Source organism: Anthonomus grandis, chromosome 8 (assembly GCF_022605725.1).
Source record: "Anthonomus grandis grandis chromosome 8, icAntGran1.3, whole genome shotgun sequence".
NCBI lineage: Eukaryota > Metazoa > Arthropoda > Insecta > Coleoptera > Curculionidae > Anthonomus > Anthonomus grandis.
In genome coordinates this window covers 29,499,906-29,788,263 of record NC_065553.1, presented here as the reverse complement: position 1 = coordinate 29,788,263, position 288,358 = coordinate 29,499,906, and the positions used below count along the sequence as shown (strand labels likewise).

Sequence of the window (288,358 nt, the reverse complement as noted above, 5' to 3'; positions counted from 1 at the left end):
AATCATTCGAAACGAGGATCAAATTTTTAGTGTAGTCCGCCGAAATCATGTGCGGCGTTTAAATCGGTGTATTAAAATTAATCAGTCAAATCAAATTAATCGGTTGGAGAAAGACATTTTGAACAATTGTTGTGATGGTATCATATACAAAAGGTAAAAATTAATGCATCATATCCTGGTTAGGTAATTAATATTTTTTCTAAATTTAAACGCCGTAGTGGCGTAGTGACACATTTCCGGACATGGGTTCCTATACTCAAATAGATTTTACTGGTGCACTGAACAACCCCTAGAAGTTTGATTCCATAGTTCTGAAACACCCTGTATAATTCAATCCGAATACAAGCACTCGAAAAATATCTAAAGAATGTAATATAAGAAGATAATTAAAAAAAAAACAGTTTTGTTTTAATATTAGAATTGGAATTATCGGTGACTATCTTATTGAGCCACATTTTCTTCTACCTAGACATAATAAAGAAGAATACCAAAGGTTTTTAAAAATTATTTTACCTGGATTTTTAGAAGAACTTTCAGTCATGGAAATATTTTATATGTGGTACGTGTAGGACGAGCCTCCCCCACACTTCAGTAGCCATTTTTGCATGCAAATTATCATAAGCTCTGGATTGGGAGAGCAGGCTTAAAACTGTGGCCTCCTTGCTCGCCCGACATGAATCATTTGAATATTTTTTTCTGGAGACACCTTAAAGCGTTGATATACAAAACTCTTTTTCAAAGCGAGAGGATCTTTGAAAGAGAATCATTAATTCATGTGACATGATAAAACATACATTAGATATTTTCCAGAAAGTCCGTATTTCAATTATTATGCGGCTAGACGTTTGTATTGAGGTTCAAAGAGGCAATTTTCAATACTTAATTTGGCAAAATTCGTTAGTTTTCATGTTTTACTTTAGTACTAATTTATTGCTATTATAATTATTAATAAAAAAATTATGAAAAAAAATATTTTCAAGAGAAAACTTCCCATGTTAGTTGTGTGGTCTAGGGATATGAAATATGGGGCATTTATTTTCTCTTTAAAAAAAGCAAGATGCAAAAGAAAATAAAAAGACAAAAACACTAAAGAGTAAAAAAATTGAGAATGTTTTTAATGAATTGTATAAAAAGAGTAAAAAGAAAATGGTTTTAATGAATTGCGAAACAATCCAGAGGTTTTTCAAAAGTCGGTGAACCAAAATATTTTAAGTTTCAGAAATTTGAATTGAAAAATTTGAAGTCAGTATTTTATCGTAGCAAAAAAGCGGCAAATTCAGATATTCCTGACTTATTTTAAGGCATTAAGATTTTTGAATTCATATTCAATCATTATCAGTTCAACTTAAAACTTTCATATGAAAGTTTTCTGCGGAAAAACGAGCTATATGTTTTTTAATATTATATATTTTTAATAACTCGCAATTTTTTTTTAAATATACAGGGGGGTAAAAAGATAATTATGTCAAGATTCTCCGTAAGATGGAAAGCAGAAGAAACAAAAATGATACCTGCCGACACCTGTTTCTGCTCTTTGATTTCTTCAGGGCAGCTCTAGTACTTCCGCTTTTAGAGGAAAGATATAGCATCTATACTGAGAAAGCATAAGCTATCTGTGTGATATCTTGATTTCGTAGTACAGTAATGTATGGATAATCAGAACAGAAAGTTGGCAGACCCCGTTCGGTTTACCAAAACTTTCGGATTATAGGATTCATAATTCGGACGTTCGGTTTATAGATAACTTTCTTCACCATATAAATGCACTAATAAAACATTTCACTATAAACATATTTCTATCTATCTCACCATAAAACATATTTGTGAACATAATGGATTTAAGAACCTTTATTTATGCGCATACATAAATGCATATTTCAAAATAAACTTAACAGGAAATCAAACAAAAGATTCAGTAAAACTTTATCTAACAAGAAAAATAATTACGATTTTTAAAGAAACCTGTTAACTGCATACATAATATGGAAATGCTTCATTGCCTCTTAATATTTTCTTTGAATATAATTCTCCAGAGTTCTTTAAACAGATTTTTTGATGCTTAGAGCGACAGCCTTCTGTCGAATTCTTCTTAGAAGGATCACTTCATGCAGTGGCAATTCATTTTCTTCCGCCCAACGTAGACACTTATCAAATAAGATCACCGCTTCTTTGCTGGACATTTTCGGTATAAGTTCATCTTCGTCATCAGGTTTCTGATTTTCTCCTGCGACATTAGCAATGATCTTATCATCCTCTAAGATCTTTATGTCTAAATTTTCCTCGTCATCATCTCTTGTCCATTTTCAACTTCTGTTTTATCTATCGGATTATCAGCACGATTCGCGTTGTTCACTAACTCCACTAGATCAGGTCCTTCATCTGACAAAATAGAATCACATATTTCTCCTCTTAAAGCATGCAGGCGTATCAAATCTTCTTCATCCCATTCATCCATGTCCTTGCCGGAAAGAAGTTGACAACACGATTTTCTCACCAGTTTTTCAGGCACTTGCGTCCAAGAGTCGGCTAATGCAAACACAGCATCCTTTAGCGACACATTCTTTAAACATTGCGCAATGTTTTCATCATCTTGTACAAGTACCTCTTGCAGCAGCCTTTTTCGATATGTGACTTTTATATTTTGGATCACATTCTGGTCCATCGGCTGAACCAGGGCAGTGCAGTTGGGTGGAAGAAACATGACTTGAATATTACCATCATGGCTGGCTATTTCTTGGCCTAGTCTGTGAGCTAAAGCATTGTCCAGTATTAAAAGGGCTTTCTCTTCAAAATTATTGATTCGAAGATACTTTTTTACGCCTGGTACGAATTCAATGTGGAACCATTCTTCTAAGATAACTCGATCAACCCAAGCAAGTTTTTGGTAACAGAAAGGTAGGTTGCTGTTTTTGATTGGTCTTAAATTTTTTTGATTTACCGATCATAAGCAACCTCAACTTATGTCGGCCACTTGCATTTGCGCAAGGCATAAATGTAAATAGGTCTTTACTGATTTTACGACCCGGGGCACCCTTTTCGTCTGCGTGTATGTCCAATGTCTTTCCAGGAAGGCAGCACCAGTATAATCCAGATTTGTCCGCGTTATAGATTTGCTCTGAAGAAAGTTGCTCAATTTTTTGTTTGAGTTCTATACGAAAGGGTTCCACAGCATTTTCGTCACTCGACAGCTTTTTTCCAGTAACTTTCAACAAGCGAATCCCAAATCTGTTTGAAGCCTTGAAACCATCCTCTGCTAGCTTCGAAGTTGACTCCTTCGTCATTTTTCATTTCTGTGAAAAATTGCCGAGCCTTGAAGTATGATTGCTTCGAAAATTGTTGTCTGTCGTGCTATCTGTTGCAAAAACCATGTATACACACAAAACTGCATCTTCAACATCAGAAAATTCCGCTTTGCGCATCCTTTTTCTTGTTCCCGGTCCTTTTGCAGTCCGCGACACATAATTGATATTGTTGACTTCCCGTCATTAAAGCGTGTCGCCAAGGACGTGAATGAAAATCCGGAATCCAGCAGACGTAAAATTTCAGCCTTTTGTTTAAGACTTAATGTGACATGCTTACGTTTAGAATCCATGGTTTAAATGAAATATGCGGTACATATACATATATGCGCGTGCAACTCACAACACAACTAAATATCTCTACTCTTTCCATAAAATACGTGAAAACAACTATAAAACCACGCAACGTCTTGCTGCAAGAACAAACTTATAATTATGTACTACTCACATAAATTAAACGTTGCATCATCTTTTCGCACTAGACCCCCACACTCGCGTACGTACCGACATACGGAATCAATTTTACGCAATTGGGGCGTTCCGATTATAGAGTAGTTCGGATTTTACGGGGTTCGGACTATTCATACATTACTGTATTAAAAATTGATACCTCAAAACCGGACCTGAACTTTTTTTAGGTTGATAGTCAAGTTTCAGATAGACCAAAATTTCAAAAAAAATCGAGTTTAGAAGTTATAGGTGAATTAAAAATTGGTATTTCTAATAAACCACTCTGTATTTCAATTTGAAAGGTGATAGACCATAAATTATGCGATTGTTTGTAACCTCCTAAATACCTTCTATTTGCGTTTATAGTTATCGTATTAAAGTTGCTAAAATATGTATGTCTCTTTCCCAGATTTCCAAACCACCCTGTATATTATAAATAGTATATTTTTTCAAAGTATTCATTTAGATTGATTTTAAGCGAATCTGCTTTTGCGGTACATTTATTAATTAGGAAAAGGATTTTTTAATAAGAACGCAACAGCTCGTGTGATAGAAAGTTGACATATGGGAGTTGGAGTAAACATGAAGATGCGGTAGAACAACGCATCCTGATCGTCAAAAATTATTATCAAAACTGTAAAAGTTTAATTGCCACTATTCGTAAAGTGCGTCCAATATTTGGTAGAAATAATGTTTCTAACTCATCTACTGTGCAAAGAATAATCAAAAAATTCGAAAGTACTGATTCGGTTCAGTGATGTGAAACACACGATACGAGCTCGTATAGGTCATTCAAAACAAAACATTACGGTAGCTCGCGAGAGTGTGACAAAAAGGCCAGAAACATCAATTCCTAATCGACACAAGAATTGGACATTTCAACAGGCATTCTTTAGCGAATTCTCACTTTTACATCTGCATGCCTACAAAATTCAACAGACTCAACAACTTCTGCCAGTAGACTATGAACAGGGAAAAGGATTTACCAATTGGATTCTTGAGCAACCTGCTAATTTTGCAAACAAAATTGTTCTCAGTAATGTGGCCCATCACTGCGATGGCTTCGTTAATACGCAAAACTGTCACAATTGAGGGTTAGAAAATCCACGAATAATTCATCAGAAAGCAATGCATCTACAACGTGTCACTGGATGGTGTGTATTATGGTCTGGAGGAATAATTGGACCGCTTTTCTTCGAAAACGAAGAAGGTAATGTAGCAACGGTGAATGGCGAACGTTATCGTGCTATCATCACGCAGTTTCTTGTACCTCATTTGGAAGCTATTGATCTTGATCACACGTGGTTTCAACAGGCTGGTGCCACATGTTCTGGTCGTGTCATTTCCCGTTTTGGTGACCAGCATCGGCCTCCACGCTGTTGCAATTTAGCGCCTTTAGACTTCTGACTGTGGAGTTATCGGAGGTCACACGTTTTTGCCACAAAGGCTGCAACCATCGAAGCATTGAAAGCCAAAATTAGACGCTGTATCAATGAAATACCACCACAAGTATATAAAAACGTTATTGATATTTTCATCAAAAGAGTACGCATATGCCAGCAAAGCCGTGGCGGCCATTTACAAGATATTTTGTTTCATATATAATTTCCAAATGAATATTTTCTATTTCAATAAATATTTTAATAATTTACTACAGAAGACCATGTTTTTTTAAAGTAAAATCTTGCACGTTGAATTTGCACGTTCGTTATTAATTATTGAATTAACATCTGAATACTATAGTTGATTTAAGTTAAAATACAAAACATACCCTTTATCCCCACTAGCTCTAATATGTCGAATTTTTAGCTTCTCATTAATTCCCTGATGACTATCGCCACCATGATTAGGTTTTTCAATTATTGAAGCTGATGTGATTAATGATGGTTGATATTGATTTATCGATGCACCTCTTAATTGACCTATCACTGCAAAGAGGATAGATAAGTAAAGGATTGCCTGAAAAAAAAAACAGATTTAAAAAAGTATTTACATGCCGTTTTATTGCAAAATAACTCCTTACCATTTTTATTTCGGTCATGTTCTAAACACTTTGGTTATAGCTATTACTTCACTAGTATTCCAGCTGATGTGAAATTTACTTTTATACATGTTTATTATATTTATATTTACTTAAAGAGTTAACATTACTTGATAAATAAAATATAATAAAAATACCTTTTTAAAATTTATATTAATTATCACATGCTTTATTATAGGTGTGATAAATATCGGCATTTATTGTACCAACATTGGAAAAATGCGATAAATACGGACAAGTTCAAAATGCATTGTTTTTGGAAAATATGTTTTACTGTACCGGGTATCCTATTAAGAATGGCTTTCAGTTATATTAGTTGTTTGACGTTTGGCAAATTTTGTTATTAAAGAGGCCATAAAAAAATGCTGGAAAGTATTTTTAAGTTTTTAGGGCACACTACTTTGGATAAGAAAATTATTTTTTACAATTCTGTCTAGTAAAGATCTCTTTCTTTACTAGACTAAAATATGAAAAACTTAAATCATGGTTTCATGTTCAGTAAATTAAATTTTTTCGGTTTAAATTAATTTTTCATGTCTACTAAAATAAAGTGGTAGTAGAATGTTAGGTATAATTTTATTTAAACGTTGTTTACTCCGGATTGATTGTTCATTCTTACTATTAATGGTGATCGGAAAATTATAAGAAAGAATCTAATCGGACCATTATAAATCTTGTTATTTGTAAGTTTCGTTATCAAATTGATATTTTGAACCGGCAAATAAAACCAGCCAGTCTGACATGTAATTATCTACACTTAAAGACTTTTTTAATTTTATTATATTTAGAGGAAGTTCCAATCTTCAAAATTTTTTTGTATTGTAACTTATACAGGGTGTCCCATAACTTGCACAGAGCACTTGGACACAGAGCAACAGCTCTTCGCTCAAAAATATTGCGATTTGACCAAATTCTTTAAGTCCGATAATAACCAAGATACAGGATGTAAAAGTTTATATTTTATTTTTATTATTTTCCAATAATTCCTTCAAAAAGTAGCACATCAGCACAAAATTTAGCACTAAAAGGTTTTTAGGGGCGATAAATTCGAATTCAATGTTAATTTTTGTGTACATTCTAAATGGTACTGTCAGCAACACTCTGAAGGGATAAAAACGTGTACAACTTACAAAGAAGTTCAGCGTATATGACTTTTACATGAAAATCTCAAGAAAACGTATTCAACTAATAGTAGGGAAAAGTGTTGTACCTTGGGTCATTTTTTGGTTTTTTATTTTAATACATTCTAGAAATATATATTTACGAAATTTATTCCATATATTAGTTATGCTAGCTCTTATACGTAATTTGGATTTTTAAACATAATTTTAATTTACCAGTTTTTTGAAAAATACGTTTTAGCTAGCCCTTAAAAGATGACCCAAGGTACAAACGAGTAATGTACGTTGGACCAGTATATGTTGTACCTTGGGTCAGTTATAAAAAAAGGAATGGAAACGAATTTTTAAAGATTTTTATTAAATATCTTAAAGACATACAAATCGTTATTCGAATGAATATATTTGCAAACAAATACTTATTTAACATTAAATCCACTAAATTCAACATCAAACTGGAGGTGAGCATCATGACGTGCAGTTCCGTTTATTTTGTACGGCTGCGGAAGCTTACGTATATCACTACGCAAAAAATATCTCGGTTGAGTCATTTATAAATTTATTGGTGCTTAAAATTCTGCGTAAATATTTGAGATTGTTATAAGTCCCACTATTTAGTATCTCGGAAACATACACAAAATATTAACCTACGGATATAGAAAAGGATCAGCAATGGTAACGTCTGTTTATAAGAGATTAGTTCCCGGCCGAGCCACTCCGCAGCGTGGCGATAGCTTTCACGGTTTTTTTTTAAATGGTGAATGATGATTATATGACCGATTGCACACCGTAAACATAGTGGTTTAAATTTTAAACAACGTTTATTTTGACATATTTGCATTCAAATGTGTCAAAATAAACATTATTTACGATTTAAACAACCGTTATGTCTACGGTGCAATTGGCCATAAATGGCGAAGGTTGTGGGATTAAATAAAACAAAAATATATTATATTTGTTGAAATTTAGTAATTAAAATGTAAAAGAGTACAAAACATAAAATGTACAAACATATAAACACATCTACATAAAAAGTAAAATTGAATACACCTATTAATTTGTTCTACCAATTTTTCGTTTTTTTCTTTTTTTTAACTGCTCATGCATTTTATAAGCATGAATTTTAATAGGGTCAAGCTGATTGGCAGAGGACTTTGTTTTTATTAAATAGGTAAATTTATCATCTTTGCCTTTAATGATTTTATGTATTTTTCTGCACCACCAAAATATAGCACTCCTGATAATTATTTTTCTTAAAATTTTAGGTAAATTAGGATGATCTTTACAGTTTAATAAACAGAATGACTTCATATTTTTTTCCAAAATATCATCTAATATTTTTATAAGATTGAATTCTTTGCATAGTCTTGGTATCAAGAAAAAAAGTCTTGAAAGCGCTTCACTTGCCACAAAATTAAAAAATATTCCTGGAACCGTCAATTTACAATTTTTGTATTGTCTTTCTTCTATAAATTCCACATCCGCATTATGCTCTCTGAATTGAAGTTTTTGTCTACATACTTCGCATTTATTTATTTTCAAATTTTTTTTTGCAATAAAACCAACAATATAAGTTCTAACATTTTTTGAAATTCGTGTTTTATGCCAAGGTATATCTTGCCAATCTGGTACACTTACACTGCTTATTGGTATATCGTCAGAACTTATATCGCCAGTTAAAAAATCTTTTAAGTTGTCTAAAGCACCTTCACTAAAATCCTCCTGGCAGTTTGCTCCTGGAGAATCCCTTGACAAAAAATTATTTATTAAGAGCGCCTTAAAAGATGAGCAAAAATGCGAAGTAGTAGGTGAAATTTCTGTTACTCCGTGGCTACGAATGCAGCCAAAAAAATTTTCGAAAGCATCTTGCTGGAAAGGCCTTGTCATTATGAATCTGTTTTTTTTGCCTTCCAATAACAAAGGACATAGGTTTTAACCTTGGACATGTTGGAAAGTTTTTTTTTCCTTTTTCTTCTCTGGTTTTGTCAACAAGTTTACCTTTATTTAGTAATTGATTGTTTTATTTGGTTATCTTTAATTCAAGTATGTTCAAAAAGTTTTGGTTTCTGTTGTTTAATTTTGTTCATTGTTTTGTCAATTTTTGAAATTGTATTTTTGTTTTGTTTTTTATACTCTATTTCAAAGGTGTGTAGAGCAATAAAACCTCTTTAGGTATGCAAAAGTGGTACCTGGTGATCCACCAATATTTTATGCCACTACCTTAGTTGGGTATTAGTTTCAATGTAAAATTCTTTCTTTTCGTTGATTGCAGGTAGTGCCACCCGGTTTTGGGTCAATTTATGAGTTTTGCCCATTGTTACCCACTGATAAACATTGAAAACGGTTCGCCAAAGGCGTGCAACTGGGACTTGTTTTTTACCTTATAATTAATGTACTTAAATGCTATTTTATTTTAGAAAGTTACTTTTGTTTAAATGGAATAATATATTTTTTTCACAAATTTATTGAACATAATATGTAGAGTAAAACAGTTAAAAATGTCACTTTTGGATCTGGCACTTTTTGAACAGTGTATAACAATTTTAAATTATAATAGATTGTAGTCTTCTTCGTCATCTGACGAACTGTCATCACCTCTTGACATTATAATTAAAGGATCGACTGTCTGATCGATGAGGTTGTCAAGATCCCACATTTTGTCCTCATGCCTAATTACATGCTGGACTGCTTTTCGCCAATTCTCTGGTGTCGCTTCCGTAATGGCTTGATCAAACAGTAGCTTAACATCTTTCATTTTAAAAGTCGTGTTTTGTCTTGCTACAAATCCTTTTACCTGCGCCCATATCAGTTCTATAGGATTTAGTTCGCAATGATATGGCGGTAAGCGCAGTACAGTTATATTATATTTTTCGGCTATATCCTCCACGGCGTATTTCATGAAACGAGTTTTGTGTAAGTTTGCTATTGCCAGCAGTTCTTTTTTCATCAAATTTGCTTCAAACGCAATACCTTTTGCAGTCAGCCAATAGATAATTTCTTGCTTTCTCCAACTTGAAGTTGGCGTCTTCTCTATTCGCCGTGAATGATAGCTTGCGTTATCCATAACCACCACCGAATTAGCCGGAAGAAATTTTATCATTTCACCAAAATAGTCCTCGAAAACGTCTGAGTTCATGTCTTCATGGTAATCTCCTGTGCGAGTCGACTCAAAGGTTAGCAGACCTTCTTTTAAAAATCCCTCTTCGCTTCCAATATGTGTGATTATAAGTCTTTTTCCTTTTCCCGAAGGTACTTTAATACCCGTAGACAGGCCTTCTATGAAAGCTTGGCGAGCACTGGTTATATTTTTGTCTTGCCACATTTTTTGGACTATATAACCTTCGTTAATCCACGTCTCATCAAGATAAAAAACTTTCTTTTGCTCCCTGCGGTACTGCTTGATACTTCTCAAGTATTGTCGTCTCCAACAAACAATTTCGTCGCTCTCCAGTAAAAGTGCTTTGCGGTTATGCTTTTCCCAGGCAAAATCCATATTTTTTAAAGTTTTCCATAAAAGTTTTCTACTTATCAACGGAATACTGTCATCTCGGCCAAGCTCCATTCAAATTTTGTCTAGGGTGGGTATTTCCTTTTTAAAATAAAAAGAGTGAACTTTTCTTCGAATTATACATTTAGCATTTTCATCAAGGACTTTTGTAGGTCGTCCTGGCTTTTGCTTGGGAGATTCCACTTGACCTGCTACTTTTCTTTCCCGCAACAATTTGAAAATGGTGGACTTTCCAATTCCACTCATTCGAGAACATTTTTCAACAATTTCTTGCACAGTAAAACTAGGGTAATCGTGTTTTATGCAATCATGTACATTTAAAATAATAACTTTTTCACTCAGCGATAGTGGAGAATTTTTAGTACATCTTTTCGTTGGACTGAATACCTCCATTTTTTAAATATTGAGATAATAATATTGTGATACACTACAGCGTAGCGTGACTACTAACGTTTAAAATATGATTTAAAAGTATTTATAGTCTGTATATATTACCTGACCCCATTTTTGCATGTTACAAAGCGTTAAAAGATAGGTACCTATACAAAAGGATTAAAAGTATTTATTTAGTATTTAATCTCTTTCAAAATAAAGGCATTTAATCCGTGAAAATTAAATTCATAAATATTATAAGTACCTGCGCCTATGAACTACCACGAAATGTAGCCAAACAGAACGGAATTCCCCAGTTTATTGCTCTATACACTTCTGAAATAGAGTATAGCTTATAGGATGCTTGTACACAAGATTATTCTTACGTAATATAGCACATTTTCTTTCTTTCTTTCTTTCTTAAATAAGTCCTTTTACAGTAAAAATTGAATTTTTGATGGTAGGAACTGAAACAAAAGATTTTTCTTGAGGGCAAAAATATCTCATGCTTTCTAAAATTTTTAAACTGCTTCTCCAAAATCAAAATGTGTTGAAGCAACTTTAACGGCACCTTTCAATGGTTTTCCGGGTGGCGAAATTCTTTGGGAGGAGTTCATAATATCAAATAATTTTATCAAAAAATAAAAGAGCCTCAGCCGTGTCGATAGCTTTTTCATCCAGTTTAATTTCCGGTCTTTCTGAAACAAAATAAAATAGAATGTTATTTTGTATACAGTCTTTCCAGAAAAAAAAATCAAAATAAAATCCAAATGCATTTACATATTTTACAATTTTTGCAAATTTGTTTATTTTTTTTTTATAAAAAATTGGTAAATAAATTTATCAAATTATTATAGACACTTACACGACTTCCAACGCGTTGACTAAAAACTTGCGTGCAGTACTTCACTTTCATTTTATTTAGTTTGTTTCTAAAAATAAGAAAAAATAAATGTCGATCAATTCAAGTAAAACGTTATAAATATTAGAATAAAGTCCTTATACGCTCCAAAATGAAAATATTGACAAAAATTTCAAAAAATAAAAAGGGAACAGAAACTATTCAGAATGTCTGGTTTCAACTTTATTCTTAATTTACATAAAAATAACAAACTATTTATAGATTTTTTTTAAGTAAATGTGGCCCCTATACTTAAAGCCGTATGACATGATCACATTTTTAGGGGTTTAACAGGTATGAATATTTAATAAGGATAAGAAATAATTATGGTCAATTTTTATGACAAAGGGCTTTGAATTTAGTTTTGCACTTGGTTTTGATACCTTGGTGCTTATGTTAAAAAAATTACTATAATTTAGTAAAAGCTATATTTATCTTAAAATAAAAATTGCAAAAGATAATTATGCTTAGCTTACCTAATTAGCAAAAAATATATACCTATAATAATAAATTAATAATATAACATAACTACCTAAGTAAAACTTGGATGGATACAATAAACAAGTGAATAGTTACTGGGAATTTCTTGGGACAGCTAGAAAATTTCATGGAGATCTTATGTTCCAATGATGTACCCTTCTTTTTGGATTTCCACATATTTTCTTGAGATTTCCAAATATCTCTAATGAATATTCATATACAAATCTCAACTCAATGGATATCTATTCTTTGAGACAGAAAATCTCCATAGTGACTTTAATGACTATCCCCTCGGAGGGTTATTTTAATTTTTCTACTTACCAAAATATAATACAAGATAACCCACTTAATCACTAATCACAAAAGGTCCAAATGTCTTAAAGAAAAATAATACACAAGAAAGCGGTTAGAGAACAAAAGCAATCCACAATCCACAAAAATACACTCGTCTCGACAAAAACGAACACAAAAGCAGAATTCAGGATCAGGCTGGGCTGATGTGCTGATGGCGACCGGCCGCTTTCGTACCACGCTTTCCCCTTTCCCGTCAAGTCAAGAAAATTCGGTGGTGATGGTGGCGCCCTCACTTCGTGGTTTGGCCGGGAACTAATCTTTTAATTTGACCTTGGCCGTAAGAGAGTATTTTCTATATTCGTAGGTTAATATTTTGTGGAAACATAATAAGTGAACAATTTCTTTCACTAAAACGAAGTCTCCTTGTTGAATATCAAAATCTTCAGATAAGTCGTATATATCTTGGTCATTTATTAATTCTTCCTTTCTAGCTACTAAGTCCTCAAATGTTTCTTCATTACTACTTGAATCCAAAAATCTCATCCATTATTCTCTAAGAGACCAACATACAAAATTGACGAAAAACAAAGAAAAACTCAAAGTCACGGTCTCACAACATGTAATTAAACGGGCTACACGTGTTTCGCTCAAGTTAGAGCATCATCAGGCCTAAAATAAAAATACTACTTAAACAAAACTAAAAACTTACATAAAACAATAGAAAAACCTTTAGAAGTCATCCACACACTTCACAGTACATAAATAAACAATAATTTTAAGGTTATAATTGTACAAAGGAAAAAATAAAAAATAAAAAGTGGAACGCAACAACATAGACTCAACGAGAATCGAACCCGGTACAACAAGGTTATAAGTATAAGTGTAAAACATATCGGCTATACGGACTTAATGCTAAAACAACTTAATACGTTAGCCAATGTAAATTGAAGAAAGTGACTACAAGGAAAATATTAAACGATACTTAGCTAAATTAAATTGTTAAAAATTAAATTAGGTTTAAAAGTAAACACGTCATTCACACACACGAGAACAGGACTCTTTTTAGCTTTTGTAATTTCCATTTTCTCCAGAAGGTCAAGCTTCTTACCTTTAGGGCATTCATCAAGCATTTCAGCTCCCACCCCCGGAGAAAAATTATGAGTAGAGGCCAGCAAATGATTTGCAAACGCTGATTTGGTATCACTGACATTGGTATTTAAAAATTTTTCAAAAAGTGCTACGTGTTCTTTAATGCGTGTAGAGATTATTCTTTCAGACTGGCCAATGTATACTGCATTGCAATGTATACTGCATTGCGCACATGCGTCACATTTTAAAGAGCTAAACCCCTGTAGCTGAGCTTGCCTTACCTGCAAGCTCAGCTACATCATAAATCGTAACGGTTTGTCTAGGATGCATAATCATCCACTCGCCACATGCGGCATTATAATAAGTTTTCATGGGACCAAAAACTCTTTTGTGGAGCGGTTGCATTTTATGACGAGTATGGAGGTGGAACGTAATCGGAATAATACCATTTTCTTTGCAAAAATTAATAGCTGGGACTTTCACATGGCTATCGTGATTGTCTAAGACTAGTATAACTGGATATTTAATTAATGGTTTCACATGATTCTTGAAGTGATTGAAATACTGCAAAAACAATGTTTCGTTTGACCATCCGGACGGATTTGCACCTGCTATGGTTCCAACTGGATAACCCTTCAGCATATAGGCCTTAAAATTTACTATTGGAAATATCATCATTGGCGGGATGTGATTGCCAATTGCATTTATTGAGGCTATAAGTGTAACGTTTTGTCCTCGTTCTGCACTGGTCATTTGACCCAACTGTTTTATTTCCTTGAGCCCGATTATTTTTGGTGGCACATGGACAGTTGTTAGGCCTGTCTGTCTCGTCGCAGTTCCAAATTTTTGCTGGTATGAAATTGCCGCGAGATAGGCCTTCTTTGTAATTCCTAAAAAAGGTAGTTATGTTCGTTTTATGAAAGAACGTTGATCGGGCCAAACTCGTAGGCTCGGTTTTCCGAAGAGACAAATCTGCATTTTTTTTAAGGAACTGCCTTAGGCATTCCTTTCCAGCTAACTTATTTTGGTCCCAAGAAGGCAGATGTAACTTATTATATGCAATTGCATACTGGTATGCTATGGTAAGAACATTCATTTTAGTCAACCCATAATGCAGGCGTGCAGCAGTATAGTAGTATATTCTTTATTCAGCCCAAAAACATAATATTACAATATTACATACAATAATCGTAACATTACAAGATCCCAGATGGGATATGGACCGTGTCCTCAAATATTAGCTATAATAGCTTAGAAAAATTTAAAACTTTGCAAAAAAAATACATTTAAAAAAATAAAATAGATAATGACAATTACAGTTTCAAAACATCATTGACAGCAATACAACCACAAACAGAACAGAATAAAAACTAAAACTGAATCTAAAGTAAGCCTATTCTAGATCTTTACTTAGTGCTTCAGGCATGTCACCATCCCGAAAGAACTCATCAATACCGTAGTATGCCCTGTCCCTCAAAAATGCTTTCAATAAACCAGCCTCCCAGTCCATCCAAGGCTTCTTTCATTTTAGCAATACATGCTTCCCGATTGTTTTCACTGAAGTTCAAGGAAGTGTCATCAGCATACTGCATCACATCGACATCAATGGCGCACACCAGGTCATTTTTATATATTAAAAAAAGGAGTGGTCCCAGGATAGACCCCTGAGGAACACCCAATCATGCAAAAACTTTTTTCATCTGTCACATCTTGTATTGTTAAGTTATATGTCCACAGCTGAAGAGAATAGAAGCTTTGGGAGTTATGTAGATCTGGTGTTGGTAGACATTTCTGGAGATCAATCATTATAACTTTTGTTTCTCGTAAATTTTCCCTCGACTTTTTTTATCTTCAGATTTAAGCTTATATCTATAGTTGGTATCTGCAATATGCTTATCATAGTCAGTTTGCGCGCTTTGCCGTAATTCAAGAGATTCCGCTTCACGGATATTAAGCTGAAGCTCATCGCACAGGTCACAGAAGTCGTTGTCAGGACTCTTAAAGGAGTAGTTATCTTCATACTTAAATATCTCTGAATATAACCATTTGAAATGATTTAACCTCTTGAGATTCTTCTAAATAAAGATTATACATTCTACTTATATTCAAATGATTGCCGAGATATTTCTTTTTTGTTTTTTCCCGGGAATAGTGTGACTCGCAAGCTGGAAATTTTAAAATATGGGCTCGAACAGCGTTTCGAACCTCCTCTGAGATTTTGTTGACAGGTACGTGTTTTCCCCTTTTATCAGTTGTTACAATGCCTCCATTCTTTTTCTTTTTAATTGCAGTATCCACTGTTTGCTGAGAGATGCTCAGTGTATTTAAAAAAAAATTTTTGCAAACCTTTTCTTTTACTCCGCCTGTTTCAAAACTATAGTTATTAGAAAAATTTCTTTTTGCCCGTCTTTGACCAGTTACCTCCCTACGTCTTTTTATAGGTATTTGAGAAACGTTGGATGCTATGTATTGCCTTCTTACATTTATTGTTTTTGATGGGCTCCAGAAATCCTTATGAATAATTTGGCGACGCTCCTGAGAAATTTTATTTCTACATAAGGGAACGGAATACCGTTTCCTTTTTGTTACATTTTTTTTTTCAAATTTTTGGATTTCGTCTTCTTTTTCGGGTTAGTATTTTAGCTTGTACTTCGCATTGATCTAATTCAGCATTAGATGCACCTTCGTCTTCATCTTGCTCAGCTTCATCATCAGATTCATCTCCTAATTTTGATGATGAATAACTAGGATCCGCCACATCGTCATCACTGTCAAAATCTAATAATTATCTGTCTGGAGTTCTATGCGATTGATGCTCCTCATCTTCTGCCGTTACATGTTTTTTTAATCTCCCCTCTGAATTATTCGAATCTGCGCTTAAACTAAATGCTGATTGCGATGGAAGTACACATCCTATTTGGGAACCCCCGTTTTCACGACTGGTGTTTTCTGAAAAACGAAAACATAAATTTATAATAAATAGGATGAAATTATTGGATTGATTGGATAAAATGTTATGAAATATTAGTCAAAATTATTTAAGCTAGATAGTTTATAAAATTTAGGTGCTTTACAAACTTACCAGGTGTTTTCATTTTATTGAATCCTATCTCTAAATTCATTTGAAGCTTCTCTGGATATTCAGGTTTACACCCACTAGGAGGATCATCTTTTTTACCTTCGACAAATTCTGGAAAAATAATATTTCCTTTCTAAAATACCTATCACTTTTTTTTAAATTTAACACAAATATGTTAAGTCCTAATTATTATGCTATTTAATGCTAGGGGTAAACTATGTTAAGTCCATTCTATGACTTAATTAATGTAAAAAAAAAACTATTAATTAGGACAATACGTTATTTAGTTTGTTAAAATAAAAGGTGCCTTCTATAGTAACAAGTATTTTTTACGTACCTGATTTTCTTATTCTGTTTGGACCTTGGTGATTTTCATCCTTTCCAGGTACTTCATCAGGTATCACCTTACCTAATATTTTAGCGGTCCTAGAAGACCACGGGATCGTCGAAGTTGACGGTGTCGATGAGATTACTACCTTCCCCAAAAAATACACCCTTAAAACAATTTTAATCAAACAATAATTTTTAGCACTCCCGAAAAAAATTTTTATTTACGGACTTAATATATTAGACTAAATACGAAATCCCAAACCAAATAAGGTTAATGCGACTTAACATTGTTTGGATTTGTGCGCTATGAGGACTTAACATTTTTTAAAATTGGCTTTTTACAGTAATTTTTAAGATATGTTAAATCTAAAAATTTTAAAAGATGCGGGGCATAATGTTATGTGATTTAACATATTAAGATTGATTTTTGTTAATTTGGACTTAACATAGTCTGGCTCTGGGATACAGATAAGTGTATAGCGTGTATGTGGAATAGTATAGGACTGTGTTATGAATGATATAGATAATATGGTATTATTTTGTTTTTTCTTTTTGAGTTTTGTAATGTACTTTACACAGGGGGTTAAACCTATTATTATTATTATTATTATTAGTATTATTATTATTATTGTTATATATAGCATGTCTCTTAAGAATGTTAAGCATGTCAACCCCGTAGGTATTTTGTATTTCTTTATTTGCTACTGTTTTTGCCAAAAAAACCCGGTGTTATAAATATTCGCATTTTATTATTACAGAATTTATTTTAAAAGTAACTTGTACTATTACTCATTATTTTAAGAACAGTTTACTTTTGGTTCAGCTTAAATGAAAAGCAGCACTTCTTAACTTCAACAATGGTGTACAGTATAGCTGAACCTGTAATCATTATTTTCATTATTACATTCATTTATTTCATATTATGTTCCCATGCCATATGAAAGGGATCCAGGACAAAATGTAAGCCCGAAGTACGTACGCCAACGAGTAGCAAGTAGAATTTGAAGAAACTGATTCTGTCACGAATAAACAGAGAAATCAACCGAAATTAGTCAACCAAATAGCGCAAATTGATATTCTGTGTCAGTTTGCAATGAATTTAACTTTATCAACTCATCAAGTAGCTGTAGCAACTGGATTATCTCGTGAGTCAATAAGAAACTATTGTTTACTGGTATTATGGCCCAATATTTATATCAAGAAATTTGAATATATGTATGTTGAAATGCTATAGAGGTCTATCGAATCATTAATAGTGCGGGAATTAGAAAATCAGAGGAACATACATGGAAATTTATCTTTAGAAGAACGCTTACTACAATTCTAACAGGATGGAGCACCTTCCAATCCAATTTACCATGGTGTATCCTGGATGGTATAAATCCTAACCAGTGGATTGGAAAAAGGGTTCCTAATGAATGGAAATCTAGATATTCAAACCTAACACCTCTTGACTTCTTTTTGTAGGGTCATCTAAAATCTGTGGTTTTAGAAATTAGATTTTAGAAATATATCTCACCATGTTTAATCTGCAACCCGATAAAGCAGAGATAAAATGCTTGTTTGGTCCCCCTTCGTTTTATAGAAACTGTTTTTAGCGTTTTTTTATTCAGTTTTTCGCTTCTAATATACGGCCATTTCAAGTTTTGAATTTGTCACCCTCTTACTATACCAAATAAATAAATAAATAAAATGACAATTTTGTATGTACAGGAAACATACGTGAGGTAACAGGAAGCAAGAAAGCGTAATATAAAATCGTAATTTTGGTATAAAAATTATTGAAATGAAAAAACACCTGATGCTTTTTAACATACATAATCATCTAGCATTTTAGTTGTTTGAATACTAATGACCATTTTTCGCATTATCGATTTTTTAATGAAGAATATTACAACATGTGTTTAATTTGTAAATATTTCGAAGAAGCCAGACGTGTTTTTCAATATTATATTAGTAAACAAAGCAAGGATTTTGTTTAACTTATCTGACCTTTTCACGATATTTTACGATAACATCGGAAGAGATTCTACATGTATTAAAGCTTGTAGATACTTTTTTACTGGGTACTGATGACGCATTTATATAATTGGGTAAAATCTGTGATAATTCAGAATAGTCGAAGAACATAAACCAAATATTTTAAGAAAGAGGCATATACATTATTTTGTCAGTACCAATAGAAGTTTCAAGATGTTTAGTTTAGTTAAGTTACTTGTAAGTATAAAAATTTATTCTTTAATATTTTTATATCATTAATCATTAAGAACATATATAATTTTTTACATATATTATAAATTTATTTCGAAAAATAATTATTATGCTTTTAGAGCCTATAAATAGTAGGATAGCTATATTTTAGGGAGTCAAAAAGGAAAAAAAAACAAAACCAAAAATTTCCCAAATTTCAAAATTTTTATTTCTTAATTTACCTTAGTCTTACGTAGGTTAATACTATAAATTCAATATAAAGTTTTTTCAATATAAATATTTTGTTAAAGTGAAAAAAATCAAGACAATGGGTTGTCTTAGAATATAAAAATAATATGTGATGACAGTTTTGATGGTACATACATAGGCCCATTGCCCCATTGATCGTGAATAACCAACCACCTGCTTTTGCCTGGTGGTTCTAAATGTAATTATAATAAAAAGCTTAAGGTTTTATTTATTTAATGTGTTTTAAATAGGCCATAAGTAGTCATTATCCTATCATAAGAAAAATGAAAACTCGAATAAAACAAACATGTGAACAAGTTTCTTAACAAGAATTACAAAATGGTTGCATAAGAAATAGGAAAATTGAAAAATGAAAAATGCATTAGAAATAATGGTGGTTTAATTCGAAGACTTTTAGTTTTTTTAGTCCAGTGGCGTCCTAAGTATGTACTTAAAAAAATAATAATAAAAACATTTTATTTTAATGACATACCCTTATCAAAATGAGAACTTAAGTTATCTTAGGTAAAGATGATTTAATATAATTTAACAGATTTCAAATAAATAGTGTTCTAAAGATAGTTTACTCTTGAATCGAAATGTATTGCATTTCTAGCCCGTGAGCCAGTGACAGATTTTTTTGACCAATTTCAACCCTGACCAAACTTTGTGGAGTACTAAATTTCGTTGTGCTTTAAGGCAAAATGACCATCAGCTAGCGCACCAGCGGTGGGTGGGCCAATGGGAGGGCCGAAAACACGTAAAAAAAATTTCAACTTTTAGTCATTTCAACCCTGCCGAAATTTTTGTAGATGGTAGTTTATATAATTATTTAAATAAAAAAAATCGTCAGCCGGCTGTATGTTGGTGGAAAGCCCGTCAGCTGACCATGAAAACATGTAAAAATTTTTTTTAATTTCAGTCATTTCAACCCTGCTGAAATTTATAGAGATGATAGTTTATATAATTATTTAAATAAAAAAAATCGTCAGCCGATTGTATGTCGGTGGAAAAGGCGTCAGCTAGCGCTGTGAAAGGTGTAGCGCGTAAATCACATATGCCACTCATCCGCGTTGTTAAGTGGATCAGCTGACGGGCTTTCCACCGACATGCAGCCGGCTGACGATTTTTTTTATTTAAATAATTACATAAACTACCATCTATAAAAATTTCAGCAGGGTTAAAATGACTTACATTATTATTATAATATTATTTGACGTGAATTTTACATGATACGTACAAACCTGTTAGTGATACATATATTTCATGCATTGTAGCAGATATTTTCATTATAAATTGTTATAAATATTAATTATTTGAATTTTTTTTATGAAATTAATGAAATTTATATATAATTTTTAGTTTAAAAAAAAAATTATTAAAAAATACATTTTGTAGTGAAAAAGGCAAGTTTTTGTCAAAATAAAGGCTATTCACTGTTCATCATCAATTTCATCTTCACTGTGACTGGTACAACTATCGTTATCTTGATCATCGCATTCAGACTCACTATCAGAGCTTGCCTGTGATATTAGGTCATCATCATCATCACTAATGTTATCTATAAAAAAAAATAATATGTAAGCATTTACGCACCGTATCAAACGAAATATAATAAAAGTATAGAGTAAATTAAAAAAACATATAGAGTAAATAAAAAAGTAAATTTTCACCTTCTTCAGGCTGCATAGTGATGTCATCGACAGAAACTGGTAACTGTCTTCCAGTAAACCAGATGTACCTAAAAGTATCATTGACTTGTGTCCATCCATATTCCGATGGATCATTTCCATTGGGCACTTTTAGGTGTGCATGTGCCCGTGTTTCGGATATGTAACATGCTCTTGAAAATTGATTGACTTATTCAGCTTGGCACGGCGGTAGACTTGACCCATCATTATTTGTTTTCGGCAACTCAAAGACGTCATTTCTACCAATTTTGTAATTTTTATGAAAAGTTGCTTCTCTTGCCTGGTTAACTTTTTGTTATTTTTTAAATCCGTACACAGCACAGATATACTCTTCAATCACTTTAAAAGGTTCACTCTTCTCATGCGATGGCATCGACATTTGTGTGAATGCTTCAATGAAGCGAGAACTTTCTCTCATTATTGCCAGCGGTCGCTTTTTTCCTTTGCGGAAAAATGATGGATTGAAGTCGCACCCGGTGAAAGCATGGAAGGCAGGCAGCGCTTCGCTCACATCTTTTCCAAGAGTGTCGAATAATTTCGTAACGTCAATAAAGCGATGGTGATTGCCGGTTCCAACTTCCATATGAATGTGATGGTTGTAACGTATTTGAGACATATTACCGAGCATGATGATTAACACATCTGTATCAGAGCAACGAATTGTAATATTCGCATCGAACTTCAACTGCGAAACGTGAAAAATCATTTTGGTGTCCGCCTCCTCGTGCGCGGGGCACGTCAATGACGGCTCCAACGTTTTGACAATTTTTCCATCGTTCACTTGATATTTATAACATGATTCACAGTTGATATAAATCTCTTTATTATTCATATAAGGTGCCATGTGATTTTCAGCCCAGTGTTGAATGAAGAAATTGACGATTGCTTCTTTGAAATTCGGATTTTTCAACTTTGTAGCCAAATCTTTCGTTCGCAACTGATCGGGACCATCAATCCGATAATCAGATATTTCCATACCCCTCATTTTACGCTCCGTATCTTTTATGGACGGGAAATGTATCTGTCGAATGTGACTATAATAACTTTTGCTGGAGTTGCACAAATCCACTGCAGAAGTTGTAGAGAAATGTTTCCAAAAGTATTTGGTACTTCTTTCATCAAGTGAAGAATGAAAAATCCATCGTAGATAATCACATCTGTGTTTGTAGGTGCTTGTGATTGAACTTCTTTCTCCAACAATTTCATCAGAGCCGATTTTTCAGTCTTGCAAATAGAACCATCAAGATGGCACATTGACAAAGGTACTGGCGTTAATGGGTACGCAAGAACCTTTGCAATATCAACTTTTTTTTGCATGGAAATGTAAAGAAGCTTGCCAAAAATATCACGCTGCATTCTCAGCTCCACTTCCTTTCCAGCAATTGACAATTTTTTTTACTGATGATACTGGCAAAAGTATGAAGTTTATTTTGTGAAATAGCCTGATCAAACTTACTTGGATCGTCTACACACAATTGTATAAATTTTTGTCTCTGCTGATTTCCAGTTTCTTCAACACTCAACAAAAAGTCAGCGACATTTTCTGGTGCAGCTTGGCCAGTAGAAATGTTGTATAAATTATTTTTGTTTAAAACTTTATCAAACGGGTTGATATTTCGTTTTATTCCACTAATTAATCGAGCTAGTTGACTGCTGTTTTTTCTAATCACACCCTTTGACAAATCTTGTGTCACGTCTTGTTTTTTAGTTAAATGTGCATCATCTAACGTATGACTAATAATCGCAGATCGAATGGTGTGGCTGCGGCACCATCGCTGTCTAGCTGCTATCGAACTTGTGATATGAGAAATTCCAGTCAGCTTATTAGCAGCATCTGCATTAATAGTTTGCTCAAGAGTGAGGTCAACTGATTGCCTTGAAAACGGTTTCTTTGTCCTTTTAACGCCGAATGATCCCTCCTCTAGCTGCGAACGCAGGCCAGGATGCGTGTCGTCAATTTTCAGCAAATTATCGAGATATTTAACTAAATATCTCGAATAATTTGGCTGATTAAATGTGAAAAATAAGTTAACCATTTTTGATAACATATATTTGAATAACTGGAAGTCGCCTTTGCGAATACTTGCATTTAGCAACAAATAATAGTCAACGAAACGTATGTATAGCATATAGTATTGTGGGGTCTTTCCATGATCGCCTTGCAATGTTTTTTCACTGTATTCTTCGTATTGTTTTACCAAATCTAATATTTCTTCATTTTCTATAAACGGCGAAGATGCTTTTTTCTTTGAAAATTGAATTAAAGCTAATATTAATCTAGATTTGCATTCATCATCAATCGTAACATTATTTTCAAGAATGAAGCTTTCAAAATGCAACATTCTTAATGCTAAGGCAACCACGGGGTGTAACCGTTTACACCTGTTAAAATGCTTTCCAGCAATCACACCGTTGACTGATCCACTGGCAAGCATGAGAGCATCCACCATAATATTTGTAATACCACAATTATCGATAAATTTGCCCAAAAAAGTGTATAAATAAATTATCAAATACTCCTTTTTCGGTACTTTGGATTTGGAGGGCGATTTTCGCGATAGCAAGATCGTATGTTACCTGCATATACTCTTCTCCGCATTCATCAGCCACTTTTTTACTTTGCTGCATGGTCTCTAATACAACAGATTTGTTTGTTGGCGAAGAATTTATTGTAGTTAAATAACGAACGAGTTGTTGTGGAGATGTGTCTTCATGCACTAAACTATTGTAGCCTACCCACATCGGTGTCATTGACAACTGATAATAGTGTGAAAGCATCCACGAAAAATGAATGTGACGTTGGGATGTGAGATTTACTGTTATTGAATGTAATGGCGATTCGAGAGGCAGCAAACACTCAACAATTCGCGGTCGTTTCGGATACGGTTGCAAATCGTGTCTGAATACGTCGAAACTTCGTCTATGTTTAGTTTTTTTCGGTACCGTTACGTCGACGTTAATGTTGCTCGTACTTGCAACAGCTTCCTCTCTCTCAACCGCTTCCTCTCTCTCAACAGCTTCCTCTCTCTCAACAGCTTCCTCACTTTCACAAGTACTTACATCTTGAAAAATTATTCCCACGGTATCGTGAAGTGTATCTTTACCTGATGTTGTATCAACAAACCGATCATAGTTATCAAAAGCGACACCTGTATGTAATCCTGGTAGTCGTTCGATTCCATCAGGACAAATATCTGAAGTCTCGCAAGACGAAAATGTAGCTTCAGTCTCAAGGCCTTCTAGAACACTATAACTACAAGTATGCCCATATCTATTGAGAATGTTGACAATCTTTTTACTATTAGTAAGACTTTTTACAGTCAAGCCAAGGGTCATATGTTTTGAACATTTTAATCGGCCATTTAATACACCATAAATAAGATCTTCTCCATACGATTTAGCTAATCTTTTAGTTCTTGAATTATGTCTGCGACGATAATTATTTCCGGCTAAAATTTTTTCATAAAAGTCCATCAAAAAGTCAGGAACGTCGCACTCGCCCTGTATTATGTCTTTTACTGTTAAGTTTTGTGGAAAATTACGACCTTGAAGATTACGAATTTTCTCATTTAAAATATCAGCAGCAGCCTCTAAAATATTACGTTTTTCAACCTCACTATTTACGACAATGCCCCTGTATGGTTTCACAAGGGTTTTATTTTCAAAAGTTATAATGGTAATTCTTTTTGGAAATTTTTTAAGTAATCTTTCCTTTAAGTGGTAAGGTTTAAAGGTATATGCACAAATGTCTCCAGTAAGCTCTTTTAAATGATCAATAAATAAATCATTTAAAAATGTCAGAAAAAATGTTTGTTCTTGATTGATAATATTTTGAAGAACAAAGTTTTCAACAGCTGCATACGCCTCTGCACGAGCGTCTCTTGTCAAATGCCACTGTGACTGTTCTTTATTACCTCTTACAACTGATTGGCGAGTATTATAATAGGCTACTTTGCACCTCTTGTGATAAAAACTATCGATATCAGATGGAAAATCGTCTACTTTCTTCACCATTTCTTCGTCAATATCATCGCTTGACTGTGCGATATTTTTAACCGTGTCGCGTCCTGACCTCGTAAGTACAAATAACTGTTCCGGGCGGCCTTTTACTTTTTTTCTGCTTTTACCACAAAAAAAACAACTATGACTCACAGTAGTATCATCAGCATTGCTTATCTCAGCAGCACATTGCCTGAAAAATATATTTATAACGTAAATACTTTCATTTATGAATAACTTAATTATTTATAAACTTATACGAAAACATCGATATTGATATACATACTGCTCTGTTGAATTAGCTGCTGATTGTGCTGTAGAAACTGTAAGTCTTTCCATCTCAATGTCATCACTTTGATTTTCAGCATGGTGTCTGAAAAAGGAATAGAATTTTTGTAATGCAAAATTTCATACAACTTGTAACTTTAATTTTTATTTTAAATTATGCAGTATCACTTTCTTTAAATATATATATGTTAAATAACTGACATTGATATACATACTGCTCGGCTGAACCAGCTGCTGATTGTGTTGTACAAGAGTCAGAATGAGTATGTACGGTAGGTTCAGTTGCCGCAACTTCATCAGTATTATCGCTCTGATTTTCAGCATGTTGTCTGAAAAAGGAATACAACTTCAATAATGCGTTCTTAATTTCGTTTTCTATACTCTTTTCAAACTTGTATTTTTATATACATTATAAAAATTTTTATATACATTAATTACTCAAATCACATGTAAATGAAAAAATTAACTATATACATACTGTGATGTTGAAGTTGATGCAACTTCTGGTTTAGATGCAGACACTCTGTACTTTTGCGGCAAGGCGGTAAAACGTCTATAACAATCTGTGTGATATTTCTGGAATTCATTGACTTCTTTTGGAACCACAACATCACAATAAGTTAATTTATTATCCTGGCGAATTTTCAATATTTCACGACATTTGCACAATATTTTTTCTTCAAAGCACTTCAATTTATCACTTTTTCTTTTGCAAATAACGCAAAACGGTTTAACGTTAGACATTTTCGAATTTGCTCCGAAATTACTTTTACGTTGCTTCTATGTGAAGAGACGAAAAAGAACTGAACTGCGTACAAATGGAAAAGTACGACTACTGGCTCAAACGACCTCAAGGCTAAATGTGTACCTAAACTTTTGGATTTCTATAGGTCCGAATCTCACTTGCGTCTAGCCAGCCCGGTAGCATTGATACCGAACGTGGCCGATGTACTCGGTTGCTTTTAGCGGCAAATTCAAACAGGCGATTTAATATTGTAATCACTAATTTTATGTTTATTGAGTGGTTAGATAGTTTTTAAATAATAATATGATATACACCATTGAATATCATTATGTAAATAGAACGTCGAGTCGAAACTTTAACCTTAACCTGAAACCTGAACTGTCAAAATCCGAGAATGTTCGCCATTCGATCGATTCGGATTTCGGTTCGGGACCGATGCTACCGGGCCGGCTAGACGCTAGTCCGAATCTCCCCGTATAAAGCAAACAAAAGGTTGTTGTCCTTCAATGAACAGCTGACAATATTATACTTATATAGAATATTACTTTTCACCTTGTGCGTCGTATATACAAGATCGTGTATATTTTACAAGTCGTTTGATTTTAACAAAAATGATATTAATAATGTTGTTTTAAATTGATTTATACACCGTTAAAAAAGTACGATTGAAAGAACTTTTTTGATTTAATTTTTTTTTCAACAACTGGTTGCATTTTCAACCAAATAACGAGCCAAAGAATGAAAAAGTTTAACTTTGAAGTTAAGTGTGTTAAATTTTCAATTTTTTTTATTGAAAATTCAATTTTTATTTAACAATGTAATAATTTCATTCTTAAATAGAAATACATATTATCGCATTTTTACGTATCATGTAAAATTCACGTCAAATAATATTATAATAATAATGTAAGTCATTTTAACACTGCTGAAATTTTTATAGATGGTAGTTTATGTAATTATTTAAATAAAAAAAGCGTCAGCCGGCTGCATGTCGGTGGAAAGCCCGTCAGCTGATACACTTAACAACGCGGGTGGGTGGCATATGTGATTTACGCGCTACACCTTTCACAGCGCTAGCTGACGCCTTTTCCACCGACATACAATCGGCTGACGAATTTTTTATTTAAATAATTATATAAACTATCATCTCTATAAATTTCAGCAGGGTTGAAATGACTGAAATTAAAAAAAATTTTTACATGTTTTCATGGTCAGCTGACGGGCTTTCCACCAACATACAGCCGGCTGACGATTTTTTTTATTTAAATAATTATATAAACTACCATCTACAAAAATTTCGGCAGGGTTACGTGTTTTCGGCCCTCCCATTGGCCCACCCACCGCTAGTGGACCAGCTGACGGTCATTTTGCTTTAGAGGACAACTAAATCTAACACTCCACAAAGTTTGGCTAGGGTTGCGATGGTTGACAAAAATCTGTCACTGGCTCCCGGGCTATTCGTACCCTGAGCAAAATGTGAGTCTTATAGTCGTACAGCCTCCGACCAAAAATGACGAAGAACACTCAACAAAGAACCAAGATTATGACTTGTATCCATCTTAGGTGGGACACCCTTTATATTTAAAAAACTTACAAAATGTAATAATTTTTGTGCAAAAAGAAATTTTCTTTTTCTTAAAATTATAGATAACTTTTTTTTCAAAAATAGGTTTTATTATATGCTATGAGTATTTAAAACAGAGGTTATTTAAACTATTAGAATCAAAATATTCATAACAGATTTGAAACCTTTTATATTATTATTTTAGGCTTTGTTTCTGTCAGCCCTGGCATTTTTGTCTCAATTATCAGCTTTTCCAAACGACTACGCTCCAAACCATGCCGGTCCCATCCAATTCGGAAGCCAACATTTAGGACCTCCTAGATCTTCGCACTTGGGTATACTTCCTAATTAAACGCATTAATAGATAAAGGTTGTAAATTATGTATTTTTGTTATAGGACCTCCAAGAGGAGGACAACATGTAGAATCGCAAGCAAAAGCTGAGGCCGTTTATTATTAGTAATATTTTCTATTCTTGTAAATAAAATTATTTAGGTGAAATTAATCATGATTTATTATATTACGCCTAATTACATTTAAATCACCTTTGACTAACGAATATTATGGGTTTTTAAGCGAATATTTTGCAAACCATCAAGTATTTAAGTTTAAGTTTTCGAAAGTCGGATTTAGTGTTCTGAAAGATAGCAATAGAGTATTACTTTCTCGTTCCCAGTAAATAATATTTTTTATTTGTTTTAAAAATGATTTGGAGTGTAATTTTGGTAAATTTGGTAAGTTTTTGACTAGCAAATTTTTAATTAGGATGACTAATACATTTTTTGATTATATATTTAACAATTTAAATGTTTATAAAATTCCATGCAATATGCTTAACCCTTTTGGTAAGACACACTATTAAAGGAAGAATTTTTGTCTTAATTAATATTTTTTTTTTAAATCGGGAAAGAAAATTGACAAAGAATAATTATTAACATTTATTATTCAATAAAATATTTTTTGAGGTTGACATACATTTAATTTAGAATATATTACAAATGAATATAAATTGGTTTTGCCTAGTCAATTTTTGAAAATGGTCAATGAAAGAAGTTATATGTTTTTTTTGAATTAGTTATGTGAAGTTAATTGAGATCACCCCTTGAATAAGATGGTATAGGTAGGTAAAATATATCTATTCAAATCCCGTTCAAAGCCATATAATTGTTTTTAGTTTGTTCCTTTTGAAATATAGAAGATCTTTGCCAGTTTTTCGTTATGGAAATTTAACATGTTGTCTTTTCTCAACTTTTGCATTTTTATCTACTAAATTTGGTATTTCTCTGCCTATGATACCACTACTTTTTGACATTACCAGTGCAGACCTTGGTCCATTAAAGGGACAAGATCCTCTTCTAGCAAGTCATCTACTTTCTCATTTTCTGATACACAGCTTTATCCTGGTACCCATTGAAGTTTTATCTTGCTACAGTTTCCCAGCTACTTTAGTTAAACTAGGTAGTTTTATAATAATTTTGATGTAACTCTGGTTCGTAAGTTCTTTTAGAGCAGTTATCTATCAGATACTTTTAAAATTTCTTATCATCCTATTTTTTTCGCACAAATGAGTATTGCAAAGATTTCTATCTGAACGACCAATGTAAGATTTTCTGAAGAATCAAATATCTCTTGACTTGATACTTATTTAACAATCCCAGCTCTTCTCTTTGTCAGTCTTTGATCTTTCTGTATCCCAGATCAAATCTTCACGAGTCCTCACTGTTATTCCATTCTTGTCTGCAGTCAACTTCAAATCTATATAAATGAAAACTATATCTAGGAATCATGTAATCCAACCACATTTGTAATATTTTGTTCCCACATATTATCCAGACTCATTGATATCGTATCTATATCGATGCTAATATACATGGACAAGCTAGTATTTGTATTTTACTCAGCTTCTATCTTAATATATTTGTCAATTTCTTCAGCTACCGCGTTAAAACCACATATTATGTCGATAAAACCACACAAGGCTGATAGGGTTACCCTGGTTTAGATCCAATATACCATCTTGGGTTTCAATCTCCATATATATCCATGCATTCTTATAGCTATCATAAAAATAGTTTCTGCTTTATTATCTTATCTAAATATTGGTGCTAGCTTAACTTAGAGTCCAGAGTTACCTTCAGTATTTAACTTAACTACCACCAGGATTTTATCCACTAATTTTCGCCTCATAGTGAATAGACTACGATGAATTTAATAAACTTTAAACAATATTCAAGGCCTATTGGATTCAGCCTTTCACTGTTTTATTACATTTGCCTTGGGTTATTACAACCAATTCATCTCCATATCGCATAGTGCTCTCCTTGGCTTCCTTTACTTCTAAGACTAGTGCGTTCATAGTTTAGGTTCTCTATGTTTAGAAAGGCGGTTAGCATCACTTTATTGTCATCCAGAGACTTCTTTACAGAAGTCAATTATTGGCTTCCCTGTACATTTTAAAGAAAAAATGTAACATAACTTTTTGAAGAGACCAATCTAACAAACCCTCGTGCAAAGTTTCAAAAAATCTTAATAAGCGAGTCTTGAATTATTCAATTAAATATAATTGCAAAATTACCAAATTTTCGGTTCAGGTAAAACCAGACACCAGCCACCAGCAAATAATTTGTTATAAGGCCTTGTCAAATCTGACGTACAGCCGAATACAAGAAATGTTTTTTTTTTTCGTTTTATCAATCTCACAACCATACATGCAAAGTAAGACACGTTAACATTACTTTTTTATCTAAACTTTTATTAAATATAATGATGAAGTTAAACCAATAATATTTATTATTATCGATTATTAAAAAAAATATTTTATTATACTTAGAATTTAATTAAACCAATAGCAGTATCTGAAATATTTTCAATTTATTTTCCCATCAAGCCTATCTGGTCCATTTCAACCACTAAACCCATTGTTAGTAAATTCGAGTCCAAAGACATTGCAATAAATCATTGTAAATGTTTAACTCAGAAGATCGAAAATAGATCCGAAAAAAGAAAGAACAGAACTCTTAATATTTTACTAAGTGTGGAAAAATAAAATAAAATAAAAAAAATATGATAACTTTTTTAAAATAATAGAGAATTACATAAAAACATCAATTAATCAAATGTTCAAACAGCCCCCCCATTAACAGCTAAACAATATCCTAACAGATCATAAAATTAATTTCTAAGGTTACTAAGTTGATATTGGGAAATTTTATTACATTCTAACGAAATAGCGTTTTGTAACTGGTTTAGATTCTCAAATTTTACACTTTTATAAATGACCCCACAAAAAGAAGTCATTCGGTGAAAGATCAGGTGACCTGGCTGGCCAAAATATCCGGTACCGTGAACCAATAATATTGCCGTTAAAAGCATTTTCCAAGCACTCTCTAACCATACGGGCATTATGGGCTCGGCAACTATCCATTTGGTACCAGATCATTAGATCTTTCTGAACAACTTCTTCCAAGGCGGGTCCAATTTGATTTTGAAATAAGTCTAAATAGGTTTCAGCTGTTAGGTTATAGTCCATAAAAATGGGTCCAATGATATGGTGTCCGATAATTCCCACGAATACATTTGTTTTTTGGGGATATTGTGTCCGAGTATGAACAAAACGATGTTCATTTTCTTGGCTCCAATACCGGCAATTCTGAACATTTGGTTCATTGTTGAGGGTAAATGTACATTCATCGGTAAAAGAAATATTTCTTAAAAAATTCCTATCATTATTTGCTCTTTCCATCATTTCAAAACAAAATGCCATTCTTCGCTTTTCATCTCCTTCCTGCAGCTCTTGATGTTTTTCGAATTTATTCGAATAATATTTGTGTTTTTTTAAAGTGCGCAATACCGTTATATGATGTTTATTTACCTCTTGGCCAAGAACCCTCGTACTAACCATCTTGTTTTCCTCCACACTTAGAATATTGAATGAATTGAATTGACGAAACAGTGGGCTGCCAAGGCAGTTGTGCATATAGGTCTCCTGATGGACCCGTCATGCCCCACCGGGGGTTACCAGAGCCCAACAGCCTTAAAGAAATCGATAAGGCTCTGTGGTCTGAAGGACTTAAAGTCACTCGGTCCACTGAAAGTGTTACCCAAGTATTTGAACCTGGCGCGCGTAAGTGCTGGGCATTCCCCGACTACATGGTCAACGGTTTCATCCTCCTCACAGCACCATCGGCATTCCGGGTTGTCCGCAATACCGAAAGTATGGAGATGGCTTCTTAAGTGCCAGTGACCAGTTAAAAGACCTGTCACTAGCCGAATTTCGCGTCTTTTTAGGCGTAGTAGATTTTTGGTGAGACAGGCAGAGGGCCCACCTATGTGCGCTTTGGCCTGTCTCATACTAGGGGACTCAGTCCATCTTCGGTGGGTCCACTTGTCCAGCAGGCCCTTCATTGATGCGACCGCAACGCATTTGGCGATACCGACTATGGGTTCTGGCCCCATCGGCACAATTGCGGATCCCAGTCTGGCGAGAGAGTCCGCTTCCTCATTACCTGCATGGCTTGCGTGGCCTGGTATCCAGACGAGCTGGACCCTGCATCCAACCTGTACCAGTTTTTTCAGGACTTTTATGCACTCTAGTACAAGCTTGGAGCTTACCTTTCCGGCCGTGATAGCCTTAATGGCAGCTCTGCTGTCCGAGCATATTGATACAACTGTATTGCGGTGTCCGCTTAGGATTTTCTGTCAGCATTTTAATACAGCGAATATTTCGGCCTGGAAGACAGTGGCGTGCTCCCCCAGCGAGTATGCCCTACTGGTATGTGGGATCCCACCAATTAGCCCTGATCCAGCTCTGTTATTGATTCTGGAGCCATCTGTGTACCAGATGGTTCCCCTATTTAGTAATGCAGGTCTGTTGGAATGCTGCCACTTCTCTCTGCCTGCAATGTGCGTCACGAATCCCTCGCAGTCCACAGTCACTGGAGCCATGCAGTCACTGCCCATCAGAAGGAGAGGACATTCCTGTATGGCCCGTGACCAAAAAAAACCAGAGGCGGAAGGCTCAGCAGAGTCTCAAGCGCTCTAGTTGGCGCCGTCCGCATGGAACCCGTTATGCTGAGACTTGCAAGACGTTGGACTCTGTCCAGTTGAGCACGAATTTTCGCTTTCTCTGCGGGCAGCCCCTAGCCGTCAACGTTTCGACAATCTCGTTGTTGAGCTGGGCAGATACATGACGTTTCGAGAGCATGGCCTCTATCCAGCTAACCAAACAGGGTTCTGAGCCGCGGCTCTCGAGTGCTTGGCAGATTAATGCAAAAGGGGTGTTGTCGAACGCCCCTTCAATGTCTAGAATGCACCCAGACAGGCCTTGCCACTACCCAGAGCACCCTCCACCTTCCTAACGAGGTGGTGTAGAGCCAGGTCCCTGGATTTGCCCGCCTGATAGGCGTATTGGTGCACATGCAGTGGTTTGTTGACCAGGATGCTTTCCTTAAGATATCGATCAATCATCCTCTCCATCGCCTTCAGCATAAAGCTGGTAAGGCTGATAGGTCGGTACGATTTGGGATCTGTAAAATCGCTTTTTCCGGGTTTCGGAATGAAGACGACTTTCACTTGACGCCATAACTTTGGGACGTAGCCCTGAGCAAGGGACGACCTGAATAGTCTGACTATGTGTGGGGTTAGTACTTCTAACCCGTTTTGCAAAAGGCATGGATATAATCCATCCGTGCCCGGAGATTTGAAGGGGGGGAATGTCTTGATTGCCCATTTCACCCTCTCGTAGGTAATTATTCTTCTAGCGGTCTCGAACTCTAAGCGAATCGGAGCCCGAGAACAGCTAGGAGGATCCCGAGATGAGTTGGAGTCTGGGAAGTGGGTGCGCAGCATGACCTCCAGTGACTCTCGCTCATTGGTAGTAAAGCCGCCATCTAGTAGAATATTAAGATCTCTCTTTCTTCAGCTCTATTTTCGATATCCTGAGTTGAACATTTACAATTATTTATTACGGTACCTTTGGACTCGAACTTATTGACAATACATTTAATAGTTGAAATGGACGGAATGGGCTTGGTGGGGAAATAAACTGAAAACATTTCAGATACTGCTCTAAAACTGTTTCCCGCATAATGCCACTTAATTATGGCTATTTTTTCGTCAATTGAATAATTCATACTTGTTTTCAAATATCGACTGTCACTACTGATTTATTGACACTTTTCCTCACGTCAGTGACAATATTCATTTTACTGGTGCCCGTTTGGTTTTACCTCAACCGAAAATTCGCTAATTTTGCAATTACATTTAATTGAATAATTCAAGATTCACTTATTAAAATTCTTTGAAACTTTGCACAAGGGTTTGCCAGATTGGTCTCTTCAAAAAGTTATCTTACATTTATTCTATAAAATGTGCAGGGAAGCCAATAATTGACCCCCTTAAAATTTACATGGGTTTTCCTATGTTCCGTTCGGCGATGCACCACTTGGTGTATGTACAATAGTATGTGACTTTCATACTAAAAACAGGAATATTGTAAGCCAAAATGGAAAAAAAAAACTTGTGTTGAAAATAATCTTTTAAATTAGGTTAGCTAAGCTTTCTGCAACATCACGAAAAACTCTTCTTTTTTCTTTGGAAAAACTGGCTTTGCCAGTAAAAACACTTCTGCTTGAAAAACATTTTTCGGTTTTCTGATACCGTGCCTTCCTAAAACGAAGTAATTTCACAAACAATGTTGCAGGCCGATATTTAGGGCAATACTATTCTTAATTTCAATCACTACTGAAAAACTTAATCTTTTGCCAAACCTATATGCAAAACTATACAGGGTGTCCCAGCGAAAACGAAATAGGTATTTTTGGTATGAAAAAAAAATTTTTTTACAAAAATCTCGAACACGTCGATTTTACTTTCGAGGGGGACAACTTTTACTTACCAAGGCACCCTCATACCAGTAACCCACTTCGAGGGGGTGGGATCACCCCTAAAATCTTAAATAGAAAGAGGGGTCGTGTGATACCTTATTTTAAAGGTCTTTTAATTCTGAATATAACTGCCAAATTTAAAGTGGCTAAAATTTTTTATCCGGATATTACAGCTTGTCAAAATTGTAGAAACAGCGAAAATGAAAAAGGTATTTTGAACTCTCTTTTGGATAATATTTTTAAAAGAATAATTAAGTCCTAATTTCAAAGGGGTCACTAATTAATTAAGAGGCCACCCTAATCCCTGGAACCCTTTAAGAGGGGTTGAAAGCACCCCTTAAATCTTAAATAGAAAAAGGGGTCGTGTCATTCCTTATTTTGAAGGCCTTTTTACTCTGAATTTAAATGGTGACTTCTGAGTGACTGATGGATATAAAAATAGCAAGAAATATCTTTACTGCCAGTAAAAGTGGAGAGATAAGAAATACCTACTCTTTTCCTTTTGTGTCTTTTAAATAAAACAAGTTTATTTAAATTACGTCAATTTATTAAATGTTCAAATTGTGCCCCGCCTACTTCCATGCAGGAATACAGGTTTTGCTTAAAACGATGCCTGACGTTTTGTAGAACTTCAGGTGTTATCATCTGACACTCATTTATAATTCTCTGGCGTAAGTCTTCTAGGGTGTCTGGTTGGCTAGCGTAAACTTTTGTTTTTAAATGCCCCCATAAAAAAATCTAATGGGGATAAATCAGGTGACTTAGCTGGCCATTCCATAAAAGGTCCTCTCCTTCCAATCCAACGATCAGGAAATATCTCATCAAGATATTGCCTCACACCAGCAGCATAATGTGGAGGCGCTCCGTCTTGTTAGAAAACGACTTGATCATCATCAGAATGATTTCCGACTTCCATTATTTCTACTATTCTTGGATATACGGCATTTTCCAAGAGATCTCGGTACATTTCTCCATTCAAATTTCTGGGCAGAAAAAACGGACCAACAATGGAGCCGCCCAAGATTCCCGCCCAAACATTTAACTTCTCAGTGAACTGGGTATGAACTTCAGGAAACTGGCCCGGATTTGCATTTGACCAGTAGCGGCAGCTATGACGATTTACGTTGCCATTAAGAAAAAAAGTACATTCATCTGAAAAGCAAATGTTGTTAATAAGACGCGGATTAACAGTTATCATATCACTAAGCGATTCACAAAATTGCACTCGTCTGTCAAAATCGTCCTCATTTAGTTCTTGCACCAGATGAATTTTGTAAGCATGGAATTTATTATGCTTAAGTATCCTATGAACACTACTTTTGCTTACTCCTGTACTCGTCGCCAATTTTCTGACACTTATTCCTGGCTCGGCATGAAGTTGACCTAGGACAGTTATTTGCATTGCTTCATTGACAACAACAGCATTTTGAACCTCACGCTTTTTATTTAAGACACTGCCAGATTCCCTAAATTTAGCAACTATTTCTAGAACGTATTTTCTGTTGACTCGTTTTTCTGGATGAAGGTCATTAAATTCTTGTACCGTTCTATTGGCACAATTGTTATGCCGAAAGAAAAACTCTATCATCTCAACCCTCTCTGCAGTAGAATAAACCATTGCTAACAGTGTTTCAACACGTAAAAGACTGGGTAATAATTTAAAACTATTTAAATAAATGCTGCTTTATGAAAAAAGTACCAATGATATTTAGCAAGCTAAATAAATTCTTCAGATACTAGTGTTTGCATTTTATTTGGTAATTTGTTTTTATTTAAGATATGCTGATAAGGTGTAATAACAATAATATTAACAATACTAATAAATTTTTAATCATGTTTTAATGATCCAACAAAAAAAATTGTAAGAAAGGGTTTCAGGCATAAAGGTTTATTTAAAGCATTTTTTCCACAATTTTATTTGGCTTTTATATCCAGAAGAAATCGATCAGTCACTCAGAAGTCACCATTCAAATTTAAAGTGAAAACGCTTTCAACATAAGGTATAACACGGTCCCTCTTTCTGTTTAAGATTTAAGGGGTGCTTTCAACCCCTCGTAAAGGATTCCAGGTATTAGGTGGCCTCTTAATAAATAAGTGACCCCTTCGAAAATAGGATTTTCTTGTTCTTTTAAAAATATTATCCAAAAAAGAGTCCATAATACCTTTTTCATTTTCGCTGTTTCCGCAATTTTGACAAGCTGTTTTATCCAGAGAAATAATTTTAGCCACTTCAAATTTGGCAGTTATATTCAGAATTAAAAGACCTTTAAAATAAGGTATCACACGACCCTTCTTTCTATTTAAGATTTTAGGGGTGATCCCACCCTCTCGAAGAGGGTTACTGGTTTGGGGGTGCCTTGGTAAGGAAAAGTTGTCCCCCTCAAAAATAAAATCGACGTGTCCGAGATTTTCGAAAAAAAAAATTTTTTCATACCGAAAATAGCTCTGTTTTGTTTTCGCTGGGACACCCTGTATGGGTCTTATGCATGTAAATATAAAGAACCGAAAAGAATGAAATAGTAATTATCTTATCATATTTATTTATATATACTTGACTAGTCTTCTAAAACATATTTAGTTCATTTAATAATGTTCTATAACTGCCTCTTTCAGATTCTTTTATCTACTTGTCATCCTCAGCAACTGTTTGACAACGCGATATTCGATCTTCGTGTTAATTCCAACTCACTAGATACACGCTTGGGAAAGAATGTTGCAGAGGTAACCCAATTTACGTGATTATTATTATTATCAAAATTATCACACACTTATTTCTAGGTCCCAAACCTCATCGCTTCAGGAGTCAACACGGTCAAACAATTGCCCTACGTAGAAGTGCTCCGATTGATAGAATCTTTTGTAAGACTCAAGGGAGAAATTTCAGGAAAAATCTGGGGTTTGATCTATGATAACAAACATATTTGGACGGCCGTAAGAGATACTATCATCAACAAGATCGCCACCATACATAATCTCACTTTGACATTTATCATTGCTGTTAGAAAAATTATAGAATTTGCTCTGACATTGTTTGGCGGTATTAATTTTGGGTTTCAGAACTCTGGAGGGTTTTTCGGCTAATATTTTGATTGGTATGCAAGATATTTGGAAGTAAACAATAAAAACATAATTATGTTAAGTTAATTTATAATACCATATGTGAATGTGTGCGTTGACAATAATCATTAGTGCTGTAAATATTTGTATATATTTTTTATGGTTTGTTTTTTTAAATTTGTTTCGTGATATTATTTATATTAATACAAACTGCTAAAATATATTTTAAACCATCCTATTTACAATTTAATTTGCTGTTCATGCCAGAAATATGTAGGAAATTTTTAAATTGTTAGAGCTCTATTTTAAAACTTGTACTTCTATTAGAAAGGATAACCTCTAGTTATTATTTAATAGGCTACCATTTACTTTATCCAGTTTTTGATATGCAATAAAAGCAAGTTTAATATTTATAGCTAAAACAATATGTTTTAATTTTGTACCTCCCCAGGGGCGTGCCCAGGTAGGGGCATTTAATAGAAGATAAAATAAACGTCATTTTTCCTGGCAAGTGGGAATTAAAAACGTGTTACCTACTCTGCGCAAAATGAAGTGTTAGAAACAAAATATCTTTTCAGTCAGATATTTTGATTTAATATTTTTGTATCTATTAATAAATATTTCACAACATTCAATATAGTATACTGTTAGTGACTCAATATAATTTAAATCTCCCGCGCAACCATCGCATCTCGTAGTTTCCGCTCCCGGCGAGAAAATCAGAGCCATATAGGATTAGAGCCGAATATATTTGGCCACCACATCTACGGACGGATGACAGTACTTTTTCCAGTAAAGAGAATAAGAGAAATCTGAAAGAGCATCAATTTATAGGGTCAATAGCGACATCTTCTATTGAATAGTAATAGCACGAAGAACGTTCTAGCAGGAAAGGAAAGGCAGCGATAGCAAGTATGAGACAAGGACGGAAATAGCGTCGAGAGTCGAATATTATGGCGTGTCATACTTTACAGTGTTACTATTTTGCCAAGAGTTTGCAGACGGTAGCTCACAGATTTATTGGAGGCTTGGGATTGTTCGAAGATTCACTTATAACTGGCTATTAAAGAATCTAAACTTGATTATAACTATTAAATAAGAGGGCGCCACTTAGTTTTTTTTTATATAAATGAAAGAAAACTAAGAAAAAGACTTGGTATATAGGTTTCAATTAACAATTAAATGACCCTGGATAAGGTAGATTTAAAGAGGCAAAAAAATTTCAACAATACAACCAAATTATATTTACATCAAAGATATGTCCACACCTCATGTTCTAATCTGATAAATGTTAATAATTTGCTATGAATTAAAATATGAATAATGTTGATATGATAAATAAAATGAAGAATATTATAAATAAAATTGACAAAAGTAACATTTAAATTATGATTTCGCTACTAGGTAGATTTCAGCACTTGAAAAATAAATCGCAATTATTAAAGTTTTTAGTATATATTTGTATTACGCAAGTTATAGAACAACAACCAGCATTTCCATTTTTAAAAAACAAATTTATTGAGAACAGGGACTAACTTAACTTACAACTAACTTGATTGATAGATAATGACTACATCGATTACTATATTATACTCTATTTCAGAAGTGTGTAGAGCAATAAAACCTCATTAGGTATGCAAAAGTGGTACCTGGTGATCCACCAATATTTTATGCCACTACCTTAGTTGGGTATTAGTTTCAATGTAAAATTCTTTCTTTTCGTTGATTGCAGGTAGTGCCACCCGGTTTTGGGTCAATTTATGAGTTTTGCCCATTGTTACCTACTGATAAACATTGAAAACGGTTCGCCAAAGGCGTGCAACTGGGACTTGTTTTTTACCTTATAATTAATGTACTTAAATGCTATTTTATTTTAGAAAGTTACTTTTGTTTAAATGTAATAATATATTTTTTTCACAAATGTATTGAACATAATATATAGAGTAAAACAGTTGAAAATGTCACTTTTGGATCTGGCACTTTTTGAACAGTGTATAACAATTTTAAATTATAATAGATTGTAGTCTTCTTCGTCATCTGACAAACTGTCATCACCTCTTGACATTATAATTAAAGGATCGACTGTCTGATCGATGAGGTTGTCAAGATCCCACATTTTGTCCTCTTGCTTAATTACATGCTGGATTGCTTTTCGCCAATTCTCTGGTGTCGCTTCCGTAATGGCTTGATCAAACAGTAGCTTAACATCTTTTATTTTAAAAGTCGTGTTTTGTCTTGCTACAAATCCTTTTACCTGCGCCCATATCAGTTCTATAGGATTTAGTTCGCAATGATATGGCGGTAAGCGCAGTACAGTTATATTATATTTTTCGGCTATATCTTCCACGGCGTATTTCATGAAACGAGTTTTGTGTAAGTTTGCTACTGCCAGCAGTTCTTTTTTTATCAAATTTGCTTCAAACGCAATACCTTTTGCAGTCAGCCAATCGATAATTTCTTGCTTTCTCCAACTTGAAGTTGGCGTCTTCTCTATTCGCCGTGAATGATAGCTTGCGTTATCCATAACCACCACCGAATTAGCCGGAAGAAATTTTATCATTTCATCAAAATAGTCCTCGAAAACGTCTGAGTTCATGTCTTCATGGTAATCTCCTGTGCGAGACGACTCAAAGGTTAGCAGACCTTCTTTTAAAAATCCCTCTTCGCTTCCAATATGTGTGATTATAAGTCTTTTTCCTTTTCCCGAAGGTACTTTAATACCCGTAGACAGGCCTTCTATGAAAGCTTGGCGAGCACTGGTTATATTTTTGTCTTGCCACATTTTTTGAACTATATAACCTTCGTTAATCCACGTCTCATCAAGATAAAAAACTTTCTTTTGCTCCCTGCGGTACTGCTTGATACTTCTCAAGTATTGTCGTCTCCAACAAACAATTTCGTCGCTCTCCAGTAAAAGTGCTTTGCGGTTATGCTTTTCCCAGGCAAAATCCATATTTTTTAAAGTTTTCCATAAAAGTTTTCTACTTATCAACGGAATACTGTCATCTCGGCCAAGCTCCATTAAAATTTTGTCTAGGGTGGGTATTTCCTTTTTTAAAATAAAAAGAGTGAACTGTTCTTCGAATTATACATTTAGCATTATCATCAAGGACTTTTGTAGGTCGTCCTGGCTTTTGCTTGGGAGATTCCACTTGACCTGCTACTTTTCTTTCCCGCAACAATTTGAAAATGGTGGACTTTCCAATTCCACTCATTCGAGAACATTTTTCAACAATTTCTTGCACAGTAAAACTAGGGTAATCGTGTTTTATGCAATCATGTACATTTAAAATAATAACTTTTTCACTCAGCGATAGTAGAGAATTTTTAGTACATCTTTTCGTTGGACTGAATACCCTCAATTTTTTAAATATTGGGATAATAATATTGTGATTACACTACAGCGTAGCAGTGACTACTAACGTTTAAAATATGATTTAAAAATATTTATAGTCTGTATATATTACCTGACCCCATTTTTGCATGTTACAAAGCGTTAAAAGATACAAAAGGATTAAAAGTATTTATTTAGTATTTAATCTCTTTCAAAATAAAGGCATTTAATCCGTGAAAATTAAATTAGTATAGCAGGTACATAAATATTATAAGTACCTGCGCCTATGAACTACCACGAAATGTAGCCAAACAGAACGGAATTCCCCAGTTTATTGCTCTATACACTTCTGAAATAGAGTATAATTGTTATCACTCTTATCTATTACATTATATTTATAGGCACGGCCTCCTCTACTTATCAGGCCGTAAACAGCTCTCTTATGCAGTGTTGCCAAGTGTAAGATAGAGGTCTAAGAATTTTTCAAGATATCTAAAGCATTTAAATTTGATTTTCCATGGTGGTTGGCAGAAAAAAATTAAAAATCATTAGTCTGTTTGCGTACAGCATAACTTTATTATTTCTTAGTCATATGTATACATATATAAGACATTTTTTTTAATTTATGAAGAAGCATTACAATAGGGATAATAGAATTTGCCACAAGCTTCTATTTCAAGATTTTATTGGAGATTGGATCCAAAAAGAATAACATTTGATTTAAATGGCATGTGATATTGTAAAATACAGTTTAAACTTAAGGCAGTCCCAAATTAAAATTGAATCTATAGAATTTAACAAAAAAGAATGAGGTATAAAAATAAAAGAGTTTTTCTAAGTTAATCATTTTTTAAAGGTGTTGAGTTTTCTTTTTTTGTTTTTGGACTCAACTTTTAGAGCGTCAGATTGATTGTTTTTCTTTTTTATATAATCATTAAGCAAAATGTTAGAAAATATTGATAATAACATGGTAAGTATATTTTTATAATCTTTACCACAAATACATTGACAGCAAAAATCATTTAGCAGAACATCCTGGGATACACTTGAATAGGTAAGATTACATAGAATGTGTTTTTGATTGCAGGTATTTAAAAATTCATATTCAGTGGCAGTATCATTTATGATTTTTTCAAAAATTGCACACATATGAAATAGAACGGTTTTAACTATATCCGTAGGAACAGTTAGGCCACCGCGTTGTAAATAATTAAAATATTCATTACATGTATTTGTTTCCAAACCTTTAGTAATGAGAGAAATACAGATGTTACAATTTAGCTTTTTAGTAATTTTAAAAGAAGCATATCCAGCTATGTATATTTGAGCAGATGCATCTATTTCATACTCTTCTAAATAGGATCCTAATTCCAATATATGTAGAAACTTGACACAGTCAGTATTTTGTGAAAGTGACCAATCAAGATCACTTTCATTGCAACAGTTTTCAGTATGTTTCTGTATTTCGGAGAGTGAAAATGAGCTACCAGTAGCCTTCCGAAAAATATGTTTAAGACTTATTTTTTTTCTGCATTTATTATTTCATCGAAACTGATACTGTAATTACTTCCACCTAACAGCCTATATTTACCAAACCTTTTTTCTAATTTTTCAGTTGTAAATTTGCCAGGTAAAATATAAGAGATTGCAAACTTTTCAAAGGAGTGCTCCATAATTTCTAACAAAACACAAGTGCTATGCCGAAGGGCTGAATAAGTACCTTTTGTTAATTTACCATTAAAATAAAGTTTTTGCCATGTATCTAACCATAAGATGAACTTTTTAAAAAATTCAATGCGAAAATCATTCATATTATAAAAAGGAGCACACCACTTATTTTTATTAATTGTGTGTTTAATTGTACTTGTATTATTAACAATATCCCACCAATTTCTTATAATCTCTAAAAAGGAAGCCGTATCATGTAAATTATATTCTTTTAATGAAGAAATAGTAGAATAATCACAAATATTGTCTGCTAAGTACACTTTTTGCCTTTCAAGATTGTTAGGATAAACTGTTTTATAGTAAAGTTTAAATGCTTTTTTAATTACTAGATTTTGTTCTTTATTGTAGATGTCTTTAATGTCCTGAAATTTAGCATACTTTATTTGATTGAAATTGTCAAATTCGGGATATACAAAAGTATTCTTATCATTTTTTAAATTCCGCCAATTATTTATAATATTTTTAAATATATGAACAAAATCACAGCTCACAAATATTTTATTTTGGGGAATGTCAGGGTTCGGAAAATGTGTTAAATTATTTGTTAAATTTGAAAACTTTGACCGATTAATTCTATGGTTGTCTGTTATTATACCTAAAACAGTAAAACCACATTTTTGTACTGAAGAAATAACGTTTTTGGTGACTGGTATCATTTCAGAACCTTTTATATTGTGTACTGGTAATAATTTAACAACTCCACAAAAATTTCCAAAAGCAGAACATATCAAAAAGGTCAAAATAGTTGTAAATAGTTGCCAATGAACTGTCATTAGAGGCGACACCAATTAAATTTTTTCCTCTATAATCTAATCTTTTAGTAACATATACCTCATCAACTAAGAGAACAACAATTTTTTCTTGATCTTTTAAAAAGTCAGATAAATATTTCAAATACCCAATGGTACTTTTATCATTTTCAGTCGGATTAGGGTAACTATTTGGGGCCACATCTGAACTGGAACAGAGGTATCGAAGATATCTTTTTGTGGGTAAATTAAAATAATCCCTCATTAAATTATATGCATTTGGGGAAAGTGTATATAACATAAATGCCATAATTATAGTATCAGAGGTGTATCGTTTCCTTTTTAAAATTAGTAATTTAACTTAATTAATTAAAATTGATAGAATGTTGTTTAAATTATTACACTCCTGTGTCCGCTCTTGTGGGTCATAGTCAATGCAAACTAGGGATGGGTAGGTATAAGTACACGGCTTTAAGCAACACTTAGGTAGGTAACTAGGAAGGGGTAATGTTTTAAAACCGCACTAAAAACCAAAGAAAAATAAATGTAAATAAGCCTATTTGAAGGTAAACAAAACAATGGGACTTTACTGTTGAGATTGCACATGCACAGCTGTTTAGAGGTAACCGCGAAAGATCACAAACACTTATTACCGATATTAAAGTATTACACTATTAAAAGACATATAAAACTTTCAAAAACAAGTTTTTCAGCAGAATCCCAGGCTCTCGACCCGATAAATTATCATAACCAAAATAATAACACTGAATAGTGGGGAACGGAGCCGGGAGATAGACAACTATGCGGTGTTGCCGGATCTCTTTATTTCACGGCCTGAAGGTAAAGACGGCCGTGAGCATAGGTTCTAAAAATGATGACAATACAAACTAAGCTATTTTTAAATAAAGTATGCAGGGTCGGTATAAGGTGGCGGGTTGGTACCCGTAACTCCTCCTTTCTAAGAAATGAGCCCAGGGGTGAATTATATGATAATATGGCTCGGATTCTGTAGGGTTTCTTCGTCGTCACTGGTCGTGGTGGTGGTTTGGTTGGGATGTTTTCTTTTGGTCTGGATTAATTTTCTTGTCTTTCTTAGCAACAGGAAGACGGCTAGAGTAGTCATCAGGATATACAGGATGATGGTCCATACGCTAACATTTGTTATATGAACAGGTCCTTGGCTGGTTTCTTCCATTTTCTTGGCTTGGATGTTCATCATGGTTTGAATGTTCTTAAGTTCATCGAAGTTTAAGCTATTGAGTTCAAAGGGCTGTAAATCAATAGCATTAGGGCGAATATTTAAGTCTAAGGTCAGCTTGGTTAATTCAATGTTGTGAAAATGGGTGTTTATATCGTGGAAACTTCTAATCTGGAAGTCCTAAATTTGTATGGTGCAGCTAGGGTTTAACTCAAGGACAAGGGTGCCTTGGATTGGGATATTTTCTTTATTATGGCCCCATTGGTGGACAGCTACGGCTTTTTGGGGTGAAACAATTTTTCTTGTTCCAGCTTCTGGATTTTCAAAGACTTGACCTCGGTTTGAATGACTCGACAATTTGAGGGATGTTTTGAATACAGCACCATTTGTACTTCACATGGCGGATCCTCGGATACGCTCAGAGGACTGTTTTCTTTGCAAAGGTAGATTTCTGTAGCTACCTCTTGACATTTGGCATTGACCAGTACATATGAGTGTTCATTTAGGATAAGGTATTGACTTTGAGGGATAATTATTTGGTAAATGGAATTTAAGGGTACGGGCAAAGGGTAGAGGTGATATAGTACATAATTTTCAAGTTCAACTATAGGTACCTCTATTATAAAGAACATTTTGTTTTCCTTTGTATAACCCTTAATATCGACAATTTTTTCGAATAGTAAAATGTTCTCTAAAGTTGCCGCAAATGGTAACTTAGTTTTACTTAAGTTAGGGCCAATTAATTTTATTTTATTTAGAAGTTCTTTTGGGTCGATTATAGAGCTGTGAAATATATTTAATTTAACGAGAATGTCATCGCTATTTCGATGTTATCCAAAATATCGCATATATTTTGATACGCATATTATCACTTGAGATACAAGTATTTCACTTAAAAAGAAAGAGTATGTATTTGTATTATTCAAATTCATTTGTTTAACCACCAATTCTAGTTTTTTTACACGATTTTCTAAAATACGTTGATTATGTGACAAATTTTTGCTTATGCTTTCGAAATGTTCGACAGATTTTTTAGATACGGTTATTTGCTCTTTTATAAACGTTTTTTGCGAATTTTGGTTATTAGAGATTTCCAAAATAGCTTTGTCATATTTTTCAGCATCTTCTTGTGCGAGATTACCAGTTATGGTTTTTATAATGGAACCTAAACCGTTAATAAGTCCACGTTTGTTTCGGTTGTTAAATAAGGGATTTAGTTGTTCAATTTGTAAGTTTACTTTAGCACTTAACGAATTGACTAGATTATAGGAGTTTAAAAAGGAGTTATTGTTAAAGAATTTATGAATTGATTTTACTTTTAGTTTTATAAAAGTCTGTTTTAGGTATTTGGTTTCTTGGATTATGTCACTTACGTGAAAAATTTGTACAAAAGACCAATAATCTGCTGTGTTTTGGGCATTGCCGAGTTTAAGTGGTAGTAGTCCAGGGTTCTGGTTGAGGATGAAATTGGGGAAGGGCTAGTTCTCTTCCAACGAGGCTGAAGATTCTGTAACAACAGGGGGTTTTCTTAATTCTTTAACGTGAATTGTTGTTATCTTTTTAGATTGTTTATTTTTTACTTTATTATGTTGTAGTAGTTGTAGTATTTCGTAGGGGCCTTTAAACTTATTGACTTTTTTGTTTCTAGTGTTGTTAACTATATAAACAGTTTGACCTATTTTAAATTGTGTTTGTTATGGTTCGGCAGTGTTATGCTTTTCTACGATTTTTCTTTTTGTTTGATCGATGTTTTCTGTCACTTTTTGGTAAATGTGTTGACTTTTTCCTTGTGATTGTTAACGTAATCATTATAGAATGTGGGTTCTATAATATCGCAGGGATCTCTACAATTAGTATGTCCAAGGGTTAGTTCAAAGGGAGTAAACTTTGTTGTTGAGTGTATAGAATTATTATAAGCAATTATTGCGTAATTCATTAAAGAAGATACATTATCTGATTTATGTTTGTGTCTAAGAATTCGCAGGTGTTCAATTAGAGTCGAGTGGAATCTTTCAACAGGTGAATTAGATTCATGATGGAGTGGTGTAGTAAAATGGATTTTGATTTTGTGCGCTTTTAGTAATTCTTGTACAGTTTCATTCTTAAATTCGGAACCATTGTCCATTATAATTTTTTTGAGGGATGCCATAAAATGAAAAATATTTTATTAGGGCATTAGAAATTTTGATAGGAGTTTTTCCAAAAATTGGAATTGCTTGTCCTAATTTTGTAAAGGGGTCAATTAATGTTAGGAAGTCTTGATTGTCGAATTTAAATACGTCAATGTGAATTAACTCAAAAGGTTTGCCGACTGTTTCGGTTAGAACCAGGGGAACATAAGGTTTTGTTCTGGAATATTTAGTGAGTTGATTGTTTCGCAATCATTAATATAGTTTGTAACATCTGTTTTCATGGAGGGCCAATGGTAATTTCTTTTAAGGTGTTCTAGAGTTTCGTTAATTCATCTATAATTACATTTGCCTTCATGTTGGTGTTTTATTAATAATATTTTATGGTCGTATTCTCGTATGTTAGTGACTATTTTTGTACACTTAATTAGTTTCAGTCCAGAGCTATAGAAAATTTTTAAATACACTCTGTTAAAATCTAAATAAAGTGAGTCGTTATAAAAATATAGATAAAAGGTTTTATTTCCGGTGGTGTAGGTTTTTAGTAAATCAAATATTAGTTGGTCGTTTGATTTAGGTATTTTTACTAAAAGAAGTTTTAGATGTTCGAACTTATCGTGTATAACATCAAGTTTGTTTATGGAATGTCTAGAGATGATCATTTGGTGTGGTTTGTTATTTATTATGTCATCTAGTATTTTAATTCCTTCACTAAGATTATCAGGGTCACTGCATGAATGCGGTGTTGCCAAAGTTGGGGTATTTTCTATGACTTCTAAATTCGTGTTATTGTTAGCTGGTCTTATTAAAATATCTTGCAATATTTTAATTTTTGCGGACTTTCGTTGTTCGTTTTCATTAAGGTTTATGGTCGGGTTGGAGTTATAGTTGGTGCTTGTCGATGGTTGCGGGTTAAAGTATTGCGATTCTTCAGGTAGATAAGGGCGGGAATAAATTGTATCATGATTTTCGAGAGGATTTTCAGCCATATTATGCAAAAAATCTAAAATGTCGTTGTTGACTTTGCCTGGATTGTTAATGATGCTTTCGTTTTCTAAAGCGTTTATTTGAATTCTGGAAAGGGCATCGGCATTGGTGTTTTGAGTACCTTTTTTATAGATTATTTCGTAATCAAACTCTTCAAGCTTGAGGCGCCATCTGATAAGTTTACTATTTGGTTCTTTTAAACTAAAAAGCCAAACAAGAGGACGATGATCGCTATAAATTTTAAATTTCTTTCCATAAAGATAAGGGCGGAAGTATTTACATGCCCAAACTATTGCTAAAAGTTCTTTCTCAATAGAAGAATATCTGGATTCACTATCATTAAGTGTGCGGCTGGCATAAGCTACAGGTTTGTCATTTGGGACGTTGCCTTGTGAAAGAACGGCTCCTATTGCAAAATTACTTGCATCGGTGGTAAGGATGAATGTTTTTTCGAAATCGGGGTACTGAAGGATAGGGGCATTAATTAGCAGTTGTTTACAATGCTCGAAAGATCGGATAAATTCAGGAGAATGAACTACTTTTGAATCTTTTTTTAAGCAAGCTGTCATGGGCTTAGTTATTTTTGCAAAGTCGTTGATAAAACGTCTGTAATAGCCTAGAAGACCCAAAAAGGCTTTAATTTCTTTTGGACTTTTGGTTGGGAATTGGAAATTTCTGGATAGCAGATATTTTATCTGGATTTGGTTTGACTCCATTGGATGTAACGACATGTCCGAGATATTGGACTTCTTTCCTGAGAAACTCGCATTTGTCCAGTTGAACTTTAAAATTCGATTCACGAAGTCGTAAAAAAACTTGCTTTAGACGAGAAAGATGTTCTTCAAGGGATGTGCTAAATATTATTATGTCATCGAGATAAACTACGCAGATTTCGTTTTGGAGGCCACGAAGGATGTTATCCATCACTCTCTGGAAGGTGGAAGGTACGTTTTTAAGACCGAATGGGAATGGCATTCGACAAAACTCAAAATGTCCAGACTTAGTAGAAAAAGCGGTTTTAGAAATATCATGTGGATCCATCTCGATTTGGTGGAAACCATTGGCGAGATCTAAAGTGGAAAAATACTGACTTCGACCAAGTTTGTCCAGAATATCGGCAATATTGGGAACGGGGGAATTTATCTCCTACAGTGCGCTCGTTTAATCGCCTGAAATCTATAACGACCCTCCATTTGCGTTTACCAGAAGAATCAAGCTTTTTTGGAACGATCCATATTGGACTGGACCAGGGAGACTGAATTTCGAATAATTCCTTGATCTAGCATTTTAGAAACTTGTTCCTTGACTTCTTTTTTGTGAATCTCGAAGTTTTAGTGAAAACGGGGCTTTCGTCTGTTACGTTTATTTTGTGTTGAATTTGGTTTGTAAAAGTTAATGGGATTTTGTCACAATAAAAGATGTCTCTAAAATTAAAGCATAATTTTCTGAGATTTTCTTTTTCTTCTTTATTACAGTGTTGTAAGCGTAAATTTTTCAAATTTTCTTTTAATAAATTGTCATATTCGATAGTAAGATTTTGTTCACTTTCCATTTTTTGACAAAAATTTACGTCTAAAGAATTTATTGGTTCAACGTTAAATGTTTTATTTATGTTGATTCCGACGGGGGTCTCGTTAGAATTAGTGACCATAGTATAAGCGTAAAAGTTAGAAATGTTTACTAACGCTTTTGGAATTTCTACTCCATTTTCGAAATTTATGTAATCAAAAATTCCTAAACCAGATTCAATAGTCACAGGTAGTTTAATAACTTCTTGCGATCTTGGTGAAATGATTATAGAAAAGTTTTGAAAAAAATTGTCGGAATTATTATTGGTTATTTCTTTTGAATTTTCAAAAATTATTGAATGTCAGAGTTTTGTGTAGAAAGTTTACTATTTTTTAGGTCAATTTTAGCGTTTAGTTGTTTTAAAAGATCAGTACCAATCAATCCATCATATTTTTGAGAGAAGCTGAATAAATAAAATTTGTGTGAGCCACGGGTGTTAAATATTTTAAAAATAGGGATGTTAGCAACTTCATTGTGAAAGGAATTGGCGTGTGCCGTCTGTATATTAAATATCTCATTTGAAATGTGATTCCTGAAACATTTGTATGCTAGTTGCGGACTCATCAAACTTCTCGAGCTTCCAGTGTCAATTAAAAAATATGCTTGTATTTCTGGGATGTAAACGTACGGTAAATCTGATCTGATATTGTTAAGGTATATTATGTTACGGGTTCCTTGTTTGTGGTTTCGTGAAAATTTTGCTGTTCAGATTTATTGTAGGGTTCATCGGAACTATGAGGTAGATGACTTTGATGGTGTGATGAACTATCATGAGGTTCATCGTATTGAATTTCTGGGAATGCACCAGTTAATTGTGCATGTGGCGACAAAATTTCACTGTCATGATCAGAATAATAATTGTAATATAAATTAATATAGGGGTCATTGAAATAATTATCAGGATCGTAGTAATTATTTTCTGAATATTCGGGGTAAGCGGATTCCAAATTATTATAAATAATAGTGTTGCCAGAACTTGTATCCATAGGCTCAGGTTGATTTCTTCAAATAATAGAGCTTGCTCGGGGATTAAAATTATTTGGTCTACTTGGGGGTAGAAAGGGTTGTCTAAAAGTAGAGCTGTTACTACTTTTTAAAAGGTGGGGCTGTGAAATAGAGTCAGTACGAGATCTATTTTAGAAGTTATTGCCTAGATGAACAGGGCCTTGAGGAAAATTTGAACGATTTAAATTTTGGGGAATTGATCCAATACCTTATGGTACATTGGATCTGAAAATATTTTGAGGTAATGGGGTCGGTTGAGGAGCATTTCTATATGGAAAATTAGAGGTTGGCATATTCGTATATGGTCGTTGTTGGGGTTTAGAAGAATGTGGGAAATTTCGAGGTGGTAAGGGTGGTAAAGTAAGCGGTCTTGAATAGTTTTGTTGAAAATTCTTGCCTTGAGAAAAATAAAGAAAGTTCTCTTCTTCTACGACTAAAGAAATTGCTTTTTCTAAATTGTTAGGGTTTCTTAGCCTAACAACAAGTTGGATTTGGTAAGGTAATCCATTTAAAAATGTTTTAAGGGCAAAATCTTCGTAGTGTGCTAACTTTTTTCTACGTTCATTTTCATCTGCAACGGAAGTATTGAGTTTTGAAAATAAGAGTGAACGAGCATCTTGCACTCTCATACCAAATTGAACAGGATTTTCATTTCTACGTATTTTTAATAAAATTAAATCTTGTATCAAACATTCAATACTACGCTGATCTGAAAAAGCTATTAAAAGTGCGTCTTTAATTAATAACCATGAATTTAAATCTGAGTTAGAGCATATGAGATCGGCTGCATGACCTCTCAGTTTCATTAAAATTGTATCAATTAAAGCTAAATTTATCGGATTATTTAAATTAGTGGCATCTTGAAAGTTTTGAAGTACATGCTCACATGCAGTGATAAATCTATTGAGTTGTCTTGGATTGCCATTAAAAGTAGGGATATTGACAGCTTGATATCTTAACATACCAATATCTATTTGACTCATTTTCTTTTTTTCGATAGTAATTGAAGGTAAAGGTCTTAGTTCTTCGTGAGAAACGGTTTGCAAAAAATTTATGAACTCGTTGATTTCTCTTATTTCATGCTCGAACATAAAAGAAATTCAAAAATTTAGTAAAATTTACAATTATTAACTGTAAAAATTGTAAAAATAAAGGTTATAAAAAGGTAAAGCGTATTTTTATAAAAAAAATATAAAAATAAATGGTAAAAACTTCAATTAAAATTGCACTCAAATAAAATAGAATGCACCTTGGTAAATATTAAAATATACCAAAATACTCAAAAATAAATGCAAAAATATATCACCAAAAGGATTTAAAAATAATGGTAAGGAAAAATGTTCACTTACAGTAAGGTTCTTGACAAAATTTCCATTTGTCTCTTAGCCTAATTCCCTAAAGGAATCGATTTTTGTGTTCCCAGGACCTAAACTATAGCTGTTCTCGATCCGGTGCTGTGCTCCAGTGGTTGCTTCAATTGGATCGCTGCAGGTACTTCCGACGATTCTTGTTCTTTGAAGGTTGCTGCAGGTCTTCTTTCAGCTTCCAGGGATTGTAGCGGTCTTCAAACCGTAGAAACGGACCCAAATATGGCGATTTTTGTCCAATATTGGAAAGACCGAACTACCGACTGCGCCAGTTATAGGACAACAACCAGCATTTGCTTTTTTAAAAAAGAAATTTAATGAGAATAGGGACTAACTTAACTTACAACTAACTTGATTGATAGATAATGACTACACCGATTACTATATTAATTGTTATCACTTATGTCTAATACATTATATTTTATAGGTTCTAAAAATGATGACAATACAAACTAAGCTATTTCTAAATAAAGTATGCAGGATCGGCATAAGGTGGCGGGTTGGTACTCGTAATTCGCAGGGGAAAGTTCATGAACCTTTTTACCTAAGGCATATCAGCCTTAACCGTGTTATATCTACTTAACTACCAAAAAGGGTACTGAAAAATACTGAACAAAAAATAACTAATATTATAGATAAGAAATTGACGTATTAAATTATGACATTGATTAAATATTTGTAACGTTAAATTGAAATAAAAGGTATATTAATAAAAATTTAAATAAGTGAGACAAATCTATAGTTAGTAATATTTAAATAAATGGAATAAACTGGCCTGTATATTCCTCCAAGAAATGAACGGCTAGCCTTCAAAACCGAGGCTGTGAATGTATGCCATTTGTAGCTTAGCTATCCGGACTGGGAATCTCTAATAATAGCTCTAACTCTGGCTCCAGCTTCACCGCTTTCAGCAATTTCCCGGGATAATCAAAAGCCTGCAGCCATTAACAATTGAAGAAGAATAAAGAGGAAAACGGAAAAGTAAAACTCTTGCTAAGTTTCATTATCTATCCATCAAAATCTTGGGCATCCTGCACCAGAATTAAGAAATAAACGGTTCCCTAAAGGAACAAGATTAAGGACCCTAAATTATAAAACATATTGGCCACTTCCTGCTTTACAAACTTCGGAAATAAAAAAAAGAAATAAATCAGAGAAGTGACGGACCGTCAACAGATAGCATGGATAATTAAATGATTAAATGAACTTATCTAAGTGATGCTTAATCCTAATTATAATTTAGCCTCGCCTTCATAAATAAGTAGATGTAGTAGCTCCGCTTTGCGTCTATCTCACACAGTCCAAAAGTAAAAAATTTCCATCCGACCACCTAGATCAACCCTCCGCGTCCGCATCAGTTCATTCTTGTTTAAAGTTCTGTTGCAACTAATTTCGGGAAGGGTAGGTAAGCTAAGGGTGGGACCTTATTTATTTGGCGAGGCTTCATAACCTCCTGAGACCCAGCGTCCATTTTAATGGACACGCAAACAAAAATTTTTAATCCACTTATTTCTAGAAATATCTGGTAATATGCGCGCGGTTATCGTTTTAAGTGCTTGCGCGCAACCACCGAATATAAGTTTCGTCAGTTTAACCACGTGCTTGAGAGGTGACGCAAGTGTTTGTTTACAAAAAAAATGGCGACAGGGCGCCGTACTTCCTATGATGGTATGTACTCTACATCTGGTAATTTATTTATGTTTTTTTTAGAGAAATTTAAAATATAATGTTTATTTAACAATTTAACGTAAATAGTTTTTTTATTGGTTCTTTGTTTTTTCTTTAATCTGCCTAAACATTACCTGTCCATTTTAATGGACATTGGGACTTAATCACCACAATTTTTTATTACCGTCTTTTTATTTGTTTTAGCTGTATTCGGCCGAAAAAAGTTTTTTGAGGCCTGGAGAAAACGACGAAAAGTTATAGAAAATTTTGAATCTTATCCAGGACGACTCAGACTGTGAATATCCGACGACGAAGGGGAAACTGAAGATCTGGATATTGAAAACAACCAGCAAGTAGATAAGGCTGAAAATGTTGAGTCTAGCAATGAAGATGAGGAGGACAACCTTCCTCTTAGTGTCCTTAAAAATAATTTAACAACTTCCAATGAAGTTTCAACTTCTTCAAGGAGAGCTGTTTGGAAGAAAAATCCTGTATTCTCACCTCAGGAATTTGGAGATTCCTCTCCTGCTGAATCTGATTGTGAAAGTCGAAGTACATGGCCCGCAAAAGACTACCTCTTAATGTATATTGATGATGAACTTTTTCAAACAATGTGTGACTGTACAAATGCTAGATATGTTGAATTAAAAGGATTATCTCTGAAATTTACGTTAAATGAGATAAAACAATTTCTTGGCGAAGTATGCCTAATGTCCTGTTTAAAGTATCCAAGGATTAGACTGTACTGGGCCAAAACAACTAGAGTTTCAGCGATTGCAGATGTTATGGATTTTGGAAAGTACTTACTTCCAGGATCACATATTTACCACGAGAGATATTTTACAACCATTCCACTTTTTGAATACCTCCATGAACGGAATTTGTATAGCACTGGCACCATAATGAAGTCACGTGTACCAGCAGCTGTTCACTTGACACCTCACAAAACGTTGGCAAAAATGGCTCGTGGAACCTTAGAACAGTTTAAAAGGGAGGATGGCAAGTTAGTTGTGCATTGGTATGATTTAAAATCTGTTCTAATGGCATCTACGGCTTTAGAAAGTCAACCAATCAATGAGTGCAAGCGATGGTCAAAAAAAGATGGGAAATATATCCAAGTCCCAAGACCTGAAATTATGGAAAAATACAATGACTGCATGGGTGGAATTGATCTCATAGATAGAATGATCAGCTACTACAGAATTCAAGCAAGGTCAAGAAAATGGACAGTAAGAACAAATTTCCATTTTTTTGATTTGGCAATGGCAAACTCTTGGGTTATTTATCGGAGAGATAAAGCATTTTTTAAAACACATCCCCGAAAAGTTCAGCAATTTCTTGAATTCAAAATAGAGATTGCCATATACTTGCTAATAAGACAGCCTGATGCTGCAATAGACATGCCACGAAGTATGGCTACTAGAAAAAACCCAGCAGGAAATATCATGGTTGACTCTTTATCTCCAAATTGAACTAATAGAAAAAAACGCGAACATTTTCCGGAAATAGATTCTGAGATAAAAAATTCTGTAAGATTCAAATTAAAAAATTGTAATAAAAAAACTAAATTTTATTGTGATACTTGCGAAACTTTTTTATGCATAACAAGCAATAGAAATTGTTTCAAAGAGTTTCATTCTAAACAATTTTGAAATAACTGCATTTTTCGTTTTTTTTCAGTAAAACTTGTATTTCTTTTAATTTTTCATGCAGAAATATAATATTTTCTAAATTCTTAAGCTATGTTGACATTTTTATATTTTTATTTTTAAAATGTTAGTTTAAAATGAAACATGTATTTCTTATTTTAAGAATTTAAAATATTTTTGTTTATTCTATTTTTTCTAGGGATTAAGACCCAATGTCCACTTAAATGGACACCAGTTTTTTTGTTAACTATAAAAAAAAATAAAAAAAGTTATTAACAAAAGTTGTTTCTTTTTACACTTTTAAACGAAATTTAAAAGGATTTTTTTTCCTAAAAAAAAACACCTCTGGGTCCCAGGAGGATATAATTAGTATTAAACATCACTTAGGTAAGTTCGTTTAATCATTTAATTATATTTTAGCCTCGCCTTTATAAATAAGTAGATGTAGTAGTTTAAAGTAAGTTGCAACAAATTACTCAATATCAAAATATATATTCTATTAACTCAACAACGACAAATAAGGTTAATCCAAATAGAACAAAAAAGGTTATAGAATTAATACAAAAAACAAGCATATTACTAGGATAACATATTACTTAAAACTAAGTGATCTAAGTTTCTAATAATTTTTAATAACAAAAACCTTAAATAATAACAAAAATATATTTAACTGGAGGTAAAAAATTGCTTTGGCAAATTTAGTTTTATCAGTAGTTAATGGCTTATTGTAAAACATTGCAAATGTTTTGGATTTTTTAGTCCATCCAGCCGCTAATCGGATGCTGTCATAACTAAGACCGTTTCTAGCAGCAGCAGATGTAGAAGCATGTCTCGTGATATTTGCACTGAAAGAATTGGAATCTATCCCACTTTTAGCCAAAACAGTTTTTAGCCATCTGCTAATAATTTGTGATAAAGCTATTCGATATGGTTTCTTATAAGTTATAAATAAACCATTTATTAACCCTCTAATAATTTTTGTCTTCTCTAAATATAAAATTAACGTTTTAGCTGGACAGACTACAGTATCATGTGTAAAAAATGGAATGATAAGGGTAGGCTGAGTTTTATTAAATTTAGAAGTTTTAATTCTTTTCGTAATATTAATCTCTAATCTATCAGAATGTCTGATGATATTGCTTAATTCTATGCTTGCCAAAGTTTGAACCCGTTGACCAGTAGCTAGCCAACGCAAGTAACATGGCAGTTTTAAAAGTCAACTGCTCAATTGTTAGGTTACTGGCATAAGTATTTTTAATAAAATTAAGGACTACACCTGGATCCCAAGTAATATTATACATAGCCTGAGAAGGCCTTAAACAACCAAAACCCTTAAAAATTCTTTTAATCCTGAAATCGTCACTAAGATTTGAACCAACAATTTGTGAAAGTGCAGCCCTATACGTATTAAGAGAGCTGAAAGATGCCCCTTTGTTAAATTCTAAAGTATGAAATCTAAGAACCGCAGGAACCGAAGGCGCATAAAAATCAATTTTTTCCTGAAAAAAAAAACAAAATTTCCATCATAATTTTAATCCGCTATTGTACTGCTTATAGGTATTACTGGTAACTGAGGCCAAACAGATTTCCAACGATTCAGCAGGTACCTGTCCTAACGTTAAAGCAGGGAGGATACAATTCCTGCTGCCAGGGTAGTCTTTTTCCAAAGAGGGTGTGATACACTATTAAATGACAATAAATTTTTATGCGGTTGAAAAATTAAAGACTTGTTTTCTAAAGTCGAAAGAAAAATTGGGTACCATGGTTGAGATGGCCAGAAAGGTACCACAAGAATACCTCTTGCTTTATCAGAAATAACTTTATTTAAAACTCTTAAAATTAGAGAAAAAGGTGAAAACGCATAAAAATAAAACTGAGCCCAGTTTAAAGTAAATGCATCAATTGCCAGACTTTCTGGGTCTCTCAACCAAGATACAAATTTTTTGCACTTAGCATTTAATCTACATGAAAATAGGTCAATCTCAGGTTCACCAAAAGATAACTTTATATGCTCAAAAGCCGACTAACTTAACGACCATTCGGTTTCAATACCCAAACTACAAGATTCGTAATATGCTTCCTTATTATCAGATGACTTAATATAAGATGCAAAAATAAACAGATTCCTCTCTTCACACCACTGCCATATTTAACGTGCAAGACCGTTTAACTTTGGAAACTGAACACTCCTCATTTTATTTACATAGGCCAAAGCTGTAGTATTATCAACACGACACAATATATTACACTTTTCTAAATTATAAGCGAAACATTTTAATGCAAAAAATACCGCTAGCAACTCCAAATAGTTGATATGATTTTGTTTTTCAGCTTCTGACCCCAGCCCGTATTGGATGCATCTGAAAAAATTTCTAATGCAAAAGAATCAATTTGAATAAAATTTTTAGGCTGATATAAACTTTTACTCCACCAAAGAAAATCAGAAGTTAATACTAGTGAAATAAAAAAGTTTTATTTTATACAGCGTGTACTACTTGATCTAATCTTGTTTATAAAATTAAAATTTATCAGTATTTTTGTGCCGAATGTTTCATCCTGTTCTCCTTCCTCCTTTTTTAAGGTTTCCTTGACCAACGAATATTTGTTGTATTTTGTTATACTTACAAAAAATATATATTTGGAATTTAAGTAAAAATATTTTTTCTTAATATTCAAGTCCTTAAAAACTATTTCAAGACCTTAAAATTACTTACTATTTAAGGTCATTTTAAATGACCTTAAATAGTCTTTAAACGTCATCCTATGAAAATATTTGACGACTTCCAGAAGCCTTTTTAAATTCCTTTTAAGCCTTTATTTAGGACTTAATTTTGGATGTGACATTTGTACGTTACTTTAAGGTAGTAAGGACGTCAAATGACTCGTCATGTAGACCAGAAAGTACGAAAAATGACATATTCAAGACGTCATTTTGTTACCTATGAAATTATGCATATATGGTATATCCAGAAAATGTTTCATGGATATAGGTTACCTTAGAAATATTTATTATATATCCTGGAATATTAAAAATGCATTTGTATATTCTATAAAGATACATGTAACAGATACATAAAATAAAATAGATGTTTATGAGACATCCATAGAACATAACCCTCGGATATAGTTTCAATATTTAGTAAATTCAGGATATATACTGTATGTACTAATAGCATATTCCATGTATTATCTAGTGTGTGATAAATGTATATTTATTTCATATCCATAAAATAAACAGAGCATTGAATTGACTGAATTGAATTGACGAAACAGTGGGCTGCTAAGGCAGTTGTGCATATAGGTCTCCTGATGGACCCGTCATGCCCCACCGGGGGTTACTAGAGCCCAACGGCCTTAGAGAAACTGATAAGGCTCTCTGGTCTGAAGGACTTAAAGTCGCTCGGTACACTGAAAGTGTTACCCAAGTATTTGAACCTGGCGCGCATGTGTGCTGACGAGCTGGACCCTGCATCCAACCTGTACCAGTTTTTTCAGGACTTTTATGCACTCTAGTACAAGCTTGGAGCTTACCTTTGCGGCCGTGATAGCCTTAATGGCAGCTCTGCTGTCCGAGCATATTGATACGACTGTATTGCGGTGTCCGCAGCTTAGGATTTTCTGTCCGCATTTTAATAAAGCGAATACTTCGGCCTGGAAGACAGTGGCGTGCTCCCCCAGCGAGTATGCCCTACTAGTAAGATCCCACCAATAAGCCCTGATCCAGCTCTGTTATTCATTCTGGAGCCACCTGTGTACCAGATGGTCCCCCTATTTAGCAATGCAGATCTGTTGGAATGCTGCCACTCCTCTCTGCCTGCAATGTGCGTCACGAATCCCTCGCAGTCCACAGTCACTGGAGCCATGCAGTCACTGCCCATCAGAAGGAGAGGACATTCCTGTATGGCCCGTGACCAAATTTTTGCGTGACCGGTCTCGCCAGCACGTAGTTCGCCGAGGACGTATAATCTGTACCCAGTCCTCATTGCCTTGAATTGCACAACGAGGTCCAAAGGCGGAAGGCTCAGCAGAGTCTCAAGCGCTCTAGTTGGCGCCGTCCGCATGGAACTCGTTATGCTGAAACATGCAAGACTTTGAACTCTATCCAGTTGAGCACGAATTTTCGCTTTCTCCGTACATGGCCACCAAACGATAGCCCCGTATGTGAGAAGAGGTCTCACAATACGCGAGTAGATCCAGTGGAGGATCTTAGGAGACAGACCCCAGGTATTGCCGAAAGCCCGCCTGCAGGCCCATAGCGTGCAGGTGGCCTTCTTCATTCTGGTGTCTGCATGATCGTGCCAGGAGAGTTTGGGATCCAACTTGATTCCCAGAAATCGAACTGTCCTGGAGTAATGCAGCTGCACGCCACCTAGAGATATAACAGGGGGCGTGCCAAAGTTACGTCTCCTCGTGAATAGTAGGAGCTCTGCTTTTTTGGGGTTAATCCTGAGACTCCCCAAGAGGCACCATATGTCCACCATACGCAGGGCTCTCATCATAGGGCCCCGCATTGAGACGGCGTCTTTCCCTGGGCAAAGGATTACCAGATCATCAGCGTAGGCCTGTGTGTATAGGCCAGCATTGTTTAAAAGATTTAGCAGGCTGTCGACCATAAGGCACCACAAGGTAGGGGACAATACTCCTCCCTGCGGGCAGCCCCTAGCCGCCAACGTTTCGACAATCTCGTTGTTGAGCTGGGCAGATACATGACGTTTCGAGCGCTCTCGAGTGCTTGGCAGATTAATGCAAAAGGGGTGTTATTGAACGTGCCTTCAATGTCTAAAAACGCACACAGACCAGTTGCTTGCCACTACCCAGAGTATCCTCCACCTTCCTAACGAGGTGGTGTAGGGCCAGGTCCGTGGATTTGCCCACCTGATAGGCGTATTGATGCACATGCAGTGGTTTGTTGACCAGGATGCTTTCCTTAAGGTATCGATCAATCAGCCTCTCCATCGCCTTCAGCATAAAGCTAATAAGGCTGATAGGTCGGTACGATTTGGGATCTGTAAAATCGCTTTTTCCGGGTTTCGGAATGAAGACGACTTTCACTTGATGCCATAACTTTGGGAAGTAGCCCTGAGCAAGGGACGAATCAGAACTACTTGAATCAGTACTAACCCTATTTGCAAAAGGCATGGATATAATCCATATATGCCCGGAGATTTGAAGGGGGGGAATGTCTTGATTGCCCATTTCACCCTCCCGTAGGTAATTGTTCTTCTAGCAGTCTCGAACTCTAAGCGAATCGGAGCCCGAGAACAGCTAGGAGGATCGCGAAATGAGTTGGAGTCTGGGAAGTGAGTGCGCAGCATGACCTCCAGTGACTCCCGCTCATTGGTAGTAAAGCCGCCATCTGGAAGTGACAGCGACCCCAATTTAGTTCCAGGTTCCTTGGACAGTACTTTGCACAGTCGTGCTGCAGATGGTGTATTTTCAACGTCACCGCAGAACCGCCTCCAGAATAGTAAAAATAGACATTGTATGTATATACGTCAGGATATTATGAATATACATAGCATTTACATATAATATATGTTTGCTATGTGGGTTCCGTCCTATACTTATAGGAACTATTTTTAGGAGTACTACCACCCCTTGAATTTTTTTACGGGAGGATACGGGAGGCTAAGAACTTTTTTAAGATTTGAATTTATAAAATACGATTTATGGAAATTGAAGAAAATGACAAATGTCATGTCCTGTAAGTACCAAGTTATTCAAGATAAGTGAGCCTAATATTTATTCTTAAATTCATAATTCATAGAGAACCTGGTAATTAAAATAATTGGCGAAATTTTATGAATGCAGCTCAAAACAACATTTCCGAGCATCTGCCTCTAAAAGTAATAATAGCTGTGATGATTGCTCGTGTTTGTCGTAGAGATGGTACTTAAGTTTAAGCTAGATTGACGCTAGTTTCGCGCTTAAGATGGCACATAAGAAAAAGAAGAAGAAGGATCAATATCTTTTTTCAGTTTTTCAATCAAATCAGTTTTTCCAGAATTATTACTTTTAAATGTTTCCATATCTCGTATTTAAATTTAATTTAGCTAACCATGAGATTTGGCATTCCTTTATAATTATCTCCACGCCTGGTCACTGTTGTCTACCCTTACGACCTTCGAGTAATAACAAATAATAGATTAAGTTTATTAACGTTTGTTGTTTGCATCATACGTGTCACCTTTAAGTAGTAAACGAAAAAAAAACAACTTAAAAAACATCTCCGGGGGAAATTTCCCGAACCCCCTTATCAGATAGACACTAATTGTTGAAGAATTTGTCGCATTAGTGCTAAAATGATATGTTATGATCTACTAATCGTTATTGTGACTCAATTTACAATAAATAAAACAGGGTTATTGAAATATTTACATTTACTATGCACTTTTTTAAATATACGATATCATAAGCGATCTTTCTTTTAACAACACAATGGAAGGAAATTTACAATACGTGGCATTACTAAGACGTAAAATGCATAAAAATATTCCTTAAACGTAATAAATTAAATTAGCACCAAATAAGTCAGCTAAAAATAAATATTCAGAGAAATTTTATGGGAACTAACTAATTAACACCTTGTAATTTTAAGAAATATGAGTTGCTTAATATATACTTGTATATATATATAGTCTTGTGGACGCTTAATTGGTATCAGTTAGTTCACGCATAATCTCTAGTACAGTAGTCCAAATAAATAATTTGGTAATCAGATTGATTGGATATGGATTGTCAAAAACTATTTATTGTAAGTATTTTTTTCATTAAAATATAGAATACTACATAGAGGTATTTGTATACATACATTTATAATTTTTAATAGTAGTAGCGTAATATTTGAAACTCGAGCATATAAATGGTGTTTGATTAAGAAGATCGAGGTCTCTTATTTCAGTAATGAATAATTCAGTGCCTTCAGTCATAATAATAGTCAAAATAATCGTGTAATAAAAATTGTCAAACGACATTTCTGGAATCAATCTTTAAGTAGTTAAATCTTAACTATGCCGGTAAGAGGCATAAATGCTAGGGTGAAGAAAAAAGACGTTTTTAACATCCCGAAAAAAGCTAAAAAAATTACATTGATTATTTAACTACCGTAAAACGGGGTTACTTTGCACCATTGTTTTTAGTTTTATTTTATTAGTTAGGATGTAACGTCACTCGAAAGAAGATCTGAACTTTTTATTATAAATATCAATTGAGCAGGTTGTAATATAACTCTGATTATAACTATTTGTTACGTATATTGCCTAATCAAGAGAACAACCTAGTTTTATTAGTGGAGCAAAGTATACCCCAAAAAAGTCATACTTTGCACCACTCAATATTTTATTAATATTTGGCTACTAAATGCTTGCTGATGCATAGAAACACCTTATTATTTCAAACTTTGCACCAATTAAATGCGAAAAAATGTTTGTGGGCCAAGTTTTTGCCAATGTGTCGCATTCTGGGACAATGTACAATCCTCGTTTAGACATTTTCTTGGGAGGGCTAATGGCCCAATTACGTTGTTCCACAAATACCATATTTCGTCACGTCTTTCTGGCCATTTCCAAAACTTTATCGATCTCGCCATAGCATTGATCATCGCTCCATCGTTTTCTATTGCTGTTATTACTCCAGGATAAACATGATATTCATAGGAAAATAAAACGTACTCACCAACAACTTTTTTAACATCATCTAATCTAGAGTGTTTGACTTTTTCGACAATATTTGTTCCAAGAGAACCTGAGACGAGTTTTTTATTAAATTCTTTTTCTTCTTCCATCTCTTGCATCTCATTTATTTCATCATCTGATGAATCCCTGCCTAGTGGAAAGTGGTCGTCTAAAACAATGTCCTCCTCTGAATCATCTACGATTTCTGGTTCAACAGCTTAAAGAGGTGTGGATGTAGATGCTCCAGTTAGATCTGTTAAACTAATTTCAGAATGGGCAATACTGTATCCTACTGAAACCGTTATTTTCTTCTTCCTACGTGGCTTAAACTGTGTGGCTTCCTGTCTTTTATCTTCTAAATACTTAATGAAAGTGTTTTCGATATCCGACGAACTTTATTTATTTGTGTCGCTAGCAGTTGTCATATTAGATTGCTTAGTGGTTGTTAACCGCTCCAAGAGCGGTGTTACATCGCAAGGGACGATACCGCATTTCCTAAATGTCGCATTTTCCTTAATGTCGTGTGTTCGACATAAATCGAGGACTTCATCATTAATATGAGAAGATAAATTTTCTCCTAAAACGACCTTCTTTCCCTGAATTTTTTTAAGCCTGGGCAATAGGAGAGTGCTGAACCAATTTCCAAATGTCTGTGATTCGAACCAACCAGATACAGTATTTGCATAACGCGTACCAGAGAGACCATTCTCAGTCCAGGTGTCCCACAAATGCTTGGATTTGTACACCACATAAGGAGGTAGAAGCTCACCAACTGCATTTCCACAAATCATAAGAGAAATGCTACTCTTTGAGGAATTACAAATTCGTTCGGGATACTTAACACCACGTTTAGTTAATATCTTTTTTTGACCGGGGTCATCGGTTAAGTTTGTCTCGTCATAATTAAAAATAGCATGCGGCTCCACACCAGTTAATGTTTGTTTTAGATTTTCTATGTATTCAGTCATTTGGTTTGCATTGAGTGCTGCTCTACTTCTTTTTATGTTCGAGGCTATCCTTGCAGTAAGATCCTTATGACGAGTTAAAAATGATTTGACGCAATCGATACCTGGAGTATTATCCCTAAAACGAGTTATTTTTTTTCCTTTGCGATTTAAATAGCTCTTAATTATTTGTCGCAATTCCATTCCAGTAACAGGAAAACCAGAATCACTAAGGCTATGAATGCATTGTACGAAACATCTTTTCTCTTCATAAGAGAATATTGATGGGTATCCAGGTTTTCTAGCGTGTGTTCCTTTTAATATGTAAAAAATAGTTCTCGTTGGAATGTTAAATGATTCAGCGGCAACTCTTGTGCTCATGCCATCTTGTATTGCTGACAAACATGCTTCAAATCTTCTTCTGAGTAGTCTGCATATCTGCGAGATCCCAGTTTCCTTTTATAACGTCTGGGCATTTTCTGAAAACCATTTACCTATTTAACTTTTACTCCGTTATTTTAACAACTACAAATCGCAATCGGTTATAGTATAAGCCTTTAGACGTGTACTTACCAATTTTCGTACTCTAGGACTTTCTGCACAGTATGATTTTGCAAAGCCAGAAAATCATAGAATTTCTAGGTTAATATTCGGACGGTTGCTGATAAACAACTGGCGACCATGAGGATATTCGCGCGGTGTTGGTGACGTATTGCGATGTTGCCTATGTGTTCTAGAGGTAGTAGAAATATCTGAACAAAATTATAAGGAGGATTACAGGAAATATAATTTCACATGTTCCGTGCAAAGTTTCCCTGCTCAGTGCAAAGTAACCCCGTTTTACGGTACTCTTTTTGGTTAACTCTACATCTTTTTGGTTTAACGATGTTTGCATAAATTATCAAATTGTGGTAGGAGCGGAGGAGAAAGGTCTATTCATAAGTGTTTATAATTTCATGGTTCAGCTTAATCGAATTAAATAAACTTGGGCTCGCGAAAAAAAGAAGAATAATCAGAAAGCCAAATTAATTTTTAATTTAAAAAAAATGAAAAAGATTCCATTGGATATTTTTGTTATACAAATTTTACAATTTTGTAATAAGCTATAATATATACAGTTGTATTTGTATTTTTTCTAGATCTCAGTTTTGATGGCTCTCTCCAACACCATTGGTTTATCGCAACCAGTCGACCATTCAAGAAAAGATGAAAAAATTTCCATCTATGTACCATTTGACGTGAAATACATTCCAGTAGAAGTATCTGAAAAATCTGATGTTAAAGAACTTAAATCTAAATCCGACGACTTGAAACCAATAATTATCTTAAGGAAAAAAGATATCTTGGACCATTTTGACAGCAACAAACCTATTAAACCAGTGAGTCATTTAGCCACCAAGGATAAACCAGAAGACTTAATTGTAGTACCTCTATCACCGTTACCATCAAATGATGGCGCAGTGAAATTACTACAGTCCACCAGAAGTCCTCAACTGCCAAAAGATGACCTCGTCGCCGCAGCATCCTCTCACATAATAACCAAAAGGCAGACGCAAAGATTTCCCTCATTCAGACCTGTGGTAAGGTTTAGCAGATTCAGCGCTAGGAGAAATAGATTTAATAGAAACCATGCTATGGTTGGTTACTTGAGTGATAGAGATTTATTTCCCACTGTGGCCTAAGTTGAAAATGTTTATGAAAAAAGTTTCATAATCATGGTCTGAGAATATTGTGATATTTTTTTTTTTAATTTATTAAGTTATTCTCTAATACATTTAATTAAATACATTTACAATATTTATTTAAAATAATTTTTTTTTTTTTTTTAAATGTGATTTAATTTTTTGGAAAATTTTCCTTTGCGAATAATTTAATCTGTAACAAATATAGACTAAGCGACGTGCAACTATGTAGATACAATTTTTTATCCTATTGTTGTTGCTCTCTTTAATTTGTATATACAGTATTTCATTGTCTCTCTCTTCCCTTATGAAAGGCGAGCTAAGGTGGCGTCACAATACTAATCTTTCGCAATGCTAAATGTATTTAATTATCAGAGCACTCAAGAGAAAACATTCTTCCATCTCCGTCTAAATGAATGCAAAAATATGGGATAGCTTGTGTCCAATTCTCTAGTATTTCTAAAATTATAATTAAGTACGGCAACAGTGCAATCCCTGCTCAACATAAACACGTGAATTTCAATATGGCTGAATAGTTGTTGTTGCTGATTGATTTTGTTTTGTTTTACATCGTTAGTTGAGATTTTGAACGAGTGCTTAAATTTTACGTATTTTATTACCCACCGGATTTAGATGAACTTGATAACAATAGTTAGTATTTGTAGTTTTTTGTAGGATACAGATTTTAGTGTTTTAACTTGTGTTAGGAACAGAAATATGTTCATTAAGGTAATTGTTAAGGCTGTAGTTATAATAAATATTCCATGGTGGTTCAAAAGGAAAATTAAGAGATTTGCAAAAAAAACCATTTAAAAAAAACTAACATAAATAGTCAAATGAATTTAATTTTAATAATAAAACTTAATATAATTACAAGAATAACATTTGTTCGGACTATCTGTGTTGACTATTTGCTGCTATTTTTAATTTAGCTGTAATCTTCCTGTTTTATTCTTTTAATTAATTTTTATTGATTAAAAAAATACTCCATCATAAATAATAAAACATGTGTATATGTATTTTATACACATACAAATTTAACAGTATATTCATTATTATAGAATAGAACAGACTTATCTATTTTTTACTAATTAGTAGAAAAGCAGTTTTACCACTTTTTAAATTCATATCAATTTCATTTATTCTGAATACCTGTTTCGCTAACGATATTAGCATCTTCAGTAAAACATTAAACTTTTTTTATTTTAAGTATTACACCCAAGGATATATTTTTTGTAATAATATTATAGTACCATGATAATTAAAATCTTCCTGAATTTTAATTGCATTTATGTATATGCATGTTACTGTTACCGTCTTTAATTATAAATTATGAAAATAATTAATAAAATGCATGTACATATTATACCATATACTGAAAATACAATACAAAACGTTTCAGAATTATATTTAGTTTATTTAGTTCCCCAATTTAAATGTTATTAAATTGCATTGTTTTAATTAAAGTCTGCTATCCTTCTGACCAATTAAAAACATATTAATAACTTTTTGTTTGTTTTAATTAATATCAGCCGTTCTGTCTCAGAACATAATAATTATGATGTTCTGACTTCTGAGACATAACGGCTGATTTTAATTAAAATAAATCATTAAATGCTTAATAGTCGAGGTGTGAATTATGGCGGCAAACGTTATCTGCGCCATCTAGGTTCACCTTTCACGAAGAGAGACAAAGATGGAAAATAATCGGATATTTTATTAGCCCACAGTTGCGCGCATAGAGTAATTAAAAGTATGAGAGGGTTCAATCCTATAGTGACAAGTAGGCACTATCTTTACCCTAAACTCGATTGCAGCGTACGGTTGCGGTCTAACCGAACTAAAATAATTGACATATGTCACAGTCGGTAAAATAGTCTACTGTAATACCGATCCGTCATAGAAATGAAAGGCGTGCTATTCAAAATTTTAGAATGGCGCGAAATTTAAAATTATTGACCCATTAAATCAATTTTTAACAGCGTAAAGGCTGTGAATCTCGATCACAAACTCTAAAAAATTATGAAATAGTGCAAGTGTATTCATTTAATTTTTGAAGAGGCTAAGAGTGATAATGTATGTAATTTAAGTTTAATTTTACATTTTTTAATTGAATTCGTTAGTTTTTTGATATTAAATTCATCAAATTTCCTTTTAAGCTGTTAAGTTAATGCATTAACGCCCTTCAAAGAAATTAATTGTTAATAATGCACTTTTTCATTGATTTTTAGAGAATGTGAAAGAGATTTTACAGCCCAATACGCTATCAAAAAAAGATTTAATGGGTCAATTATGTAAGACAATATTTTAGAGATTTAAGTATAATATATTAAGTCCTACTTTGAGAATTAAATGCTTGATACTAACAATGTTAATTTCACTGTTATTAACAAATTAACAAGGGTAGGGGTAGAATTAAAGTCAATTGTAAAGTAAGTTTATAATTTATTGTCTTAAAAGGGATCCTGATACAATTTGTTTTTGTGCTGCTTTAGCACAACACTGTCCATGGTATGTATTTTGCTTTTTCTACATTTTGAGGATATGATACAAAAATTACAATTTATCAAATTTATAAATTAATTATTTATAGACATAAGAACTATATTTCTCAAAAATATGCCCTAAAAATTTTACGTTTACTACCTACTTTTTTGTACAGAGGGTACCCAAAAATGTTAGCGGAGTCGTAATATATAAAAACTAACCCTGTAATTAAAATATTCTTTATGGAGAGTATTATATTAAAAATTAGTTAACACTGATGTATACCCTAAATTCTAGATGTCATCGGTCCTTTTTCTTAAATATTCAAGGAGAATCCCTGGATCTTACTTCCACCTTATCGAGGTGAGGTACCTCTTTGATTTTATGTGGAAAGAGTCATAAAGTATTATTCTAAGCGATATTTAATCATTTCATTAAATAAATAAATGTTTTAAGCATTTTTTTAAGAATTTATACATTTGATTCGTAAAATGTGACTGCATGTGCCCACGTACTATTTTGTTAAACGCCTGACCTTAGTCACAGCCACTCAAGCGTGAAAAGTTGCACAGGCCCGGCCTTAAAATTTATTTGTATTTAAACTTTATTATTCGGGATTTTTGGGTTTAGTTTTATTAAGTTAAAAATTCAGGATAGTTGATAGCAAGATAATATTTAATTTAAATATAGGATTTAAGTACGTTAAATGAGTTTAACCAAAAATTGTAATTTCATAAATTTAGTTTTTAGCGCCATCAGTCCCTTATAACAAGTCAAGTCTCTTTGCTTTGCAATATGTCAAGTTGGAATAATGTATTGACTACTGTTAACCCACTGCATAGCTTTCATCAAATAGTATTAAACAATTTTAACACTGCTTTTCCTGTTGTCAATATTAAGAAACGAAATAGAAAACCTTGATATACTAAGGGTTTACGAGTATCTGGGAAAAATATGCGCTTCCTTTTTTACATTAGGAAATACGCTATGAACAATGCAACATTTTTAAATTATTATAACAGATACCGCAAGATTTACAGAAACTCAATTAGAATGGCTAAGTGGACCTATTTTCAAAGGAGGATAAATAATTCCTCCAACAGAGCAAAAGAGTCTTGGAAGACTTTAAATGAGCTTAGGGGTAAAAATAATGTCTTGGTTATTCCAAGTACCTTAGATTCCAATGTCCTCAATTCCTTCTACTGTGATATTGCTAGTAACCTTGCAGCCAATCTCTCACAAAAAATAGATCCCAGGAGCTATCTCAGCAATGTGGTAGTAGCCGAATCTTTCTTTTTTGCCCCCACAAGTGTAGAAGAGCTTAAACAGTTAATGGTTAATATTAAGAATAAGAGTTCATCAGGTTGGGATGGGCTTTCTCTTAAAATATTTTCTGTTTTACCTCTTGTTGCTTTGCAAGTCTTGGCCGAGTCAATTAACTTTTCATTTATGTCTGGAGTTTTCCCAGAGTGCTTAAAAAGAGCAATGATTGTTCCTCTTTACAAGGGTGGCGATCGCGACTGTCCTTCTAACTTTAGACCTATAGCGTTATTGCCTACTTTAGCCAAGATAGTGGAACGGCTCGTTAAGGTGAGGATGGTTTCATTTTCAAATAGATTTGGCCTATTGAGTCTTCAGCAGTTTGGCTTTCGTGAGTCTGTGAGCACAAATGATGCTATCTTTAGCTTTCTAGAGCACCTGTACAACCGACTGAATGTTGGTGAAGTTGCAGCAGCGGTATTCTGTGACTTGTCCAAGGCATTTGACTGCATGAGTCACAGAGTGCTGCTGATGAAACTGGAGCTCTATGGTTTCAGGGGAACTGCCCTTGAGTGGTTTCGTTCCTACTTATCAAATCGTGTCCAGGCTGTCAAATTTAATGGTGGTATGTCTAACGAACTTAATATAAATGTGGGTGTTCCGCAAGGATCAGTACTTGGTCTTTTAATTTTTCTCATTTATGTGAACGATCTGCCACAACTGCAGGTAACTGGTGTGCCGATGATACCACCATCCTCTGGCACGACTCTGATGTTTCTCAAATGGAGGCCAATATACGTACAGATTTGTTAAAAATAAAAGACTGGTGTGATGCAAATTTTTTGACATTTAATGTTTCCAAAACAAATATACTTAAATGTAATACAAATGATATATGTTTAAATAATGAAGCCATCAACATGCCACCGTTCAGTAAGTTTTTGGGTCTTTCCATAGACAAGTTCCTTAAATTTGAAGACCATATTGTGAATGTATGTAGAAAAGTCTCATCAGGCTGCTACGCCCTAAGGGTTATTGCCACCAGTCTTAATTTCTCCATTGCCAGATCTGCATACTTCGCGATTATCGAGTCGCACCTTCGATATGGAATTTGCTTTTGGGGTTCATGTTCAAATTCACTTTTTAGTTCAGTGTTTGTACTCCAGAAAGGGGCCATTAGATATCTATGTGGGGCCAAGCCTCGTGATTCATGTCGCCCGCTTTTTGTAAGTCATAATATTTTAACCCTGTGTTGTATTTTTATTTTGGAAACAGTTTGCTTAGTTTTTAGAAAATATAAACAGGAACTCCACTTAGGAAGCCACTATAATACGCGACAAAACTATTTGTTGAGGCTACCCATTCCTCATTTTGAACTTGTCCGTAGCTCTATCATATATGGTGGTAGAAAGCTGTTTAATAAACTTCCACTAGAAATAAGACAACTTAAGACTGAAAAAATCCTACGTACAAGGAAGAAAATTTCTTGCTAGTAAAGCGTACTAAACTATGTAGCACCTAAACTATGATAAATTTTTAATGATTAGCATTTAAGTATTTTTCAAAGTTTTACTATATAATTTTATTTTATTTTAAATTAGTTTCTTGTTTTTATTCCTTTAATGTAGTCTATTGGCTTTGTCTACAACTTCTATGTTTATATTGACAATAAAGCATTTTTGAGTTTAATGAGAGAGTAGGTGACAAATTACTTAGGCCCATTTATTCTGTGGATTAAGGCATTAAATAGTTACTTTTTGACACAAAAGTGTAAATTGTTTTGGTTTGTCTTCAAATTTTATATATTTCCTTTTTTTGGGAATTGAGATTTATTTTTACATGGTGGTGATTATTAATGGGGATTGTGGCTCCCATATTCAATGTTCTTTATTATAGTTTTTTTTAATTAATACATATTATGATATATTATTATAATAATATACTCATGAAAACCCCCCATCTCTATATTTAGTACCAACTTCTTTTGATAAAAAGTAATTATGTAGTCAGAAAATTGAAAGTATATTTTTTTAAATAAACTTTTACATTAAAAATCATTTGGCTGTCTATACTTTATGCCTTTAAAAGACACAAGTTTTACTTATAAAAAAAAAACACACTTTACATCCTGAACATATTTATTAATTTGTTTGCCTCGTATTTAGTTATTATGCATATTAGGAGAGATAAGATAAAAATTAACAAAAATAAATGCTTATACTAAAAACTACAAATCTTATACAAAACACTACATTTTAAGTATACTGGATCCTAAAACTACAGTGAGGATACTAAATACTTTTATAAATTTAACCACTCTTTTGAATCTGGCCCAAAAAGTTAATACAAATTTTGTAAATTCTGTTTTTTTGCCATTGTTCTTTAGCAGTTTCTTCCATTAAGGAAGGAAACAGTTTCTCTATTACCGCCATGGATTCCAACTTCATCTCGCACATCAGCATATGGATTCTAAAGCATTACATTATATATACTTTATTGTGTCGCTGAAGGACAAACAGGGGCAGTAAGCTGAAAAAAACAAAACTTTAAACTTGTTTAATTAATAAAAATAGGATTCTCTTACTATGGCAAAAAAGGGACTTTTTTCCAGAGAATGGAGGAAGAAGCAGTCTTTATTGTGTCGCTGAAGGACAACAGGGGTAGTAAGCTGTAAAAAACAAAATTTTAGACTTGGTTTCTTATTAAAAACAGTGTTTTTCTTACCATAGCAAAAAAGGGGTTTTCCCAGAGAATGGTGGAAGAAGCAGTCTTTATTGTGTCACTGAAGGACAAACAGGGGCAGTAACCTGTAAAAAACAAAATTTTAAACTTGTTTTATTAATAAAAATCTGGTTTTCTTACTAAGGCAAAAAAGGGACTTTTTTCCCAGAGAATGGAAATCATACATCAATCATAAATGTATCATATCATGTTTCGGCTAAATAATATATGGATCTTTCTTCCTCCCAAATTTTTTTAATTTTCCTCAAATATTCTATACACCACCTGACAATTCCATTACAGCAGCTCTTTTGTTAACCATCTTAAGCTTAAATCCAAGTTTTATCAGGTATCTCCGCAAGGTTGAGACTGAGAAATGTTTGTCCCTTGCCGATAAGGTGTCTATATGGTCAGAACCTCATTGTTTTTGTATTTAGAATAAAAACCTTTCCTTAGCAATTTGGCAATATCCATGTCAAGTCCCTTTGATTGTCCTGCATCTTTCCTTTTTATTCTGTCTTTAATCCTTTTTTTTACAGGCATATTGTACTATAGGGAACCCCTGTTAAAAACGCTATTTTTTGCAAAGCACTACAATCTTTTGTGAACTGAGTATCATTCCTTAGATTGTTATAGATATTTAGATAAATTTGTTCCTTTAAAACTGCTTGATTTCCTCTGTAGCTTCTACTTCCCTTGCTTCTTTTTGCTTCCTCAATACTATAAAATAAACTATCAGAACTATGTAAGTCTAAATCACTGCCCAGATCACTCTTATTGTTTTTATCACAAATGTTATTGTCTTTCTTGTACACCCACGGTCTCCATAAGCCGGCACAAACACTTTCCTCTTCATTTGCCAAATTTTCCTGCCTATTTTTCCAGGGTCGAAACATTTTAAGGTTCACAAACACAAATAAAAAAACACTGTTCCTCACAGTAAAAACTGCAAAAAATTTACAGGAATACAGGCCAAATTCTAAATTCTTTACTTTCATAAACGTGTAAAAAGCATAACCGGCGAAACACATCAAATAATAACCTCACATGGCCCCCCTCCCAACTATTAAAGCTGATAGACCCATCCAACAACTATTTTAAAGGCGATAGACCGATCTGTAAAGATCTCTTTAAAAACACGACGAAAATAATACAAAAACGGTCCAAAAATTTATTTGGGTACGGCCCCGTAATTCTTAAATTCAGTGGGATAGAAAGAGATACACAATCACTTGCACAGCCTAAAGTAGGAATTGTCAGAACGCAGGTGTTTTATCTTTGTTTAATAGACTGGCTAAAAAGAGGTGACAAGTCTGTGAGTGCTGGAAGTGTTTAAAATATGTTGTAAGATGCTTGGATTTTAGTCCGCGGTCAATTTTTTGATATTATTTTCTTGTGATATTATTTTCTTTCTAAAAATTGACATTTTCGAAAGAAAAATAAAAAATAGTATAAAACATGGGGTTTTACGTATATTTAAAATGATTTCATAGATAGACAATATAAAATTTTGCCATTTAAACATATATATCATGCAACAATAAATATGACATAGGCGCACGGACTAGTTAGTGCGGCATCTGCGACACATCAAAGATTCTAATAGATCTCTAAACTGGACTTTAATTATGTTCATTCTGAATATTATATTGAGATTGCTGGATTATGATAGCAGGTAATAAAGTCAATGTATCTTCCCAAGGTACTTGTGCCTCAACCAGTACTGGGGCATTTTGAATAATACTTGGGCCAGCAATTGGGAAAGCACACTTTCTTAAATGAGTATGTATAGTACTAGTAAATGAAATATCATCAAAATGGTCTTGACACAAATAACACCTTGTTGAGGGTAGGCTTAAACCAAGTATTTTAAACCATTCGGACCTCCTAATAATGTCACTTTCAGGAAATTTAAAGAAAATTTTATTTTTGTATGAATCCTCAATAGGCCAATAGTATGTATTAGACCAAGTAGGTGCCTTGCATTTTAAAATGAATTTTCCTGGTGATAACATTATTAGGGCAGTTTTAAAATGGTAAACAACAATTTTAGGTGACCTACAACATGGTGAAAACTATTTGATAAAAAAAATTGCACTTACCCCATCCTAGGGATCTAAAACCACACAATAAAACAACAAAAAAGCTTCTATGATGAAATTACACTTTAATCACTTTAAGCTACATTTTGAACTATTTTTTGTTGAGAAAAAAAACACACAAGGACACACCCAATGGACGCCAAAATAAAAAGGAATAAGCAATGGCGACGTCTGCCGCGACGATCGATGATGCGAAGGTGGGTGGTGGCAAGGAACGAAAGAAAATCGATAATCTAATGACAATTATAACAGAAGTTGGCCCTCGATGCGGTCTAACCGAACTAAATTTGTTGGGTTAAGTTTTAGAGCTTGATGATCAGGTTAGGCTACCTTTCGAACACTCTTTTAATATTCATTTCTCTATGGTTGCGTGTCTCTTTGGTTGTCTCTGGTCCAGCATAGCGTTCATTCCGTTTTCGTGCTCGTCGGCGATCACTTATATAAAATAAACAACATTTTTCGAATAGTGAGTGCTTTGTGTGGGTTTTATTATATTAAATATGCCTATAAGCGGTCTCGTGCATCTAAAGATAAATATGGTGAGATCAAAAAATTAAAAAAAACCAATTTGCCCGGATGCAAGAACATTTAAATAGATTATGTAATATTCAAGTGATGACACTAGTGATACATCATCTAATGAGTCTCTGTATGACCAAGGTAAACTGCATATTTTTTTCTTTCTTTCCTAGGCACTAGCAAAGAACTATAAGAAGACCCAAGTTAATTCGGAATAGAATCATTTTTGGCATAAATTTTATAGAAAGCTTTGGGTTATCGTGTGATATTTCCTAAATACATGAAATCGTGTGATTTTCATGTTAGCTGATATTCGAATTTCTAGGGCAACGTGCGTTGTTCCTAGGAATTATGGTTTATTGGAATGATGGATACCTTAAGAACTTGGGATATTGTGTAATGTTACTCAAATTAATAAAAATAAAATTTTTAAGGCAACGTGCGTTGTTCTTAAATAGAAATAAAATCGAGCATTTTTAATGAAATTGTACGATTTCATTTCATTTAGTCATATCTGTTATTAGGTACCATTATTAAGCGGACATAATTTTCCAGAGCTGTCCGAGGCTGAATCTGTAACTGTTTAGAATACAGACCCTGACGTTATCCAAGATACTGCAGTAACAGCAAATGCTGAGGAGGCTGAACCAAGTTTTAACGCGCTGGGTGTAAAGCCGAATTCAGAAGACAATATAGGGAAAGCTTTACATGAAGAAATTGTTGTCCGTTGGGAAAATTATTTAAAAAGGGGGTTATCTAAAGATCAGAAAGATGAGTTAGTAGCTAGAAACAAAATTCTATCGAATTGTAGGGCGCTTCACCCACCTCAAATAAATAATGAGGTGCAGCCCTGCCTAATTAAATCTGTTGTTGAACATGATAGGTTCATGAGGGCTTTACAGGAACAATTGGCTCATGGTTTGTCGGCAGTAGGGGCTGTTATTGAGTCTATGATGACTAATAAAGAAAAGGCTGATCATATGAAATCTTTAGCAGAAGCCTGCCAGTTATTTACTAATGTCCATCACGGACTTTCACTTCATCGGAGATTTAGAATAATATCCCATTTAAACCCGGAATGCAAAAAAGTAGTGGATCAGTTAGAAATAGATGAATTTCTATTTAACACTAAATTTGTTAAAACAATGAAGAACGAACAGGCAATAAAGAAAGCCAGTGTGGATTTTAAGAAACAAACTTCCTGGCAGTCCAGTGTTCCAGGAACTTCTGGATTAGGGAGAGCTGGTAGTTCTGATACCTATAGAAATAATTTAAACTACCGTCGCACTTTTCCCAAGGGGAGGAGGAAGGAACAGAGGAGGGGCGAAGAAATCAAAAGGAGGACATCTGACCCATACCAAAAGTATTGGAGGGATTCCAAGAATTACCGCAAGAAATAATCACAGAAGAAAATGTGAATAAGCATGCTGGTAGACTTTCTAGTTTTCTGCAAGAATGGAAAATGATTATAAAAGATCGACCGTGTTAGACTGGGTTAAAGGAATTAGAATTCTATTTTGTAAAAAACCTATTCAATTTTTTGAACCCTCTGTAGTTATCGTAAATAAGCTTTTACCAGAGTATCGAAATTCTATTCAAGAAGTATCAAAAATGGGTGCTGTCGAAAAATGTAGTTATTCAAAATACCACTTTATATCATCTTATTTTCTTGTTAAAAAACCTAATGGCTCATACAGATTTATTTTAAATCTGTTAAATCTGCTATTACCTTTCGAACATTGATTTAAAAGATGTTTATGTTTTAGTTCCGGTTAACAAAAAATATAGGAAGTATTTACGCTTTAAATTCTTAGATTGTTTATATCAGTTTAGCTGTTTACCATTTGGTCTTAACATTGCTCCATTTATTTTTACTAAACTGCTTAAACCATTAACACGTTGACGGACAACGACGGGCATTCCCGTCTTTGCCTAAAACGCGTCAGTGGGCACTTTGAAAATTGGACGGGTGCTCCCGTCTTTCACTTAGTTATGCTTATATGACATGAGGTGGTTTCCCGTCGTATTTTCATATAAATGTATTAGTAGTGTCCTGCTCAGGGCCGGATGCTCCGGTGTACGAGTTCTCGCCTGCCTCGCGCAATGACGTCACTTAAGACGTGATTTGTATTGCTGAGATAGCCGTTTTTTATGTTTTTCTCTATTTACGCGTTTATTTGATTAGTTACAAAAAAACTATATAGAGAAATTATGTTCCAAATGAGTTGTTCTATCCCCTAAAGACATGAAAGTTTCAAAATGTCTAATACTTATCACTCGGAACTCTTTTTTCTTACCGTGAAATTTCTCTTCGAAGTGTTGAAATGCTATTTTCATGAGAACGGTTTAAGATAGATTAAACTGAGATAGAAATTAATTTGTAGAGCACAAAATTTACTACAACATTAGTCTAGAAGGGGAAAGCGAGAGTAAATAAAAACACGAAAACATTTCATAAAATTGGGCAAATATTTATGCAGTTTGTAAATATGTTTTCATTTAAACAGTTTCAAAATAGTAAGAAATACCAAAGTTTAAGATCAAAACTTTTCCTACATAAATATCACCTATTTACATTTTATAAATTTTATCCTCAAAAATATATCAAGAACCAAGATAAAAATTGGTCCATTATACATTTTAAAATAACTAGAATATAATATCTACCTACATACATTTATAAAATATATATTTTACTTATTTTAGTCTAGTTTATTCTGAAATTCAGTATCTAATTTCTATTTGGCAATCTGCTTTTAAAAATAAAATTGAAAGGCCATCATTTATACATGGATAATTTTTATAACAGTGTAGCTCTTTCTGAAGATTTACTTACAGACTTCAAAACGCACACTACTGGGACTTTACGAAGTAATAAACGTGGAAATCCGAAACACATCGTCGGCAAAAGAATAAAAAAAGGAGAACATATTTGGAGTCGCAAAGGTGATGTGTATGTGTCTAAGTGGAAGGATAAACGGGAGGTTCTTGCACTTACGAGCTAGAAACCCAAACAAATTGAGGTACAAAACCGATATGGCCAATCCCGAAAAAAACCTATAGAAATTGCAGCATACAATGACAATATGTCTGGTATTGATAGAGCTGATCAAATGATCAGCTACTATTCTTGTCCGCGAAAAACAATAAGATGGCCAAAAAAAGTTATTTTTCATATTTTGGATTTGTGCATTTGGAATGCCTATTTTCTTCATAAAAAATATGTCAATTCCAATTTGGATCTATTGAACTACCGACACTCGATATTAAAAAGTCTTCTGAAATTATCAACAGCTGACGCCTTAGACGGAAGAGATTTTGTGACATCGAAAACTTCTAAAAAAAGAAAACGGGTGTCAAAATCAGGCAAAGAAATAGAACAACATTTTTTGGAAGATATTCCCATTCCGGAAAATTTTAAGAAAAAAAGGAAAGTACTATCTACGGTGCAGAAACGGCAGCAAGAATAAAATCAGAAAGGAGACCTAATTGCGTTGAAAAATTTGTACAGACATGCCTCCACTCTGTCCAGGGACATGTTTTGAGATGTAGCATAAATAAATTTTCTTTTTTACATTTCATTTTTACGTTTCAATATTGAATTAAGCGATAATGAAACGTTTTTATAATGATACGTTTCAATATTAAATTAAGCGATTGATTAAGCGAATTAAGTTCTACTATGTTTTCAATAATTATTTTCAAACCCTTGTGTTTTTTATGGTGGACGGCAAAAGCCGTCAATGCCCATATGAAACAAAAGTCATGTGTCATGGGGCATGACGTATATGCCCGTCGGCCCTTTTTTTAAAAAACGAAAATTTAAAAAAAAAAAAATAAATTTTTTCAAAAGTATTTATAATCACTGTTTCAAAAATGATGAAAAGTACAGGTGCTTTTTTTACCTTGAAACCCGTTTTTCGAGTGTCCGTCAACGTGTTTACAAGAAAACTTCGGCTTATGGGAATTATGACAGTTTTTTATTTAGATGATATACTTATAATTGCGAAGAATAAACATGTTTGTAATAGTCATACCAAAATAATTTTGGAAGAATTAAATAGATTAGGTTATATAGTAAATTTTCAAAAAAAGTAGGTTAATCCCTCAGCAGAGCATTATATTTTTAGGTTTTATATATAATACTGTTAATATGTCTATTTCACTCCATAATGAAAAGTGTAAGGCAATTAAAAAATTCATTCTAATTTTTCTCCAAAGGACAAATGAATGTTCATTGAGGGAATTCGCTCAGTTAATAGGTAAACTCGTAGCTTCTTGTCCGGCAACAAAATACGGGTTTGTTCATATTAAACCGTTCGAAAAAATTAGGCATTTTATGTTGAGAGGAGAATGTCATCATAATTATAATAAAAGAATCTGTATTCCAAACTCTTTACATCAGGAATTAGAGTGGTGGAGTAATAATATAGGATTAGGTCAGGATATGAAACCTAAAAGTTTTTCCTTGCAAATTTTTTCCGATGCTTCGACAACGGGTTGAAGAGCCTTTTGTAAGGGATCTAGTAGCCATGGTTTCTGGAATTCTCTTGAGCAATCAATGCATATTATTTTTTTAGAAATTAAAGCAGCGTTAATTAAAGATAAACAAAATATTCGTATTTTATTAAGAATTAATAACCAAACAGCAATTTCTTGTATTAATAGGGGCGGAAGTATTAAATATTCATACCTAAACGATATTACAAGATCTCTTTGACAGTGGTGTGAGGAAAAAAGTCTTCCTGTATTCGCTAGCTATATTACTTGATCTGAAAATTTTTTTGGCGGATAAAGAATCTAGATCATTATCAATAAATACGGAATATGAATGAAATAATATTGCTTTTAATAAAATTATACATAGGTTTGGATTCCCTGAGATAGATTTATTCGCATCGAGAATTAATAAAAAATGCAGTAAATATATTTCGTGGTTTCCAGACCCTGATTCATGGGCTATTGACGCTTTTACAATAAAATGGTCAATTTTTTTCTTTTACGGTTTTCCTCCCTTTTTGATAATTACAAAAGTTTTAGAGAAACTTGTCCAAGAAAAAGCATCGGGAACTTTGGTTGTACCTTAATGGCCTACACAGCCATGGTATCCATTATTCACTAAGCTGTTATTGGAAGAACCTATCTATTTTGAACCAGAAAGATCATTACTTATTTCTCCTTTCAGAGAATACCACCCCTTATACAAGGAGATTTCCCTGGTTGCAGGGAAATTATCCGGAAGATCTATATAGGAAAAGGAGTGCCAGAAAATGCAATCGATGTTATCTTTGCATCCTTGACAGACGGTACAGTTAAACAATAAACAGCATGTTATAAAAGATTTTGGCAATTTTATAGAAATAGCAATATAGATCCTTTTGCGTATAACTTGGAAACTTATTTTAGTTTTTTATCTGATAATTTAGATAGGGGACTTTCTTTTTCTGTTGTGAATTCTTACAGATCACCACTTAATTTACTTTTTAGTCCTGTAAGTCAAAGCGATGAAAAGATAATTAATCGGTAAAAAAAAAAGCGTTTGTAACATTCGACCCCCGCAACCGAAATATAAAATTACCTGGAATCCTGATCCACTTTTAAAGTACTTAGGTACATATGTACTTTCTAGATAAGTTAAATTTAGAATATGTTACTTATAGACTTGTTACTCTTATGGCATTAACATCGGCCAGCAGAGTTCAAACTCTTTTTTTAATTAAGATTTGAAATATAAATATTTTAACGGATAGAATAGAAATTAAAATTCCAGATAGAGTTAAAACATCTGGTTTAGGTAGGATTCAACCATTACTTATTTTTTTACAAGTAAAAAAGAACTTTGTTTAGCTAGTTATGTTTCTTATCGTGCGAAGCACGTTTTAAAAAACAGTTTTTATTTGACAATAAGTATAAGCAGCAAGTATGGTACAACGAAGATTGAGGCATAAGGCCATTACATGATATTGTATAGACTTAAACTAGCAAATACAGCGAAAGATAATATAAAGCAACGTTAACATAATAGTAAGCAAATATATATACAGAGTGGTCAATATTGTGGCCATAACTCCCCCCTCCTAAGATTGATTTCAACATTCTTGGTGGCAGCGTCTTCTTTTTGTTTTGGATCTTCTGGATTTTCTGGAATTGTTCTTTTCTTGAAGAATAACTCGTATACTGCAAAGGCTATGCAGCACAGGATCAGTATGACTCCAAGGATTGTGGCAAAATTCCATGTGGCTGGATGGATTTGGTCATCTTCTTTTGGAAGGGTTTTGATAACTCTTGCCTGGTCTTGAAGTGCTTGTATTAAGATCGGATCGATAGAGTCAAGCTGGATCGTTTCCATGGGTAATTGGAATTCAATATTAGTAAAGGATATTTCTGGTAATTGGAAGGGTACATAATCCAGGATTGTTTCTTCATTCCAAAATTGGGATCCTAGGATTTCGATTCCACATTTGTATGGTATCTGGACCAAACTGGGTCTAGTTGCGAAGAAAATTCTTTTTGAGTCGCAGAGCATCTGGATTTTTACTTTTGAGGAAATTGGGATTACCAATACAAACTCATTAGTAGTGGCTTGTATAATAGGAGTAAAAACATTGACTTTGAGGAGCTTGCAGGGTGAGTTCTCAGCTTTCTGAATCAGAGCTGTTGAGCAATCAGCTTTTGGTGGTCCTAAATGGTAATTCAGGAACAATAATTGAATTATTTATAGGGATGGTGAACAAGTGGTAAATATTAAAATTTTCTTTTATAAATAAAGGAAAATGTATGGCAAATATAATCTTGTATTCTGAGAATTTTACTTGTAATCCAGCAATTTGATAATAATAATTTAAATCTATAAACTTTATAACTTTTTCTTCACCATAAAGAGTAATTAAATTAGAAATTATCTGTTCTAATTGACTAGCTGAAATTACCGCACTTTGAAGCGTATTGAGTTTTGCAAACATTATTGCATCTTCTAGGTTGTCTAAAAATGTTATGAAATTTTGACAATTTATTATTAATTGATTTATGGTATTTTGAAGTTTTAATAAAATTGAGAGATCATTAACAGTTTTATTCATATGTTTTTCAAATAAAGCAACATGTTTGTTCAAAGAGTTTTGATTTTTCCTTAGAATAGTGATAGTGCTACTGTAATTATTAATTAAATCTTTTGTTAAAGATATTTGCAAGTTAAGCTCCTTTTTATAAGAGTTTTGAGAAAGTTTAAGCTCATTTATTGCTTGTTCATATCTTTCTCCATCGTCTGCATCTAAGGTACCAAAAAGCCATTTTGATGCTTTTCCTAATATGTTAATTAAGCCACGTTTAGCTCTATTGTGAGGTTTAATATTATTAAGCTTAATTCTAACTTCGTTAATGAAATATTTAGCATGAGTAAGCAGGTCAATAGTGTTAATATGGTGCATAAGCAGAGAGTTAATTATGTTAGTTTCATTGCATGAAGCTTCAAAAATTCTAAAAGCGTTTTCTATGTTTTCTAATTCTAATTGTAGAGGTTTTAACTCTATGTAATGTATAAAGGTATGTTTGTTTTCTATACTGGCATTTCCTAAGTGAAATAGGAGTAATGGAGTTTCAATAGGATTTATTAAAAGGTTACGGTCATTCGCTATCGCTGCTGTCATCTCTGATGGGATCCGATCTCAATCGGATGATAACGAGGTTCGTCAGGAGGTTCATTTTTCCTGGGGAGAAGAAAGTCTTTTTTAGGAAAGGTTTTAGGCTTTTGAATTAAAGGTTTATGAATGACTTTCTCTTTTTGTGTTATTATTTTGTTACCTATATCTTGTTTTACATATTCAATTCTTTTACGTGGCTTATCCTTGTTTCTTAAGGCTGTTTTGTCCATTATATATATTTTCTTTCCAGGGTTTAATTCGAGTGGTATTTCGCGATTTTTATTTTGCTTTTCATTTAATTTAGTTTTTGTATTGACTGACTGGTTATGAATTTGTTCATGAATTATTTTTAATCTTTCTTTTTGATCATTAACATATTTATTGATAATAATTTCGTCTGTCAAATCAAAGGGATCTAAAGCATTTAAACGTCCGTTTATTATGTCAAAGGGTTTTTGTTTTGTTACGCTATGTACAGAACAATTGTATCCCATAATGGCATAAAGCATGAGTTGTTTTGTTGTCGCATTTGGGTTTTTTAGCTTTAAGACTCGAATGGAATCAATAAGGGTCGAATGTAAACGTTCCACAGGGCTATTACTATTAGAGTTGCCTGGTGTGGTATAATGGATTTTGATATTATGAAGTTTACAAAAATCTATCATAAGGGATGTTTTAAACTCAGTACCATTGTCACAGGTGATTAGTTGGGGTATTCCATGATGACTAATAAATATCGATAGATTATCTAAAACAGTTATTGCATTATTGGTAGGCTCTAGTAAGTATGCCTGTGCATATCGTGAAAATACATCGATTACTGTTAAGAATTTAATATTAGATATCTGAAGAGTATCTATGTGGATTGATTCTAAAGGTTCTTTTGGAGTTGGGGTTAATGAAAACTTTAATTTTAAAGGATGACGATCGTATTTTGCTTGTTGACAAATGTCACAATTATTAATATATTCAGTTAAATCATTTTTCATGTTAGGCCAGTAATACATTTTCTTTAGAGACATTAAGCATTCATTAATACCTTTATGACATGATTTTTCATGGTGGTTTTCTATTAAGCTTCTTTGATGTTGAGTATCGACTATATCATTTAAAAAGGTGTTAGATATTACTAATTTATAAGAATTGTGTCTGAATGTATTCGATAAAATAGTAGCTATTTTATTTTCTAAATTATTGATTTCAGTTTGTTTAATAAACAAACAATGTACAACTTTGGGGTTAATGTATTCTTTAAAGAAGTAAATTATTTCGTTTTCATAGTTTTCAGTTAAGGTTAAATGATATCGATTTTTGTTTCCAAAATGAGTAGTTTTAAAAGCATGATATTTTTTATTAAAGCCGTGAGTTATTAAGATTTGATTTGTATAGGTGTTAAAACGATTTTCTGTAAAAGGTATATTTAGAATTGGGTCTTCTGTTGCAGAGTGTGTGGTTTCTCCACTTGTTAATGGACCAGGGGGTCTTATTTGGATATTTTGTAAAATTTTGATTTTACTTTCTTTTTCTGGAGGATTACTTTGTGTTAAAGATGAATCAAATACTTCAGTTAGTTGCTCTAATTCTTCTAATGTAACATTTTCGTTAGAAAGGTATTGATCTATGTCGTTAGAAATATCTCAGGGCTGCCAATTATTGAATCATTTTCTCATATCATATCATATCATATACAGCGTTCAAAAGAAATCCTTTGAATGCTGTAGTTTGTTATTTAGATAAGATTGTCTTATTTGGTGTTTTATGTTGAAATTCTTTTTATAACGATTATTGCAAAAATGGGGTTTTTCTTTTTTATTTAAATGTAAAAAATCATAATTTTCTTTTATTCTTTCGGGGAAAAGATAACAATTAAAAGGTTTGTTTAAATTAACGGATATGTTTTCATCGGTATTGTTGTAAATGTCTACGCGGGCAAAACCGTTTTCTGCGGTACATATCGTTTCGGGCACGTATAAATTATCAAGAGTACCTTCAGGAATGATAACATCGACAAATTCTTGTGTGGTAACAGGAATTTTTGCACTAAGGATTTCGTGTGCATTTACCGTTATCTTGAAACTTGACTCAGGTTCACGATATTTAAAGGGTAATATAAGGTTTCGAGTTAGATTAATGAGTTGTTTATTAGTCAGGTCGATATTGAAATGAAATCGAGGTAATTCTTTTAATCCTAAAATTCCTAAAATTCATAAAAATCATACAAAATAAATGAAATTGTATCATTTGTTTTGAATTCGTTAAATGCTGGTAAATCTGCTTTGAAGAGAGTTTCTTTTTCTCCTACACCTGTTTTTAATTTTAAGGAAAATTGATAAATTCTGTCTGGGAAATATTTTTCAGCAATTATTGAGGGTCTTAAAATGGAAGGATAACATCCAGTATCAATTAGTAATTTCATAGGGGGATTTTTTATTTCTATATAAGGTAAACTATTATTGGTTGTTTGAGTGTTTATTTCATAGGTTATTTTTGAGGATCTAAAATCGGGGTTTTATGAAAATTTTCATTTTCACAAGATGTTTGATTTTCTTCTAAATCGCAATTTTCAATTGGGTCATTATAACCTAGACAAATAGCATTTTCATGAGGGTAATCTGACTCATAATCTGATGGATCGTATTGAAGATTATCATATTCATGATTTTTGGAAGTCTTCATGATTCGGGTTATCTATTTGGAAGATTTCTTGAGACCTAAAGTTTCTATTAGAAGGATCTCTGGGTATCGTATAACTTGTACAAGTTGACATGGGCTCAGGTTTATTTTTTGGAACTTGGCCTGTTGGTTTAAACACGTTCTTGGATTTTCCGAATACTTGTTCGTTTGTTGGAAGGGTATATAGCCATAACTAGCTTCTACTATTGATCATTATATTAAAAGAACTAATCCATTTTGTAATAACTGTGAAAATTTAATTTTAACCCATTAAAAACCATATCACTCATCAACATCTCAAATAACAATCCGATGGATTAAAAAAACATTAAAACTGGGTGGTATAGACACATCCATTTTTTCAGCGCACAGTGTACGTCATGCTACCACGTCTGCTGCATTTAAAGCGGGCATCAGCATATATTTAATAAAAAATGCAGCTGGTTGGACTCCTATATCAAATACGTTTTTTAATTTTTATAACAGGCCGTTAGAAGAGCCTCAGGGTAATTTTGCTAGTGCAGTTGTTCAATTAGGATCTAAGTAATATTGGCAAGTTAAACTTTAATAATGTTAGTTTATTTAATATACATTTTATTTTATTATATTATTAGTAGCAACCAAAAATTGCCTATTACTTTGAACATCTACAGTGTGTAATTATATTGAGGACAAGCGAAGGAAAATTAAAAGATTAATTGACTTACCTGTAAGGAAGATTGATCGTAATTTTCCGAGTTTGTCCGAATATATAATTACTACCCGTCCCTCCCTATGTCCTTAACCCATAAGCAGGCAATTTTTTGTATAAGCACTCTAACGGAATGAAGGCTATGCTGGACCCTTAAGCCGAGCCCGCACTATAGACGGGTGGAGGGTGAAGATTAGTGGGTAGAGACTAGAGAGTAATATACCTTGGACGCACTACTTCTTACACACACTATATTATTACAATGACGAATTTAATCAAGTTCAGTCGTAAATTGTAGCTCCCGTGAGTGAGTTTAAAATCATACCTCTGCATTTAGAGTTTTTTCTTAATTCGTCTGCTGGGTCCCATATAGGTTTGAGTTTAAAAACAGCCGCAATTAATTTTTCCTCTATTTTACTAACAAACACTACCTCGCGCCTGGTTGAAAATATCCAACATGTCTGATACTCAGATGGCTTGCTTGGCAAGTTGCTACGCTGCTTAAGTTGGTGGGAGATCGCAGTGCGGCTGTTCTGGTTAAAACCGCTTGTCGGAAACATACCTTACGGGTTATTTGCAGGGTTGCTTAGCGCCTGGCTACCCACTACCCTCTAGGTAACTTGCTTGCACTGCGGCATCAGGTTTATAGCGGCTAGATGGAGGAATGTTGGCCCTGGTATTTTAAATATAAACAAGTTCGTGCTGATGAGTAGGTTATTCGGAAACTACAGTGTGTAATTATATATTTGGACAAGTTCGGAAAATTACGATTAATCTTCCTTACAGGTAAGTCAATTAATCTTTTGATTTTGAAAGAGCGATTAAGTTGGGCGGAAAGAAACTTTAATCTCAAATTTAGCGCCGTGCACTCATGAAAAAGTGTTTTCGTGAGGATTGTAACACGATTAAAGTTCTTTTCACTAGTTTTTTATAACTATACTTTCTTACTATTGAATAACATTTTAAGTTAACATTTAGATGAAAATCTTATCTACGATGTTTATATTAGGAATTCCACGAGAACAGCGTATTTCGATGAAGTCTAATTGTACGGATCCTGACACCGCAGTAAACATCTGCGGGGGTTTAGCAACCTGTCATGCGCGTCTCCAGGTGGCGGATAGGAGAACGACCGGAAAACCAGAAATGGTTCCGGTTAACGGTGACTATAAGGGAAGCCAACGGGCCTACACCCGTCCGAGCCAACTGAAGGTCATCGTCGCGGACCAGCTATACACCGTAAACCGTCCATTCGGCGTAACGACCCCCATGATCCTAAAAGGGAGCGTGGGGTACGTGCTGATGAACTGCACGGGGGTCTGGGCTTAACCACCCGGACCGCGTGGTGAGAACACTATAAAATCTCCCAATTCCTAGGGTATGGCGCGCGCCAAGGGATGCAAGACTGGGGGAAAGCCCAGTCACTAGCGGCCAACCCTGGGGAACAAGGCGCACCCCAGTGTATCCAGCCTTACCCCTGCATGCGGGGCTCTGCAGGGGTGGACCACCCTTTCCCTAGCTACTCGTGGGAACATCTATAATGGACCAAAACAACAAGAAAACCAAAGAAGGGGGCCAAGAGCAACCTTTGCCAGCAATGGCGGGACCTAAAGGAACCGCTGTTGAGAAGTCAACGGCGGGGCCGCAAGGAACCGCCGCTGAGAAAGGAAAAGAGGGACCTGCCGGGAGGAAACGACCGTCGGGGGCTCAAAGACGGAAAGCCAAACTGTTGCCGGCCAAGGGAAGGGAGGACGGGGCCCAAAGAGGCACTGACACCCACCCAGACCAAGGCCAATACGAGCAAAACGCAAAAACGACATCGCTCGGAGGAAGAAACTCCGCCGGAGTCAAAAAGACCCAGGAAAAAGCCTAGGGGCCCTAGACGGGAACCAGGGCTGTCCTATCGGGATGCTGCGGCGGGGCTAAGAATGGCCATAACAGCCAAAAAATACCTCGAGGCATTCGTCTCGGAGGAGCAGGCAAACACCCTAAAGGGCTGGCACTCAACAAAACGCTCGCTCTGCAGAGCGGATCACAAATTGCGCCCAAGTTTGCAGGCGTAAGCCACGGTGGGGAAATCCTTCACATCACCTGTGTCGACGAGTCAACTAAAAATTGGCTCGTCGGACTGGTGCAGAAGGAAACTCCCTGGAAAGGGGCTGAACTCCAGATAACGGAGGACGGCAAACTTCCCAGACCGGTGAAGGCAATAACATGGGTGCCGGGACCTACTGAGGAACCGAAAGCACTCCTACACAAGCTGGATGTTCAAAACAACATCAACACCAGCTTGTGGAAAGTGCTCGACATGAGGAAGGATCAGGACGACAAGGGTTGCCTGGTAACGCTCCTCATGGACGAGAAATCCTGGGCCAAAGTAAGGGAAGCGAATTAATCGCTATACCTCAACTTTGGCAGCATAAAAATTAGACTCTTGGCCGGCAGCCAAGAGAAAGAGAAGAGGGACCAGGCAACCCCTATGGAAACAGAGGGATTGCCGGGAACTTCTTCTTCCTAAAATCGCTCTCCGCAATGGGTGCGAGGCTGATACAAATAAACCTCCACCACTGCAAAGCAGCCACTGCGGCCTTACAAAAATGCATAGCCGACAACAATATTCAGATAGCCCTGATTCAGGAGCCTTATACTTATAGGGGCCAGATAAGGGGACTAGGAAACCTCAACGGGAGACTAGTGTCAGACCCAAAAGAGGGACCTAACCTAAGAAGCTGTATCTTTATAAAAAAAGATATAGAGGCCACCCCGCTGTGGGAGTTTTGTGACAGGGACACAGCGGCGGTCAAAGTACAAATCAAAACAGCGGAGAGGAGCTACGATATAATAATAGTATCAGCATACTTTCCGCACGATCAACAAGGGGAACCACCTCCGACAACAGTTCGGAGGTTGATAGACCATCAAAGATTGGAAAACCTTATAATAGGCTGTGACGCCAATGCTCACCACACTATCTGGGGAAGCACTGGAACAAACAAACGAGGCGAATCATTATTAAATTACTGTGCTGCCTTCGGTCTAAATATACTTAATGTGGGGGAGGAACCGACCTTCGTCAACATACTCCGCAGAGAAGTAATTGATCTAACCATTGGCAAGGGACGCATCTGCGACCTCGTTAAAAAATGGCATGTATCTGACGAACCAGGTTTGTCGGATCACAGGTACATAAGATTCGATCTAGAATCTATGGATACAAATCCGGAGACCTACAGGAACGCCAGGAAAACGGACTGGGACCTCTGCAATAAGATACTAGGACGCGAACTGGAAAACTGTCCAACGGAGGCAAAAGACAATGTAGAGCTCGAAGTGCTGACAGAGTCAGTCACTGAGGCTATTAAAGTTGCTTTTGAAAACTCATGTCCACTAAGCAAACCGCGTCAAGCAGGGAACACCTCATGGTGGAACCAAGAATTGGGCGAGCTAAGAAAGACAGTAAGAAAGCTTTTTAACAGAGCCAAAAGAACTGGCGAGTGGAATCTATACAGACAACACTTAACCAGGTACAATGATGCTATAAAAAGAGCAAAGAAAGAAGGTTGGAGGAAGCTATGCCGGGACATAACAGAGACACCAGCATATGCTAGACTCCACAAGGCAATATCCAAAGGGCCACGACAAACCCTAGGCTCTTGTCTAAAACCCGATGGAGAATATACGACAACCGAGGAAGAAACGCTTGGCTTAATGCTGAACACGCACTTTCCGGGATCGAAAATTCTCCACCAACCAGAAAATACCCAGAACCCAACTCCTATCATTCCGAACAGGGGCAAAAGGGAACACTGGGAACTAGCGAAAAAGGTAGTAACCTACGAGAAGGTTAAATGGGCGATAAATTCCTTCAAATCATTTAAATCTCCCGGAATGGATGGCATAATGCCAGTCATGTTACAGCGGGGTAGCGAACTGCTGCTGCCTGCACTATGTAAAATAATGCAGGCATATCTAGCCACGGCGCATATACCAGAGAGTTGGAGGGAAGCAAAAGTAGTATTTCTACCAAAGACGGGACGCGACTCCTATGCGAAACCTAAATCCTTCCGACCAATCTGCCTTACATCATTCCTCCTAAAAACAGAGGAAAAGCCCATAGAAAGGCATATCAGGGACAATGTATTACGGGTCAACCCTCTACATCGACACCAGTATGCCTACCAAACAGGTAAATCTTGCGAATCAGCGATTCACGAGATAACTCAGAGGGTCGAACAATCTCTGAACAACAAAGAGATCGCCCTAGGAGCTTTCTTAGATATTGAGGGAGCATTCGACAATACATAATATGACTCAATCAACCTGCGATAGCAGCACGAGGAATACATCCCATGATTGGCGGCTGGATAACCCAAATGCTAAATCATAGGAAAGTAGCAGCAAATCTCAACAGCACAACGGTTAAGGCCAAAGTGTGCAGGGGAACACCGCAAGGGGGCGTACTGTCACCGCTGCTGTGGAACCTTGTATCGGACAGCTTGCTGACACGACTGGAGAGGCAGCTTATCCTTGCTATAGGATATGCTGACGATATAGTCATCCTTACACGAGGGGGTAGTCAGGCTTATGTATTCGAAAAAATGCAGAGCCCTGACTACTGTCGAGCACTGGTGTGAGGAAGAACAACTAAGGGTAAATCCCACAAAAACTACTCTGGTTTCCTTTACCAAAAGAAGGAAACTAGAGCCCATTAGAAACATAAAATTTTATGGAGAAAATCTGCGACTTGAAGACGAGGTCAAATATCTAGGTATAACCCTGGATAAAAAACTCAGCTTCAAGAAACATGTAATCCAGGCTACAAATAAAGCCACGAAAACTCTTATGTACTGCAAGAGAATGTTCGGTAGATATGGGGACTGTCACCAAAAATGGTACATGGGATGTACACGACAATGGTTAGACCCATCATTACATACGCAGCACCTATATGGTGGCATGCGGCAGAAAAGAGGACTGTAATACAGATACTCAACAAAACACAACGAATAGCATGTCTGGGCATAACAGGAGCGATGTCAATAACGCCGACTGCTGCCCTAGAGAACCTGATAGGACTAAGCCCGCTACACTTAGTGGTACGGGCTGAAGTTATAACGGGGGCGAAAAGACTGCTGTCAAATGGCGCAACAATCCTATCGAAAGATGGGCACAATGCCTTATTTGACAAGATACAGGACCTTGGGCGCCTGGCCCTAAGAACATACAGAACCAAGGTCACATACCTAGACAAACCTTTTATCATTAAAGAAAAAAGGGGACCACTGGACGCAGAAGCGAACAGGCTCAGGCAAAGAGGTTACTCAGTATGACACACGGCAATCAAACGATCCAAGATCGGGGTAGCTGTGGGCATGGTGGAGGACGAACAACAGGGCAGACAACTTATGCTAAACCTGGGCCTCGAAACAACAAATTTACAGGCAAGCATAATAGGAATTCAAACCTGTGTCCAACTGATGAGAGAAGGGCTGCCAAGAGGCAAAACCTTCGCAATTTTCACAGGAGACCAGGCTGCAACACTTGCACTACAACAGTTCGAGACTAAGTCAAGGACTGTGCAAAGCTGCTGGGAGGATCTCAGGAACCTCGCCGAAGCGCAAAACGCCAGAGATAATCCTAGCAGAGAATATGGGCAACAATAAGGCTGCAAGAAGGGCTATCCAACTTGCAACCCAGGGAGCCAGCAACAGCCTGGTAGGCCCTGAACCAACATGTTATGTCAGCGATAAGACCTGGAAGAGGGAAATCGGCAACTGGCTAACAAACCAGAACAAATTCTACTGGGAGCAGCTGCCAAAGATGGAACAATCCAAACAACTTATAGGCAGCCCACCCTTCAAGAAGGGTGAGAACATACTGGGCCTCTCCAGACAACAACTGCGAAGGGTCGCAGGGCTACTTACAGGCCATGCACCCAGCAGGAAACACCTGCATACGCTAGGGAAATCAGTTACCTCGCTATGTAGGAGATGCAATGAGGAAGACGAAACAACTCTTCACATACTGTGCTTCTGTGAAGCATTTAATCAAACTAGGGCAAAATTCCTGGGGGAAAAAAAAACCCGCACCAGAGGGTATAAGAAATCTACCACTGGGCACAATCCTGGACTTCCTTGAAGCTACAGAATTGAACCTGTGGGACTAAACATATGGGACACAATAGGACTGCTTCTTAGCAGACCGCAGTGTAGGGAGCCACAAGGCACCACCCAGCGGTGGAGTTTTAGTGGGTATAGAACGAAACAGACTCGACACTGAGTCCCACACTACTGGGGGCGACGCCGCGTAACCAGTGTTTAAAGAATTTCTCCACCGACCCAAAAAAAAAAAAAAAAAAAATTGCACGGATTGTACCTAATAAATAATTGTTTGCTATGGAGAAATTTGGCTCGCTATTCCTTATCTCCACATTGTATTTGGTTGAGTCTTTTATATACAGTATTCTATTAGATTTATATATTGAGTGATCTTTGTAAATGAATGTACACTAATAAAAATGGTAGTAATATTAACTAATAAGTCATGTACATTTTACATAATGTCTTAAGTAATAATATTGTTACTTGATATATTGAGTAAAATTTTAAGAATCTCCGGATTCACTGTGTATTCATCATCACTCCGGTTGATATTGTGTATTTCATATTTTACATATAAAAACTACATCTTAAATTTAAATTTTCCCGTATAAACTATGTGAATAAATAATTCACATAACAAATAATGTATTAAAAATTACAGGTTATATTATGTACTTAACTTTTTACATGAAATATTATGTCAAAAGTTTTCACATATTCTATTATGTAAAATTATTAATTATTATTAAATTCAGTCATGCCCTTTGGACTTTGTAATGCTCCTTTGAAAGACTTATAGAAATTGTTTTACGTGGCAACACTTGGAAATCATGCTTTGTTAAAAAACATTAAAAGATCATTTAAAGAAGATTCAAAAGATATTTGTTAAGCTCCGAGAGGCCAACCTGAAACGAAGTCCTAAAAAGTGTTGCTTATTTCATAAAGAACTTCGATACCTCGACCAGATAATTGTAGAAAATGGTTTCAAGACTAATGTAGATAAAGTTGAAGCAATCGAACATTGGCCATAACCCACTGACAAACATAAGCTAAGAAGCTTTCTGGGTCTTTATACATATTAGCGGTGTTGGCGGAAAACATTTTGGAGCTAGTAAGACCTTGGCAAAAGTGAGAGAAACGTTTTACTGGCTGAGCAGGCATGGAGATGTTCAACGCTGGTGCCGACAGTGTGAGCAATGTTCATAAAGCAAGGGCTAAAAACACAAAAATGATACAGTATCTTATTAGTGGACCCTTTGAGCGATTTGCCCTAGACGTATCAGAATCTTTTCCTACTAGCAGTTCCGGAAATCCGTAAGTGGCCCGAGATTTTTCTGATCCCAAAGCAAGAAGCCAACCACAGTAGCTAAAGTGCTGTTCCAGAACTGGAGATGTTGATTTGGTATCCCTAAAGATATACATTTAGACCAAGGAAGAAACCTTAAGTCACAAATATTCCAACAAGTATCCAGTTGCTGGAAATAAATAAGACCCTCATAACTCCTCTATACCCTCAGTCTGATGGAATTGTTGAAAGATTTAATCTCACATTTAAAACCTATTTTAGAATTGTGGCAAGCTCTAAACAAACTAACTGGGATACCTGTTGATACAACTATTCTTGTTCGCATATTACGAGTTTACAGGAAAAAGCCCGGCAAAAGTTGTCTTGGGTGATAAGCTTCGTTTAATTTTGAACATTATTATTGGGAGACTTGACAAGGCTGAAAGCCTTGAGAAGTACGTCCAACATCAACAACGCGATTTGCAAATGGCCCATTAAGAGGCACGGGATTTACCTAGAAAACAACAGAATGAAATTACATTATGACAAAAAGGTGAATTCTACCGATTCTAATCCTGGGGACAGAGTCTAGTTATATAATCCACCGAGGACGAAGGTTAAGTTATCAAAGCTCCAGAAGGATTATAAAAATCCGTTATCAACGACGTGGTGTATCGGATCTGGCGACATTTAAGGATGAAGATGATAATTGTAAACACCGTCCATCGTACTATCATGACTTCTGATAGTACGATGGACGTGTGTTCTGAGATCTGGAGGCGTTGATGAAACTTGAGAGGTGCGCAGTGTTACGAAAATGTAAATACTTTAATACTTTAGGGTTCTACTTACGTTTAGTTTATTATTTTTACTTATAGTGTTTAGTCTTTACTTAGTTTATCTTGTTCAAGGAGATTAGACTTCAAGGCGAACGAAAACTAAATGTGTTGTTTACTTCAAAGATTTTACTGTTACATTAAAGTAAAGTGACGCTGGGGAAAAAGCTTTTTTTTAATTTTTGTATAAAATACCAAAAGCAAAATGGAATTAGGTATTATCTTTTGAAAATGGAAAATTCATATTTTTATTCCTAAGTGTCATTAAGAAATTTAGCGAAAGCTCCAGAGAACTACATAGCAGATACAGAACATCATCATTTCTCCACAGCTTTAAGAAATCCTGTCATTAGAAATTAATTAAAAACAAAATAATACATGAAATTATGTTTTAGGATTTCATTAACGTGTCACATTCATTCTTGAAAAGAATTTCAAAATTAAGACCGATTAATTTGTAAAATATTGATGAGAAAATGATTCACATAAAAATATTATGAATCTCTTTAAATAATGATTTTCGTTCCACAGAGAATGTTGAATAGAAAGTGTCTGAAATAAATAATATAAAAGGAATACATTAAAATACTTTAAATAATGACAAATACACAATTATTTTACTTGAACCCTGATTTTAATGTAAACGACCAAAATTTTATAAATAAGACACGAGTGCTCACAACAAATATATATTCCAGACTACCGGACTTTTCCTTTTTAAAATACATTCTAGCAGATCTAAAGTTTGTCCAAACAGTTGGATAACAGATGTGTGTCGAACTATGGTGGGAATCTCACCATAGTTCGAAGACTCATTAGTATTCTTATCACGTCCCAGCCTAGGGTTGCTTTTAGCACCATGTGGTCTTAGTTTGGGCCCGGTACTTTTCCGTAGATTAAAGTCGGCCATTCCTGACTATCTTCGCGCCCTCGTGAAGGCTCTCTTTTCTTACGTAGGTGTTACCTATAACAAAAAAAAATAAAAAAACAATAATTAGTAAACTATTTCTCACTACAGTTGTTAATTCTCGCAGTCACTATCGGACTCGTTAGAACTAACAACTGTAGAAAACAATTTTAATTTATCAGAGGGACTTATCCCTTTATATGCGGTTTTACAGCGTTCTGCACCCGCTAGATCCTTAACCACGTATCGATCTTTATCTAACACTGTCGTTACAGTGAAGGGCCCTTGATAACGTGGTTCGAGTTTCTTGCTCTGTCCATCATTTAAACACTTTGTTCTTTGGACAAGGACTTGTTGTCCTACAGTAAACGTTTTTATGCCGGCATGTCTTTGGTTTTACAACTCCTTTTGTTTTTGCTGACTTTCAGCAATCTTTCTTGACGCTTCCGCTCTCACAGTCGGCAGGTCAACGGGTTCTTCGTCACAAACCTCAGCTGTAAGATAAGCGTCATCAATACCACGTGGCTGATAACCAAGAAATAACTCATAAGGCGATTTCCCGGTGACCGAGCTTACCGCTGTATTGATGCCCCATCTGACAGTAACTAGGTACTTTTCCCAATTTTGTTAATGTGATATGCTAGCCCTTAACGATGAAAGGATTGTCCTGTTATACCTTTCAACTTGCCCGTTGGCTCGAGGGGTAGCTGCACACAACACACGTTTTATACTCATTCCAGAGCAAAAATCTGAAAATTCTCGACTGGTAAAAGCAGTTCCTCTGGCACAGAAGATTCTTAGGGGTACACCGAACGTTTCGATAATCTCCCTTAACCATTTTGTAACTGGTCCAGTTTTCGTGTTAGGCACCGCTTTTAAAAACACAAATTTTGTAAATGCGTCTACACCTACAATCAAATAACTGTTTCCCTTTTTACTTTTTACAAATGGATCCAAGTGGTCAAGATGAAGGGTATCCATTAGTATTGGTTTCTTCTCGATATATTGTAAACTACCTGGCGTTTTACCTGAAGGCTTTTTATTATACATGCAACCCAAACATGACCTTATATAATTCTTTACGTAATTTCTTATGGATGAGAACCAATAACGTTTTGACAAGACATAGACTAAAGTTTTATCAACGGCAAAATGACCTGCATCGTCATAATAATAGATAAGTATTCGTCTTAAATTCGTCGGTAAAAGCAGTTCCTCTGGCACAGAAGATTCTTAGGGGTACACCGAACGTTTCGATAATCTCCCTTAACCATTTTGTAACTGGTCCAGTTTTCGTGTTAGGCACCGCTTTTAAAAACACAAATTTTGTAAATGCGTCTACACCTACAATCAAATAACTGTTTCCCTTTTTACTTTTTACAAATGGATCCAAGTGGTCAAGATGAAGGGTATCCATTAGTATTGGTTTCTTCTCGATATATTGTAAACTACCTGGCGTTTTACCTGAAGGCTTTTTATTATACATGCAACCCAAACATGACCTTATATAATTCTTTACGTAATTTCTTATGGATGAGAACCAATAACGTTTTGACAAGACATAGACTAAAGTTTTATCAACGGCAAAATGACCTGCATCGTCATAATAATAGATAAGTATTCGTCTTCATCTTCTGTGACGTTTACAGATAAAACCTCAATTTCGGCAGCAATGGTATCGTTTTCTAAAATAGGGTTGCGGCTAAAAGCATCTACATGATTCATTTTTGTCCCAGGTCTATAATCAAAGGTAAAATGAAATTCCTGCGTACTACCGTACATACCACCTACCTATACGAGGAATACCCAGAAAGGTCTCGCTTTACTAACGTTGTTCTTAGTGCATTGCAATCGGTGATAACTTTAAAGGTAATACCAACAAGGTAAACTCTGAACTTTTTCAATGAGCAAACAACTGCCAGAGTTTCCAGTTCGTAAGAATGGTAAACTTGTTCTTCTTTTGTCGTTGCTTTGCTAAAGTAATGTACTGGCTTTAATTCTCCATAATTCTGTTTCTGCAGAAATCCCACCTATTATGCCCTATTTACTAGCATCTGTATGTAACTCTGTTACCGCATTTCTATCGTATATGGCTAGAATTAAACAGAATGAACATCGGTAGGCTCTGGAAAATTTGTTACCGCTTTTATTTTCTGTTCTCCAGGCTTAACTCTTTCTTGAGAAATTTCGTGACCTAAATAATTTATTTTCGACACTAAAAATGTACACTTTTCAAATCTCAAAGTCATACCTGCGTCTTGCATCAATTTTAAAACTTTTTCTAATTGTGCAAGCCCACCCAATATATCCTGAGAAGGTAGCAGAATATCATCCAAGTAAGTCATGGCAGTGGCATACCTAAATGACCCAAGAATTGTATTAATTGCCCGTTAAAACACTGCTGGCCCATTAACAAGTCCGAAGGGCATAGTCATATATTCATAATGCCCCCCTGGTGTAACGAAAGCTGTTTTATGAATTGAATTTTCCTCTATGGGTATTTGGTGATAATCTGGCGCTAAGTCCAAACTCGTAAAATAATTACATCCTTTTAAATTATCCAATAAATCATCGATTCGTGGTAACGGATATTTGTCTTTGTTTCTTGTTTTCTTGTCTTTCTATTCAAGGCCCTGTAATACACACACATGCGAGTTTAGCCGTTCTTTTTAAAGATGTGTCGACCCCGCTATTTTTGAATAGCAGTAGCTTTTGCTACTGCTACACAAAAATAGCAGTTAATTAAAGCTGCTATTTAAATAGCAGTTGCTACATTGTTACTTTATAAGTAGCGAGTAGCGTTGAAGATAATGACAAATAACTTTATAAAGAATATTTGCTTTTTTTTTTTAATTTATTAGCTAAATTTTGAATTTTCATTTTTTGCTCGTTGTCTTCATTTTTTGTTTAATAAATTACAACTCAAACCTCAAACTCTCAAATGTTAATTATCGAAATAAGAAATTTCACCGCAAATAATACAACAAAATTGTTAGAACAGTTAGATAGCAGGTGGTAGTGATCCCTAAAAGTCCTGAAACTCTTTAAGCCTTCAAGGAGAGGTATGAAACAAAATACAGTAATTGGTAGGAGGCGCGAACGTCTGGGATTGACAGACAGGGCTTTATTCTCGATTTGTTATTATTTTTCTGTCTCTATATTAAACGATTGGCGGGCGCCTGGGATTTACCGTCGATAAACCAATGGAAATGCGGGTTATTTGCCTTTTTTGGTGGGCGATTGGCCACATCCAGTCCTATGTGTTAGTTATTATGGAAAAAGTAGCATATATAACGTAGTATCATAGTAAGATAAAAGACAATAGAAAGGTGTGAAATATTTCAAAATATTAGTTCAAAGTTAGTGTGCTGTGTTTGCTTGTTCGAAGATTAGAATTTAAAAAGGTAAATTGCATTGAATATGTTTTGAAGTTGTTATTTATTTGTATATTTATTTAGGTTCTTTTATTCAATTAACAACATGAATAAGAAATCAGATATTTGGAACTTCTTCTCAGTCTCAGATGAAGATAAAAGCAAAGCCAAGTGTAATATATGTAAGTCAGTTTATTAACCTTAAAGCACATCTTAGCAGAAAACATCCTTCTGTAAGACTGCATCAATTTGAACGTGTTCAGAACACTAGAGAAGCAAATACTGAACAGCATACCCAAAACGGTGGTACGTCTTGCGGGACGGAATCTTGTTATAACAGATTTTCAGCCATTTTCAGTGGTTGAAGACTCCGGTTTTAAAGCTTTTATTTCAGCTCTAAACCCTAGGTATAAATTGCCTACTAGAAAAACTTTAAGTAATGCTCTTCTTGCAGGACGATTTGAAGAAGTGCAGAATAAAGTTTCGGATGTTTTAAGAGAAGTCACATCTATGACAATTACAACAGACTGCTGGACATCTCGAAATACAGATAGTGTAATGGCAGTTACAGGACATTTCATAGATCCTGAATTTAATGTCAAATCTGTTCTTTTGAATTGCGTTGGGATGAGGGGGGGCACAGCAGTAGGAATTTAGCAGATAATCTTTTAAATGTTGTTTCTTCTTGGAATATACCTGAAAAATCCATCTTGCTGTGCATTTCAGATAATGCTGCAAATATAAAGAAAGCGATTACTGTGGACTTAAAATGGAGGCATTTTGGTTGCTATGCACATACCTTAAATTTAATAGTAGCCGATGCTCTAAAGTTAATTCAGGAAGGGACCTTAAGCAAAATTAGTAAAATTGTGACACATTTTAAGCAAAGTGCAAACGCCAAACATAAATTCGATAATGTTCAACGACAACAAGGCAAAGAACCAAAAAAGCTCAAAAGACGTAGCAACAAGATGGAACTCCACATATCTAATGCTAGAAAGATTTGTGGAATTAGAAGAAGCAATACGAACAACTCTAGCATTAATGGATTCAGTTTCTCTGCCAGTCATTCCCACAGAGGAGTGGACATTTATGAAGGAATTAGTAATTATATTAAAACCATTTTTTGATGTAACTGAGTTAATGTCTGGGGAAAAATACGTCACATTATCTTTAGTTATAATCATGACAAATGAGTTGAAAAATGTTTGTATTGAGATATTGAATAGCGATCAGTTTACTGCCGAAGTTAGCCAAAATTTTATAAAAAATCTTATACAAAACATAACATCGCGGCTTGGAGACTTAGAGTCCACTAAGACCCTAATTGTGTCAATATTTCTGGATCCAAGGTTTAGGAATATTGGTTTTAGTAATCCTGTCGTTTCAGATAAGGCGAAGGAATATGTTACTGGTTTAGTAGCTCAAAATATAAGAGCAAAGTGCGAAACGACTGGAGAAGCAGGTTTAGAGGTTGGTGCCAGTAATACTACGTCAGAAAAGCCACTATTTGACCTTTGGAAGCAGTTTATTAAGTCGGTGTCATCTCATCCTAAAGTCAATCAAAGTCCGCAGGCACATGCAATAGTTGAAGTAAACCGTTACTTGGAGGAAGAAATTATCTCAAGGAACGAGGGTCCTTTGAAGTGGTGGGCTAACAATGGTGCGGTTTTTCCAAATTTAAGCCATGTCGTCCGATGCAAGTTTGTAACAGTTTCAACTTCAGTTGCATGTGAACGCATGTTTTCAAAGACTGGTCTTATTATTTCGGAGCGGAGAAGTCGCATTAAGTTAGAGAAAGTAAAAAAAATATATATTTTTAAATGTTAATCAAAAGTTACTTTGAGTTTTTATTACGTTTATTATTTCAGACTTTTTTAGATTTTATTCTATTTTTCACTTCTTTTAACGATTTTCCCTGACTGTTATACTTACTATACGTGACAGTTTTATATACTCTTGTTGAATAGCTAAGTTTCAAGTTTTTCTTTAATAAATATTTATAAATTAATAATAAACAAGTTATTTCTATTCCATAGAATATATGATTTTTTTGAAACAGCTTTTTATTAAGAATGTAATTTTGTGTTTTGATATTAAATATTTTTTCCAATTAGTAGTTTTATTTAATATTAAATTTAATGGATGACAATAAAAATATTACACGCAAACAAAATATAAAAATATTTCCGTATTTCCAGTCACGCCATAACCCACCTCTATCCGCTACTTTCATAATCATAATACGTTTTCAATGTCCGAATCCCGAATACTCCGTTTCCCGTTTCTGTTACACTCATCGAATCGCAGTCGGCCAGTCCCGCCAGTCGCAGTCGTGTCGTGCTATTGCTATTCCATTTCCTAGCTATCGTGACACTCGCGTCAATAGCCGCTCCGTATTCAATTTTAGTTGCTACAAAAATAGCAGCTATTTTTTAAAGCCGTAGCAGCTAACATTATTAGAAATCAAATAGCAGTTAAAAAATAGCAGGCTGCTATTTAGCAACCCATCTCTGGTTCTTTTTGCGTACAAGTAGGATAGGACTCGCATAGGGAGAAGAAGATTCAAGTATTATTTTATTCTCTAATAAGCCATTTACTATTTCCTTAACTCTATCCCTTTCGCAAAATGGTAAACGATATGGTTTATAGGTGAATAAATGTCATTAGTTAAATTAATAGACATTTTTATGATATTTGTTCTCCCTAATTCAGTTAAATTTGTAGCAAAACAGCCTTTATATTTATTAAGTAATTCTAAAAGTTTCGTTTGATCTTTCAGTTCGATTTTATTATCAGTACATTTTTTTATATCATTTATCGTAAAACTAATTAAAGATTCTTGACCAATAGTCAGACACTCGATTTGATTTTCTTTATCTGTCGTCGGGTCTTCTGAACAAGTCACACCCATTAATTTCTTTAAGGGGTTCCTTATCTATAATAAATACGTACTTGCCCTCCTCGTACTATCATTGTAATATCTGGGTGATCTAGGCTGTCCCACAATAACTGACCCTTGTTGGGCCGTATCAGCAAAGTATGTATAGTTTGTATAGATTATAGATATAGGATATAGATTAGTTACACTGTGGTATCAGGTACAATAAGTGCTTCGATAAAGGCCTTTCCCAAATCTACTTCTAAATTAATAAACGTTTTATGATGGCTAATTGAGCCACCGCATAACCACTTAGTTTTACCTGTACCGGGTAAAGTTTTAATCTTAAATAGGTAACGTCAGATTTTCGTAAAGTAACCGCATTACCGGTATATTCAATGATGTGCAGGTTTACTTACATAATTTCTTACTGAGTGTTTTGCTGTCGGCTGTTCATGAAAAACTGACAAATATTCTTCGTATAGATCTTACGGCATTTGGTAGCGGCCCGCTCTGGCTCCATTTTGTACGTTAGTATCACAGAGTCCATGTATTAAACATGACACAGCTCTTTTTCCCTAAACGTCGCATGTTCTTAGCAGTTCCATTTTTTCAAAATAATATGATGTCATGCTTTCGTTCGAAAACGTTTGAAACGTTGTTTCGTTGTTTCCGGCTCAGGAGTTTCACGTGATTCTGGACGTCTCCTTGAATCATCGCGTTTTCGTGATTCCACTGAACGTTTTCTTGAATCGCGCCTCGATTTCATATAACGGTAACTCTCATACTCACTATCTGATAAGCAAGTAGAGTCAGAGCTACTGTGGGATCTCTTTCCCACTGTTGAGCCTTTTTTATATACAGTAGTGGCAGAAAGTAGAGCAACTTCTTTATTTTAAACACATCTATTTTATTTAGTAAGAAAATACAATCATATTGGAAATATAATACCAATAAGATCTAAGCATTATAAATCTATCAACAACTTAACTTAATATTCTTTGTTTATATTTTTTATGTACAAGAATTAATTCTGGGGCGGAAAAAAGTAGAGCAACTTTTTAAGAATTGATGTTTTTCTTTTAGTAAAAACTGAAATACAATTACAATTTTAGTATTTTGTAAAATATCCATCATTTTTGATAACTTCCTCACAACGGTGGCGCATAGATTGCAGTAACCTAGAAATTATTACTGGGTCCATATTAATCCAAGCTTCATGTAATGCATTGAACAATTCGTCCTTATTTTTGTAAGTTTTCCCCCTTATTTTCCTATCCAAAATTTCCCATAGGTTCTCGATGGGGTTTAAATCTGGTGATTGACTTGGCCAGTCCATTACTTGAATATATTGCTGTCTAAACCAAGCCTTTACATATTTAGAAGAATGCTTTGGATCATTGTCCTGCTGAAAAATGTGCCTAAGGGGCATTTTCTCGTCTGCATATGGAACCATTTCTTTTTCCAGAATATCTTTGTACATAAATCTATCCATTATCCCATCAATTTTATGAAGTGGCCCCATTCCGAAACCGGAAAAGCAGCCCCACACCATAACTGATCCACCACCATGTTTTACTGTTGGACAAGTGTATCTGGGATTTAACCTTTGGTTTGCAGGACGTCGAACATATGCTATTCCATCACTTTGAAACAAACTAAACTTTGATTCGTCGCTGAATATTATCTTTTTCCAGTCATTAATTGTCCAGTGCAAATGAGATCGAGCAAAAAGAAAACGAGATCGTCTGTTTTCTGCAGATAATAAGGGCTTTTTTGCTGGACGTCTTGTAAATAATTTGGCCTCGCATAATCTACTTCTTATTGTCCTTGAAGATACCTGAACGCCTAATTCTTCTGATAAACGCTGCTTTATTTTACTTGAACCCAAAAATGGATCACTCTGAGATATTTTCAAAATTTGTTTATCTTGATATTTATCGGTTTTTCTTGGTCTTCCTGTTTTTTTTCTAGGTAAAACATGTCCATGCTTCACATAACGTGAAATTATTCGCGATACTATAGATTTATTCAAACTAAACCTTCTTGCAATATTGATTCGTTTTTCACCATTTTTGTGACAGTCTATAATTCGTGTTTTTAAATCAACGGATAAAGGCCGTCCTCTAGGCATTGTAAACTAACTTTGCTTTTAATGCAACCGGTAAACAGCTGGAATTAAACTAATATTATTCGATTTGTAAGTTCTAAGAAAAATGTTGCTCTACTTTTTGCCAGGTACACAAATTCTTATCAGTTTTAAAATAAACAGAAATATTTAGAAAATCAATTCTTATCTGATTTAAGACTACCTACTTGACCAAAAGTATTGTGGATAAATATCATTGTTATTCCTTTGTTAGTTGTCAAGAAATTTTATTTTTTTAAAAGTTGCTCTACTTTCTGCCACTACTGTATACACTACAACTTAAGGAACTCACTAAATTACAAAGCAACGAACAAACTAGTACCTAATAACCCTATATACAAAAATGTTCAATGCACGATCAATTAATAAAAAAAAAATGTGGCGCGACCGAAAAGCACACGAATTATTATCCCACACCTGAACTGTAAACGACGAAAATTTTATAAATCAGACACGAGTGCTCACAACAAATATATATTCCATACTACCGGGCTTTTCCTTTTTAAAATACGTTCTAGCAGATCTAAAGTTTATCCAAACAGTTGGATAACAGATGTGTGTCAAACTATGGTGGGAATCTCACCATAGTTCGAAGGCTCATTAGTATTCTTATCACGTCCCAGTCTAGGGTTGCTTTTAGCACCTCATGTGGTCTCATTTTGGGCCCGGTACTTTTCCGTAGATTACATTAATTTTACCCTTATTTAATATATTACATTTACATTTTACATTTTTCTTCACAAAAATTACAATTTTACCTGAATATCTGAAATAATCAATTATTTTTTTTTTATTTTTATTCATTTTTTATGTAAACATGCAGCTATGTAGTGTGTGATTCTGATAATGATGAGTGACCTCATCGAAATGCATTAGTCTTGATTAAATGATTGGTATTTTCATTTATGGAGAAGTTTTTAAGTCTTTACATCTTTTCTAACCAGCTATATTATAACCACTCCACTTCAAGAATGCACTTCTACTAATAAATAAGAACCTTTACTCTCTAAAACTAATTTGGTATTCTTTTGTTGTTGTTTTATTTTTTTCTGTGATTGGTTATTGCGCCGATTGAAAGATTCAGCCAAAAAATTAAACCTCATCTTGAGGTGCTTGTTGATCGTTGAAATGGCCTTTGCATCTAACGATTGACAAGCCTGTGAGATTATTAAATTTTTGTATTACCGTTCCACAAAAATCAGAAGTAATATTTAGATTCTAACAATATCTAAAAAGGTTGACTCTAATCTGAAAAAGACAAAAAAATTATATTTGAAGAGTTTAATTTATCATCAGACTCAGATGAGCCTTTTGAGCCATGTGATTGAAAATTATATCTTCAACTATTTTCTCTTTTCTACTTTGTTTGGGTTAACTCTACAAAAATAATTTTTGACAATAACAAAAGTAATTAAAAACATAATTTAGACATCAAAAAATTTATTACCAATTGCATTGCATTATTTTTGTTGATATTGGGACCTTCTTTAGGCAAAGAATTGCACATAACATTACCTGAGACTTCAAGCTCTGCGCTAGAACTTTCCTGAGAATTTTCCTCATTTTGTAAATATTCCTTGCTCATTAACATTTCAAGATCATCTGGAATAACAAGTTCAAACAATCACAAATCATTAATCATTGCACAGTAAAAGCAATAATTGTCGCAGTTACAAGAAATTATTTTAATAAAAAAAATTATATTTAATGAAAACCAAATCAAATATATATAAAAACAGAAAAAAAGTTACAACGATGACTTACCATTTCCTGGATCAATGAATGACGATTTTCGGCCTTTTTCAACAATGGACAGGCCATTCTTCTCAAAGTTACCTTCGTGTCTGGTAACCTGGATTCGAGTCCCAGACTTGGTATAGTCGTTTATTAATGTCTGACTTATTTTAATTTATTATAATGTATTTCACGGAATTGGAACGGATAACTAAATATGCTAAGCGCGAGGCCAAAAAAAAATTGGTATTTATGGAGTGATTTTTATTAATCTCCAAGACGCTTTGCCTACATTATTTGCATTGCGTGTAAATTTGATTCATTTTGCCCTCTTTATTTCATCCCTATACCTAGTCCATAAAGCGTTGCAACACATGCCTCAGTGTCTGCAGCTAGTCTCCAAACCACTCAAGTCCCCATTCGTCTAAGCTTCTTTTTATTTGTTTAACCACAGGGAAAGCAACATCTCGGTGGGATAAAAATAGCTTTAAGGATTTGATGCACATCACTTCCACAGGTATAAAGAAAACAGACGAATTTTTAATTTGTATTAGATTAGTCACCATTGGACGGCAGATAGAGTTTCCAACATCAAGATCAGACTTGTCTTCATCATAACTTGTCTTAATACCGTGAATCTATTTTCATTTAAGTACGGTAAAGGCCTCTAATTTATTTCTACTTAATGCATAACTAAGTCATGTTCACGCAGTTTCTGCCTGCAGATATTCATACCCTACTAAAACCCACACAGAACGTATGGTAGAAATACGACTTAATGAGATATCACTTACTTATCATTTTTAAGAGAATACCACTTTTTTGACAACAACCAGACTAATTCATTATTTGTCATTGAGGTTTTATCCTTAGCTGAAACTAATACTTGTTTTGATGAAAGGGAAAAGGTATGAAGTATGGAAAGACAAATACGTTCCACTGGTTGGCAAGTTTCGAAGACTGTACCTAAATGTGGCGTAACTTTCATAATTCTAATTATGGCTAGAAGAAGCCAAGGACGAAAAGTACCGGCTTAACTGTAATCGATAAAATAACTTGCAAAGAAAATGCAGAAGACGATATTCCTTGGCCATTTTTTCCATTCCTTTACCGAAGATCAATCATGGAGCGGATGCAAAGAGTGATCTTCGATACGGCTTTCGAAATTTCTATGCTTCTCCGGGAATATTACGACAAATTTTTTCAATAATAATAATAAGAAGAATAATTCAATAAAATGTATTTAATTAACATTTATTTTCAACATTTAAATATAATATGTGCTATCTATATGTACAATACAAAATTAAACTTTAACCTAAAGTAGCTAAATCACTAACCACATATTGATGTCTTTAAGTATAGGCTTTGATTTCATTTTTATATCTTTCTTTTGTTGACTAAATACAAGAGGAATACGAAAAAAATTTTCCTACGTATAAAACAAAAATGGTGATATATTAGGCATGTTCGAAATACACACTGATACAAATTGATTTATATTTAAATTAACATGTTCTTGCTTAAAAGTATATGTTAAACCGATATCTGATACAAACTACTCAAAACGAAAAAGGAGCCACTACTTCATAAGCTTATATTCGACGTATTTTGTAATTAAACAAAAAAAAAATTCTACAATCACAATGTATAGACTTCAGCCTTATTCGTAGAGTTCTAAATAAACTGTTTTTTTGTCTGGATATCTTCAGAAAAAAATTTAGACATTTTAATATTAAGAAATTGTTATTAGCGCATTATAAATTTGCGCCTATTTTTATCGGTTTTAGTTAACATTTTACAGTGAAAACATGAATATTGATGTGCTAGGTGGAAGAATACGCCGTAGAGTGTACCTAAATGAAGTTGAAATCGCTAGTAATAATAATTGAGGTAATGGTATTCCAGAAGAAGAGCCTCAAAGATTATCAATGTTAGTCGGGCCACTATAAACAGAGCATGGATTCGGTATTTAATTTTTGGCATCATCAGAAGGAGGCCCTATACTCAACCTTAAAGGACTACATCACTTCGAGAAGACCATTTGTTAAGTCTGTGGACGATTAGGGAACGAACCAGTACTGCACTTTAGAATCAGTTAGCAGCCTCAACGGGAATCTGAATTTCTGATCAAACAGTACGTAATAGAGTTCATCAATTGCGTGCTAGGAGGCCAGTTAGAGTGCCTCGTTTAACAGCAGAGAATCGAAGAGCTCGAAGAATTTCTGCCGAAGCATGTCCTCATTGGACATATGCTCCACAATGGAGTAATGTTTTTGTTTACGGATGAGTCCGGATTCTGCTCACATCACAACGATGGACCAGTTCGGATGTGGCGACGAACAGGTGAGCGGTATGTGGACTTAGCTGTGCAAGAAACTGTTGAGTTTGTCTATTATGGTATGGGCTAGTATATATTTAAATAGGCGTACCGACTTAGTGGTAATTACAAACGGTTCCTTAATGACATTAGGTTACTTAGAAGAAATTTTAACACCACATATTCCTTTTGCGGATAATATGGGAGCCGAATTTATTTTCAACACGATAATGCCAGGCCACGCGTGGCTAGGATAACAATTTTTTCAAATTACCATAATATTGAAGTTATGAAATGGTCGACTAACAGTCCAGATTTCAATCTTATCGAACATCTTTGGGATACATTGGGACGAAGATTATTAGAGCGACAGCCTATGCAAACCATCCACGAAAATAAAGAACTTCTTGTTCAAAAATAGGAACAGCTATTCCAGGAGTTCATCAGAAACTTGATTGAGAGTATGCCTAGTTGTTGCGCAGAAGTTATCACAGCCAGAGGAATGCATACTCAACACTAACAATAGTTTTAAGATACGGTCTTATTAAACGATGGAAAAAATAAAATCATTATTTATTGACTTATTAAAATTTGATTTTTTTATTCTTAAATAACATATCCGACAGGTTTAAGACATTTACAATTTTAACAGTAGTCTTTCACAATTAACAAAAATTTTACACAAAAAAATATTTAAAGTCTTTAAGTGGCTCCTTTTTCGTTTTGTGTAGTTTATATTACATCTTTTCAAAATTACTTTTTGCAATACAATTGCACTATTTTGCATCTGTTCATAAAAACGAAGAAGATACATTCTAGTCAACACACGTTATAATGGCAGATCTAGCAGTCTTCCTTTTTCCCTTGATATATTATGTAAAAGAGTGAGACGTAGGTACATAGCTTCAATTAACAAACTAGCACCTTGAGAACCAATAAAAAAGTTAACAGTTCTGAAGTGTAAATGTGAATTATAATAGCCATATACAGTGCTTTCATTTCAAAACAATCCACCCTTAATAACTTTCTTAAAAAAAAAAAACATGTCAAATTAGATATACAGGGAGACGTTTAATTATGCATTTACTGAAGTTCTGTCAGTCACCTCCAGCGAACCTCACTTTAATATGTCAAATGGGAACCCCCCTCGTGTGATACATCATAGTAAGGAGCGTAAAATTATCTATTCAACGGTACCAAAAAAAATGAAATCGGTAAATGTGTAAGCAAATAGTTAGCGAAAATGTCTAGAAATAATGAATATATTTTATTTACGCCAAACTTTGGTATGTTAAATGGCTACACCATGGTGTGATACATTATTTTAAAGGGCATTCATTATGCTATCAATGGTTGTAAAAAAAATAAAATTGACCAGGAAGCAATTAAAGTGTAAATCGGTAGGGTAGAAAAACAAATTTAATTAGTTTAACAAATTTATTTTACTAAATGTTCAAAATGCGCGCCGTTATTAGCAAGACAATAAAAAAGCCTATTTACTATTAATACTCTCAGATGAGGTTTTATAAACTTTGCTTTTTAAGTAGCCCCAAAGAAAAAAGTCTAGTGGGGTTAGGTCCGGAGACCGCGCAGGCCATTCGATTGCACCACGTCTGCCAATCCACTTTTCTCGAAAATTTTCATTAAGCCACTCTCGAACTACCAAAGTGTAGTGCGCGGGAGCTCCATCCTGCTGAAAATGTATATTATTTTCATTCAAAAATATAGCACCATGTTGATCTACTTGATTTTCCATAGATTGGATGATGGAAGGGTATATTGCATTTTCTAAAAGGTTTAAATAAATTTCGCCAGTCAAATGTTCTTCCAAAAAAAATGGCCCGATTATTTCATACCCATAAATTCCTGCCCAAACATTAATTTTTTGGGGATATTGGGTATGGCCTTCCCGAAAAACATGCGGATTTTTATTATCCCAGTATCTACAGTTATATCTGTTCACCAGGCCATTTAAAAAAAAGGTCGATTCGTCACTGAAGCAAATGTTCTTCAATAAATGGGGAGCGTCGTCAATTCGCCGGCACATCACTTCACAAAATTGAATTCTCCTATAAAAATCATCTTCTCCGAGTTCATGAAGAATATGAATTTTATAAGGAAAGAACTTATTTTTTTTTTAAACTTTATGTACGGAACCAGTGGAAATATTTGTTAGTTTTGCGGCCTTTGGTATAGACAAAGTTGGATCCATAGCAAATTGTCCTAGTACTTCAACTTGGCATGCTTCATCGACAACTCTATTTTCATATTTTTTCCTATTGAAATCGATCCCGTCTCTTTAAATTTTCGTATCAATTCTAATACGTAATTATGGCTCACGTTTTAATCTTGATACCTTTCATTAAATGCTCTCGCGGTTCTGCGAGCACACCGATCTTGAGTTCTATAAAGGAAAATTATTTCTATTCTTTCGGCTAGCGTATACACCATTTTAATAACTCACTGTTTTAATGTTTTCTTGTTTTTTTTTTCTCTTTGTTTTAGGTAAAATTGAAAAATTGCACGCGTCAAACTGACAGTTTTAACAATAATAAATCGCCTGCTTTTTAAACGCCTTATAAATGTAAGCTATTGCAGTGTTTTTTTGTACCTATTAGGTAGGTTTCGCAAAAAATATAAGTGAAATAAATACACATACAAAGTTATAAGACTGCAAAGATTTTTGCAAAAAATTTGAAGACACTCTTTTTTGTCGCAAATAACGGTACACATTATTTACTTAGAAAAATAAATAAATTGCTTGAACTAAATGTACTGTTTGTTACCACACTTTTTAACTTCTAAATTGCTTGTATTTTTTTTTTTTTGATGATCTATTATAAAAAATGTAAGAATTTTAAAATGATGTAGGTATCACACTAAAAGTATTCATTTAAAATACCAAAGTTTGGCGTAAATAAAATATTCATTATTTCTAGACATTTTCGCTAACTATTTGCTTACACATTTACTGATTTTATTTTTTTTGGTATCGTTTTTTTTGGTTACGCTGCTTACTATGATGTATCACACGATGGGGGTTCCCATTTGACATATTAAAGTGAGGTTAGCTGGAGGTGAGGAGGTGATTGACAGAACTTCAGTAAATGTATAATTAAACGTCCCCCTGTATATCTAATTTGACGAGTTTTTTTTTTTTTTTTTTTTTTTTTTTTAAGAAACTTATTAAGGGTGGATCGTTTTGAAATGAAAGCACTGAGTATGAGTATGAGTACATGCTCTTATAGTTGGAACCTTTGGTGTGACACCCAAATCACAAAATAGTTTTACCACTAACCAAATCGGTCATGCTTTATTGCATTTTCGCTTTATTAGTTACATCTTTAGTATAAAAGGCCACTTGTGAGTAGTTTTAGTTTAGTTTTAATATTCTCCCGAAGATGCTAACATCGATAGCGAAACACGGCTCGAGAATAAAATAAAAAGTTTTAGTTAGGGATAAAACTGTTTTGTGATACGAGTTTATATGTACAATAAATGAGCACAAGCGCCGTTATCTTTCTCTATTTGCGTATTAGTAATACATTTTTGAAATTAGAGATTAAATAAAATTAAAAAATCTGAATGTATTTTATCGACTTGTTGCTCACAGATAATTATAATAATTAAAACTAATAAAATATATCCATTATTGGTAACACCTCAGGAAAATTACAATAAAATTTCATTGCATTTAAATCATCAGATTATCGGTAAAAAGAGCGTAACAAAAGAACAAAATCTTGCGCTGAACTTGTTTAAGTTTTAGTACAAACTAACTAAAACTGAACTTAGTAGGTAGTCTAAGATAGGGTACCTTCTCCAGTTAAAACAGTTACGCATTTAATATTCTGAATCAAAGAGCGTTTATTTTTTGTCTTATACAGTGTGGCCAAATAAGCGAGGTAAGCGGCTGTATCTCAGGACCTGTACATCTGGCAACAATGGAATTTTTTTATTATTATAAAAGTGGCCATGAGAAAATTCTGGAAATTATTTTTAAGTTCCGTATTTCAATGCAAGAGGGCGCAACTAAAAATTAAATAAAAGAAACGTCTTTTTCTCCGAAAACTTAAATATTAACTTATACTTTTGATATTATTTTTAGTAAGCCTAGATAATTTGCTATAATTTTGGTTTATGAATTATTGACGTACGACCGATAGTAGGGGTGGGGAGAAGCTATTGAAAGTGGAATCATTAAAATCGGTGTAAATTCTAAACCACTTATTCGATTTAAGCTATTCAAAATTTATTTGCAAGATAAATGTAGCTGCTTTAAAAGTCTGATCTCATCGCTACCCTGTAGTTCCTAATAAAAACCGCCAGAGGGCACAATTTGTAATAATTCCAGTTTTTTTCATTTGGCTCCAAAAATTCAAATTAAATGGTATATTTTTGATATCCTATTTAAAAAGTAAATAAAATTTGCAAAAGTACTGTGAAAACCGCACGATGATATCTTTGCTCGTTTTAAAGTTTTTTACGCACCGAGCCTAAACTTACGTACCGCCATCTAGTGTCTCGCCTAAAAATCTCTAATTAGTATTACCACAACTAGGATACCACGATGTTGTCATAATTAATAAATTATGAAAGTAATAATTGATTAATAAATTATAAATTTATAATACCTATGTATCACAGAATGACTGGAAGTTTATGTGACTTTCTTAAGGCGAATAATTTTATTAACGAATTTATTTTTATATTTAAATTATGGTCCTGAAAAAAACCGATTTTAAACCCGAACATATTTGGTATTTAATGCCTCGATAGGTGTTCAAACTGCTTTCCATCACATTCCAATCAAGCTTCCAACCTTCTTTGGGTGGATAAAACTGCTGTTTCGATTTCGGCAGCTGATATTTCATTTATTGCACCACGGATTCTGTTTTCCATATCCTGTCTTGTTGTAGGTGGAGTTTGGTACACAATATCTTTTAAACGACCCCATAAGTAAAAGTCTGGGCATGTTAAGTCGGGTGACCTGGCCGGCCAAGGATATAGAAAATTGCAAAATTGAATGAAATTGAACGAAAATTTATTGAAAATTGCAAAAAAACATTACTGGTTAATGTGCCATCAAAAAAATAAGGACCAATAACTTTCATTCCGATAATGCCACACCACAAGTTTACACTCCAGCGGCCTTGGTGCTGGACTTCTCGCATACAACGAGGATTTTCAACCGACCAATAATGCATATTATGCCTATTGACTTTCCCATCGCTACAAAAAGTGGCTTCATCGGTCCACAGAATCTGTGACAAAAAATCCCTGTTTTCGCGAATCATTGCTAGTATCCATTGGCAAAAATCAGTTCGGCGCTCAAAATCATGTTCGTTTAGAGCTTGGTGTAGGATTATATGAAAAGGGTGTAGCCTTAAAATAAAAAGAAATGCCTATATTCGAGAAGAAAATTATAATAAAAAGATGTATTACCTGTGGTCTTTAAGTATATTTTAAACAGTAGTTCGAGCTATTCCCAAATCTAAAGATAACGCACGAGTTCCAATATGCCTATTAAACTCTACGTAGGCCAACACATTAATAATGTTTTCTTCAGTTCTTCCAGTAGAGCGACGCCTTCTTAATTTGGGCCGATCAAAACTCCCAGTATCGCGTAGTCGCTGTACCAACCGTGGAAAAATTCTTCTGCCGGCACTCGCGGTGTAAACTAGGCTAATGAATCAAATAAGTATGCATTTAATAAGGAATTTTGGTAATTGGTTTATTTCGTTTTTTTAAAGCAATACGATGTTTTAAAAATCATGAAATTTAGATTTTTCAATTAATTATTTAATAACTACTTGTTTACTTTTGAAACCCCATAACTTTCATAGGTTTATGTTGTTTAACCAGTTAGCAACCCATCAGAGCAAACTTTTTGCCTTCAATTTTCTCGAAAACCATCGTTCTGGGCGATGTGCAACAAGAGTACCTTTTTTGTAGGAAAAAGTATGTAGTTTTTAAAAAATGAACCCACGTTGCGAAAAAAATAACCCAAAAAAAGTTATTCACGAATTAACCCCCTACCCTTGCAAAAACTACCCTTTCCGATTTTCCAAATTATTTTTCAGTATCACCAATTGATTTTGGGTCAAAATTTATGGCAGAGGATTTTTTTTCGAAATTTTATCTCGTTTTTTAAGCCTACAATTTCAAAAAACCGTTTTTTAAATTTACCCTTTCAGTGCCCCTAACTCCCTTAATATGCATTTTCCGCCCTATAGTTATAAGAACTTTTTTTAAAATTTTTAGGAGTACTATCACCCCCCGAATTTTTTTACACCATTTCAATGACACCCTGTATAAGTTTGGACTCGGTGCGTAAAAGAATTTAATTCGCTATAACTTTTAAACAAGCAAAGATATCATCGTGCGGTTTTCACAGTATTTTTGCAAATTTTATCTACTTTTTAAATATGATGTCAAAAATCTACCATTCGATTTGAATTTTTGGATCAAAATGAAAAAAACTGGAATTATTACAAATTGCGCCCTCTGGCGGTTTTATTAGGAACTATAGGGTAGTGATGAGATCAGACTTTTAAAGCAGCTATATTTATCTTGCAAATAAATTTTGAATTGCTTAAATCGAATAAGTGGTTTAGAATTTACACCGATTTTAATGATTCAAAAGTATCAAAAGTATAAGTTAATATTTAAGTTTTCGGAGAAAAAGACGTTTCTTTTATTTAATTTTTAGTTGCGCCCCCTTGCGGTGAAATACGGAACTTAAAAATAATTTCCAGAATTTTCTCATGGCCACTTTTATAATATTAAAAAAAATTCCATTGTTGCCAGATGTACAGGTCCTGAGATACAGCCGCTTACCTCGCTTATTTGGCCACCCTGTACATTAAAACTTTTTAGTAAATAAAATATAGGAACTGCTTTGGATACAGCTCAAAGATATCGGCACAGATGTAAATAGCTCCGCACATAGTGCGTAGCTATTTACATCTGTGGTATCGGCAATAAATCACTTAAATTATCAGGCTTACGAATATCTGTCAAAAAATATTTATCGATGTACTATTTTCATTCAAAAAATTAAAATATCTATATTAAAAAATGTTGCCAAATTTTAAAAGTTTTGGTAATATAAAATCACAGTTATTTATTATACCCAAATTATAGCTAATTTCGGAAACAAATATTCATATTACATGGTTTAAGTTGTGTTTTTTGGAGGGCTTAAGGGCCTTCTAGGTGTGAAATCTGGAATAAGACTTGCGTGCTAATAAAAGTTTTACATGAAAAGGCTCTTAATATCATGTAATAATTAAATAATATTCAAAAAATTAGTTAAAAAGTCAACGTTAAAAAGTAGAAAAATTTACATTCTCATTTTCAAACAGGCTGTGAAATATCCTATTTATTTAATATATCTTGTGGATCGTTCTCATAGAATTTGATCATACTATTTTCATGATGTACTATTTTCAGATTACTTCTTTAAATCGAACCAGTATACTTAGGCCATCTACTTATGTATGAAAAGTCCGAGTTTCCCTCGGACTAAAAGTTTGGGAAAAAAGCGACTGTCCTATATGCGAAACATCAGAAACTAGACCAGCCTGAACTTGAAGCAAGTCTTTAGAAGGGCACAAGATAGACACATGTTTATCCATGTGATTGCCAAGCTTCATTGCAGACGGCAAAACCAAGAAGACCACCTATGTAGGATGGCCAGATAATAATTCAAAGTGCTGTATTTTGGAAACTATTCGTTGTAGAGACGAATAATTCCAAAAATTACTCGAGTAAAGCTGAGCTCTAAAAAGCATATATTTTTTGTAACATTTACTGGGTAGATATCAGCGAAAAATCACTTAAAAAGTTTAAGATGGCGCTTACGCCCCCTGGCGACCATCTTGGAAATCTGACAATATTTTCCACGGTATTCTTTTTTTTTTTTTTTTAGATATAAAATTTTTTACTGCAAGCCTCTACGACGAATAGTTTTTAAAATACAGCACTTCGCATTCTTATCTGGCCACCCTGTACAAACATGGCTCCTATACAGTACTATATCTCAGAAATGAACTGTTATTACAGCCGGATAAGAGGAAAAAAGTTTTGCTTAATTAAATTTGATTGAATTGTTGAACATTATAATTATTATATCATAATCAAAAACGAGATGAACTTCGAATAAACATTTTAATCGATTAAGGTATTTTGCTATTAACTATCAAAAAAGCAATTGTTTTGAAAAGTCCGTGATGAAGTAGGTTAAGAAGGTAAATAAAAACCATTTACACTTTTCAAAAGTACTTTTGAAACTGTGTAGCAGTTTTTTGATTTTTTTATAATTTTTCATTGTACGGTCATAATTAATTATTATGTATTTTTTAGTTATGTATAACTATTCTTAAACTTTATTCAGATTTAGAACTTTAGTTATTTACTAGAATTAAATACCTAGTTGTTCAGCAAAAATTAAAAGATCGATTCACAGCTCAAAGGTCTTGAAGGTTATTCTGCATATTTAAAAAAATTGTGCTTGTTGTATGTTTAATATGGTTTCGATATTCATAATAATACTATTAATTAGTTTTGGCTATTAGGCTATTAAACGTGCTTCAAATTGTATGTCTCATAGGCTGAGGATCAGTCCCAAGACTAAATCAAGTTTGAAAAAAGTATCAATTTTTCACGAAAATAAATCAACAAATAAAAATCCATTGTGACTAAAATTTAAAAAAAAAATGGCTATGGCTAAAAATTATAAATGATATTGAAGTAATTCTTTTACATTTAATGCAAATTTTACCTTCTAATTATTATACAGTTTCCAAAATGGAAACTTAAGTGGCAGATAGAAAACCTAAAAAAAATATCAGTTTGTAATGTAAACTATATTTGAACAATGCTTCCTTATAAAGAGGCAGGGTTTAATTTAAAATATTCAAATTATATTATATGTTTTAAACTACTTTAGATATTTAACTGAAATTTGGTTCCTCTTTACGCAAAAATTATTATTTTACTTTCATCAGTGGCGTTCGTACGATAACATCTTCGCACAATTTTTTTCAATAAAATTCGGTGAAATAAAATTGTGCGTCACTGATTTTATTTTGAATAAAAATAATTTCTGATGTCGTCGCTTACTTTACCACAAAAAAATACTATAATTTTTTTCAATACTATTTTTTAATAATAAAAAAAAATTAAATTCATTAGGCAAATGATTTTCATTTTACCTTAAATTCGACTTTACTTTTTTTCAAATTTTGGGAAACACTATGAAATAAAAAAGGTTTTTGCTATTAGATCATTTAATTTTAACATATTTATTATTAGCATAACGATTAAATTTGTCTGTACTTAGGTATTAATCTAAACAATGTTGTTTTCCAACAACGAATACGTAGATATTCATTTTTGCTATGGATTTTGTGATGAAAATGCGGAAGCAGCACTGCCGTCGTAAAAGAGACTGCCGTATCTGCAAAATTTCTGTTTTGAGAAAACGGTTAAAACGCGTATTCCTCTATAATGGCATGAATTATGTTCTAATAATTTCTAAAATATATTTTATTTGTTAATTTTGTCATAAAAAAATGAATAGAAATAATTTTAACATTCCTGAATTTTAACAGTAAGCTTAAAATGCACTTACGGCTTTTAAAGTTAATAAAGCAATATTTTTTAAGCCGCTCATTGTAACCAAAAAAGCTTAACTGCAAAACAAATTAGTTACGGTATTTAAAGGTAGTATATTCTATAAAAACTAGAAATTATTTTAGCTTTAAATCTTTATTTGTAGTAAATATATATATTTTTTTGCACCAATGAAATAAAATAATTTGTCTTTTTTAAAGAAATGTATTTATGTTATGCTATAACGCCTATAACATAGAAAAAACACAGAGTCATTGTATAAACTTAACTCTTACAAATTTGCCAAACAAAAATAATAATCGTTTCTGAATACAAAAAAACAAACACTCTCATACAAAAAACACAAGAACAAACACATTCATTCTAAGTTTTAATATGGATATTAACAATCAGCTTTATTCAAAAGTTTCAATGAGGTCATTGGACGAATCAGAAAATGGAATATTCTCCCAAAATTTCAGTCTATCTTTGGGCATAACAGAAGATATATTTTTTAATATATTATCACGTTTTAACGTAGGTATCCCCCGATTTTTCAGTTCATTTTTCAGGTCCTGGCATTTGCTGCCTATTTTTAGCCAAAAAAACTTTTAAAAAATTTAGCTCTTTAAATTCCTCGTTCATAAAATGATCTTTGTATTTCAAGTGAAGACAGCCGCGTTTTGCAGCTACTTCTACAAGATCTGTTATATACACTCTGGACCTCAATCTATTCAAAACTGCCTTTGAGGAATGATCCTTGAAATTAAAAAAATCAGAAAAATCCATTGATTTTGTAATAACTTTTTCAGAGTTCGCTTTTGATACTGCAGTTTCAAAATCTCGAAAGTCGTATGTTTTTTTTTGCTTTTTTAAGGAATTTTCAACCTGGTGGTGAAAATGGTCCGCAGACATGAAAGTGTGTCCAGGTTCAAAATATTTTAAGGTTATTCTTTCAGCTCTAACATGGTCTAAATTTATTAGGTACACTAGAAACGAAAACAACGCCCAGTTCTTGTTTTGTCTACTGCACTTGTCAAGCCAAAGCACAATATCATTCTGATCCCGATGGTACAGAAAAAAACTGAAAATACGCGCTGATTATTTCCTCTTTTTTTCGGCCTGCAGTGGCTTCATGCCATATTACTGCAAAAAGGTTTTTGTCTAGAATTTTTTTCCGATTAGCACAAAACTTTCATTAAAAGCAATAATTCGTTGAGTGAAAAGAACTCTTTTGAACATGTCCAGCCACATGCCAGCCAACATGATCACTTTCTGTAAGTCTGTGGAAAAATATAATGTTGTAGACTCGATGAAATTTTAAACATCATTTCTATACATCTGACGGGCAATATTGGATTTTTTAATATATTTGTCCCATTGATGACAATTTTCGCAATCCAAACACAAATTTTCTTTTGAATGTGCTTCATTATGCAACTTAAAGCATTCACATATTTCACATTCCTCGTGGCCGAGATGTGCAAATGAAATATTTTTTTCTTTAACCACAACATTTCTATAATGTTCATATAAACATTCAATAGTGGGATTATTTTCAACAAAGTCAGAGTGCATTTGTTTAACTGTTATATCAGAGGGTAAGTATAATTTATTTGGGGCGTGTTTTCGCCGTGTGACACGCTTGGATGATATTTTTGAATATGATCATATATGGCTTGTCGATCAACTTTTTTGTGTTTTGGATGTAAGCCTCGTTTGTCTTTTTCTACTGACATTGCCATGGAATTACACACTAGCTTTATAATTGTGTCATTATGACTGTTATACCCTAATGTTGACAAATAAAATGTCTTACATACTTGCAAAGAATCTCCTTTATCATCTTTCAGATAAAAGTTTATTGTTTTATTTCTTCTTGAGTCTTCTTTTAAGGTATTTGCCGTCCTTTTTTTTACATCTATTTTTTTAGTAGTGTGAAGAATAAATAACCTTCTTGCTATCGATTCTTGATTCCAAAATTCTTCGTTAATAACCTCTCGTCTAGCCGTAGTTATTTTTGTGGGACATTTTCTTTTGCAAGTATCTTTGCAGGGTGGTCTAACTTTATGCTTCTCTTTATTTTTTTGCTTTTTTTTTGCACATACTACATCTTTTGTTTCCCTTGCTTGCTTTATTTTCCGTTTTCGTGGTTTTCCTTTTTTTGTAACTTCCATATTTTCTAAGTTGTTTTCATCTGCAATGTTTGCGTCTATTTGCAGTTCTTTAGCTGTTTCAGTAACTTCCATATTTTCTACGTTGTTTCCATCACCGATGTTTGCGTCTGATTGCAGTTCTTCTCCATTTGTAGCTAGATCTTCAGTTGTTTCAGTAAATACGTCATTCGGTTCAGTTATTGCGTGAGTGTCTTGGTTTTTATAGTTGGCTTCGGAATTTTTATCAGAAATAGAGTCAAGGTCAAACAACATATTTGCTGATTCAACTTCCGAGTTTGAAAATCTCAATAATAATTGGTATAACTTCCTCATCTTGAAAATTTGGTGACTTAATTGGTGAGGGCCCGGGTGAGAGTAGGGCCGTAGCTTCCGGGTCACAGGTACTTAAAAACAGCGCTGATGAAGACATCACATTTGCTCTTCAACAATGGGCAAGTTTGGCGGTACCGGTAATAATGTTTGAAATATCTGTGGCTCTGCTTTACTATCTGAATGAGCAGGCTCAATAGCGGATGATGATTTGAATTTAATTAATTTTTCCTGGCTCAATGTTAGGTCTATGCTTGACAATTGTCGTATTTGAAAATTTAACATTAGAATTACCAGAAAGTTCCACTTGGTTTTCATTTGCGAGGCGTAGGATCTTTTTAGTTTTCTGCATCTTTAAACGTCGCTGTCGTTGGTAACTGAAAAAAAAAACAACAGCATTAACTAATAGCTACTTACTTTTCTAGCATCATAATATATTGTAGGGTGGTTCGTAATAAATGCGATTTAGAGTATTATATACGTGCAATAATAGATATAGTGAATAATTTACAAATCAAAAAATTGCAGCAAAAAAAGGGATTAGTGATGAATTCATTTCTAAGCAATTCTAATTAAAATTGATTAAAATTATCCTAAATAAAAACTAATGCCCTTTTTGCTGCAATTTTTTCATTTGTAAATTATCCACTATATCTATGGCGCGTATAATAACTGGCGATTGTTTAAGTGAAAAAAAATTAGATTTGGCTAAATTTATATAATCCAAAAGTGACGATAGAAATATGTACTTACCGAGATACAGGGCGTCGAAACTTTTTAAAATTCTTAAATATAAATAGTTAATATTTTTATTAAATATTTTTTTTTAATATCTGATATCTAAAAAGTTTAATATCTTATAAATGCACCCAAACCAAAAATTTTAATAAGTTGCATCGATGCCGAAATTTGAAAATATCTCGGAAACGATCATATGTAGCTGGTTTAAAATTGGGTTGGGTTGGTACCTTTAAAAAAAGATGTAGGAACGATAACAACTCATTAAAAATATCAAAAAAGTTAGAGCCAATTAAAAAGAAGAATATAGCGTACGTAGCGCCCTCTAAGTCTTACATGAAAATTTAGTCCAAATTATGATTTCTTACCTCAAAAAACCCCCAATAATTGTCAAATTTTGGGTAAAAATTGAATTTTATGTTAATTTTATGTTAAAAATTCGAAAATAGAATTTCATATTCAACTCCCTGTATCTCGGTAAGTATCGACTTTTGGATTATAAACTTAGCCAAGCCAAATCGATTTTTTTTAACTAGAAGAATCTCCCGAAACTCTATATGTCGCATTTATTACAAACGATCCTATATACATAAATAGTTACTTACCAGCTAACTTTTGGTATTTATTATTGTTTTTAAAACAATCTGGCACAAAAACCTTGAATTTTTTTTCAAATAACACAAAAAAACACAGATATATATTATGTAGGTAACATATATCGAAAGCTAATTGCTGCACGTGGTTTTTCTATTATTATTATGATAGAACACAACGTCTGCACAACTTGTTGGTCAAATTAATACTAAATAATTATCCAAAATATCCTATCACTGGTAAATATAAATATGGAACTGTAGCATAAAAAGCCGTAACTGTTTTGCGCCAATGCAGTTGCGGTTTTTTAAACCAGTAATCCGCGTTACGTCTTTCTAAGCTACAAACGTCTAATATATATTTGCGTTAACTGTAAAGTAAAAAGGTAAAAGTTTTAGATACGGGAATGTAAGCAACATTTGCTAGTTAGGGTTGTTTAAGTTATGAAATCGGAAAATTACGTCATTTTGTAGTAATCGTATGTACATTTAAGCAAACTTGCGATGCAGATAGCAAGATATATCTTAAAATCAGCGTTTTTAAGATATATCAATCGATTCCTCATGCCTCAAATCCCCATATTATAGTTTTAACCAAATTAAAAAAAAAATGCAGATACGCCTCTCTTTCTTACGACGGCAGAGCAGTTTGTGAATATCGTAGATGCTACTCTAATACAAGAGTTTTAAATGCTCGCGTTTTTATCAAAATGCATCAGAATTTTCGGAACTTTGGCCTGCGTGATAGTAATGAATAAAATAGTATCCGTCGAAGTAATAAATCGTAATACTTCGCACATTCGATAATAATCCAAGGCTTAGCTCTTGCAAAGCAGTTTAGCATCTTCAGATATATTAATGTAAAATACCAAGAACACTATATGATGACCACAGACATACAATAATAAACCTACATCCTGTTCAGGATTTACATCCCGTTGATGCGGAAAAAAAAAATATTTTACCAATAGCTTTTAAATTTAATAAAGTGCAAATCCAAACTTTTAAGTAAGATTCTTTGGACAAATGATTCCTCTTTTACGAGGTGATAACAACTACTATAATATCCATATTTGATCATATGAAAATCCCAGAGAAATTCTTTCAAGATCATTTCAAAATGAATGTTCGGTAAACGTGTGGTTGGTCGTTATTAATGATTATGTTTGTAGTCTACATTTCCTGCCTCTAAGATTGAACGCGGAACTGTTGTGTGAGAAGAGTTTTTTAATAATGCTCTGCAAAATTACCTTGATGATTAACCTAATAATTTATGGCATGAGAGTTGTGTTCAGTTGGATGAAGCTCCTCCGCATTTGGGACTAGGCGTGAGAGAACGATTAAATACAAACCCGGATCTCAATACGATAGTCTATTACGTATTTGGGGGGCGGGGTACTATTAAAGCATAGTCTACGCAAATCCTGTTTACGCAAGGGAAGGGATTTAATTCTAGGACGGCATACACGATACTGTTTACCGGAAGGCAGATCTTTCAGTTTTCAATCCGGAAGGCTAAACCTGTACTCCCGGCTAAAGCATACACATTACTTTTTATCCAACGGCTTTGTTCAGTTTTTTAAAAACGTTCTTAGCGGGAACTAGACATAATTTCGGACAACGATCTTATGTTAATAGGGCTGGCAATTGCTTTGTTACCTAAAGAACATACAAAGAAAAAACGCAAGCATTCTAAATGGGCAAAGCAGTGGTTAATAAATCGACACGTTACTTCCCACGCTTATCTCATAAATGAATTACGACTAGAACCTCATGATTACAGAAACTATCTTCATATGGTTGAAAATTCCTATACGGAATTGATAGAACTTGTAACCCCATTAATTCAAAAGGAAGATTCTTTGATGAGGTTAGCAATAAATCCTCATGAGCGATTAAGTACTACTTTGAGGTACTTAACGACAGGGAGAAACTATGAAGACTTAAAATTCACAGCCCGTATCTCTGCTCAATGTCTGGGGAGAATGATTCCCGAAACGTGCCAGGCAATAATTGAGGTTCTTAAACATAGATACTGTAAGGTAAGCTACGTTGTAATAATTTTTATTTTACATAATAAGTACATAATTTACTTTACAAAAAAAACTTATGGTACAAAACTATTATAATAACCACGTGTTGTAAAAGGTTGGCAAGTTGATGGTTGATTGTCATAATCTGCTGTCATTGTATTAAACTGTTGTGGATATGGCTGTAGGTACTGAACTGAAGTACTACTTGTTTGCGAGTCAGTTACAATTCTTGGGTGTGCTATTAGTTGCCCGCACTTTGCATTGAATAAGGTGTCATTTATTATTTTTTGGCAATATGTTGCCATCATTGGCGGCAATGCGTTTAGCTCTTGACCGACGTAGGTTGCATAATTCGAATATTTTTGTTGGTTTTGCAATTTTTCCGCAACTAATTTTAGCACTGTCTGTTCTTAGTCTGGTTCATTTGGTTTTTGTTTTTTGCTAGATCTTATGGATGTACGTTTTCGAGTAGATGAAAGTGATGATGTGCTTGGTACTTAATATATTTTCTGCAGATTCGTCATATTGGCCTCCTTCATTCTGTGACACGTTTTTGTCTCTTGCCAATTCATTTGCTGCTGGTGATTGTGCATTTTCTTGTGCTTCTTCCTAAAAAAATATATTACTTAAGTATTAACGTTTAATAAGACCGCCTCCAGCCAGCGGAGCATACTACTACTAACTATAAATAGTTTCACAGTGTTGTATTAATGGCAATTGCAAATAGTAATTATGAATTAATATTGTTTGATGTCGGTACAAACGGACGAGTATCTGACGGAGAAGTGATAAATAACACATCTTTTTACAAGGCATTAGAAAAAGAACTGAGCACTGACCGTTCACACTTAAACAAACGTTTAAGTAGAGCTAGACGAATTATTGAGAATGTGTTTGAAATCCTTGCAAATCGATTTCGTATATATCATACCGAAATAGAAATATCTGTCGAAAATATAGAAACTGTGGTAATGGCTACATGCGTATTGCATAATTATTTACGAAATAAGAATCCATGCCAGTATACGGACATATCTACGGATGAAGAAGCTATCTTGGCAGATCAACAGATACTATCATCGTTATAAAAAAGACATGGAAGTAGACGTTGTCCTCAAGATACAAAACAAGTGCGTAAATTATTTCTTGAATATTTTAAAAAGAATTAGTTGTGAAAAATTGAATTTATTTTGTCATTTTAAAATAAACTGCTCGCCATAATAGGAGGGACACCGGCATTTTTTAATGATCTTCAGTAGAGTGCAATACATAATAGAAAAGGTATTGGAAAGCACTTTTTAAAAATGCAAGAATAAAATATGGCGTCCGTAGAAGAAAAAACAAAGTTGATGATGGTCGCCAAAAAACGACACGTCGTAATAAAAATCTAAAAACACCACCATGTAGCACGGAAAAAGTGACAATGCAAAAGTGCAAATTATTTTTAAATCGGATAAAAAATAAGCTCAGTGAAAGTTAAAATTGATTTTTCAAAATGTCGGTTTTTTTTTCGATTATTTTCAGAACTGCTAGGAATTTTTAATTTTTTTAATAGCATATTATTAAGCGCAAAAATGCGCAACTTTGCCCTAATTTAACCATCTTCATATCTCATATCTCAATGCTGAGAGTCGAATTTGAAACACCCTGTATATGTAGGTGGTTAAAATCATCAAAAAAATGCAGTTGTCCCTTGTATTATAGCGATGTATTATAGCGAGCAGTTTAACAAAAAAATATCATGTAAAAAGTTTGTTTTCTGAACTTGAATCGAATGCTCAAGACCAATAAAAAATCAAATTTTTAAAATAAAAAATTACCTCACTATCGCTGTTATTCATTTCCATATCGTCCATATTGGATTTGCTTTTTCTAGGTGTTTAATGGTCATAAAGAAGGTCTAAAAGATAAAAGTACCATAATGATGTTTCATAAACCTTTCCACTGGAACCACTTCTTTGGCTGTCTTTAATTTTTTTTTTTAATCTTTACGGTACGAACTGAAGCATATTATTTTTTTTCTTTACCACGACATCTTTTGTTGCTGCTGGATCTACTGCTTTTAATTTTTCTACCATTTTATTGTAAGCAGCTAACTTCAAAGGCTTGTTCAAATATTGCTTGCTTTTTATGTCGTATTAACACGGCAATGATCTATAAAGTTTAATGAATTCGGTAATAAATTCGTGAGACCACGTTCTTATATCGGCTATTTTTATGAGCACAAGAAATTTAATAAGAAACTTAAATCACAGAGTAATAAGTAAACTAAATATCGAAAAAGTTCTGCTAACTCTCGGCCTGTACTCACAACTAATTCATACACGTTCCGGCTTGTCAACGAAAAGCAAAACCGGAAGGTAAATTTTCAACACTGGACAGATTTTCAGCAGGCCGAGAGTTCAGGCTTCGCCTTCCAGCTAATATGGCTACTAAGGCTCGATGCACACGAGCGATGTTCATGGCGAAGTTCGCTGCGAAGTTTTCTCGCGTGCATGTAGCAGACCAAAGGATCAAATGGTGCGATTCACACGTAGGCGAAATCGCAGCGAATAGGCCGAGTAGACGCCGCTAACCGCCGGCGCTCGCCGGGGACTGCTACTTCGCGACGATTTCGCAGCAAAAATTCCTCGCTGAGCCTCGCTCTGCGGGTAAGCAGTACTTGTTGGAACATTGAGCAATTCACACGGCTCACCCCAGTTGCTTGCGCTCGCGTCATTATCAGTGGTGTGTATATAGTTGTTCTCCGGTAGTATTGGGAGGTAGGTTGGATATTAAAAATAATGGTACGATAAGTACGCCACTGCAAGACGTCTTGAACCATCCATGCTAAAGTCGTAAACGTAATGAAAGTCCGTTGAACGCGATTTCTCTTAAATAAACTTGCTCGTGTGCACTGTAGAACGGCGTTCGACGAACGCATCGAGCCTAACAAACAGAACGACTTGCCTTCCGGATTGTAAACTGAAAGGCCTGCCTTCAGGTAAACAGTATCGTGTGTGCCGTCCTCATGTAATGTCAGCTGTCCTAAGAGCATTAGTTAGAATAAGTTTCTTTAATTTTAATATTGTTGTGAAAGTCACTAATTTTAGTTTTTATAATTATAATTTTTTTTTAAACAATATGTATTTCAATTTTTTTGAGGCAAGCGGCAAGTCATACAAACAAAAACTTTAAGGCAATTTTTTATTGTAAACTTAATAAGGATCCCAGAAATAATTATTAATATTAGAAAAACCAGTGGCGCACCATTTTTCCATTAAATTAAATTTTCAACGAACATGTGTGCATGCGCACGCTACTGGTTGAAGTCAAATCACAGATTACCTAAACCAGATGCGAATGTAAGCCTGGCGGCATGGTCTGCGTTCCCCACTATTTTCGTCTGCTCAAAGTCGGATCGAATAGTATGGGAGCATAATTATTTTAGTTTCACGCTTGCTTCGGTACCCCTTGACGCTGAGAAGTGGCATAGTGCGAGCGCAAATATATTTTTTTAACTATGACGAGTTATAAGTGCATAAGTAGATGCTGTTCTTCTGTGAACACAGAAGTAACCTTTTTTGGTCTTCCAAGTGATCTTTTAAGGTAAACGTATTTAATTTATTTAGTTTTAAATAGTATTAGAGTTAATAATTTTTTACATGTGACAGGCACTAAAGATACGCCCATCAATTACATTACAAGCATAAAATCACCAAGCATAGGAACACAAACTTCATCTGCATTGACTGCCAATAGCCCAAGAAAACTGAAGTTGCAATACCAAGTCAGAGGCTTAAAAAGGAATGTATTAAAACAAAAAAAGCAATTTGAGCAGGCTAAAGCGATTAAACCGAAACTCGATAGTTTTATTAAATTATGTGACAGCTTTTTAAATAAAACTTTATCTAAAATAATAAAAGTTCAAGCTAAATTACAGCATAAAGTAGGTAAAGCTAAGCGATATCCAGATAGTTATAAACAGTTTGCTTTAGTTTTGTATTTCTTGGGGCCAAAAGCATATATATTTTTCAAAATTTTAAAAATATTAAATTTACCTACTAAACATACTCTGGAAAAAATGATACGAGTATTGTTTCAAAACCAGGACTAAACGAACAGACATTCAATCCTCTTGCTATTAAAGTTAAAACTATGTCTGAACTTGATAGGTATTGTACCATATGTATTGATGAAACATCTTTAATGTCCTATCTTTATTTTAATTTAGGAAAAGATGAAATTGTAGGCTTGGAGGATATTGGAAAAAATGACAATAATAATATCATAGCACAAAATGTTGCTGCTATTATAGTTCGCGGACTTTTTCATAACTGGAAGCAACTACTGGCTTATTTTTTGTAAACTCCCAACTTAAAACTTCAGATATTTTAAAAATATTAACTAAATGCGTTAAAAAGTTATCAGATGCTGGTTTATTTATCCAAGGCTTAGTAACTGATATGGGCTCTAATTTTATACAGCTTTCTAAAATGCTAAAGGTCAACGAAAAAAATCCTGAATTTCAATTGGGCGATTTGAAATTAGTTTACATTTTTGACCCTCCACATTTATTAAAGGCTACTAAAAATAATTTAGCTGAAAATAATTTTCATTTTGGCAATAAAGTAACGTCTTGGAAGTTTGTCGAACAATTTTATGAAAAAGATAGCCAGCAAGTGTATAGGTGTGCTCTGAAACTTACTAAATCCCACATATATCCTAATAACTTTGAAAAGATGAAGGTAAAGCTGTCCACTCAAGTTTTAAGTCATAGTGTTGCGAGTGGAATGAATACATATATGACTTTAAGAGCACTTCCTGTAGATGCTTTACCTACAATTGAAATTATAGATAAATTTAATACTTTGTTTGATTTGTTTAATTCTACAAATACGTCCCACCCGAATAAATTTAAATGCATATCCGGGTCTTGATTATCAAGTTGAGTTTTTAAATCACATGTGGCTATTTTTAAAAAATCTTGAAATATGCAATAATAAAGGAAAAAATTTGACAAAAAAGTATAAATTTCGTTCATGTTGGATGATATCTATCTATGGATTGAAAGTTTTATGGCAGCGCCTTTCAAATTGCGGATTTAGCTACCTAAAAACCAGAAAAATAAATCAAGACTGTCTTGAAAATTATTTCGGAAATATAAGGCAACAAGGAGGGAATTACGTAAATCCAACCCCAATTCAATTTCAAAGAGCCCATAAAAAAATATTTTGTCAGAATTTTTTACAGTCTGAATATACGAACTGTGAGGATTTAGGCGTGCTTGCCTTTAGCTGAGCTAAAAAACGTTTCAGATGAAAATTTAAGAAAAGTGATGCCTACGCAGTCATCTCAAATATGTAAGGCAATAAATGTTTCTAATTGTGATTATAGAGAACACAGTTTAACCACACAAAATGCTTTTAAATATGTCTGTGGTTACTTAATTAAAAAAGCTTTAAATATTCATAAATGTCCCATTTGTGTCAGTTTTTCAGAAGAATCCAGAAACCTTGATGCTTTAAATTTATTAACTAAACTAAAGGCATATAGCAACACCGAAACTAATATTTTTGGTAGTTTGAAAACACCTAGCGAGAAATTTGTATGTTTTATTTATGAATTAGAAAAAAAAATTATTTCAATGTTTGATCAAATATCTAATAAACCTGGCATTTCTCATAAATATTTAAACGTTATGAGTTTAATAAAATTTAATCATCCCTGTAATAATTTCCCTCGATTATATATTGTAAAGTTATTTATAAGACTTAGGATATTTTATGCTTTAAAGTATGCTACCAAAGATTTGAAATCTTTAAAAAATTCTTTAAAAAAACCTAATAAAAAAATTCGAATTCTTAACCATTTATAATAAAATAAATATTTATTAATAGATAGTTTTTATTTGAAACTGAACAACTGGTGCAAAAAAAATGCGTGTTAAAAAATAAAGAAAGTCTATGACCAATGGTGGAAATGATCCGCTACCGGTAAAGGCCTCGCTTTGACTGGAGCCGCGCCTTTGTACGCCGCTTGGGTTACGAACTTGAAAGATGCAAGCTTTCGCATCTGGTTTAGGTAATCTGTGGTCAAATAATGTTTTTATAAACAGATGTCTTATCTTTGCTACCTATCCAAATCTATCAAATTTTAATTAAATATCTAATTTGTTTTGATTTTAGTTTTGAAAATATAATCAAATTTAAATATTTTACTTAGAACTTTGATACCCTGTATCTTTGTAACGAAGCATTTTTCGAATATTACTTACATGACAAACTGATTATTTTGAAGCTTCCTATCTGTCATTTCAGTTTCTGCTTTCGAAACTGGACCAGCCTGTATAAGTTTATTACTTTATTTAAATTTCTAGAGACAAGTTAGAAAAAAGAGAAGTTTCCAATAATTTTGAGAAATCAAGAAATTAATGTAACGTATTGATTATATATTTTTAACTTAAAAAACATCTTTTCTTAAATAAGACCCTAAATGAGGCCTCTTAAAAAGTTTATCGAATTCTTTTGAGTAAATCAAAATTATTAATACTTTTATCTTAAAAAATAAACGTTTCATAGGAAAAAGTGTAAAACCAACAAGATGTAAAAAAAGATATAAAAAAACGAAATATAAAAAAAACGACTTTTTATTGACCATAGCAATTACTCCTTAGAATCTGAGTAATGAACTTACAAATATTTCCACGCGCTAATTTTATTACGCGACTTTTTTTCCAGAATTCCTGGATTATTCATTGCTCAGATATGGTACACCTCGCCATTCTTAATCAAAGACCTATCTATAGAGCAAGGCAAACACATGTATTTACAATAAGTTCAATAATATATTATCTTTTGACCTTACGCACAAAAGCGCTAAGTGCCAGAACTGAAAAGCGAGAGCATACCTAGATTTATAAAATATATGGAAGAAATTAGTGAATAGTTGATATCAAATATACGGCCAGTTCACATTAACAATTCAATACTCTTAGGCTCTATACATTGGTTGGACCTTTAAATTTTATTCCAATATTATTTTAACACTTTGTCGTCCATGTTTAGATCACTAATGTGATGTAATTATCTTTAGGTATCCTAACATACTTAAGTATCTTTATCTTATTCAGATTCTTTACGTCCTATGTTCGTGATATTCATCGAATAATTGTATTATTACTTCTTTAATCTTAACCTCTAATTTTCATTCGACTTCACAATTTTCAATTCTGGCATTAAAGATGACCGTTGTATCGAGAACACTCTGCAGATAACGTTTGATTACATTTTTACTTAAAACTACATAGTTTTCTTTTTATTTACTCTTCTCCTTCTTTTTACTCTAATCCAATCTGACATCTGGCTATATTACAGTCACATATTGAAATGACATTCTTTGAACTGTATAACCAACTCCACGTTGTTTCTTATAAAATAACAAATAATAGGTACAATAAAATTTATTTAAAAAAAAACTGTCTTTTAGTACGCTTTTTTACTACTTAATCATAAGCTACTATCCTCTTCTTCTACTATCCCTTCCTCACATACATCTATTCTCACCTCACCTTCGCTAGTTCTCACCCCCACTACGTCCGTCATTTCCAAACACTCACCATTCCTCTGATTTTTAAGCATCAAACTGACCTCACTATATGAGGGAGGTAAATCACAAAAAATATCTTCGTAAAGAGGTGGACCAAACCCTAAAGAAGTAGGGGACAGTCCCTTAGAAGTATTGTCGCTATCTAATATACTCGGGGTGCTTCCCGTCAATTGGCGAGGATTGTTAAGATGCTGGCGACGGATTAAGTTGGCACTGAGTTCCATTAGGTCGATTCCGGATGCGTCCGTTTGTAGTTGACTGAACACGTTCCGATCGACCACCAGCATGCGCCCATAAGGTAGAAGGATTATTGTAGGGGTGGAGCTGTCTGATGGGATGGCGGTGCTAGCTAAAAATGAAATTGAATTTATTTTCAACATTTTATTATATTAACGTATGTTAGTGAAAACACTTTTAATTAATAAAGGCATTAATAGAGCACTCTGCAAGCCATATTCATATGAACAAAGGTCGGATGTAGAATGTAAGTTAATAATTATCCAACTAGCATTAAAGAGAACGATCACAGAGGTTTTTTCTTAATTTTTAAGCGAGACAACATCAATTTTACCTTTTTACCTCTACATTTTCTGTTTTAGGTTGATGCGTTATGACACTGGTTAGGTCGGTTTGGGAGTAGTATCGTCTAGTATACACTGAAATATGATTTTTTAATTTGTTTTTATAATTGAAGTTCGAGATGCAAAGTTATTTCTTATGAATTTTTTGTGTATGAAAGTTTTTTGCAAAGGCTAATAAAAATGTAGTAAAGAATTCAACTGAAACATAATAAGATGAACGTAAGATATTTCTTTTATTTATTAGTAGTTCGTATCTGTTTTTACCTTGTATCTATCTATAGCAAGATTAGTTTAAATTTAATGATTTTGTCCTACACTACATGAAAAATTAATTTTTTGCTTCAGGCTAGTTAAATTACTGTGTCTTTAAAATATAATGGCTATTTACAGCCTTACTCAAAGTGTGCTCCGGTAGAGCTCCGCCAGCAGTCATAATAAATGAATGCATGAATTAAAGTGGACTCTATAAGAATAAAGTTACCTAAGATAAAAATAAACAATCAAAACACTGGTACATATACGAAAATTTAATATATGTATAAATAAATAATAAATGCCCGACCTATTACATCGAAATGTTACAGCGTTACTCGTACGCCACCATTCGCCCCCGTACTATAAGCAATCGAATGACCTCGATTCGTCGCGCTGTATCTCGTGCTCGTGCGTCGATGCGTACTTCGGAGAAAATGGTCTGGCTCTCCGAAGTTTCTAAGGAATTCGAGGCGATTCGATGGTTGCTGATATAGTGTAGATGATTTCAATTCGAACACCTTACAAATTGGGATACGGTCAATATACTAAATTCACGCATTTAGTATATTGACCAATAGCAAAATATATAATGAGCGGTCCTCGTATATTTAAAGACATCTGATCGCTGGAAATTCCTAAACCCCGGCCTGTTCAACGAGAAATTTTGTCAGAGAGAGGTAGGCTAAATCCCCAGCAATGACGTGTAAAAGACGAAGACAAAAGATTACTACCGGCGCTTGGGGTTTAAATTGTGGACGGACCGGGCCTATACGATAAATTTTACATGGGCCTGGTGCCAGTGGCGTTTTATGTTTTATTTCTGGTTTAGAATTAAATGTCTTAAGAGTGTGTTGGTCGCGTGACATAATTTTATAAATTAATTTGTTGTTACCGTTGTGGTCTTTGTTTTTGTTGTTGCTTTTGTCATTGTTAATACTGTTGTTATTGTTGTTATCACTGTTTCTAAATACTTTTTATCTAACAATTTAAAATGCCATTGTGAAGACCTTTTGACGCAAGACCGGCGCCGACTTGGCGCAATTGGAATTTTTAAATAAAGACTTACATGTTCAAACCCAGAGAGTTGTTTTAAATATTTTCAATTGCCTAAAAAACGAAATGCGCGCGACCTCACAAAACGACATTTTAAAAAGAGTTTGTGAGCTGACTAAACTTGCCCGTACTACCATGTGCCCGTAGTACACAGTGATAAAAGCCGGAGACGTTATCGATCATTCTGTAAAGAGAAAAAGGACCAATAAGCTTAAAAAACTTGATGATACCGACAAAGACGTAATACGTCGAACTGTATATCAATTTTACAAAACAAAGTTCCAACCTTAGACATGATTCAGAATAAATTACTTACAGATTATCCTATTTATATATATAAATCTCTTTTCACCTCACGTCATGTTTTAGAAGATTGTGGGTTTAAGTACAAAAAATTGGACAAAAGAATGGTTCCAATGGAATCTCGCCGTATCGTAGCATGGAGGCATGAATAATTACGAAAAAATAAGGAATACCGCCAATTACAAAGGGAGATAGTGTACCTTGACGAAACTTGGTACGACACACACGATGTTGTGAAATATGGTTGGGTGGACACTAGTAGTAAGTGCACACTAAATGGACCTTGTTCACGCGGTAAACGGGTCATCATACGTCACGCAGGTGGTAATAAGGGTTTTATTCCGAACGCTTTACTATTATCGGCCAAAAATATAAAGGACTCTTTGGCTGACTACCATGAAGACATGTCCGCCAGTCTATTTGAAAAATGATTTGCTGAACAATTACTGCCAAATCTCTCCCCCAATTCAGTCATCGTGATGGACAATTCATCTTATAATTCAAGATATACCACAAAGTGCCCAACAACAGCACAAAGAAGGACGACATTGTTAAATTTATGGAACTTAAAAATATGGAAATTTCTCAAAAGGCCACTAAAAAGGTGTTACTAGAAGCTATAAAAAAAAAATTGAGGAGGAATATGTTATCGACAAACTCTGCGAATCACAAGGTCATACAATTTTGCGCCTTCCTCCCTATTACTGCATATTTATTCTAATTGAGATGATTTGGGCTGCAGTCAAGGACAAGTTGAGAAAAGGAAATCAATTTCCAACTGACAGTACTTTTGTACTAGGAAGGATAAGGACAATAATTGATGAAATCCACAACAATGATATATGGATGAAATATGTCCAGAATATTATTAAAAAGGAATGTGAATATGACATTTTACCCACAATTGACCCAATTATTATAAACCCAAATTCGGATTCAAGCTCGGAAAATTCGGATAGTGACTTTTGACTTTTATTCTTGCATGTTTATTATGTGTTATTACTTTATTTGATATTATTAAAATGAAAATTATTATGTCATTTGCCATAAAGCTGACTTTGCTCTCTGTTCTTAGGTCTTATCAAGTAGACGAAAATGTATTTTATTTTAGTTTTTATTCGCAAATATCATATATTTTGTAAACAAAAATTAATGACATTTACAACTATCAATTTTACAAAAAAATTAGGCAAAAATTAAAAATTCAATTGATAGTCACAACGACGGCTGGGATGCATTTGACTTTTACCATACAATGCAAAATAAAACACAACGCAATGTTTGTACGTTTTTTCATTCATTTTGAGCTTTATTTTATTGTGACTTAAAACATGTAACATTTTTCGATTTTTTGCACAATATGGCAATGTTTAAAGGCACCAAAACCGTTTGACAGTCCATTAGAATGCCTAATTTACTCATATAACAGTTAAAAATCACTACAATTGGTGAGTATAACGTACAAATACACCTTTAAAATATTTTTTACAATCCTTCTGCGGCACGCCTATGCTTTACAAAGAAAATACCGCTTATGACCCGAGTTTTAGTTTTTCTGCTGTTCGGATTAAGTTCATATGGACTATATAATATAAAGGAGGATTGTTTGGCGCGGAGAATTTATTAATCACATCGCGCTCAGTATTTTATGTTCGCTTGTCTTGTTGTTGTTCATAGTGGTTGTAAAATATTGTATTTCGTGCGTCAAGAGATACTATTTGTCATGAAATTGACCAAATCAAATTAGTGTTAAAGAAGAATGGAGCGCTGGCTTAAAGGTGTTGCAAAAAATGTGGTTCGCTTGGATGATGCGTCAAACTCAAATCAAGGTGATATGACAGCGTCAAGTTCTAGTTTTATGGTTTCAAGTTTAAGTGGTAAAAAATCTAATGACACACCGAAGGTGAAACACCGAAAGTATGACGAATATATACATTATATATTATACATTAATCTCGGATTTGTTGATTCAAACGGCTCACCTCTTTGTATGTTGTGCTGCAAACTCCTTCCTAATAGTTCGATGGTACCTGCTAAAGGTAGAATGTTTTACTTTCCGACACTGCGACATGCGATAACGACGTGCGACACTGCGGTGTGCCGTACATTTAATCTGGCACTAGTCAAATTAGTGTTGTTTAACCTATCGACTTGCGGCACCGATACGGCGGCATCGCAGATGTTGTCGCGGTACGTCGTCGAGAAAAATAAAATAGTTTCTGAACGACAGCGACAGCGCAGCTAGTACTTTTGTATAGCATCCCCGGCATAGGTCTATTTGGTATTTTTGGCGGTTAAATTATTTGTTTTTTTTTCTGCCATGTCACAAACCATAGATGATGACTTCGACCAAAGTTTAGTAGATTGTGTACGTGTATTTCCAGTCCTTTATTTCAGGTCTTATTGGTTTAGGACAGCGATATGAGGTTATTGTCGTTATATCCTCTTGAATTGCACTCAAGATATTGTAGTACAAATCATGTGATAATCTGAAAAAGGCCTTGAATCGCGTCTCACTATCGCTTAAGTAGCCTTCAATAAAAATGTTGTAAGTTCCTTCTTTGTCACGATTCTTGTATATGTCAGAATGTTTCTGGAAAGGTTCAGGAGCGTGAAGTAATAGAGCTAAATTTTCTTCTTCTTCATCGTAAAGCAAAAGAATCGCAGCAATTTTACGACGAATAGCGTTCATCTTGATAAACTACACAGCATCAAGCATCAAGCGATTTGCGCTGAACTGAAATGTCGCATAGTAAGAAAACAGTTAGTCGCAAACCTGCAATCTGCGTCGCGACAGTTCAACGCACGTCGTTATCGCATGTTGCAGTGTCGGAAAGTAAAACATCCTACCTTAAGATGCGCCGACATTTAGAAACTGTACATCCCGACTTCAAAAACAAAAGTAAAGAATTTTTTCTACATAAAAAAGAACAATTATTAAGAAGTCAAAAAACTATGACGTATGCGACTCAGACTGTGAATGAAAAGGCCACGGAGGCATCGTATTTGGTTAGTTACCGCATTGCCCAAGCAAGAGAAGCGCACACTATCGCTGAAAAGCTAATAAAACCATGTGTGGTAGACATAACAAAATGTATGCTCGACGAAAAATCTCTAAAGCATCTTTCTACAGTGCGTCAGTCAAATTGTCAGTCGAATTGGGGACATCGCAGCAAACATAAAACAAGAACTGGTGTAGCCAATTTTTCTTCCCAAGTAGATTATTAACTACACATAAGCACGGCAGCTATTCGTCAGGTGAGCAGGGTAGTGGGTGGGTGATCCCCTGGTCCTTACACTTACTGGTTTCCGCCTGGAGGACGCCACTTGATTTATTAAAAGTTTAATTTACAAAGCATTGGTGTTATTTATAATCAGGAAAATCAGGAAAACTTCATTATTTTATAAACAAATTTCTTTTCAGTCAGGTGTCGTTCCCAAGTAAAACAAGTCGGGTTTTCCAAAGCCATACCATGTATTTACCACAATAAAGTTATAATAAATAGTAAATTCTATTGCATTACTATAGAGTAACAATGAAATTAAACAATAAAACACTCCAAAACTTTTCCCATCGAAGTTACAGTTCTATGTGCGCTAAGTAATTAATAAATAGTTAGTGTATACGCAACTTTTGAACATATTAAATTATTTTTCGTCTTTTAACTACGTAATTTCAAATTTACATTAACCATACAAAGTCAAGCTTGGCGCCGACGTCGAATGGTCTATCAAGAGTTTGTGTACAAAGAAGCAAACCGGCAACTTCAGCTTTTGCCGTTGCCATGATCGAGGCTCCAGACTTCGTCTAAAAAGTGCTTCTATAATTTCCCCAAAAATATGGAAAAAGTTTCTACAATATAATCTAATTTTCATTACACACCACTAATACCAAGTCTAATGTATTTGTGCCGAATATAAGTGCGGGCCCGCCAGAAGAAACTCATTTATTCCATCCAAGTGCTCCAAGAGATCAAGGTAGGTGCCATTTTTAATCTTTGTGCTGTATGGTTTGGTTGAAAACTTTATTTTGGAAATTAATGTTAAATTTAGGAAAATGAACCCTTGCCTATATAAGTAATACAGTCCACTCAATCGCCGTAATATAACAACAACCGTACAGTTAGAAATAATTATTCTTTTAGAACCTGGGAAAATTCATGAACTTTCGGCGCAGGGGAACAAGTATCAAGTATTTATATACCACTAATTATTATGATAAAATAAACCGCAAACACAGGACTATATTTACATAAGTGAGAATATAATATTATTATTCTTTTTAACCTGGATACATTTACACTTGAAATAAACTATAAAACTTTTATAAAAGTGAAAAGTTTTTAACTGTTTAGGAAACTGGTAAATTGTTATACTATTAAACCAATAGACAATATTTTGGAGTTTTCCTTATTTAATTTTCTTTTAAGAATGTGAAAATAGCAATAAATATAACTATAATAAAATTAGAACGGACTTGCCAGTATTATTCCTCGTTCGGTCATATACCTCTCGACACAATTGGGAATCGACGGCGAGGTGTTGAGGATGCTATCAGTTGAGGGTTGAGGTGTTGATATACAGCAGCTTTCTTCACCAGGTTACTTATAGCCTAGCTTGGTCAATCAGCTAAGAAGGACATGAAGAAACTGAGGAAAATCCATAGAACTTAGGAGACACTTAGGGGACATTTAGAGAACTGTAGAGAACATTTGGAGAACCCTAATTAAGAAACAAAGTGGTAAGGATTAAAAAGGAAACAACGGCAAATGAATAACTTACCCCTAAAAATTGATTTTCTAACTAAATTTAATTCTGTGGCAAAATATCAGCATGGACAAGGCAGAACATAATAGGGCAGCAATAAATAAATGGATAATCTTTAAATAAAAAAGAAATTGAACTTTAAATCAGATTCTATAAAAATGAACCATTTGCTACTTACATGATGTCAAAATTCCAGAGGAACACACAAAGAATTCACGTTACCGTAAAATAATTCCAGCAAATAAAACAGATTTAAGTAAGCTACAAGTAAGTTTAATCATTCACAATTCCCGAAAGGAAAACTTTATTACTTGGTTTGACCGTTTTTTAAAATTTTACTTTCCCCTTTTTAAGAGGTAGATCAAAAGGGACAACTATCAGATCCTCCAGTCGAGGCGTAAAAAAGACCGGTCTTTCGAGAAATTACGGCAAAGAAGACTTTGGTCACCAATGTTGTCAATACAGATATTGAATTGCACAAAAATTCGGAAGAAGGATCAAATCAAATAGTAATCCGAAAAGCACAGGGAATTAATTTGATAAAAAATACAAAATCCAACACCAATTCCATAATAGGAGCTCTTAGTGGAATCAGTACCAATTCATGATTTAATAATTAGTAGGTAATATTAATATTTTGTCAACAATTCAAAACAATAACCGGGTACTAATTTGTTATTTTCAGCAGTACCCCGGTACCTAGCATAGATCAAGGTTGACCTTCCTGAAGCAAAATTTGCGAGAGTGTCTAACGTCTATAAAGTGACTATTACCAAATATTAAACCTGTTTTATTCATACTTATTTTTATAAATTAGACCAATAAAGCTAAACACACTTGTAGTATGATTACTGTAAACAAAATATATTTAAATAAAGAGAGTAACCAGATTAAATCATTTAATGTATACTACTTAAATCAATTAAATGTGATTGAATTTATGCAACCCACTAGACATAAACTTAAAACTCAACATTTCAAGGTGGCATGGTGCGAATGCCCTGTTGCCGATATTTAAAAATAAAGTCTAAACCTCATACAATAATATTAAATTGATAATTTACATAAATTTATACAAACCAAAACTTGTAATATTTCTAAGAATATCCTATAAGAACAAAAAAATGCTACACTGGTTTCACGACTTCAAAATAACAAATTCGTCTTGCAAATGGATAAGTCGACTGATGTTGCTGGACTGTACATCTTGGGAGTAATTGTGCGATATTCATATAAACATTCACTCGAAGAAGACTTGCTTATGTGCTCATCGCTGCCTACTAACACAACTGGAGAAGAAATTTTAACACGATTAACATATTTTTTGAAGAAAACCAACTAGATTGGAATAATTGCATCGATATTTGTACCGATGGAGCCAAGGCAATGACAGCTAGAATAGCCGGGGCAATATCACGAATAAAAAGGAAAGCGCCAAATTGTAGTTCCAGCCACTGCATCCTGCATAAACAATCACTCGCGGTTAAGAAAATGCCACGAAATCTAAAGTTGGTTCTTGACCAGTCAGTAAAAATAATTAATTTTGTCAAGCGCGACACTACAATCCCGATTGTTCTCAATATTATGTGAAGATGATTGTAGGGAACATAAAACACTATTGCTTCATACTGAAGTGAGATGGTTGTCTCGGGGTAAAACTTTGACAAGGCTTTTTGAACTAAGAACTTAATTAAAAGCTTAAGTTTCTTAGCCACCATAGTTTTAGTGATAGTCATAGTGAAATATTTCAAAATGAAATATTTGTTGAATTGGTGCAATATCTCAATGATCTCTAAGGGACTTTTGAATCTTACTTTCCTGAAGAACAGAATACAAAACTGAAAATAAACTCATGGATTCAAAACCCTTTTTCATCTAAATTGCGGAAGCCTGAAAATATGTCAAATCAGATCTATGAATCATTTCTAGAAATGACACCGGATACAAGCATGGAATCATTGTTTAAAATAATTTCACTAAATGATTTTTGGTGCAGGATTCGTGATCAATATCCAACAACTTGCCACAGAAGCTTTGAATGTTCTTCCGCCGTTCCCAACAACGTATTTGTGTGAAACGGAATTTTCAGCATATACAGCTATAAAAACAAAATACCGCAATAGAATGGCTGCCGAACTAGACATGAGAATTTAACTTTCTTCTATCAAGCCTGACATTACCCAGTTGATGAGGAATAAAAAACAATTACATGCCTCGCATTAAATGAACTTAGTGTTAACATTTGCTTACTAACTCACTACTTACTGTATCTATTTTGTTTCTATTTTTTATTAATAAATAATTCACATATAACTGCTTTAGCTTTTAGTTTAGAGTTTAGGGTTCTGTTAAAAATGTAGGGTTCTGTCACGAAAAAAGTTTAAGTAACACTGTGCTAATTTTAAGGAATTTTTATGATTTTAACCTTAAAAGACTTTTAAAGCGGCAAGCCCAAATACATTTTCTAGAAATTAATTTGTCTGGAAAAATATTTTTTTGCAAGATTATTTGATTTTTACATATAAAATATATATGCTAGAAAAGACCTATTTTCTCGTAATCAGCTTAAATTTACAGATCGGAGATGACAACCTTCTTAGAAGAGGTGATGACTAACCAAATGTTAACTATTTCTTTTCGGCATTATTAAAAACAGTATATATATATGCCTTTTACCCTTTTCTATAGGTACGTTTTTCTCCTTTTAGACTTAATAGCATGACCATCTTTTTATACTTAGTTACAGACAATTTTGAAAGCCAAATGATAAATATGAGCCTACCGCATGGCTGTTACATGATTTACCCACAAGTAATAGCAAGAAATGGGTAAATGTTGGCTCAATCTCTATGTTCAGTAGAAAACGGTCTGTGATCAGTGCTCATCTCGCCTGCTATTGTAAATTTTTCAATACTTTACCAGCGTCTTGTGCCACTACTTGGCCGTTATATTCTAATGGGATATTAGTCTTTAGGATTTAGTTAATTCCTTTGTTAGTTAGAAAAATGTGAAAAAGTTTCTTTACCTTTGCCTTTTTGGTACCAAATAATTTTTTTTAAAACTGCGTTTTTCGTAGAAAATGGGCATTACGTATTGATTCGCCTGTTCTTTAGCCTAAAGAAGCGCCTAAGTATACAATTACATATGAATGATGAAAATGAGAGTTCTTTCTTAGTTTCTTGGCCTATTCAGACATTTAATAACAAATACCGTCTTTCAAAAATTCTACTCAATTTTCAACGTCACTTTACTAAATTTCTCTAAAAAAATACCTCTTTTTTATTTATTTTTAGTTAGCTATTGACGACCTTATAAATACCATTAAAAGTAACATTTAAATATCCACATAATAAATACAACAAAGAATATAAAAATAACCTAACGTAAAAATAGATCAATTATCTAAATATTGTTAGGTACAGGTTTTTTTGAGCATAATACTTAACTAATTTAATGTATTAGAATAATAGTTATAAAAAAAAGTCTGGGTGAAAGAAATGAAAGTTTTCATAAAGAGGGACAAGAACAATAAAGCCATTGATATTATTAATGAGCACACTCTGTGTTCCGTGCTAGCATAACTATAAACCATATCTTCTTGATTGTACTTTTGTAATTTCTTGCGGCAACTTTTTTTTAATTTTTTTTAATGACTTCGTCTCAGCAATTTTTTTTACTACCAAAACACCAGAGGCCTTAGGACCAAGACAGTAGACTTTTATGAGTCTGCCTGCACCTGTCTATATAACTGTATCTCAATAACCGAGTCTTGGTTAAATCCCAACGTTCTGGACTCGGAGCTGTTTCCTAACAACTATAACGTTTTTAGACCTTATAGGAACGCTAACATTAGTGGCAAAAGTGATGGTAGCGGTGTCTTATTGGCGATTCGTGACGTATACCACACGAAACTTTTTATCTAAACTAGAAAATATTATAAGCACTAATGTTAATAGTTATTTTTTAATAATGGGTGACTTTATTCTACCTAATTTAATATGGTCACAAAAACCGAATGTTAAGGATTTATTGCCCATCAAGGCCACTGATACTTGCAGCAAAGCATTTTCTGATGCTTTTTACTTCAATAATCTAAAGCAATTTAATCACGTCTTTAATGCTCGTGATAAAATTCTGGATCTTATTATGTCTAATTCTACAAAAGTTATTGTTAATAGTATGGATAAATATGGATGAATGAATGAATAAGTATGGATCCATTTCTGCCTGAAGATAGCCATCACATGTCTTCGGAAATAAATGTTAATTTAATATCGGAGAAAAACATTGTTAGTAATTCATATACAAAGTTAAAATTTAATAATGCCAATTACGACACTATTAATGAAATTATTATTTCTACTTTAGTGATGACAAGCCCTTATACTTATTTAAACCAAAATGTTATCTATAATAGTAATAAGGCCCTTTATCGTATTTTTCATACAAATAATATTAATCTATATGGGATTTTAGAGTCTAATCATGCCAGCAACTTTGGTTCAGACTTGGCATCATTATTGCATGCACATATTTTCAAATATTTTAAAATTAATATTTCATCGAATAAATTGTCTTTGAATCGTCAAATTAATGAGTCTGACCTGATTACTGATTGTGAATTAAATTCTTCTTTTTTATAGACATGTCCACGAAGGTTGAATCTCATTCATGTTCATATTCTACTAGTAAGATTGAAATTAGCTCTTCGAAAAGCTTAAGTACCTTTATTCTTAATATACAATCCCTAAGAAACAAGATGGATGAGCTTCATCTTTTGCTGGACACATGTAATTTTCCTGATATTGTACTTCTGACTGAGCACTGGTTGAGGCCTAGTGAATATTTTTTAATATCTGATTATGTTCCTATATCAAATTTTTGTCGTCAACAATCTATACATGGAGAAACCATGATCTTGGCTAGGCAAACAATTGAAACGATTTTTTGTAATATTGATAAGTATAATAATCTTCTGTTAGAGAATGTTTTTGAATTCTCTTTTTTTTTTGTAAGCGTTTTAATTTATATATTTTTTGTGTTTATAGGCCACCTACAGGAGATATTGCTATGTCTCTGGACAAACTTAATTCTCTTTTATCCCAGTTGTCCCTACACTCTAAGGTTATATTGGCTGGTGACTTTAATATCAACTACACTGATGAAACCTTGCCACGTACTTCTCTTTTAAGTATTTTAAATTCTTACGACTTGAAAATGCACGTTCTTTCTCCCACACGAATAACTTCATCTGCAACTACAATTGACTATTTCTGTACAAATTTTGATGAGGTTTTATGCACAGTACTCCCATCTGGTATTTCCGATCATGAAGCTATTCTTGCTAAAATGCTATATAATACTGTATTATCTTCATCTCATTATATGGGAAGAATTTTCAGCAGGAGAAATTTCAATGCTTTTTCTGCTGCTACAGCTTCGGTAAATTGGAATGCACTTGAAACGGCTTCTGACCCACTTACTTTATTTTTAAGTTCTGTGTGATAAGATCAATCAGTGCTTTCCTAAAATGAGGCTTAGAACTAAGAAACGAAAACTATGGGTTACAAGAGGCCTTAGAATTTCAGCTAAAAACCTCCGTTTTTTGACTAAATTGTGCAAATATACCACAAATGAAAATATCCTTGTATATCATCAGAAATACCGTAGTCCGTACAGAAAGACAATTAAAGCAGCAAAATCTAATTATTATAGGGATCGCTTAAATATGTCATCAAATAGGCAAAGAGAGTGTTGGTCGATTATTAATGATTTTAGACATTGCCATAGAAAAGTATCTGAACCGGAGTTAAGACCTGACATTTTAAACGACTATTATTGTGATATACTTAATATCTTGCTCAAGGGCATTCGTAGTAACATTGATCCCTTACAATATCTTCAACAAGTGTCGGTTGAGCATTCATTTTTCTTTCATCCTGTCGACTCGTAAAAAATGAAATCAAACGCCTGAAAAACCATAAATCATCTGGAGCTGATGGGATATCTTCGAGGTTGTTACTCTTTTTGCCTGATTCAGCCTTAAATGCTTTAGTTTCTGCCATAAACAATTCTTTACATATTGGCATTTTTCCTTCATGTTTAAAAGAGGCAGTGGTTATCCCTCTTCATAAGGGTGGAGATTTGGATCAGCCTTGTAATTTCCGTCCAATTTCTATTTTGTCTACCCTCTCTAAGATAGTTGAAAAACTTGCAAAAAGCAGAATTTTGTCCTTTTTACATCATAATGGCATTTTGTCTGCAAATCAGTTTGGATTTCAAGCCGGTAAAGGGACTCATGATGCTATTTTTAGCTTTTTGGAGAGCGTCTATGTGTCCTTGAATTCTGGAGAGTTATCGGCGGCAGAGTTTTGTGATCTATCCAAAGCATTTGACTGTGTGGATCATGGAATACTGTTATCTAAGCTCGATAAATATGGTTTTAGGGGTGTAGCGTTGCGACAGCTTGAGTCCTATCTATCAAATCGTACTCAGAAGGTTACAGTGTCTGGGCGTTTGTCTGCTTCTAGATCCCTAAAATGCGGCGTTCCCCAGGGTTCAGTGTTGGGACCGCTGTTATTTTTACTGTATGTGGATGTCTTGAGTTCATTGAAACTGCAGGGCAAGGTGGTTCAGTTTGCTGATGATACCACCATACTATGGAGCCATAAAAATTTTGATTATATTAAGACTTGTATCCTTGAAGACCTTAAGATTTTATCAGGGTGGTGTCCTTCCAACAGGCTCATGCTTAATATAAGAAAGACGTCTATTATGGGGTTTAAGTGTGATGTTCAGGGTCTGATGTTTGACGAAAATTCCCTCTTGCAGAATAAAGAGTGCTGCAAGTTCCTAGGAATTACCATTGATTGTCGCCTTCGGTTTGAAGATCATATTTTACATTTACCTGGGAAATTATCTTCTGGATGTTTTGTAGTAAGAATGGCAAAACAAGAGCTGGGAGGGATGGTTGCACGTTCAGTGTACTTTTCACTTATTGAATCTCAAATTCGGTATGGCTTGCCTTTTTGGGGTTTAACCAATAAAGGGATACTTAACATTGTCTTTGTTATTTAAAAAAAAGCAGTTAGATACCTGTGTTCTGCTAAGTTAAGAGATTCTTGCAAACCCCTCTTCATTTCTGAAAAACTCTTTTTTCACTCTTTATCTTAGAAACAGCTGCTCTTATTCACAAAATTCCCAAACTACCCTCTGACACTGGCCATTTGACTCGTCGTGTAAATGATGTTACCCTACCTATTCGTACGTCTTCCCTTACCAAAAACTCATTAATTTACATAAGTAAAAAAATTTACAATCATGTTCCTCTATATGTTGGACATATATCGGATGTTAAGAAATTTAAAAGAGAATTAAAGACGCTTTTATTGGCTAAGGCATATTATAACCTGGATGACTTTTTTAATGATAGGTTTTAACCTTGGACATGTTGGAAGGTTTTTTTTTCCTTTTTTCTTCTCTAGTTTTGTCAACAAGTTTACCTTCATTTAGTAATTGATTGTTTTATTTAGTTATCTTTAATTCAAGTATGTTCAAAAAGTTTTGTCTTCTTGTGTTTAATTTTGTTCATTGTTTTGTCAATTTTTGAAATTGTATTTTTGTTTTGTTTTCTTAGCTTGTAGGATGCTTGTACACAAGATTATTCTTACGTAATATGGCACATTTTCTTTCTTTTTACTCATTGGAACTAATTATTTTCATCTAAAGATGTAAATATTAACATTGCATGTTTTTATACAGTTTTAGATAACATTGTTATTAACCACATCCCTAGAATTAAGATTAATACGAGACAATATCCTCTATGGTTTTCTAAACACACAAAAATAAATTAAAGGCACATAAAATGTGGAAACTGTACCGAAGACAATCTGATTACGACAACTTTTCAAATTAACGCAAAACAGTAAAGATTAATATACGCAATGATTACAAAAATTATATTTATAAAACAGAAATAAACATTGTCAAAGACGTTAAATATTTGTGGTCATTTTTTCACAACAAAAAAAAACATCAAAAGCTTAACACCAATAAAAATGAAATTTAATGATCAGGAAGCTTCGAATTGTGTTGACATTAGTGAACTTTTTTCTAAGTATTTTAGTGGAGTATTTGAACCTTCTGATACACCAACTTTAATTGAGCCTACTCAATGTCAAGAATGTTTTGTAGTTAAGAAAGTTATTGATTTAAAATTAGGACATTAAATCTGCACTTATATGTATGGATCCTAAAATGGGATCTGGCCCAGTCAGATTTCCTTCATTTTTTTTGAAGTCCTGTTCTAGCTTGTGGGAGCCTTTGCATGTTTTGTATAGTCAATGTTTATTCAGCGGCATTTTTCCCAATATTTGGAAAACAACTCAAATTTTGCCAAAAGTATTTAAGTCTAGAGAAAAAACTTCTGTAAGGAATTACAGGCCTATTTCCCTACTTAGTCACTTTGGTAAACTATTTGAATCTTTGCTGTTAAAACAATTATTCTTTAAGGTCAAAGAAGCTATTGATGTTAACCAACAAGACTTTTTCCAAAAAAGATCGGTAATAACCAACTTAATACCATTTATTCAGAGTATAAACGAAAGTATGGATAGGGGTCTGGAAACTTGTGCCCTGTACACCGACTTTTTTAAGGCTTTTGATAAGGTACATCATCCTATACGTTTCGTGAAGTTGGAGAATTTCGGTGTGCACGGGGCCCTACTCAAACTCATTAAAAGTTATATAACGAATCGCTCTCAGTACGTTGTCATAAATGGAGTAAAGTCTTCTTGTACAACCGTAACTTCAGGAGTACCGCAAGGTTCTCATTTGGGACCGATTTTATTCTCAATCTTTTTAAACGACATTGGTGTATTAAATTTTTGAGCTCAAAACGAATTATTTCGGTATTATTTGTACTTGATATTGATTTTTTTAGATTTAGGATACATTACAGACTAAATACAAATGTAAAAAAAACGTGAAAAATATGCTGAAAAAATTTAAAGATGTCAAAAGGCATAATTTTTTGAAAATCCTGAAAATAACACAAAATCAATTATATAAAAAAACCCGAGAGTTTTAGAACACAAGTTTATTAAGAAAATATCTTCTATCTGAGCCTATCTATATGCCCACCAAGTTTGGCTAACCCTCCGCCAGGCACCCTGTATAATGCATTCGTTTAACCTACTATAGAATATGCGACAGTAACTTGGAATCTGATGTATCACAAATATATTGACCAAATTGAAAGGAAGTTTAAACACTAATTTACTTGCTCGTTCTGGTGATATTAGAGACTTAAGTCATACCGTTTTTATTTAGGCCCCATAAATTGGTACAAAAGACTTAAGTAAAAAAAAATTCTGGTAATAGAGTCTTAAGTTTACATAAGACCTTGGTACCAAAACACTGTAAAAGGAAAGTAGTGTCATAATGACTTAAGTCAATTGAAGTCCTTTATATCAAAACGTTATTTTTTAAATAAAAATTGCATTGCTGACTTAAGACTTTCGTATCAATTTATCATTATTATGTATGTGGAATTTACACGTGGTTAGAAGTTTATGTGTAGTCGTTGTTTGTTTATCGTAGAAAATCGTTGAGTTAACATGAGTGCAAGAAGTAAACTTATTTTGCAATTGGCAAGAAAATGTGAAGAAACAGGTAAATATCATTGTTATAATTTTTAAAATTGTCTTATGTTTATTATTAGTAAAGTATTTTAATACGACATAACATAACCTCATTATAAATTTACAAAAATATAAATTATTAATTTCAGTTATTTCACACTCCCATACACCGGATAATGATCACGAAGAAATGCATAATACTGATCACCCAAGTTACAAAATTTTAATGCCTTCTCCAACGGTTAATTCGGATTTTTCAAATATTTTGGACTTTGATGAGAATTTTTTTAGTGAAAATTATATACAGTTGGATACAGCAAGTAATAAAGATGAATGCTTTTAAAACGGTATAGTAAATGAACCATTTTTGCTTGTAATTTTATCGTGTATGTTACTGACTGAAATTTTACATTTCTAGTTATCGGCGATACAATAAAAAATCTTCTAATTTAATTTTGTCAGACTGCATATTAATAATGTTGTTCTTCCTGATGTCAAACAGGCAAGAAATTTGAGCCTTATTTTTGATAGTTTAATCTCTTAATTTTGTGTCACATGAATATTTTGTGTCACTGAAATTTAATTTACATGATGATCTTTACTTTGCTCTATTTATGCATGGCATAAAGAGCACACATTCTCCCAACTACCAAATTCAGTATGCACTGTCTTGAAGAAACCTCAATAATCTTAATACTTAAACACAAGTTTGTAAATATAGTAAATTTCCGCCTTAATAGACAAAGACATTTTTTTACTTACTATGATAACTTAAAGTTTTATGGTATGAAGACCTTAGAGAGTCGTAGAAACAATTTTGATTTAATTTTGATTTATACATTTATTAATAATTTAATAGACTGCCCTTTCTGTCTGAAAAATTTACATATCAACGTTAATCCTTATATTTTGCGTAATAGATCGACCTTTAGCATTTCAAGATATTCTTCAAACTATTTGTCTAACTCTCTATTCTTTGATGTTAGGTCCAAAGGTCTTAAGTCACTTTTTGACGAAATCCCGAAAAATGTTGGTTTTAAGTCAAAATTTTTTGCTTTGTTCTTATCTTATGCAGATAAGAACTATTTACCTGGACAATCTGAAAGTGAAAGCAGTGACGACAACATAGATTTATTGTCCATTCAGAGAAAAATAAGTCGTTCAAAGGCTAATATTTCCTCTACTAATATTCAAAGTAAGTACCTAGTAATATTCAAAGTAGTATGTTAAGTTTTTAGATCGTTATATTTTTTAAATTTTAGAATCACAAGAAAAATTGAACATAACTGATCAAGCTGGACTTAGTGCTTCCTCAACAATAATTGGAGCAGAAAAGGCAAAAGTTCATATAGATAAACCATTAAAAAAGTGGTCCCGAGTTGTAAGAAAAGAGAGAACTGAAAAAATTCATTCTGGACAAAGTTACGTGAATATAAGCGGTAGAATGGTAAATGCAAGACATATGAAGCCTTTAAAAAATTGTAGAAAAAAATGCTCACAAACACTAAATGAAGACGTTCGAAAAAAAATTTTTGATGAATATTGGTCCTTAGGATCCCATAGCAAAAGGGTAACATTTATTGCAAATGTAATTAATTCCAAAGATACCCAAGTAAGTCGTAAAAGAAAACGCGACTCTTCAAAAAACAGAGAAGTAACTTACGAATATTTTTTTGAAATAAATGGAAAAAGAATATCTGTATGCAAAGATTGTTTTTGTAAGACTTTGGATAAAAAGAAAAAATTTATAAAAGTGGTTTTAAAAAACAAAATACAAAGCACTTCTGGCATTACTGTTGAAGATCAAAGAGGTATAACACCTTCCGTAAATAAAAAATCTGAACAGGAATTAAATGAAGTACTTACACATATTAAATCGTTCCCTTCTCACGAGCATCATTATACAAGACGTACAAATGATAAAAGGTACCTACCATCGCACCTAAATCTGCGAATTCTCTCGAATCTCTTAGTATGCAAATACAGGTTGCTTCTAAATCAGGAAATAAAGAAGATGAAATTCGTTTACAAAAGAAACTGGAATTGCATCACAACCAAGCTAATGCTGCATTCGAAGCAAAAACTAAAGATAAGACGGAAGCTAAAATAAATCCCCATAAAAAATGCTTTAGTTTTGATCTCCAGCAGTGCCTTCCAACACCCTTTATAACTTCTTCAGTATCATTCTATAAACGTCAGCTCTGGACGTATAATTTAACAGTGCATGATAGCAATGGAGAATCGACGTATTACATGTGGCATGAAGCATTGGCTGCTCGGGGAGGTAATGAAATTGCTTCCTGCTTGTACACTCACATTACAAATTTGCCCAATGATGTAAATAATATAACTTTTTACTCCGACACATGTGGTGGACAAAATCGAAATAGTCATGTCGCTGCTATGTTTCTAAAGGCTCAAAGTGAAAATCCCATTTTAACGATAAACCACAAATTCTTAATATCTGGGCATACACATATGGAATGTGATGTTGATCATTCCATGATAGAAAAGCGAAAAAAAAAAATGGAAGTTCCAGTATATCATCCACACGATTGGTACCAGTTGGTGAGAACAACTGGAAGAAAAAGACAATTTAAAGTCCATGAAATGGAGCAAAATGAATTCTTGGATTTTTCCGGGTTATTAAAATCAGTAATGGTCAACAGAAAGAAAAATATATTAGGCAAACAGTTTTATTGGCATAATGTGAAATGGCTACAATATAATAATGGCGGTATGGTACGTTACAAAAGTTCTATATCTGATACTAAAGATTTTAAAATTATAAGCTTTCTGAGACGGGGCAAAAGTCAAAACCTAAAAGATTTGGTAGTTAAGGAACTGTATACTAAAGGGTTACTTCCAATATCAAAGGAGAAAAAGAAAGACTTGTGTTCGCTTCTTTCTTTGGTGCCACCAGTGTTTCACCAATTTTATCACAATTTACCTACCGATACTAAAGTTATTAATAATGACTCAGATCTAGTGGATGAAGCAGTAGAACAAGAAGAAAATTAAATACTTACTTAGGCTAAATAAATCAATTCTAAGGGAAAAAAGTTAGTTTGTGTTTTTTAAAACATGTATTTTGATATTATTTGCCTTATTTTAGTTACTCTATTCTGACATAAGTCCTTTATTAAAAATCAGTAAGCTAAAAAAAAAACTTTTTGTTCATAAAGACATGTCATTCAAATTTTGGAAAATACACTTTTGTAGATAATGAATAGTATTTGATCTAAAAAAGGATTAAATACTCTGACTAATATCAAAAACTTCAGGCTTTAAATTAATAATCGGATTTACAGCAATTTTTAAAATGTTCAAATTCGTTTTCTGAAAAACTATATTTTTTGACTTAAGCCCCTATTACCTAACGTCAAAGCATTGTTCAGATGCGCCCGTAGTTTTAATAATTTTCAAGAAACTTATTTGAATAATGATATATTTTTCTCCAGTATGGCTTCACTTAAGCAATACTTAAGAAATTCTACCTAATTTCGCAAAAAAACGATAAATATTGTCCTATTTTTCCTATTATCATTGTTCATATGTATATATGCTTTTTATTGTTTTTAAGAGATACTATTACATAAGTTAGTTAGGTTTATATTGCTTGGTATATTTGTTAGGTTTGGAGAAAATTTAATGTTTGGCAAAGCGCTTATTATTTAAATTCATAAGATATTTTGTGCTTTCCTGTTATTGGATTGCTTAGTCTATCTGTAGGAGAGCCTTGTACTTAAATAAATAAATAAATAAATAAATAAATAAATAAATAAAAACAGAAAGCAAACAAGGTTTGGGCTTATAAGGAATATTAATATCTATAGAAAAATCACTCCTAAATTTATAGGTTTGAATAATTATAAAATTTTAATCAGTTTATAAAATAACCATATTTATTGCAAATATATCAGTACAGAATATAAACATTAATGGATGACATATTTTATTTTATAACATAAACTAATTATTAAGAGTAAAATCCTTATTAAGCTATAATCTTGACTAGATTGATATTGTTGGTAGCTTCATATCATCACTTTGGAATAAATTAAATTTGGATTCGTTACTCCATACGATTTTTTTTCACTCATAATTCGACCAGTGCACATGAGCTTTCGCAAAGTATAACCTGGCGTGTCTGTTTTTCTTTGACAATAACGGCTTTTTAGCTGCTTATGGTCCTTGAATTTACCTCAATTCCTATAAGATCCGAAATACGAGCCCAGATGTTGTTAGAGCCAATAAAAGGTTGGTTTTGGCAATCGTTAAAATTTCTTTAGCATGTAATTAAGTTGTTTTTCTTGGTCTCCCAGACTTTTTCTTCTCGGATACATGTCCTGTCTCGCGAAATCTCTTTAGAACACGTGAAATAATATTTAATAATCCTCAAAAATAGATAGCATCCCAAAATCACCAAATGATATAAATTCCAATATGTTTTTATTAAATTATATTTGTCTACAGTGTGTGCTTAATTAGAAGGAATATGTGTAATATTATATAAAATATAAGGAAATTATTTGGATTTTTAAAAGGCTGCTCTATTTTTGCCACTACTGTATATAACTCGGTATTGTGTATATTACAATTAAGACTTCCTAATCAATGCATGCAAGTATTAACCACGAGAGTAACTATTTTACTTCTATACAGTATGCCTAAAAAAAAATAAAAAACCAAAAAAAAAGAAAAAACTAACCCATAAACCCCTAACTAAGTATCAAAGAATATTTAAATTTTTTTGTAATAACTACTAAATGGTTGAACACATCTTATATTTTCTGGCAATTTATTAAATACCTTAAAAGCTTTTGCAAAAGGATTACCTAAGCCTATGTTAGTTCTTGATAATTATGTATCATATTCGTAAAAGTAATGTTTATTTAAAATTCTTGCTTTTTGTACATAATTTTATATACTAGTTTACATTGTTCTATTTTCAGTATTTTATTTACCTTATTAAAATGTAATTCTTGATAAAGTGTATATGTATGAGTAAACCTATCGCAATTAAAAACAGCTTTAATAAATTTATTTTGAAGAGTTTCAACAGTAGTAAAATTAGTTTGAGCACACACTCCCCTAACACGGAGTAAATACCTAAGGTAAGACATCAAGAAAGCATTATATATATTATTTTTATTTTTGCAGTTAAATAATCACGACATAAACTACCTGCATAAACTAACACAGTATCGTCGGCAAAAGTGAAATAACGCGCAGTGAAATTAGCAAGCTTCAAGTTTACGGAACCTTGTGGGACGCTATAAGAATGAACTAACACTGAACTACCAGTATCATTTAATTTTACATATTGTTTTCTATTTTCGAAATATGTTATAAGTAAATTAAAAAGTGAATCCCATTTGAATCCCATTTTTTCGAGCTTATTTAAAGGTATGTCGGTACTCACAACATCAAATGCTTTTTGCAAGTCGACAAATACGGCCACAACTAATTCTTTTACGGCCACAACTATTCAATGCTCGCGATATGTAATCTACAAAATCAACTGTTGTGCTAAGAGTATTACTGTTCTCAACAAACCCATATTGGTAATCATCAAGTGGTAAATATTTATTAATAAAAGACGTCATCCTTTTTTAATTATTATCTCAATAATTTTAGAAAAAACACTTATTACCGAAACTGGTCTGTAGTTGTTCATCGAAGACTTATTACCTGACTTAAATATTGGAGAAATTTTAGTTATTTTTAGTTTTTCTGGAAAGGTTTCAGTAGTTAAAATATTATTTGTTAACCTTACCAGAGCCCCAGTAATATTTTCTTTCAGATTAACAATGTTGTATACCGATATGCCATCATATCCCGCCGCAGAATTTTTCTTTAGTGTTTCTTCAGTTGCTAATTCTACAACAGCAGTATTATTACAGTCAATCTCAGGAAATGAAATGTTTTTTTCTAAATACTGTAACAAAAACTATTACAACCCGGTACAACAAAAAAATGCAGAACGTCGAACTACGGGATTCCTTATCGCTATTTGGAATTCTCGGGAAGATGCAGCGCCTGAAGTTTTAAGAGTTAGTGGAGTCGGATCGTTAGACCCATATGTTCGCCTGTGCATTCGCGTTTAAATTAGTTCCTAATTTATTTATTATGATTCCTTTGCGGATCAAGTTGTTTGATTTAATTAAAAGTGTGTCCCGATAGTTCATAGAAGCAGCGGTTGGATTCACCTAAGACACCGGTGTAGTAGTAGTGCTTAGTGTGATTCTAAAATAATTAAAACTAGTGAAGTGTTTTTATTATACACAGATTTTATAATATTTGTTTGATTGTTTATTTGTTTGAAAAAAAAGTTTAGTAAGTACTAATTAACGTATAAATTGGACTCTTAGATATTTAAAGTATAAGGGTGTTTAATTTAGCGAATTAACGTATAAATTAGCCTTAAAAGTACGGTGTACGGTGTTGGTTTAAAGAAAATAGTTCTGATAAGTTTATTTTAATTGCGTATTGTTTTGATAAGTTATTGTTAGTTTAGTTAACGTATAAACTAAACTCTCCTTGTTTATGCATTTAGTAAAAGAAAAGCTAAATAGCGTATTTCTGGTTAGGTATAAGTTGCTATATAAAGTAAAATTTAGTAATTTGTATTGAGTTAAAGGATAAACTCGTTAGGAAAGTAAGTTTAAAATATTTAATAAAATAAAATGCCACGTCACAAAGCGTCTGAAACTGATTCGTCCGATGACTCATCAACGTCGGAGTATACGTCGAATAACAAACGTGTAAAATCCAAGGCTATGGTAGAAACTAGTACTAAATCACGGGCTAGAGATGATCAGAGATCTTCGCATACACGAAATCGTTCATTCACGCCAAGACACGAACCAACAACAAGACATTCAAGTGCTAGTCATACACCACCACCCTCTACTTCTCGATGTGTAATTTCCGAAGAAAGCACGCAGGATAAAATAAGTCGCCTTGAATCCCTAGTTGAAAAGCTTATAGAGCATAACGTTGGTCAAAAGTCAGTGTCATCGAAGGCCTACATTAGACCAGACTGAATTCCAGAATTTACCCCTGGAAATCCTATTTTAAGTTGTTCTAAATGGCTTGAAAAAATAGAGCACCTTGCAAAAATTAATGGTTGGGACGATAATGCAAAATCTTTTTATATGCAAGGACGTCTGAAAGGTTTGGCTAAGAAGTGGTATGATCAACTACCCACTTACGATTTTTCTTGGAACGAATGAAAAAGTATGCTTCTAAAGACTTTTAAAGAACATCTGGATTATGCTACGTCATTAAAGGAGATGCTAAGGCATAAGGAGGATAACGAATCATGGGAGGAGTATTATTTCAAGATGTATTTAATAAATGCTTGCGGAATTGCCGATACAAACGCCGTATCATGTTTAATCGATGATATTATTGACCAAGCAATAAAAGTAGGAGCCCAGGCCGGCAGATACAACTCACCCGATAAATTGTATTCAGAATACTTATCCGATTTGAAATCTAAAACTTACCAAGAACTAAGAAGTCATAAACGATTCCAGATCGATATTTATAAGCGTTTAGGACCTCCTGAGAAGAAACCAAAGTTTGAAAAACACGAACATCCTTTTAAACAAAGATGCTATAATTGTAAAGGTGTTGCACATCTTGCTTCCAAATGTTCAAAACCAAAACTGAAATGTTCAAAATGTAAGCGGTTAGGGCACTTAGAAAAAGACTGCCGACGAAACCAAGTTAAACACCGTTTTATTTTATCAAATGCTGTCGAAAAAGCTTATGGTAGGTTAATGGCAAGCCCACAAGGTGTTATGTTGACACCGGTTGTGGTTCCATGTTAATTAAAGAAGATACAGCACGTGAATTAAAACTAATCATGAATCCTAGCTCAATGATTGTGAGAGGATATGAAGGATGTGTTATCAGCGTTCTTGGAAAACTGGAAATAAAATTAAAAGTGGATAGTATCGATACAAACGTAGAAGCTTTGGGTATCCCTAGCCATGTCCAAAAGGTTCCTGTCATGGTAGGCCAATCCTTTTTAAATTTACCAGAAATCGCTGTTCTTATCGTTGGAGAGAAGTTACGCATCTTAAGCTCTGAGGATATTCTTAACGAGACTTTAAAGTTAGAAGAAAAAAAAATTCCACTCTATCCCAAGGACGATATCATGGTTCCATCTCAGACTTCGGTGCTTGTAGCAGTTACCTCACAAAGTAAATTTGATGGTGAAGTCTTTGTTTTATTTGACCCGTTCCTGGTGAAGAGCACTATTTGGGCGAATCCATCACAACTGCAGAAAATGGAACAGTTCTGATTACGAATGTTTCACGTCAAGACATGTGTGTAAGCAGAAAAAATATTTTAGCAAGAAGTGTACGTTGTTTTGAAGATAAAACCCAACGCATAGGGGTTACTAGTTTTAAGGTTGAGAGAAAGTTATTTAGCAAAAACGATTTGCTATATAACGAAAATCTTTATTCTCAACAGCAAGATCGATTACTTATTTTAGTTAACGAGTTTCGAGAATGTTTTTCAATTAACACAAGCGAGTTGGGTAAAACTGATGTAATCAAGATGGCAATTCATTTAACAGATGATAATCCAGTAGTATACCGTCCGTATCGATTGTCACATGCAGAGCGCAATGTAGTTAAAGGCATAATTGACGATCTTCTTGAAAACGATATTATTCGAGAAAGTGAGTCACCGTATTCTAGTCCCATTTTACTTCTAAAGAAGAAAAATGGAGAACAACGTATGTGTGTCGATTATAGAGCATTGAATTTAAAAACTGTTAAAGATAGGTTTCCTTTACCTCATGTAAGTGATTTTCTGGAGAAACTTAGAGGTAGTCAGTTTTATACAAGTTTAAACCTAGCTAGCAGTTATTACCAGATTACAATGGAAGAGTCATCAATTCCAAAAACAGCTTTTATCACACCCGATGGACACTACGAATATTTACGTGTTTCTTTTGGTTTGTGTAATGCTCCAGCCATTTTTCAGAGAACAATTAATAAGGTTCTAGGAAATCTTCGATAGGGCAACGTGGTAGCTTATATGGATGACGTTTTTTTACCCCAAAAGGATTTTGATTCGGGACTTATTTTAAAATTGGTATTAGAGTCATAAAGAGTTACTGGACTTACTCTACGATTAAGTAACTACCAATTTTTCATGGAAAAGGTAGAATACCTAGGGCACGAAATAAGCAAGTTGGGTGTTCAACCTGGTAAGAGAAAATCTGAAGCCATTAAAAATTATCCAGTCCCTACTGATGTCTGTAAAGTGCGACAGTTTCTTGGTTTAGCTAGTTACTTTCGGAAGTATATACAGGACTTTGCTACGATTGCTCGTCCTTTGAAATTCCTAACGAAAAAGGATGCTAGATTTTCTTGAGATATTGAACAAAGTACAGCTTTCAATATTCTCAAGGAAAAATTATCGTCACGACCTATTCTAGCCCTGTACGACCCATGTCTATGAACTGAAGTGCATACAGACGCATCGAAAATGGGGATTGGCGGCATCCTTCTTCAAGAACAAGTCGACAAGACCTTGAGACCTGTGATATATTTCTCTCGTCAAACAACCAAGGAGGAGCAGAGATATCACTCCTATGAACTCGAAACCATCGCTGTAGTAGACACTCTTAAGAACTTTCGAGTATATTTAATTGAAATTGATTTTAAAGTTGTGGCAGATTGTAATGCAGTCAAAACTACACTGTGTAAAAGAGACCTGATTCTTCGAATTGGAAGATGGTTGTTATCAATTTAAGAGTTTTATTTAGTATTGAATAACGGACAGGTCGAGCGTTACAATAAAACAATTCTATACAGTTTTTCTACGTTAACGGAAGACGAAGAAAGATGGGATGATAATTTACAAAAAGTACGTTGGGCTTTAAATTCTACGACGAATTTAAGCACGGGAAAGTCCCCATACGAAATTATTTATGGGTATGCACCAAGAAGAGTTTTTAATGCGGTTCTAGATAACGAAATATCTCTAGACACCCAAGGGCCAATTAATTTGGTCGAAACTCGTTGTAAGGTAAAGGAATCCTTACGAAAGAAACAAGCTACTCAGAAAATAAGATTTGACAAGCATAGAAAAGCTGGTCAGCAATTTAATATAGGTGACCAAGTGTTGGTTAGGACCAAGGTAGCATGCAATTACGGCAAAAGTAAGAAGCTTCTTCCAAATTTTAATGGTCCATATATCGTCACGAAAGTTTTAGATCATGATCGTTTCATTGTGGAAGATCCCAAAGGCTCTTTACGTGCAAAGAGAAAGTATAAGGAGATTGTTTCACCGGATAAGTTAAAGGCCTATAATATTGAAGTTAGCTCCGAATCCAACGTAGAGGATGAGCTTGAAAACTCATAAGTTAGAGATCTCTATATTTACGAAGATATGTCATCAGATAAATCGAAAGTAGTTCATGCTACGATGCCATGAATATTTTCGAGAAACGTATTCTTTTATTTTATGATAATCATTTTTGACTGTTATATTTAGATTAAGATACTAACAATTAATACCTACCGTTTGTTTTATTGAGTTGTTTCATATATTATTCTCTAGGTTAGGATATAGATGGGCGACCCGCAAGGCAAACTACTATTTTTTTTTATTGTTATTGTGTTGTTACTAACATTGAAGAAGACAGGCAATAGAAGGTAATTAACGTTCTTTTTTTTTTTTTTTAAATAGGTTATCCATAAGGACATGAATGATTGGTAGCGTGGCCGACTGTAACAAAAACTATTACAACCCGGTACAACAAGAAAATGCAGAACGCCCAACTACGGGATTCCTTATCGCTATTTGGAATTCTCGTGTACGATGCAGTGGCTGAAGTGTCAAGAGTTAGTGGAGTCGGATCGTTAGACTTATACGTTCGCGTTTAAATTAGTTCCTAATTTATTTATTATAATTTTTTTTGCGAATCAAGTTGTTTAATTTAATTAAAAGTGTGTTCCGATAGTTCCTAATACCTAACGTCATTTCCAACTCTTTTACAATACCCACACCAACATGAGCAAAATGCGCATTTCATTTATTTACTACTTTAACGATGTTAGCTATTTTCCCCTCATCTGTTTTTAGCGAATCAATATAAGCTTTGTTAGGACCCTTACCAAAAAATTATTAATAAATTTCCATTTTTTTTATAATATCTTTCCTTGTTCTGTCACATTCTTTTTGAAAATGTTAATTTTTTAAAACTTTAATTTTATTGTTTATAGCGTTTTTAATTTTTTTTTATTTTGTGTATAACTCCACATTACCCAAGTCTAGAAGTTTTTTTTTAAAAAATTTATTACGTCTCATCATCTGGAAAATCTCTTGATTTATCCGTTCATTATTTTCACGTGCCAATTCTTTGCTTTTGCTTTTTTACACTTGAAATTAAATTCATTAAATCCCCAAATGACGAGACATTCACATGCGCAATTTCCTGCTCAAACAAAGTTTGCATTTTTTTATAATTAACTCCCTTTTTTTTCACATTTGGTCTTAGGTCTTAAATTTACAGTCGAAATGAATTGATAAAATTCTGTGATTCGAAAGAGAACGATATTCGACATTAACTAAACAATTCAATTTACTATGCTTATCAGTAATTACGTAATCTATAACTGTCCTAGTATTAGCTGCAACTTGTAACGAAGTTACTACATTTTGTGTAATTCTCTTATTTATCTATAGAATTACTCGGTTCTTTTTCCAACTTAAATTAATAATTTTCAAGATTCATATTGACAACTAAGCTTTGCCCAGTAAAGTTAGGAAAGTTTCTATTTTGTAAATAAACGCGCGACCGCGTTAATTATTAATTTATCATCGCGTTTAATACCTCAGCACCGTTCGTGTCCGTACCACCACTACTGTTACCACGTTTATTAAGTACTGCGCATGCCCGTGCTCTATACAAAGCGATGCACGAGTCCACGAGTTCGCAGTCGGCAGTCCGCTGAGTCGGTTGAGTAGCAGTCCGCTGAGAACAGTCCGACTGAGGTAAGCCCCACAGTACCGTACATCGCTTCGCCGCTGTTGCCAGCATTTAAGTATAGTAGGTAAGAAGGTAGGCAAATCTCTTTTTCCTATTCCTAGTGTCCACAGGATACACGGGGTTGCGTGCTGGACCGTTACGGGGTAACACTGTGTATTCCTTAAAAAGTGCTAGGGGGCTACGTGTCGGACCGTTACGAGGTATCACCCTACATTATCTCCTTATTCCTAATATCCACAGAATACACGGGGTTGCGTGCCGGACCGTTACGAGATAGCACCCTGCATTGGATATTATCCCATTATTCGCAACCTGACAACATTGCCATTTTCTACCTACATAATTAAGACCGCGTCTACCGACATTTTACACAGAGTTGGCCAAGGTTACGAGCGACCGCATTTATTTTCCATATTAGACCGCTTAATCATCCTGTGGGTGACTTACCGCTTACCATTCCGATTAATACCGACTGTTTCATGCTTTATTTTCTCTGGGCTGTATCTGATCTGTTTATTCACTGCCATAAATTACTGTACCGCAATTACATTTTGATTACCGACATGGGTTCTCTCCATTGCACTCCTCCTCTTCCTGCACCGTACCGTATTGAATTTGACCGTGTGTAAGGCTTATTGAGAAGTGTTAGCAAGGAGACGACATGTTGGGTTTGGGAATGAATAAATATGATTTTGTTACAATGTTGCCTATTGTTTTACTCACACAGAAGACCTGGATTACTTTCTCCACTGTCTAAAGGCTACCCGATAGGCCGTGGTCCCACATCCACATTAAACTTGAGGGTGGCGCCCGAGATAATGGTTGGATAACCAACTACAAACTTTATAAATAACCCAGAACATCGAGAGGGGATAGAAAAAATTAGTAAGCGCCAGAAATTACCATTACAAATTTTGATGATGACCGAAACTAAAAGAATTCTTGTGTTGGTGTGTTTGTAAGTGGTAGAGAGTAACAGAATGCAATCACATTAACACATAAAATCGACCTGTTCCGGTTTTAATTCCTGGGGACAGATTCTGTTTTTTTTCATCCACAAGGGACAAACGGCAAGTTAATTTAGTTATTTTTATAATAAACGATCGCACGACTTTTTAACACGACCATTTATCCTATGCTACCGACTGCGCAAATTAGGTGGTAATTAAGACAATTACTATTTTTAAAAAACAATTTTACTAAATAGTTCACAACCAACTGTACAGATTAAAGTAAAAACTATTGCGCTTTTACATCTAGTTATAATAACGAATAAACAATGGAAATATACTAATTGGCTATTATAATTAATCACCTTGTTTCTATATGAAGAAATTCTCTAGCGTCTGCAATTTTTTGTAGGCGTATTTATCAATATTTTTTTTGTATTTGTCGTATATTTTTTGTCCGACAAAAATGTTAACCATTCTTGTTTCAATGCAAGTTTCAAGATTCAGTGCAAGTTTAGTTCGCATTTCATTTTTTATTACGTACAGCCTTTTTCTTTATTCATGTTACCACAGTAGGGATGGCTATCTATTACTGGAACTAATCTTTACAATTACAACCGTGGAACAACCGATCCAGTAAAATATATGACTCCAACAGCGCCAACTCGATAAGAATTATAAATAATACGGTCTACCAAAACCAAACTGACACGATAACAGCACTTCTTTTAACACTAGAATACTCTCATACGTAAACATCAAGTATCTGTTTCTAAACTCCACTGTAGGTAGCGATACAACCCTGTTAAATCCACCTTCGCCGCCAGCAGTGCTCTCTTTAACCCTTTCGACCCCAATGGGACAAATAAATCCCAACATAGATTCCATAACCCATCTGCTGGGCGCTATCTGTCCCGTTTTTAATGGAAATTGTCATTATCATGTATTTTAAGGTTTTAACAATTTTTCGACAGGCAGCGACACGCTTTTTAGAGGTCATTCTGATTGTAAACGCCGAAAAGCGAGCACGTTATTGGTTTTTGACAGTGTTTTTTTACAAATTTGATAGTTTTTATGTGGTTTTTGAAACAATCTGTTTAGGTAAGTTCAGCATTTATAATAGCAAAGTATTTTGATGGTTTTTTTGTTTTGGTTTTTGCACTTTGGGTGTAATATTTGGCTATAGGATATATGTGTCCCAGTGGGTTTTCTGATAGGGTGATTTATATTCCAATGGTATTTTACAGTATATCAAGAAAGAAGTTGACTAGGGCAGAGCTTCAAGATCTTGCTGACAATTTAGAAGAGTTGTCATCTAGAGAAGAGGTGCAATCTCATATGAAAACTCTTCCTCAGAAGAAGACCCATTCCATAATAGTGAAGAGTCCGACGAGTTGTATCAGCCCTCGGATACTTCGGACGAAGATAGTGAAGACATTGAAAGTGATGCAAACGAGAACCTAACTCAACTCAACGACGGCGTTATTTCTGCTTAGATCAAGAGGCTGAAACTCCTGTTACAACTGGTAATATAATTTGGTCATTACCTATAAATACCTATGTCCCAAGACGTAGCATTCCAAATGAAAGTTAATGTATCATACATCCTTCAATTGCTGCAAATGCCTCCCCGCTGGACATATTCACTAAAATTTGTCCTCGAAGTTATTTATTTTTATTGCTGAATCTACAAACCAGCGAATCAAAATTTACAAAGAAAATAAAAGAAGCAGGCGACTTTCACTGATGCAGGGGAGATTATGATTTCTATTGGCTGCACATTAGTTATGTGTTTCAATAAGGTGCCAAAACTTCGCCATTACTGGTTATCGCATCCATCTTTGGGAAACAAGGCCATCAAATCGGCCATATCTGAAAACAGGTATTTGTTTTTACTATCCAAGCTTTATTTCAATAATCCAGTCAAGCCAGAAGGGGCCAGTAAGATTTACTATGTACAAGAGCTTCTATCTTGCTTCAAATATATACGTTTCAGAAATATCGATCCGACAGTACAAGTCAAAGTATTGACGAGAGCATGGTGGGCTTCAAAGAAAGATCTTCACTGAAACAATATATGCCACAAAAACCTGTGAAAAGAGGCATAAAATAGTCTAGATGTGATGCCAAAACAGAATATACATACGATGCAAATGTATATTACGGCAAGGACGACGTTGAAAGGAGCGGAACTTTGGGCGAAACTGTTGTAAACAAATTATGTGAAACTATAAAAAATCCAAACGTAGTTCTGACCTTTGATCGATTTTTTATATCAGTCCGTTTGATGGATTCCCTCCAATACCCAGCTGTGGGAACAGCCATTATTACACGAAAAGACATGCCAAAAAAATTTATCGAAAAACGAAAAATGTTTAGGGGTGAATGCGAGTTTTTATCAAATCAAACGAACTCAATCAAAATGGCAAGATACAAAGCAGGTTATTCTTTTAAGTAACTGCCATACCCCTGATATGACCTGTGTGAAGAGAAAAGACAAGACTGGGCAGAGTGTTGACGTACCATGTCCCACTGCTATTGCATACTACAATGAAATCATGGGTGGTGCGGATTTGGCTGATCAGATGAGTAGTGTGTATGACTTTGGCAGAAAATCATTTAAATGGTGGAAAAAAGTATTTTATCGACTTTTGATGATTGCTGTTGTTAACAGCTGGGTAATATATAATGACTTACGTCGTATCAAAAAAAAAGATACCCTTACTGGAATTTTTATTTACCTTATCAGAGGACCTAATCGAAGAAGGACAACAGCAAACTTCAGTCAAACTTCGAAGAAACAGTTGTGGAAGGCCATCAAAGAGATCAAAAGTAATGGAAAATGTGGGTGATCACCTTCCAAAAGAAACATCGAAACGGCGAAGATGTGCTCGATGCACTCTTCAGAAAAAAGAACGTAGAACCACTACTATTTGTGCAATGTGCGATTTAGGATTGTGCAAGCATTGTTTTGCACTTTATCATTCGTCCTAAAATGCTTACCTTTGCGGGTTGTCTTTTTGTGAATAAAAAAAATAAAAATTTTGAAATACAAAAATGTGTTTTTTTGGCCCCTAGGGATATTTATAACCCACCTAAAAATTCCGCCGGGATATATTTGTCTCACAATTTTTTGCTCTCCCTGTATTTATTTTTTTATTTTAACTAGTCTATATTGTCAAATGATCTCTTAAAATACCATAACTCGTAAAAACATCCTTAAAATCATTAAAAATAAAATTGGGCCCCTAAGGGTTAAAATATAATAAAGGCTTTCCGCACAGATTAGTGAATCTTACATGTGTAAATGTTCGTGTCGGTTCATTTTTAAAATCACTACACATCAATTTTACGTGTCGATAGTGTCACGAGATAAATTTTAGTACATAACTCTGACGTAGAGATAGGATTGTTCGACTAATTGACGATCAACTTAAACAACTCTTATACGAAAGTAGTGATAGTGAAATGGACGATAGTTTATGTAACCCATACGATATGTAATATATATATGTAACCCATGCCCGAAAAAGGCGACCCAGAAGTAGCCTTAGAAACATGTTTCAAGAAAAGCTTGCGAGCTGAAAACATTCAGTTAACCTCCACTACAAAAAATAGGAGACAAGAACATCACATACAAATACAAATACAAATCGTTTATTTGTCAAAATAAGAAAAAATACAATAATACATAATACATTTTATGAAAAAAAAAGTATGACAAAAAGAACAGTTCATCGAATATAAAAAAAACCGCTTCACATGCTCCTTATATTAAGGAAAGCATATGTGAACTATCCAATACGTAACAAACAAAACAGCTAAATATTTATAAGTAATTCCATATAACAAATTCCATTAAAAACTAGACTAAAAAAAAGAATCAATGCATGGCAGATGCAAGCACTATCATTAGTATTTAGTCTATGAACGGATTTAAAACGACTACAAGAAAGATAATGTCAAGTTATGAAAATAAAACAAAAAATTAGCAATTAGGGAGGCAGAAGCGAGGGGCGACAGTAAGGGCAGCCTGGCCGCGGGAAAAGCGAAGAAAAAAAAAAGATTATTATAATATAATATGATATGACGCTGAAGTCAGTATATCGTATTATTAATGACATCTATGATTTACTGAGCTTAAGAACCTTGTTCATAGAGTAACTTTAATCTGACATGCTTTGAGAAACCCCGGCAGTTGGTTCCACAAGTGCGCAGCAACAAAAGAGAATGAGCGTTGAAATGATGCCGTATGATGCTGAGGGATTGAAAATTTGTGATTAAACCTAGTGTTGCGAATATGACTGGCAGGACTTATATGGCAGGAATATTTCTTAAATAGGGAGGCTTATTATTATTTATAATGCGGTAAATAAAATTATACATATGAAGTTTTCTCCGGTTTTCCATATTTAAAATATTTACTCTATTCATATGTGGTGTAATGTGTTCTCTAAAATTTATATTAAAAGAAAGTCTTAGACAGGTATTTTGTACCTTTTGTATAATTCTTTTTACGTGTGACAGCAAATAATTATTGTTTACAGTGTCACCATAATCAAAAAGAGACGGAACTAAAGTGTCACACAACAAATAGTTTTGCCTAGAGGGAATATATTTTGTCAGCTTATATAGATTTTTAAGACGCGAATAGGTAGCTTCTAATTTTATTTTAATATGAGGCTAAAAAGTAAGGGCATTATCTATAATAATACCGAGATTTTTTGCTTGGTTAACAACTGGAATTTTGTTACCTGAAATGCTAATATCTAAATTATGTTCAACATCTCTTCTGATGTTTTTACTTCCTAGCACTATAACTTGCGTTTTCGCGGAATTTAATTTAAAATTGTAGTCTCTTGCAAAGGTTTTAATGCTTTTTAGATCGAATATGAGCGAGTTTTGTGTCGTTTCAATATTTTCCTTATTTATTGGCACATAGATTTGCGAATCGTCAGCATATTGTTGTAAAGTAGCATGTTTGACGACCTTATACATATCCGCAACATAAATTGACAATAATAAAGGTAAAATGACTGAGCCTTGTGGCACCCCGCAAGAGATTGCCAGAAACTCTGAGTACCTCGTGATGCCCGTCCCTCCGGGAATGGCCACTTGAAAGTCTCGGCTGTTAAAATAATTTTTTAAAAATTGTACCATCTCAAAGACCTTACTAAAGTCGAGTAGAGCCATGCAGGTGCCAGATTTCTGTTCCTCACTGGAGCGAGCATCATTTAATATTTTTGTAAGACAAGTACTTGTGCTGTACCCCAAGCGAAATCCTGACTGGCATTCTGGAAGAATTTTATGGACTTCTACAAAATGACCAAGCTCAATGGAAATGTGTTTTTCGATTATTTTCGACATAGTAGGTAAAATACTGATTGGTCTGAGATCCTTTAGTTCTAGGGGATTTGAAACTTTGAAACTTGAATTTGGTTTGATTATGGCTCTTTTCCAAATTGTGGGATATCTGTCATTAACATGTGTGATGAATGAATTTAAAATATTTGACAGCGGATTTTTTTTTAAGGTATAGAGAGTCTAAGAGAGAAATGCTAAAGATCTCATTAGTAAATCTACTATTTTTGTAAAAATTTATTAGCTCTAATGATGTAGAGTCAGCCATATTGGAGTGGCTTAAAAAGATACCATGAATAAGGGAAGCATTATTTAAATTTTCTGGCAGTTCAAATAGATGGTTTTTATCACGTGTTAGTTTTAGCTTGCCAGCAGTTGCCCAAAATTCTTTTCTTCTTTGATGCGCTACTTGCTTAAAGAATGCTATTTTTTCTTTAATAATTGCATGCTTAGTGTAGTTTCTTAGTTGCTTGTAATACTGTAAGTGCGCTTCTGATTTTAATTTTTGATATTTTTTGAGAGCTTTATCTCTTAGTCTAATTATAGTTTTTATATTGTGAGTAATCCACGGATTAAATGGCTTTTCAACAAGGAGTTTCTATTAAAGTGGTGCATATCTATTCAAGTGATTTAAGATCTTGCTATTAAATATATTTACTTTATCGTCAACTTGGACACTGTTGTACAAGTCTTCCCATTGGATCAAAAATTCATCCGCAATAAAATCAGTCATAATTATATTATTATAGTCTCTAAATAAAACCCCTTTTTAGGGGCCAACTATTTTAGGCTTTTGGAACAGGCAATATATGAGATTGTGATCTGTTAAAGATTCAGATACTACTTCGGACTTGGAGTGAACAGATAAGTTCTGGGTGGCAGTAATCATATCGAGAAGGGTAGAAATATTCGTATTTAAGTTAGTCCTGGTAGGCCCCAAGATTCGCTGGCAGAGGTTGAAAATGTCCATTAATAATTTAAGTCGGTTGACATGCGAAGACTGTGATAAAAAATTAATGTGATCTCACCAACAAGTATTATATTATGTTTCTGAAGATCCAGTCGCTTCTACATTATAGTCTTAGGAAGTAGTAGGTTACATAAAGTTGGAAAATTGAATATTTTTACTATCATTATATTGCTTTTAGCAGTGCAAAAACACCCTAGGGAAATAGCAGAATGTCCAGTAAAAAGTTGAGAGAAACATCTTATGAAATTGTTGAACCAAAAGTAACTACATTTTATTCTCAGGAAATTGTTCTACGTTATGCAAATCTGCACAAAACACTTTAGTTACCTTTGTGAACTTTCTTTCATGTCAAAGAAACCATGAAGTTCCATTCTTGGTTCGATTATTAAGATCTCTCGACAAAACATAAATGAGGTGCAAGAATAGTTGTTTTATTTGAAAAAGGCTACTCTACTAAAGGTGTGGCTACTAACAATAAAGTTGGCGTTTGGCAAAGTGATGAATCTTATACTTGGAATCGTTATCTCTATAATAATTCTCTTTATGATAGACCGAGAAGCGGTAGAAGACGTGTAATTAATAATAAACAGCAGAACCGTTATATTTACTTAACCATCCGAAGAAACCCAACTATGGAAATACCAGCACTTCAAAGAGATATGCGTGATGCTTTGGGAGTTTAAGTATCGGCCTCTACTTTGTGGAGTCTCCACGTTGCTAAGAGTATTCCTACTACAACCTGAGTACAAAGTTCGTCAACTAAAGCGGACATAAGAGACATAGAGAACTTTGAAACTCGGTGTTTTTTAATGACGAAACAAGAATTTGTCTGTTGGAGGATAGTCATCGGATACGGATATGGAGGGAGCCAACAAGAACTGCCCAGCTTGCTTATGCTTACCTCATACCACTCTTTGCAGTAGGAAGCATTATGTTCTGGAATGGATTCATGTCTAATGGTCACAAAATTAATTTATAATCAAGGTACAAGGACTGGTGACTGATTTAATTTAAATTAAAAAATTAGCCTATATTTAAAAGAAAAAAAGTTCTTAAGAATAATAAAGTTTTTTTACAAGTGTTTTTGTTATTTTCTCGATTAAAACAAATCATTTAATCTATTTTTGCCGAAAAAAACTTTCGAAAATTTAAAGGGTGATACAAACATTTGGAACCTATAAAGAAACATCAGCCAATAAATTCAAAAAACAACGCGTATTTTGTACCGTTAGTAAATAGATAACTGTCTAAGTTATCTCAGGAATCTTGGCAACTCAATGCACTATAAATCATCCAAGTCATGACCTACTATACTCGTATATCTACTTTTGTATTTTAAACGAGCGTAAAAATAATGTTGTTGAGGTGTTTGCATTTATTCACCATTACTTACCATTGTCCGCTGAAGGATCATCATATCTACACGATCTAAAAATATATTTTTGGCATAGTCCTCGTATTCCTGGTGCAGAGAAACAGCAAAACAATATTATGATTGTCAATACTACGATCATTACTATAAGCGTTGCTATTCCTTGGTTCGGATTCTGGTCGGATGTGCTTTTATTGGGTTGAGACGAATGAACTTCTAAAAGAGATAAAAAATTATTAAGATAGCGTTAATCAATGAATATACAGTGTGTCCAAGATAAGGATGTCTATCATGGAGATCTCGGCAGCTATAGGAGATTCGAGGTTGATTAAATTAGAGAAAAGCTGCGCATTTTAGAGCCTAACAATACGCGGTTTAGAAAGTTTTAAAATTTCAAGTAGATCCGGAGACGTTCGAGAAAAACCGAAATTTGCCGATTTCGTTTTTATTTTTTTCTGGCGTTATTTAAAGAGATATGGAAAAACAAAAGACACTTTCTCACGGCCAATTTTTAAGCTCTAAAAAATAACATTGCGAGATTTTTCCTACGACGTTTCGTTTCGAAGAAACCATCATCAACTTAATTTTTTTATATGGCGCGTAAAAAAAGTACACCTTGTATAAAATAGCATATTTTTTTATGATTACAACGATGATTGACATAATATGTTTCTACAATATTTAAATTGTAAAAAATAATTTTTTATTAAATTTTGATAGTTTTGATGTAGTAGGCTGTGAAATAATGACGTTAAGAAAATGTCAAAATTAAATAAAAATTAAATGTCAAAGTAGTTTTTATTATAACCATTATTATTTATTCTTTTTATCTAAAGTGGAGTAAATAGTTTTAATTATTTGATAAATTTAGTTGACATTGTGTTTTTGAACTCTGTTTTTGCGTCTTGTTGCTAGTTTTTTTTGTTACAAAATGGAAGACGCTTTTTTACCTGATGAAAAGTTTGATATGTTGAAATGTTATATCCTATGCGACAGCAACACCGTTGAAGCTGGTCGTATGTATTTAAATAACTATCCAGTCAGGAAACAACCTAGTACAGGGTGCGGCATAACTGTCTCCCTATTTTTAACCTTCCCTCGTAATGCCGTGCGGCGTCGCAGAATAGTGGGGGTACCGCCACTAAGAGCCGTATGGGAAACAGTTTTGTTTAAACATGTTTTAGTCTGAAGCATCATGTGGACCAACCCACAGCGCGCATTCGCCGTGGAAGTGTACCTCCGCGAAAATCGGTCAGTTATTGCTGCGCAACGAGCTTTCCGGATAAGGTTCTAAATTCCGCGAAATGAAGGAGTCCCGGACCCAAAATCAATTGTGTTGTGGGTCAAGAACTTCAGAGAAACTGGTTCTGTTATCAAAAATGGAGGTGGACGGCCACGGACAGCTCGGACACCCGAAAACATCGAGACCGTGAGACGCTCATTTTTACGGTCACCTAGACGTACTGCACGGAGACACGAAGCTGCCCTTCGTTTATCTGACCGCACTGTGCGAAGAATTCTTCAAAAGGATCTTCGTTTTCATCCATACAAGATGATTCTGGCACAGGAATTATCATTGGAACAATCGACGTGCTGCATGTGAAATTATGCTTCAAAATTTACCTCAGGGCGCAGTTTTTTTTTGTGACGAGGCACATTTTTACTTGTCTGGCTGGGTAAACAAGCAAAACTTTCGGTATTGGGCCGCTGATAATCCGAAAGAGATACACGAGAAGCCTCTACATAGTGAGAAAGTGACGAAGTTTGGTGCGCCGTGTCTGAAATGGGGATAATCGGCCCTTACTTCTTTGAAGAAGAAAATCACGCTGTTACTGTTAATTCGGAACGCTATATAGCGATGATTCACAATTTTTTCGCCCCAGCCTTTGCAGGACTCAATGTGCAAGATGCCTGGTTTTAGCAAGATGGGGCAGCAGCTCACACATCTCGAGCTTCAATGCAAGTATTGAGAGAAATGTTCCCCGGACGTTTGCTTTCCCTGAGAGGCGATATTTCCTCTTTAGGTCGGCCTGCACGCTCGCCCGACCTAACGCCCGGCGACTTTGGGGTTACCTAAAAGCTGAAGTCTTCAAACATCGTCCAACGACTATTAGACAACTAAAGGATGCAATCCGCCTGGAAATTCGCAGAATACCCCAAGAAATGCTTGCAAGAGTTATGCGAAACTTCAGATGTCGCTTGCACCAGTGCTTTGATAATGGTGGACGGCATTGTCAGATATTCTCTTCAAAACCACATAGGACAAAAATATTTTAGTTGTACTTTTAAAATAAAAAAATTAAATCTTTGTATTTCAAATAACATTTCTTTTATTAAGCCTTAAAAACAGGGAGACAATTATGCCGCACCCTGTACAAATATTTTCAGACGATTGGTTTTCAATCTTAAGCAGTATGGTGCATTTAAGAAGCCAGTATTGTCAAGAAATAAGCCCTGAAATGAAGAAAAAGAAAATAATGTCATATTAGCTGTTACTGAAAATCCGGAAATATGTATTAGAAAAATTGAAAATACCACTGGAATGCCAAAATCTACTGCGCATTTCATTTTGAAAAAACATAAATACCACCTGTTTAAATTCACAATCTGTCAAGGCCTCAGACGAGGAAAGGCGCAGAACATTTTGTGAACGGTACACCAGGAAGTGTCAGGAGGATGAAACATTTTCCCATAGGATTATCTGGTCCGACGAGAGCATGGTTACAAATAATGGAATTTTTAACCGGAAGAACACCCATTATTGGTCAAGAGATAATCCCCTAGTACACCGAATGGCTCGCCATCAGCACCGTTTCGGTTTTAATATGTGGGTTGGCATTTTTGGAACAGATTTAACAGGCCCTCTTTTTTACAACAATTCCCTTACCTCGGAGCGGTATCGCAACTTATTGAAACGCGATTTGGAAGAATCCGTGGACAACTTATCGCTTGCCAAGGTTAGAAACTGTTGGTTTCAGCAGGATGATGGTGCGCCCGCACATAATGCCCTAATCGTGCGAGAGTATCTATCGAACAGATTTCCGGAAGAATGGATAGGAACACATTCAACAGTTCCGTGGCCTCCTCGTTTCTCAAACATAACTCCGCTCGACATTTTTCTCTGGGGCTATTGCAAAAATTATGTTTACAGTCATGTTTTTGAATCTGAGGATCAGCTGAGAAGAATAGTTCTTGAAGCATTTGAGAGCATTACACCTAATATGTTAAGAAGTGTTTTAAACTCGACTGGTAAAACGTGTAAAAGATGAGATGTCTGTGTTTGGAGAATAATGGTAATTTGTTTGAACATTTATTACTATGATTTAAATTAGTATTTTTGGGTTTCTAGTAGGTAGTTTTTTAATTTAATAATGTGTTTAATTCTTTAAAATAATCACGTGACCTAGCTACGTAACGGTATATGAATAAAGTTTTTAAGTTGTCAATAACGTGATTTTTACTTAGTATTTCAAAATATGAGTACTACTCCATACTCAGCGTCATCATTTTACCGCCTACTACATCAAAATTATCGACATTTAATAAAAATCCAATTTTTAACATTTAAATATTGTAGGAACATATTGTGTCATGCATCGTTATAAACGTAATAAAATATGCTATTTTATACAGGGTGTACTTTTTTTACGCGTCATATAAAAAAATGAAGTTGATGATCGTTTCTTCGAAACGAAGCGTCGTACGAAAAATCTCGCAACGTTATTTTTTAGAGCTTAAAAATTGGCCATGAGAAGGTGTCTTTTGTTTTTCCATATCTCTTTAAATAACGCCAGAAAAAAATAAAAACGAAATCGGCAAATTTTGGTTTTTTCTCGAATATCTCTGGAACTACTGAAAATTTTAAAATTTTTAAACGGCGTATTGTTAGGCTCTAAAATGCGCAACTTTTTTCTAATTTAATCAACCTCGTATCTCCTATAGCTGCCAAGATCCCCATGGTAGACATCCTTATTTTGGACACACTGTATAAGCCTATATTATTAAGCAAAATGTATTATTTACTTGAATCAAGGTGAATAAAATAGTACTGGAACTAAAAGCTTAAATATATTGGAAGAGGACATCTTAACATCTAGGTCATTTCCAGGGAACTAAAAATAACATAATTTTAAATATCATATAAAATGGTATACCGTAAAACGGGGTTACTTTGCACCATTTTTTTTAGTTTTATTTTATTAGTTAGGATGTAACGTCACTGGAAAGAAGATCTGAACTTTTTATTATAAATATCAATTGAGCAGGTTGTAATATAACTCTGATTATAGCTATTTGTTACGTATATTGCCTAATCAAGAGAACAACCTAGTTTTATTAGTGGTGCAAAGTATACCCCAAAAAAGTCATACTTTGCACCACTCAATATTTTATTAATATTTGGCTACTAAATGCTTGCCGGTGTATAGAAAACCCTTATTATTTCAAACTTTGCACCAATTAAATGCGAAAAAATTTCGCAGTTAATTGGTTCGTGGGCCAAGTTTTGTGAATTTAAATCTACCTACCTACATATATTTATGAAACAAGCATAAAAGTAAAGAAAATTGCTACAATTTAAATGAACAAACTTTATTCTAACATTATAATAGTAAAAATACAACGTTTGAAACTAATCCCACCACAATTTGTCGCATTCTGGGACAATGTACAATCCTCGTTTAGACATTTTCTTGGGAGGGCTAATGGCGCCAATTACGTTGTCCCACGAAAACCATATTTCGTCACGTCTTTCTGGCCATTTCCAAAACTTTATCGATCTGGCCATAGCATTGATCATCGCTCCATCGTTTTCTATTGCTGTTATCACTCCAGGATAAACATGATCTTCACAGGAAAATAAAACGTACTCACCAACAACTTTTTTAACATCATCTAATCTGGAGTTTTTGACTTTTTCGACAATATTTGTTCCAAGAGAACCTGAGACGAGTTTTTCATTAAATTCTTTTTTTTTCTTTCATCTCTTGCATCTCATTTATTTCATCATCTGATGAATCCCTGCCTAGTGGAAAGTGGTCGTCCAAAACAATGTCCTCCTCTGAATCATCTACGATTTCTGGTTCAACAGCTTGAAGAGGTGTGGATGTAGATGCTCCAGTTAGATCTGTTAAACTAATTTCAGAATGGGCAATACTGTATCCTGCTGAAACCGTTATTTTCTTCTTTCTACGTGGCTTAAACTGTGTGGCTTCCTGTCTTTTATTTTCTAAATACTTAATGAAAGTGTTTTCGATATCCGACGAACTTGATTTATTGTGTCGCTAGCAGTTGTCATATTAGATTGCTTAGTTGTTGTTAACTACTCCAGAAGCGGTGTTACATCGCAATGGACGATACCGCATATCCTAAAGCTCGACTTTAATATCTCAGCGCTATTCTTTTCAATTTTTTTCATTAATGATCGTAAAAGCATTGGATAATGCTGTTTCTTAAGTACATTTGATCTACTCCCTACATGAGTTTCCTTATATTGAGATAAAATGTCTCTCCATGCTCTTTTCATGGGGGCAAATAATGCGACATCTAGCGGTTGTGTAACGTGGGTGCTGTTCGGAGGCAAACATACAAAATCAATGTCGTGTCTTCGACATCAATCGAGGACTTCATCATTAATATGAGAAGATAAATTGTCTCCTAAAACGACCTTCTTTCCCTGAATTTTTCTAAGCCTGGGCAATAGGAGAGTGCTTGACCAATTTGCAAATGTCTGTGATTCGAACCAACCAGATGCAGTATTTGCATAACGCGTACCAGGGGGACCATTCTCAATCCAGGTGTCCCACAAATGCTTGGATTTGTACACCACATAAGGAGGTAGAAGCTCACCAGCTGCATTTTCACAAATCATAAGAGAAATGCTACTCTTTGAGGAATTACAAATTCGTTTGGAATACTTAACACCACGTTAGTTAATTTTTTTTTTTTGACCGGGGTCATCGGTTAAGTTTGTCTCGTCATAATTAAAAATAGCATGCGGCTCTACACCAGTTAATGTTTGTTTTAGATTTTCTATGTATTCAGTCATTTGTTTTCATTGAGTGCTGCTCTACTTCTTTTTATGTTCGAGGCTATCCTTGCAGTAAGGTCCTTATGACGAGTTAAAAATGATTTGACCCAATTGATACCTGGAGTATTATCCCTAAAACGAGTTATTTTTTTTCCTTTGCGATTTAAATAGCTCTTGATTATTTGTCGCAATTCCATTCCATTAAGAGGAAAACCAGAATCACTAAGGCTATGAATGCATTGTACGAAACATCTTTCCTCTTCATAAGAGAATATTAATGGGTATCCAGGTTTTCTAGCGTGTGTTCCTTTTAATTTGTGAAAAATAGTTCTCCTTGGAATGTTAAAGTATTCAGCGGCAACTCTTGTGCTCATGCCATTTTGTATTGCTGACAAACATGCCTTCAAGTCTTGTTCTGAGTAGTCTGCATATCTGCGAGATCCCAGTTTCCTTTTATAACGTCTGGGCATTTTCTGAAAACCATTTACCTATTTAACTTTTACTCTTGCGAATGAAAATAGTTTGGACATGACAAGTAGAGGATACTTTGCACCACTTGAGCGGTGCAAAGTATACCCAATTCAGACGTGTACTTACCAATTTTTGTACTCTGGGACTTTCTGCACAGTATGATTTTGCAAAGCCAGAAAATCATAGAATTTCTAGGTTAACATTCGGACGGTTGCTGATAAACAACTGGCAACCAGGAGGATATTCGCGTGCGTGTTGGTGACGTATTGCGATGTTGCCTATGTGTTCTAGAGGTAGTAGAAATATCTGAACAAAATTATGAGGAGGATTACAGAAAATATGATTTTACATGTTGGGTGCAAAGTTTCCCTGCTCAGTGCAAAATAATCCCGTTTTACGGTAGTGCCTTTGTTTTCGCTTAAATGACCATAAAAACGATGAAATTCTCTCGATGAAAAGATTGCGTTACACCAGCAGCATACTATGCCGATACCGATATGCAAAGAGACCCTTCCGACAAACGGTGCATCGGTACGGTATTTAAATCGAGAAGAAAACTCTCGTCGCAGCAAAGGAATTGCCTACAATATTTAAATTTTGAGATTATTTTAAGACTGGGCCTGTTATGTTTAAGTGCATTATAATCAGTCACTTATTTAGTCTCGTAACTCCTACTTACTTTACAAAGTAAGTCTAAAAACCCAAATAGCTAGATTATATCCAAATTTAATAAATTTATATCAATAAATTAACTATTATTTGATTGATTATTATTGCTCAAGGAATGCTCTTTTTAACGTTGCCAAATTTATTAAGATCGGTCAAACCGTTAAGAAGTTAAAGCAGGTTATTGCAAAAACAATACAACAACAAAGTCATACGACGAACGGTTCCCGAGATATGGCCGACTAAGCCGACATGACAGTTATATTCATCCGGTAATAGGGAAAATAAAATAATGGATACGGCCTACTTATTTAATAAGGATAAGTTAGAAAAGAGTTGCCAAATTATTTCATTATTGAACCTTTTAAAAAGCTTAGTGCTGTACATGATTCTATAATTTCTGTTATAAAATAAATCAAATGATCAAATGTCAAAAACCATTTTAAAAAAAAGATGATTTTAATTGAACCAAAATAAAGAAAAAGAGAGGTAGAGCAGAGCATTCCTAAAATTAATTGAATATAAAAAATATATTTTATTGATGTATTTTCTTATTATTATTATTATATTATATTACATTTAATTATTATTTGTAATATTAAATTATATTAGAATAACACCTTTTAATATATTAAAAAAAGTTACCGTTTGTTTATAAAAGTCAAACAATTTGAAATAGCTTTTGATTGAGTTTTTAGAAGAATAAAAGAGATTCAAAAGAAGTACTCTTATACTACTTATATTTAATTTTACGGTAGTAGATTTCACTACCGAAACATTTATTCAAATTAGGTTTTCTCATTCTATAAATAGGCTTTTTAATTTTAATAAAAAATAAAGTTAGGTAGGACATTGAAAAGAAAAATGAGTTCAGAGGCGATTAAAGAGGGTTTGTAAAGTTTAATCGAGTTGTATGTGAAAAATCTTTCGAAGATGGTAATGTTATATTGCGGAATAGTAAATTTATTTTTTTACATTATATTAACGTTCATGTACATTATTCCTAGGACCGAATAGATTTTTTTTGAATTTTTAATTGTTTGATTTCTTTATTTAACTAGGCTGCCTTCACTTTTCGAATGCGACATATTTCTTAAATAAGGTGGTTAAAAGTGTGATAATTTTATTGTTAATATTTCTTTCGAAGAATAGATGTTGCCAAGGAAGTTGGCGTAAATCATCTTGAAACTTAGTATCAGAATTTTCAAGCAGCGAACTTTTATTATTTTAATTAATGGAAAGCTTTCAAAGAGAGTACAATATCTATGTTGCTTATAAGAATTGGATCTAATAGGCTGTTACTTATGTTACATATTCTAAAAGATTTGTCCAATAATTGGGTTAAGCTAGAAGATTCAAAAGTGTCAAAAATAGAATTTTTTAAATTTAAAAAAATTACATTAATATAATAATAATAAATGACTTTTATTAATCAAATAATAATATTCTTACAATTTTTAAACAACTTGTTGAGTTCCCACTTGGCGCAGTGTAGCTAAAAGCTACTCTACTGAACCAAGTTAGGACCATGCTTAAATAATTAAACTAAGCATATTATGGCGCAACCATAAAAAAATCCTATTGTTAGAAACCGATATATAATTTCTTAATTAATTAAAATTATTTTCAATAAATTTTAATATTTTATGCTCGGTTTACTTATTTCAGATAAGAATTCCTTTTGTTTAAAAAAAAAGAAAAAATGAACCTGCGCATACCCACCTTAAAAATGCGGACCGCAAGCGGTTGTACGAAGATCACCCCACTGGGGAATGATACCTCGACACACTCGTATTAAACGCCGTCTGTGTTTATCAAATTTACCCTACTTCGATAAGTGAATTAATATTATTTAGTTTTAAGTAATTTAGTGATTTAACTTTGAAAATACATTGTATACTGTACTGAGTTTGTTTCTTTTTTTTTTTCATGTTTTATCTAACATCAGAAGTGGATTTGTACTTTCTGCCTACTCTTTTCCCATTGACTGAAGAGAATATACCGTAAGTACTAAAATGCAGTATTTTGTTTTTTTTATTTTCTTGTTTTACTGGCGTTTTTATGATGCGTTTTGTTATAAACTCAAACAAGAAGAATTAGGCTTCAAATTATAAATATCACCTAATGTTTTTAATATTAAAATATTTAGGATAACAAGCGATTTATGGAAAATTAAGTCTTTAATATATGTATTCAACGGATATTTCTCAAAAAATAGACATAATGTGATATTTTTTTTTTTATGGTAAACACATCACAAGAGGAAAGTCCTATGTCACTCTTGGAGTGGTGCTTGTGCGAAGATATTTGTGGGCATTTATCTTGAATCGCTGTAGGTTGTATGCGTCGGGAAATATGTGAGGTGGAAGCCCGTTCCACAAAGAAGATGTTCTCCAGATGAATGAGTCCCGATACAGCGACGTCCTTGGGGTAGGCAGGTAGACTCGATGTTGATGAGCCGCAACTGCTAGACGCGTCCTTCTTGCCGGAACAGCCCTGGGTGGAATCAGGCCTGCCAGCTCAGAGGAGCACTTACCGTGATAATAACGGTAAAATAAACAGAGATCAGCCACCTTTCTTCTGTGCTCCAGACTATCCAGACTCTTTGTCAGTTCTGGTTTGTCGATAAGACGAATAGCTCTCTTCTGTATAGAATCCAGCAGGTTTAAACTATGCTTGGGTGCAGAGCTCCAGACATGCGAGCAATACTCGAGGGAAGGGCGTATTTGAGCCTTATAAAGAGTCAGCAGCTGTTCTGGTGTATACAGTTTTTTTCATTTTGAAAAGCAATCCGAGTTTTTTGGAAGCCGCCCTGGCGACCTCGGCAACGTGGTCATGCCAGGACACACTGTTGGTGACCTCGACTCCTAGAAGATGTAAAGATGATTTCATTGGCAATGTTTTCCCTGCCATAACTAGCTCCGGGCCACCAAGGCTAGTCTTCATCGTAAATACTGCAGCCTGCGTTTTTTTAGCGTTAAAATTTACCAAATTGTTATCGCCCCACTCCAAGATTGCTCTAATATCGTTGTTGGTTGAAGCTACTTGTTGCTGCCTAAGATTCTGAGAACTTGCGGCTGTCGTTGGTTTGGCGGACTTAAATGTGGAAATAAGTGTGCTATCGTCCGCAATGCTGTAGATTGGATTGACAGTGGATGCTAAAGAAAACTGGATATATGTAGAACAAAGGGGTGATGCTGAGATTTGACAATTAACTGAAGACTCGAAGGAGGGCCGACTGAATCCAACAAGATATTCACTTAAGGATGGTGTGCTTCATTATGCTATTACGACTCCTGATGGAACATGTATGAAACTATTTGTTTCAAGGCAAAGTAGACTTGCCGTCTTATGTATTTTCCATGATGAAAAATGCCACATCGGAATGAACAAACTATTAGAAAAAATTTTTGGTTCCCAAAACTACGTTCATTTGTTAGAAAGTACATTAAACACTGCTTAATTTGTGCTATAAAGAAAACCAGATCTGAGACCCTCCAAGGATTAATAAAAAAATGTAGACAAACCTACTGCACCAATGCAAGTTTTGCATACAGACTGTCTTGGACCATTCAAAAAAAACCTCCGAAGGACACAAACATATTCTTGTTTTCATAGATGCCTTTTCGAAATATTGCTTAGTACAACCCTTAAGAACGGTAAAAGCTGATGAGACCAGACTTGTGGGATGCCGCAACAGATTATTATGGATGCGGGCACCAACTTTAAACATCTAAGCCTTCTTTAGTATTTAGTCTTGGAATAGCTTATCATTACACAACACCAGATGTGCATCGTTCCAATGGACAAGTGGAACGCTATATGCGCAAAATTATGAATTTTATACGCGTGGAAACAAGTGTTAAATCAGATTGGTCTGAAGGACTTTGGAAGATACAACTTATTTTAAACGCAACTCTACAAAAATCTACTTAAACATTACCCTTAAGAGCTTTGATTGCGATAGATGACTTAACCCCTTTGATTCAGAGTTTGCTTAAAAAACTTAAATAAAGACCTGCAACCCATCAGAAGTATGGAGTTAGACCGTAACAGAATAAACGACCACCTTAATCAATCTAAAAATGCTTTGATCAGTGCTAACCAAAAGGGTCGTTATAATATTGAGTTTGCTAAGGGAGAATTTGTATTGATTCACAGAGACGATAAAATGCATCAAGGAAAACTAAAGTATGAATTTCAAGGCTCACTTGAAGTCATGGATTCTACTGCTGAGGGCCGCTATGAGCTAGAACGCATTGGAAAGACCACCATTACTAAAGCTGCTAAGATGCAGTTACGAAAATGGCCGACTGATTAGCTCCCTCTCCATGAATATGACTGATTGGCTAGATATTCTACACAACGATGAAGAAAAAGATAATGAACAGATCAACAATGATACAAGGTTGGTAAAATACTCTGTAAAATGTAACATTTATGGCATGTGTTAGAAATATAAATGTTGAAAATGTAAAATGTAAATGTTGATTTGAATAATACTTTGTAGTATTATTAGTGTGAATTAAATTAATATTAAAGTGTTGAAAGCATGGACTCTTTGCCCTGTTGTCCATTTATAAGTGTTAAAAGCATGAACGCTTCACACTGTTCTTAATGTTTAAGTGTTGAAAGCATGGACGCTGCACTGTTGTCAATGTGTAAGTGTTGAAAGCATGGACGCTTTGCACTATTGGTAATGTTTAAGTGTTGAAAGCATGGACGCTTTGCCCTGCTGTCAATGTATAAGTGTATATGTATGTGTATAACGACAAAAGGTTAAAAAGGGGGTACTATTATATTTACATTTTCTTTTCTTCTTTTCTATTTACAAGATCGATGAGGAAGCTATCACATTTACCGAAGGCAATGTTTTGTAAGCCAGTTTCACAAAGGTGGGTTTCCAGAGCAAAGCCTGTGTCAGAATTGGCCGTGATAGAAACCAATATATAATTTTATTAAATTCTAATATTCGATCGCTCGGTTTACTTATTTCAGATAAGAATTCCTTTTGTGTAAAAAAAAAAGAAAAAAAAACCTGCGCATACCCACCTTAAAAATGCGGACCGCACGCGGTTGTACGCAGATCACCCCACTGGGGCAATGACACCTCGACACACTCGTATTAAGCGCCGTCTGTGTTTATGAAATTACTTCGATAAGTGAATTAATATTATTTAGTTTTAAGTAGTATCTAGTGATTTAACATTGAAAATATACTGTAGTGAGTTTGTTTCTTTTTTTCATTCAACATTATAATATACTATCTACCCGACGCAGTTAAAAGAAACAAATTACAAAATTATATAGAAAATTACAATAATACGAAATTCCTTAGCAAAAATTGTTTGTATTTAGCCCCAAACTGCCTATCAGAAAGAGAGGCAAGATCAGCAAACAGAGCATTATAGTATTTGTCAGCATTATATGAAAAACCTCTTTGAAACATGGCCATTCCCCAGAATCCTATTATATACTTCATCTTTAAATATAAGGCGGTTCCTAAGTGAAGCTGGCATTGAGGAATTCCTAATAATCTTTATTCAAAAATTGCAAAAATGCAAATTCCTCCGATCATCCATTTTCACCCATTTTCGTTCTTTATATCACGGTGTAATGTGTTATATCTTTTAACATTACACATTGACAGAACACAAGAATTCTGAACTCTTTGTATACGAGATTTACTTTCTTAATTCAAACAAAAACCATAAATATAACCACAATAATTAAGATTGCTAAGTAAACGAGGTTCACATAATTCCTTTCTAAGCTTGCTGTTTAAAAATAATTTAGTATTATATAACCTTTTTACTGAAAAATATACGTTTTGAAATAAGTTTTAAGATGTTTCTGTAAATTAGTATCTGAAATTAGACCCCAATTTTTTATTTTATCCACCATAGCAACCTTATACAGATCGTGTTATCGTGAGCTACTTATTACTCAAAATAATGGCAACACCGCTTGGTTGCGGCTTGCAGGCGTCGGAATTTTTCGTTTTTATTTTTTGAACCGGGAGTCAGCAGACCTCACTTTGCTGTGTTACTGCACCTTGCGTTAATAATTTTTGAGCGTTATTTTCGTGGTTTTTTTCACTATGGCTGTTTACACCCCTTCCGAATGAGTTCAACTAATTAAATGGTTTTATGGAGGCAATTCGGCAGTACAATGTAGAGATTTGTTTTCAGTGACATTTGAGAATAGACCGATTCCTTGTGCAAAAACGGTTCTAAATGTGGTTACAGATTTTGAGACATCTTTTTATCTTCAAGATTGTAAAAAATGCCACACAAAACGTCAAGAACCACCTGTTGAAGTGGTCCAGGATATAGAACGGCGGGAAGAAATGGTTTGCAGTACCCTAGAACTTGATTCGACAGAGTCCACTAGAAGTGTTGGAGAGGAACTGGGAATGAGTAACTAAACTGTTGCTCGTATCTGGAAAAAATATGGGTACAAATGTTTCAAGTATTCAAAAACTCAGTAAATATTTCCTGAAGACCAGTGGCGAAGAATGGAATTTTGTGAAACCATGATGGAAAAGGCAAATGAAAACGAACATTTTTTAAAAAATATTTTGTTTTCTGATAAATCTTCTTTTCCATTACATAATAAACACAATCCTTCCATTGTTCGTTATTGGTATCAGGAAAACGAGCACAGAAGTTTTCAGTTTCGTACCCAGTATCCTCAGAAATTGAATGTTTGGGCGGGTATTTTAGGCAAAAAATGTTATAGGGCCATTTTTTATTGATGGCACTTTAAACGCCCAAAAGTACCTTGAGTTGCTGCAAAACCAAGTTCTTCCTGCCATTCAAATCCTACCTGATGTAGATCTTGGATCGGTTTATTTTTAGCAAGATGGCTGTCCTGCTCATAACGCGGCTAGGGTAAAAGAATTTTTAACAAATACTTTTCCTAACCGCCTTGTTAGTGGGACTGGCGATATTAAATGGCCTCCTACATCTCCAGATTTGTCTCCAAATGACTTTTATCTGTGGGGTTACCTTAAGCAGACTATTTACAAGCATGAATTTAGTAGGCCAACAAATTTAGAGGAGTTGCGAAATAAAATTGTCGAAGATGCCAATTCCATTTTACCTAAAACTCTTTTGGAGGTGCGAAATAGCTTTTACGATAGGTTAAGTTTTTGTTTAGCGAAAGAAGGCGGTTTATTTGAGCCTTTTATTTAAAAAATGTTATATTGTTAAGTTTATTTATTAGAGTTTTATTTCTGATTTTTTATGATATTTTTATCAGAGTTGATATTTTATTTTTTATTAGAATAACATTTTAATTTTCATTATGCGAAACACAGCATATTAAACATTTTAAGATTACAATTCTATGCGGGTTTTACACATTGTCATGTCTGTACAACCCGCATAAGAACAAATATTTTAAAAATGCCTGAATTGTCGCGTAATATTTACTAATCCCGTCCTCGGGCCGGCCGGGGCGGTGCTCTGTCGCAGGCACTCGTACACGCGCGACGTTGCAAAATTTGGCCTCTATGCGGTTTCCTATAAGTAACGAATAAAAACACGATCTGTATACATCAACACAAATGTTCAAATGATATTTTAGAACTTTTACTTGGTTTTTATTACCAAAAAACATAAGAAAAGACTTTGCAGGATTTAAAATTAAATTATGGCCTTTAGATAATAAGTTAAGAGGCACAAGACTCTCATTTATAAGAGCTCGAGTTTCTACAAACATACCAGCATCTAAACAAAAGTATATTTGAGTGCAAAAAAGTAGTTCATTTTTCTCAAAGCGACCTCTTAATAATAACTTTAACTTTACTTACTTAACTGCGGGGACTGTAATGCCGTTTACATTGGTCAGTCTGGAAGGAAAATAATAACGAGAGTGCAGGATAAGAGAATATAACGAACACAAAGATACCGAAATCACCGTGACTAAGTCGGCTTTTGCAAGCCATTTATTGTCTTCAAAACACTTTCCTTCCATCCCCAAAAATGTAAAAATCCTTCATGAGTGCCCCAAAGGAAAGAAGCTTGACTTATTACAGAAGTTAGAGATCACAAGGGCAAAAAGGAGTCCTGTACTGTCTTGTGTGAATGATGTTTTTACCTTTGAACCGCATTTAATTCTTGCCTTTATTACAACCTGAATAGCACCTAGCATTAGCGCTTGCCTACAAACCCGATGGTCGCTGGTTCAATTCTCGACTAAGTCATATTTTACTTTTTATTTTTTGCTTTATATCCGTTCTCCCGTTCAACTTAACCTCATTCTGCTTGTTTTGTTTAATTTTATTTTATTTATTTTTAAAACCTTATACAATGTGAACGTTAGTAATATTTTTTATATATTTACTTTTTTATTTTAACTTAAATGTTTGTGGTGTTAAACGAATACCTTTACGAGTAAGTCGTATCTTAACACTGTAATTTGTGTGTATGTATTGTTGTTTTTTATACTAGGGTTGCTTTGTACTTTTAGATCTGATGATGCCTTAGGGCAAAAGACGGGTAAAAAAAAAAGAAAATATTATCTGAGATTATTGACGTTGTGCCCTCCAATCTCTGAATTTTATATTTGAGTATCATTAGTAAAAGCTTGAATTTAACCATCCTTCGGTGATCTTAAAATATCAGACGTAGGGGAGACTCAGGCAAAACCGATATAGCGGGCAAAAACGATCACTTTTAAGTGATTATTTATACTATTTATAGGTATAGGATTGAAATTTAAAAACAGGTGACCCTTTGACGTTAAACACCGCTAAAGATATTTACCGATTAGGTAAGTAATATGTCTTTTACTAGTAAAGTTATGAATGCAGAATTTATAATACGTGTTAAGCTTCCATAAAAATTCATATCACATTTTGGCAAAACATTTTCTATATTCGAAAGATTGTTGATTTCTTATACACATAACCTCAAAAAGTGTTGGCTCTAAAACAGTGTTGGTACCTATTATATTAAATAGGTGATTAACTAAAAAGGATTTCTATCAACTGGCTTATCAGTATGCAGAAAAGAAAAATATTTCTCACCCGTTTAAAAATAATCAAGCAGGTGAGCAGTGGTATTCCAATTTCATACAGAGAAACCGAGAGCCTAGTTTAAGAGTCCCAGAACCTACCAGCGTCGTACGAGCTTATGGATTCAACAAATACCAAGTCGAAATTTTCTTTGATAATGTAAATAAAGTCCTGAAAAAAGATCATATAATACTGAACAATATATATAACTTTGACGAGACAGGGATCCAGACGTCAGCTAAAAAACCAAAAGTAATTTCTATACGAGGCAAAAAGCAAGCTGGGGCGATTTCATCATCTGATCGTGGTACTTCGTTATTCTGTTGTTCGGCGACTGGAAAATTCATTTCTCCAACTAATCTTTACTCAAAAAAAAAAAAATACCCACGATATCTCGATCGGACACCACTTGAAATGTTAATGCTAGTCACAGACAACGATTGAATTAATTCTGAAACCTTTTTGGAATGATTGAAGTTTTTTGTAGCGAGTGTAGGAACAACATCTGATTACAAATATCTTCTCATTCTAGACAATTACGTATCCCACCGGTTCTTAAAAGTTTTAGAGTTTGCATCAGAAAATCATGTTGTCATTTTATCTATGCCACCACACTAAACACATAAGCTGCAGCCTCTTGATTTGTCGTGAAACCTATTTTGAAAGAGCACTTGACAAGTGACAAAAAGCACAAAGGGTAATCTTTTTTGATATAGGCTCATTATTTACAGAAGCTTACCTAAAACGCGCCACTCCCAGCAATGCTATTAGTATATTTAAAAAGGTTTATATTGCAAATTGTCACATTATGAAATATAGGCTAAATTCCAAGCAAGTTTCGTATAACACGCTATCTCAAAACTCAACTGTTTCAGAAATATTTACATTTAACCAACAAGAAAGCAGGTAAGTATGTCTATTTACAAATTAAGATAAAATGGAGGATAAAATGGTATAAACTGTGAAAACTCTTATTAATATATCAAGTGTTCAAACTAATCCTCATTTACTTCTTGGCAGAAAGCAAGACGGTTTACAAACTCATGTAAAACACTATCAATTATTTCGGGTTATTTCTATTTTTCAAATCTTCTACGTTGTTTGGCTTCTCAATATAAACTTTACTTTTCAGGTACCCCCATAGAAAGTAGTCGCAGAGATTTAAGTCTGGTGACCTGGCCGGCCATTCTATTGGCCCTCTTTAATTTGTAAATAGACGTACTTATTTGTTTTCTTGTTATTTAAATGTAAATATTTCGGAAACAGTTGAGTTTTGGGATAAGGTGTGTTATACAAAACTTGCTTGGAATTTTGCCTGTTTTTCATAAATGCAATAAAAAATATAGCATTCCATTTAAAAAAATTACCGATGACGTAATTTTTTTTTGTTCCACCCTGTATACAAAAATTTATGTGAAATAATGCGCAACTTAAAATAAAAATCAACGGGTTCGAGTGTTTTCTCAAAAAATCATGTCTCTAATTTTTATCGAATTTATGCGGAACTTTAGGCGGTCATTGTATACTATTTTCTTATAAAATAAGGAATTTTATTAAGATATCAGTTTTGTCAAAAATAAGGATGTGATAGGACAAAACTAACATCAGTTTCGGATTTAGGAGGTTACTATTATTTAAGAAGAGATGTTGATGCAAAAACAATAATTTTGCTGTAGACCTGTATAATTTTTAACTGAAATGTGTTTTTTTGGTTGATAATTGTTTGCATATTTTAGTGAAAAAATTAAATTTTATGAAGGAGTTCAACTTTTAAAAGTTATGTTTAATTTATTTAAACTTTTCCCGGATTAATTGAAAACTCAAATCAAGTAAATTTAAGAATTTTATTAAAAGAAAATAGTAACAAAAAAAACTATGTAGTGACTTTCAGACTTTTGTTAATATTGACTTTTTTGAAAGTAGTAGACCATTTTTTTCTGAAAGAGCCTTACTTAATACTACAAGTTTGGTCAAAAGTCTTGAACTTATATTAAGATTAAGAATTGATTCCGCCCCTAAAGGCATCATCAGACCTAATCAAACAGATTCAGTTCCAATGATATCGTCTTAAAAAGATCAACTTTAAGAGGTGCATACTACGGATAGATTGCGGATATTCGATTTGCGGAGTAATCCGTTTCTAAGAATGTAAATTTTAGAATCTGTTAACCAGGCCTGATAATGCCTTTAGAGGCGAAACACGTGTAACCAATAATTAACATTTTGCCTACTGTTACTCAATAACATAAGTTCTTCATTGCATATAACATATCTCTGTATTTTTTCGATAATTATTGCACTCCTCTTATGGGATTTTTATACTAAAACCTAATCTAATCCCGGTTAAAACCATTATGTCAAAACAATACAATCGCCTTGCTAACAATTTAAAATATTGGGCCTATATTACCAAAGTGACATATTTGATAAACAAAGATTAAATATAATTTATCTTTTTTTCTGACACGTTTCTACATTACTACTACTAAACTATGCTTTAAGGCAATTAATTTTATTACAAAAATTAATGAGTTGGCAGGTAGAACAGTTGCATCGCTTGATTTTTTTAACAATCCCGTCTTGCTCGACAGATAGCCTTCAGCAAAGTTATAACCATTAACATTTTCAAAAGTATATTTTTCTTTCGATAAATTTGTTAATTACGACATAATTATTGTTTGAATGATCCATAAAATGGTTATGAATCCCGCAGTAAATCACCGACGATGTTTTCATTTTCAACACTCGAGCAGTAAAAGTTTTGTTTTCTTTGTTAAATGAAAATAATCTTGACAGGAATAGAATTTTAAATAGGTTCAAAAAAAATCTGAATATTACGGAATAATAAAAGTGACTAATGGAGTATTTTTCGACATTGATTGTACTTTTTTCTCCCAGTTGATATATTATATATTATTTGAATTGCAATCTTTTCCAACTATATACTCCAACATTATTTTTATTATTTGCTCTACATCTAATAAGATAGTATGATTTAATAAGGTTTTAGAAATTTTTTGTAGATTAATAACTAGATGTTTACTAAAAGTATTGGATTATTTAAAAAAACAATTCAGTGGAGAAAACTAACATAAAATAAACATGTTAAAACTAAAGAAATAGTGAGATTGCAAAATCTACTCATAAGAAGTGCATATGGTTACGAAAATATAAAACCGCTAATTATGTTCATAGCTTTTATATTGCTCTTTTCTCATTTTATAGTTTAGGATCTTAAGGTTACGAGATTTTATATTAAGTTAATAATGAGATATATGAAACTTTGGATTACAGAACTTCATTGCGTTAGCTTAAGTGCTAAGTATAATAGCCCGATTTTGGCCACATTAATTCCCAATGTTGCGTACACGCAACGATAAAAATTTTCTTTCATACTATTAAATAAGTCTAAATTTTTTTAATAATAATATACTGTTTAACAAATTTTTCAGTACTTATAGTAAACCTTTATAAGTTTCTTTTTCTTCATTGCAAATTTGGAGATTTTTTAGAAAAACGTCGATTCTGCAATTGTTATCTAGTTTTAAAGTTTCGTAAAAAACAAAAAACTTGCGTCTTAGCGATTAAAACTGTATACACCGGAACAGCTGCTGTCTCTTTATAAGGCTCAAATACGCCCTTTCCTCGAGTATTGCTCGCATGTCTGGAGCTCTGCACCCAAGCATAGTTTAAAGCTGCTAGATTCTATACAGAAGAGAGCTATTCGTCTTATCGACAAACCAGAACTGACAAAGAGTCTGGATAGTCTGGAGCACAGAAGAAAGGTGGCTGATCTCTGTTTATTCTACCGTTATTATCACGGTAAGTGCTCCTCTGAGCTGGCAGGCCTGATTCCACCCAGGGCTGTTCCGGCAAGAAGGACGCGTCTAGCAGTTGCGGCTCATCAACATCGAGTCCACCTGCCTACCCCAAGGACGTCGCTGTATCGGGACTCATTCATCTGGAGAACATCCTCTTTGTAGAACGGGCTTCCACCTCACATATTTCCCGACGCATACAACCTGCAGCGATTCAAGATAAATGCCCACAAATATCTTCGTGCAAGCACCACTCCAAGAGTGACATAGGACTTTCCTCTTGTGCTTGTGTTTACCATAAAAAAAAAACGTAGAATCTAATTCTTATTTTTCAATAGAACCTCATAGCACTTTTTTTTAGAAATTTTTAGTTTTTCTATTACATAACCTATAAAGTAATGTTGTGTACACAACGTTGGGCCTACCCGACAGAAATCGTACACAAGTTGATAACAGCGCACGGATATAGTCAAGAGGCATATCTCGTGCGTACCAACAGATGTTATTTTGTTTTAGTTTGCAATCGACCTTTGTTTGCATACTACGTAGTGTATTAATAAGAAGTTTGATCAAAAGTGAGTCTTAGGTGTTATTTCTTTGCCATTTGGTAATGTTCTGTCAGGCTTAATACTGTACATTTATTCTAATTACGACAACCCTGAATATCCCTACTCCAAGGGCGACTCGCTATTGGTCAGCGGCAGGTGGCCTGATCGGGCTGGGGATAGGAGATAGTTTTTGACCGTCCTCGGTGCTTTATGTATTCTCTCTGGAGGTTAATAAAATATCATAAACTAACAACAATCGAGTTTTATTAAAAGAACCCAATAGAACATGGTGGCAGCGGTGGGATAGTGTTGGTGGTTTGTGGTGTTTACGTAAGTTATGTGAAAGTTACGTAAAAAGTGGCGAGCGTTTTGTTGCTAATCGTGGATCTTTCCTGGCCATATCTCTATCCACGACGCTAAAATGGCTACTACAGCAGAGGATACAGCGACAACCATACCGTCGTAACCGTATCGTCGTGGGCATGCTGGACCGCAAAACCAGGGAAAGACTGCAATTACAGTCAAATTTGAGTCTTCCGGACTGCATCATAGCAGTAAAGCAGGCAGAGTTACAAGAGAAACAGAGTAAGGAGCTGCGAGGAGGTGTGGTGGCCTCAGTCACAAGGAGCCAGGTGGCTCACAAGCAGAATTATCTGCGAGAGCACCATGATGACGTCAGTGATCCTGTTGCGGTACAAGGGTGCAATTCTCGAGGAGCAAATGCTAAATCTTTCCGTTTTTCTGACAAAAACGGGAGAGAAGAGGAAAATAGGAAGAATGGTGCCAGGAACTGTCAATTTTGTGGGTTAGCAGAGCATTCCAGGGTAAAGTGTCCTGCCAAGCAATCAACATGCCGTTCTTGTGGCAAAAAAGGGCACTGGGCTACTGTTTGTCGAGGGAAAAAGGTTAGATCTATCCAATATGTTGTAGAAAGTAGTGATTGTAATACAAACTCTACTAATTTATGTTGTGAAAATTGTTCTAACAATATTAGCCCTTTAGGCCAGTTTCTAGGTTCAATTAAAATAAATTTAATATCGCAGAATCAGAAAGAATGGTTATTTCTTTAAAATTGTTAGAGTTAAATAAAGAATTTAAATTCATGATTGACACTGGTGCTGACATAAACTTGTATACCTGTTTCTTTATTAGATGAAAATGTAATTTAAAGATTACATAGGACTTCTAGAGTCGTGACAGGCCATTCAGGCAAAAGATTAAATATTCTGGGCATTATGCATGGTACATTATGTAATTCCAAAAATAAATGTTTTACTGACATCTATGTCATTGAAGAGCTATGTAAACCCATTTTGGGTCGATCGGCAATTATTGATTTAAATATATTGCAATTTGGTGATGGATTTAGTTCTGTGAATTTTCTAAAATCAGAACAAATTGAGCAAAAGATTCCTACAATTTTTGATCAATTGGGCACTTTCAAAACCGAATTTAATATTAAGATGATAAAAATATTCCATCATTCATACAATCAGTTCCAAGAGTTGTACCCATTCCATTACTTAAACCTTTAAAAGATGAACTTGAACGTTTACAAAAATTGGATATTATAGAAAATGTCGAGTATCATACTCCATAGGTCAGTCCTATTGTTATTGTTCGAAAAGATAATAATAAAATCTGTCTTTCTGTTGATTACACTAAATTAAATAAAGCCGTGATGCGCATGCATTTTCCTATAAGGAAAGTTGAAAGAATTCTTGCTCAAGTTCAGGGATCTAAGTACTTTCTACTAGTCGTTTAGATACGACTTCTGGATTTTATCAAATTAAATTGGGTAAAGAATGTCAGGATTTAACGTGTTTCATAACACCATTTGGACGTTTTAAATTTAAAAGGTTGCCATTCGGTATAACCTGTGCTCCTGAATATTTTTCTATGTTAATAAATAAAATTCTCAAGGGACTTGATAACGTAGTATCCCATATCGACGATATTCTTATACACGCACCGACTATTGAGGAGCATAATAAAATTTTAAATGACGTTCTAACGCGAATTTATAATGAAGGTATAACCTTAAATAAAGAAAAATGTCTTTTTGGTGTACAGTCCTTAGAATTTTTAGGTCATTCCATATCAGGTAAAGGAATTTCTATTGAGTTTTATTAAAAGAACCCAACAGAACAGGTAAGTTTTTTTACTATTTTATATATGTAAAGTGATATATGTAATACGAATATTTGTAAACGATTCAGTCAAGTAACGACAAAAATATCGTAGAATATTTCCAATGAAAGACTCATTAAAAAGATATCATGATCAAATTTCATTGTTACAGATTATATCTTGGGCCAAAAAATGGAGAAATCGAAAACCCTTGACAACCACCGAGCTTATAGCTACATTAGAAGAGGATGATGAATTACAACACGCGGTGAACATCGACGCTGTCTACATTCCACCGCCGGTAGATGAACTTACAGACGAGAAGGAGGTTGACGGGGATATTTTGGAAAATAATAGGGATCGACCGGAGGTGGCCGAAACGTATGAAATTCAGGTTAGTTTACCTAAAGAATCAGAATCACAGGATGAATTACCGTTAAGTTCTCTAATAAGTAAGAAATCTAAAAATATTGCGTCAAAGTGGAAAAAAAAAAAACCGTCATATAATATATTACTGCAAAATAAAGAGAAAAGAGCAAGGGATGAGTTAGAGGAAACTGTTGGTGGAAAATTTCCATTCGAACTTTTTTCATTGTATTTCGATGATAAAGTCTGAAAAATTATTCTTTGTTTTACAAAAAAATATGTCAACGATCATAATCGACACAGTTTTGGTATAACTAAAGAATATCTAAAACGCTTCTTTGGCATCCTTATCTTTTATGAATGTCACACTGTATCAGCTACTAACCTTTATTGCCCAAAATATGAAAATAAGTGCGTTCCTATTGTCAGAAATGCTATTAGTAGAAATAAGTTTGATGCCCTAAAACAGAATATGCATTTTTCAGATAATGACAGGCTTCATTAAAATAACAGATTTTCAAAGCTCAAACCTCTTTTTAATGCTATAAATGAGAAAAATATGCAGTTTGGAATTTTTTGACATAACTTGTTCATAGATCAAGAGATAGTGCCATACGTTGGTCGACACAGCTGTAAAATGTTTATGAAGGGTAAACCTATAAGATTTAGTTTCAAACTCTGGTGTTTATGCAACTCAAATGGATATCTGTATGAATTCATTCCATATTCAGGAAAATCAAAAATAGAACAACCAGAACTAGGCTTGGCAGAATCAGGTGTACTAAATCCTCTGTTAGTTGTCCAAGATCCATCCAAACACCAAGTGTTTTTTTTAACTTTTCCTCCTCACATAAACTTTTTTGTTTGCTAAAGCAAAAAGGTTTATTTGCTACTGAAACCAAAGTATATAGATTTTAACAAGTAGAATCACTTCTTTGATCGCCTCAAAATATCGCCTTTTTTTATAAGCGGTCGTAAATCACTTGTAAACTACGCCGGCACCCCTCGCATGACAGGATACAAGTCCGTCCACAAAGTTCACATTAGAAATGCGTTTACGGGGGGCAATAAGGAAAGTATTAAGTTTAATAATATTATTAGGTAAAATCAAGGTGTTTTTATTTTAAAATATTTTGATGAGTTAATAAAACGCTTAAATTTGAGTCAAAACCTTAGGAATGTTGTTAAGAAAACTAGAATCCCCTAAAAATCGTTGAATCTTAATAAAGGTGTACCTAATATAAAGGGTGTAAACCTAAATGTATACCTTAATTGCCGACTAGTTAAGCTGAATTTACACAGACAAATAGAATAAAATAAGGCCTTATTTGACATTTATGCATTTAAACAGCAAAATAAAATAAAATAAGAAATAAGGAATTACCAATCACATGCCAGGTATATTTCAAGAAATTGATCAATTACATACCCAGGTAAATTTTATCTCTTTGTCTTTCAATGGGTTTTCTGACCAAAACGCCGTGCGTGCTTTTGTTTTCAAATAAAAATAAAATATTAGTTGCATTTTGGTCAACTTCTTATTTTATTTTGCTGTATAAATGCCTTATGGGGGTTTGTGTAAATTGAAATCTTGTTTTAGTCTTATTTTATTTCTTATTTTATTCAATCCAGCATTATTATTCTCAATAATAAAAACGTAGGGTTTTACCGATTATCTTTATTTTTTTGATTGACCAGGTTACTTAAGAGAAATCATTTGGTTCAGACACTTAATTTAGACACCCTTTATTTAATCCTTTACTTGTTTGGGGATTTTCACAAAATCCACTTTACCTACTATGTAGGTATGTAGAAACCTGGACGTTTATTAGAATGACCTTTATTTCTGGACGTTTATTTCTACCTGGATGTTTACTACCATTTATTATTAAATGGAATATTAATTTGTTGAATCACAGTTGGCTGATCAAAACACATGTAATTAGTGGAAAACTGCAAAAAGGAAAAAAAAAAGTATTGTGCGTGAGAAGCCATTACCAAACAACTACTATTAACATAAATTATATTAAAGTAAAAGTCCGTAAAACTAGCACTAAATGACAGAATATTAAATTCACAAAAATAAAAAATATTGTCACACTCGGTAAACGTCGAAAATAAACTGAACCGAGTCAACCCTATAACCACATTTCGTCGACGAACCGGTATAAATCCCCCGCATGCGGGGGATCGATAAACTCCGATAGGCGAGAGGGGCGGGGTCGGCAGGTGCGGATGGTTAGTCGAAAAGGGTCGAGTGACTTGACTGTGTTAGACTGTGCTGAAACCATCCGAGAAAATCATACTAAAAACAACAAACTGGAAATTATTAAATCAATAAAAAAAGAGAGGTTTCTATGACTATTTCTATTATTTACGCTTACCACCAACACGTGTGCCATTGAACTTTTGGTATCAGCGAAAAGGCATGACGGGAAGGAGAAAAAGATTCCCATTCCACAACTCAAAGTTATAGCTGATTATAATCAACACATGGGAGGGGTTGACTTGCATGACAATAATATATCGAATTATAGATGTAGAGTAAAAGGAAAAAAGTGGTGATAGCCTTGTGGATAGCGTTATTGTAAATGCTTGGAAAATACACAACATGGTCAACAAACAAAAAATAAGCCGACTAGACTTCAAATCACAAATTGCGGTTGCCCTCATAAAATATGAAACAGCCATTACCGCAGAAATAGAGCAAACGCCAGAGACAAGTGCGCAAAACTTTTCTAACAACTCAAACGCTTGGCCGACCTTCAAAAAATACGCTAGCTTTTGCTGCGCAGTATGATAATATTGGACATGTCATAGTTCAACAAGAAGAAAAGATGCCGCCAGTGTCAAAGTCAGACCATATACATATGTTTATATGTATGCGCAAAAAATGTAAGGTACATCTTAATAGAGATTGTTTTAATTTATTTCATATTAGAGCATAAAAATTTATTTATGTTGACTAATCCGAACGTTGCGTCAACGCAACATTTTTTTTTATCAAAACGAAAAAAAAATATTTTCTTGGAATTTTTTTTTCTTAATTTGTTTACTTAAAGTCATAATAAACAACTAAACCGTTTATTAAACTTTTATTTCTGCCCTTGAGAATTAATGAATTAAACCCTTCTCACCCGCGTAGCCTATTGTACCTTTTCCCAGACCTCTCTCCCCCCCCCCCCCCTATAAAGGGACGCAGTTTTTTGTTTTTTTATGGCAAATGTTGTGGAAAAAAAAATTTTATTGAAAAATATTGAGATAATTATCTTTTTATCCGAGCTCGGAATGAAACACGAGACAACCCATTAATGTAAATCATCTATAACTGGTAGATTCATCAATTCATTATTTCAGCGTTTTATCACTTTTCCAGCAAGACCTTTTTTAGCATTTATGGTTTGGACGTGTAGTGCTTTGACGTGTAAATTCTTTCAGCTTTTTTCATCATCGCAGGTTCGTCCTAGTATAAATGAAACAATGACATATTAATAATGTTAAATATAATTATATGTAGGCCCCGAACCGTGCTTTAGTCTTAGTAAAAAACAAATCTTCCAGGCACGTAATAATTAAGCCTGTGAAAAAAACAAGGAAGAATTGGAGAATCCAGATCTGGACTGGGACACAACGTGCAAGCCTTTATTAAAAGGATTATTATATTCTAGTAGGTAGTATGAGTATTCTGCATGGCAATATTCTGCATGGAAATGTCGTGTAAAATAAAGTTTGAAAGCAAAAGGAAGACCGAGATCCTTAACTTTGTCTGGTGTTAAGAGAGACTTGCTATTTAACCTAGGCATTTGCAGTAAATGCTCCCCGATAAAAAGAAACAATGCTACATTTAGAGACATCCTGTTTAAGCGAAGTATTTATGAGCCATTTAAAAAATCAAATTGTGGTTAGTAAGTTTTTTAAATTTATAATTACATACAAAAGGTATGCCGATGACATTTTTCTAGTCTGGAGAGGAAACGACGATGATTTGGCGGGATTTTTGAATTTCGTAAATTCTCTTCATAGTAACATAATTTTTACCTTGGAAAAAGAAGTTAATGAGACTTTACCATTTTTGGATTTACTTTTGACTAGGTACAACAATGAAATAGCTTTTGAAGTGTACAGAAAACCATCCGCTGCGGATAATATTATCCAATTTAATTTCCTTTCTCCTGGCCAACACAAGTTTGCTGCTCTTAACTCATTCTTCTATAGATTATTTAATTTACCTTTCTCCAATGTAGACTTTAAATAAGAGTCGACAATAACTTCCCTCTATCAAGTTTTAAAAAACTTTATTTTAAGTTTTTGAATAAGTACAATCTTTCGTACCACATTGTACATCAGGAGGAAAGGGAACTTAATAATAAAAATTTTAGATGTTTAACTTACTTTGGAGGTATTTCCCCAGGGGGTGGCGAAATTCTTTAAGCCTTTTAACATCTCAATCGCTTTTAGGACTTCTAATTCCGTAAAGCGAAATCTGGTTAAACCATTGGATAAGCCAGATCCGCTTTCGAAATCGGGAGTTTATAGTTTGCGATGCTGTTGCCGATTGCCCTACGATTTATGTGGGACAGTCCGGGAGGAAAATTTCAACAAGGGTACAAGAACATCTAGGTCTGGTAAACAAGTTTAAAGCCACCGATATTGTCGAGACCAAGTTAGCGGTTGCCAATCATTCATTGTCAACAGGTCATAATTTTTCCTACCCCAATAATGTGGCAGTGGTTTATGACTGCCAGAAGGGCAAAAAGCTGGATCTTCTATAGAAGTTAGAGATTACAAGAGCGAAGAAAAGTCCAGTTTTAACTTGCGTTAACGACGTGTTCAATTTTGAGCCGGAACTCATTTTTAATAACATTTTGTAGTCCCCTCCTTTCTTTTTAAGCTATCGCATGAACGGTGTTGGCTAGCGGTCAATGCAGCATACGGTAACAGTCTTGCTGCAAGGTTGTAGGTTCAAATCTCGATGGCTCCTTTTTACTTTTTTATTATTTTCTTGTATTCAAGTTCTATGTTATTGTTTTTTATATATTTGTGACGTCAGTTTTTTAACCTTATATTTTATTGTATGTTTTTTGACTTAAGTCTAACATATTAATTTGTAAATATTCATTTTTCTCATTGTTGTAATATCCGTACTTTTTTTTTCTCGTTTGTATTATACGTGTGTGTCTAACGTTGATTGTACTATTAGGAACACTTTTTTTTCTGTCGTGTTAATTATTATAATTGTGTTTTAGCACCCTGAAGATGCAAATATATTTTGCGAAATGTTGGCAAATTTAAATAGGATTGTACTTTTATTTTATTGATCCCTAAATCCAATAATATTACAAACGATATTTTATCCTTAAGTATCTGTTCTTACAATACCTTGGAAGACAAGAAAGAATTGCTAAGCTGTAGCTCTTAATGCAACTAATTGACTGATTAAAAATAATAATTTATTAAATTTCTTGTATTATATATCTGAAGAAATAAAATATATTTTTAAAAACATATATTTTTTTAAGGAAACTCTTTAATACAAGTACGTGTATAATAGAATTGGAGCATTTGCAGTTTTCACGATTATCGGTTAAGGCTCCTGAACTATTAGTTCCTCGAGATATCATTGACGAAAAAGGTAAGTGATTAATGAAAACTTACATTGAATAAATAATCGTTAATTTTGCCCTGATTACAGGAAACATTAAACCAATGGGCACTCGTAAAAAGACATACGGACATATAGGAACATTAGGCTAATGCTGATCCTTGTTCTTACTATGATAAATATTTAGTATTAATATATAGAGCTTATACGCTAAATCAACATAACGACAATATTGTAGCAATATATTGCCGATATTAATAATCAAGACATTTCATTCCAAGGTTGACTAATATATGGTATGAACTGAATGAAATGAAAATATTGTTGTACTTAATAAAATAATTGACCATGCATTTTTAAAATACTAAAGTGTTAATATAGAATAGTAAGTAGTAAAACAAAAACCTATTAAGCTATAGTTATTTTTTATTGACAAAGGTCTAAAAAAAGTAAGCTATAATTTTAAGTCTAGGAGTAATAAATTTTAAATTTATCACATCTCTTAAAATTAATAGACATTAAATTAAATTGGCACAATATCATTTTAAAACTTTAAAATAGCAATAATTGAACTTTATACGGTACTCAAAATGTCAGAAAATCGATCCCAATGGTAATTTTCTGGCTTGGCAACTATCCAGACTTTCACGTATATAATAAAACAGCAAAGCTTGTGGACTATATTCAGGTATATTTTTTCACTTGCAAAAATCGATCTACATTCTTTTTTTGCAATTTTATTATGTAATATATTATTACAGCTTTTTCGTTGATACATACCGGTATTTTAATAATTAGGAATATAATTTTTTTCATTATTTAACTGATAGATGAATATTTGCATTTAGGACAAGCTTTTCCATAAATTATATTTTTAAAACGCTATAGTTTCTATTAAGATTTAAGGTTTAACATTAAAAGCAATTTGTTGTTAGTATTTAAAGTCGTTTGTTCCAATTCCTATAGAGTTTTTCGAAACCCGGTCAAGGCATTCTAGGCGTTCTATATTTCCCATTTAGTATTAAATGGCTATTTTTAGACTTTTCGGATATTTTTGCTTCAAAATATCTTTACTAAAATACCTCACACTCTCTTATTCTAGTTATATAGTGACTTTTTAATATTTATTGAGCAGTCATTAAATTTAAAACAAGTCAACACTATTTTAGTTTTATTATCTAATATTTTGCATTCTTTTACTTGTTTTATATGAGGGCACATAAATATTTGCTATTTGAGGGAAAAACTTATAAAAATAGTCTATTCTGGCAATACTTCTTTACATAAGTCTTATCATTTAGACAGATTATGTAAATGTTATTAATAGAATCATCCAATTCACTTTAATTCAATCTTCTAGAGAAATATTTATATAATTTGAAAAACCTTATCCCGAAAGGTAGCAATCCTAAAAGTGTTAACATTATTTTACTTAATAATATTTTAATAGGACATTATGAACAGCTATACCCAATGATCTACTGTGCTACTAATGCTACAATAACCAACAGTATGAATTAAAATCAAAGATAAAAAACAAACCAATTACAGAACTGAAAAGCTAGCACCACCATGAGAGCGTACAAGTCTTCAAACAACAAAAAACAGAACAATACAGCATTTTAACACTCAGAATTTTTTTTCAAAGGCTCAAGGTATACTGTATACAAGAAGAAAGGCTTATAGACAGGTATATACCAGGGGAGATTCTAATAGAATCGTCACTACATAGGAATCGGCATGCCTACATAAAAGGGAAGTCCATGGAAACGGCACTTCACTCTGTAGCGAGCAAAGCTGAAAAAGCCAGTACAAGGAAATAGCACTTGCTCTTTTCTTTGACGTGGAAGGAGCATTTGATAAGGCAAAAACAAACACTATCTGCCAAGCCCTCCTGACCAGGAGCACTCCGGCTCATCTGGTCAGGAGGGTCAAAACGGCACTGGAAGACCGGAAGCTCAGTGCTACACTAGGAGACTGCACACAAAAAAATCCTATTCTATATTTAAAACTAGAGCCACTCTTGAAAAAATTATCTTCAAATAACTGTAATTATGTTTAAATCTAATGTAACAACATTGAGATAAAAATACCTTAATCTTATTTTCAAATGTATGCTTGTCTTAAAATTTAAAGTAAATCTTACTTTAAATCAAAATAAATTTGTAATGGTTCTTTAAAAACGTCTCTTCGCAACGACCTATTTAGTATATTGCATAAATTTGAATCTAATATTAAAAAATCAAAATCTTACTTAAACTCTCCAGACAAAGTCCTAAAATCCATTAAAAATAAAAAACTAGTGATCATGGAAAAAGTATTTTATATATCCAAAGTAAAAATTTTTTAACTGAAAACATCTTTAAACCACTAAAGTCCAGTCCTTATAAAAACTTTGGCAGAAAGACCTCCATTCTTATAAAACAATTTAACCGCTTTTTAGAATAACATAATGCTCCGTGTACCCTCTTATCCAGCAACCCTACAACCCCCACGTCTTTACGGCTTACCCAAGTTACATAAAATCGGCATTCCAATAAGAGCAGTTAGTTTCACCAACACTCCAATTTCCTTTCTATCCGATTCTATCCTTAAACTGTTAAAAAAAGTAACAGCCTTCTGCCCTAAATTTGATATTAAAAATTCTAGTGATCTTGTAAATAAACTAACAGACTCACAATTGCCTAATAATTATCTAATCATATCAAATCAAATATGTTTTATTTTCAAAAAATTAAAAAAAAATTGTAGACAACGCTATACATAAAAAGCAAAACCCACAAATATAGAAACTAAAATACAAGTACTAAATAAATATATACAAAACTGGGTACAAAAGATATAAATGTACCAGTGGCGAAGCATGAACTTTTTTTTCGGGTAGACAAACAATAAAAATCGTTAATTAGAAAAAATATGTATTCAGTATTATTCACTTTAATGAAATAGAGAATGAAAGCGTATGAAATATTAACACAAAGAGAAAAATTATGTAGTGATATAAAAAAGAAAAAAATAATTACTACTAGCATAAAAAGATAGATAGATAAAAATAAATACTACTTACAAAAAAACACAACTAAAATACGATTGCCAATATCGAACAGTCGTTCAAAAGCAGATTCATCAAATCAAAACAAAACTGAAGATGTATTGCGGCCAACCAGATCAAGCGTGTCCATAAACAATAACCCTCAACAGTATATTAAAATAGCTGGTCGACTTCGAAAGTCCATATTCATAAAAAAAAGTTTTACCTTTTGCTTTCAAAAAATAAAGCAATTCCTTCAAAGTATACGCATAAAAAAAAGTGAAGGAAAAGGTCTCGCTTCTGCAAAGTAAGAGGTGTTAACTTTTTCTTATTTATAAAAACAAGCATTTGCTTAAAAACTAAAGGATTTGCTTCTAAAAAAAGGAATCTAGGTTACAGCAACTTTTCTCATTTTATCATTAGTTGTCCCGGCATCTTAGAGCCTGCATCTTAAAATTTGTGCATTTCATTTAATAAAATCTATTTGTAAGGGCTTGTTTAAGTGATCTTTGGTTGATTAGTCGCAGTATTGTGTTAGTTATGGCTAATGTAGTGCATTTACGTACAAGAAAATACTATAAACCAAGACGTACACCTCGTGAACCGATTTCGAATCTCGTGGAGCAGCCCAGTCACCTGTGCAGAAAATGAAAATATTTCTGCGGTATTGTGCGAACCCTGGATTTCAGAGCGGAATAACTGAAGAATTGGGATGTTCGCAACCCACAGTGTCCAGAATATTTCATGATGTGCTAGAGCGAATTGTACAACAAGCCGGCAAATTTATCAGGCTCCCAAATACAGAAAATCAAATTATGCAGGCCAAATAGAAATGGTTGACCAGGTTCCGTTTTCCCACAGCTATTGGAGTTATCGACTGCACTCATATTCGTCTTGATGGAAAACCAGCCCAATTTGGAGACGAATATGTAAATCGAAAAGGTTTTGCCAGTATTAATGTACAGGTTACGTGCGACCAGAATTCTGTTATAACTAGTATAGATGCAAGTTGGCCTGGATCAGTCCATGATGCTCGTATATGGAAAAAGTCGGCAGTGTGTGAAATCATGAAAAAGACAAGAAAAACTATTCTTCTAGGAGACAGTGGGTATGGTATAACGTCATGTCTTACGACTCCTTACACCGACCCCCACAAGGAATATCAGAGAGTCTTTAACAGGCTGCTTACATCAGAGCGAGTTGTGATTAAGCATACATTTGGGCAAGTAAAGCGGCGATTTCCTATCCTGAAGTATGAATGCAGATTAAATAATTAATGAAAAAAATGAAATGATAAAAATTGACCAGTATTCCAAAAGTTATAATTACGTGTGCTGTGTTGCACAATATAGCTAAGCAATTAAGAGATGAAGATTTTCAAGAAAATGGCGAAGAAGAAGAACAGGACTTGCCATTTAGAGAGTACGAAAATGTAGATGCTATTCGCGCACAAGGACAAAGGCGGCGAGAGAAATTAGCTCGTCTTATTACCAATAACAATATAGCTGTATAATTAGGATTAAAACTTTCATGTAATGCTATGTATATGTCGTTTACTTCAAACGTACAAAGATGTATTTACTTAAACTAAAAATAAACTTACACGTTTGAACTGGAAAAAACGTTTAATTATTTTTTTTGTTATAAATGATACATATTACATATACGTCTATTTTTACAAGTTTTGGTAAATATTATCTCCAACAACATACTCTTGCGAGCTTTTTCGTTTGATGCCTCGTTTAAATTTTTTAGCTTGGCAGAGTAATATTGTTGTTGGAGACGAGCAACTTTCAGTTGTTCAACTAAAACTAATCATTGAAGCTGGGTTGTCGTTAACTGCCTCGTCTCGTCAGACTCTTGTTTGCCCGAAGCAAAGGTAGGCTTTAGAGGAATTTTTTGCAGCAATCTCTTCAACCGATATGTAGGATCGCTTTTTGTTAGCTACTACTTGAGGCATAATCATCTGATGAGCATCGTTTTCCACCATAATGTCATCCTTTGAAGTAGGTAAAGAAGGTTGACTTGCCACGCCAATTGCAAGAGTCCCTAATAAAAATATACATGCATGATAAGTACCTACAAGGTAATAATAAAGACCTGAATCTATTTCTCACCTGGTACCCGACTTAGTACAGGATTTATGTCCGCATCCATAGCATTTGACATAACTTTCTCCCAGGACAAAAGACGAATGGGCTTGTTCCCTGTTTTATTTTTGTCAGTTTTATTTTTCAGTCGCGTTTTCATATTGCTCACTTTTTTCATAAAAGCTCTAATATCCATCTCCTTGTCAAATAAGGTAACGTATTCCTTAACGATATCAGTTAATGCAGCAGTTTTCTTTTTTTCATCGCTGGAACTTGAGATTTCTCGAGAATCTCCGGAAATGCTTGGACTTTTTCAGCGATAAACATCATCTCGTTAGGGGCATCTTCGGTAACTTCCTGTTCACTATCGGTGTCAGACATTTTAAATATTTTATTTACTTTAAAATAGCTGCACAAATAAGTTAGATGGATCTTCTTTACATCAACTCCATCAGTTACAGACCACATACGCGTTGACTGCACGCTGCAAGTCATGTCTTGTCGAAATCGCTGATCTCTGTACCTTTTACTTCATTTTCCCAAAGCATTTTCTTGCAAGGAAGAGGTAGAGATTATGAATACGAATTAGAGCAAAAACTTTTACTTCTACCTTTTGCTTGTACCTTTTACTTCAAAGTAAATGCTTCAGTTTTATAAATACGGGCTAAAAGCTCGAATGTCTTTCGCGCGAGTAAATTTTGCATACGTAATAGGCTGAATGCTGATGCGGCCGGACCTCTGTAGCCTGCTTGATGCGTTTTGGTTCGATTATATGCTCCAAATATCGGAAGACAAATATCAATGTGTCTTCCTGGGGCTCGTATACATTAATTGGGTGTCAGCCCTGTATTTTTATTTTAATCGGTGCGGCAGGCGGGGCGCGCCTTCGGATTAATCATGTTTAGATACTATATAATAATAGTAAGGATAGCGACTACGTTTTGTGTTAATTTTTTTTTAATTTTAATTCACGTGATAAATTAATGACAAATAACTGGATAATTTTGGGTAGACAGTGTCTACCTTGTCTACTTGTACGCTGCGCTATTGAAATGTACCTGGTCAAATTTCTTATACTTAATGTAAAAAGTAAGAAAATAGGAAAGTAAATAAAAATAGTAACAAGAAAGTAAAATAAAAAAAGTAAAAAAAGTAACAAAAACTGTCAAAAACATTAATACAATGTTTAACACGTTGACTACCATACGTATCACCAGTGACTCGTACGAATCAGTTGCCCTTGTACCACACCAAAAAGTTACAGAGTTCTATTAAAGACTAAGCCCAATAAGCTAATGGCACAGTCTTTGCCTAAAAGATGTCGCTGGATTCGCAGAGATTTATGCGTTCCGTATCGATTTTTGGGTGTTTTCTCGGTGGATCACCGGTGACTCGCATGGTACATAAGTGAACCTTTATTTATTTTATGGAAATCAATTTTGTTTGTTTTGGCTTGTTATTATATTTTTTTGGGTTGTAAGTGTAAAAAGTGATAAAACATGGATGCAAAGGAGGAAGAAAAACTTTTGCAATGGTACGAAGAGTTAGAATCTGAACGTAAAGAGTTTAAATAATAGAAGCATAATTTAAGGTTATGTTTATGTAATTTTTAGAACAAAGTTGTGGAAATAAGGACAATATTGACGTTGAGGATTTAACTGATGATGATATTGAACGTGAGCAAGGTGAACAAGAACTTAAAAGTATAGGTACCTAGTAAATTTACAAAAAAAAATAACAATATTTTTTATCATTCCAGATCAGATTCCTAGTACATCTCGAAATATTAGAGTTTTACAATCTAATGAGAAGAATCACAGCCTTCTTAACTTTACAAGCCATGAAGTAAGAAATAATGGCAACGTCGCGTATGGTGCTTTTCTTTTTGAGGTTATGTTAGATGTTGTTTAGTTTCCAAATTAAAATAAAGCTGATGCTTCATAATTATTTATAAAGGTTTAAAATTGTTACTTTTAATTAAAATATCAATCAAGGTAAGTGGTCGGGCTAGTAATTGTCAAATGTTTGTATTAGTACATAATTATTGTTTATTGTTCGATAAAATAATGTCCAAATTTTGTTTTAGATGCCTAGAACTTGCTGCATCTCCGGATGTAAATCTAATTATAGAAGCACACTAAAAAACGAAAAAGTAGCAACGACATTCTCATTTCCCAAAGATAGGGCTATCCGAAAATTATGGATACAAGCAATACATAGGGAAAACTTTATATTAACCAAAAACACAGTAGTCTGTGAAAAGCATTTTGACCAAAATGAAATTCAGAGGTTTGAAAGCTATAAAGATAAAGAGGGCATAGTTCAAGAATTTAAGTTAAAAAGACCAAGATTAAAGGAGAATGCTGTTCCACATTTATTTAAGACGCTGCCTAAATACTTCAGTAAGCCTGCTGCCATCCCACGAAAAAAATCCTGATGAAAGAAGAGCCAATTTAATTAATAATCAAAACATGGAAGTGGAAGAGTTCCTGCAGAGTGATCTTATTTTAAATTTTGATGATTTTGTAAGATGTATTGACTCAAAACTTGTGCTTAATAAGTGGAGCCTTAAGATATTGCCAAATAAGGTTTATTTCTATTTATTAAACATTGACACTCAGTGCTATATTCCTGAAGAAAATATTCAAATTACCTGTAGTATAAGTATTGATCAAGGTTTAGTGGTAAGTGTTTTTGTTAAAAACTCTGAAATATCCTATCATGATTTAAATTGGATTTTACCAGGAAGTGGTAAACTGTCTAGGTGGTCTCAAATTGAAAATTTGTTAGCTCGTTACGGTTATACCTTGAACATGTTAACAAACAATAAGTATTTTATAGAAAAGGCTCACAAAAATATCCAGTGTCTATTAAAACAACTGGATGAAAATTGTATTTATAAAACTACATTAGAATTAATTTCAAACCAGCTTTTATTGATTGATACCAAAAGAAAAAGATATAATATGTCTACTATGCTGTTTTCTCTTCTAGTTTTTTGTCAGTCTTCCTCGACATATGAAAAACTTCATGAATTTCTCATTTTGCCTTCAGCACGACATCTTCAGCAAGTAACAGCTGATCTAAATGTAACTCCAAAAATGACATTAAAAAAAACCTTTATCTTGCACATATTTTTTCCAATCTAAATGAACGAGAAAAAATTGTTTGCATTCTTATTGATGAAATATATCTCAAAAGTGGTTTCACATACAAATCAAAGAGAATAATTGGTTATGCTGAAAATAATGCTAGTCAGGTTGCTAAAACAATTCAGACATTTATGATTTCCTCTCCTTTTGCTAACATGAAAGAAATTGTGCGATTAATTCCTGTGAGTAATATGACAGGTGAACAACTACTTGAAAGTACACTTGAAGTTGTTAGGCATGTCAAAAATATAGGTTTTAAAGTACTATGCCTCATAACTGATAACAACAGAGTAAATCAAAAAATGTTTGCTCTTCTTGGAGCCAAAAAAATCTTTATTGACAACCCCCAAATTGAAAATGAAAAAATATTTTTGTCATATGATTTTGTTCATATTTTTAAGAACATTTATTATAATTGGTTGAATCTTAAAAATTTCGAAGAAACATTTGTCTATCCAGATTTTGAGAACCATGAAATAAAAAAAAATGCTTCCTTTCAGAAAATTAGAATGTTTTATAATTCAGAGTTGAGCCAGGTAACTAAAAAAGCCTATCGGTTAAGTGACAAAACATTGTATCCAAATAACATAGAAAGGCAAAATGTTTTATTGGCAGAAAATATATTTCATGATTCTACCATTGCTGCCTTGAAAACAGATGTATCATGTATTGAGACTGCAGGTTTCCTTCAAATAATAAAAAATTGGTAGAACATTGTAAATGTAAAGAACAGCAATAAAGGGGTCATAAAACGAAATGATTTTTGCACTCCCATTTTTTCTCAAAATGATTTTAAAGTTATTTAGTTTTTTAGAAAAATTTATTCTTTGGCTTGAAGCATGGCATAATGATAAAAGTAACGTAAGTCTTACTAATGACACATATAATGCCCTAAAGCAAAGTACACAAAATCTTATTAATGTTGTCAAATATTCTTTTAGTAAATTTGAATTAAAGTATATATTGCCTGGAAAATTTCAAACTGACAATCTGAAAAAAAAATTTGGTAGGTACCGAAATTTATCTGGTTGTAATTATAATGTATCCTATTGTCAAATTTTAGAATCAGAAAAGAAAGTAAGACTTCAAAATTTGTTTAAAACCTGCGATGAAAATAATTGTAATTTAAATAATCTAAAATGTGATCTAAAAGAAATCAGTGATGATGACAATAATTTTCAAATATTAGATGAAATTAATGACTTTATGCGGATTTTAAAAACCAATTACTTAAAAATCTATTCAACTTTTGATGATTCAGTGAGAGAATACATTTGTGGATATGTAGCCCGATCAGTGTTAAAAAATATCAAGTGTGTTGATTGTCAAAATTTGGTTGTATTAGAAAAAGGTAAACAAACTGAAGACATTTATTTTACTTCTTTACAAAGAGGTGGTCTCTGTGTTGCGACTGATGAAACTAAATTTATTTACTTTCACATTTGTGCTTTGTTTGAATACATTAAGAATAACAGAAATCTAGAGGTTCAGTTTTTGAAAGCAAAAAACCATCAAAAAATACTATCAAACTTAGCTTTAGCCTCATTAGAATATGACAATTTTAAAGTAGACCTTATGCAAATATGTAAATGTGGGACAGCTAGTAGAAAGATATATCTATTTTCATCTTTAATAATCAGTAATATTTTGTTGAATAACTATACTAAGCTAAAAAATAATGAATATCATAAAGCGAAATTTGATACAAGTAAAAAAAGAAAAATTACTACTTTACGTTAACAAAAGTAATTTTAGGAATACCTACCTATTAACATTGTATTTATATTGATTGGATAAGGGTAAATAAACCTTTTTTTATACGTTTTTTCCTCCACAGACACCCATAGTTCTGACAAAATGAAAATTTATATAAATTTGTTAAAGTTTGTATGAGCTAATTTGTTATGTTTAATAAATCCTGGTTGTATGTTATCTCATTCTATAATACGGAAAATAAATAAAAAGTATTATTATTTATAATTTTGGTTTATTTTAATCCTAAAAACATAAATATAACTATTATAATTATTAAAAGAAATTAAATTAGTCATCCACAGAATTAGCACCACTTAATTGACACATTACAGTGTTGCCTTTTTAACTTCACGGCTTGTAAAGTTAAGAAGGCTGTGGAAGAATCAGTCTAAAAATATCAGTAAATACGTGTTCTCAGATAGTGAAGAGGATGAGCCCTTTCCGCCCTCTGAGTCGGAATACAAAAAAAATGGAAGGATCTTTCTTTCCAAGAAATGGAATTTTTTTTTGCGGTATTACTATAAATGGGACTGACAAAATTTTCAAAAATTTCAGACTATTGGTCGCAAAAATTTATTTATAGACATTGTTTTTTGCCTCATATTATGTCAAGAAACAGGTTTCAAGATATTTTACGGTTTATTTATTTTTCCGATGATGAAACAGCAAATAAAGAAGATTGCCTCCACAAAATTAAACCTCTTATAGATCAATTAACACACAAATATAAGCAATTAAAAGTACCCGGGGAAGTAGTTTCAATTGATGAATCAGAATGGCAGTATATTCCGGGAAATGCATCAAAATATGGACAAGGGGACGTAGTCCTGCTCATTTGCCGCTTTTCCGACGTCTAATCCGCTCTCGTGATTGGTCACTTTTAGCATCTTAGAAAAGTACTTAAAAAAAACCTCACATCAGAATGAGTTGAAAATTGGCCAAAGTGTTTCTTATTCGATTCCGCTCAGATTCACTATTTTGTTTGGCGAACCGTTATAATTTACATTTTGTGATTTGCTATTATTGGCTTCCCTCGTCAGCTGTTCAGGCTGGCTTGCATCTTGGTCGGGCGTTTTCACGTCGTTGCCAGTTTTACCGATGGCATTTTATTTACAGTTTATTAAATTTTAATAGCCGTATAATTTTAATAACCAGATCGAATATCACAAAACAAAATAGTGAATCTGTACGAAATCGAATAAGAAACACTTTGACCAATTTTCAACTCATTCTGATGTGAGGTTTTTTTTTAAGTACTTTTCTAAGATGCTAAAAGTGACCAATCACGAGAGCGGATTAGACGTCGGAAAAGCGGCAAATGAGCAGGATCACGTCATGCTTTTAAAATATTTAAGTTGTGCGATGAGAGTGGATATACATTTGAAGCAGAGATTTTTAAAGGAAAAAGTGATACAGCGACAACAGGACGCAGTAGCAATAGAGTTGTATTAAATTTAATGAGAGATTACCTTGAAACCGACCGAACACTACTAACTGATAATTACTATAATAAGAGTTGACAGACATTTTACTGGACAGAAAAACCCACAATATTGGAACACTACGGAAATACGTCAAAGGAGTCTAAAGACACTTTAGATGAGAAAAAAATGAAAAAAGGATAAAAAGGAAAGAAATTAATGGAAAAGTTGTTGGTAATTGGAAGGATAAAAGATCAGTTATTTATAACTACAAGACATACAGTCAATATAATAAACACAAATAAAAAAAATCGCAAGGGCGAAAATATTAACAAGCCAGAGGCCATTGTGTTTTATAACAAATTTAAAATGGTCATTGATTTATCTGATCAGATAGCCTCTTACTTCTCAGTACTTCATCGGTCTATAAGATGGTACCAGAAAGTGGCATTTGAATTTTTATTTAGAACATCGGTTGTTAATGCCCTTATTTTGTATCATATTTCAAATAAAAAGAAAATTGAAATTTCAGAATTTAGAGAGGCTTTAGTGACGGGATTAATCGGCGATATGATTGATAATGAAAAAAAGGCCAAAAAAACTAAACACTTTTTAAAAGAAGTAACAAACAAAACGAAGGATAATAGGAAAAAAGAAAAAGGATGCTACGAGAAGGAATATAATCTTTCCAAACAGTCAAAATTAGCGTGTAAGAAAACGAAACTAGTGTCTACATTTTTGTAGTGAGTGTCCAAATACCCCTGGCCTTTGCTTAAGTTGCTATCAGGAAAAACATTAAGAGATTACCTAGTTTTTGAGTGTTTTTACAACATATTTGGTCGTTTATAATGTGTCTCATGTAATAAAATATAAAAGAATGTTTATTTTACTTTTTATTTGCATAACTTTGCTAATGTGGATCACCGGAGATAACCACTTAAAAATTGGTTAACTCGGTTCATTTATAGCCCGTTATCCAGGCAAAATGTCTTGCTTTTAAATCCCAATCGTTTTAGAGCGCCCTGAAGCATCAACCTGCAGAATATCGCCGGTGATACGTACGGTACACAAGTGAACTTATAGAGTTGATCACCGGTGATATGTATGGTACATAAGAGAACACTTTCAAAATACCCTTTTGGTAGCCAACCTGTTAAAAAGTCGTAAAAAATGTTATAGAAATTTAGCATTACAAAATATTGCTATTCTACATCGTAAAAAATTAATAATTAGCCAGTGCGTGCATGATACTCAAAAATTAATACAAAAAAAAATCATCTACTGCATATAAAGCTCTCTCCAGTAAATATGATTTAAAAGCATTGCGAAATCGAGGAAAAGATGTCAATGATTTAATTTCCAAACGCAGATGATTGTGCATTTTTTTTAGCTCCGTAAAGAATAGAGCTTTTTATTAATTCTGTCCCTGGGATTGGCACATAAAGATCATGCTCTGCGTTTCGAAGTGGATAATTGCGAGATGGTCTATCAGGAATTTCTGATATATGCTTGCGAACCAAGCAAATAGATTCAAAATTGAATAAGATTCTTGGCAGTGAGCTCGACTATCAAGTCCTAGTTAATAGCCTTTCCCTAAAGTGCCTAAACCTGAAAGTGTAAATATCATTAGAAATATCTTGAAGGACAAAGTAAATAACAATAATCTTATTTCCCTAATAGCATGACTTAACCACTGCCTTTCTCAAGTTTTTTTCCTTTTCAATAATACGTTTTACCAACAGCCACAGATGGCCTGGCTATGTTGCTTATCTCCATTTTTGGCGGAGGTCTTTATGGATAACTTGGAATCAAATTTTATAATGACTTATACCAATAAAGAAATTCTCAATTGGTACAGATATGTTGACGATTGTCTCTGTTTCTTGCATTGTGACACAGTAGGAGCTCAGTTACTCTTTAACAAACTAAACCAAATACATATTAAGATTTCTTTCACACTAGAATTAGACTTAACCATACATAAACAACCGAATAGTTTAGAATTTTCAATATACCAGAAACTCACTCAAACAGACCACATAATTGCAAATGTTTCCAACCACCCTCACCAACACAAAATGGCCGCTTTTAAATGTTACATTCACCGTCTTTTAAGTATTCCTCTATCTCCTTCTAATTTTCAAAACGAAATAAATATTCTTAGACAAATTGCTTATAATAATAACTATGACCCCAAACTAATTAATATTTTAATCAGAAAAATCAAATTAGCTAAAATTAAAAAAACAGATCTTTCCTGATGTTAAAAAAGATAGTAGATTCATATCTCTATTGTTCATTAATTCTTATCTAAATGAGAAAATCAACAATAGCTTTATTAAACCCCAATCAGAATTACAAATTTTTTATAAATCTAAAGACAACTTGGGTTCGATCTTGATCAATACCAAGGATAAACTTGACACATTATCAAAGAGTGGTATTTACAGATTACAGTGTGATTCTTGTGATTGTTCATATGTGGGGCGAACTTGTAGACCCTTAAACACACATAGCCGAGCAGTTAAGTAGACCCTCTTCTGAATTTGGTGAACATATAAAGTATAATAACCATAATTTCAGTCCAAAGTCCAATTCTAAAATTCTCCAGCAGGTTACTTCTAAAAACTACAACTGACTAGATTTTCTTGAGGACATTTATATCACCAACGAGTTCATAAAAAAATCCCTCTTGTTTAAATATAGAAGTAAACCTTAACAGACCTTACGTTCCATTACATAGGAGACAATTAATAAAATTTAAAAAAAATAATAAGGATTGACAAATTTTTTAATTTTCTAATTCATTCGATCACTGGTAGTCGTACGAGACCGTTGTGTCTTCGCTCGTCGGCTCTGATGGTTGATAAGTTTTATTTTGACTTTGATTTGTTTTGATTTGTCTTTCTGTTTTTGACCTTACCAGACGCGACGCGAAGTTTTGCTGTACGTGTGCTTTCAGTATAAATAGTTTTGATTTGCTTCTTGTATAAACATTAGTTTTGATTTCCGATTAAATTAGTACCTGTTAACCTAAACTTGACCTTAAAATCACAATTTATTGAACTTTAACTCTACAACATCAAGTTTTCGCAGTGCGTGTGATTTGATAATAAATAGTCCGGTCTCCTGCTTTACAAATAGTTTTCATTCACTGAACAATATTTTTTATTTAAATATTTGGACACTTTTTGAAATCAATCTTAAGTATTATGGCTGTAATTATGGCTGAATTTAAGTGTGATTCCTGTCAAAAGACCAAAAGGTTCGCTGTAGCGGGGAATGTCACCGAAATTTTTGCATGTCCTGTACTGGTTTGGATAAGGCCACAACAAAGGTACTGTATAATCAAAAGTACCATAACATTAGATTCTTCTGCAATGTTTGTGACTCTCCTACTTTAAAATACCTTCACGACAAGGTTTCACAGTTACAAAAAGCGCAGATTCCTTTAGACATTGTTGATGTCTCAAAAAGAATACGGATCTCTACCCTGTTATTACAGAACTATATGACATCTTGAGTCAAAATGATCCCAAATGGAAGGTTTTGTTCGAGAAAATGGATGACATTCACAACTTGCTTGCTAATAGTAGATCTGAAAATGGTCAAGAGTCAATATTTCACTCAATCAGGTATATGAAACAAGAGCTCTTTAACCTGTCTTCACTTCTTTTGGGAAATCACGACGAGTCCGTCAAGATCCAGATTCATGATTCCCCCAAACAAGAACTTGCCAAGGAAATGGAAGATTTACGGAAGAGTATTAAACAAATGGCCCTTAAAATAGAAAAGTTGACAGTTAAGGAAAAAGAAATCCCTAAATACATTCCACCAATAGTAAAAAGATCCATTTCCATTTCTATACAGACCGATCAAGAATTAGAAGTTTCGCCCCCTATAAAAAGAATAACGGTTTTACCTCAGAAAACCATAACTAGGGAAGAATGGCATTTTTTTTTATGGTAAACACAAGCACAAGAGGAAAGTCCTATGTCACTCTTGGAGTGTTGCTTGCGCGAAGATATTTGTGGGCATTTATCTTAAATCGCTGTAGGTTGTATGCGTCAGGAAATATGTGAGGTGGAAGCCCGTTCCACAAAGAAGTTTTCTCCAGATGAATGAGTCCCGATAAAGCGACATCCTTGGGGTAGGCAGGTGGACTCGATGTTGATGAGCCGCAACTGCTAGACTCGTCCTTCTTGCCGGAGTAGCCCTGGGTGGAATCAGGCCTGCCAGCTCAGAGGAGGACTTACCGTGATAATAATGGTAGAATAAACAGAGATCAGCCACCTTTCTCCTGTGCTCCAGACTCTTTGTCAGTTCTGGTTTGTCGATAAGACGAATAGCTCTCTTCTGTATAGAATCCAGCAGGTTTAAACTACTTAAACTATTACTTAATCGTCTCCAATATTTCTCCTGACTCAGTAAACCGGCTCGCTCACTACGTTAAAGATAAGCTCCAGACTAATGCTTTTATTCGATGTTTTCCCATCATGCAAAATGAAGACAGTGTGAACTTCAGCTTTAAAGTAGGTGTCCAAAACAAGGATCTTTTTAGTCAGCTAAAAGAGACGAACGTATGGCCGGCTGGTGCTGTAATGGATGGACGGAGGATGGGTCCATTACCACCGTTAAATTCTCCACCGGCAGCTAATAAAACCTTAACTCCCAAACCTGTCTCAAATCAGCTCAATATGCTTTAAATTGGTTCAGATAAAGATGCGATAGTTGCATCTAAGTCATTTGGGCAAGAAAATGTCAGCTTCAAACTTATGGAGAAGACCAACGATGATGATGGACTGCATAATAAGGACCCGAAGACTCCTCCAGTAGTGCGACTATCCCAAAAATCTGATGCGGAAAATGGACGGTACCTGTTGGCTAGACTGAGAGACCCCACCATCTTAAAAACTCTTAGGCTCTACTTGGCATACCTCTATGATCAGCCTTCCAACGTCTGTCTCGAAGGCCACACCAAGACCAGTGTCAAGCTAATGCTAGCTTCAGAGGCCTACCTACTAACATAGACTCCCTCCGACGCTTGTATATCCATTTCGATGATAGCAAGCTTAGCGTATTTCTTCTTAACATTCAGTCCTTAAGACACAAAACTAATGAATTATTTCTTTTATTAGAAGACCTAAATTTTCCAGAAATAGTTGCTATAACCGAACACTGACTAAACATTGATAAACCTGTTTTTGTTAAAATTACACTACAATAGCAAGATTTAATAGAACTAATTTATCTCATGGAAGCACTATGATTATGTCTATAAACAACGATTTTTCACCGGTAACTAAGTTTGATAACTTTTTATCAGAAAAAGTATTTGAATTTACCATAATACATACGACCTCTATATTATTTGTGTATATAGAACACCTGACGCTGACTTACAGACTTTCCTTCAAAAACTACTAAGCTTGCTAGAATCCTTGCCCTTAAAAGGTAAATTAATTTTGTGTGGCGACCTTAATATTGATTTTTTCAGTGTGTGTGCTGCTCAAGAATCTCTTCACTCTATTTTCGTCTCAATGGGTATAGTAATGCATATTAACTTTCCTACCAGAATAACTAGAAATATTTCTAGTACCATCGACTATGTCGTGTCATCTTTTGCTCCTGAATTCGTAGATTGTAAGGTTTTTAATTCCGGATTTTCTGATCATGAAGCTGCATTAACTAAATTTTCCATAAATTCTAAAGGCAAAAACACGTTACGTAAATTAGGCCGTGTTTTTGGCAAAAATAATTTCTTATAATTCAAGAACTTATGCCAAACGGCTGATTGGGATTTTCTTTCTGACGATATAGATCGTGAATTTTCTAGTTTTATAAAGTCTTTATCAAGTATAGCAGATAAGTCGTTTCCTCTTAGACCTATCAAAATTAAACATCATAAGCCATGGACCACTAAAGGCTTACGTGTTTCTGCAAAAAACATGCGCTCATTAACACACCTGAAAAAATTTACAGACAGCGTTTTTTTTCATAACTATGTCAAGCTTTATAGAAAAATGTACCATAAGACTATAAAAGCTGCAAAAGATATTTATTATAATGAAAGGATGATCGAATTAAGTAATGTTGCCAAAGAAACATGGTCTATTGTAAATAAATTAAGAAATAAGACTTCTTCATCTAGCACTATCCCTACTTCACCTGAGGACCTTAATCACTACTTTGTTAATGTAGCTAAAAATCTAATGGCTACCATAACACCTTCTCACGATCCTCGTTCATATCTCCAAAATGAAAATTTACACAGCTTCTTTTTTACCCCCATTGTATCAACAGAGCTTCAAACTACAATAAATAAAATAAAAAACAAATCATCATCTGATACAGATCGGGTCACTCTCAAAATGTTTTCCATTCTGCCAAATTGCACCTTAATCCATCTAACAAACTTAATTAATAAGTCATTCCAAAATGGAGTCTTTCCTACCTGCCTTAAGACTGCAATAATTATTCCTTTGCATAAGGGAGAAGATAAACAGCAAGCTTCAAACTATAGCCCAATCGCACTCCTTCCCACTTTATCAAAGATCATTGAACGATTGGTTAAAAGAAGGCTCTTATCGTTTCTGTTTAAATATAAAATTCTTATTCCTCACCAATTTGGATTCTTGAGTAACAAGTGCACAAATGATGCTATGTTTTCTCTCTTTAATACTGTTTACACCAGTATAAATAATAATCATTCAACAGCAACAATTTTTTGTGATTTCTCCAAGGCTTTTGATTGTGTAAACCATAACATCTTAATTAACAAATTGAATCACTATGGGTTCAGAGGAACGCCCCTTGAGTGGTTTAAATCGTATCTCAGTTACAGAAATCAGCTCGTAAAGGTTGATACGACGAAGTCTTCTTGCAAACCAATAGAATGTGGGGTACCTCAAGGTTCAGTCCTGGGCTCTATTTTGTTTCTGATCTTTATAAATGACATGGCCAATCTTAACATCAGTGGCAAAATCTGTCTTTTTGCTGACGATGCTAGCTTTACATGGAGCAATCCGGATGCTAGGGCACTACATGCTACTATTTCTAATGACTTAATTACCATTAAATCGTGGTGCGATTCTAATCTTCTATGCCTAAATGTCTCAAAACCTAAAGTCTTATCATATAAAACTACTATTCAACCCTTTGTACTTAACAGGGTACACACCAGTTTGGACGTCGTTGAATCTGTGAAGTTCTTGGGACTTAATGTTGACTACTCCCTAAAATGGGACTTGCATATTTATATTTATGCCTTATATAAAAAATTAAGTTCAGCATGTTTTGCCTTAAGATCAGTTTCCAGGGAATTAAGTTTCCAAACATCAAGAACAGTTTAATATTCCCTTTTTGAGTAACATCTACGTTACGCCCTTCCATGGCACATGCGGTGTGACTCAATTTGAGCGCATCTTTACACTCCAAAAGAGAGCAGTTCGGTATCTGCTTGGACTTAATAGCAGAGCTCACTGTCAAGAAATCTTTAAAAAAATAAGATACTTACTCTTCCCTCTTTATTCATATTTGAATCTATTTGCTTAGTACGCAAACATCAAAAATGCCAAGTAGGCCGTCTCACAATTATTCACTTCGCAACGCAGTGCATGATCTTTATCTGCAAACCCCTCGGTCCGAGTTAGTAAAAAGCTCTATTCTATACAGAGCCAAAAATATGCATAATCATTTGCCTTTAGAAATTAAATCAATTACTTCTTTTCCTCGATTTCATAATGCTTTGAAGGCGTACTTTCTGGAAAAAGCCTTGTACGCAGTGGAGGATTTTTTTCTAGGATAACTTTTTGGGTATCACACACACACTGGCTCGTTTTATATCTTAAAATAGAGAATATATTAGTTTTTTTTTTTTTTAATAAATGAATTGCACTTTCATTCTGTATTTAATTAATTTACTGTTATTGACTATTGTGTTTATTTTTGTTGACATTTTATACATCATGATGTATATTGACCAGGTACATTGTTTTTGTACAGTTTTGCATGTATTTATTTTGTTTGTATATTTATTTTTATTTTTTTATTTTGTGTGTTTTGTTTTTATATGTTTTTTTTATTAGCTTTGTCTACAAAATTTTGTAATCATTTGACAATAAAGCATATGATTGATTGATTTAAAAGTTTACTTTTACATAGTTGAAGGATAACAATTTCCTTAACCGAACAAAAATTCACTGTTGTAGTCTAATTTGTGCCACCAATTTATAACTAACTTGCACTACCGCACATCATTTTACGATAATGACATCTAGACCGATCTGTCGCTACTACCACGCATAATATAAATATTAATTTTAAAGTAAACTGTACGTTAACCTAGTTTGACATAGTATTTCCCGCCATCTAAGAAACCACAATAAAATGTAAACAAAAGACAAAGGAGACTAACGTGCTCCCTTTTTTAAATACTGTTCGTCCTGTTTAGTGTTCTATATAGTCTCAAGTGTGTCTAAATGTAATTTTATATGTATAATTTTAGTATTATCAAATGTGTTCCCACTATTGAAAACTCCTGGGCTTAACTGACAAGTGAGAACATTCCATTCGTTCACCTTTAACTATAATGTTTTTTACGCATATAACACTCAACTTATTTCAGTTAGCACTGACGATGGCTCATACGCCGAAAGCGCTCTGCTAAGCTTTTAAGAATAATTTGATCTGAATACATCTAGTTTGATTAATTTATATTGTTTTTAAGTTCTTAGTGCTTTATGAGGAAAACTTGATAGCGAAAATGTGCATCCTGTACTATGTATTGACTGAACTATAAGAGTTTGAAAATCTATTTCTTTCCCTACAAGATTAACCTAATTTTGTAAATGTTTACGAAGATACTCGCTTTTTCAGTCTTTCGACCTGTAGGATGGTTTATATACCAATAATTAAAAAATCAAATCATCTTTTTAAGATTTAGATTGAAAAAGGAAATATACCTGGTATTCTGTACAAAGGTGAAATTTATCACTTCTAAAACATTGAGTGGCGCTACATAGAAATTTATGCAATTTTAATGCATGTCCGTCCATTAAAATGTTGGCAACCAATTTTATATGCATATTATTTAGACATTTAATCCTTTAATCTCTTTACACGAGTCAGTGATTTTTAACAACAATTTACTTTATGTTTATTCACTGCATTATTTTTTTATGTATATTGGAATTCGTACATTATGTGCTTTGATCTATAACACGTGATACATTAAATTTTTTACTTAGTTTTTCTTTGGTTTGCCAATTAGATAAACTACATTGTGTTAAAAGCCAGCTATACATTTTTAAAAGCCCGGGACTTCCATTTAATTAAAGGACATCGAGCCTTATAAATATTTATGAACGGATAAACATCTGGGATTTATGTTGGCACACCATCCAGCTTTTAAAAATAATACCCTGATTTAGCTTGTTCTGGGATATTATAGACAAAATGTACTTGAAAAAAATTAGGAAAAAGATTAAAAAAATCAATTAGTAAATATTTGTTGAGATCACTATTCAAAGTGTTAGCCTAATAATGTCTGCTGCTTAATTTAAACGAATACATTTTACGATTACAGTTTCGGAGGTATGTCATCTCAGGAATCATCGTTGAAACCTGTTGGTGAGGTAGAATCTTAAAAAATTATTATGATAAGAGTGTCAAACTAAAATCCAATAGACATAAGCTTATTAATTGTTTTTGTTATTTATATTGATGTACACAATATTCATTAGATGTACAAGGCAAGTGGTTATATTCAACTGTTTCTTGTCTAAAACCGAATTGACATTCAGAATAATTTTATAAGGATTTGGAAATGATTAAGTAAAGCTCTATCTTTTGTCTCTGAAGGCCTATGTTTATTACTATGTTTATTTGTTTATTAATATTTAATAGTAAGAATTTTTATTAGTTGTATGCACCGAGTGTATAGTGACGATTTAGGTATCTTATGTATTGTTTTACATACTATGTGTAATATATTATCATTGTGCCGTTAATTTTAATGTGTTTACAGACATTTTTGACAATATCATGTAAGTTTTACTTTTATTTTATATCTTTTAAATGATTTTAACAGCCTCTTTATTTTATAAAAGGCAAAAACACAAAACACAAAATCTACAGCCTCACAGATTTTTTTTTTGTTTTGCCCGACTAGAGCATCATCAGACTTATAATAATTAGGATGATAACTTAACCCGAAGAAAGGAAACTCAACAAAAATTCACCATAACATACACAAAACACCTAACATATAAATAAACAAAGCTTACAATAAAGTGACACTATCTATGTTCAAAGAACTTAATTAGACAATCAAATCACTTTATACATTCCAGAAATCTAACAATCATTTGAGACTCTAAAATTATTTAAGGTTATTAAAAACCTGGGTGGCCATCAAATTCAAACATTTCATTAACACAGAACAGATCTGGACTTTTAAAAGCTTTACTAATTTCCATTGTCAAGTCTAGTTTTTTACTTTTTTTGCACTGATGAAGTACTTTTATATTTTGGCTGTCGGGAAAATTATGTTTGAAGTCAAAGAGGTGATCAGCAAAAGCCGATCTGGTCACTGTGGTATTGGTATTTATAAATTTATTATATTGGGCCTTGGGTTCACTAATCCTAGTAAAAATCTTTTTACCAGAATGGCCGACGTAAACTGCAGGGCAATCTTCACACCTAATCTCATAAACTCCCGGAAAAGATTTATTTATTTATTGCAATACTCTACAAACACCACAAAGTTGGTAATTACATGTAAGGTCTTAAGTTACAGATTAATTAAGCCTTAAATTTAAAATAGAAGATAATATAACTTAAAAAATAAAAATTATAATACGAATAGAGTATAAAAGTTAAAAATAATTAAGAGGGATAAAAAGGAAACAAGACCAATCATATAAGGGGTCTCAACCTGGTATAGTATTCCCAACTCAAATATAATAGTTAAATGGAAAATTAGAGTGAAGCTTTCAAATCTTTTAAAGAAGTACTCAAAATGTCTATCTTAGCTTGAGTAAAAACTTCATTTGCAATAGTCATCATTTGGTTGAATGAGGATAAGTTGTTATTTGGATCAACCTTAAAGAATTTTTGATAATTTGGAAGCCTAACATTAATTTTTGGTACATTTAGTCGAATATAATTGATTAAGTTACAGTCTTTATAGTTAAAGTTATTTAATATATTGTATAAAAATACCACAGCTTGTATCTTTCTTCTATTGTAGCATTTTATTTTTCTATTCCTTATGTTCACTAACGCTCCATTGACATTTCATTAATTTCAATAATTACATTAATAATTTCAGTAAACTTCTTTTATTCATATTTCTTTAAATTCACACTCTCAATGACATATTACTACTGTAACGCATCACTCTCCTCGCTAATTATCCATGATTTCTGTTGACGGTCCGTCACTTCTCTGATTGGTAATAATTAATATTTTCTGTGATTGGCTGATATTGACAGGTCAGGCGACAGGTGGGGTCGTTATCGATTTAGTCGGTACTGCGTCCATTTTTCGAGAACTTGTTCCCGTGTTGCAGGTAGGAGCGCACGTAAAAGGCCAGTTTTTTTATTTCCGAAGTTTGTGAAGCAGGAAGTAGCCAATATGGTTTCTAATTGATGGTCCTTAATCTTGTTCCCTTAGGGAACCGTTTATTTCATAATTCTGGTGCAGGATGCTCAAGATTTGGATGGATAGATATTGAAACTTAGCAAGGTGAGTGTGTCACATTTTTAACGCCATTCATTTTTTATCGACAGTGAATACAATGGCAACCGTTGTTTTAGGGTTTTACTTTTCCGTTTTCCCTTTATTTTTCTTCAATTGTTGATGGCTGCAGGCTTTTGATTTCCCCAGGAAATTTCTGAAAACGGTGGAGCTGGAGCCAGAGTTAGAGCTAGTATTAGAGATTCCCAGTCCGGATAGCTGAGCTACAAATGGTATACATTCACAGCCTCGGTTTTGAAGGCTAGCCGTTCATTTCTTGGAGGAATATACAGGCCAGTTTAAATTTAAATGGGCCATTTAAATTTTTATTAATATACCTTTTATTTCAATTTAACGTTATAAATATTTAATCAATGTCATAATTTAATACGTCAATTTCCTATCTATAATATTAGTTATTTTTGGTTCAGTATTTTTTAGTACCCTTTTTTGTAATTAAGTAGATATAACACGGTTAAGGCTGAAATGCCTTATGTAAAAAGGTACGTGAACTTTCCCCTGCGTAATACAAATATATACCGAAAATTTTAATAATTGCAATTTATTTTTCAAGTGCTGAAATCTACCTAGTAGTGAAATCATAATTTAAGTGTTATTTTTGTCACATTTATTTTAATCATATCAATATTATTCATATTTTAATTCATAGCAAATTATTAACATTTATCAGATTAGAACATGAGGTGTGTACATATCTTTGATGTAAATATAATTTGGTTTTATTGTTGAGATTTTTTTGCCTCTTTAAATTTACCTTATCCAGGGTCATTTAATTGTTAATTGAAACCTATATACTAAGTTTTTTTCTTAGTTTTCTTTCATTTATAAAAAAAAACTAAGTGGCGCCCTCTTATTTAATAGTTATAATCAAGTTTAGATTCTTTAATAGCCAGTCATAAGTGAACCTTCAAACAATCCCAAGCCTCCAATAATTCTGAGCTACCGTCTGCAGACTCTTGGCAAAATAGTAACACTGTAAAGTTAACGCCGCACTATCTAAAAAAACTTTAAATGAAAAACTGTCCAGCATACTTTTATAAGACACTTTGAATGGATAAGAGTTATTATTCAAAACATAAAGATAGCGCAGAAACCTTTTTTGGACTCTCTTTTTGATCTATGTGCACAGATTCTAAGGGCATCCATATTTGAGAGGCATATTCAAGATGAGATCTAACTATTGCATTATATAATCTTACTACTGTAGCGATCTTCAAGTGCTTAGTATTGCAGATAACAAAACCAATGCTTTAAATGCTTTTTTTTATAGTGATGGAGAAACGACTATTGAACTTTAAGTTAGACTTAAATTGAACACTCAGGTCTTTATATCACAATTTTTATAAAAGGTAAAAACGCAAAATCAACAAAGCTTACAATGTAACGTTTGTAAGCCATTGTAAGCTTTGTTTACTTATATGTTAGGTGTTTTGTGTATGTTATGGTCTGATGATGCTCTAGTCGAGCGAAACATGTAACCTTTGTAATGTATTTATGATGCTGTTGATTTTGGGTTTTTACCTTTTATAAAAGTGTATGACCAGCATCTTTGGGATAATGGATTCATTTTTCGACTTTATATCACAACTTCCAATATGATACTGGTTCAAGATTTGATTTATCTTTCTAGTGAAAGAGGTAACAGAACACTTTTTTCCATTTAAAGCCATTCCACTATTACCAAACCATGCTACACAATTATTTAAATCTTGCTGCAATATATCACAGTCTTCCTGGGCCTTGACAACCCTGATTCAGTGAGGCACTCAGGCAAGGAGTCAATAAAGCTAAGAAACAGCTGAGGACCCAAGCTGTGCCACAGGGAAGTAGGTTGCTATAAATGTTGTCGAGCTTGTAGACCCAACCCTAACCTGCTGAACTCTATTCGTCAGATAGGACCTCAACAAGCAACATGGATTCTCCGTAACTCCAAAGCCCACCAACCTTTCAAGTAGCAGTTCATGATCAACTATAACAAATTTTTTCTTGAATTGAATTGAATTGAATTGACGAAACAGTGGGCTGCCAAGGCAGTTGTGCATATAGGTCTCCTGACGGACCCGTCATACCCCACCGGGGGTTACCAGAGCCCAACGGCCTTAGAGAAACCGATAAAGCTCTCTGGTCTAAAGGACTTAAAGTCGCTCGGTACACTGAAAGTGTTACCCAAGTATTTGAACCTGGCGCGCGTGAGTGCTGGGCACTCCCCGACTACATGGTCAACGGTTTCATCCTCCTCACAGCACCATCGGCATTCCGGGTTGTCCGCAATACCGATAGTATGGAGATGGCTTCTTAAGTGCCAGTGACCGGTTAAAAGACCTGTCACTAGGCGAATTTCGCGTCTTTTTAGACGTAGTAGATTTTTGGTGAGACAGGCAGAGGGCCCACCTATGTGCTCTTTGGCCTGTCTCATACCAGGGGACTCAGTCCATCTTCGGTGGGTCCACTTGTGCAGCAGACCCTTCATTGACGCGACCGCAACGCATTTGGCGATACCAACTATGGGTTCCGGCCCCATCGGCACATTCGCGGATCCCAGTCTGGCAAGATAGTCCGCTTCCTCATTACCTGCATGGCTTGCGAGGCCAGGTATCCAGATGAGCTGGACCCTGCATCCAACCTGTACCAGTTTTTTCAGGACTTTTATGCACTCTAGTACAAGCTTGGAGCTTACTTTTGCGGCCGTGATAGCCTTAATGGCAGCTCTGCTCTCCGAGCATATTGATACGACTGTATTGCGGTGTCCGCGGCTTAGGATTTTCTGTCCGCATTTTAATACAGCGAATACTTCGGCCTGGAAGACAGTGGCGTGCTCCCCCAGCGAGTATGCCCTACTGGTTTGTGGGATCCCACCAATAAGCCTTGATCCAGCTCTGTTATTCATTCTGGAGCCATCTGTGTATCAGATGGTCCCCCTATTTAGCAATGCAGGTCTGTTGGAATGCTGCCATTCCTCTCTGCCTGCAATGTGCATCACGAATCCCTCGCAGTCCACAGTCACTGGAGCCATGCAGTCACTGCCCATCAGAAGGAGAGGACATTCCTGTATGGCCCGTGACCAAATTTTTACGTGACCGGTCTCGCCAGCACGTAGTTCGCCGAGGACGTATAGCCTGTATGCAGTCCTCATTGCCTCGAATTGCACAACGAGGTCCAGAGGCGGAAGGCTCAGCAGAGTCTCAAGCGCTCTAGTTGGCGCCGTCCGCATGGAACCCGTTATGCTGAGACATGCAAGACGTTGGACTCTGTCCAGTTGAGCACGAATTTTCGCTTTCTCCGTACATGGCCACCAAACGATAGCCCCGTATGTGAGAAGAGGTCTCACAATGCGCGAGTAGATCCAGTGGAGGATCTTAGGAGACAGACCCCAGGTATTGCCGAAAGCCCGCCTGCAGGCCCATAGCGCGCAGGTGGCCTTCTTCATTCTGGTGTCTGCATGATCGTGCTAGGAGAGTTTGGGATCCAACTTGATTCCTAGAAATCGAACTGTCGTGGAGTAATACAGCTGCACGCCACCTAGAGATATAGCAGGGGGCGTGCCAAAGTTACGTCTCCTCGTGAATAGTAGGAGCCCTGCTTTTTTGGGGTTAATCCTGAGACCCCCGAGAGGCACCATATGTCCACCATACGCAGGGCTCTCATCATAGGGCCCTGCATTGAGACGGCGTCTTTCCCTGGGCAAAGGATTACCAGATCATTAGCGTAGGCCTGTGTGTATAGGCCAGCATTGTTTAAAAGATTTATCAGGCTGTGGACCACAAGGCACCACAAGGTAGGGAACAATACTCCTTCCTGCGGGCAGCCCCTAGCCGCCAACGTTTCGACAATCTCGTTGTTGAGCTGGGCAGATACATGACGTTTCGAGAGCATGGCCTCTATCCAGCTAACCAAACAGGGTTCTGAGCCGCGGCTCTCGAGTGCTTGGCAGATTAATGCAAAAGGGGTGTTGTCGACGCCCCTTCAATGTCTAAAAGTAAAACAACTTCCATTCTACCAGGTCACTACTCAAAGAGGTACCTCACCTCGATAAGGTGGGAGTAAGATCCAGGAATTCTCCTTGAATATTTAAGAAAAAGGACCGATGACATCTAGAATTTAGGGTATATATCAGTGTTAACTAATTTTTAATATCATACTCTCCAAGTATATTTTAATTACAGGGTTAGTTTTTATATATTACCACTCCCCTAACATTTTTGGGTACCCTCTGTACTAAAAAGTAGGTAGTAAACGTAAAATTTTTAGGGCATATTTTTGAGAAATATAGTTCTTATGTCTATAAATAATTAATTTATAAATTTGATAAATTGTAATTTATGTATCATATCCTCAAAATGTAGAAAAAGCAAAATACATACCATGGACAGTGTTGTGCTAAAGCAGCACAAAAACAAATTGTATCAGGATCCCTTTTACGACAATAAATTATAAACTTACTTTACAATTGACTTTAATTCTACCCCTACCCTTGTTAATTTGTTGATAACAGTAAAATTAACATTGTTAGGATCAAGCATTTAATTCTCAAAATAGGACTTAATATATTATACTTAAATCTCTAAAATATTGTCCTACATAATTGACCCATTAAATCTTTTTTTGATAGTGTATTGGGCTGTAAAATCTCTTTCACATTCTCTAAAAATCAATAAAAAAGTGCATTATTAATAATTTATTTTTTTGAAGGGCGTTAATGCATTAACTTAACAGCTTAAAGGCAAATTTGATGAATTTAATGTCAAAAAACTAACGAATTCAATTAAAAAATGTAAAAAATAAACTTAAATTACATACATTATCACTCTTAGCCTCTTCAACAACTAAATTAATACACTTGCACTATTTCATAATTTTTTAGAGTTTGTGATCGAGATTCACAGCCTTTACGCTGTTAAAAATTGTTTTAATGGGTCAATAATTTTAAATTTCGCGCCATTCTAAAATTTTGAATAGCACGCCTTTCATTTCTATGACGGATCGGTATTACAGTAGACTATTTTACCGACTGTGACAAATGTCAATTATTTTAGTTCGGTTAGACCGCAACCGTACGCTGCAATCGAGTTTAGGGTAAAGATGGTGCCTACTTGTCACTATAGGATTGAACCCTCTCATACTTTTAATTACTCTATGACGCATATTGACAAGTTTGCGCACGTATACACCGGCGAAACAGTTGACGCACTGTTGGTCAACATTTCCTTTGATGTACCGCCTCGGGAGCGAACATCATGCAACAGTTTGTCAACAGATGGGCAACTGTTGAGCAACACGTATAAATTGAGCCAACTCACAAGTTGATCAACTGTTGCTCAACAATGTTTGCTTAGTCTGTTTCCGCCTTAAGAAATTAACTGTTGAGTAAATCATTGAATACCCATAAGCCACCATTTATTTAAAATTACTTTAATCTTATTTTATAAATATTATTTATTGATAAAATTCTTATTAAATTTTAGGTATTGTATTAAGTTAAATAGGGGATTTGTGTGAATAAAATGGGTTGTTATTGGGAACTGTTGCCTCTTACTGCCATAGCATAGTCCAAGTCATCTTTAGTGAAATTAAAGCAATTAGGTAAGAAGTTTTCTTAGTTTTAGCAAAACTGAGTGGCGCATATTTGGTTGTCTTTTAATTTTTTATTTACTACGAACGACCAGCCTTCAATAATCCTGGGCAACCTTCACCCCGGGAAGGGCCGGGGTAGAATAGCCCTCCGGTATGCTCTGCCTGTCGTAAAAGGCGACTAAAAGAGCAACTTCTTTGGTAGTAGATGTTGTCCACTTGCATCGCGCGGTTCAATACCACCACATAGGACTTAGGCGGCGTGAAGTGGTTCCATGGAACTCACGTTTCGCCGCGATGTCGATGTGACCGGTTTCCAAAGGGGAAATGGAGTAGAAAAATAAATGCATGATGGCGCCCTCACGACCAAAACTTTCCGGAGGTAAACTCGCCTCCCATTCGGATCTCCGGGCGGAGGCTGGTCGGGGGGGTCCATCAGGCGGACTTAAAAGCCTAAAAATCAATTTCTGCAACATCAGAGGCCTAAACACCAATATTAATGCAGTACACCAACACCTGCAATCAAATAAGCCTCACATTCTGGCATTGGCAGAAACAAAGGTGAAACCTTCAACAACAAATGTTCACCTCATTTATCCTGGATACGATCTACACACTCGATTTCGACTAAACTTTGGATTGGCAGTATTTGTCAAGAGCTATTTGAGTTGCCAGCGGGAGGAAACGCTTAAACCTGCAGACTTCGACGTCATGTGGTTCAAAATAATAGCCAGTGGAGCCACGAAATTTATCTGCTGTATCTACAGACCACCAAGCGACACCCAATATAGGCGGCTCTTTTTGAACCTGGTTAATTGCATTAACCAACTGCAAATTGACTACCCAAGCGCAGAAATCATCGTCATGGGTGATTCTAACGTTCACAATATCAACTGGCTGCGCTTCTGCAACAAGAACGACGATGAAGGACGAGAAGCCGAGCTATTTGCCACCATATGCGGGCTTACGCAGCTTGTGGAGGAACCTACCAGAATCCCCGATCGAGACGGCCAGTTCGCGAGTCTCCTAGATCTGGTCTGGGCTTCAGACCCTGACTCGTACACTGTATCAGTACAGGCCACCCTAGGAACATCGGACCACAAATTGATAACAGTCTCTGGCCAGTTGGATGTTAAAACGCAGGATCCTCCGATGCCGCGGAAGGTATGGCACTTTAAATCAGCAGAGTGGATCCATCTTCGGGAATTTTATCGCTCATTCCCTTTGAAAGAAGTCTGCTTTAGAACCAATAACATCTTAGAATGTGCAAACCAAATTACAAAGACGATCTTGGCAGGAATGGAAGCTTATATCCCTTTTTCTACTAAATGCGGATCAAACAACAAGCAATGGTTCAACGTGAATTGCAAAAAGGCAGTAAACACTAAAAACGCAGCATATCGCAAATGGCGTCAACATCCTTCCACCGAAAATTGGAGGAACTTTTTAACCTCCAGAAATAGCTGCAAGCGAATTATTGATGAATGCAAAGAGAGTCACAACAACAGGATCAAAAACAAATTGCTAAACTGCCCAAATGGAACAAGATCTTTCTGGTCGGTATCGAAAGCCGTTAGTCAAGGATTCGCTAAGTCGGCCTTGCCACCCCTAACAGCAGATGATGGTTCTATCGCGGTTACAGCAAGGGAAAAAGCCAACTTACTGGGTAAACTCTTCGCGTCCAATTCTACTCTGCACTCGCAAGGCAAAACACCGCCATATTTGCCAAGGGTGAATTCATCAATGGGAGAAATTTCGTTTCCCCAACGAATTATAAATAAAATTCTTAAAAGCGTAGACACCAACAAAGCTTCTGGACCCGATGGAATTCCAGCCCTTGTACTAAAACGTTGTGCAGACGAATTGACTCCTCCCTTATGTAGACTGTTCACGGCATCGTGTAAGCAGGGCTCATTTCCAACAAGCTGGAAAACTGCTCAAGTGCAAGCTGTACCCAAAAAGGGTAAGAAGACGATGCCCTCCAATTACCGCCCGATTGCACTAGTTCCAGTAATATCGAAGATTATGGAGAAAGGAGTCAACCAACAACTGTTAAGATATCTGGAATCATCTGGACTAATCAGCGATCATCAATACGGCTTCCGAAAGCTTAGATCCACCGGCGATCTTTTGGCTTACGTCACACACTTGTGGACGGAAGCCATGGAGAAGCACGGCGACTGCCGCTCAGTCGCCATTGACATTTCCAAGGCATTTGACAGAGTGTGGCATGAGGGACTACTAACCAAGCTCTCCTCAATCGGTATACAAAACTCATTATTGAATTGGATCAAAAGTTTTCTTGAACAATGAACAATCCAAGTAGCCGTCGATGGACACCTCTCCGACAAATTTAACATTAACGCTGGAGTCCCTCAAAGATGCATTCTATCCCCCACCCTTTTCTTGATATATATCAACGATTTGCTAGGAACCACTGTCAATCCAATCTACAGCTTTGCGGACGATAGCACACTTATTTCCACATTTAAGTCCGCCAAACCAATGACAGCCGCAACTTCTCAGAATCTTAGGCAGCAATAAGTAGCTTCAACCAACAACGATATTAGAGCAATTTTGGAGTGGGGCGGTAACAATCTGGTCAATTTTAATGCTAAAAAAACGCAGGCTGCAGTATTTACGATGAAGACTAACCTTGGTGCGTAGTTTAAAGCTGCTAGATTCTATACAGAAGAGAGCTATTCGTCTTATCGACAAACCAGAACTGACAAAGAGTCTGGATAGTCTGAAGCACAGGAGAAAGGTGGCTGATCTCTGTTTATTCTACCGTTATTATCACGGTAGGTGCTCCTCTGAGCTGGCAGGCCTGATTCCACCCAGGGCTGTTCCGGCAAGAAGGACGCGTCTAGCAGTTGCGGCTCATCAACATCGAGTCCCCCTGCCTACCCCAAGGACGTCGCTGTATCGGGACTTTTTTCATTCATCTTGAGAACATCTTTGTGAAACGGGCTTCCACCTCACATATTTCCCGACGCATACAACCTGCAGCGATTCAAGGTAAATGCCCACAAATATCTTCGCGCAAGCACCACTCCAAGAGTGACATAGGACTTTCCTCTTGTGCTTGTGTTTACCATAAAAAAAAACCCTCTGCAATTATTGAACACAATTTATAATTGTGCGCCACCATACTATCACTTCTCTGGTAAACGCAGTATGTTGTTCGGAAACTTCCAAAAAGCACTTTTTACCTTTTCGACGACTGATTGGTTTTATTCTATATAATTGTCCCTTATCTAAAAAAAAAAATTTTCCGGTAAATTATTTTTAGAATTTAGTACTAAATAACATTTAGACAGTAGTATTAAGTCTAAAATGGAGCAGCTTAGCAAATTATGGATATTGAAGAGGAAGATTGAAGACGTTATCTAACAAAGCTTATGTTTTACTACTTTTCAAATTCTCGTTACGTTAACAATAAAATAAGTCTTCTTTTATTATTCCAAACTATAAAATCACTACGATAATGTTAACCAGAATACAATATGTAAACTGTAAAAAATAATAAAACTGAATCATTATTTACATTGGCAATTGACGAGATCGTTTTGGTTTTATGGCCCCTTCAGTACGAGTCGAGAAGCCTTGTGTGTTGATTTTTAATAGATTTTTTATTAATGTGATAAAACTGACGTAATAGCCGCAAATAGCAATTAAAAAAAGTGTATAGAGCTGGGAGAAAATTAAATGCAAACAACCTGATTTTAAGAATAATATTGTATACCTATCTAACAAACGACATTCCTAAGTAAATCTAAATTAGCAGATTGTTTTAAAATTAGGCCACCTAAAATCCAACAGCGAAAGGTTTAAAAATACTTAATTGTAATCCGCTATACATCACATTGCCAGAAAGTAAATATTTTGGTTTTCTACGCGAGCAAAAAACCTGACAAAGTTTTATATCCCCTTATAACTACATGCGAGTACATTATAAATCCCAGATGCGTTATTTAATCATATTATTTTACTGCTTCTGTCAGCTTTAATAAAAGTATAGAGTTAACTAGTATTGAGAATAGCTCATTTGTCAGTTGTAATTACTGCCATACGAAATAAAAATGTTTTAAAAATAAGTTTGACGAACCGTTAAGAAAACTGTTATCGCGCTTCTTCGGTATTTTTTCTAGAAGCAATTTAAGATCGGTATAACAATGTTCTAAATACGTTCGCAGTTAATAATGATTGCGATGGCGGATCGTCATTGAAAGCGTTATAATAAACAGACATTTTTCAAAAGCGCGGCGAGTTAGTTAATCAATTAGTTATTTATGAGCTTCTGTGGTGTATTTCAGATTGAGCGGTAAACGCTATAGTCGTATGTAATACACTATTTCCAAAATGTCGGTGATTAGTGTAGTTTGCTAAAGCCGCCTATCCACTGGCATTAACATTTGTAGCAACATTTGTAAACGCTTGCGAATATTAATAAACGCTTGCAAAACGAAGTATCCACCGATCAGCACATGTTGTTTGAAATTGTTCACAAAGCAGTTTTGAGAGCGTTTGTCGCGTATCCAGGTCTTTTTTTTATTTTGAGAAAAACCGAGAATAGGAAAATTGTAAAAATGGCCCCGTTAAGTAGAAAGAAACCTGCCTCCTGTGCTGCATTAATATTTTGTGCACTAATAGAAAAAGAAAAGAAGAAAAAAAGAAGGAAACATAGATTATGGGTGTCCCGTGTTTTAAAAACTAGAGTTTCTAGGCAGCTGATTTCTGATATCAAAACTGAGAGGAGTAGCTTATTCAAAAATTTTCCTCGAGTTTCGCCAAGAGATTTTGATTTTCTGCTCTCAAGAATTTCTCCAGAAATATCTAAAATTGACACGAACTATCGAGAGTGCGTCTCTGCCGAAATTAGACTGGCCATCACACTTCGCTTTCTAGCGACAGGAGATTCCTATGCCAGTCTAATGTACCTCTTCAGAGTTTCGAAGCAGCTCATTTCTAGAATAATTCCTGAAGTATGTGCCGCCATCATGAAAGCATTAGCGAGCTATATAAGGGTAAGTAAATAACCATATAATTAATTTGACCTTTATTGAGAAAACTAGTTACTTAACAAAACATGAGTAGGTATGGTCTGTACGCTGAGTACAACCGCACTTGACGTATGTCAAAAATCAATGGCTGGGTTCAAAGGCTCTTTTTGGATAAAGTTCTGGTTCTGTTCCTCCACCAATTGGTTCACTGTTTTCATTAAACTTCATATGTTTTCTTATATTCTTCTTATTGTTAAATTCTTCTTATGCTTTCATTACTTCTTCGGCAACTACTTCATTATCAGCAATAACCTGAAAAAAAATGCAAAAATAAAAAATATTTAATAACAGAAATAATTAAAATATGCATATTCTAAATTAACGTTGAGGTGAAACACATATTTTAAATTGACGCAAACGAACGCATACAAATAAAAAACAATTCTTTCTCTGCAGATGCCAGAAACCGAATCGGAATGGTTGCAGACATGTGAAGAATTTCAAACGTTATGGAATTTTCCACAATAAATTGGCTCGATTGATGGGAAGCATGTAGTTTTACAGTGCCCTAAAAAAACCGGAAGTGACTTTTTTAATTATAAGTCGTTTTTCAGCATCGTTCTCTTTGCCCTAGTTGATGCTAATTATAATTTTCTATTTGTTGATGTTGGTGTTCAAGAAAAAATCTCAGACGGAGGAATTTTTAAAAACACAGAGTTGTATAAACGTCTTCAAAATAATGCTTTAAATTTGCCATTACCAAAATCATTGCCTGGTCGCGAGAAAGCTATTCCCTACGTAATTTTAGGAGACGAAGCGTTTGCCCTGGCTGATAATTTAATAAAACCTTATTTAGGAATTTATGAAAAAGGTTCAATACAAAGAATTTTCAATTACAGGTTGAGTCGAGCATGCCGAGTAGTGGAAAATGCTTTTGGTATCCTAGCATCTGTCTTTAGAGTTTTAAGAAAACCAATGCTTTTAGAGCCACATAAAGCAGAATTAGTTGTGATGACTTGTATATATTTGCACCACTTCTTACGCAAAAGTAACTCTTCAGCAAATATTTATTGTCCACAAGGCGCCCTGGATAGTGAAGTAGAAGGGAAAGTTAGTCCTGGTGCTTGGAGAGATGATACTGAAATGTCCCTGACTAATATTAAAAAAGTTCCTCGAAAGTCTGCAAAAATTCCTCAGGAAATTTTTGAAAAAGAATTTGCAGCATATTTTTCCAGCAATGGAGCTATTCCATGGCAAAATGAACATGCTTAGCTAAACGTACAGTGTTAGTATTCTTGTAAAGAATGAGTTTTCGCTTGTAAAATTAAATTAAAATAAAAAATATTCGTCACCTCTGAATCTTCTATTTGGGAATGAGTCATCTTTTTTGTACTGCTGACAGATTTCCTGCATTTATTCCTATCCATAAGAAATCCAAATGCCTCATAGGCAAACCAGTGGCTTGTGTGTACCTCCTCCCGCCCTGCAAATTTTCAGTTTTATTGTTGGCCATCCTTATTAATAGTAAGCCTGGATCCACACGGGTACGTGATCACGGATCCGTTGCGATCACGTGACTGATATCAACCAATAGCAATTAACCATAACAAACCCTTATTGGTCGAGAGCAGTCACGTGGTTGCAACGGATCCGTGATCACGTACCCATGTGGATCCAATCTAACGGATAAAAATACAAAAAACTGCACTCTAAAGCGATAATGCTGGAAGCTCCTCCAACTTTGATGTCAAAAAATATTAAACAAGAAAAATAGGTTCACTAAATATACAGACCTTTTCCTGTTCCCAAACTTTGAGTTTCTTTGTTTCTTTCTCTTCTAAATGAAGTTGTCAACGAGCCTATTTTAGCCTTTACAATATCGATGATTGCATTAATATTTTTGGCTATATCGGCCCAGGCGTCATGTTTCTTAATTTTATTATAATAAAAATCATGTCTGGCATTCCATAGTTCCGGTTTTTGTCTACATAAATTTATTAAGTAAATACACTGCTCGTGGTCCCATTCCGTAGTAATATTCATCGTAAATAAACAAATTAAATAATGATTATTGTTCGAGTTATTGATCAATCACTTTAACCACAACTTTTATTAACACTAAATACAAGTATACAAACACTAATCGGTTATATCTATTTATCTACAAACGGAGAATATCGCGTCTCCACTGAAATCAAACAGAAATCCACAAACAAGTCAAATCCTTTGAAGTTACCGACTTTTCGCGGAACTGTGACAAACGCCTGCAAACGTTTGCAAATGTGAGTGACCGACGTATCCACCGAATAAACATCTTGTTTGTAAACGATTGCAAATGTTTCTAAACGTTCCGTTTGTCAGGTGGATACGCGGCTTAACATAGCAAAGCAATTGTTATAATTATTGAATTTATATGTTTATGCCTAAGCAAAACACCCTTCACAAGTGGACCAACTAATTCTAAGAACCAATAAATAAGAGTATGTATGTTTGTAGATATCATATTACAGTGATATCCCGTTGAGCCTTTTGAATAGGCATGGTAGGTAGTTTTTTAGGCAGTTAAGAAAAGACCGTGAAAGTAACTTAAAGCTAAGATTCTGTTTTGTACCAATTTAAATAAATATAATTTTAATTAACCTACCGGGTGTTTTTCTTACAAAGCAGCGGTGGGATATTTAAAACCCTTGTGCGCCGGGCCATTTTGATAGTAAAATGGAGAAATCTAAGTCTAGTGAGTTAAGTGCGAAAGTTAGAAGCAAGAAAAGTAAAAAGAAAACCAATTACCCGGTTTCGCCGTGTCGTGCCCGAAAAGTGTCGAAACGAAAACGTAATGTTTCTTCGAGCAGTGATCGAGCAGTTCCTCCGATTCGAATCGATCGATCTTATCTAAGTCGAGAGACTCACGATATGTATCGAAACGAAAATTCGATGCAATTAAAGACGAACTGATTAATAAAGTGATAATATAATAATAAATAATCTGTGACAAGTACTTTGTCACTCTGTTCAATTCTATTTCAAATACTTTTTAGTAAGAAAAAAAATCAATAGTTGTAGTAACCATAATGAAATTATAGTAGGAAAGACAAGTAATATAAATCCATGATGCTTATCTCATATTTTAAAAGTGAGGAAATTTTTCTCACAAGTATTCTTTGTTATGTGACGTATGTTAATTTTGATGTTTACTTATCATTCATGTTAAGTATATTTGTATCAAAATAAATTATTACTATCACCGAGAATTAGTAAATATGATTTACGTTTTCGGTGAATGCCTTGGGAACTGATTTTTGGCTTCAAGAGTTTATGCGGAAAATTTTCCTAATAAGCGACATCCTGATGATAGAGTGTTGAAGAAATTAGAAGAATGATTCGATCATACTGGAAGCGTAGAATACAAGCAGCAAACTAGAACAAAAACAGTTTTAAATGAAGAAAACCAATTGGTAATCACTATGTCGCTTGTAGAAACATCGGAAATAATCGGAAATAAATAAGTAAGAACTTAGAAATACCGAATCATCCGTGGGAAAATGTCTGAAGAAAAAAAATATTATCCCTATCATGCTCAGATACATCAAGAACTTACCGAAAATGATTTTGAAAAAAGAATAACTTTTTGTCAATGGGCACAAAATCAAGTAGCAGAAGACGAGAATTTTTTTAAATTTGTGCTTCCTACTGATGGATGAATGTACGTTTTACAGAAACAGTTTTGTGAACCGACATAACTTTCACTTTTACGATAAAGAAAATCCGCATCGAGTTTTTGTCAATCATTTTCAACACCGATAAAGCATCAATGTTTGGGGTGGAATAGTATATGATTTTGTTATTGGTTCATACTTTTTTGAAAATCGTGTAACAGCAGAAGTTTTTCTTAATTTCTTAAGAGAGGATTTTCCACGCTTGACCCAAGATCTTCCCGACTTTGTAAAGCATCAGATGTGGCTACAGTTGGATGGTGCACCAGCTCACTTCAGTGCAAATGTCAGGAAACATATTACACACCAATTTGGTAATAGATGGATTGGAAGGCTAAGTTAGTTATTAAAATTAACTTTTGTATACATAGTTATTAAACTTTATACTTGAAAGGTCCCACTGGATGGCTTCCTAGGTCACCGAATTTAACGCCTCTGGATTTCTTTTTGTGGGGAAATGTTAAGTCCGAAGTTTATCGTATTGTACCCACAACTAGAATGGTGAAGATATGGTGGAGCACGTACAAGAGTCTTTTAGACGTATTACGCCTTCTACGCTTCGTGGAGTTGGAAGAACTTTCGCACGTAGGGTTGATTTGTGTTTGGAGCAAAACGGTAGACACTTTGAGCAATTTTTGTGATTTAACTCTTTTTATAATGTATTTAATTCATGTTGTTATTGTTTTTGGTGAATTCTTGATGTAACTGAACTTGATGGGAGTGATTTATTTTTCTTGTAGGATTTTCCTACGGACGATTTCTGGATTTGTAAGTCCTTACTTATTTCCCTTACTCTAATTTTCGGCAACCGACTTAGTGACTGTCAATTTAATTTCTTCATTTAAAACTGTTTTTGTTTTAGTTTGTTTTTTGTTCTTTACGGTTCCAGTATGCTCTAATCATTTCATCAATCACACGTTACCTAGATACAGGGTGTTCCGTTTAAAAAAATAGCGCAAAATTGAATTAAAAATATCATTATTTGAGTAACGATTTTGATCACCCCGTATAAAAAAAATAAATTTTGGAATTTCGAAAGATAAAATGAACTAAGCCAAGGACTCATACATAGATTTTTCAACAAGATAGAAAACGTCCTTGGTAAATATTAAGATGTAAATGATACATTGATTTTCGTGAAAATTTCCTTAAATTGTTAATAAACAGGCAACGTTAATAAATCGCTGCCCTAGTATTACAAGGGTGTATGTAACAAATTTGGAAATTTTTAGATTTTGGGATAACACAGTTCTATGTGTAATAAGGTATACATAGAATCTTTTAAAACTAAAATTAAGCAAACAGTCATCTCAGAATCATGAAAAAACCAAAGATGTATGTCCTAAAAATTTCAAAATTTAGTAACATAGTACTATGTTGAACATACACCTATGATATACTCATTTTTAAAATTTTTTTTTGGTGTTTGAGTATAACAAGGTACTATGTTGCAACATACACCCTTGTAAGTCTAAATTTTTGGTGTTATTCGTGTGATTTTGTATTTTTAAGGTTAGGTTTTTCAGTATTATTTATATTTTGCGGAGTAACGTCGTGTATGTTTTTATATTTTTTTAACATCAAAAATGAATAGCAGTAATGAGGGATGATATTTGTGATGATTATGATTCTGACAAAGATACAGAATATAAACCACCTCAAAAGAAGTCTAAAAAACACATAAGGTGTAAGACAAGTTTTTTATAGTTCCAAGAATACGTATTCGAATATTTTTAGCATTACAATACGGGGCAAGAAAATTGATATTCCTTGTCAACCGGAGACTTCGGACTCTGAGCCTGAGTTTAATGAGGATTTAAACAATAAAAGCATTGGCAAGAAAAAAAAAATATCCAGGTAACTTTTGCTCTTACTTATTATTTTTAAGGCCGTGGTATCATCATTATTAAGTTTGTAAATAACCTTACAGTGCAGTAGATCGGCAGTTATTCCCAACCCAACTAAACCCTGAGGCACATTTTACGGACTATTCCCAGGACCGCTCCCTAGAACATTCCATAGACCACCCTGACGAAGTTTCCATAGAACCTCCCATACAAAGTTCCTTAGAAACCCCGAGGGAGTATCTAGTGGATGATCCCCTACATCGGCCCAATAATCACGTAGTCGAAAGCCCTATACAACACCTTGTTGAAAATAAAGATATAGAGCCCGATATAGTGGTGCAAAAAGCTAAAAAAAAGCTCTCACATAAAAGAACTAGGAACTTGAAATCCTGGGCACAAAATATTCGAAAAGAAAAATATGATAGGGGACTGGAATACGTGTCATCAAGAAAAAAGCTTCGCCCTGCTAGAAAAATTGTAACAAAAAAAGATTGTTTGAATAAATGTTACTTTAAGTGTGCTACAAAAATAGGTGAAGACGATAGAAAAGAATTTTTTTCAAACTATTATAAGCTAGATGCCAACGAAAAGAGAATGTTTATATTAAATACGACGACCAAGTGTACAGTTGAAAGAAGAAGAAAGGGAAAAAATTCGGAAAATTCAATAAAAAATAATACTTATGGCTATTATTTTATTTTAAATAATAATAGAATATAGGTCTGCAAAGATTTTTACTGTGGAACACTAGGTATAAGCCGAAAACCCATATATACCGTCCATAATCATGAGTTCCCATGAGTTCCCACACACTCAATAAAAGTACACAGGGACAACATAAAAAGAAGTGTATTCCTGAAGAGTCGATAAATTTGGTAAAAAAACATATTAAAATGTTTCCAGTAATAGAGAGTCATTATTGCCGGGCAGAAACCAAAAGAAAATACTTAGAAGAAGTCCATTAAAAAAATGTATAACCTATACGAAGAATATGTAGCAGGAAAAGGTCTAATTCCCGTGAAATTTCACAAATATCGTGAAATTTTCTGTACCGAGTTTATGTGATCTTCATAGCTGATTTTCAGCTGTTTTCTTTATTCAAGCTAAAAACGCCCCCCACCACTTTATTTGACAACTGACAGAAATTTTTGTAGAAACTTTTTTGTGAGGAAATCTTCCTAGAATATTAATATAATATTTTGAGGTGTACGTTATTGGAGGTTTTTTGGCAAAAATGCAATTTTAAAATTTAAAGAAGCTGTGGCGCCCTCTAGCGATTGACCAATAAACTTCAAAATAATTTCCAGCATTTTTTTTTGGCCACTTTTATTACAAAATTTTTTTTTTCAAGGCGCTACGACTATTAGGGCCTGAGATATCGCCGACGTCCATTCTTAGTTGGCCACCCGGTATATAAAAAACCTATATTACTACTTTATACAGGGTGTCCCGTTTCATGTGGGAAATCTCTTGGATTCAGATAGAACATCGAAAAATAATACCGAACGTTCCTATAAAAAAAATTCCTGCAGGCCTTCTTTACGAAGATACAGCATCCTAAAGGACGCTGCTGGAAATTGGTTTTTCATAAATTACTTTTAAACTACGCGGTAGAATTTAATAAAAATTTTAGGTGATAAACACTATTAGGGACTTCTTAAAATGACATCCTTGAAATACATTTACCTTATTTACTTTACCAGGGGCGGACTAGGTTGTACACTTTAATGCGTATATTTTTAACACCCTGTTTGTTAAAGTCTAAAAAAAATAAATTTGGATACCTTGAAGCCTAGGCTAAAAAAAAGGTACTTTTGTTCATTATCGATAAAATGAACCGTTTTGGAGAAAAAAAAAATAAACGAGCCAATGTCTTTTTTTTATTTTTTTTTTTAATGAGATAAGTACGCTAGTTATTTAAAGAACAGAGAAATTTTGATGTAAGTGATTTAATTTAAAATAATACATGTTCCTAAAAATACAGTGGTGTCCTAAAAAATACTTTTACAAAATAATAAAAAAAAACCTATGATGAGTGTATGTTTTTAAATTAGAAAAAACAACTTACAAAAAAATACCAAAAACCAAATACATATGTAAACAAAAGTTAAATTCTTCAATACGAGCAATAAACAATTAATTATTAAAAACTTCATAAGTAGGTTCGACGTGGGCTCCGTGAACTCTTAACACATTCGCGGGCACGACGAATCGAGGACTGCTGCACTTGCCACAATAACCCAAGATTGTTTTTTATATTATCACAATGAAATGTAATTCTTTGGAGCAGTTCTTCCCGAGTATCGACTGGGGTGGAATACACCAAGGTTTTGAGGTAACCCCATAGATAAAAATCTAATGGCGTTAGATTTTTTGGGAGACCGAGGAGGCCAAGCAACAGGTCCTCCTCTACCTATCCAACGGTTTTCAAAAGTATTATTTAAGTGGTGTCTTACAGCAAGGCTAAAATGGGGTGGGTCTTCATCATGCATAAAATACATATCTCGGTGGGTTGCAAGGGGCAAATCTTCTAATAAATCTGGAAGATTGTTCTGGAGGAACTCCAAATAAAGTTTTCCGTTTAAACGTGGTGGCAGTTTAAATGGCCCAATCAAAAAATTGCCAATAATTCCTGCCCAGATATTTATTGATTGGAATTGATGTTGATGATGAGAAATAACAGTATCACGGGGATTTCCATCAGCCCATCCATGCGAGTTATGTAAGTTTTCAATTTCAGTTTTGGTAAACCCTGCTTCATCCGTAAAAAGAATCGTGCTGATAAAGTTAGGGTTATTTCGCTGCTGATCTAACAGCCAGTTTGCGAAGTGTATTCTAGGAGCAAAATCTCTGGGCAGTAGTTCATGCACTTTTTGTAAGTGATATGGGTACAACAGTTGTTCTTGAAGTACCATCCCAAGTAATAATTTAGGTTCTAAAAAGGTTATAAATAACTCCTAGAACCTGTTTAAGAAAAATTATTGATTATGCCATTAAGCACAAACAACGTTATTTATTAGCCCGCATAACCTCCTGTAGTAAAAAAAGGCCCAGCCCTAAAGAGGTTGTCGTTGCCAATAGGTCCTGGCCAATTTTAAACCAGATCGCATATCACAGAACCTATATAGCTAATAGAAATAACCTTTATCGAACCCGAAGATGCCTAAAAGTAATCTGTGTAGAACCTGAAAGCTTTTACGCCTACCTGTTTACAACCCTTTAGCAAAGTCCTTTTAGACTTTTAGGTGGTTATATAGTTTGACCTATTCGCCGGCTTTTGGCATTTCAGATACATATTGAAGTATTAACATTTTGCCATATAGTTTTAAATATGGTATTTCAGAGATACCAAAGTATAAAAATCTGACCTTTTAGTTTTAAATATGATACAGCCAGGGTAAACATAAGACAACGCCAAAATAAAAAGCAATGGCGACATTTTTAATAAGTATGACTTTATTTAAAAAAAAAAATTATACTGGAATAGATGACCGATTTTCATTGCGCACACCAGTTTCTTGAAAAAGTTGGGTGTAATTTAACTGTAAAACACGCGCGCCTTTGATATCTTACAAATTAAACATTATTCAGTGCCAATAAAAAAATAAAAAATTATTATATTTTTATTTCTGAGATGCTTTAGTGATAATATGTACTTTAATGCTCCAGTGTCTTTATATATTATCTAAATTGTTTACATATTACATTATTTTTGCCTGTATTTGAATAGCTTATAAAAATGGAAGAATTACATTTTTTCTTCAAAATGGACGCCTAGCAGGGTATGCTTTTAAGCTGCTATAATAACTTAAGTAAGTATCAAAAGCTATGTCGTAGGACAAAAAACTTTAAAAAATGCCAGTGGGTTTTAAAAAAAGCTAGAACAAGGCTAACTAGCATCTTCCAGGACTTATAGGCCACTGTTAATAACCAATTAGCTGGCAAAGTCTGAGCGAATTTCAATAAATGGCTTTTAGGCATTTAGTAGGATCTATTGGCATTATTCATTGCTACGCGGGATTTCTTGAGTCTTCTTTATTGCAATTCAGTTTGCGTTTGGTTTTGGTGGTTCCAGTTACTGTAAAAATAAAAGTGTGTTTTTTTATCGTTCAAATTGCATACAGGGCTGTATTTAGGTACATAAAAAGGTAAGTTCATTTTAGTTCATATAATAAAGATAGGCAAAGCAATTTTGATGAAGATAAATACAGATTGTTGCAAGTTTGGAGGTTATGAGTACCAAATAATTTTTCTCTTGACACACCCATGCAATATTTCAATTCAAAGTATTAAAATTATTATATTATTACCACAAAAAAATTAAAGAAATGTAATGATTGTAAGATTGTATGTATTTCCAATAAATTAATACGATGTGAATCCCCAAAAATCAGCACTGTCAGATATTATTTGCTGCCACCAATCGACGACAACCAACCTAATGCGAGGCGATCCGGTGTTGCCATGTCTTGTTGCTAAACCTCTGCATTTTTATTTCAAATTTTTAAAAGATCTTTAATGGCAACGTGTCTAATGTTATATTTCAGTGACCAATCTTTTAAATCTTGACTAAAATCAAATTTCTTAAAGTCATCAATTTCATCATCTTCATTCCAATCCATCGATGAACTTTTGTTCTGAAGCCAGTTTTTCTGTTAAGCCACTGGTACTAGCATCGTAAATATCTGATTCTAGAGGATCAGGTTCAATGCCAAGACCGCCATCAGTTAAATTACGAGAATTATCTTCTTCTGGTGTATCTGATGCAAACTAAATTTTTTTTACGTTATAATCTACCAAAATTGTCAATATTTTACTTGTCATATTTACCTGACCAGTTGTAATTCGTTGGAAATTTCGCTTCACTTTTCTTTTAAAATTACCACTTCTTACAATTTTGTGCCAAGACTATTCTAAGAATAAATGACGTAGGATTTAATAGTCGCGACCGTCCGCAAACTGTGTTTTATTATGACTAGTTGGTTAAACCTTATCCCATAAAGTTATCTTATTATCCATATGACTTTTAGCAAGTCCTTTAGGTGTTAAAAAATACTATATTTTCCGAAATAGTTAGACAATTGATTCAAGACCATATGGTTCTGAATAGGTAATTTTAATGCTAAAATCGTTCTATATTGGAATTTTGATTGCCAAATTAATGCTGAAATATAACCTCTCCAAAACCTAATTATCTCAAAACCATCAAGCCCTCGTTTATGGCCATAACAACGTTATTGTTGACACTTGACTAGAAATAATTAGATTTTTAATTTACCTAAGACTCCTAGTTCCTATTAGCACAAAATTTAACCTAAATAGTTCCATCAAGCAAGCCAATGACTATTCAGAACCTTGGTGTGGCTAAAAGGCAACTTTAAAAACCAACTGCTTGAGAAAATGTTACTTGGGATATGTACAATTATTTTGGACGAATGAAGCTGAGCGGCTAATTTTCAAGTACTCGTTGTAGGAGTGTCAGCTACAGCGCCTAATATATTTTCTTCCAATTGCACTGTACGTGCTGTTCTCCTCCGACCACCATTATTCTTTTTTTTCAAAACAACCTAAAATTGCATTAAGGAAATTTAATAGTATTACCTCATTAAGTGGAAAACAGAAACCTACTAGTTTCCCTTAGACGTTGATCAACACGTTGAAATGTTTTCTGATCCGGAATAATGCGATTGGGAAATCTTTCTTCCTACAATCTTTTTGCTTCCAATGCCTTGCAAGACGCTAGACCATTCATAAGATGCATATCTGCTTACTCAATAAAAGTAAACTCCATATTTTGACGTAATTTAAATTAAAAGTTACCAAAAAATACAAAAATTAAAAAGTTATTATCAAATAAAGGATGAATAATATGAATATGTTGACAAAGATTAGGTTTAAATGATAGGTATTTGGTAAATTTGGAGTATAGCAACGTTTGTAACAATAATGCGTTCAAAAATGCAAAAATTCCGATAAATAAGTTAGGTATAATACAATTGGTTTACATTATTTTTTTAGTTTTTTTTTATGTTTAGTTTTTATCTTAAGAATAACAAAAAAGAAATAAACGTATAATAAATAAGAAATATTTTGTAAAAGTATTTTTTAGGACACCACTGTATTTTTAGGAACATGTATTTTTTTTAAATTAAGTGACTTACATCGAAATTTTCTGGTCTTTGAATAACTGGCGTACTTATCTCATTTAAACAAAATAAAAATAAAAAAAAAACATTGGCTCGCTTATTATTTTTTTTCTCCAAAGCGGTTCATTTTATCGATAATAAACAGGAGTACCTTTTTTTTAGCCTAGGGTTTAAGGTATCCAAATTTATTTTTTTTAGACTTTAACATATAGGGTGTTAAAAATATACGCCTTACAGTGTACAACCTAGTCCGCCCTGGTAAAGTAAACAAGGTAAATGTATTTTAAGGATGTAATTTTAAGAGGTCCCTAATAGTGTTCATCACCTAAAATTTTTATTAAATTCTACCAGGTAGTTTAAAAGTAATTTATAAAAAACCAATTTCCAGCAGCGTCCTTTAGGAAGCTGTATCTTCGTAAAGAAGGCCTGTAGGAATTTTTTTTATAGGAACGTTCGGTATTATTTTTCAATGTTCTACCTGGATCCGAGAGATTTCCCACATGAACCGGGACACCCTGTATAAGTAATGTATACTGCCAGCCTTTTGACAGAATACAATAATAATATCGGCATTCCTCATTATGCTGTATGACTGCATGCTGCACTGTTAAATTTTACCCTCTCGCACTCCTTTTGAAAAAGGTCAAATTATTATTATTATTTTATGGAGGCAATTTGGAAGTACAATGTAGGGATTTCGTGCGAAAAAAAATATTTTAAATGTGCTTTTAAATTTCAAGACATCCTTTTGTTTTCAAGATCGTCATAAATACCACACTAAAGTGCAAAAACCTTTTATCGAAAGCTTGAGATCATAAATCTGTTACCAGTATTTGCAAAAACATCGGTACAAATGTTCCAAATATTCCAAAACTCAGGAGATATTTCCCAAATACCTTGGGCAAATAATGGAATATTATGAAAATATGATGTAAAAAGCAAATAAAAATACATTTTTACAAAATATTCTATTTTAATACAAAACTTTTTTTCAGTTTCAGAATTCTTTTATTGTACGATATTGGTCTCAAAAATTGAATATTTGGGCTGGTATTTTAGGCGACCATAATATAGGGCCATTTTTTATTGATGGATCTTTAAACGGCCAAAAATAAGACGGCTGGTCATAATGCGGTTATGTTAAAAGAATTTTTAATACTTTTCCTAACCGTCTTATTAGAGGCACTGGCGATATTAATTGATCATCTAGATCTCCAGATTTATGCACAAATGACTTTTGTTTTTGGGGCTATCTTAAGGGACCATTTACAAGGACGAATTTAGTAGGTCAAAAAATTTAGAGCGAGCGAAAATCGTTAAATGTGCCAAGAAATTTCACCATAAACTCTTTTGGAAGTAAGAAATGGCTTTTATGACAGGTTAACTTATTGCTTACCCAAAGAATGTCTGCTTGAGCCTTTTGTTTAAATAATTAATTTTTGTGAAGGTTATTCTTAAGAGTTTTAATTTTAATTTTGTATAGTATTTATATTTTTCTCCTTTTATCAGAGTTCATATTTTACATTTTGCAATTTTTTTTTTTTTTAATCATGCAATACATACCATAATATATATTTTGAAATTAGGATTCTATGTGGATTGTACACTGATATATGTAAAGCCTAATTCAGAAAAAAATTTAGAAATGCCTGAAGTTTCTCGTAATATTTTGCGAAATTTTATTGCAAGTAATACAGTTGCTCCCATCAAAGTCAGGCGCTTATCAACGTTGTACTGAGCGCAATGACGTAACATGCGATCATTACAAAGTTTATTTAAAAAAAAATAAATTAATAATTATTCATATGTAATGAAATAAACAGGTAACACTGAAGAAACAATATTGTGGCTTGTTAGCATTATGAAAGTCCATTTGGGTTGAAAGTCTCTATTTGGCGTTTCTTAAGTCACTCTTTGTTTCTTTAATTTTTATATCAGTGTAATACATAATATATATTATTATAATCAATGTCACGAAGCAAACCAGAATTTCTGTAGAACAATGAGATACTCTGTAGACTCTGTAAACTCCGAGTCCACTTATACATATGTATTATGCAAATTTAAATGCTAAAATTGCTCGTTATTTTCATCCCATGCGTAAAATTATGTATTCTCTTGCATGCACTTGATTTAATAGACCCTTGCAGACAATTTAGAACGTAGTGGTGTACGAATTCTTCTAGGTTATATAAATTTCGATTATTACTAAGATGATTTAGTGTAAGTGTCGAGTGTATTGATTTTTGCAATATTTATTATAGTGTTCGTTTTACGTCAAGAGCAGTTAGACTAGATACGTAGACCATTACGTGCACATAAGCTGTGATCCGTCTCTCAGCATCTGTCAGCATCTGCCACGCTCATAAGGTAAATAATAAAAGTTTGGGCTGGCTTTGTTTTGTTTTGGATTAAAAAAAGTATTAGCTGTCAAATCTTAATTGTCTAAACTTGTACCGAGGTTGCCAGAGCAATGGCAATAAAATCATCTACCGATTAAGGCTCCGCTACCTATCTTCCAGCCACACAGCTGAGGGGCAGCGGTGAGAGACGCGGTAATAATAAATGTCTATTTTAGAACGGTTGATAAAATTTCAGTCATCCTCTTACGCCGGGATCCGATGTAATTTCAGGGTTGGCCTACATAAATTTGGTGCAGGTTATGCAAGTATAATTATTATATACCTGCATTACTACCTAATATTGCTATTATATATGCATTTTGGGTTTTTTTTTGTTTAGTGCGTGATAGTTTCGGGATGTAGCCGTGTGGTTTCGTTGCGATCATTTTTTGCATTTTATTTTGGTGGTTACATCCTGAAAAACTGAAAAGTGTTCCTGTGTTTTCACTAGTATTTTTTTTTAAAATACTTGTAAAATATGGATGCTAAAAGAAAAGGATTTAAAGGCCGACTTAGGTTAAATTCAGTTAGAAAACGTCCAGGTCTGAAAAAAGGACAGATTGTAAGTATATATGTAATTACAATGTTTTTTGTTTGTATAATTATAATTTTTAATGTCCGTTTAAATTACCATTGCTCTTTGGTAAGAAATAAAAAAAAGTACGATCCGCACCAAAGCACTATGTTGGCAGAATTATGACGTGCGCATTGCTCATTTAGAGAAGAACCAATAAAAAAAGCAGGAAATATATTTCCGGAATTTTATTTAATTAAAATAGAGCGTGTGTTGTGTAATAGAGCTCTGGTTTCTTTTTAGACGATTATGAGGGACAAGCTACCTAGATATTTTCAAATGATAGTTGGGTTGGGCCCTGGTTGGGTTTATCTGGTACTAATAAATAAAAAAAACAAATTTATTTGATCAAATATTGTTTTGTTTATTTAGATCAACTCAACTAGAGAAAAATGTTTATACAGCTGTATTCCAAGCCAAAGAGAAGTCTGGACTTGATAGCAGTTACGGTGATCAATGTCAAAAGAAGATTTTCTAGCTAGTTTTAAAAAAATGCAGAAGAAATCAAATTTATTGAAAAGCTCACAAAGGAACAGAGCCAATCTGATTTGTGGCACTTAGAGCGAAGAAAGCGTCTTACGGCATCAAATTACTATGCGATTTGCTCTAAATTTAGTGCCAGAAGCAACGGCGATACAAAAAAGCTCGTGGAACAACTTCTGTACCCAAAAACAATTCATTCTGCTAGCATTGAGTGGGGCAAACAAAATGAAAAACGGGCAATCAATGTTTTAGAAACATTAATTGATGTGAAGATATGTGGCTTATTTGTAAGCGAAAATATTTCATTCTTGGCAGCGACTCCCGATGGCCTTATTGGGAAGAAGGGGATTGTTGAAATCAAATGCCCCTTTAGTGCTAAAAATCTCATTAAAAATATCATTTTGAAAGAAAAACGGAGAAATTAATAAAAACCACAAATGGTTTTACCAAATACAAGGCCAATTGTTGGTAACTGGGAGATCCTACTGCTGCTTTGCAGTTTGGACACCTTTGGGCATTAAGAAGGAAATTATTTTAAAAAACGATGTATTCTGCGAAAATGTGAAAAAGAAATTAACTATGTGAAAAAGAAATTAACTATTCTATTCGATATGTTATTTACCTGAGCTTGTAGATCCTCGCAAAAATAGAAATATGCATGTTAGCAATATTTCCCTAAAAGAATATACGATTGTATAAGTTTTTTTTTATATGTAGCCAACTTTGTATATTTTGTAATAAATGTCTTCTTTTGTTTGATTTATGTGTTATTGGTCTTTATTTTCATTATCATCACATTTTACAATTATACCAAATCGAAAAAATTTACCATAAAAACTCTTATTCAAAGTATCTATTTGAATTGGATATTAAAATAAGAAGAAGGTATAGCAATGGAGTCAAGCAAGTAGGTAGGTAGGTATGAAAAAAAAATTGTGAACAGTCAAAGAGAACATTGTATGCCAACTTATAGTTTTTATTTTTTTACCTAGATTAAAAGTCAAATATTTAAAAGAAGCATGATGTGGGTATTAATTTTGTAAGAATATAGATATCAAAAACACGCAAGAATGTTGTTCTTCAAATGTTATTTTCTACCAAAATAAACAGAAAAGTATTGTTAGTGGTATCATTTAAAGCAATTTTCGAACCATTGTCACAAAAAAAGAAACAAAAAAATAAACAAGGGCGAACCACCTAATTGCGATACACAGTAGATCCACACAAACTATTAAATAGTGATTTTAACTAAAAAGCAAGTTCCCTTTCTCAATAAAATATAATAAATTATCACATATTCAGGGTGACAATTTAAAAACTTAAAATGGCCATATATTAGGAACGAAAAAATAAATAAAACCATATATTAGGAACGAAAAACTGGAATAAAAAAACGCCCAAATGAGTTTCTATAAAACGAAAGAGGAACAAAACAAGCATATTATCCCACCCTTATCTGCAACCCCTTGGACAGGGTGACATACACCCCTAAAATCTAAAATAGAAAGGGGAGTCGAGTGACATCAATTTCCTGAAATATGGCTTTCTATGGTATCATTGAAAAGCATTTTTCAAAAGCTTCAAGATGATCTATTATTCGACCCCCCTTTCTATTTAAGATTTTAGGGGTGTATCTCACCCTGTCCGAGGGGTGCAGATAAGGGTGGGATAATATGCTTCTTTTTGTTCCCCCTTCGTATTATAGAAACCGTTTTGAGCGTTTTTTTATTCCAGTTTTTCGTTCCCAATATAAATGGTCATTTCAAGTTTTTAAATTGTCACCCCGTATATTATTCCATTCCTAAATATTCCTAATCACTACAATAAGTTCCTTTTTTTCAAATCACTTCCTTTTTAAGAATGGCCAAATAGAGAAAAAAACCCTTAAATTCGTATAATTTTTACCATCCAAGAAATTTGGAATTTAAGAGAGATTGATAGAAAACTGGAATAATAATAATCCTGTATTTTTTAGGCTATTTTAATAATAGTGTTGATTTAATTTAATAGGCTTTAGTAACCTGAATTTTTATTCTTACCGTAATTAATTAATTTAATACATTTATTAAATTAATTTACTGCCATTTTCATAAAGTCATAATGATTAATCAAAACACGAGCACAACTTTTTCCTTAAAAAATAGTGGGTACCTAGTTGATTCAAATATACCTTTACTAACATATAGATCTGATTCCAATATGACTCTTATATTTAAATTTAAATAAAATATTTAGAATACGAACCTGAAAACCACCCATCTTATCAAGTATCAAGTACTCATACAGTGCTTTTCTTTGAAGTCCCCCCCCCCATTTATTTTTTGAACGGGTCAAAAAAATTTTTTGAAACTTGGCATAAGTAAATTGGTCTATAGATACTATTTTTCACTGTAAACTAGGTAGTTGTAAATTCCAAGATGGCTGCTGGGCGACATCTTGAGAAAAAATTTTAAATAGAAGTAAGTCTTTAGAAACCAAAAAGTTAATCTTTAAATCCAAAATTCAAAAATTATAAATTATTTGTATATTATTATTAAAAACGTTAATAAAATCGCAATAGTGTATTTTTTTGGCTGTTACTTTTAGACAGGTCAAAACGGAGTCCACCGAGTCCATGTAATAAATATTAAAAGTACTCAATAAAACCTTTTAAATGAGGTAACACAAGATTTCTATTTAATGCATTTATTCAAGATGGCGCTTATGTGTTATTTTGACATTTAGAACTGTCGTTTTTATGTCAAAATAAAATAGTGACGCATTTATTTTCGTACACTGATTTTTACCTATTCAAAAATCATAAAAATGTAAAACGTTAAAATAAAAAAAAATACTTTTTTATTAGGCCGCCATTTTGAAACGAGTTAAGATATGGGTCTAATATTTCAGGGTTATAAAGTACTCATTGAGATTTTTAAAATGAGGTACCACACGACCCCCCTTTCTATTTAAAATTTTTTCTCAAGATGTCGCCCAGCCGCCATCTTGGAATTTACAACTACCTAGTTTACAGTGAAAAATAGTATCTATAGACCAATTTACTTATGCCAAGTTTCAAAAATTTTTTTTGACCCGTTCAAAAAATAAATGGGGGGGGGGACTTCAAAGAAAAGCACTGTATAATCAGCAGAGGCCGCCACGTCGCTGCTAGTAAAAAGTACTAGAAAGGCTCTCGAAATCCGCGAATATTTCAGCAGTGGTTTAACTTTTTTTTTTAAATTTGACTAGCCTTTAGACAAAGGTTTGGTCGATGTCTATAATTATGTTTAAACTTAATTTAAAATTTATAATTACTCTTAAATGGCGTTTGAATATCAACAATATTTGATTAACAAATTTATATATTTCTAGGCATATCCTCAGACTTTCATATAATTACAGACATGTGTTGATCCTTTATCCATAAAATAAAAAAAAAATTGAGTCAAAAAGTCTAACGGTTTTCAAATTATACCCGGATTTCTAAACCCTTAAAATGATATTTTCGCATGGCCGTGATGCGGAGCCTCAATAATCTTATTTCAATTGGCATTAATAGTCTCTATAGATTAATCATTGATCAATCTCATAGACTAATTGATTAATCCTTTCACTTGGAAGTTATTGATGGGCAATGTGGTCGAAGAGGAAAAGAAAGTTCTATTATTTTTAATATTAAGAGGAAGTGACATATAACGTAATAAAAAGGTTAGTAGCTCCCAATTTTCCTATCATTAGAACATTAATTACACCAACCGTGTGAGTCACTATAAAAGAGCAGATTTAACATTAATTTCTCACTTTTATCGTTTATATTTGCACGTTCCATTTTCACTAAAAAAGTTTATTGCAATACCTACTAAGGCAATTACCATGTCGTCAATGTCTATATGCGATTCAAAGTTTTTACAATTTTTTACTCAGTTCTTATGCAATATTTACAATATAGTTTAATGCTTTTTTTGAACATTGAACTACTGAACTAAATTTTGTGCAAAATATTTTAGAGAACAAAACAATTTTATTAAGATGATGTGTTCGCAAAATTTGATCAATGAAAGTTCAAAATGAATGATCAATGAAAGTTCAGAATGAAAGTGAAAAAATCAAATCGTGTGATTGGCCTATTTAAACGGTATTTTCGATTGAGGAAGTTTATGTTTCAGTAATTGTTAACAAAGTTTTTTTTCGGTGTTGATCTAAAATAAATATAGAATTAATAGATTTATTTTTACCATAAAAAAATCATTTAAGTCTTCGAAAATAATACCTTCTTAACAGAATAAGAACTTACTGTTAGACTTACATACCGGGTCGTCCAGGACAATAAAAACACTTAATAACTTCGTTATTTTTCAAGCAAAATAAATCAAGTTAGGTATAAAGATATGTTACGTAAAAGTAATTTTTTTGACGTATTTACTTTTTTTCACTTTCGGTTTAACGGAAAATTACCTTAATTTTTTTATTTTAAATGGAGTACCCGGCATATTTTCACTAATTTCAAGAAAAAAAAATCTATAATCAACGATACTCTAGTTGCTATTTTTAGGCACATATCCTCGAAAGGATAATTATGTTCAAAAAAAATGTTAAATTTACTTATAAACTTATAGTTTACACCTATTTGTAAAACAATGTCCAATAACTTTTAAAGAGGTGTTTCATTATCTTTATGTATTATTGTACAATGTATTGTATTATTGTAAAAATTCTGTATTATTTTACAAGATCCTATTTTTTTTAGGAAAGATATTTCTTTTTGTTCAAAATTGCCTTTATAGGTTCTTCGGGTTGGGTCCTATAAAAATATTGGCATTATTCTTATCCCACAATTGGGGCGAAAGTAATACCATAAAAAGGGAACGTGCTGGACCAATAACTATATAATAATAATAATAATAATAATAATAAATCATTTTATTGTTCCATAACATTTACATAGTTTATAATATTTACATACATATAATACTGGAACAAAAGGCTTTTTATTCAGCATCCCTCCCAAGGAAGGGGCTGTTAAAGCCCATGCATTGCTATACACTTTTCATTATAGCACTCAAATAACCTTCACAATAATTCCTCAATTCTTGCCAGTAACCCAATTATATATAAAGTAGGAAAAAAGACTTACATTAAACCAAACTAACAATGTGGACGAATAATAATATTATTATCTACATCTACCCTAGATCTGCTAAACTCAATGATAAAAATCTAAATTTGCTAAAGGAGTTGCTGCCTGATTTTATTTTTTAAATACACAACAGAAAAATTAAATGTATTAATTTTGAATTTATTAAGGGTGGAGGCTATGTTATATGAAAATCCCTTTTTGAAAGACTCTTCATTGTGTCTTGGGATTGTAAAAATATGTTTTCTTCGTATATTAAGATTATGGATATCCGTACGGTATACTACTTTCTTATTAAGATAAATAGGACATTTATATTTAACAATGTTATAAAAAAAGCAAGCCGAGTGCAATATTCTTCTATTGTACATAGAAAGCCAATTAAGTTCCCTGAGCTTATGTGATACACGCTGCCTTCGTTTAATGCCGCATATAAATCGTATACAAGAGTTTTGTACTTTCTGCACTCTTTCAGCCTGAGTTGTGTCCAAATAGGGCCCATAAACGCTATCAGCAAAATTAAAATGTGACAACACAAGTGCTTCACACAATTCTATTTTTGTTTTCCTTTCTAAAGAATGTCGGTGGGGAACAAGGGATTTCAGGGCTGAGTAAGATTTTTTAATACATGAAGTTATATGTTCATCAAATTTAAGTTTATTATCAATTATCAAACCTAGGTTCTTTGAAGAGTTTCTAAAAGAGATATTACACTGCCCAATAGTGAGTCTTAATTTATTATAAATTATTTCTCGAAGTCTTTCACTGCAGAAAAGTAAAGCCACTGACTTGTGTGGATTTAATTTTAATAAATGATCTTCCGATAGTACATTAAGAGTTTTAAGATCTATGTTTAGTCTAAAATTTGCCTCTACAGCATCCTCCGGCTTAAACGAGTATAGTAATTGTGTGTCATCGGCGTAAAAATGATATTTAGAAAACTTTAAGGATGCTATAAAATTAGACGTATAAATGGTGAAAAGAAGAGGGCCCAAGACACTTCCCTGAGGAACACCAGCAAAAATAGACATAAGTTTGGAAAATGTACTATCAAGCGTTACTCTTTGCGTCCTTTTACTTAAAAACGACTTAACCAAAGCTTGGGCATTAACACCAAAACCACAATAAGATAATATGGCTAGTAAAATATCATAATTTAGCATATCAAAAGCACGAGAATAATCCAGGAGCACCAATACGCTTGCCTTACTCTCGTCTTGTGCACCAGTGAGTTGATCCGTAACATCCGCAAGTGCTGTCGTACAGCTGTGACCACGGCGAAATCCTGATTGTTTTTCTGGCAAAAGGTTGTTGGACCACACGAAGCCTGAAATTTGGGACGCCATAACCTTTTCCAGAATTTTAGACATAGATGGTAAAATAGAAATGGATCTAAGTTGACTATAGGTCTCAGGATTACTCACTTTAGGAAGCGGAACCACTATAGCAAATTTCCAATCACTTGGAAAAACTGAATCTCGTAAACAACAATTTATTAAGTGGGTCAGGTAAGGTATAACAAAGGGGCAGCATAATATTAAAAAAGTGCTATTAATATTGTCACTTCCAGATGCAGTTGACTTCATGTTAAGTATAATATTAGAAATAGTTTCCTCAGTAACCTGAGTAAAATTAAATTCCTTATTTGTTTTTTTGTTTTTTTTATAAAAATCCAAGAGTTCAGGTTTTGGAGAAATAGTAGAGTTAGCTGCATTGACAAATTGCGTGTTGATTTCATTAAGATTTCTTAGCTGATCTGGTATTGTATTTATTTTTTTATTTATGATGCTAACTTTTTTTAATTCCGCCCATTTTTCTTTTGCATTACAGTTTGAAATTTTATTTAGATTTTAATATTTAGATATTTAAATATGTTTTTTTTTCAGCTCGAAATGCTGATGTAAATGTATTCCGAAGCTGTTTATGGTATTCCCAATGTTCTGGCAAACGTGAATGACGAAAGCGATTAAGTGCATCAGTCCTTAACTTTTTTAATAATTTCAAATTATCCGTGAACCACGGGCAGTATGGTTTTTTATTGTTTGTTTTTCTAGTTTTAAGAGGAGCATGTGCATTAAGTAGGGTTGTTAATTTTGACGTAATAAAATTAACTTTTTTATCAACTGTATCTAAGTTATAAATATCATTCCAAGCGATCATTTCTAAATCCATTTGAAATTCAGCCAAATTAATTTTTTTTAAATTTCTATAAACCACTGTCGAGCTCGGTGGAGCCTCATTTTGAAAAGGAATGTTACATCTTGTGAGAAGATGATCCGAAATAATAAGATCTTCTACCTCAGTATTAATTTTAAAATCACTATCAAAACAGATTAAATCTATAATACTTTGGGTTTTTTTAGTCAATCTAGTTGGCTCAGAAACATATTGACTTAGATTAAAAGTGTGTAAAATATTATTTAAGGTACTGGTGTTTGCAGAACAGTCATCCAAGAAATCAATATTAAAATCACCCAAGCACAATATTTTATCGGTAGTCCTAAAAAACTGTAAAAGAGTATCCTCAAAGCAAGCAAAGAACTTATTACAATTGGTATTGGGTGGCCTGTATATTACCCCTATCAAAAGACTCGAGCCATTAACAAGAACCTTAATCCAGATATGCTCCAGAAAATTTAATGTTTGATTTATACATAATTTATATTTTAGGAAACTTTTTATATAAACAGCCACTCCTCCCCCTCGTGAAGGTCTGTCTTGTCTGATTAGCAGATAACCATCAATATTTATGGAATTATTAGCAATATTATTAGACAACCAGGTCTCAGTAATGGCAAAAATATCATAACTGTAATTAGATATGTGGTTTTTTATATCATCGAATGAGTTCAGCAACGATCTAACATTTAAGTGTCCAACCTTTAACATATTATAAAAATTTTATTATTACTACTTAAGTCTATAACCAAATAACAAGCAAAAAGAAAAACTAGAATATGAAAAAATCTGTAAAACAAAGCATTATACTATAGCCGCTCTAATCTAGTAAAAAATTACTACCGCTCTATCCAGTAAAAAATTAAATGCGGCGAGTGATGGTCTAATGCGACTATATCGACGTTACATTAGTATTAATATAGGGCTATTACTTTCTGATTAAAAATTGTTGATCGGGTCTATGTCGTTTAGGAGTTTTATCTGCCCTATACTGCTTTTCCCACAATTTAGTACTAGGATAACCTTCTGTAATTCTTTTTTTGATCATGAGTCTTGAAAGTTTGATAGAAAAGTTTTCTCTTACCACATTTTAAATATGTCTAACTGCATAATTTTGTGTACATGATTTTTAGTTTAATTTTTTTCATTATTTTTTTACCACACAGTTTGAGGGCATTTTCCACATTACTAGTGAATTGAGTATATACTTTTAGATAATTCTTTTTTAGCCAATTTAATAAATTTGCCTTATTTTAATTAATTTTATTAATATTGCCATTTATACATTTAATATTTAATATAACCTTTTGCAACACCCTGTATAAATACTCCGCTGCAAACTTTGCTCTTCATACAACAGAATTCCTAATTAATTTAAGTTTTAGGTGTATAAATTGTGAAATTTTGACCAATTTACTAAATGTTTAAACGAGTGTGTATAATTGTTAATTTTAATTGTATAACTTATAAAGTTTTTGCTATACTTGCTTTTTATTTATACCTTTTGTAAATATTTAATTTTTGGTTTCTGCTGCTATAATTTTTACCTATTGCTTCTTTCGTTGCTAATTTGTGAATTAAGTTAATGCTAAATTGAGTAGGAGGTAATTCCTCGATTAATTAAATAAATGTTTTAAAAAGCGTGTATAACTGTCTATATTTATTGTATAACTTGTGAATTTTATGCTATAATCTCTTTTTATAATAATATAGTAATACATTTTTTTCATTTTTTTTGTTTAATTTCTGAATCCCAAATTTCTGTATCTATTAGGAAAGTTATGGGTCTTTCAGAAATTATATTAGGCTAATAGAAAAAGTGCAGATAAACGAAGGACTTTATGGAGACAACATTCAATTGACGGTGAGATGGAGGTTTCCTATCTCAGAAGTATTAATCTATGTTAGTAGAACTCTGGCATTCGCGAAGTGCGTATGTCACAAAATTTTAAAGGGTTAATATTTTAATAATATTTTAACGAGACTAGCTCTTCTAAGAAGCATTTCTGTACTCATGACATAGAAACTTTAGGTTAATTTTTGTATAAAGAGCACGCAACGCAAAGGGTGATGCCTGGTCTTAAACCTATTTAAATATCTAAGAAAAATAAATAATTTTGTACTTACTAGCAAGATCCCTAATATTTCTTTCCATCTCCATTCCTAAAAGTTTCTCATCAATGCCGAACAAAGTAGTTTGGTTAATTTTGTACATGGTTTAAAAAAAAAATCACAACAAATCACCACTGCTCGCGATTCTCCGCTTCTTCATAACAAAACTGACGAAAAAAAACACAGTATCAATCTAATTAAAAATGTAAAATATTATTTATGCCAATAATATCACAATCGCCAATTAGATAACATAAGGTTGACGAAAGGCGTGCACGCGTGAGGAGACTTAAAATTTTTTTTTTTTAATTACGCGGTCTGCATTTTGATAACATTGTCAAAAATTTCACAAGAGAGTTTTTTTTTGTTAGCGTCGTCTTCGACGTCGATTTCGTTACTACCGACGTCGCGACGGCGGCGGCAGCCGTCCATTGTAGTAATTAGCACGCGACGCTCTGTTCTAATGTGACGTCATCCTGCTGCGTGGAGGATGCCGCATGGTGGTTGTTACTCGGTTGCCACGTAAGCCTTAAGAACTTTTAAGGGTTGGTAAAATTGTGAGAAAATATTATATTGCTTACTTGGACGTAAATTTGATATTGGAAGTGTGTCTAGTCTTTATTTAATATTTATACAGGGTTACTGGTAATTCGATACATTCCTTTGGAGATGTGATAGCGGAGGGGGTAAGAAGTAAATTGAACCCTAATATGTATTATGCAAAAGTTGATAGTTTTCGACATATTTAATTTTTTCTGTTTTTCTTCAAAATGTAGACCTTAGTGGTTTAAAAGGCAGTTTCCAGAAAATCCGCTGTATATTTTTTTAACTTTTTAGGCAAAATACATGCTCAACACAATAGTGTTACGTTTGTAATGGCAAAAGTCCCGTAAATAGTTGTAACCATAGGTAAATTCTCGATGCAAAGTGTAATTTTTTTTCTTAAATAAAATACTACACTTTCTAGTTGATATTTTTTGAAAAAAAATTATGCTACATTCTTCAAAATTTTCTTAAAACTTCCTTATTACCTAAGCTAGCTCACAGGATACAAATGCTTAAAAGTTAGGTGACATGGTTTTTTTTTTAATTATAAATTGTAAAGTAACGCATTTATCAGTATTTACCTTCACAAATCTTGTTCAAAATGAGAGCCTCTATTGCGAATACAGGCTCGGCAGCGTCTCTCATTTCAGTCTTTGTTGTTCTAGTTGTTATTGTATTCCTGATCTGCTGGGCAGCGTTGGTTATTCTTTGGATAAGATCTTCCCGGGTAATTATTGGGGTTGCATAAACCAGTGCTTTCATTTGACCCCATATGCTATAATCAAGCGGGGTTAAGTCAGGGCAAGCTATTGGACCTGACCTACCAATCCAACGATTCGGGAAACGTTCATCCAGGAACTGTCGAACTGACCGCCGAAAATAAGCTGGATAGCCGTCATGTTGAAATATCATTCGTCCTCTAACGGCGAGAGGAATATCGTCAAAAAGATCTTGTAGGTCATGTCGTAAAAAATTTTCATAAATATCCCCGTTTAAATGGTCTGGGAAAAAATGTGGTCCTATTACATCCCGGCCAATAAGTCCCATCCACACATTTACAGAAAACTTTCTTTGAAAACTGGTTTCTCTTGTTAAACGGGGATTTTCTTCGGCCCAAAAATGAAGGTTATGAAAATTTGTAATGCCCTCATGACTAAACTTTGACTCGTCCGTCCACAAAATGTCGGTTAAAAAAGTTCTATTGTCTGCATCAGAATTTACATATAATAAATCTGCAGAATTCTACCCTTCTTATCGGGTCCCCTTCTTCCATTCCTTAAACAGGCGTATAATGGTAAGGATGGCTTCCCATTTGCCGAATCGTGGACCAAACTTTCCATTGCGATGATCCTGTTTGCTGCGCTACGGCATTAGTGGATATGGTTGGATCGTCTTCAAAATGTCTTAATATTTCCTCCTCATCTTCTGCTCGATAGATACGCGAGGAGCGCCAGCGTCACCTCTTCTTGGTTTTACGGATCCAGTTTCAGCGATAGCCTGGTAGGTCGAAGCAAAAACACGGACATTTGGAATGCGGCGGTTTGGAAAGCGACGTTGGTATTCTCGGCGAGACTCCGCGGCATTACCATTGCAAAACCCATAAACAAACATAATATCTGCATATTCAGTGTTAGTAAACGTGGCCATAGCGCAGAAACCAATAGAATACCTTCTTTGAAAACACGAGAAAAATAAACTCGAAACTCGTAGTTTAACTACTTTCCACAACAATTATTGCTGTCAGACTATCTACACATCAAATTTTTAACAATAAAATTAAAAAAACAAATTGTTGCTATAGTACTTAAATACCATAAAAGTAAATCCAACTTGGCATTTTTCAAGTGGGTTCTTACTATTAATAATAAAAATTCAAAATTCTGTTAAAATTTTTGGTAGTATTTATAGCCTATGAGTTAGCTTAGATAATAAGAAAGTTTTACGTAAATTTTGAAGAATGTAGCATAATTTTTTTTTCAAAAAATATCCACTAGAAAGTGTAGTATTTTATTTAAGAAAAAAAAATTACACTTTGCATCGAGAATTTACCTATGGTTACAACTATTTGCGGGACTTTTGCCATTACAAACGTAACACTATTGTGTTGAGCATGTATTTTGCCTAAAAAGTTAAAAAAATATACAGCGGATTTTCTGGAAACTGCCTTTTAAACCACTAAGGTCTACATTTTGAAGAAAAACAGAAAAAATTAAGTATGTCGTAAACTATCAACTTTTGCATAATACATATTAGGGTTCAATTTACTTCTTACCCCCTCCGTTTTCATTTTTTACAGTATTAAGTTTCCGTTTCTTTAACGGCAATTGATGTGAATGGAGGGACATTCTGGAAGTAAAATAGTTTATAATTTATTTACATTAAAAACATTGAGTCAAAATCGTCGAAAAATAAACAATTTGACAGGTAACTTTAATTTTAAAGTGCCTTTATTTTATATTTCCATAAATAAAAAGTGTGCATTCGACAGGTACAGTCTTGCCCAAAATAAGTTTACTCATCAAATTTTTATGTGGTGGAACTTAGCTAGAGATTCAGAAACGAAAATCATGTTTTTACAGTCGCCCAGACAAGTTTTGGTTTTAAAGTTCGCCATTTTGGATCCGCCATTTTGTTTTTTGTAATTGTGATAGCACTAAATTGCATTGTCATCGGAAATATGAATGTGTTTCAAATTTCACGTAAATCGGACATCTGGAATCTTTAAAGTGAGGTATCGCACTTGCATATCCGATTACTCCTTCTAGTACTTTCCATAAGAACCCATGAGTATAAATAAATCCCATTGATTTATCTTTCTCTCTTGCACTCAAAATTGGATTGGAATTTTATCTCAGGAACGAGAGATTAGAAAGTTAAAATAAAATGTATTGGACGTAGGACATTTTACACTCTTAGGTGAGTTAGTTTAATATTTACTTGAAAGGTTTTTTTTTCACTATTATTTATTCATTTATTCAATCAATATACGGGAAACCTCATTTTACAAAAGCTTTGGTTACAATATTAAATAAAGTAAAAGATGTATAATTAACATAATAAAAGTACTATCACGAACATAATTAGACAGTCTTCAAAACATATACACCAGAAATAAACACAATAAGAACACAATAAATTAAAATATTTGACCCAGTTGACCAATAAATCCAGAGAGTGAGCTTGCAAATGGATCAAGTTCAGGGTGAGAGTTTAAATAGGCAAGACTACGACAGATTGGAGAATGTAAAGAATAGTTGGAGTGACAGATTGGTAAAGCAAACAGTTCATGTCTCCTTAGGGTGCGTGCAGGGACCTTTAAATTAAAGCTGTTGATGAGAGCAGGGCAATCAATAAGCCCATGAATAACCTTATACATAAAGCTGAGGTCACTTTGAATCCTTCTAGATTTCAACGATTGAAGTCCCAATATTGCCTCCATGTCAAGTAGGTTATCCTGCATATTCAACTTGTAGGAACAGTACCAAGTAAACCTCTTTTGGACTCTTTCAAGTTGCATTTTGTGACAATTATAAAAAGGAGACCAAATGATCGAGGCATACTCTAAATGACTTCTAACTAATGAACAATAAAGTATCTTCAAAGTAGATATAGACATGTCACGACAAGTTCGTAAAACAAAACCTAATATCTGAGAGGCCTTCCCCTCCACAAGATCACAGTGTTCCCCAAATTTGAGCTGAGTATCAAAGACTACTCCTAAATCCTTTATTGAGTCAACAGAACTAAGTACTATGTCATCAATAGTGTATATATTATTCATTTTATTTTAAGGTCTAGAGAATCCAATTGAGTAGCACTTATTTATATTTAAAGAGAGATCATTCATATTAGCCCACTTTACAAAAGAAGTAAGATTGTGTTGTAAGATATCAGAGTCCCGCTGTGACTTAATAACACGGAAAAGTTTCAAATCATCTGCATATGCTAAATAATCACAGTCAGTTAAACACGTTACAAGGTCAGTCAGAAATAAATCAAAAAGCAATGGGGAACAGCGTCCCCCTTGAGGAACTCCAGAAGTCACCAAGATACTTCCAGATTCAGAATCTCCAATCCTAACACGCTGCTCACGACCCAGCAGCATGCTTCTAAACCACGTTAGAGATCTTTCACTAAAGCCAAGGGAACTAAGTTTTGCTAGTAATAACTCATGATTGACCCTGTCGAAGGCCTTCGAGAAGTCAGTATAAATTGAATCCACTTGATAACCATTCTCGAAGGCCTCCAGCAAGGCAACCTCATATAAAACAAGATTAGTAGAGGTAGATCTACCACTAATGAACCCATGCTGCCTCTCATCAAACACCCCCTTGCACGCCCACCTAAGCTGATCACATATAATATCATTCAAAATCTTGGGAATAGCAGACTGCCTTGAGATGCTTCTATAGTTCTCAATGCAATCCCTTTCACCAGACTTATACACAGGGATTATATAGCTTAATTTCCATATATTTGGAAGCTCACCCTCTGATATAGATCTATTAAACAACAAAAACAAAGGAAGTGATATACTATATTTAAGTCTGCTTAACATGTACTCAGGTATCTTATCAGGTCCACAGGAAAGTTTATTAGGTAATTTAGAGAGTTTATCAAATACCTCAGACAAGCCAATATCACAAATAGAAAAATCAAGCCTATTCTCTAAACTAAAATTGGGAGTTCTTACATTACTGTTGCAATAAACATTAGAAAAAAAATTAGCGAATAAATCAGCTATATCTTTACTATTATCTGCACTTTTGTTATTATAAAACATACAGGTAGGTAGAGTCCATAAAATAAGAGAATATGCCGGTGACGTCAGACTTCGCGCATCTAAGCTGGCTATCGTTAAGCGTAGAAGCGTAGAATTCTAGCAGATGTGAAAGAGAGAGATGCATGTATTCACGGTCAAGTAAAAATAATCAGGGAAATATGGGGCCTCCCCATTATTGATTTTTTGGTTTAAAGTGGGTTTGTGCGCATTTTACGTCACCGGCATATTCTCTCATTTTATGAACTCTAGATTGTGAGATTTTCTTTGCTGGTTAACAAATGACCAGAACTTTTTAGGGTTATCAGTAATATTGCTTTCAGTGTTGATTAAATAGTTGTTATAATCTCGTCTGGCCAAAATCTTACATTCAGACCGCATTGCAGCAAATAATTGAAAATCCCTCTGGTAGCCGCTTACTCTATATTGTTAGTGTGCTTGCTTTTTCAATATTATTTTTGTCCTCAATTCAGAGGTAAAGTAAGAGCATAGAGAAATGAATATTAAAAGAGTGTTTGAAAGGTAGCCTAAATTGATCATCAAGTTTTAAACCTTAACCTAAGATATTTAGTTCGGTTAGACGGCATCGAGGGCCAACTTCTGTCATAATTGTCATTATTATTATCGATTTTCTTTCCTTCCTTGCCATCACCCACCTTCGCATCATCGATCGTCGCCATTGCTTATTCCTTTTTATTTGGGCGTCCATTGGGTGTGTTCTTTTGTTTTTTTCTCAACAAAAAATAGTTAAAAATGTAGCTTAAAGTCATTAAAGTGTAATTTCATCATATAGGCAGAAGCTTTTTTGTTGTTTTATTGTGTGGTTTCAGATCCCTAGGATGGGGTAAGTGCAATTTTTTTTATCAAATAGTTTTCACCATGTTGTAGGTCACCTAAAATTGTTGTTTACCATTTTAAAACTGCCCTAATAATGTCATCACCAGGAAAATTAATTTTTAAATGCAAGGCACCCACTTGTTCTAATACATACTATTGTCCTGTTGAAGATTCATACAAAAATAAAATTTTCTTTAAATTTCCTGAAAGTGACATTATTAGGAGGTCCCAATAGTTTAAAATACTTGGTTTAAGCCCAACCTCAACAAGGTGTTATTTATGTCAAGACCATTTTGAGGATATTTTATTTACTAGTGCTATACATACTCATTTAAGAAAATGTGCTCTCCCAATTGCTGGCCCAAGTATTATTCAAAATGCCCCAGTACTGGTTGAGGCACAAGTACCTTGGGAAGATACATTGACTTTATTACCTGCTATCATAATCCAGCAATCTCAATATAATGTTCAGAATGAACATAATTATGCTAGACCACTTTTTACTAGGTCTGACGAAAGGTATCATCAGTGCTTTGCTGCTAGGAAGTACCAAAAGCACAATAAGTGAAACAACTTCCATTCTACCAGGTCACTACTCAAGGAGGTACCTCACCTCGATAAGGTAGGAGTAAGATCCAGGGATGCTCTTTGAATATTTAAGAAAAAGGACCGATGACATCTAGAATTAAGGGTATACATCAGTGTCAACTAATTTTTAATATCATACTCTCCATAAAGAATATTTTAATTACAGGATTAGTTTTTATATATTACCACTCCCCTAACATTTTTGGGTACCCTCTGTACAAAAAAGTAGGTAGTAAACGTAAAATTTTTAGGGCATATTTTTGAGAAATATAGTTCTTATGTCTGTAAATAATTAATTTATAAATTTGATAAATTGTAATTTTTGTATCATATCCTCAAAATGTAAAATGTAAAAAGCAAAATATATACCATGGAGTGTTGTGCTAAAGCAGCACAAAAACAAATTGTATCAGGATCCCTTTTAAGACAATAAATTATAAACTTACTTTACAACTGACTTAAATTCTACCCCTACCCTTGTTAATTTGTTGATAACAGTGAAATTAACATTATTAGTATCGAGCATTTAATTCTCAAAATAGGACTAAATATATTATACCTAATCTCTAAAATATTGTCTTACATAATTGACCCATTAAATCTTTTTTTGATAGCGTATTGGGCTGTAAAATCTCTTTCACATTCTCTAAAAATCAGTGAAAAGGTGCAATTAACGATTTATTTTTTTGAAGGTCCTAAATGCATTAACTTAACAGCTTAAAAGTAGATTTGATGAATTTAATGTCAAAACACTAACGTATTCAATTAAAAAATGTATAAAATAAACTTAAATTACAAACATTATCACTCTTAGCCTCTTCAAAAATTAAATTAATACACTTGCACTATTTCATAATTTTTTAGAGTTTGTGATCGAGATTCACAGCCTTTATGCTGTTAAAAATTGATTTAATGGGTCAATAATTTTAAATTTCGCGCCATTCAAAAATTTTGAATAGCCGAACTAAAATAATTGACATTTGTCACAGTCGGTAAAATAGTCTACTGTAATACCGATCCGTCATAGAAATGACAGGCAGATTTCTATGACGGATCGGTATTACAGTAGACTATTTTACCGACTGTGACAAATGTCAATTATTTTAGTTCGGTTAGACCGCAACCGCACGCTGCAATCGAGTTTAGGGTAAAGATGATGCCTACTTGTCACTATGGGATTGAACCCTCTCATACTTTTAATTACTCTATGAGTAAGAGGGAAAATTGGAGCTTCTGTACACTTTAGTTGGAACAAACATAGCTAGACCCAGATTAATGATTTCATAAAAAGTGTTGAATAGTTAAATAAAAATGTTTATAGAGTTGAATACTTTTATCCTGAAAAAGACTACCCCACTGTATACTCGAAAGAAAGCTGTTAAATCCAATATAATTGACATATTTGAAATCAAGGTAAGTATGCTCTACTTTCAATTGAGGGGGATGCATAACAGCTATCTCACCAACATAAGGAATATGGTGCATACTCTACTATTCTAAAGAACGTAAATATATATCTCTTGCTTAGTATTTTATATGATTGTTTCAATTAAACCAAAATAACTGAGCACATTTTATTCAAAACAAAAATATATTTTCTATAAAATATTACAGTTTTTGCAGAGTTTGCACAGAAATATAACTTTAAGGAGTAAAATAACAAAAACAAATATTTATGCCCAATTGAGCCTAAATTATCTAAACTAAAAAAATAAATGTTTAACACCATTACATTGCTAGATCAGTTCTTACACATGCGGAAATAAAAAATTTCAAGAAATTTATATATACCGATATAAATACCGAAAGAAAAAAAAAAAGTAACAAAAAGTGTAACAAAATAAACATGTTTTCCTTTAAATGAAATTAAAGTACCTACATAATCATACATACATATATTTACATATACATAGTTATATAGAAATATCATTTTATAAATAAAAAAGTCACTTAGAATTATTGGCTTTGCATGGTAAACTTTTCCAACTTTCTTTTCTTCTCATTTTAAGAATCTTCCTCGACAACATTGTTTTTGTCTTTACTATAGTTATTAAGGAGGATATTGGAAAAGGTATTAATACACTTTTCGCTAGGGGAATATAAATCGTTACTGCACTTACAATAATTGTACTCGTCTACTTCAAGTTCTGCTCGCCCTAAAAAAACTCCAGTTTTTTTAGGGCGAGTGTTTTGAAAATTATTTTATGGGAAAACGTAGTGAAAGTTAAAAACGTTTTTTCATATCTCTCGGACATAATCGTTTGAAATTAAGTATATGTACTTATAATTACTTTATTAAAATAATCTTTTGCGTACTTAAGCCCACCCCTGTCAAGAAACTTAATATAATTAAAAATGGGACTATCATTTTCGATATCCAACTCAATACATTTTTCTAATGTCATAAAATCGTAGCATTTTAAACATTTTTGGTTTTATTTTGTGTGTTATAAAACCAGTTATACAGGGTGTTTCACTTTTTTGTAACAGGACTTTAACAGTATTTAGAAAAATTAATTTTAAGGTAGGTTTCTCATATAAATATTGATTTTCAAACTTTTTGTTTCTGAGATACAGGGCCAAAGAAAAAGAGAAAAAAGAAAGTTTCCTAAAAAAAAAAGTTTTTATTTTTTAATATCCGAACTATCAAAGATATTGAAATCGAAATTGGTATAAACAATTCTAGGATAAAGGGTCATAATCGTAAATAATGTCATGTTTCTACGTTGGCCAGTGGCGTAGATATGACTAATTAATAATGTTAATGTAAGTAAAAAGTAGCACGCCACTGGATTAATTCGATTAACCGATCATTTCTAAATAGTGCATTTAATTGTAAACAAAAATGCCCTCTTGATATTTTTTCATATCTGACTCCGTTTTCTCCTCAAATTGGGTTGTAAAAATCACTTAAGATTTGAAGATAAATTTATTTCAACCGTCTAATAAATCGCAACATAGAACAATACCACAAATACTTATAACTTATTTATAACAAACAACAGATTACAAGAACACAACAAACAATTAACAAATTTAAAGAAGGTGTTCGAAATGTGAACCATTTTCTGCAATACATAATTCACATCGACGAATAACCGAACGTGAAATGTTATTTATAATTTATATTAATTTATTTTATTAATTTGAATAGTGTGCCATGAAATAAAAACAGTGTCATAAAATGTAAATGTCATATTAGTATTATCGTGTCAAATTGCAATTGCGTTCTCAAAAAGTGTTATTTGTTTATTTCTTCTTATCGTTTTTGTGTCAAAATGCCATTTATGTTTTCAAATCAAGAGTTAGCGGATATCCACTTTATTTATGGGGTTGCAAATGGAAACTCCGCAGAAGCAACCCGGGAAGCGTATTTCCAGAATATACTTAACCACAGCGCTGGACACCATAGCATGCCGCCCCATTGGCCAGACGAAAATATACTCACGCAGAACACCTCCGCCTAAAACATACTCGGATACAACGCGCCATTGTTGCAAGGCGCCAATAGTGAAAACATACTCTAGACGTTGATTGAATATTTGGAAAGATACGCAACCTTATGGGCTAAAGCGTGACCGCAAATATGCGTGAAAAATAGATGGCGATTCTCTCCAGTATGCGCGAAAATAATTTCGTCCGTCGCTTCTCATTAGTAATCGGCCGATCATCCCAGAGTTGTGTGGGAGAGTTTTTGCACAGGTTCGTGTTTGCCGTTTTACAATTTGGTAGTTGTTAAAAATTTTTCTTGCATATCATAATCACAAATAGATAGATATATGTAAATGTGTTTAGTTTATGAGACAATGGCTCCTTTAGGCAAAATTAATCAGTGTGCGTATCGTGGGTGCAATAATGTAAGAAAATGTAAAAACAATGTTCTCAGTTTTTTCAAATTTCCGATTTTAAAACCAGTGTTGCTTAACCAGTGGATAGAAAATATAGGCAATGCGGAAACATATGTTATGGATGAAAATTTATTAAAAAACAAAGTGGTTTGCGAGAAACATTTTGACAAAATATATATTGCAGTAAGTAATAAGCGAAAGAGACTTTTAAAATCAGCTGTACCAATTTCATGGAAAGGTATTATTTTTGGTATTTTACTGTTTCCTTCCAAATTAGTGTTATAAATTTACTCTAAATTATAGAACCGGCCTCTAGAAACACAATTTCTTTGCCTGATACCTCATGTAACGCTCAAAGCCTTGAGAGTTTAGATGCAAAAGTTTCATCAATAAATTGGGAAAATGGTAAGTAAAGAATATTATAATATTACTTAAACTTGACACTTTACTTTTGATAGGCAGATTTTTTTAACTGTTGTATTAAAAGTACATGAGTGGGTATATTTTTAATGCTCATTCTCGAGCTCGCATTACTGAAAATATTCCTATTTGCCCTATTGCATATTTTCAAACCCTTTTACAAGTTGGTGACAAACCTTACCTATTACGACAATAAGTATTATAATATTATTATAACTATAATTATTATTATAAATTACTTACATATAGACAGGATAATTCTTTTAATGCACAAATGTAAATGGACGATAGATCTCATCATTTTAGGATAAAAAGTTTTTTTGTTTTTTAGCAAAATTTGGAAATGCCTATTTATTTTAAGAAAGCTTCGCTTTTCAAAAAAAGTTCTACAGCAAACAAATATTTTAAATTTAACAGGCCATTTAATTTGCTAACTAGAAGATGTTAAAGACGTATCACAAACATTTTTGGGCGGGATAAAGAAGCTTTTTATAGGATATTACTTTTTATTTATAGGGTCTATATTTATATCTATAGGTATATCTATAGGTATATATTTATTTATGTAAGATTTATGTTCATTAATTCTTATTGGTAATGGTCTACAGGTTTCACCTATGTAAAATTTACCACAAGTACAAAGAATTTTATATATTAGATTTTTATTAAGTTCATTTTAATTGAAAGGTTAAGTTTTTCTTAATAAATATCGTAATGTGTTTTGTGATTTAAAAATAATTCTTATGTTAAATTTTTAGCAATGCTTTTTATCTTATAAGAAAAACTTGGAATAAATAGTAAAATAAGATTTGTCGTAAAAATTGGTTGATTCAATTTTATACGTGCATTATCAAACTCTAATTAAACTAACAAACTAAAATAATTATTTTGTATTAAGATATCTTTAATAAAATATTTTTCAGTTGTTAAATATTGATTATTACAAGTAATATATTTTTAATGGTGTTTTATAAATTGATTTTTGCTATAAGTGACGTAATACCCAATAAAATAAGTAACTTATAACAGATCTAAGTAATAAAATACAGTGAAAACTACTTTTGGGTGATTACTTTTCAATTTTCTGTTAGATACTTTAGCCTTTGACGGTGTTTCGAAAATCGTAATATTATTATATATATTTATAATAATCCTAATATTTAATAAACAAAAAACTGAATGCACTGGTCAATTTTGAGCACTTGTACTTAAATGTCTCTAAATTTACCAGATAGTATAATACAAGTCTTTAGAAAGTTTTTCTTTGTAGATACAATTGATACAAATGTATTGCCTGGCACGCATATTCAAGTTGATATTTGGCAGCACAATCCAGTATTATTTTTAAATTATGTGTTAGTAATATGTCGATTAATGTGCCTATTTTATATCATAGAAGTACCATGTCAACAAGTAGGTACCGTTTATTTCAACGTATTTATGAAAAAAGTATGTTTTGAATTTATTGAAATTCGAAATTGTATTTAAAAGAGAGAGATATATAATATTTAATAGGGATGATTCCAACTACTCACTAGAAATTACCTCGTTGAAAAAGTAATTAAAAGGGTTATTCAAAACTGCAAGTGGCCAATATGGCGTCGACAAGAAGAAACAAAGTTGATTATGACTCTCTAAAGAAGGAACGTCGGATTTAAAAGTTAAAGATGTTAACTTGTAAATGAGAGAAAGTGTTTACAACAATGTATAAATGATTTTATTTTATATTTTCAAATAACGCCAGAAAAAAATAACAAACCATTTTGCCAAATTTCACCTTTTTCCTGAATATTAGGAAGTATTTGGCATTTTTCCAATTTTTAGATTGCATTTATTCAATCATTGCGTTTATATTGCGCAACTTTCGCCTAATTAAACCATTTACTGCTCATCCCTATTTTGGACATCCTGTATAATCGCGATGAGACCCTTCATACTGTTAAACAAAATATTTGTTTTTTTTTCTTATTAACTTTTTCTAGTTTTAAGAATTAGTAATTAAGTGTTTGCCTGTATTGCAAATTAAAATGTGGTCTATTTTCTATATTTTATAGTGTTGTTACACCCTTATTCAAAACCTTTTAAATTTTGCGATTTTATTTTTATATTAATTTCAGTCAAAGGTATCTATTTTTCAATATTTTTGTCAAAAAAAAGTGTGATTCACAGATCTCACTACCCTACACAGTTTTTGAGATATTGGCTGGTTTCACAAACCCGTATTGTCAAAAATCACATTACGGGCTACTTTTTGCAAAAAATTATTGACTCTAAAAAACTATAGTACCGTATATAGATCTTAAATTTTTAATGATTTAATTTACTCTTTATATTTACGTGAAACCTACCTATATCATCACCTTTATTTAATATTTTTGTTAATTTTCTAATTAATAAATAAAAGCTTATTGAATTTTTGTTTTGTTTTTATTTATTTATTTTTGTCTCAAAAAAGGATTTTGGTAAGTAATTTATTATTTGTTAATAAAATTTAAGTTGTAAGAGATAGCACCTTCCAATACATTACTTGACCACCACATTTATCTAGTTATTTATGTGAGATCACAGCGCATTTAAATATCGGCAATAACAAAATAAATAAAAGCGCTGTTATCATCATCGCCCTTGTCTTAAAAAAATATCCAACACGGCCGCGTAACCGGAGATTCCAGCGTCGTTGAAAACCTGACTCAAAGACGCCAAAAGCCAAGTCCACGCAGCTAAAATAAATCGTTCCTAGATTTGACGCTTCGCGGCAGCACCACACGGTGCACGAAACTGAACGGCAATCCGATAATCGACCGGGTACACTTTTTAACACAGGACTGCGTATCTTCCCAAATATTCAATCAACGCTCTAGAACACCTCGGTCAAAAACATATAAGGTGACAACGCGCCGCACGAGGCGCTATATTGGGTTGCTCTAATGTTATGTAAAAATTGGTAGTTAGCGACTTTTCGCGTTTGTGTAGTGCGATAGTGGTCATGGAAAGCCTAAAAGTAAGCCTAAAAGAAAGCCTAAATTACTCCAAACTCTAGTCGGTGACGCAGGCGATGTGAATATAACAGAATATAATGGAAACGAAAATTATGAAGCTGTGTTGCGTTTAAAACTCGCTAACGAGGAAGATAAGGACGTCAGTCGCCATTGTACTGAATGGATGCAAAAATTTTGTACTGCTACAAAAACTCAGTGGATAGTAAGGATATCGTGGCCTAACTTGAAGAAGTTAATTTACCGGAAGTTTTATGTTTGCCACTATAGTAATTTCAATAAGGTACTGGAATCTGTTTTTAGTTTTATGTTTTTTATTTAGTTGTATAAGTATTTTTGTAGTTAGTTATCCAATAAATAAATATTAAGATTGTCCTTGTATCTAAACAAACACTTAAATAAGTTTCTTCTTTTTATCATAATTATTAATAGTTATTACATCTATTAAATATGTTTTTATTTCAAAATAATATTCTAATCTTGAGCAGCCCAATTCTAATTCCTGACTATATTATAAATGCGAAAGTAACTCTAACGTTCTGTCTTTCTCTCTATTAAGTTTTTACGCCTTAGCCGTCGATTTTAATGACATAGACTACTTTTTCATTAACGCAATTTTGTAAATATATAATAAAAAAATTATTGCTAGTTTTTCGTGTTGTTGATCTTTGGTTTGTTTTTTAAAGTATTTAAACAGTACGGTAAAATTAAATCGATTTTTATATATGTATATTTTAACATATGGGTCAGGAATTTTTTAAACGGCCTTGAAAAAGACTAAAAACATACGAAACGTCGGCGAATATTTAATAAAACTGGCCTTTTATTTTATCCGATACCCGCTGACTACTCTATTCATTTTTTAAATTTAATTACAAAATTCCATAACCGTCCAGCTTCCATCCAAAAAAAAATGGTCACGTTAAGTATACCTACCTACGAACTCTCACGCAGGAGTGGTGGCGCGTGCAATTTTCAAGGGTGTCTTATTTTCTATTGTGTGTTTTATGTTTTCAGGCATCAAATGAAAAGAGAAGACGTAAGCTTTGCCGTCAGAAGGGAAAGGATTGTAAAGCATCAGTTGACATAAAAATTAAAAAGATTAATAAGGATACTAAAAAAAGGCTTTTCAGCTCTTGTATTTGTAAGTAAATCTCTTCATCGTTCATGTCTACTAGTAGTTGACTACCTATATACTGATTATTTGCAGATATCTTTTAAACATAAACATCATATTCACGTCGCAGAAGCTTATAGTTTTCTTAAGATTTCCACATAAACAAAATCAATGTTTTTTCAATATTTTGATGATGGGCTGGGTCCAACAGTGGTGAAGAATATGCATGAAATGAAGCTCCTAAGCATTTACAGGAATAATTCGGATGTAACAAGTCAGAAAACTGTTGAAATATTAGCCGATTGTCAACAAAATCCGAAAGACAAAGAAATTAATTATTTGTATGATGTCTGGAGGTGAGTAGCATTCGTGACCTCAGCTAAAGGGATAATTTTTTAAATATATAATTTTATTTCTATTTCTAGACGTAAACATTTTGGTGATAGAAAACTAGAAAACATAGTTTCTAAATTGGCGCAGAAACAAAAGAAATATGCCCAAAATGGTTTCGAAGTGTATATTGAAGAAGATCCCTTCGTGGTCTTGATAATATCTCCTATAATGCAAAGAGCGGATAGTCGACGATTTGCGGGAGAGATATGTTTCATTGATTCCACTGGATCATGTGACCAGACATCGACCGTTGTTGATTTTATTATAGGTGGTAGTAAAGTTGGAGGCATTCCATTAGCATGCTTATTGCATACTTCTCAAACAGAATTGAATTATACATCGTGTTTTTAGCTTCTGAAAAAATTCACTCCAAATGGTTTTGGTGGTAATGGCTCGCTTAATATTATTATGACCGGTGATTCACATGCCGAGCGAAATGCTTTAAAATTGGTGTATCCTCATTCAAAATTACTACTTTGTAGTTTTCATATTTGTCAGGCAGTCTGGCGATGGCTATGTGATACAAAAAATGGTATTGACAAGAGTGATAGAAAAAAACTAATGAATGAGTTTAGGTCCGTTTTGTATGCTTCTTCTTCTGAAGAATGTGTAGAGATATATAATGAACTGCATAATTCCTGCAGATATCAAAATTTCTCCAAATACTTGACAACATTATGGAAACGCAAGGATGAATGTTGTTCACATTATAGAAAAGCTTTAATTACCAGAGGACATAATACAAATAATTTAGTTGAATCTTCCATAAGAGTTCTAAAAGATATAGTTTTGGAGCGGTGCAAGACATTCAATGCCGTAGCTTTGTTAGAAATTATTATTAACGTTCTTGAAAAGTACCATTTCAGGCGACTAATTGCTTATGCCAATTACCGGCATAATACAAATGAAATATTGTTCAGTAAATTATTGGGAAGAGCCGAAAATTTACTGGTGCAAAAAAAAAGACAATCAAACATACTTAGTTGCTTCATCAGATCCGAAAATGTTCTATACAGTACATCTGGATTAGTTTCCTTGTGAGCAGTTACAAAGGACATGGACGAAAAATAAAAGTTCAACCGAGCGCTTTAAGTCGAAGGAGTCAAGGGGTAAAACGAGGTTCGCAAAGGATGCAAAGTGGGCGTCCTGCAAAGAAAAGGTCACATTCCCTAGCAAGTAATATTAATGAAGATAAGCTAAGTGCAAAAATTCACTAGCAAACAATATATTTCGTTTATAATTTGGAAATGCGATATTTAAAATTTAGAGTTAATATTAATAATGTGCGCATTCCAAATCACTAATTATCTAGCGTTTTATTTATTTTGTTAAAATGGATTGCAGGCGACAGCGTTAAAATTTCCGTAGATCAATTATTATACAAATACTTTGTGGCGCGCTCGTTGTCGCCGTGTGTGTTTTCGACGGAGGTGTTCTACTCAAGTACCTTTTCGACTAGACTAGCGTTATAGGCGTGTATGCTTTCGACGGGGATGTTCTGCGTGAGTATATTTATAATAATGTAAATTTTCGAATAGAGAGAAATAGGCAACAAATTTTGCGTGAGTTCAACAGAGATCCTACAACAAGTATTAGAAGAGTTTCCGCTGGTTTAGGAATTTCAGCTTCCCGTGTTTACCGAGTGTTAAGACGGGATCATAGACGTCCTTATCATTTGCAGCCTGTTCAGGGATTACAACCAGGAGATGAAGAACAAAGAACTGCATTTTGTCGTTGGATTCTTAATGCAGCTAATAATACTCCAAGTTTTTTAAATAACGTGTTGTGGAGCGATGAGTCGTGCTTCACTCGGCGTAGAGTGGTCAGTTTCCATAATCAGCACATTTGGGAGCATGAAAATCGACATGGAATTCGACCAAGAAACTTCCAGCATGAATTTAGTGTTAATGTCTGGATTGGTATTTATGACAATCGACTTTTTGGACCATATTTTTTGCCACCACGGGTAAATGCTGCAGCCTTCTTGGAATTTTTAGAACGGGAGCATGCGAATATGTGGGAAGATATTCCTTTAAATTTAAGGAGACGGAGTTGGTTCCAGCTTGACGGTTGTCCTGCGCATTATGGGAGAATTGTGCGAAATTGGTTGGATACCCATTATCCAGAAAGGTGGATGGGTCGTGGAGGGCCAGTAGCGTGGCCTCCACGATCCCCAGACTTAAACCCCTTAGACTTTTCAGTATGGGGATTTTTAAAAGAGAGAGTGTATGCGACACCTGTTCCAACAAGGGATGACTAGAATTAGGATTGCTTGTAATGAAATAGTACCATTTTTAAATAACATTTCACGTTCGGTTATTCGTCGATGTGAATTATGTATTGCAGAAAATGGTTCACATTTCGAACACCTTCTTTAAATTTGTTAATTGTTTGTTGTGTTCTTGTAATCTGTTGTTTGTTATAAATAAGTTATAAGTATTTGTGGTATTGTTCTATGTTGCGATTTATTAGACGGTTAAAATAAATTTATCTTCAAATCTTAAGTGATTTTTACAACCCAATTTGAGATACGAAAAAATATCAAGAGGGCATTTTTGTTTACAATTAAATGCACTATTTAGAAATGATCGTTTAATCGACTTAATCCAGTGGCGTGCTACTTTTTTAGTCACATTAACATTATTAATTAGTCATATCTCCGCCACTGGCCAACGTAGAAACATGACATTATTTACGATTATGACCCTTCATCCTAGAATTGTTTATACCAATTTTGATTTCAATATCTTTGATAGTTCGGATATTAAAAAACAAAAACTTTTTTTTTTGGGAAACTTTGACGCCCTGTATCTCAGAAACAAAAAGTTTGACGATCAATATTTATATGAGAAACCTACCTTAAAATTAATTTTTCTAAATACTGTTAAAGTCCTGCTACAAAAAAGTGAAACACCCTGTATATATCAAAACCATTAGATCAGTTTGAGATATGCTTATTTCATTATAATATAGCGAATCATCAAAATTACTAATAATAGTATTAGTAGTAGTACTATTAACCACGGATTTTTCTGCTGACGTCTCGGTTGTATTTAAAAAATCTTTTAAATGAAATTTTCCCTTTGTGCTTGAAGTTAAATTTATTGAACTTAAAAGTTTTAATTTTACTTCAGACTCTAATATTTGGGTTAAAGAAGATTTAGTACATGGAATTGAGCTCCGCTGATTTGTCTATATTGTCCAAAGCGAGGTTCTAAATCATCAGTCTGTATTTTACCAAACAAAATATATTCAAAATTTAACTCATTTATGCAATAGTTTGAAAGAGCAATTAAAGTTTTTGTTGTGTGTGTTAAGGAAAACTGTGTTTCTTCGGATAGTTTACCATGTCGCTTATTTCTAGTTTTTTTTTTCTGTAACACCTTGTACTTCTAAATTATTCCACTTTTCTAGCCATATTAAAAAATTTTTGAGGAATGTTATTTGCACATTAGTGTCAGTATAAACTGGGGATTGAAAGAGATCTCTTAAATTATGATCTTTGAACTTAAACTTGACGTTTACAATTTTCCACCACACCAAAACTGTTTCTAAAAATAGGATGGTACCTTTAGCTGACGAGGCACTAGTAGTTTTTAGCCCTGCGATATTTTTTTCATCAAAAACTTTTACACAAAGATTGACATTTTGCCTTTCAATACTAGTTGGATAAAGCACTTTTTTGCATAGACTGGGAGCTAATTTTACAGTTTTACCTTCTTCTTCCCGATACAATTTCTCTAAATTAATTCAAATCACTAAATTTTGCCGTTAATTTATCTATAGAATTTGAAGTTGGCGAAAATTGTAAGTCTATATTATTTAATCTATCATGGAGAGGAAAAATAAATGTTTGGTTGTCATCAATTTGATTAATCCAATTATTTCTTATAGATTTGAAAATATGAACTGTATCAAAGAGCAAACAAATTTTGTATTTACTATTAAAAGGGTTGTCAATCATCACATTAATTTTTCCTCCACATAATAACTCAATCATTTTTCGGTTAACGCGATTATTATCCGATGATATAATAACAACATTGTAACCTATATTTGTTAATATTTGTAATATTTGTAAAACAAGTTCCTTTAAATGACCTACTTTTAAATTTTTTACAGGATATAAGCTTATTACATCTTTATTTTTTGAGGTCATAGACGATAGCATAAAAGTTTGAATGGTTGTAGCAACTTCCATTTGATTGTGGTTAGTTTCAGTAAATCCTTTAATATTACCACCTTTATAAGAAACAGAAGGTTTTATATAAATTTCGTCTAACATAACGTTAACAAATTTTTCTCTTTCGCTCATATATTTTAACTTTTCTGCGAGATATTTTTTGTGACTTTCATCAATTCCTGTATTATTAGTACCTAGCTTTATTTTAAGGTTATTTAAATATTTGTAATGTGGTAAAGTTGAATAATTGCTGCTACGTATTTTTTTATACGCTCCAGGAAATGAAAAATATATTGAGGATGACCAAATCGTGCCAAAGTGTCAGGAGTATACCGCTTTTGTTTTGAAAATATTAAAATAAGTTGATCCTTTAAAAATGATAATTTGTTATCAATAGCCTCCGAATTATCAACACTGGAAAAGCTTATCTGAGATTTTTCTAATAGCAAGCATGCTTGGTTTACTAGTGTCTCAGCAGTGTCAACAGATTCAATATTGTTTGAAACGTCATTAATAGCATCTAATAAGGCGTTATATTTGCTCCAACTATTGCAAAGTTTATTACCTATAATATTTTTTATAACTAAAGTATCGTTTATCACATAACCCTTATTACTAACTATCACAGACAGGTCATTCTTAATTGTTAGTGACGAGACAATTTGTGGCTCTTGAGAAATATTAATTTTAAGAATACAAATTTTACTAATACTCTCAACCACAGTAAAGTTTTTAATGTTTATTAATTTAAAACTAAATTTGTTTTTAAACATATCAAAGTTGGCAATTACGTCTTCCGCAATTTTTTTTTCTGGTTTGTCAGTTTCACGTTTAAGACATTCTTTCTTTCGTTCTTCCGGATCTTTTCTATTTTGCGGTAATCGAGAGCTTAAATATTGCGGCTGATTTAGAAATATAGTTGGAAAAGCGTCATTTGACAACTTTATTCGAGCTTTAAGAACCGTTAAAATTGTACCGTCTGGCCTAGTCATAGAGTCCGTCCGAATTAAAAATTTATCCTCGAAGTGTTTAATGCATACCACAGAAGAATCTTTTACCTCAAACTGGTCCCGATGTATTGCACGTACCCACTGTTTTCTTTTTTGTACATCTTTGGGAAACTGAAAAACGTTTATTCGTTCGGAGTTGCCGTAGTTGCTACTACATAATGGTACACAGCAGCTAGATGGCATTTTTAATTGCTAAAATTAAAATTACCGTTAAATATTACTGTTGAATCGTATTGCTGCATATTTACCAAACTAAACTTCCCCTAAAATTTCAAATTTGCAGGATAAAAAATAAAACAAAACCCACAAAAACCTGGTCATTTACACCCGCAATCCCTATATAATAATTAATAATGCAATGAATCGGCGCGAAATTGGCGCGGCAAAGGTAACGGCTGAAAGGGTGACGTAGACCGCGTGGTGGGGATTTACATTCCGGCCCGATAGACTGTCGACGGTCCCAAGCAGCAGCACTTTGAAGACACTCTCCATAAATAAGCAACATAAATGCAAATTTAAAATTAACAACAATAAACCAAAAGTGTCTAAGACTAACTGATCGGTACAATGCGTGATCGATAATACAAAAATTCGAGCAAAAACTAAACATAAACAGACGATGAAAAACAAACCCATATTCACTTTTTTTATTCTGTATGTCCCTTGTTTTTGAGTGTATCGAAAAAAGTTATTTGAAAAAAATGTATATTTTACCGAGTTCTATACACAGTTAAAAAAAAGTATCAACTTAAAAATCACCCTGTATATACAGGGTGTTTGCGAAAGGTTGAGAAATCTCAAAACTGAAGTTTCTGCAGACCAAATATGTGAATTGACCAAAACACTTTGTCCAAAAGTTGATAGTTTGCGATATACAGGGTGTCGAGCTCGAACTCGAGGGACTAATTCTTGCTGCACTCTCCAAAGCATTTGGATGTTATTTTTCATTACCTGGTTATGGTAGCAAATTCTTTGTCGAAGATCACCTTTAGTTTCCAATTGCGTATCGTAGACACGTCATTTGAAATCACCCCAGAAGAAGAAATCTATAGGATTTAAATCTGATTATCTAGCTATGGCCGCGATGCAGGTCCTGGTCCGCCTATCTACTGGTCTAGATAAACTCTATTTAAATGCTCTCTAACTAATAAACTAAAATGAGGTGAAGCACCATCATGCATATACTACATATTCATGCGTGTTTGTAATGCAAAAATCTTCGAGCAGAATAGGAAATTATTCTTCAAGAAATTATAAATATCTCGATCATTTAGTCTAAGTGGTAGCTCAACGAGTTTTATTAAATATTGTCCAATTATTCCTGCCCATAAATTAATTTGAAATTGTACTTGGTGGCGTGTTTGTCTTATTGCATGAGGTTTGTCACCTGCGTAAATGTGAAGATTATGCGAGTTAATCTCTTCGAAATCCTGCTCCGTCCGAAAATAATATTAATGAAATAAATCAATTGTCTTGGTTAAATTCCCTTAGAGCCATGTACAAAATTCTACCTTTGCGGGTTAATTATTCGAGCTTAAATCATGTACTTTTTTAGGTGATATCGATAGATTAATTACTTTTGAAAAATGGTATTTACATTCGAGTTACATTCCTTACTCGAACTGTAGAATTTTCAACGACAGCATCTAAAACATTTTCTTCAACTTCATCTGTACGTACAGTTCTAAGAGCTCTATTATGTCAGCCCATATTTGGAGTAAAACTACCTAAAATCTAAATTATTTTTAGACTTAAAATAACGCTATAATCAATCCTTACCAGTTTCTCGTAAACGCTGATCGATACGTTGGAAATTCTTTGAATTAGGCAGGTGTCTATTATAGAATCTGTCAGCGTACAACCTTCGTGCTTTTAAAGCATTGCATCTTGTCATATTCAACAAACGTATCGCCAACTCCATATCAACATATCTCCATGATGTTAATATTAATTGTCAACGCATAAATAGAAAATTAAAAAGGTTGTGGACTCTATTAGAAAAATTGTAAGTAATTGCTAAGTCAAGTAAAAAAATTGCAAAAAAAAAACAAATGCACCACACTACTCAAATGAGACACACTACTCAAGCCAGTTGTGGCCTTCTTAACGGGGATCCCCTTATTGGGGGTATACACGAACCGGCTTCAACGGATGCGGTAGACACGGATGCGTTTCTACCGCATGGGATATACGCGATACACACTGCGTCGCAAATGGATATGCTAAAAAAAATTCCAAAATTTAATTGCTTCGAGATTTTCATCGAGAATCAATGTCTTCATTGCTAAGAATTATTTGTGATATTGAAACAGAAGATTTTTCGGGAGAGTCAGTATAACATAAACATTGATTTTGATTTTATCATTGGCCTCCATATTTTGAAAGTCGCGTAGAAAAAAAATTTAATACAAATATTCGGTAGTATAATGATAAGTTTTTCAAATATTACAAAATGTCTAAAAAATCATTTGGCGAATTGTTAATTGAGTTAAAACAAGATATTTAATGTAATAATTTAGGTGAAAATGACTAAAAACGCGCGTTACAACCGGAACGTGTATCGCGATATATTTAAGTACTTTATTTTGGCGGTAGAAATGCAACGGTTCGTGTATACCCGCACTTAGTTGCAATCGAGGCTCACTACCATCACACAATGATTTTAAACAGATAATTCGTTTGTAAAAATTGATTTAGTACCGACACCGAACACTTCATCGTCGTTTCTCTCGTACAAGTACACACAGAAAAATCCCGATGGATTTTTTCACATTTTGTTGTCTAAAAAAAAATGTTTAATTTTAATACACAATTGTTAGATAATATCTCACAGTCCTGTATAAAAATTCTCAGGCATTTTCTATATGTTTTAATGTGTATATTTCATACAATTATTGCGTATTAAATTAATACACCATAAGTGGATATTAATTATTAAGATAATGTGTATAAATATTCCACATTTTTTTTTTAAATCCAATGCAATTTGGTAAAAAATCTAATAACCAAGTATATTTTTACTACAATTTTTAATTAATTTTTTATTCTGGCTTGTTGATTTTATTTACAATTGTGTAGAATGAAAAAGATTCTTGCTAATAGCCCTTCACAATTGAAGGGTGGAAAAGCTAGAGAGCCTATGTGCCAAAAATTTTAGTATTAACATTTTTGCAAAAAACAGACCTATTTACTGGGATGGATGTCCTATAAGCGACCTAAGTCCATATAACCATTGAAAGCGCCAGTAAACACGCATGACATAAACGTAGGACCTATCTCCAGAAAGGCAGGTCGAGCTTGTGGGCCTAAGTGCCAACAGCGGCGCCTGTCGCATTGTTCCTTATTATTTATTTGTCAGTTTACCTTCTGCTTCGAACGTGTTTGCGTTAAATTTTTATTGCCATGGAAGAAAACGTGCAAATGGAGGTTAAAATAAATAAGAAAAATGACAGGAATAAAAGAAGAGTCAGTGGAAAGGAATATCAAACTAAAAGTGGCAGATTGCGGCCTGCAAAATCATTGCCAGCGGAAATGGTAAGTTTATGGTTATGTCGAATTGCTTCCAATAATAATTTAACGCGGAAATATCAATAACGTTTCACGACCAGCATGTTGCTTGGTTAAAAACCACGCCTCTTAACTTTATAGGTAGGTATGTACAACATGGTGTAGATGCTTTTGGTATAAAATGATTGAGCATTTTTGTTTATAAGAGAGTAATTCGCACAAAAACTTTTTAGTTAACTTTAAATGGCTTAATTTTATTGACCAAATTACCAATTCTTTGTATTAGGTACCTACCTAGTTTTGACATCAGTATTGTTTTTGTTGATTTAAATGATCTTAAAATAATTGATTAATACATTTCATTGGATACTTAAGGTTGTTTTTTTGTAGGTAACTTGTAAATGCAAGTACAGTTGCCGCGTGCTTTCCTTTGAACAAAGGTTAAAGCTTCACCAAGATTTCTATTCACTTGATGAAAAAAACCAAGGAACCTACCTAATGGGAATCATACAAATAGCCGAAATTCAAAGAAGGCGTCATGGCCACTATGACACGCCAGCTGCGAGTCGAAGGCAATGTTCAGTTTATTACCAGATTCCAGATAAAGCAGGAAAATTACTTCACGTATGTAAAAAAACATTTTGTAACACATTCGCTTTGTCCGACAAGAGAGTACACAATCTTGTTTTAAGAAAGCAAAATGGGGAATACATCTTTAAAGAAAAAAGGGGAGTAAAAAACCTAAAGTTTACTGAAAGGGATGAGTTATCTGTTATAAATCATATAAACTTAATTCCGGCAGAGGAGAGTCATTATGGAAGAAGTCAGTCTTCTAAAAAGTACCTTAGTCCGGATCTTAACATCAACCGGCTTTTTCATGCATTCAAAGATAAATATCCAAATTCTGTGGTTACATACAAATATTATAGTCGAATATTTAAGATAAAGTTCCCCAATCTGTCGTTTCATCGACCAAGGACCGACACATGCAAGACGTGCGATTTTTTGGCATGTTCTATTAATTTGAATAACTCCGAAAGTTCTGAGGCCAAAACGAAATTAGCTTTGCATCATAGCAAATACAAAGCTGCTCTTGCAGATATGCATAATGATGTTTCTAATTCAACCTTGCCATCTAGTCAGCTTACTGTCATTTCTATAGACTTGCAACAGGTTATGTTCGTTCCAACATTAACCCATAGTGACATGTTTTATAAAAGACAGCTTTCGTGTTATAACTTGGCAGTACACATTAGCAATATTAATAAGGCCTACATGTGTATGTGGCATGAGGCCACAGCTTCCAGAGGTGGTGACGAAATTGCCTCGTGTCTTCTTACAGTACTCAACGAACCTAATACTTTCTGCTACAAGGAACGGTTAATCATCTGGTCAGATAACTGTACTGGCCAGAATAAAAATCGCATGATGCTGTTTTTGCTAATTTGGCTCATGGCCAATTTAAAGAAATTACTCACAAATTTCTTATCAGTGGACACAGCTTTCTCAGCTGTGATCGAGATTTCGCTGTAATAGAGAAAAGAAAACGAAATTCAAAAGCTTTTATCCCCTCAGAATTACACGATATTGTAAAAACGGCGAGATACCATAACCCATTTGAAGTCATAGATATGGATTCAGTCGGGCACTTTTTTGAAATTCAGCAAACAACTGATACACTTGTAAATACCAAAAATATGAACTTTTCTAAAGCCACAGGAATTAGAATTTCTGACAGTCTTTTACGGGAAGGATATATTGAAATGAAAACGTCAAATGGCACATGCGAAAACTGGTATAAAATTTAAATATTTAAAAAAGGAAAGACATTTCAACACATAAAAGAAGCAACATTCCTGGAAAAACCTAAAGGAGTAGTAATAAACCAAGATAAAAGGAAAAATTTATTGGAGATGGTACCGTATCTTGGTAAAGAAGAATATAAGGAATTCTACAGATGTCTTCCAAACTAGTTTAATTTGTTCATTTATTTTAAGTTTTGGTTCTTTTCTTTGTATTAATACAGAATGTTATTTTTTAACTAAAATTTTCGAGAAATAAAGTTTTTTAGTTTTGTTCACAATCCGTTGTTTAAAATACCCAATAATAATAGCACGGTACTTAGGCCCTCCAATTTCAAACCTTCTCAGCACGTCAAAGCTAGGCGACCTAAGTACCACAAATTAAAACACGCTCTCCTGTAAAATTATGTTTTTGGCACTTAGGCTCTCTAGCTTTTCCACCCTTCAATTATAGAATTTTAAAACATGTATTGTGTAGTTATAATACACAATTGTGTATAAAGGAGGACGCGCCCGACGCGACGCCCTTGCCTTTGCCGCATTCAATATTAAACAGTTGTAAAGGTATGCATCAAAATTTGCAGTCGATTTAAAGTTGTTAATTGAAAATAATTTAATAGGATATTTAAAAATAAGCCCAATCAGCATAAGTTCTAATTTTATTTATTTAAATAATATCGTGATAATAACACGCGTAAGGAAAAAGGAAACGTAACTTTTTTAATTGGCAGTGTAATCTTTTAGATAAATTTGATTTGGCAGCATTGCTATAATTCCCAGTGCCACAGGTGTTCAACTGTTCATTTTTCAGTCCTTCAATCAACCGGCCGGCATGGCATTAATATGTCTTAAGGTTTTTTCGTTTCGTTAAGTGTTAAAATTGCATAAGAAAAAAATGGATATAATTATTCGTTGAAGATAAACTTAAGGAGTGGGGTTTATTGGACCAACTCCAGGAGCAGTTTGTAGGTAGGTAATTAGGTAAGCACCATATTTTTTTTGCATTTACTTACTGTATACTTTGGAATTTACTGGATATTTTGATGTTTAGCCAGGTAGCTGGTACCTATTTAGTTTTTCAGTGATAACTGATAACTTTACTTATAGAACAGATAAGTACCTGTTATGTACCTATGTATCTGTAGTTGTGTACCTGTAAATAAAACCCTTAGCTTAAAACTATATGTTGTTAATATGTAGATATGTACCCACATAAGAATTTTCGTTCCTAATCACGTGCCTATTAGGCATTTCTATTTTCTTTTAAGTTTTTTCGTTTTGTTGTGTCATTTATTTTTATTAAGTGATTTTAAAACAATTTGCTGAAGGGCGATTTAAAACGAAATAACAATCATTTTGATTTCCATGGGATATGAAAATCCGGTATATGTGCAACATGCGAAAACCTTAGTTATTGTAAACGAACCACCCTATAGTCAACACATTTTTAAATTCTACATAAAATGTTAAAAATGTTCATGTATCATAATGTCATACTTGTTAACTATTTTTTTAATATAAAGTGTTGAAAATGGCACTTTTTATGACTTTAAAAGGGATCTAAAGATAATTCTGTAATCGATTTCATTCTGTTATGAAGAAAAAACAGATTTCAATTTTCCATTTCGTGTTTTTAATTTAAACTTTTTAAATGATTTCTAAGTTTTTTTTTCTATTTTTAACAGAATTAGCTCTAAAGCCGCCTTAAGTTATGAAAAGTGCAATTTTCAACACCATGTGTTAAAAAAAAATTGATAGCTATATAGATAGTAAATGATTGTTGTTTTGTTAACAATTACCCGCCTGATATGAAGATGTTAAGTAACTACATACATATATATGTACAGGGTCATTTTTTATATTTGCGAGCCCATATACAGGGGTTAATATTAGTGATAGAGAAAAACTTTTTATACAAAAGTTGCATACTTTTTTCCGTATTATCTTTTAGCAAGTTGATTTTTTTTAATGAAACACTATATATTTTTTGCCAAATCGGAAGACCTTTTTTCCCTGATTTTAAAAATTTATAGGTTGATAATATTTGGAGATAATATGAGCCGTTTTAAAGTTATTTAAGTTTAAAATTTTTATAAATTAAAATCGTGATCACCGATCATGGAGTGCCGAGACGTTCTGCATACTTCAGCATGACATATTAATTGTTATTAGATCGATTTAATTCAAATTAAAGTTCTTACCTTGGAAAATCACGACTAATTTAAATAATTTAACTTAATTTTAATTGACTTCACTTTAACTAATTTAATTTAATTTAATTAAGGTTTCTTTTAAAGTTCTCTAAAAACAAAAAACTACTTAAAGTTTTTTTTTCTTAATCACCAATTTTCTTATGAGTTGGGTTGGTCTAAATTAAAGCGACACATATGTCACGTTGACGTATGCAGAACGTCTCGGCACTCCATGATCAACTTGGCGAACACGATTTTAATTTATAAAAATTTTAAACTTGCCTAATTTAAAAACAGCCCTTCCAAATATAAACAACCTATATATTTTTGAAATCAGGGAAAAAAGGTCTTTAGATCTAGCAGAAAATATATAGGGCGCTTTATTTAATAAAATCAACTTGCTATTGTTTTATTAACTTTGCAATGCGCTTTTGTTTTTTTTTACAAATCTATAAGATAATACGGAAAAAAGTATGCAACTTTTGTATAAAAAGTTTTTCTCTATCACTTACATTACCCCTGTTTATGGGCACGCAAATATAAAAAATGACCCTGTACAGTGTACATAAATGTATGTGCTTATTAGCCTTTAGGTTAAAATCCTGTTTTTACAACTAAGAATTCCCATTTTAAGTTCCTATTTGCGTTCCTAATGTGTATTTGTAATACTACTACTAAAGTTTTTTTGTTTTGTTGTGCAGGTTATGTGTACTTTTTTAAAAGGTATTTAAATAAAAAAATGTTTTTTTAAAACAATTCAATTTTTTTACCTATACAATATGGAAAAAAAGTCATAATTTGCTTAAAATTAAATAAGTAAATTAAGTAACACGATGGCAAAAAGTGGAGCCTAACGTTTGATAAAAAGAAAATAAGTCAAATTAGGAAAATACATATTCAATCTGTATTTTTCTAATATGACTTCTTTTCTTACCAAACGTTGGGCCTCACTTATTTCCCATTTTTTACAAGACTTATTTTATTTTAATCAAATTATGACCTATCCTGTTTTTTTCAGGCGCCCTAGAATTTATTATTACACAGATTTATGACGAAATTCTCTAAAATGTATTTTAAATTTTTAAACAATTTGTTTATTTTTTTTATACAAATACATTGATTATTTTTAAATTTTTATTGTTTTGTATTTATAATAATAAATACAAAACATTGTAATAAAAAACTCCAGTTTTTATGTTAATTTGATATACAACCCTAAAATAAGTAACCTACACTATATTTAAATTTATAAAACAATATATAGTATTATTATACACAATTTGTAATAAAATTTTATAGTTGAAATGAAAGAAAATAAAATATATTGTAAAAACAACCTACACTAACATGTATTTAAAATGCACAAATTGTGTTTTTTTCCTGTACATACCATATTAAAAAAACACTAAGAGTTTGCTTATTTACTGAACAATTATATTAAATAAATATAAAATATTGTCGAATTTAAGTACACAAATAGTGTACTATATATACAATAAAATAAATCAAATTGATACACAGTTTGTTGATTATAGAACCACAGTTGTTTAAACACAATAGCATAGAGAAATTCTACACAAATTGATTCTGTACCATTTCCAGAATCAAATTGTATGTAAAATCTATACAATTGTTGAATTTTTATTCACCATATCATTTTCAATAGCCTTGAGAGACTTTAGTTTTTCTGATAGATCTGTTTCAAACAGATATTCAGCAGGCATGCATTTTTCAGCAACTATCTGCAGGTTTTTTAAATGAGGTGTAATAAGATTTTTCCTTGTAACAGATTCCCGATGGAAGAGGTTAGTTAGTATACGACCAGAGTTAAAAAGATCTGTAAGTAAATTGCTTTTTATGCCTCCAGGAATATTTTCAATATTTCCAAGGACATTCGTGATTGCTTTGCCTAAAGCAACAAGCCCTTTTCCTAATTGACTCTGTATCTCAGAGTGTGAATAGTCTATCGAAAGATTAGACTTTTGTAAGGCGGCCTTAACCTCCGGATTGAGTAATGGGGGGGTTAAAAAAGGCAAATTTGAGGGTGTGTCATATTTATTTAGGATCGCTAATAATTCATCCTTTTTAAGGCCATTTTGCAGAATAGCCTTCCACCTCTTTGCAAGTTCATTGTGCAACAATAAACCGTTTACTGCCGTACTTTCTGGATCAACCCCGAGCATTTCAATGACATCCTCTGGTAAGGATACGTCATTATGAATTACAAGTTCATTTCCTCGAGAGTCGTTTGACAAAATGCTACAGGCGTCGTCAATGTTGTTTCCCTGAGGGGCGTTACATACATCCCTTGTACCGCCTAAATGTGATTGAGCACTACAGGTACCCAAATTCAATAAACTATCCTCTGAAACAACGCTACAGGCGTCATTTTGAATATCACGATCAGAAGGATCTTCAGCTGGACGTGGTAACGTCGGAATTTCGAGCGAAGCCCGCGTTGGAGCTGCAGCCAATGGCGCAATGTTTTTCGTTTCACGGTCACGGTGGACGTGATGACGAAAATGCCTTGATCTGCTTCGTCCCTGCGAGCGTGCGCGTGGGCTTCTTGACTCCCGTCGCCTAGCCTCGTGACGAGGTTGACGATGTGGTTCTCGTCGTCGGCTACGACTTCGAGACCAGGATTTTTGAGTTTGTTGTTGTTTAACACTCTTAATTTCCCTTTTCAACTTCTTTAAAAGTTGCCGGGTGGATACAGAATCATCTTCGCTGCTCGAAGAGCAACTACGACCCCTTTTCCTCTTTGATTTGCCCATTCCAACTGTAAAAAACAGCTATAATCCGAATAAGGGTATTAAATTAATATAGGTTTTTACATTTGAAATGCAATATCAGTGCAAAGACGTCCAGCTAGGGTAAAATTAATAAGGTTACCTACTTACCCCAGGGCTTTGCGTATACAAAAAAAAAACAGATATAAATTTGACTCTGAATGGCCGACTGGCCGTAAAATAAACGTCGCGAAGAGCAACAACGTGTGGATGCTCTGAGCACAAGAAACACAATGACACATCGGACGCGGGGCATCAAGAAGATGGGGATCAGTGTTGCTAGATGTACGATAATTATCGATTTTGTACGATAAAACCAATGCTTGTACGATGTACGATAGTACTTATGCGATAATGCCAGTTTGTACGATAATTTTAACTATTTTTTTTTAATTTAAAAAAATAATTAAACCCTACTTCATACAATAGTAATATTTTGGTACCAATAATATTTTATTTAGTCACTAACATACTATAGTATTAAGTAGGAATTTATAAGTGTTCTGTGCATTAATAAGTGTTTGTGGTTGCCTATCTAATGGATGGCACATATTACGAAATATATGAACGGCTATGGGCGGCGCAGCGCCGTACACAACTAGAGTATGTCGAATCGCGTATCGGGGATTCCCCATTCTCATTTTTCTTCGTAAATTACTTACAGCTTACAGTTTACCTGCATCTTTCACACGTGATTGTGGTAATTATGAGCGGTGTTGATTTTGTGTTTGTCGTTGATTTTATCTAAAATTAGTGTAAAAATTAGACTAAAAAAAAATAAGAAGTAACCATGTCTGATTCCGAATCTGAAAGTGAAAGTAGGAGTTCAACTCCTGAATATAAAACGTTGAAACGCGGCGAATGTTCCCAAAAGTTTAAGCACCGAAATCAAAAATACCGAGTGGAGTGGGAACAAGACTCGAGGTTTAAAGGTTGGCCTTTATTAACCTGAGAGTTCTTTGCAAACTCAGAGCAAAGTGGCCGAAATTAAAATAACAGGATTTTTGACAGGGCACAATATTTCTTTTAATTCAGCTGATCATTTAACAAATCTAATTAAAAGTTTTTTTTCCTGACTCGAAAATTGCCCAGGGAATGTCACTAGGAAGTTTAAGCGACTTAAGTTTCTAAAAATGTTATTGGTGTCTGGGCCGAACAACAATAATCTCTTATTTAAAGGGCTCCAAATTCAGTCTGATTATTGATGAATCTACTGACATTTCATCAGTTAAAACTTTAAGTATATGCGTAAGATTTTTCCATCCTAAAATCGTAAAATCTGTAAAGTTGATACTCTTTTCTGGAAACTTTTGCAAATTTTCTGTGGGGATGAACCTGAGAAAGCGGATCAAGGTGCTACTAGCCAGAGGCTATATGAGGAAATAATAACACTCCTATCGCAAAATGGTATTCCTCTTAAAAATATGATTGGTTTTGCATCGGACGGCTGTAATACCATGTTTGGTAGTAAAAACTCCGTGGCAAGCAGCATTAGCTAACGATATCCCGGGATTAATGCTTCAGAAATGTGTATGCCATTCTTTGCATTTATGCGCAAGTGAAGCTTGTAAAAATTTACCCCGAATGTGTGAAGACTTGGTCAGAAATATTTACGGTTTTTTTAAAAACAGCGCTAAGCGACAGGCAATGTTCAGAGAATTTCAGGACTTTTGTAATACTGAACCACATAAGATACTTAGACCAGCCCCAACTCGTTGGTTGTCATTACTGCAGGTGGTTAAGCGGATCCTAGAACAGTGGGAACCTTTAAAATTGTTTTTCAGTTCAAATTACCTGGAACATCGTCTTATATCCAGCGAGGAAATAAATATTGCTCTTAATAAATTCGAGATAAAAATATTTTATATTTTTTTGGAATGGGTTCTACCTAAATTTGTCGAACTTTTTTGTGAAAAAAGTGGTAATTTTTAATTTACACAGTAAGATGGTTCTGTGTTACAAAGATTTTTTATCAGCTTTTATGGAACAAAACTATATCAATAAAACAGACATTGGTAAAATTGACCCAACTGATGATGCACATTTCCTTCGAATAACAAATATGTATTTGGGTATTGAGGTTCTTCAGAATATAGATTCTTTAGAGGAACCTGCTAAAATTGATTTTCTTCAACGCTGTCGTAATTTTTTAATTACTGCTTGTCTAGAAATAAAAAAACGGTATAATTTCGAAGATCCTGTGCTAAGTAAGTTGCCCATCTTAACTTTAGATAGTATCAAAAAGGGCAATGAGACCACACTTTTACCGCTGATGAAATCTTTACCTCAAATTTGTGAACTTCAAAACACACATCAACTACAAAAAATTGATGACCAGTGGAAAAAATTACAAATTTACGAAGATCTACCAGAATCCACGGAAGTTGATGAGGTTTTTTATAAACTGAGTCAGGTAAAAGCCTTGTGGTGCAGAATTCATATTCCCCGATTTGTCCAAGTTTGCACTAAATGTGCTGTCACTACCGCATTCAAGTGCCAGTTGTGAAAGGCAATTTTCAAAGGTGAATTTAATAAAAACTAAGGCAAGAAATAGAATAATAAGGGATACGTTAAATGGTCATATGTTATCTTCCCAGAAAGTTCATCTAGAACAAAACTGTTTTAGATTTAATCCTAGTGAAAAAAGTTGAGAAGTATGACATCAGCCACACTTTATTAGAATAAAGCTGCGACAAAAGAGAAAGAAACTAACGCAGAATCTGAAGACGATGACATAATATTTGATAAATGTTAACCATATTTTAATTTAAATTTTGTAATATTTAGGAAATAAATACATTTAAGAATATTTTCAGAATTTTTTTCCCCTTAAATTTTCGACTTCAAAGTAATATTAATTAAACTTTCGAAGGTATAAATATCGACGTTCAGTACGATAATGTACGATAATTTTAAACAGGCTATGCGATTATTCTCTTTATGACATCTAGCAACACTGATGGGGATAGATAATGGAGAAGGGCCGGACTTATCTTCTTTAAATATTGTGCTTTAGAGTAGAAGAAGCA

At 33.7% G+C, this 288,358-nt stretch overlaps 4 protein-coding genes and 6 long non-coding RNA genes across 12 annotated transcripts in view; 5 read left to right on the top strand and 5 right to left on the bottom strand.

Moving 5' to 3' along the window:
• Positions 1-5,825, bottom strand: part of LOC126739183 (uncharacterized) — a 7,445-nt gene extending 1,620 nt beyond the window's left edge. Inside the window, exons 1-2 of the mRNA XM_050444749.1 lie at positions 5,773-5,825; positions 5,521-5,708 (exon numbers count right to left, since the gene is read on the bottom strand). Of these exons, the coding sequence (XP_050300706.1) occupies positions 5,521-5,708; positions 5,773-5,790 (206 nt within the window). The 5' untranslated portion in view covers positions 5,791-5,825. The remainder of the gene's footprint in view (positions 1-5,520; positions 5,709-5,772) is intronic.
• A 13,187-nt stretch (positions 5,826-19,012) lies between these two features.
• On the top strand, positions 19,013-28,191 carry LOC126739185 (uncharacterized). The gene is made up of 3 exons (XR_007661568.1): positions 19,013-19,178; positions 27,893-28,022; positions 28,085-28,191. It is a non-coding gene; the product is annotated as an uncharacterized LOC126739185 (long non-coding RNA).
• On the bottom strand, positions 25,356-26,192 carry LOC126739186 (uncharacterized). Its single transcript, XR_007661569.1, has 3 exons — positions 25,857-26,192; positions 25,594-25,707; positions 25,356-25,463 (listed from the first exon to the last, which is right to left on the bottom strand). It is a non-coding gene; the product is annotated as an uncharacterized LOC126739186 (long non-coding RNA).
• A 33,462-nt stretch (positions 28,192-61,653) lies between the features above and the next one.
• Positions 61,654-65,403, top strand: LOC126739324 (uncharacterized). Its single transcript, XM_050444957.1, has 2 exons — positions 61,654-61,764; positions 64,767-65,403. Exons 1-2 carry the CDS (start codon positions 61,741-61,743, stop codon positions 65,307-65,309), a joined length of 567 nt encoding a protein of 188 aa, XP_050300914.1. The 5' UTR covers positions 61,654-61,740; the 3' UTR covers positions 65,310-65,403.
• Positions 65,404-87,934: 22,531 nt separating this feature from the next.
• Positions 87,935-89,250, top strand: LOC126739126 (uncharacterized). The gene is made up of 2 exons (XM_050444653.1): positions 87,935-88,858; positions 89,011-89,250. Exons 1-2 carry the CDS (start codon positions 87,935-87,937, stop codon positions 89,248-89,250), a joined length of 1,164 nt encoding a protein of 387 aa, XP_050300610.1.
• Positions 89,251-129,069: 39,819 nt separating this feature from the next.
• On the bottom strand, positions 129,070-254,748 carry LOC126739457 (uncharacterized). Of its 3 annotated transcripts, none has more exons than XM_050445141.1 (4): positions 254,337-254,747; positions 167,347-167,541; positions 130,624-130,700; positions 130,209-130,393 (listed from the first exon to the last, which is right to left on the bottom strand). In XM_050445141.1, the coding sequence occupies exons 1-4, from the start codon at positions 254,422-254,424 to the stop codon at positions 130,352-130,354; spliced, it is 402 nt and encodes a 133-aa protein (XP_050301098.1). In that variant the 5' UTR covers positions 254,425-254,747; the 3' UTR covers positions 130,209-130,351. The 3 variants fall into 3 exon arrangements, with proteins under 3 accessions (XP_050301097.1, XP_050301098.1, XP_050301099.1); XM_050445142.1 differs by having other exon boundaries at positions 130,246-130,393; positions 130,616-130,700; positions 254,337-254,745; XM_050445140.1 differs by lacking the exon at positions 130,624-130,700 and having other exon boundaries at positions 129,070-130,393; positions 254,337-254,748.
• On the bottom strand, positions 136,640-137,385 carry LOC126739463 (uncharacterized). The gene is made up of 3 exons (XR_007661634.1): positions 137,182-137,385; positions 137,019-137,116; positions 136,640-136,958 (listed from the first exon to the last, which is right to left on the bottom strand). It is a non-coding gene; the product is annotated as an uncharacterized LOC126739463 (long non-coding RNA).
• Positions 238,474-241,295, bottom strand: LOC126739466 (uncharacterized). The gene is made up of 3 exons (XR_007661637.1): positions 240,942-241,295; positions 240,592-240,880; positions 238,474-239,391 (listed from the first exon to the last, which is right to left on the bottom strand). It is a non-coding gene; the product is annotated as an uncharacterized LOC126739466 (long non-coding RNA).
• Positions 254,749-264,837: 10,089 nt separating the features above from the next.
• Positions 264,838-266,638, top strand: LOC126739465 (uncharacterized). Its single transcript, XR_007661636.1, has 3 exons — positions 264,838-265,158; positions 265,224-265,325; positions 266,611-266,638. It is a non-coding gene; the product is annotated as an uncharacterized LOC126739465 (long non-coding RNA).
• Positions 266,639-268,369: 1,731 nt separating this feature from the next.
• Positions 268,370-271,153, top strand: LOC126739460 (uncharacterized). Its single transcript, XR_007661632.1, has 4 exons — positions 268,370-268,619; positions 269,354-269,480; positions 269,547-269,809; positions 269,879-271,153. It is a non-coding gene; the product is annotated as an uncharacterized LOC126739460 (long non-coding RNA).
• The last annotated feature ends 17,205 nt before the right edge of the window (positions 271,154-288,358 follow it).

Bases quoted from the DNA above. Each gene is read 5' to 3' on its own strand.
- LOC126739324 (XM_050444957.1), top strand. From the start codon at position 61,741: ATGGATTGTCAAAAACTATTTATT. The intron at 61,765-64,766 runs GTAAGTATTTTT...TATTTTTTCTAG, and splicing joins ATTGTCAAAAACTATTTATT to ATCTCAGTTTTGATGGCTCT.
- LOC126739126 (XM_050444653.1), top strand. From the start codon at position 87,935: ATGGGTGCGAGGCTGATACAAATAAACCTCCACCACTGCAAAGCAGCC. The intron at 88,859-89,010 runs GTAAGAAAGCTT...AGCATATGCTAG, and splicing joins TGGGCGAGCTAAGAAAGACA to ACTCCACAAGGCAATATCCA.
- LOC126739457 (XM_050445140.1), bottom strand. From the start codon at position 254,424: ATGTACAAAATTAACCAAACTACTTTGTTCGGCATTGATGAGAAACTT. The intron at 167,542-254,336 runs GTAAGTACAAAA...TATCTCTTTTAG, and splicing joins AAATATTAGGGATCTTGCTA to AAGTTCATTCGTCTCAACCC. The intron at 130,394-167,346 runs GTAAGTAATGGT...TTTCATTTTTAG, and splicing joins TGATCCTTCAGCGGACAATG to CTAGCACCGCCATCCCATCA.